Here is a 205,301-nt window from a genome sequence, read left to right on the forward strand (position 1 = left end):
TAAACGGTTTGTTATGACCTTGTATGAGATCGGACACTAACGCTTGTCTAAATGTCAAACTAATTGTATGTATCGCGATTCTTATGCTTCAAATACTTTGATATGCCTTCTATACGACAACAAAATTTCTATTTATTCTATGACTTTGAACATGTTTGTACTGCCTTTTAGGTGTACTAGTATATACACGGGCCAGTTTCATTTTATGGCATAAAATATTTGTTCCAAGTGTATTCTTAGCATAGTATTGGACATCTTAATTCACACCTGCCTCGTAAGCTACGGCAGTGAGTAATGGATTCTTTTGATCAAACAAATGTAAGTAGTTCATATTAAACCTGTTCATCATTCAGAGTGCGAATCCTTCATAACTGCACTATTTCTACAAGTGTACTTCAACACAAATAAAATTGATGTATCCGATCAACTGGGTAAAGCACAATTATATTCTCATTCTCAGTACAGATGATTTCCGATAATCTTAAAAAAAGTTCCTGCATAGGTCAATTGACAACATGTTTGTCCTCCCTGTAGGTAAACTACCAGCTGATAAGCTCTGCATATTTAAATGAATTATTGCTGTAGTTGTTTGTAAAATTAATTAAAAAAACGTGTATATAAAAGAAAATGATGATGTGTAATACTTTCCTCGTGTATAATATCTAATCAAAACACCGAAAACCTTTAGAAGCGTTTGAAAGGGTCTTGAATTGTAACCTGAAATACATAGGGATGGAGAACTACGGCAATATAACTTTTATATAAGTGACTTTTGTATTGACAAAATGACACCAGACAGAAATTAATTAAGAAATATCACCACTGAGGGTCATATGGCATTATAAGGACCAGCCAGCAGCCATCAAAAGTGTATAATGGGCTGAGGGCCTGAGGCATAAGTCAAGGTCTATTCACCATATGGCCTTTAGTGATATGTTATATTTCTTATATTATACTGAACATTTTATATAACCATTCACTATTTATGAAGTGCTTTTGATATGTTTTATTGAACAAAGCAAATAATGTTGACTTGGGACAATTGTTTGCCGTTGTGAAAATTGCAAGCAGCACTCACCAGTTTTATGACTTAATCGGTCAATATAATATTTTTATTAAAATACAGTGATATACGGACTGATCAACTTTATATACACAAAGAAAGGACACATATGTAACGAATAATATATGGATCTAGTTTTCTGTTGAGGCCCAATATGGACCACAGCGCTCTTGGCCCTTAGCAACACACACAATTTTGTTAATTTACACAGACAATGATTTTATTATTTTGTGCCCTTCACCCATATCAATTTAATAAATTCGCAACACTCACATATTTGCCAGCAGATGGTCTTTCCGAGCATTCCGAAACTATCACTTTATCCAGTATAGATCAATTGGTGGGTTGGATGCTGGGTTCTGACCCCCACCCACCCAAAGCAATTTAATGCACTGATAGCATATCTAATCTAGAGTGAATATCCTTGTAGTTGTTGTAAAATCTTCGGATGCAGTAATATTCTTTTTAGAGATTTCGAGTTTATTTGATGCATGAAGATGAAATCACAAGTTTGGATGCAACAAACTACAAGTACTTTTGAAACATACATGTACTTTTATCATTCCATTTAATGATTTTAATCACATATCCAAGGCTTCAGATATATCTCTTTTTTCTGAAATAATTTTCGTCGTGTTGAAGGACAATTTGGCAAATAGCAGTGTGTAGCGTTCTCTACAGTCTGTAAAATAAACTTGATAGGTTAAGGCCCTGCCAAGTTCTCAAAATTGAGTCAACTTGTTAAGAAATATTCCTTAAAATAAGCATTGTCACTCATCCTATGATATTACCGTTATGTAGATGGAAAGTGCACTGTTGGTAAGGATGATATGTCAAAATGTTGAAATATAAACTGAAGTAACTATGGATTTTACGGTAACACAAAAGCCAGGACAGCAATTATACTATAATGTATGATATGTAGGGATATCAAAGGGCCAATAACAATAAAAATATTCTGTCTAAGTAATTCTTACCATAGTTCATTTAATTTAAATTGTTGATAACGAAGGAATTGTACTGACAAGTAACAAGACGGATGATTCACTAAAACATGGACATGGTTCTCCAAATTTACAACTCCATGTATTTAATTTCATCATAGAGGATATTATGGATTTTTTTTACATTTTAACATGGGGCAAATCTCCTGAAATAGTTTGGTTTTTAATTATATGCAAGTGTGTGAGCATTACTTGTGAGATACACAATGCTAAAAAAACCATGATTGAACGTGTCAAACAGGAATCTATGAAAGCCTCCTTATGGGAGACATCAAACAGTTAAACAAATCATGATCGCAATGTCATTTTCACTGAAGAGATAATTTGTATCCCATGAAAGGCAGCTTCATACAGTCACTTTCAACACTGCAAAGCATTCTGTACATAATTCTTGCACACTGTACATACATAGATGCCTTGTGGGGAAATAAACTGCCCTCTCTTCAGTAATTAGTACCACATTATGTTTGATAGGCCATAGATGTTGCACTTCATTAAAAAATCACTTGGTTTTGTGTGGAACAAAAGCTTCGTTACCTTGAAATGCAGTTCATTTGCAAACATCAGTATGAAGTGGCTTTGAATACTCTCAAAATATTGACTTGACAATAGAAGCTGGCACTTTCCTAATTTACTGATAAAATGCATAAATATTTTGTAAATATGTATATGAATAAAGGTTATGATTATTAAACTGATACATAAACAACACAAACAAAGGTTATAGTCGACTAAAATATATTCTAACAATTTAGCAAACATTAACATCTAAGATCAAATATATCAGGATGAATAACCAAACTGTAAAACATGAAAAATATTGCAAGCACTCCAGAAACAAAATTAAAACAACCCCAAAATTAAATGGCTGTAATTAATATCCAGAAGCATAGATAGGAACAAGTCATACAACTTTTAATACTTAAAAGTTGGACAAGCTAGTATTTGACAACAAAAATTTAGGGGAAAATATGTTTTTCATTAATTTTAGTATACTCTTTAACGTGTAGTTTACTCTTCAACATGTGTTTAACATGCCAACAATTATTATACCTTAGCAATATTTATATCGCTTATACAGATCAACTGTTCTTTTAAAACTTCAAAGTGGGGTAAATCCTTTATAATATTTTTTTTCAAATGAAGAGATAACCAATCCATAAAATTTTAATGAGATATTCTTTACTTAAATATACAAACTCAAAGACTCATGCAAATAAGTAGATGAAAAATAGCAGCCAGGAAAGCTAGCCAAGAGCAGTAAAATTACACAAACACTTGATTCATGAATTCATTCTGAAAATTGGAAAAATCAATTGGCTCTGCATAAATACTTAATACTATTTTATTTAAACATACAACCGACCACAGGAAGGCACTTTAAAACTTGGCCAGTTTACCCTCTAGAAGTTCTTTTAAACTTTAAGAATCAAAAATCAAACCACCCCCTTCAGAATTTCTTTGTTTTGCCTTCCTTGTTAGGGGTGTATGTTTAAATGGAATAACACTGCTTAAACTGCAGACAATGCATTCTAATAATTGAATGTTATGCATGTGTACATTTTATGTTACACATTGAAGATGATAAATTGAAAATGAGATTTCTACCTTGTTTATAATACTGAACAACGGTACAGAGCATTTCTTATTATCATACAGGTATAAATAAATATTAATATAATATTTCACAGCTGGAATAGCCAAAAGCGAAATATTTACTACAATTTCATAACAGTGAAAAATACCTTCTTTTTTTACTGTTTAAAATTGTGAAATATCATTTTTATTTCACTGATAAGTCTATATAAATCACTGTAAAGAGTATTAAATTATAAAATATAATTACAGATAAAAAATCTAACACATAAAACATGAATAAAAATTGTTTGACAAAAATGCGTAGCTGTAAGAAAAAAATCCACAACCAAGAAGGCACTGTTTGGTAAGAATAAAAACATAATACACAGTTTCAAAGTGCAATTGTCGATATGTCTACAACTATTCCTGAGAATGTCATTTAAGACAGAGTAAATAAAGTAACAACAAATACATGTGGTTAAAATACTGTAGGGACAAGGTGTTTTTTCATGATAAATTTTTTGATTTTCATTCAAATGTTATCATTTCAGCTCAGACATGTTCAATCTGAGAATGCTTTACAGTTTATTCAACAATTTTAAATGAATGGGGTAAAACGCCGTGCAGTGACTGTATTTTGATTAAGTATTCCTTATATAAAATCCAGCCCTCATCTTTAAACAGAAACTACAAAATATTAAAATTTCTTCAAACCGAAAGTTCTCATACTTGCTTTTTTTTCAAAAAAATCACAACAACTTTTTGCATAAACATCTAAAATCCATAATAACAACAAAATACATGAATGTATTTCTTATAAATTTTATAAAAAAGACATTTACAAATAACAGAAAAATTTGGTTCTGCTGTCTGTGACACACACAACAATGTACATGAAATTTGCAGTATCATAACAAGAAAATAACACCTTTCAATGAAAATGTTTGCATAGTCATACAAATGAAGTTCAATGTACGGTACTCTAACATTGATGGAAGAAAAAAGGGTAATTTATCCAATACAGCAACTAGATTTCTGATCTCCATGACAACACACTAGACCTAGGACAAAACATTTAAACATATGTAAAAAATATCATTTCTAAAGTGTGTTAATGCTATATAAATATGTAGTTGAGAAATGGTTTAGTTATGAGTAGTCTTATACGTTTACATGTAATAGATACAGTACAAGGAAAACAGAGTAACTGTACCTGACTAATATGACAGTATTTGTATTGCATATATTAGTGAGCAAATAAATGCATTAATAAACAAGAGATGTTTGTCAAACATTATGCTCCCCCTAAGCGCCATGTTGTCACGATTATATGGACAATCGAATGAAATATGCATGGACCGATATGACAGCTGATTTGTCACTGATGTCGGTTGCCGTTAAGGCAGTTTTAAGATTATGACCATTCAAGTGTGAGGATAGAGTGTGTAATGACCATGACCTTTGACTCTATGACCTCAAAGTCCATAGGAGTCATCAGCTGGTCACCAAAAACCTAAATGTGAAGTGGCCATGGGTGCAGGCATTGTCAAGTTATAACACAGACAAGCTTTTTTTATCAAAGTCACTGTGACCTTGACCTTTGACCCGATGACCCCTAAAATCATAAGGGGTCACCTACAGGTCAGATACAACTCAAAGTCAAGTTTGAGGGCCATGGGTGCAGGCATTGGCGAGTTATTACTCGGACAACCTTTTACCATTTAAGGTCACTGTGACCTTGACCTTTGACCCAATGACTCCTTAAATCAATAAGAGTCATCTTCTGGTCAAGCCCAACATCCATGTCAAGTTTGATGATCATAGGTTCATGCATTGTTGAGATATCACTGGGAGAAGATTTGTAAACTTTTCTGAGTTATAGGTTATTGTGACCTTGACCTTGGCCCAATGACCCCCAAAGTCGATAGGGGTCATCTACTGGTCAAGCCCAACCCTTCATGTCAAGTTTGATGACCATAGGTCGAGGTATTGTCGAGTTTGCTTTCAAGGTCACTGTGACTTGACCTTTGCCCTCTAAAATCAATAGGGGTCATCTACTGGTCAGGCCCAACCTCCAAGTCAAGTTTGAGGGTCATGGCTGCAGGCATTGTTGAGTTATCATTAGACAACCTTTTATCATTCAAGGTCACTGCGACCTTGAACTTTGGCCCAATGACCCCTAAAATCAAAAGGGGCCATCTACTGGCCAGTCCCAACCTCCAAGTCAAGTATGAGGGCCATGAGTGCAGGCATTGTCAAGTTATCACTCGGACAACCTTTTACCATTCAAGGTCACTGTGACCTTGACCTTTGACCGATAACCCAAAAAAAACAATAGGGGTCATCTACTGGTCAGGCCCAACTTACATATCAAGTTTGATGACCATGGGTCTAGGCATTGTTGAGTTATCACTCGGACAAGCTTTAAAATCCTTTCATCCATTAAAGGTCACTGTGACCTTGACCTTTGACCCGATGAGCTCTAAAATCAATAGGGGTCATCTACTGGTCAGGTCCAACCTTCATGTCAAATTTGATGACCATATGTCAAGGAATTGTTGAGTTATCACTCAGACAAGCTTTGGTCTACTGACGGATTGACCGACCAACTGACCGACCGACAGACATGTGCAAAGCAATATACCCCTCTTCTTCGAAGGGGGGCATAATAAACTGATTTATAAATAGATAAATAGAAATATTATCCGTAAAATAAACAGTCTAAACAGCAGGTATATAATGGTATTACATTTAAAAAAATATTTAACATGATTTCATCAAATATTAATCAACATAGGTAATGTACGAAATATAAATAATGTTAATTCCTGATATCACTTGTTATAAACATAGAAGGAATTTTTTTTTCAAAAATTATTTTAATTCCGTTATTTTGCTTCTTAAAATTAAGCCAGTATCAAAATGAATTCAAAACTGAAGAAATATTTTTTCTGTATGTTTTTGTTTTTCCATTTGCGAAATGTATACATATTTAAGATAATTGCAGTTCCACCTTATAACCCTCATTGACCCCCCCCCCCCTTGCTTTCATCATTTTTTCATATCAAAACACTTCAAAGCATGCAAACACAAAGGGAGAGAATTGTAATACAATTGGCTTCTAAACAAAACAACACTTAAATAACACAATTCAACAAATTGTTAAACCCTGAGAATATTGCTGTTTGCATAGCTGCACATTCTGAGGTCATCCCTGAAATGTCCTGTAATATTGATTGCCACTGCACCTTGAGATCCACTATAAAACTTTTCTCCAGAGTCTAGAATCCATTATGAAACTTTTCTCCAGAGCCTATAGGAAAAACAGCTTGTCAGACAACTCAACTGCTGGGTCCCTATGGATGCTCTGTCCCACAAGAAAGGCCAGCTTGTGAGCATACTGGCATGGGGCTGGTACTCGGATGGTGCCCTGTAAGACGAACATTAAAAGCTATCACATTCAATAGGCAAGATCACCCCACAAACATCTATTTGTATCTACAAGACGTTTGAGTTGCCCTGTTAGTGCAAAGTAAACACACTCACTTTTTAAAGTGACTCTCTCATTCAAAATCAGTACATACACAAGTATAACAAACATCGACTTTGACTGATAAACCTTTAACTACTTACTAAATAATGCATTTGTAGAAAATATTAATTACTGATAACAAGATTATAACCGTGTATTTAATAGCAGAAAGCGCAAAAATATTAAATGATTGGTGAATGCTAAAAGATTTACTGTGATCTACTATAGACTCATAAGGTAAAAATACCGTGTTTTATGCTCATTTCTTTCAAATTAAACTCGGTATCCTTCATAAGAACCATTGTTTTGGACATTTGTTCATCCTTTTTTGAATATTAAAACAATATTATCAATTGTGATAAATCTTATCTGGGAGTAAGAGTGCATCTTTAACCGACTGATGCTTGGACTGGCATCATTTTAGTTTGATTTGTGGTCACCCCAAACAAGTGGTTTCCTTCAGGTTTTTTGGTTTACCCTTAATACTCCACAGCAGAAGACTATTTTCTCCCAAAATATTCCATGCTAATGAGAGCAAATAAAATAATATTGTACTAACTTGTGAGTTGTTTCACAATCTTAAATTAAAAAAATGTTTTTAACTTAACAAAACATGAAGAGAAATGCTTACGGGCCAGTTATAGTAAAGGTGACAGAGTTTATATGAAAGCCTTTGGAAGTGGTCCGCCTTCATTCCGATTGTGTCTTTTATCACGTTGTAGTGAGTTGGAGTCACCGTTCCTTGCCTCACGGACTGTGACACCAGGAAGAAATCGAACCTACAATATATGTGGTATGTGATAGATAACAGGGAAATATAAATTCATTTCTTACCACAACACTACAAAAATGACAAGATACCCAACTTGTTTACATTTCTGGCAGATCAAAATGATTTGATCTCTTCTATGCCAGATAAAGTTTATTCAGTTTAGCACCGATTATGTACCGTACTCACTATATCTTTTCAATATGCAACATACCGTACATGTTATTTGATAGTAAAAATAGGATATCATAATGACTTATCCTTTAGCCTGCATCATGTCTAAATAATAAATAATATGAATAACAAGAGATGTTTGTCAAACATTATGCCCGCCCCCCCCCCCCCCCCCCCCCCCCCCCCCCCCAGCGCCATTTTGTCAGGATTATTTGGCCAATTTGATGAAATATGCATGGACCTCCAAGTCAAGTTTTAGTGCCATGGGTGCAGGCAGTGTCAAGTTATCACACAGACAAGCTTTTTGCATTCAAGGTCACTGTGACCTTGACCTTATGACCCCTTAAATTAAAAGGGGTCATCTACAGGTCAGGCCCAACCCCCTTGTCATGTTTGATGATCATAGGACTAGGCTTTGTTGAGATACATTTTGTATCACTGGGAGAAGCTTTGTTACCTTTTTTGTGTTAAAGGTCACTGTGACCTTGACCTTTGACCCGATGAAACCCAACATCAACAGGGGTCATTACTGGTCAGGCCCTACCTTCCTGTCAAGTTTGATGACCATAGGTCCAGGAATTGTCAAGTTTGCTTTCAAGGTCACTGTAACCTTGATGTTTGACCTGATGACCCCAAAATCAGGGGCATCTACTGATCACACCCAACCTTCAAGTCAACTTTTAGGGCCATGGGTGCAGGAATTGTTGAGTTATCACTCGGACAACCTTTTATCATTCAATGTCAATGTGACCTTGACGTTTGGCCCGATCCCCTAAAATCAATAGGGTTCATCTACTTGTCAGGCCGAACCTCCAAGTCAAGTTTGAGGGCCATTGGTAAAGGCATTTTTGAGTTATGACTTGGACAACTTTTTATCATTCAAGGTCAATGTGACCTTGACCTTTGGCCCGATGAACCCCAAAATCAATAGGGGTCATCTACTGGTCAGACCAAACCTCAAAGTGAAGATTGAGGGCCATGGGTGCAGGCATTGCCAAACAACCAATCGGACAACCTTTTATCATTCAAGGTCACTGTGACCTTGACCCGATGATCCCTAAAATCAATAGGGGTCATCTACTGGTCAGGCCCAGCCTCAATGTGAAGTTTGTTGACCATAGGTCTATCAATTGTTTATTAGTCACTCGGACAACCTTTAAAATCCTTTTACCGTTTAAAGTCACTGTGATATTGACTTTTGACCCAATGACCTCTAAAATCAAGATTGGTCATCTACTGGTCATGCCCTATCTTCAGGTTAAGTTTGGTGACCATCCTTCAAGGTATTTTTGAGTTAGCACTCAGACAAGCTTTGGTCTACTGACCGACCGACAGACCGACCCACCGACAGACCGACCGACACACCGACATGTGCAAAGCAATACATCCCTCTTCTTTGAAGGGGGGCATAATAAGTATTCTAAAAAAATTATATACTTTTTAAAGTGACACTCTTATTCAAAATCAATACATACACATGTATAACAAACATAAATTTTGACTGATAAACCTTCAACTATTTCCTAAATAATGCATTTATGGAAAATATTAATTACTGATAACAAGATTGTAACCATGTATTTAATAGCAGAAAGCGAAAAATATTAAATGATTAGTGAATGCTAAAATATTTACTGTGGTCTTCTATAGTTTTATAAGGTAGAAATACCGTGTGTTATTCTTATTTCTTTCAAATTCAACTCGATATTCTTCATAAGAATCATTGTTTTAGACATTTATTCATCCTTTTTGGAATATTAAAACAATATTAATAATTCTGGTAAATCTTATTTGGGAGTAAGAGAGCATCTTTAAACATGTTCAACAAATAGAAGCATCTTCGAAAGAAGTAATATTACATCTGTAATATCCCATCAATTAAAAATGAATGTCCTACCAGTCCGGTTTAGTGACGGTGTTGTCTATTACGGTCCCAGGGGCGGGGTTGACCAGGTTTTGACCATGCTTGGCAAAGAATCTTGAGTTGATACGCTTCTTGACCACAATAAAGGCAACCCCTGGTCTGCAAGAAGAAAAATATTTGTACATAAACATACATGTGTATTGAAAATGTTAGGCTGATTCATAAAATCCTGAAAGTGCTTTGTACCATGGAGGCTCCACGATGGAGCTGTATTCAACTGAACGAGACTACCGTTGAAAATCGCCTCTAGGTAAAAAATGGTTCCTAAGATTCATGATAAAAATGTGTTTTCTTTTTGCCACCATTATGGAAATTAGAGTCCTTTAAATTGGAATGTATAATGTGTCATTTTTTACTAAAATTGGGAATTACAATTTAGAAATAACCAAGTATGCACTGCTCTCATTATCTTGAAATCAATAGTATAATCATATTGATGTCTCATTCTCTAGGTAGACTTTTAAGGTTGTAGTTTAATCAGCAAGAATAGAAAAAACCAGGGCCCATAACGACTTACGACAAGCAGGTAAATATTGCTGTATATGTACAATTCTGTTCTATAATGAGGTAAAATCAAATTTATCATATTATAGATATTAAACATTTAAGAATCCAGTTTTCTGAGCCTTACTGTTAAACTCAGATTCAAGATATATGTGAATATTTCCACAGGAATGGGCATATTTCAATGTATTTCTCCTGTAAATGGGCTGTGGTCTCTTTCCTTAAATATTGGGTACACCGGCATACTTACTTGTAATTCGTACCCGCAGCCAGTGTGAAAGCCTCCATCATCTGCGGAATCTCATGTTCTTTCACAGCCTCCAGCTGTCCATCCCCAACACCATCCCGATACACGATGATGCGCTCAGGGAGCCTGCCATTCACCTCATGGTACTTTTTCAGGGCAGCTGATTGCAGTAAAATTACAATTATAAGAGTAGTGTTGTTGTTACAAAATAAAATCCCAAAATAAGAGTAATGGTACATGTGTTAACGCTAGTTTAGGCTCAAATCTTATCAATAAAGACATGTTATGTGTTGTAACAGTGAGATATTAAATGTGTGCATTATATGCATTAGAAGGACAACTTTTATAAATAAATGATTACAGTAAACACCTGGGATATGTTTCAGTCGGAGATTGAGTTACTAACATAACATTAAATCTGTATAAACGTCACAAATGGCAACACATTAATTTTCTATTTTTTCCCAACTTTTTGTTCATTTTTAATTCTGGATAAAGTTCAAATCTCAAAAATATGTAACTAAATGAGGACACTTTGAAATTACGAAAGTTCAACTTTCACCTAAAAATCTTGATTCCCCAAAAAGACCTTAGTTCCTTTTTACAGGATTAAGCTAAGCTCAATATTTTGTTTTTTATATATATTTTCATAATATTCTCATTTTCTCATTATTTGAAGAAAATGTATTACAAATTGCCATTATATACCTACTTTTACATAAAGTATAAACAAATAATTTAGCTAAATGAAAGAAGATACATAACCTTTGAATTGGGAGTCCAGGATCAAAGCTAAAGACTTAAGACATCAGTGAAAATTGTCCCTTGACAAGCAACACATAAAGCCCTTACATACCTCCAAAGCAAGGAGTGAGTTTATCAACCATTTCCTGATGCCTCTCCTGGAACGTACATCGACTGAAGTAGCGTGTGAGATCTTGATTCATACTCGCAATAAACCCGCCAACCGACTGACCCTTCTTGGCCGAATCATGGTACGTGTCTAGACCAACAACCATCAGGCCGCTCATCTGTGGGGAAATATTTAATGTCAGGTAAAACATGTAACTGTCTTTGCATGGTTTCTGTTTTTTGTCTTAACAAGTAGAGCAGATTAACCGAGTAATGCATATTATAAACCAAACATCTATGTGAGACCTGAATAAAAGTCTCACAAGCTGTAAGAAAAATATTTGTTCAAGTGTATTATATGGTTGCTTTAGTATTTGGTCAGAACACTTCAGTCAAAAACCACCAAAACATTTCTCTGATACCTATATATGATAGACATTAGCCTTAACTGCATTAAAATCATGCAGAAAACAGCTTGAGAAAGAGAAAAGTACATAACATGAACACTCCAAAATGCAGGCTTTGGTATTTAATCTCCAGTGTTCTTCTCTAGTTAAATGACTTACCGGGATGTGCAGGGCCCAAACCCGGCCACCCATCTTACAGTTCATCTGTATAGCCACCTTTGTTGCTACCGACATCATCATCTGTTTCTTGTTCAGAGTACGTGCTACCACCACTTGGCTAGGAACTGAAGAAAAAAGGGTAGCATCAGAACAAATGATCCAATATACTAAATATAATAGCATGAGTAAACATGTGCATCATAGAAATCAGGCCTAAAAAAAGGAAGTTTTCCGCATTCCATTTTTTTCTTTTTAAAGCTGATCATTTTATTGATTCAGGAAATATTTGGTGTCAGATCAAAATGACTCTCTAAAACAGTGCAATTAATATGTGTTAATCAAAAAGCATTGAATACACATAACATGGTTCTAAATGACATTAAAAAGGAGGCGATACAACCTTTTCGTTCCCCACCCCCCTTGAAATAGTGGAGTCAAAATGAACAGTTTCTAAGCAACCATTTAAAAATGATGCAGCTTTTACACTGACATGAAATCTTTACCTGGATGATCGACACAGCATAGTTTTTTGATGGCGTCATATCTGTCCTTCTTGTTTGTAGGGGTAATGATCAAAACCATCTGTATTCTACCATTTAGATTATCCTTGATGCCCTGGAGATAGCTATTGTTCCGATCATCGTGAAGTTCAATCCTTAAATATATATACATGTTTATAATACAGGGCTTATCACTGTCACTTAACTTTAACTTCTTTTGTGTTAAGTTAATGTACATTTTATCTTTTGCATCTAGGAGCAACTTTTATTAAAATTTAACAGCTACATAGATGGATTCATCGAATGTCTGAATTAGCACACATTTTTTATTTGAGCCTAGTACATTTTATAGTTCATGGAACCTGTGACTAAATTGTATGATACAGAAACCAAATAGTTTAGGTGTAGTAGGTGCTAGTTATTCTATGATCTCAATGTGAAGCCATTAGTGTCTAGTGTCTGCAAAATTTATTTGAGATTTTATCGGCTTGTAATGAATTTTTTGCCCAGCAAAAGTCTGTCATTATGAGAGATACAATTCTATATGTCAAATCGTTGACCAAATTCCAACCAGGTATACATTTTGTTTTATTCTTTATTTAGAGAGGCACCCACAGGACTTATTTTTAACATAGGACTTAAAACAAATTGGGAACATACGGAATGGGATTGTTAATTCTCATGCCCATTGGTGGGCCCACGCGGGACAGAGTCTGCACAAACTCCTGGGTCTGGTTTCTTGTCCGCTGTGTGAAAACGACCAACCAGTCGATCATATCGACTGAAGTAATCATGCTCTTTCCTCGCATGTCCTGACTCCAGTCTGCCCGTTCTTGGTCATACTTCAGCTGCGAAACAGGACAATAATGTAACTTTTTCAATTTTCAACCATTTCACTTTGAGAACAAACAGTTGTACTGATATCTGATCAGAAGATAAGAAACAATGTGGTCTTTAAGCTATACACGCTACACAACATCACTAATGGTTTTACTTTATGTTTTATATGAGTAGTACTATTTTATGCTAAAAACAAATTGTTCTGCTACACACCATACATGCTTTGTTCACTGAATTGATTTTTGTCCTAACTTGACAAATATTAAAACCAGAGTTATAGACCTTGCCAATCATATGCATACTGCCTCTTGCAACATGATAACCAATTTGTAAAACTGTCTCCAAGATTTTTTGCACCCCACTGATGACAATGCTATCATAATACTTTTACTTCCATCTTCAAAAATTAGCTAATAACACAACTCAAGGAAATCGTGTCTCCTTATCTCTTGTACCGTACTCACCACATTTCCTTCTGGCTGTCTTATTTCCTCCTTTGGCAAGACCCGGCCCTGCAGGGTCATGACAGACTCTGACGGCCTCAGGTTCCAGGATCCTAGGAATGAAGTTACTGTTTGGTTACTGAAAGATGGCAGACCTGTTTATTAGCTAAACAATGTATTAAAGGAAGCTACAGGAAGTTGCATAACTTACTCAGATAGTTGTTTACATACCCGACTGTTTAAAACACTGCAGCAAAACCACAAGTCATATATTCCAACAAGGGCTGTTGTTGTTTTATTGGTACCAGACATTAACATGTATAAAGGCAGATACAGGTGAAAATGCATAGTGGAGACATTTTGTGATTTCATTTCGTGATGTGCACATTCGTTCAATAATAGTAACATGATTTAATTTAATTTTCACAAATCTTTTCAATACAAGTATATTTCCTAATTTCAAACAAGCAACATGTCAAATTAAGCACTCTAGCCAGCAGCAGAAAACAGTTTGTATACCATTGCATATATGTTGAGCAGCCATCCAACAGTGGTTAAGCTGTATATAGTTATAACAATGCTCTTTCAAGTACAGCTCTTAACAGCAATCTAAGCACAAGCCCAAATCAATCCAAGGCTTGTTAAAAAAATTATGTTTTGTTATATGTTTATAAAGTCTGGCTTGTGGATTATTATCTTTCTTTCTCCACTGCTACTTTCCATACCTGTTGAGCTGCCTCATGAAGCTCTCTAGTGTTCGTACTCGCTGTGTAGGGTCTATTCTCGTGTACTGAGCTACATCCTTCATCACTCTAAAGTCACTGCGTGCATCATCAGACAAGCCTGCAAACCATTGGCAATAAGATATTGTTTACCATACAATTCATTGAGAAAACTTCTATTTTCAATAAAAAATATTATAAAAATAAGCAGGCCAAAAAAGCCCTATATCGCTCACCTGATTAAAATGATCAAAAGTCAGTGGTAATTAAGTGAGTTGCTGCATGGCTTAGAAGTAAGTGGTTCCCAAGTAATTTTATGGTTGATAAGGAGGCTGGTCCTTGTTAAGGAAAATCAAAAGTATTTCTAGGGAAGTTAATACAATGTCAGCCTGTTGTTCTCAGGGACAATGTATGTGATGGCAATGGAAGGCGACTGTTGCTATGGAAGTCAATGGTTGCTAACAAAATCATTGGTTGACTTGGATGTAGGGAATTGCAAGAAAGAAGTGGTTGATAACGAAGTCATTGGTGGCTAGGGAAGTTAAAGGTTGCAAAGGAAATAATTGGATTGTGGGGGTAGTCAAAAGTTGCTATGGGTGAAAGGTATTGCTTAAGTAATCATTGCTTGCAAAGGAAGGTAGTTGGTAAGAAAGTCCTCGATTGCTAAGGAAGTCATGGCTGCTAAGGAAGTCATGTAATGCTATAGAAATTATTTGCTGCTTTGGTTGAAGGTAGAGCTTGCAGAGGTTGTCTTTGAAATGAAGTAAGTCATTGGTTGTTTGGGAGTCATTGGTTGATGTGGAAGTAATTGGTTGCTATGGATGAAGTAAGTGGTCACTAATTAAGTAAATGGTTGCCAAGGAGTTAATTGGCTGCTGAGTAAAATATTAGTATCAATTGAACTGACCTAAATTGGCAGCACAAAAAGTACAGAACATACTTTAACAAGAGCACTTTGCAGATGAACAAGAGACATAACTCAAAATTTAAGCCAGAGTTAAGGGCCTTGGTCGCATGTTTGAATTGTCACTCATAAATGTTTTTTTTTTCATTTATGGCTATGCTAAGTTGGTTGCTAAGGAAGTAAGTAATGCACACAGAAGACAACACCATGGCTTTCAAATAACCAACAGACAAACTAATGACCAAAATAGAGCCTGGTTATCGACTTCCCTTTTTGAAAGTCTGTAAAGCCTTCTGTTCAATTCATCCAACATCGATAACTCATTGTGTTAGATGTTAAACTCCAAGTATTTGCTACAAACCTGTGAGAACACAAAGCTCTGGTACAAGGAAAATGTTGTCAGTCTGTCCGCGCCGTCGGTCCTTGGCGCTGGGGCGAATCACAAGTAGGTACTGCGACTCTTCGGTAATGGTAATCTCATATTGCTGAAATACACATGATCAATGTATTATAATTACCCTGAACATTCATAATGACTAAATTTACTTAAGATTATCATGTTTTATATTTGTTTGTAAAGACAGCTATTATGTTAATGAGTTGATGACAGTTGCTCAACTGCATAACGTTTGTGACTAAAAAATGGTAAAGCACTGGTCATATTCTTATATGGATTTTTTCCCCCTAAAATGCATTAAGATGCCAGTGATACACTAATCAATGCTCAGCTTAAGAGGAATGTAACCTCACATAGGGTTTAAGCTAAAGGGTTATGGAAGGGTGCTACACCCTGTCCTTTCTTGGTAGCACCCTTCTGCCCACATGGACACACCATCAAGGACACCCTTCTGCTTTCATAGCTTGAAATGATTCTATTCATAGATTGAAACTTATTGTATGTTTTTGATTTGATTACAACTGATATTAGATTATAAATACATAATTCACATGTAACTATATAATTTTTATATAGTAACATTTTACTATAGAAATGCATTCCCTAGAAAATGACTATTGTTTCCAACCATGAAATCATCATGGCACAGAACGGCAATTATGGCATAATTGCCTGATGAAGACAAGCATGTGCACCGTGTTCACGATTTATACAAGCAAAAACTTTTAAGGGATTTAAACTGAAATATTGGTGCAAGGAAAGTGAAATTAGTTTTACCGTTAATGACATCTTTAACATATCTGGCAATCGAAACCTATTATTACTTCAATTGATTCAATTGAACAAAATACCTAACATTTTTCTGTCAAATTCAGAATGTTCAAGTTCTTCACAGCCTGGAACAATATTCAATTTTATCCTAAAGACCCTGCCCTTTTTCTGCAACACCATGCCCTTTCTAAAACCTGGCTAAAACATTTCTACATACAACATTTCTACATGCAACAAAAGGGTAAAGATGGCTCTAAAAGTTATATAAATTTTGCAATATGTTGGAGATTTTCAAAATTCTGCTATAGGCATTTTTGCATTTCTGTTTTCCAATTATTACTATATCTAATTGTAGTAGAAGGTTATATAAAACAGGTTGATTCTCGGCCAATAAAATTTGACCCCAGCATTACCATTTGAACAGACTTGATAAAGTACCAATATACAATGTTACATACACAATATCATAGCTCTAGCCATTTAAGGAGCTCTTATCCTTAAAGTGAATAGAACTATGATGTGACATAAAGGTTCTGAAATATCATTCATGTGTGAATATAAAAAGTAGTGTAGAGTCACTGACCATGAAAATCAGTAATACTGTAATAATTCTGTTTATTATCAGGTCAATGTATACAGTAACAACACCTGAATGACTAAGACACATTGAACTTTCTAGAGATTGTAAACAATTGACACCACGCCAATTATGATAAGGCATCGCCTACAGTTTCATGCGACCCTTCAGTAAGGGCCCTCCGACATGAACACAGAAGCAGACGATAATTATACAGAATTTATACTTGACAATCATATAATAAAGCATGGAACATGGTAAAACATAGCATTAAAAGCTAGTATAACATTAAATTAGTTAATTATTATAATTAATTAAATTCAATGCTTGATTCAGGTAGAAATAATTTAATGTCCAAACTTGAAATTATTAATTTCTAAAAAAACCAAACATGTATTAATTTCCTTTACGAAAGTGAACAAAAAATGACTTTTGTTCAGATCAAATATATTTTGCTGTTTTTCTTCCTTTCTCCATCAAAAATCATCTTTTATACAAGTTTAGTGAATGATTATTATTGATATAACTACCTTAATATTTCTCTCAATGAATTAATATCCGTATTAAATGAAATGCGAAACTGTTCTTACAAGGAACATACATGTAGGAGTTGGAAGTGATCATAGTCATTATAAATGCACAGGTTTATACATTGATTTGCGTCATTTAAGAAGATGATTTTGTTTTATCTATACTATATACGTTTTGTGATCGTTAGCTATATGATATTTAATCTTTTATCTAAATTTAATATAAAAAAAAATGCAATTCAAATTAACTGAATTGTTTGTCCAAACAGTTTGTCTAAACAAACTTAAAAATGTAGATATATGCTTCGGATATAAAACTCTGCGGACAAGTAGGAGAAAAAAATCAAAATCAAAATAAATCACGAGATGTCGTCAATATTATACACTAATAATCATAATGATATTTCTTGCTTTATGACTTACGAAAAAGATACGTATATTTTCATAGGTACGGTCACATTAAAAATGCATAATTTGCATGCAGCAATAAGGGAAAATGTCAGTATTATAAATTTCTTTGTCTTTACTATCTCTCAGTTATAAAAAAAAAACTATTTTGTGTTTAATATATGGAAAACAGATTAATTACACTACCGTTGGTAAGTGCGGATTGTCGGAGATCATGGCGGATAGCAACTGATAAGCCCCGCCTAATCTGGACGCTGATTAGTCAGTCGGGTATCGTCTGGCTAGTTTGAGTGACAGACCGTGTCATGTTAATTAGGTACATGTGATTTCAGGTTGCTTCCATAATTACCATGTGGTGTCACTATGTGGATAGTGTGGTTAAGTTTACAGCCAGACAATCTGATAAGCCCTAACGCAAATAATAGAAGATTTTGAAAAGATGGCTCTGTCATGCAGCTTTGGTATAAATCAGTATATTATTTTGCATTATATGATATCAGATTAATGCAAATTATTAAACTGCTACATACCAAATTAGTATGTAAAATAGAGTTATCTTACTTGATTAATCAAGTATGATGGATAGCTGAGAACACTTGACATATTAAGTAAAACTATATGAAGTATTTCCTGAGATATTAACTTACATGTGTTGACATGCAATACCTTAATTAGAATATATAAGTCTAATTTTAAAAGGCAACATGTTGCGTTATATATATATATGCAAGATAGAGTTATCATACTTGATTGTTAAAAGGTGCATAATACAAATACATCAAGTAGTTGTTAAGATATTGACTTATATGCGCTTATTTACATGCAAAACCTTATCAAGAATTTCAAAGTCGAATAAAACATTATATAATAACAAGAGATGTTTGTCAAACATTATGCCCCCCCTCAGCGCCATGTTGTCAGGATTATATGGACAATTGAATGAAATATGCATGGATCGAAATGACAGCTGATTTGTTGCCGTTAAGGCAGTTTTAAGATTATGACCATTAAAGTGTGAGGATAGAGTGTGTTATGACCATGACCTTTGACTCTATGAACTCAAAATCCAGAGTCATCAGCAGGTCACCAGAAACCTAAATGTCAAGTTCGAGGGCCATGGGTGCAGTCATTGTCAAGTTATCACACAGACAAGTTATTTTCGTTCAAGGTCACTGTGACCTTGACCTTTGACCCAATGACCCCTTAAATCATAAGGGGTCATCTACAAGTCAGATGCAACTCCAAGTCAAGGTTGAAGGCCATGGGTTCTGGCATTGTTGAGTTATCACTCGGACAACCTTTTACCATTCAAGATCACTGTGACCTTGACCTTTGGCTCTATGAATCCTAAAATCAATAAGGGTGATCTACTGATCAGGCTTAACATCCATGTCAAGTTTAATGATCATAGGTTCAGGCATTGTTGAGATATCAGTGGGAGAAGATTTGTTAACTTTTTTTGCATTAAAGGTTACTGTGACATTGACCTTGGCCTGATGACCCCCAAAGACGATAGGGGTCATCTACTGGGCAGGCCCAACCTTCATGTCAAGTTTGATGACCAAAGGTCCAGGAATTGTTGAGGTCGCTTTCAAGGTCACTGTGACCTTGACCTTTGACCCCTAAAATCAATAGGGGTCATCTACTGGTCAGGCCCAACCTCCATGTCAAGTTTGAGGGCCATGGGTGCAGGCATTGTTGAGTTATCACTCAGACAACCTTTTATCATTCAAGGTCACTGTGACCTTGACCTTTGGCCCAATGACCCCTAAAATCAATAGGGACCATCTTCTGGCCAGGCCCAACCTCCAAGTCAAGTTTGAGGGCCATGGGTGCAGGCATTGTCGAGTTATCACTCGGATAACCTTTTACCATTTCAGGTCACTGTGACCTTGACCTTTAGCCCAATGACCCCTAAAATTAATAGGGACCTTCTTCTGGCCAGGCCCAACCTCCAAGTCATGTTTGAGGGCCATGGGTGCAGGCATTGTAGAGTTATCACTCGGACAACCTTTTACCATTCCAGGTCACTGTGACCTTGACCTTTGGCCAGATGACCCCCAAAAACCATAGGGGTCATCTCCTGGTCAGACCAATTCTCCAAGTTAAGTTTGAGGGCCATGGGTGCAGGCATTGTTGAGTTATCACTCGGACAACCTTTTACCATTCAAGGTGACTGTGACCTTGACCTTTGGCCAGATGACCCCCAAAAACAAAAGGGGTCATGTACTGGTCAGGCCCAATTCCAAGTCAGGTTTGAGGGCCATGGGTGCAGGCATTGTCAAGTTATCACAAGGAAAACTTTTAACCATTCAAGGTGACTGTGACCTTAACTTTTGGCCAGATGACCCCTAAAAACAATAGGGGTCTTCTACTGGTCTGGCCCAACCTCCAATTCAATTATGAGGGCCATGGGTGCAGGCATTGTCGCATTATCACTCGGACAAACTTTTACCATTTAAGGTGACTGTGACCTTGACCTTTGGCCCCATGACCCCCAAAAACAATAGGGGTCATCTTCTGGTCAGGCCCAACCTCCAATTCAATTATGAGGGCCATGGGTGCCGGCATTGTTGAGTTATCACTCGGACAACCTTTTATCATTCAAGGTCACCGTGAACTTGACCTTTGACCCGATGAGCCCCAAAAACAATAGGGGTCAGCTACTGGTCAGGCCCAACCTCCAAGTCAAGTTTGAGGGCCATGGGTGCAGGCATGGTCAAGTTATCACTCGGACGACCTTTTACCTTTCAAGGTCACTGTGACCTTGACCTTTGGCCTGATGACCCCCCAAAACAATAGGGGTCATCTACTGGTTAGGTCCAACCTCCATGTCAAGTTTGAGGGCCATGGGTGCAGGCATTGTTTAGTTATCACTCGGACAAGCTTTAAAATTATTTTACCATTAAAGGTCACTGTGACCTTGACCTTTGACCCGATGACCCCCAAAATCAATAGGGGTCATCTACTGATCAGGCCCAACCTTCATGTGAAGTTTGATGACCATACGTCCAGGAATTGTTGAGTTATCACTCGGACAAGCTTTGGTCTACCGACGGACCGACCGACCGACGGACATACCGACATGCCTGTGCAAAGCAATATACCCCTCTTCTTCGAAGGGGGGCATAATTAATTAATCAATTTATATTAAATGCAAGACAGTTAGGTAACTTGATTAATCAAATAGTAGGAAACACTGTCTAATGTTTCACTGCAATACATGCAGTATTTGCTGAGATATTTACTTAAATATGGTTACATGCAAAACCTTAACCTCAATTGCTTAATCAATTAATAAAGGGCCATAATTTGCATTATTTGCAAAATAGAGTAATCTAACTTGGTTATTTACGTAGGTTGGATGGTTGAGTACCATTGCATCAGGTCTCAATGCAATACATCAAGTATTTACTAAGATATAAACCTATCTGTGTTGAAATGCAATATTTTACCAGAATTCTAAAAAGAAACTTGAATTCTAAAGCCCATAATTTGCATAATATCCAAATGTTTGTTATCTAACTTCATTCATTTTTATATAGTATGGACAGTTGGATACATGCATCTTAATTTCAAAATTCAATGCAATACATGATGCATTTGCTGAGAATAAGACACAATGTTGCTTACATGCAAAATCTTGACTAAGGTGTGTTGAAGACACTAAGGTGAGTAGTATGTCTCTCTTTATTCTTCGATTAGTTGAGCTAATACTACTGATAAAAGTGTCATTATTATTTTAAAAGTAGTAGTGGTGTTGTTATTGTTTAAAACTAAAGTGAGAATAACAAACAAGTCCATTTATACCTCACAACCTCTAGGGCAGGGTCAGTTTTGACAGCAGGTTGGACAATTGAACAGGGTTGAGAAAAGGACCACTAGGTAATGCTTTAAACAAATAAACTAGTTTTCTTTTTTGGTTCTGTGGCCTCTTTTATGCAGTTGACCAGAAACATTTGAACATTTTTTAAAAGGACTACCAGGCGTTCTAGCAAATAAGTTATCTGCAGAATTGGTTCTGTTGTTTTTGAGAAGATGTAATTTGAACCCCAAAATGTCCATGACAATAACAAAGTGATCACAATAGGCTAAATATGGAACGCCTTTGCTGGTATACATAGCATGATGGGGTAAGCACATGATAGTACATAGACCAGCATAATGAGGCAGCATAGCTAAAAGTAGAAGGAGTCATGTCCATCTTACACTGAGCTCTCAGGTTGCATAATACTAAGCATGTAAACATGTAAAATGTAGTAGTTTAAGGAAAAGTGTAGGTTTAATACAACCTGTTCCTACCCGCATGTAATAGTCCTTGTACGTTATTTCTGAGCCATCATGAAGTCTGAAAGTGTCCATGGGATTCTTGTGCCACTCAATGTCAGACACCCGGTATGTTTTGTTGTTATATCTGGAAAAAAGAATTCTACTTACAGGAGAATGAATTAGGAGATGCATTTGCTATTAAAGCTGTTAGAAGTAATAGGATATTTTACAGTACATGACAGTTGTCACTGAAGATCATGGTTGCATAATCAAATAGACATATAAACATTGAAATGTCATTGGATTGATGACTCCTTGAATTGGTGAGTTGGCACCAGCGCATGGTAATCTTACATGGTTTAATCTGTCCATCGGCTATAAGAAGCTTTCAAGACAGGATTATATACTATACCTTGTGAGAACAATTGTTCCGAGAAGTGTACGCAAACATTCTGTCTTGAAATGTTCAAACTCAGTGAAGCGGTGGTGGAGGTCGTACATAATGTCAAGGACGGTGTCGGAGCGTAAGATCTTGTGTGATAAGTCTAAGTTGAGCAAAACTTTACTCTCGTATTGAACGATGGACGTTACGAACCCTGGGAGGATGACTAACCTGTAAAAACAAAACGCATTTTGTCTATAAAATATTATTAGTTCTTCAGAACTTGGTTGGGGTTGGTTTACAGTATAGTTAACTTTCAACCTGTGATCTGCCGTACTTCTTACAGATTTTAAAACAACTGTTTCAGCCCTGCTTGTTTTATCTAAATATATCAGCACATCATTAAGAGGTTCACATTTAGACTTAATAATGTTGTTAACTTCGGAAAAATTCTAAACATTCAGTTCATTTTCAAGTTAAATACCAGTAACTAGAAAATAAAATATATTTAATCAATTGTGATTATCTAATAAGTATATAACATATAATTTTTCATTACTTTCCAAAAGGAAAGTCAACAGACAATGAAAATGCACACATAAACTAAAATAGATTAAAATCTTGAATATTTTCCCATAATCAGGTTCAGAATTTCTTACCGATGTTGTGGAATGGGGATCGATAGTTCTGGGTTATAGTAGTTGCGGCCAATCAACTTCATACCCATCTTGCCTAATACTCTGAAATGCAGGTTATAAATGCAGACAGGTAAATCAAAATGGAGGATATTTGTTTATGTCAGTGTAAGTATTTTTTATTTATTTCAGAAGTATTGAAAATTATTGTAAAAAAATAAAGTTTAAACAAAGCTTTTCAAACAGTGTACCAGTGCAAATGTTTTGAGCTTTGCAATGTTAAACCACTGGCAAAAAGGCAAGTGTTTTTTTCATCCAATTGTTCACCTATTCAAGTTTTTCCAAGTTCTCATGTACTCGACTGGAAGGTTATCTGAATACTCAAGAACCAACTTACTAACATAACTCATTGCCCTCCTTAAAAAAGACATATATAGGGAAATCTAGCATCTCCTCTGGCAGAATTTTTTTTTTTTTAAACCACAATGGGTGATGGAATAAACAGTCACCTAAGGATCATTTCTGTGAAATTATTATAAAACCGGGTCAATGGTTTGTGAAGAGATTGAAGATTTTCAAAGCTTTACCAAAAAGACATATAGTGGAAACTAGCCCCACCCCTGGCAACCAGTCTTTTTATGAATAAACATGGGGTGAAGAAATTTGACAAAGGGTCACCTCAGGAATGTTATCTGGAACTCTGAAATTATTTAAAATTGAGCCAGCAGTTTCTGAGAAGAAGATTTTCCTTTCAGTTGCCATGGCAACCAGATTTATTCTTCGAAAAATGTTGACAATGGTCAACCAACAATTACCGTATCACAATGCTCACAGTGAGCATTTGGTTACCAGGAGAGCTAAAAACATTTCAGCTTAAGAAATTACTGAGCTTCATTTTTTGCTCTAAAAATCTTTTATTCAACCTTTAATTTAACCAAAAATCTCCAAAATGTATTTTGGACAAATTATGAATCAAACAGAGTAAAAATAAGGATAAAGAATCTGCCTATGATAGGCTATAAAGTGGTGAAGTAGGTTAAGTTAGATATTGAATAATCAATTAAGCATTTAAGCAAGAAACTGGGGTAAGAACTACTCACGTCCTTAAAATGATATCGTTGACCTTAATACACTGTGGATCATTGGGTTGGAGTTCACAGGTCAGTTTGATCTTCAATTGAACAATGGAATTGTCATGTCTCATCTGTGATACCACCTCAGTCACCTGTAGCAAACAATTAGATTAACTTACAAGTTTCCCATGTAAACATTGTTCCATGGATTATTAACTAGATCATCATTCAACTTCCTTCAGTTCTCTACATATGTGTAGCCCTCAATACACATTCCGTTAAAGATACGCTCTAGTGATGTTGAAGGTGAAAATGTGTCTAGAACAAACTGATTTTTCTCAAAAAATGACACCAAAACATTCTCCATGGTTGACATATTATGTTGGCCTTTAAATGTAGGTGATTTCTTTTGATTGTTTGTGCAGAGTCAGTTTTTTTCCCCCAATAAAGTCTTATTCCAATTTCTGTGAGTGCTTCAGACTTTATATAGAACGCTCTACAAGAGCGGTAGAACAGTCACTTTATTTCATTAAAACTGTATGATATATAAATGAAATTTGATGCAAAATTTTGGACCCAAATCCAGACACACCTCAATGGTTACATACTTGATATTTCATGAAAATTTAATGGTATGTTCAACACTGTCTAGGTAGGTAGAAGGTTTTTTTTGAATATATAAACATGGCTTTGTTTGAATGATTTCAATGTGTTAGTTTACATTGAAAACAAATGCTTTAAGAGTTTCAGTTTCCCTTTATTGACTTTGTTTGCAAATCTTATGTTTTTGATTTTAATGCTTTTGTTTCATCCTATAGTTACATGTTTAGAGACTGACAAACAAAATTTGAAAAAAAAAATTTTTTTTTTTAATAAACATCTGTCAACTTTCACTTAGAACCCAGGTTAATTTAGCAAAGGTAAGTTTGTCACTTAAGCATCACCCAAATGCTACCCTGGGCTTAAAAAAAACAAACTTCCTTTCAATGAATTTTTAAGTGCATGGGTTTGACACGGAGACTATATGGTGAGGCAGAACAAAAGCACTACAGAGTGAATGCCGGCACTCGCTGTTGTTTTTCAATTGAAAATGGGGAATAACAACTATTAAAGTAAGAGTGATAAGTGCATAACTATTTTCTCTCGCAACAAAATACCAAGATCCTGAACAGTATTTAGGCTTTGGCCATATTAATAAAACAATAAGTTTTTGCACAGCACCTTTGGGTAAGAAACTGATTAAGTCTGAGACAGTTTTGAATAAAAACAAGATAATGCCTTCCTACATCATCTGGAAGCCTGTGCTGCATATACAAAATGCTCCCATCACATATCCGTGTCCTCCCAAGGAGCTCCTCATGTTGGTAGAGAAGGGCTTTTCTCAGCTTTATAGATTGTATATCCGGGGTGAAGGTGACGTGGTACTGATACTGGTGCCAGTCGGGGTTGTGCTCTAGGCTGAAGTAGTTGGTCATCAGGGGAACCTGTAGACCAGCAGTACCTGTAGTGAAATAGATAGGTTGGTATTAATTAAGCTTGGCTGTGAAGACAGCTGTTTATTATTATACATCTATATCTCTCACCTATATCACTAGACCACCCCTCAGCCTCTAATTTAGTTCAGCCATCATTTTGGTTGATAATGTTCATCAAACATAAACAAGCAAGGACTCTTATCTCTAGAACATGTAACAAAAGACTAAGACATCAATAATGTGTTTCTTAACTTCTGTACCCAAAATGTAACAATATATTTGCTTTTTGTCAGGGATAATAAGATTGACGCAAAATGTTGAAAAATCTGAATTTGTTTCTTTTTCATGACAGTTGCTCTATAATTCACATAACTATTGGTGATCATAGTTTTAGCAGTTTTAACAGTACATCACTCATTTTTCAAAAGTATACCAACTAGTTTTATCTGCCTTGCTCGTATCATGATGACCAAACATTAGAGATAAATACTTCATGAAAGCACAATGAGTGACTTCTAAGCCTTTATTATTCATGTTTCACAGGTCCACCTACCAACTTTGTCTTCTTGTCTCATAGTCTTAGGATCCCGCTCCTGGGCTCTTTCCCCCAGTTCCAGGGCAGACATCTCATGCACTGGTGCCTGGGCCTCCGCACCCTCTATGCCCGGGTGCTGTGCCCGCGCACCACCTCTGTAAGCAGCTCGCCTGCTGGCTGGGTGCAGGCCTCCATCCTGAAAAAACAAACAGAAATTGTCAAACAAGAATATATTGAGTTTAGGGCTGAGGTCTGAAAAATGCTAGATATAAAGGTAGGAGCCCAGTCAAAATATCAAAGCAATATGCGACTGCTTACCATGACATTTCTGTACAAGATTTTTTTGATGCTCTTCAAATGGTTTTAAGACTCTTTTTTTTTGGCTCTGGAATGAGCAAATTGTTGCGTAAATATCTACAAACCAGTGGTTTGATTGCTGACAAAAGATTAGATCACAGTTTTTCATATTTTCATTCGAAAACCAATGTTTTATGGCTAAAAGTGTTACCAACACTTAAATGCATAAAACATCAATTTTTGAACAAAAAATTGAAAATCTGTGATCTCATTTATTGCCAGCAGGCTTATATCACTGGTAAAATTACCATGGATTTTTGCAAAAATTGGCTCATTCCAAGAGAAAGATAAAAAATACTGTCAAAGTGTTCTATATGTGAGAATGAAGCCTTAATCATGCAGTGTCTAACATGACCCTAAATCGATGGACCAATACACTGACTACAATCAATGAAGCAAGTCTTAGGATAAAAACTGTCGTATTAAATCTGGTCAATGGCAAATATCCCATCATTCAATAGGGGTAAAACTCGGGCAGTTATATTTGCCAGGACCCGGGACTTTTATTATCGATCCCAGGTCGGGACCAATAAAATAATATTTGCTGTGACCATCACAGACGGTATTAGTGACTTCATATTGATCCCGGGTAGGGACCAATAAAGTGCAATATGAAAGGGGAAAGTTTATTTGTGATTTGTTTCATAAATTATGTTTTGCATTTTGTTCTTAAATGTTATAACAATAAATTCTGAATAACAGCTATGTTTGATATAAAATTGATTTGATATAATTCAATTTTAAGGGAAATGTTCTGAATTGAGTGTGATAAATCATACCCTAATACGGCTTTAATTAAAATGAGGTTTGTTTAATGTACCGTAAAAGCGGGTGCATTCATTGGCTGTACATAATTATTCTTTTCTTTAAAATGAACTTGTATGCTTTAAAGTTTCTTTGTTGAGAAAACAAATAAAGCAGAAAATGTTATATTTCAATTGCCTTTACCCTTGACAATGTGATATATTATTCCTCAAAGAAATGTTTTCCATAATTTTAACTTTTTTTAATGTTCTATGAAAATAGATGTTTATTGATATTGTTATGTTTATAAATATGAATCAATGCATTAGATTGCATATGTCATATAAGTTGATGTCTCTGAAAATGAGCTATATTTATGTTTGCTCACTGTAAATATTCATTTAATCAATGAAACAGTAGCATATAATATTAAGGAACTAAGTTACAAAAATATTTTGAGTTCACAGAGAAGCATTGTAGGTATTACCAGATGATTAAAAGGATGCGCTCATTTATTACATGAAACTGTCACATTTGTGTATTGGCCCTTGATGTGACACATTCCATACTAATGTTTATAGCAATTACAACTTGGCTCTTATTTGTAATTTTGGACAACATTTACCGTCATGGTCATTTTCTATGCGAACTGTATGGTTAAAAAGACAATTTGATTTAAGACTATGATGATAATTATCTAACACTGTTTAGTGTTTAATAACACTTAAAGGGACTGTGTCACAGATTGGCACCAAAAAAGATGTTTTTGTAACGAATATCAGGACAATTATCTAATAGAATGTGTTACGCTTTGATGTAAAAAATGTAAAATAAAGGTACCAAAATGTTAAAAAAGAATGTGTCGGAGCCCGAGTTTGAACCTGCGTCGCCAAAATCGAAGTCTGGCGTCTTCCCAACTGAGCTATCAAGGCTTACACAACTAGGGTGACATAATTAAGCTATAAACCTACCTCCGTAATATCGGATAACGCCGACTAGCCAATCACGCATAAGGAATGAATTCTACTCGGTAGACATACCCAGTAACTTTTTTTAATGGAAAAAAAGGAATAACTGCTAAACTTAAATAAATTGTAAACTATGTGGTACTTCAATAATTAAGTTTCAATGCATTGTACACATCAATGCCAAGTTTATGTCATTTTTCGACAATTTTTTTTCCCCTATTTTTTCATCTGTGAGACAGTCCCTTTAAATCAATTAGCATATAAAACTGATTAACTGATAATCCCCTGTTGTGCATCTGCTTTCTATAGCAATGGTGTCACAGTAGGGGCCAATTTCCTTCGTATTTTGTTATTGGCCCAGGGCCATTTAGGATTGACACTTTAGGAGTAGATAATCTTATTGTATCACTAATACATATAAACTATAAGCATAGCTAAGTATTGGATTGAAAATGAATAATAAACAAATAAGAGTGATAAGTTTTTAAATAGTTATATAACATATGTATTCAAATCCGCTTTAATACATGGTCAACATAGTTGTATCCAAATTTGTGAAGCATCATAGTTAAATCATATTCATGGGCGATTGTATATTACATTACTTTTATTCTTATTCAAAGGCATTAAATATAAAATCAGTTCGTTTTCAGAGTCTTTATTGATTAATTGTAAAAAAGATCAAACTCGTCGACGAAAAAAATGCATTTTAGAAAGGTCTCAAACACATGACTCATAAAACAATAAAATAAGACAAGTGATTTAAGGTAGGACATGACTAAATGGGCTTAATGAATATCACGGCAGTATTCAGCTATTCATCAGGTCCCGGCCATAGTGGTCCCGGCTTTTCTCAATCAGCGATCCCGGCAGTAACGAGCTATAAGAGTCCCGACCTCAGCTGTCCCTGCGTTTCTGTGATCCAGGCAGTATATTTGCCGGGACCATTACAGCCAGGATCGCGGTATTAGTAATTGACATCAGTGGTTTTGGCGGCATGCGATTGATGCCTGACATGAACGCCTTTATGGTTAGTGGTGTACATGTATGTGACAGGAAATACACTGTCACCTTAATCCTCTTAGAGATGTGTCAATGTCCATCAACCAGTACGTGTTAACACATCATAGCTGCAAAAAATCTATTGGCAATCAAACAACTAGCCAACAAAATAAAAGGAACTTAATAATCCTTATCTGGGGTCAAAACATCTCAGACCATATGAGATATAGAACATATACTTAAAAGACAATTGGCATAAAGAAACAGAAACCTACCAATTTCGAAAATGTACTGCCTGCACCTGAGTCCAAAATATCAATAGTTCGGAAAAGCATTTTCGCGAAAAAAATACAAATATTAATGGAACTTGCTATGATGATTACATTTCGGACAGTTACAAATAGAAAACATAATTATCTCTAATTCGCCAACATCATCACCAAACAACAAGAATATTAAGACAGAATGTGAAAATACACCTACATTATTCCATGTGCCAATTTCGTACACTACCGATGCTTTCATTGTTTAGTTATTTGTCATTTATTGTATTTTCAATATATGATAGGTGTTAAGCATTCTAAATACAGATGATATGCGCTCAAATTTTAAATATAATCATAAATCATTTGTATCTTATACTTTTTTATTATTTGAAACAAATGTTTTTTTATTCTTATCCTTCAGATGTAATTGTTCCAGGCCCCAATTTCTCGAAACTTCTTAAGCTTAACAGGCTTAAGTGACTTATTTCAATTAGCCCAAATACATACTTTAATTGATTTTGATAAATGAAAAATGGTTTATTGTAATTATATTAAACCTACTTCCTATCTAAAGTATAAAAATCTTTAAAAGAATTTAATATTTTGCAAATTATTGAAAAACCAAAAATAGTGAGTTTAGCTTAATCCTGTTATAGGGGACTTAAGTAGTTTCGAGAAATTGGGGCCTGGTTATTAACTAATTTGTTTTATTAAACATTGTTGATATTACAATATGCAAATATGATTAAGAAGCTGTAATCGTTTGTTTGTCTTGTCTCAATCTCTATGTTCAATTAACGATCCCGGCAGTTATCAGGTAAGGTCCCGGCCATAGCGGTCCCGGCTTTTCTCAATCAGCAGTCCTGGCAGTAACGAGCGTATAGAGTCCCGAGCTCCGAAGTCCCAGCTTTTCTCAAAAAATGATCTCGGCAGTTACAAGCTATAAGGTCCCGACCACAACGGTCCCGGCTATATCCAATTAGCGATATAGACAGTTATCAGTAAAAGTCCCGGCTTATTCAAAGATGTCCCGGGTCGTTGTTGTTGTCTTTAATATAAACTATAATATATGTTGTTGTTTTTTCCATATTTCTTATTGATTTATTAACAATTTGAAAAAGGAAATGCATGAACATAAAATCAAACATACAATTAGTTTAATACAAGCACATCAAAAATACATAAGTGCTTCATAATATATGCACTGAAATAATTTATATGCTATAAATATATTTATTTTAAGGTATTCAGTATTTTCAATGGCCTGTTAAGCTCAAACATTACAAACGCAAAGATAAAACCAAAATAAAAATTTTGGTCCGGATCCCAGCCCAGATAAGATCAAAGAGGGCAAATATATATTAGTGATGGTCAGGCTTTCAGCTGAAGTTAATGGGAATCTCCTAGCCTAGCCATCACTAATTGGCCCTGTTTGATCTTATCTGGGCTTGTGAAGTTGAATTCTGAAGGGTCAAGTTAATTTCTTTAGATGCAGTTCTTCAAAATACATCATTTATTTTTTAAAAGTAAATACATTTCTTAACGAGAAAGAAGAAGAGTTTTATGCTTTATTATTTTAACGTTTTTTAACATTATATGAAATTGAAAGAAGAATGAATGAATGAAATAATAAATCAATATGGATATTAATTGCTGTATATTTTTGTGTTTTTCATGATTGTAATAATTAAGAATAGAATTGTCTTATGTTTTTATTATTAGTTAATTTGTATACTGTAATATACAAATAATACTATATCAATATTTACATTGTATGGTAATTATGGGAACAAAACAGAAACAAATGAAATTTATCCTCACATGAAGGTGTCTGTTCCTTATGTACGGAAATGGGGGGGGGGGGGGGGTAAATAAGATGCTGAAAGACTTGTCATGCTCAAGAACCATATATTTTGTTCAAAGGTCAATGTCACTCTTAAGTTTTACAATTTACAATTATGGAGGAATACAGGAATTTACTACACCATTTAAAATAAAACAAAGGGCAGTCTATGCCGCTTAAAGCCTCAGCCCCACCTTCGTCTTATTGCCGAAGTTTGATAAGGTGATTTGTTTTATCAAAAACTTCGACAAACCTGTTCCCATATATTGTTTTGACAGCGCTCCGTCAGATGGCTTTATTGTGAAAAGGTTTGTCAAAGTGTTCTAAGTAACTAAACTCTCAATCAAACTCTGGTAAAAGACTGAAGGCTAGGCCCCATAAGTGGCATAGACTGCTCAACCGTATGTTTCATTTAATATGGTGAAGAGACAGAGAAGTTATCTTTGTTTAAAGTCTTCATTTGAAGCAAAATATTGCTTTCTGACGTAGCATTTGAGACGCAATTTATCATGTGGTGTACACACGGTGTAAATCCTCTGAAATTGAAGTTCAATCAAATGCAGAGTGAGATTAATGGGTAGCTAAAATAGCCAACAGCTCCAGCTGATTATTATCAATTTTGAAAAATTAGCTGGCAGTCACTCTGAGTGCGAGGAATTCATGCCCAAATAGGCAGAGTCATCGTACATAGACTATTTAGTCATTTATATTCATTTCATGTTTTTTTTGTACTGTTTTGTTTATTCAAATTTTTACACCTATAAGGTACTTTAAAGTTATTTATTTAAAATGCTCCAATGGGTCTTCCATTGTGGTGCCAATTACTGGTAGTTAAAAAAGGAGGTAAACTGTGAATATGGTCTGTCATTATTGCTTTTCAGAGGTTTATACAAGTACAATTAAAACAAGAGCACCGCTTGCAGGTGCTGAATGCTTGTCTAATTTTATCCTCATACATACATTTGATAGTGAACAGGTATTCCAAAGTTTGAAAGTGATAGCTTTGATAGTTTGCATGTAAGTGACCAGAGCATAAGCTTAAAAAATCAAAAAAAATTGTTTCTATATTGTGTATGCTGTGATGTTAACTATCAATCATTCTTCTGCCATACAACAACTGCTGATACAGGAACATGACAAATATGCCCTAAAGGCCTGGCTTGATAGACAGATATAGCATTTATTAGCATTAAAAACGTATTTTTATGACAACCTTCCACTACAGTTTAAAAATCATGATCAGTTTCATTTTGATGTTCATCTTTAAATGCTTATTACTAAGACTGGTCATCTGACAATGGCCATTAAGAAATTTCTGCTATGGCATTCAATAGGACAAGAAGAAATAACTTACTGCTTGTCTGTTATACAACTCTTGCTGTGGTAGTTGCTGCTGTTGTTGTTGTTGTTGCTGTTGTTGCACAGGACCCTCCCCTGGCCTAGGGGCAGGTTCATCTGCTGTTACCCGGGCTCGACCCCTTGCCCTACCCCTAGCACGTCCCGTCATGGCTCAAAATGGAACTGTAATAAAGATACCGGTATTCATCATATTCTATCAGTAAATATTGAAAGTACAGAAGTTAATAATCTCTAAAGTTTGAATCACCGGTGATTACCGATTTACCGCAGTAATCCGAATATCTAGTTCCTGAAGAGCATTTCCGGTATCCCTCAGTTTGTTTACAATATCTCTCGGTGTATGTCAATACACCAGCGATCGGTACATCCAGGATAAAAATGATTCAACAGTTATAAACCTTTAACGACAGGTGTAACATAATTACAGTGTTTTTCTTCAAACCAATTTGGAGTTCAAATTAGGCCCTTTCACAGTGATAAAACTTTTTTTTCTCAAATGTGAAATAAAATTCTGAATTTAATGGGGTTTTTTTGCTGATTGCTCTTTTTTAAATGACCCAAAATGTATGGAGAAGTTGGTGTTTTTTATAGAAACAAAATTAAACCAACTTCCGTTTTCTAATCTGCCTAGCATTGTTGTTTATTTCTATTTTTGATATTGGCATTCTCACCGCGGTTAAGTCAAAGATGATTGCTAAGCAGCCATTTTATGTGGCCATTTGTATGGGTTTTAAAAATATCAGAAGATATTCAATGTTTTAAGCTGCACTCTCACAGGTTGCCTGTTTTACAACTTAATTTATTTTTTTGTCTTGGAAAAAGCCAATTTTAGCTTAAAACCAGTGCTATAAGAAGGCTGACTAAAGATAAGATTGCAGTTCTGCATATTTTTAATCAAAATTGAGGTTTGGTGGCTATTAAAAAGCGTCAATAATGCTTTAACAAATTTTAAGTATTGGGCAGTGTTTCGCATAATTGAAATATGTTGTTTTGAGTTATCTTATATGACTGAATTGATGGAAAAATATCAAAACTGTCAATTTGTGACAGTGCAGCTGAAAATTGAAACCAGACATTTATTTTATGACTTACGGTAATGTTTCTACAGGAAACAACATTTAAATCAAAATCAAAATAATATATGAGCATAAAATGATGGGCAGGTTCTAGTTGGTGCCTTTCTGGTATGGTTGATCTAGCCACATTAATGAGTGTTTAGGGTACTTTTCTAATTTTAATCATTTTGAAATTTGTTGTGTATCCCCTTCTCAATTCTGTCAAGAACAAAAATCATCAAAATGTTCTATGATGTTCTTTGAGGATGGCAAGAGGTATGCCTATTATAGGTTAGTGCCTTCATGTACAAATTGTTTTGTACCAAAAGTGGGTAGTTATTCCGAATGGGATTCCAGGTTAAAGCATATTGCGTCTATGAAATATCATAAAAACAAGAAATATTATCAGATAATGTTATTTTATATTAGTTACGTACACAAAACAATAAATATCCAACAAATTTTTGTGAGTTTGATGTGTTTTTCTTCATTTTATACTTTCAAAACATAATGGTATAAAGGCTGCGGTTCACAGTTTCACAACAATCAGAACACTTCGGCCATGACTGTTAGGGATTGGAAGAAACCTGCATATAACATCTATTATTTTAGACCAAGCAGTACATGTGATACAGTAGTCTAAAATAATAGACGTTTTATGCGGGATTCTTCCAATCCCTAATCTAAAATAATACATGTATTATACGAGATTCTTGCCAATTATCAAAAATCGTAAAAAAATCTGCCAACTTACAATTATTTGGATTAGAGATAAATAATAAAGAAACTGTACTATATAATCCTCTTCTCCATGTATGGCACGACTTTATAGTGGAACGAGTTTGTGTTGGTATGGTGCTCTAGTTATCATGATACAATAGAATGTCTAAATCTAATATCTTTTTCTCGCTTTGATGCCTTTAAATGCATCCTGTCCCTTTTCTGAGGACAAAACCCAAGGTTGAGAGTTGTGACATTTCAAGGAATCATAAAAGGCTTTTATATTTTAAAGAGGTTACCCTGAACGCCCATTGACTTTGAGTCGAGATTGACATCTCAATTTCTGAAAATCGTTTGAAATGGTTGAACAGCTCAGCTGTTTTCGCTTTAGATCAGTGATTTTTATCTCAAAGCTCATCTACATTTCCTTTGGCAAATATAATCAAACTTAGGTAAATCAAATCTATGTCATTACTAACCTTAACTTTATCAGAGGCAGAGGGCTTCCAAGATTTAAACAACATCAACAACAACAACAAAACCTCTATCCGGTATATTATATCCGATTTATCTGTTAAAACTTCCTCTCAATCGTCAAGCCGCTTTGATAGACAAATGCATACGTCGAGATGATCAAGACTTTGTTTACCTATTTTCCAAATATAGACCATTCGGAACTCCTCGGCCATTTTTTCAAAAAAAATGGCCGAGGAGTTCCGAATGAATATAGACGTGAAACTTGAAACTAGACTAGGTTAAAGACAACTAAATTTACTATAGTTGATTGACCGATTTGCATGCACAATTAACACTAAACGAGTTCCGTGTAACACGGTCTCAAACACCGTATACTGGTAAGGGACCCCTTTATTGCTCGTACTCAATCATTGCCCCACCCTGTGCAATTGTCTTTTAATTAGTAATTCCAGTTTTACGGCTTTTCATACGTGTAAATGAAGCTTCAACATACACGTAGGACTACATTATAATTAATACTTTTATCTGAAAATCAACTATTTGTCAGCAATACTGATTTTTTTTACCACTCAACCAAACACAATTAAACACTCTCAGCAAAACAAGATCACTTTAACATCTTGAAACTGACAAAAGCACTGCGGTTGCATGACCATCAAGCAAACCAGGGCCACGGATTTCTGGAAACTGACTTATAAAAAAATCACCGCTACACAAACAGTCCGTCACTCAGACAAAACAATCAGCTGTATGAATACGCGTTACACACATTAAGCAAACATTCTGAACACTTTCTTCCAATCACAAATTAAGCAATCTCGATAGTACAAATCACCACGTTCCTTCCTTCACAGTAACGCCAACTCACCAACCCTGTCTTCTATCACGGACCTATAAACCATGGTTTATAGGTCCGTGCTTCTATTAATATGACTCCACTTCAATCTGAAGATTGCCTGCGATTTCTTAAAATGGGTAAAACTTGTGATCCTGGCCTAATTAATGGTGTACGTTGTATTAAAGGATCGAAGTGTAAAAAGAACTGTCGGACTCGCTCATGTCAGTGCAATTTTTAAAAAGACGACCATCAGGACGCCAGCAACTACAGATTAATTTCCATTTCCCTGCTGAGCGTTAGATTAGTAAGATCATTGAATGCATGCATAAACATGTATATCAACTTTTTCACTTAAAACAATGTTATACAAGAAGAAAGTTGATGCATAGCATCAAGTCGGCGCAATGAAATTAGAAGAAAAACGTGCATGTAGATAACCCAAAATGGTTATTATTTCAATGATAATATTTTTGCTTATGTTGGGTGTACATATGCTCGAAGGACATTATGGTTAATAATATTGTTACAATAGTTTAAGCCCGGAATTATATATATTCTGTTGTTTTTTCCCAAGCTAATCCTCCGGTTATAACTAAATTATAACAAAAATATACATACGTTTCTTCGGAAGAAATAGAGTCAATGGCCTAATACATAGATTTCAATAGCATGAAATTCACCTTTTATTTGTACCGGCATGTTATGTCAATTCCTTGCTTTATATTTTGTATAAGTTTATGTAACACATTTCACTCATATGAGTATATAGAATGGGATAAAAAAATACTATACATCAAGAAGGAATTATCTGAATTATCTTTCGAATGACATTTTCAAAACAAACAATTAAGCTCAAGGTTAATTTTTCAGCATTTTTGCTGTGCTGTCACCAAGGGAGATTACTGCGTAGGAGGTTTACAAACATTAAGGATATTGTGATAGTACCGTGTAGCCTTCATCTATTTCGGGCGGAAGTTGATATCAATCGGAACACCTCGGCCTGTATCTAACTCGGAGATGGCCGAGTTGTTATGATTGAGTTGGTATTTAAAATCAAAATTTTCAAATTGATATGCAGGGCTGTTATAATTTAAGGTTTCATTATCAATTAAAGTGTAAAGTTTTTAAAACAAACTTAACTTCATATTTTATCATGCAACGTGAAAACTATTGAAAGCATCGTTCTGCAATTTATGATCTAGTCCCTAAGTTGGAATATTTCTAAAGTAATACAAATAAGGGCGCCGACTAATAATAACGACTCTCGATCCAATCTCGGTTTCTCCCAAAATATTTGACTGTCAACCAACTAACGTAAAGCAACCTTAACTCGTCAGTGTCTTTAAGTCGTCGTTTTTATTGGTAAATCCTTCTCTCTCGGTCACGTGATCAAACAGTTTTAAGGCGCGCATTATTTGAAAGGTAAATATTTATTATTGTTTATCAGTTTCTTTGATGTATAGCATTGTATATTCATTTTGGAATAATAAGCCATAGAAAATGTGCCTTATAAACACGCCAATCCGCTGAACCGGGAGACGTTGTGTAGCTTATTGTATATGGGTTGGGCGAACGAACGCTCTTGGTAGTTTAGACGCTTGATATGTAAATTAAACACGTGGCGCACTTATCGAATAACTATCCACATGAGATTACTCTCCCTTTCACCACCAAAAGCCTCCACGAACGTTATATTTTGAAGCAAATAAAATGACGACTTACGGTCCCTGGTGACGACTTAAAGTCCTTTACTTTTTTGTGTTTTATTTGTGGTAATTGAATAAAGATTCTTATCTTATATGGTTTAATGCGCTTGCAGATGGGTATACATACGTATTAATTTACTAAAATTATATACATGCAGTTCATACTGCGTCTAACCAGTATCACAAAAAAGTATTATTTACTGTAAGGTAATGAATCCTTGTTTCAGAATAAACAACGTAATTCTCGGGAACCTGTATGCTGTTGGTATGCACCACCACGGTGCACGCGAACTAAAAGTTGGACCAGTTTATTATTGCAAACCAGAACAGGACAATATACATGACACGCATGCAGTTGCTGTCTACCAAGACAGGGGACTGTAGCAAGAAAGTTGCTAACCTCAGGCGTGAAGACGCACGCAAGATCACACAGGTTTTCAGTCATGATTGTATTCCGCAAACATGTTACGTCCGAGCCAAAGGTCCAGCAGAGCGTTTTTCACGGAGAACTGGACCTATGCAAGACATCAGCATTGGGTTCCGTGTCTAGGACAATAAACTTCGCCTTTTAGAAGATATGCTGGGGAGATGGAAATTGTCTTCCGCGTGTTTTAGTTTTGGCCATTTGATGTTATTTGCAAAATAAATACGTTCTTCCTTATATTGTATTTGCTTTTATTTATTCTAGTAAGAAAAATACAATTGCTTTAATGTACCCACTTAATGTGACATGAAGCGATCGCTCTTTTTCTAAGTGTGTTGTACTTCATATCTCAGTAAATATGATTAAAGGCAATTTTATAATAACAGCTATGAAATTAAGACTCATATCTCTTTTCGTGAAATACCATTGGTTAGGGTTGACCCAACGTGTAAATGAAAAGGGTTAAGTACCTCAATTAACCTATAAACCAGAGTTAATGAATCAGCATGTTTTCATACTGACAGGAAATTTCGAAAATAAAGCGTTTAGGGCACATTTTCTATGGTTGAATTGTTAGGCAAACATTTCGTGTTTATGAATATAGACGTTTCGAAATACAAACGTAAATTAACAAGAAAACATTTTGAAATAAATATCTTCGTACTGTTATAATGATAAGGCGTAAACAAATTTACACAGAAATATGATTTTATCGATAAAATGATAACCATGTATATTTAGAATAGCAATAGTTTTAAAATATAACAGTACTTATAACAAGCGTATTTTTTAGACATGGACTCAGGTTCCGCAAAAGCAGTTAAGAAGAAAGGTCGAAAATGGTCACTATAAAATATGACTCTTGCTTACAACGCTGCAAAGAGTGGGCGTTTGTGTCGGCAGCGTCCAAGAAGTATGGAGTTCCAAGATTGTCCTTATCGGATCGTGTTAAAGGACGAGTTAAGCTAAACGTTAAATGGGGAAATAAAACTGTCCTAACAAAAGAGGGGGAGGAGTCTCTGGTACATTATATTGAGTACATGGCAAAGCGAGGTTTCCCCTTGACAATAGGACAGGTAACTGGGTTTGCGTGGTGTATAGCGAAGGAACGTGGAAAGGGTGACGTTTTCAAGAAAACAGGACCATCGAAAAAGTGGTGGCGAGGATTTAAACAACGGCACCCCGAACTCCGTTTGCGAAGACCGGACTCCCTGGAGCGCGGTCGAGTCACCATGGGGAATGTTCATTCCATTAGAGAATATTTTACGATCCTGAAGGAGACTCTCAATGCTAATCAACTCGATGAAAAACCACACCTTATATTTAACTGCGATGAGGCGGCAATAAATTTAAACAAATCGGCTGGCCAGAGAGTAGTTGTCCCAAGCAGTCAAAAACATGCTCATTCGGTCGCGGCAGCGACCAATGAACACATTACCGTGCATTGCTGTGTGAGCGCGACAGGCGGCACAATACCACCAATGGTAATTTTTACCAAAAGTTTTCCGGGGGGACCTTACCATAAGAAGGGGCCTGTAAACGCCACATAAGTAGTATAGGGGCCTCTCCGTAGTCAAATTTGCATAATGACATCATCAGTTATAAATAGCCCTGCGTAGTCAATAAAGTAGGGGTCACGCCAGTCCAACTCTTTTGAGCGGATGATATTGAATAGCAGCAATGAATGAAGAATCTTTACGGGGACTGATTTAATGTATCAATAAAGTAGGGGTCGCGCAAGTCCAGCTTTTTTATTAATGTTAATCATGTGAGTTGTAACACGACTGTGATCTTGATAACATCCTCATATTTGGCGGGAACCAATGAAAATGCAATGGTCAGTTAGTCTTTTCATTAAATAGTTTGCTATATTATTTTGCTGCTCTTCATCATGAAAGGGTGCATATCAGCTCACGTTACTCAAAAACATTTGGTTAAGAATACCGACGTCTCTGTCTTTTTGAATAAGGACATCATGATGTTTTGTATTCGACAATGTTTCAATGATCCAGATAGAGTAAAACTAACATCAAATAAATTTGGTTTCGACCTAGCGTTTTGTATAATTAAGATTTAATCTATTTACATTAATAAAGGTGAAGTAGGTGTCTCGCCAGTCCAGCTTTTTTTTAATAAACAGCGGATGACATGTTAATCATGTGAGTTTGATTGAATAGCAGCAACGGCTGAAGAATCACAAAGCTTGTACTTTACGGGGACGGTCCGTCTTCATTAATCAAACACTTGAACTGTCAATGATCACTTAAAAACGTTCGCATGAATTCAGCAATTATGTTAAGAGCTCCTTTATATAAAGTCTTGACCCTTCGCGCCTATCATTGTAGTGATATCAGACACACAAAGAAGTCAACTTCAGAGGTAACTACATGTACATTTATTGTACATACCAATTTGAAAATAAATGAACAAAACCTTGTACACAATTATCAATAATCATTTTCTCAAGGAAATTCACTAAGATGTATGTTATAAATATGAGTATGTACTTGATAGTTTTAATAAAAAACATTGATAAGAGTAATGTAACATTGAATTCATAAGTAATAATGTTGGTTAAATGTTTGAAGCAATAAAACGTTATCTAGGCGACCATTTACAAAAGTCTTTGCTACATTTCTACTGTATGGTTTTATAAAACGTATTTCAAACAAAATTTCAGATAATCACTAGCTGCAATTCTTGTTACGCCATGTTTTGATACAAAGCCAAAATCAGCCTCCGTGAACGGAAAGAAAAGGCCAGGATATTGACCTCACAGGAAGTACAGGAGGAATTAGTTGAAAAGGAGAATCAAAAGAAGGAGAAAGAGGAGAGGATCAGGAGAAACAAAGAGGAGAGGGAACTGAAAAAAATAGAGCGGGCTATTGCAGTAGCAAAGAAAAATAAGAAATGAGAATGAAAAAGTAAGAGAGAGAAAAAACAAATGCTGAAAAAGAGAAGATAAAGAAAGAAAAGGAAGAAGCAAAAAAAACAAACAGAAAATTAAACTCTGTTAATGTGGAGTAAATAATAAAAAAAACTTGTGTACATATATATAGAGAGATATGTATTGCATAAACATGAACTTGGCAATCATATATTTACTTTGTTGTTAATAAGTTGTTTTTCAAAATGAATGTCAGTTTGTGTTATGTTAGGTTATAAATAGCTTGGGGGGGGGGGGGGGGGTAAAGCGACGATATTGTTTAGTTAATGAAAATTGTTAAGTGCTTGCGTTTTGGTAACATAACTTCATGATTCAATGTTCAATACTTGTAAGTTGACAGGTTCATTGTTGTTTTTTTAAAAATAAAAATAAATGACGACTTAAAGACCTCAGTGCCGACCTATGGGCATTACTGCTGACAAGTTAAGGTTCTGGTGGTCTATGAGTCGTCAGTGCTGTATATTACATCTTCAAAGGTTCTTTTCACTATGTTATCCTCCAGATATCAGTTAAGCAAAGGATAACATACGTGCCAAAGATGTCTATTTATAATTTGGGATACAGAAAACTGCCTTTAAACTTGATAGATTTTAGGATCGACATTAAATGTTTCTAAAAGTGACGACTCCATTTACATGTCGGTCCAGTCGGTCCATTTACATTGTTAGTGTCCGTTTATCATTAATTCTTTCTGTCAAGCACTCGATCAAGGAAAATAAATCAGGGCCTAATTCTGTGATATATTCAAAGCCTTTGATAGAGTCAGACATTGTGATATTTTATTTCACAAAGGCACAAAGTTTTGGTTACATGATAACTGTGTTAAATCAGATTAACAAATGCTTTTAAAGTGTCCAACATCAGTTTATAATATACAATACATGCAATAGAGTTTATGATTAAAGGGATGTAATGAAATTTAACCTATTGTCTATTTTAGAGTTTGAGTAGTGTATATTATACAACATATTAAAAGTTAAAAGTGTGTATGTACATGCACATTTGATATTTTCAGACGCTATCCGCAAGGATTAAGTTACATGTTAACTTATTTGTTTGTATTATTTTCTTTTCATAACGTCTTTAAATATTATAATTATACGCCATTAGGCTCGTTGCTGCATACGCGGCTGAATCCACATGATTCTGACAAAAAAATCAAATAAAAAATCAGCTAAAGTGGCAGCATGCGTACTTGAGTAATGACTACATGATCCTAAAACTGTCCATTCTCCAGGACTAAATACAGCACCTAACAACGTCCAGAATGCACCAGATTGCACCATGGTTTTCAAAATGTTCGGAGGGAGGCATGCCCCCAAACCACCCCTACCACAATTATAACTCCACATGGATATATGGCTAGCTACTTCCCTGCGCTATTTTGGGTCGATCTTCTTACCTTTATGTGAACAGTTTCCTTCCTGGTAAACCAAACACAACCTAGGCGAAAGGTGACAGTGTCGTTAGTCGTTCGGCGTCCAACGCAGATGTCTTAAAGAAAGACACATCCGACCAGCGAGAGTTCTACTTTAAATTCCGATGGCGTCTTATCACTGTAAATCATATATTTTCACTTTTCACACACCATTTAATTTTAATATCTATTGTTTTAATGTTTGGTGTTTATGGAATAACAATAAAACTTAATTTTGTATTCCATTTATTCATCTACATTATGTTCACCAAGAACGCAGCAAGACAACTGTGTTGCTAGCAGTATAACAGTATAATTTAAACTCTAGAGGCGGGAGTATCATATGACTTAAGCTAAACATTAAATATCAGAACATCTCCCTTCTTTAATTTAATTTAAATAATTCTTAAATTTATATATATAAAAACAAATGATCGTGTGTCATTATTTTTATCAGTTCATATTGTTGTCTAGAAACGTCTGTTCTGTTAATCAACCGCAAAGTTCACAGTGTTAATAAAATTCCTTTCACTCAACATTACATAAATATGATAACAATTTTCATCAGAAAACAATTACTGTAAATTTTCCTGCTAAATGTCATACAAACAATAGTTTATCAAAACAAATGTGATTATAATTGAAACAATACACTTTCACATAGAAGTAATCACTTTGGGTTTAACCTGTCTGCCATATCTTGTGATATACACTGGCTTGACAGATTCATTCACGGGCTTGGTTGGAGAATTTGGCGTGTGAACATTTTCACGTGGTGACAAATCTTGATTATCAAAGTTCGAGGGTGTCACAGGGGGAGTTTCAGCTTGTGCTGAATTTTCATTTTCGCCGTTACCCTGAAAGTCAATATCTGGTTGTGAAATAAAGTGCTCATTTGTTTTTAAAAGGTGTTTTCTGTTCCGGCTATAACAAGCACCATCCTCCGTTTTCATAACATACGAGCGATAATTTTTCTTTTCAGTCACAACAGCTTTACGCCAACGGTTATTAGACCCCTGAAGTCTAGCTGAATCACCTACATTCAGAATCGGCAATTTTTTAGCATTTTTATCATAAAAGACTTTGTCTTCTCCTTATGTTTTGCCAATTTAGATCTAACTCTCTGTGGAGAAATATACTGAGGATGTAGTTTCATTTTCTGAGTTGGCAAAAATGACCTTAATTGCCTTCCCATTAACAATTCTGCAGGGGAGTAGCCAGTATTGAGAGGAGTGGACCTGTACTCTAAAATGGCAATCAAAGGATCTTTTTTGACCTTTTGCCTTTCATTAAGATTTTTTTGCATATTTTTACATACATTTCTGCAAAGTCATTTCCTGATGGGTGGTTTGGGGAACTCGTTTTGTGTTTAAAGGCCCACTCATTAGAGAATGTTGGAAATTCTCCTGATGAATAGCATGGCCCATTATCAAATATGGCTTTCATATGGCTGATAACCGTACGACTTTTCAAGCTTGGTCATTCTTTTATCTCAAAGAAATGTGAGTAGTAATCTACAACAAGTAGATAATTTTGAGTGTCTATTGAGAGCAGATCTGTGGCTACCATTTGCCATGGATATTCTGGGATATCATGAGGTTGCAATGGTTCTTTTGCGTTTGAGTCTCTATGCTCTAAGCATATTGGACAGCTCAAAACTAATCTTTTAATTTCCTCTGAAATTCGAGGCCAAAATATGACATCTCGTGCTCTTTTTTAAGCACTTATCAATACCAAAATGACCTGCATGAACAATGTCTAAACATGTTTTTCTAAGAGAGTTTGATATAACAACTTTGTTTCCCTTCAAAATGATTCCATCAACTACCGTCAGTTCATCTCTATGATTCCAGTAGTCAGTTATTTTTGACCTACAATTCTTTCTGTTGTTAGGCCAACCTTGTATAATAACTTATTTCAGTGGTACAAGTTGTGAGTCTTTGTCTGCCTCTGTCCTAATTTCTGTCATTTTCCGATCACTTATCGATAAACTAGCCATAACCATATTGACCTGTATGTCAGTGTCTTCAGTCAGACTTGGGCATGTATCAGGTACAGATTTCCTTGATAACGTATCAGGAATAGGTATTTATTTGCCCGGTCGATATTTGACTTCAATGTCATAACGCTGCATTTGTAAAAGCATGCGTTGCAGCCTTGCTGGAGTATTATTCTTGTTTTTCTTGAATATCGGTATAAGCGGCATATGGTCAGTTTCAACTATGACCTTACGTCCATAAACCCAGTCATGGTGACGTTTTAGGCCAAATAATATACCTTCCAGCTCTAGGCCAAATAATATACCTTACAGCTCTATCATCGCATAATTCTTTTGACTTGATATCAATGATTTCGATGCATATGCTATAGGCTGTCCTTCTTGCAACAACGTAGAACCTAGTCCTGTTCGACTACTGTCTGTTTGCAATATCAAAGGTTTCTTTGGGTCGTAGTAACCTAGTACAAGACCTGGTCTAGTGATAATTTCTTTCACATTGTTAAATGACTCCTCATGTGGTTTCTGCCATGAAAATTCATTTTTTGTTTTTAAGCAACTCTCTTAAAGGACTGGTAACATCTGATAATTTTGGTGCGTATCTTGAAAGATAATTAACCATTCCTAAGAACGTTTGCACTTCAGCTTTGTCTGTCGGTGGGGTCATGTTGCTTATAGCATCAATCTTGTCTGGACTTGGTTTGAGTCCATCAGAAGTGATCAAATGGCCAAAGTATTGGATATGTGTCATACCAACTTCTATTTTGTCGTCATTCAATATCATGCCTTTCTGTGCACATCGCTCAAGGACTGCCTTAAGATTTCGGTCATGTTCTTCTTGTGTGCTACCATATACACACAAGTCGTCAACGACTGTAAAGACGCCGTTTAGACCTTCTAAACATTCGTCAATGGCGTGAATGAATACGTCCCCACTTAGTCTAAGTCCATAAGGTAGTCTTTTATACCTATATCTACCCCATATTGTATTGAAGGTTGTCAGATATGATGATTCCTCATCAATGCCTATTGCCCAGTAACCTGATCTTGCGTCAAGTTTTGTGAAATATTTCGCCCCACTAAGTAATGGCAATACTTCGTCCAGTGTCCTTGTCGGATAGTGTGGTCGTAAAATTGCTTTATTCAAGTCATGTGGATCTAAACAAATTCTTAATTTGTTCCCATACTTTTCTACAATAACCATGGAGTTAACCCAGTCTGTAGGTTCGTTGAACTTGGCTATGACCCCAAGTTTTTCCATTCGATCTAATTCTGTTTTGCATCTGTCTTTCAATGCAACAGGAATTTTACGTGGCGGGTGAACAACAGGCTTTGCATCAGAATTTACCTGAATTTTGCATGCACCAGGGATAGTTCCTATTCCCTTAAACACTTGAGGGTACTGCTTTAAAATACTTTGCTTTGTCATACAATTTGAGCATTGGCTGTTCACAGCATTCATAGTATGTGAATCTGAGTAGCCCGAAATCTATTGATGCGTTTAGGCTTAACAGGGGTGTAGAATTTGTTTCGACTACATGCAAATTAATATTTTGAGAATGACCAGGGGTTTTACAACTACAGTGGAGGTAAACAATACCTTGTGTTTTTAATGGAGAACCATCGTATGCAAAGATTTTATATTTCGAAGGTTTGAGAGCACTTTTTACACCCAGAGATCGAAAAACAGAATAAGGTAAAATGTTTACCTGTGATCCTGTATCGATTTTGAATTTCACGAGCCTTTCCTTTGATCCCACACCATTTTCTACAAATTTGTTACTTTTGATTGAACGGTATCAACAAACACTTTTTCACAATCACTTTCGTCACTTTCATTTTGCACTTCATTGATTGATTTGTTGGCTCTGCAACACACTGCAAAATTGTTGTTTTTCTTGCATATAATGCATTTTTTCCAAATGCCGGACACTGCCATTTTCCATGTTGCCCGTTGCATTTTTCACATCTGTCGCCTGTGTATCTGGAGGGTCCCTTTTTTGGATGAGGTCCCTCTTTGGTCATCCTGGGTTTTGCGCTTCCTGTCCATCGTCTCGATGCGAACGTACCCGTGCTGGCGGTTGCCCCTTGTGATCTAGGATATACAGCATTTATTGACTGTTCATTGCTGTCCATTGCTTTGAGTTGCGTTTGTGCATACTCATATGTTTGGCAAATTTGTATTGCTTTTGTCAATGTAAGCTTTTCTCCCTCTGTTATTAACTTTTTCTCTTATTTTTGAAGATTTTACACCGAAAACAATTTGATCTCTTATCATATCATCTTTTGAACCATCACCGAATGCACAGTCTATTGCCAAAGTTTTTAATTTTGTAACAAACTGTTCCATTGAATGGTCTCCCTGAACCTTTTTCCCCTACCCATAAAAGCATATATGTCACTTTTACTTCTTCACTTTCTTCTCTCAATGGTCCCGCATCAGTCCAAGGCATGACCAACATGTATGTATATATATATATATATATATATATATATATATATATATATATATATATATATATATATATATATATATATATATATATATATATATATATATATATGTATACGATTTAATGAATTTTACAAATACAAATGCTTATAGAACACAATAAAGCGCTGTATACATACATTCAATACTCAAGATAAGCCAATTTTATTTAATCGTTGCAGTTTTGTCGTAAACTGTCTGTATTTGTATAACATAATATTGGACTATTAACTATCGACTCTTTTTGCATCATATATATGCTATATTCATGCTCTGAACAAAGAAAAAAAATTCCATCTACGTAAATAACTTACATCTGTGTTTTTTGCATAGCTTCATAAAAGGTTTGTAGTTGGGTAGTCTGAAAACATTGAATTTTTTTTTTGGGGGGGTGGGTGAAGGGGGATGTAAGTGTAACATTAAGTACCTGGTAAACCTTATCACAGTGTACCCCTTTTATTGATAACGCCATTTCGACTATTTAGTGTTTATGGTCTTGTGACATTGTGTGTCCCATTGCATGTCATCCTCGGCATCCCAGCGTTTTCATAACCTATATGTTATAGTATAGTATATATGAATATGCTGGGTGGCGAGGATGTTTGGATGTATGTTCGGCTTTAAACGTTTGTCTCGTAAGCTAGTTTCTGAAGGTTCCATTATATATTTAACATGCTTCTGAATGTTGCCGTTGACTGTTTTAACATGAAATCAAGGTAATTTTGCATCTTTACTTACCATGTGAAAAATGACCAAACATTCACGTGTCCCAAACAGATGTACCAAACAAAACCTACTTCATAATTGAGGCTTTTTTTCTCACCATAATGGTTATAGTCATGAACCTTTGTTTGTTCATACATGTCAATACTTCTAAAGATCGATACCACTGTGTGGGAAGGGACACCGGATATAGCTCAAAAAGTGATAAGTAAACAGACAATTATGCCGTTGTTTTAATTTACCAGAGGTAAGATCTTGCTGTGTTAACGCATATCTACCGTATCCACAATAGAGCAAGTGTTTGAAGTAATAGCTGAATGCTAAATTTGGCCTATGGTATACTTTAAGTGCTTACGATTTAGCAGACCTCATAAAATGTTTCTTCAAATCTGAGATGATCACCTCAAAACTTACTGAATCTCGACAAGTATTGTTATTTTTAGGAAATATATCGAATAAATAAAAAAATCTGAATCGAAGGATTTCACAAGAATAAGCTCAACTATTTTTATTGTAAGAAATGACAATGTAACTTTTAAACTTCTAAAGATATGCCATTAGAAATGTTCATAGTACTGTACTGGGGATAGTTTCAAAGTTGAGAAATATGTGTCCTGGTGATAATGTAAAATGGGACAAAAATTGATAGTAACACTGTTAATATACATTATACATGCATATGTCTATTTCGAACTTTCAAATAATCAGCAAGAAGTGAGAGTACTATTTGATAAGAAATTATTGAGCAAACTTAACATGAGTTTGGTCCATGCTCTCCTAAATGAACGTATATATATGCAAGCTGCGTAAATATCAGGGTTGACCACAATACATTCTTTCTCACTGAAGTGAACGAGCAGAGACCATTATTCTGTTCTAAGTAATACCAACATCGACCCAAGCTTAGAAAAAAGCTTTACGTGTTCCAAATTTGATCGCAATATCTCATTCCCTACTGGTGACTTTCTGTTTGCAAAAACGTACCTACTTGAAAGCAATCTTATATATATATATATATATATATATATATATATATATATATATGAATAGCAAACACCACATACACTCTACGGTCATATGTTTTGTGTTACTCAATAAATCAAATTACTGGCGTATTTCAAATATTTAGATATTGATGCTTATGAAAAACACATCATGGTTGACTAATATGTATGAATGAAACAGTTTTAAGTGCATACAGATACAAAGAACAACAGCATGTTTTTGCTCTCATCCCTCGATATGGACAACCTCGAACAAGTTCACTCGAGCTCGCGTATAGATAATAGCCGTAATCATTATCACAGTCTCGTTTTTCTTAATACATCGTTACTATCCTCAGTCCACTCAATAGCTATCCTCTGTGCAGTTATTTATTTGCTTCATCTATCCCCAGTACACTGCCAGGGCATCAAAAGGTATGAATATCTCCGTAACAGCAAAATATATCATATTGGTATGTTACACATTACTAGATTATGTAATTACAATGAAATCGCTCGATTCAGTTTTTATTCTTATTTTCAATTTGTTGATTTATGTTTGAAATCGTACCACATAATTGAACATTTGTGAGCGATCATTAAACTTTCGGCGAGAATTGTGCTATTATACAAAAGAGGAGACACATTTCCATCATAGTCGTATATTGCACAGTATCAAGTAATTCAAAACTCTTCGATTTTGTTAAATATATCACCATAAAATACAAAAATATGATAGAAAATTGTCGATGTGTCAAAATCAAACGCTTATCGATTGGTCACTTTTTGAGCTATATCCGGTGTCCGTTCCCACACAGTGATACTCTGAAATTCAATCCTCTGGAATCTAAATGCTATACAGCCTAGAGATCGGTTCAGTTCAGTTCAAACGAGATATTGTGTATTAATGTTAAAATTAGACATAGATAAACAACATATACAAAGATCAATTATGTGACATTTTGGATTGGATTCTGTGGAGGTACATGTATATTTAGGATCCATTTAAATTTTATAATAATAATTTAATATCATAATTTGTTCTTACTTGGTGGATAATATATCAAAAGTAAAACGGAGATATAAATTAAATTAAAACTGTTCGGCGAATAAGGATCGATGGCATACAAACAGATATGTCTCGCATTTCATTTAAGAGTAAAGAGAAATCTGTGCAGTATTAAAGATTTACGTTTTATCCAAATTAATAATGGCATGAAATGGCATTATTTTTTTCTTAAACGAAAAAGAAAATGCAAAATAACTGATGGTATATATTTGATAAGGTATATATTTGAATGAAATGAATCAACATGTACATGTTTTTATACAGTGTCTGGATATATAACTTGCAATCACGACAACAACATCACCTTCCATTTTTTTGTGACGAAGACCAGCACTGTTGTGATGAGGTGGACTGTTGGTAAGCAATCTCACGAAATTGACGAACTTTCGAAATACGTGTTTGTACCTGTATTATGTTCTTTTTTGACCTCGAACATTGAGCAGAACTGTTAGGCAGCAATGGAACTGAAACCCCGTTGGCTCGAACTCGCTTGTCTCGAATTCCTCGTTTAACACGAACTGGATTTTTACAAGGCTCGAAGTATATTTTTGTCGATCCCTGGGAGTTCGAGCCAACGAGGTGCGACTGTACTTTTAATGCATACAAATGAAATTAGTGTTATCACTATAGCTCGTCTTTGAATTTGTGAACAGGTAACAGTTACTGAACCCGCTACCCGAATAATTGAAATCATACACGGTGTGTGTGGCAGGAGTAACTCTTTTGTACAATGTTGTCTTTGTATCATGTTGTGAAAGACATCATTCAATCATTATTAATATTGTCATGAATATGTAAACGCATTCAAGGTATTGCTAGTTATTGCATAGTAAAGCTTCGCCCCATGTTTCCGTCACACCATGGGAGTTAATGAACAACACTCTTGTATGTATACACTACTGTGGTACATAATGAAACACTCTTTAACATGTATAATTTTCTTCCACCCAGCTACGCATTGCCTGAGTCGGCGATCATCGAGATATCGGTTGGAGGCATTATCCTCCTAATTTCTGTAGCCATCTGTATCTGGGTACTTGTGGAGAAAAATAAAACCAAACCGAGAAGAATGATACGACTACGCCAGAGTAAGTGTTATAATGCTATCGATGTAATAGCCGACTAGTCGACATATAGACATGTCAACTATTGTACGCGTGAAGAAATGTAACAGGTAGCAATCGCAGTGTTCAGTTTTACGATGACGATTTTTTTGATAATGCTCTCTGAAGGGATAACATATAGTTGCCGCGTTGAACGTCCTGTATGTATAGCCATATCTTGGAATCTTTTAACGGTATTCAAATGAAACTTGGTATACATATAGATGGCAATGACAGGAAGTGTTGTGCACAAGAACCATAAATATGTCCCGTATTTTCATTTAGTGAATTCCCCTTAAACTCCCCTTAACCTGATATGTTTTCGAAAATGGGAGTTTGTCTCGGCCAAATCCTGGAAAGTATATAAGGGATTCAAATGAATCATCCCTACCAACTGGTTGGTAGTTAGATATTCGCGGTTAACCAACTGCAAATGTTGCAATATCTAGAAAATGGCGAAATGTAGAAAACAAATACTCAAATAAAACGCTGTTTCTCGCGAAGTTACATCTGTGTACATGCATAAAAATACATTTGGTGTGACAGTGGTTAATTCAAATGTATTCCTTTTTACCATTAAACAAGACAAACTCTGTATACAACTACTGGTAGGTAGTTGGATATTCGCAAATAACAAACTGGAAATGGCCGAGTAGCTTAAATCAACATCAACTTCTAACTTGTATGTAGTCGTTTTTCGAATTTCCAACTGGCAAATTGCAGGTAGTTGAACATTCGTATAACCAATTACCAAGGATATTGGAACCCCCAACTACCAGCTATTAATAACTAATGACTAAACTACCTTCGATGCCGGGTATAATAATATATACGTTTTGTGATCTGTCAGAATAATCGTACCATTCAAAATCTATACAAGTTTTATATTATCTTTTATAAGCAACATTTTCATTTTCCAGATGCAAATATAGCAGCTGTGGCCGTACCCAGCGCACCCGGCTATCACCCACCACAAAACGACATAAGCCAGTATCCCCCTCCCCCGACATACAATCAAGTCTTCAGCCAGTACCCCCGGGATACTTCCAGCCGCCTGCATACAGTGAGACAATCAGCCACCCCCCGGCCTACGGTCAGGCAACAGCCGGGTATAGCCAGGCTCCATACCCACCACCGCCAGCGTTTGACTCTTTACCGCCAAAGCATTAGCGTAGTCAAACTTATTGCCTTTCAAAGTATGTCTTAAAGTTGACTTATGAGTTCATTAAAGTATAATCAATACAACGTATATATTCATTAAATGATAACATAACAGAAAAGCGCATCGCAACTCAAAGTAAGAGTTAAGGCGACTTCTTAAATGCTAATCTTGAAATAAAAAAATATATCAAAATGATTAAATTATGCACCTTCCACTTAACCCCTTTCAATATTAAGATATTTTAGTTCACGAAGTGTTACCGCTTATATAACATAATTAAAAAATGTTTCCAAAATACAATGTTCTAGAAAATAAATTGTGTGCATGAACAGCGAAAATGCCATATCTGTTATCTTGACGGGTTTCAAATTCTCAGCTAAGTCATACATCAGTATGTCATTGGTTCAATGTCCATTGCATCTATCTAACATGAGAAACATGCATACTTATTGCTAATTCCCAAGATGTCTTAGTGATTTGTCAAGATTGATTTGATGTCCCTGTAATTTGTAAAGATTAATTCCCATTTTGTCCCAGGGAATTGTCAAGGTCAATTCCCATGAGGCCTTAGTGATTTGTCAAGGTCAATTCCCATGGTGTCCTTGTGATTTGTCAAGGTTAATTCCCGTGATGTCCTAATGATTTGTCAAGGTCAATTCATGTGGTGTCCTAGTGATTTGTCAAGGTCAATTCCAGTGATGTCCTAGTGATTTGTCAAGGTCAATTCCCGTGATGCCTTAGTGATATGTCAAGGTCAATTCCAGTGATGTCCTAGTGATTTGTCAAGGTGAATTCCCGTGATGTCATAGTGATTTGTCAAGGAGAATTCCCGTGTTGTCCTAGTGATTTGTCAAGGTCAATTCCCGTGATGTCCTAGTGATTTGTCAAGGTCAAATCCCGTGATGTCATAGTGATTTGTCAAGGTGAATTCCCGTGTTGTCCTAGTGATTTGTCAAGGTCAATTTCCGTGATGTCCTAGTGATTTCTCAAGGTCAATTCCCGTGACGTCCTAGTGACTTGTCAAGGTCAATTCCCGTGATGTCCTTGTGACTTTCTCAAGGTCAATTCCCTTAATGTCCTTGTGATTTATCAAGGTCAATTCCCGTCATGTCCTGATGTCCTCTATAAATTGGTTTTTATTGCTTTACTGAAGTATCTATATAAACATGAATCGATTTTTTTCCACAACGAATCAAACATGTTGTTTATATCATGTTGTTGTCTTTTTAATTTAATGAACCACATTTCATATGCATAAAATTCGTTATTTCTTTGTTAAAATGCTTGTTAAATTCTTGTTAAGTTTAAAAATAAATTTCTTTAGAAGTTTCAATATTGTCTTCGTTTTTTGCTGTATGTAATATTGTTTTGGATAACAAGCAAATATTAAGTTCTAAACCTTGATGAGATGTAAGAACAAATATATATTTGGGAATACATGCAGATATTATTCATATTATGTATTATATATTATTTATGCTTTCTTTCTATTTATATTTATGAACCAAGTCAAACCAGAGTATAATTGTTTTGGGTTTTTTTAATATTGAATATTTTAACTTTAAAAAATGTCGGATGGAGTTCTTGCTATCCAGTCAACGTTACGAACCCCTTCTGATATGGCCGCCTCTCCACAAAAACTGTATACTCATGTTCCAAAACACATTTAAAGATTTTTAAAATGCGTTAATCCTATCCATACCTTTGTATTGCCTTATGCAAATGAAAATTGAATGAACTTGAATACATGTACTTCAGGAAATGCATCGATTTAAAAACCGTATTAAATACGCATTTAATTAAACCAGTGTTAACATCACAACAAGGAATTCTAAAACGACAAACGAGTGATTCATAGCCAAGTCTTAACACTCAACTTTTTGCAGTGGTTGTGTACTTCGAAATATTTTTTGGTTGATATTTGTAGCTTTATACGTACATACACAATTGCTTTTCCAGCTTACATTCAAGATAAATGAACATGCTGCATATGTTGAAAATAGACGCTGAAGCCGGTATCGTAGGCGTTGGCATTATTAAATTTGTCATTATTGTAGCTAAGCAGTCCGAACCAGTGAACCAAATCGAGATTGCTAGTTTAATACTTTCTATTGTTTTCTATTTTGCTCCCTAAGGACCTTGCACTTATCTACCATCACAGTTATGTCCCCGTTTCAAAACCAACAGGTGTTAAGTGCTGTGTTTTGGGTCGGAAAAAGTAAGAATACCAGGACTTCGTTTAGAGTGTTGTTATTTATTTTTTTGGTCCCTAGGGAGCATTGGCGTATCCATTCAATCCATATAAGGGGCAATGGCAGATATGCAATAAAGCTCAATTAAACCGAGATTGTGCTTTATATAACTTTGATGTGTTTGTGATTTCAAAGGACCACTGTATTTACACTCTAAACAAACTTGTGTAAACGACCAGACCTCTTCTGAAACCTATAAGAGACCAAAGACTCCACTGTACGTGCAAAGTGGAGATCACTTATTTATTATTGATTACCGAGTTCACGTGTTATGGTGTCAGGAACAGGTCTTATTCGTGTTGTCCTTGTGTCATACCGGCATTCAATCTTAGGTCATTTATTGATTTGAATGAATTTCATTGCCTTATTTTAAACCTTTGCAATGATCAATATCAATGTTTTTTATCAGATCATTTGTAAATGTTTAATAATTTTTATTTCAATAGAAGTAATTTTTGATACTCGATTTATTGCAACACTGATTTTTTTCTCTCATAAATTTTAGATATAAAGAGTTAAACTCTCATACTGTAGTATTTAAAACAGATAAAAATGGGCTGATTAAATATATAAAATATAGTTTCACATATTTAAGGAAGTTTTGCGATGTTTGCAACTATCTATATGACACACGTGACGGGATACATAGAGTTGATGATTAAAGGGAAGTAATGCAATTTAACTCATTGTCTATTGTTTTCTTTGAGTAGTGTTTATAACTACCACATTTTAGCCTAAAATGTTATAATTATGGGAACTACTTTTATGCGCAGTCACACATAGTCGCTTAGGTGTTAATCCGACCCGAGTTTAATTTCGTCCCGTCCAGACGTCCAGTACTTGACTTAAATAAAATGGCGTTATTAGAAAATGGCCTCGACCGAAGACAAAGGTTTCACGTAAAGTTCAAGAGGCCATTGATTTTCTGGTGGAGGAGAACAAGGAAATACAAGAGGACAAGAAGACCTCTTACGACTCCCTGGATGCTTTACGTCTTGAACGCTCGGTTCTTCAAAAGCAGATAGAAGAGCGGCGTACCGAAGGGGAAAGGCGCCGGCTCCTCCGCGAAATTGACAAATTGAAAAGTCAGCTCAGCGCGCTAAAGATCGCGGCCGACGACAGACCCGTTCAACAACCGACATCGTCATTCGCCAAAATTTCAAATATTTTAATAGTAATCGTATTATTTCTGCCTAAAGACTTACTTGTATAATATTTATATTACTGGCGTGGCGACCATTCTTGGCAAATTATTATTTATTTATTAAATGTTATATAATGTCTTGCCTTGTCTTTGTCTTTTGGAGTAACGATTAATTACAACAAATTCTTTAAGTCAAACTATTGCATTTTCAACAAGTTTCAATTTGTATTGGCACAATCGGCAATACATAAGCCTTTGGCCATGAACAATACACAAAGAATGAAATGTACACACATTGAAATTGTGGCGAATACCAAAAATGGCAAAGTACATATTTTACGAAATAGAATAGGTGAATTCATAATTATCAAAGAAGCAACTGCATCAAAGCTAAATGAAGTTATTTGATACTTAAATACATCTAGCCCACATCAACACGCAACACAAAGGGGATAATTTAGGGTTTCTTCATGGTAATAAACACAATGCTGCGCCAACGAGGCTCTGTTTACTTATCATTATTATACCCCGCCCCCCTTCGAAGAAGAGGGGTATATTGCTTTGCACAGGCATGTCGGTCGGTCGGTCGGTCCGTCGGTCAGTCGGTAGACCAAAGCTTGTCCGAGTGATAACTCAACAATTCCTGGACGTATGGTTATCAAACTTGACATGAAGGTTGGGCCTGACCAGTAGATGACCCCTATTGATTTAAGGGTTCATCAGGTCAAAGGTCAAGGTCACAGTGACCTTTAATGGTAAAATAATTTTAAAGCTTGTCCGAGTGATAACTTAACAATGCCTAGACCTATGGTCATCAAACTTGATATGGAAAATGGGCCTGACCAGTAGATGACCCCTATTGTTTTTGGGGGTCATCGGGCTAAAGGTCAAGGTCACATTGACCTTGAATGGTAAAAGGTTGTCCGACCAGTAGCTGACCCCTATTGTTTTTGGGGCTCATCGGGTCAAAGATCAAGGTCACAGTGACCTTGAATGGTAAAAGGTTGTCCGAGTGATAACTCAACAATGCCTGCACCCATGGCCCTCATAATTGACTTGGAGGTTGGGCCTGACCAGTAGGGTCATCGGGCCAAAGGTCAAGGTCACAGTGACCTTGAATGGTAAAAGGTTGCCCATGTGATAACACGACAATGCCTGCACCCATGGCCTTCAAACTTGACTTTCAGGTTGGGCCTAACCAGTAGATGACCCCTATTGTTTTGGGGTTCATTGGGCCAAAGGTGAAGGTCACAGTGACCTTGAATGATAAAAGGTTGTCCATGTGATTACTCGACAATGCCTGCACCTATGACCCTCAAACTTGACTTGGAGGTTGGGCCTGACCAGTAGATGACTCCTATTGATTTTAGGGGTCAAAGGTCAATGTCACAGTGACATTGAAAACAAATTCGACAATTCCTGGACCTATGGTCATCAAACTTGACATAAAGGTTGGGCCTGACCAGTAGATGACCCCTCTTGACTTTGGGGGTCTTGACTTTGGGGGTCATCAGACCAAGGTCAAGGTCACAGAAACCTTTAATGCAAAAATTTATATTTAAAAAAGTTGAAAAACAATGCCTGAATCTATGATCATCAATGAGTCATTGGGTCAAAGGTCAGGTTCACAGTGACCTTGAATGTGAAAATGTTTCAAGTGATAATTGGACAATGCCTGCACCCATGGCCCTCAAACTGTACTTGGAGTTGTGTCTGACCTGTAGATGACCCCTTTTAATTTTAGGGGTCATCGGGTCAAAGGTCAAGATTACAGTGACCTTGAACGCAAAAAGCTTGTCTGTGTGATAATTTGTCAATGCCTGCACCCATGGCCCTCAAACTTAACATTTAGATTTTTGTCAAAGGTCATGGTTATAACACACTCTATCCTCAAACTTTGAATGGTCATACTCTTAAAACTGCCTCAACGATATCCAATGTCAGTGACAAATCAGCTGTCATTTCGGTCCATGCATATTTCATTCAATTGTTCATATAATCCTGACAACATGGGGCTCAGGGGGGGGGGGGGGGCATAATGTTTGACAAACATCTCTTTTTAATGTTTGTTTTAAATCGTGCGAACTAAGATTTGAAGTTTGATTTAATATCACTTGAATAAAATTTAACAGTAAATCAACAATAAATAAGACCGACATAAATTTAGTGGGGTTTGACTTTATTAGTACACATTCTTCAGTACTTGCTTTACTAATTGCAAACATAATCAAAGTACTGTATGTACTGTTGGCAGGATGTTGCCTGAAGAAGAAGATTGCAACATGTCCATAGTATGGACATATTTTCATCGCAAATGAAATGTTCCATTATATTTGCTGATGCACAATATGTGATCATTGTGCGAACTGTACAAAATGTATTTGTTTAATTATTTCGAAACGTCCACAATTTCTCTGGGTAATAAAGTTTCGTAGTACAAACCGTCCAAGTTCCACATCTGCTTCGTTCCGAGAAGTTACAAACCATTCAATCGAACATGCGTACATGACACACATTCTCACAATAGAACTCAAACGTTTCCGATAATCTAGACACTTTTGAATGTAAAATAGCGTAAGTATATTCGAGTACAAAACAAGACAATTCATTGGTTCAGTTTGTCTTTATTGTTTTAATATGCCTAATTGTTAAGTGAAGTTAACATTCGAAGGGAGCGAGGGTTATATTTTTAACAGGTTACACTTTTTCAGAACAGAACATTTATTTACCAGATGATCATAGACCCGTGACCGAATATCATACAAAATGGCGACGCAAGTACAAAACATGCGTACATGTTCATATATATATATATATATATGCAATTTTATACACTGCATGTATCATATCATTAATAACATTTTAATTGATAATTACATATTATTTCAACTTTATTATGTTTTCGAATTTAATGCTCATTTTACATGCTTTAAGGAAATCGTTTTCAAAATTTACACATCGTGATCACTGAGATAAAATATTTCAAAGTTTAAAAGCTACACTATCTATATCTTGTATTTAGTTCTGCCAAACAATTATGTTTTTGAAATATGCAAATCCAACAAGTACCTGGTACCAAGTATTCATAGGAGCGTTATAAAAAAGTGAATGAATTTTGTACTGAATGTCAACTATTTCGTGTATTTTATCCCTATAATATATAATACTATTAAAGAATGTACAATATGCGTTTTAACTAAATTACACAAGGTAGCAGTGATGCATATTTTATTAAAGATTAAAAAATAAATATAGCTAATAGATACAATAAGAATATAGAAATGATTTTATGTTATATTCGATAAGCTTTTGACTGTGTGGAAATATTTACAGAAGGATAGAATATGAATGCGCAAAGGGAGACCTCCACACGTTTAATTTTTACCATGTGGGATTTCAGAACATTCCAAACTATTATACCAATGATGTATTCAAATGAAATATACATGGTCGCAGTATACAGTGTTGTATTCACATGAAATTTACTTTGTCGCAGTATACAATGTAAGTTCCTAAATAATTGTTTATATTTCTATGAATTGGTTTATTATATATAATTTAACTTCATTGATAATAAATTAAATTAGTTATTGGATTCATTTTTATGACATTGCAGTAACATTATAATAAACTAATGATTAACCTCCTGCACATGAACATGTAAGACGTGCTGATTATTAAACTCGTGTGTTTGAGCGTATATTGCTCCAAATAAAAACATAACCATGGCCATCTGCTTATGCAGTAGAATAACAAATAGTCATGACATTTTACACAATACATTACTGGTTGGTAGCCTTAGGTTACAAGTTCCTCGTTTGTGTCTTTGTGGTAATAAACATTTTGTTGATAAATGTTCGGACAAGCCTAAGTACCCAAAACACTAGTGTTCCCACTCCAGTGTACCCCCTTTCACCTGATGTCACTGGTGTTCCCACTCCAGTGTACCCCCTCTCCCCTGATGTCACTGGTGTTCCCACTCCAGTGTACCCCCTCTCCCCTGATGTCACTGGTGTTCCCACTCCAGTGTACCCCCTCTCCCCTGATGTCACTGGTGTTCCCACTCCAGTGTACCCCCTCTCCCCTGATGTCACTGACCTTTACACGACAGTAGCCTCAACATTGTGTGTCTCTCGTTGATTGTCCGCTGCGCTTTGTTGATCGTGCCTTTACATTTATGACCGTTATGTATATTCCTGTTTTTATCGTACATTTTATTATTTTTCTGGAGAATTACTTTTTCCTGGCTTGAAATTTACGTTAATTAGCATCTTCACTAGTGTACAAAGTCATGTAGTATGGCCAATCATTCCTTTCATACCCAGAAGAACCAATGCCTAATTTTAAATGTGAGGCATCCTGAAATAAAATATTTTCGCCTGTTACGCTTAAGAATTTCGAAAATAGGGTCCAGTCGAAGTAAGGTTAAGCGTGTTATAGTTTTATAGGTGTCCGCCTCTCATCCTAGAGGTTGTGGGTTCAAGCAGGGGTACTTTCTTAAGGCCTTCCAGAAAGGACACCAGATCTGGTTTCTTCCCAGGACACGTGATCGAGCGTTACTCTATAAGCTGTCAGCTTTCGTTAAAATTGCGCTAAAAGACATTAGAATAAACGAAAGTCTTATTTGAGGCATTTATCCTCACTATAACGTCTATTCTATTAAAGAGTTTGTTTTGCTCAAACCAGGACGTGCATAGTACAAAACGATTATAAAATCCGCGCTCGATACGTATAAAGATCGATACTATGAAATCTAAAAATAAGTCAAACATATGCATCATAGCTACCAAGCCTTTAAGATTGTTTCAATACAAACAGGATATTCTTTTTTAGTTGTGGAAATAAGGATAAGAAAACTTAAAATGATCAAATATTTGATACTTTGGACATTGATCTTGGGAGGTAGAATCAAACGCTGTCTCTTCCGGTTTATTTCACGCAGTTTAAAATAGGATTTATGAATTGAATATTTATAACGAATGTCTCATTTCTTTTTCCTCAAACGTGAGACATAAATATGATTTACAAAGCTTACTATGTTCTATTACAGTGTACGGAGAAATTTGCGAGTATTATGGAGGTGGAACCTACCTGTATTGTGACGATGGAAAGTATTGTTGTGGAGACAACCAGTGTTGGTAAGACATTTTATGAAGTTGACCAAATTTCGCTATCCTCAGACTTTTTTTTTTATTTTGTACAGCATTTCACCAGATGAAGTTCTTATATCGATAGGTCTTTGATAATATGTTTAATCTAATGAGGAACAATTGTTCGATAAAACCATTAGAAGGATAATAGAAATGCGTTTTGCCTAGAGTATGCATACAGATGGAATCAGGGTCATAGCAATAGCTCTTAACTGAATTTGCTAACAAATGGTTAACATTTTACTTCACAAATCCTGTTGTCCGCTTAAAAAAAATACAACATGATACTGATCATCAGTAAAGGGAAAAAATATGAAGGTATGAAGGGTAACTTCCGAATGATGAAAATGCAAATGTTATTTGATAAGTGTTGTAGCAATATTCAACGACTATTGCTTAACCTTTTTCTTGTTTAATAATACTGTGCACAATGAATGCTTATGGATATTTGTAACTCATGTTCCGCACAGAAACTTTAAACATACAATTGTTTTTTATTCATAAATTAGTTGCACGACATAGTGAAACAATTTTAACCATGCATAATTTCCCACCCACCCAGCACCCCTTTAGCTGTTTCGGCAATTATCGGGATAGTGATTGGATGCATAATCTTCATATGTTGCGTGGTCGCCTGTATCTGTTTCTGTGTGCAGGCAAACAGCAGGAAGCCAGGCAGGGTAATACAGCCACAGCCAGGTAGATATTATAGTGGTGTCAATTAAATGACCGATTATTTCACTAAAATGTCACAATATGTAAATCCATGAACATGTTTTGTGCAGAAATGCAACAGGAAAATAGAAAGGAAAATGCTACCGCATGCTAAATGTTTATTAATTCATGCTATTAAATTGTGTGTGTGTGCCTGTGTGCGTGTGTGCGTGTGTGTGTGCGTGCGTGCGTGCGTGCGTGCGTGTGTGTGACATTTGGCCGAAGACTACTAGCTTTATCGGCCGGTGTCTGTTGGTCGACGTATCTGAATTTCTGAACCATGTTAAAAGAGACCGAATTTAATGTTACTAAACACATTATAGTTAATTACCTTTCTTTGTTTTTTACCTAAATATTTTAAATGCCTCAGAAAATAAAAGATTTTCGATGTGCTACCATGAAATATTGAATATTAATAAACAGTTCAGAGGCTACATCAGGTCCGATATAATAATACACGTTTTCACTAAATTTCGAGTTTTCTTTAAAGCATGTTTTAAGAGGAAAATACATAAACGTATCTAAATTACGAAATGTTATTGATCCGTCACTTGAAACCATCTATCTCAAGTGCCTCTTTCAAAACGAATGAAATTGTATCGGGTTTTTAATGATTATCCGCCAGTTTACTTGTCATACTTTATGCCATTACAATTTCAGCTTTTCTTTTGCTAAAGTGAATTTGATGCCAATTATGGTTATTTTAAAGACAGAATTTATTCGATATAGGAAGTATTTTGAAATATTACATTGTTAAACGTTAAATTTATATTTGCATACGTTTTTGTAAATCGAGTCACGACGAGTGTGAAAATTTATACGATTTCGATTTGAAGTTGTTTAGCACGTTTTCATTAAACATAGCACACTTAAATCAACATAATGCATTAAGTTAATAAACTCTACAAGATCATTTGTATTGAAATGTTGAACATCTATAAACAAATAATGAAAATATAATTGGCCCTATTAAATGACAGATTTAAAGCTGCACTCTCACAGATTTACCGCTTTGACAACTTTTTTTTTAAATTTGTTTGTCTTGGAAAGGGCAAATTTTTGCGTAAATATCTGCAAACCAATAATAAAAGACCGCTGACAAAAAATCAGATCGCCGATTTTCATATTTCCGTTCGAAAATAATTGCTTTAAGGCTTAAACCGTTACTAACTATTTAAGAAAAATGTATATAACATATAATTTTTGAACTTTAATATGAAATTCTTGGATCTGATTTTTGTCAGCAGTCTTATATCACTGGCTTTCTTGGATTAACGCAAAATTGGCTCGTTCCAAGACAACAAATAAAAAGTTGTCAAAACGTTCAATCTGTGAGAGTGCAGCTTTAAATTATATTGTCCGCATAACAATGTTGACATTTTACGGATGTCACAATTACCTCAGGCGTACTGGAGGTTATATGATTTACTCATGAACCTGCCTTTCTTCAAATAAGTTTTAGAGGAATTTCTAGATGTTCACGTAAACACAAACTTTATACATGTTTGTTCTGACTAATAATTGTTAACTTATACTTTAAGCAAATTAATCTGGACGCAGTAATATAATTTATGGCAAACCTAACCTTAAGCTGGCCCTTTTCTCTAGTACCAGGTGTCAGCCCTAGGTGGCCCCATTCGTAACAGTACCCGGTCTTCGGGCGTCACATCACCTCCTAGTAGATTTATTCATCATGTCCACACACTGGCTTATAAAAGCATAATCAGCGTTCCTTGACACGCGAAGTCATTTTGGTGAACCTGACCTTAGTTGGCACTTATTGGCTGGTACCAGGTTTGAGCCCTAGATATTCATTACGTGCCAGTATCCAGTATCCAGTATTCGGAGGACAAATCGAGTCCTTATAGTACTACCATAACCACAAAGTCCACATACTGGCGTATAGTAGTAATATGTGTGATTCTTGACCCTTTGAGTCATTTTTAGTCAACGTTACCCAAGCTGGCCCTTATTTGCTGGTACCTTGTGTTATCCCTGAATTTCACATACGTACCAGTAGCCGGTCTTCGGGCGTCACATCACCTCCTCCTTATTGTATTAACCCTGAAGTTGGTATGCTCCCTATTTCGTTTAATAATGTATAAGATAAACCCCACTGCTACCCTTGATTCTGAAGTAACGTGGTCGTAGATAATTCAATCAACAAAAAACATCAAATAAAGGAAAAAAGAATTTAAAGCTAGCACACATATAATAACAGTTTGCATGTTTACGTATTGCGAAGCTTCTAAGAACTGAAGAATAAATTTAATGTTTCCATTTTCATTAAGAGCTCGAACTTCGTAACCAAGTACAACAATCTAATAACAGCATATTTATCAATAACACAGCTGGCAAACAGGAAAACTTCAATTATGGAATACATCATACGAAACGAGTTGCATGTTAGAATGTCATTAAGCATAATGAGTGAAGTGGCGGATAACCCCTTCCATTAAAAAAAGTCTAAAATCTTAAAACTACTCGTATTCGTTTTTATCTGGATTGATTTGGTTTTGTAAGGCTGATTTTCAAAAACAGGATGAACAGATTACGTAGGTTTGATATTGTAACTTATGATTAAGAACAACATTTGTTTATTTCAGGTAAACTTTACAGTTTCTTGTGTTATATTGGCATCTAAATATATCAACATTACAACTATACTATGCAGTATTAAAGCGACTTAAATTAATGGCATACACAATGTATAAAGGATGAACTGAAAATGGTTCAATTTCAATTCATGCAAGTTTGTACACTATCATTTGACTTTCGTACACATATGATGCACGTTTCTTTCTAGTATATCGTATCTCCCAGTATGTATTCTTAAACCATGAGAACAAATACATCATTATGTAATAGCCATTCCTAGATTTCTTGACGCGATATTGTCTTAAAAAGGTTTAAGTTCAAATGAGAAGTTCTCTATACACAGTTAAAATACCATTTTCGTTGACATTTCTAAATCATTGTTGCAAATATTCCTCTATAAGACGTTGTTTAAAAATACAAATAAATTAGTTTTCATTTATCTGTGAATCACACCCTATATAATAAAAATTCAGCAAGCGTTTGCATCGCTATGAACTAGGCCACAAGTGCCCTGGTCCAAAAACCATATCGTATGAGAAGGTTCTTAACATTACTCAAATATCTAACATAGCACCTTCAATAGCCAATTGAATAACTATATATCACTTTTATTAAATTTTAACCAGTATTTTTAAATGCGCACGTATCTAATTAAATCAACCGAATTTATCATTAGCAGCAGCGTTTGAAGTTACACCTAGTAAAGCTTTGTTAAATGTATCCTCTCCAACTATGTAAATGTTGTTAATCCCCATAATTCACACCAGTATGTCATAATAGATCAAACATCATCGTATGGGTTATCTGGCTCTCAAAAATTATTCCTGAATTCATGATTAAGTTTGCAGCATCCTCATTTTTATCATAGTAACTATCAGCAAATATTTGTTCGATTTTTTAAAAAAAATCATCCAGTGGTACATTAGCATTTACGGTTTGTTAACGAAAATATGTCCGAAATTATTACTACGCTTCAAATTTTCAATCACTTTCATACGTTTAAAGGCTAGTATTTACGCATGAATACCTTGATTGTTCTATACTTCACGCGACTAAAATACCTTATAGGAAATAATAGATTTTTATATTCTGTCAGAACGATCATACAATACAAACGCTTAACAAAACAATTTTCTTATTGATTCAATTTTCTTGATTCATTTATTTACCCCCTCCCCCACACCTTTTTCCAGGTGCAAATGTAACAGTTATTGGCTCGCCCGGCTCCTACCCACCACAAAATGGTTACAACCAGTATCCCCCTCCCACGGCATACAATCAGCCCGGTAGCCAATATCCACCTCCGCCGGCATACAACCAGCCCGCAGTATACAATGAACCAAGCAGTCAACCACCGGCCTTCGGTCAGGCAGCGCCCGGATATAGTCAGGCTGAATACCCACCACCGTCAGCGTTTAACGCTGTACCGCCAAACAACCATGAAAAGTAGTATATATGTTTGTTTTGGTTGCATGTGGTACCTGCTTATAAAGATGCTAACAAACGTGTACTTGTATATAATGAAACCGTTTTTTTTTTAAAGCAAAGAACAAACATTTTATTTCATATTGTGTTACCGCTTATATAAACCAATTAAGAATACTTATAACTATGAATTGTGTCAGGAAAATCGCTAGTATGTACAAAGCTGTTGAACAGTTTTAGTAATCACATATAAATATACTGCATGCAGAAAATATATTTTAAATATAGAAATAGTCTAGTTGTTTGATTTTGTTCTAAATATAGACGTGTATTTAATATTGGGTGCTTTGACTTTTTTAGCCTTGTTGTTTTGTTTTATTTTAATAAGGTTATTATTGCATGGTATTTTTCGAATTTTGAAGGGTAATACTAATTATGATATAATATACAGTCAGTTACGTGTATGTATTTATACGTTGATTGCTTTAATACTCATGATTGTCTTGTGAACTACTGAACAGATATTTAGTCACAGATAGCTTACAGCTGACACGTTTAACACCAAGAGCACAAGGACAACAGCTTCATTATCTTGACATTGTGCATACAAAACGAAATTATCATCTTATTGAGTTTAGAATTCTCTATTCCGTCATATTTGCATCAGAGTAACATTTATTTAATATTTTACCATAGAATCAATCTTACATAAGAATAAAAGTATATTTATTTTTATATTTTTCCCAATCATCTAAGATGTCCTGATTTGTCAAGGTCACTCACGTACTCGTGCTTATATCATTTAACAATTCTGTTAGTTGATTTAGGTAAATTAGTTTGCAAATTTGTTTCACTATATCTTTGCTGCAGTACCTAAAACATGTTTCTTATATGGATTAATTTCCCTGCCTACAATAAATGATACCTTTTGTTTATATCATTGCTTTAATGAAAAACACATTTTGTATTCATTATATTATTCCTTTCTTTGTAAAAGTGCTTATTAAATTGTTTTGAAGTTTAAAAATAAATTATATAGAAGTTTCAATTTCGTCTTCTTCTTTTGCAACAGTGCTGTAGGTACTTTTATCTTGTATAACGTGGATTATTAATTTAGAAGCCTTGAATATAGACCAAGTGTTTCACTATCCATGCAAAGTAGAAAACAAACATGTGCCATGGTGTCATATACAGTTCTTATTCGTTTTTCTCTGAGTCATATTACCATTCAGACTTGATGTCGTTTATTGATTGGAATGAAGTTCTGTTCGTGTTATTAAAGCTTCGCAGTGATCATTGTCAGTGTCTATTATCAAATCATATAAATAAGTTTGGTAACGTGTCTTTAGAATAAATTTTGATACTTGAGCTATAGAAACATTTTCAATTATCGTCGTCATAAATACACGAAGAAAAACGAGTTATAAAGGCTGATGAAAAACAGTTTGACGAATATAAGGAGGTTCTGCGACGTTTCTATATAATACCTGTCATTGAATAGTTAACAGGTACATGGATATAGTATAAAATAACGATCATTTTGAGTTTTGGGATCAAAATTTCCAATGTGGTTATTGTTTGAAAAAATAAGATGCACGTATCGGTACCTTATTTAACCCAGGTTGATGGTGTCACTGGTCAACACGAAATTCTGTTTTCATTTAGGCTATGATACATGTGACTACAATGAGGTTGCCCCGTTTGTTTTACTAAAATAACAGCGGTTTCACGGTTCATGCTTTTTATAGTTATATACTATTTTATTTTCCACATATAGACTTAACTTTAGTGGAAGGAAATATCAGCCTTTATTCGGATATGGGAACAGTAACACTCAACGTGTTTTATCTGCTACTGTCCAAATATCTTACTTAATTACCACCCTTGACTGCATAAAAATATCGGACATATCGCAGGTTCACCTAATAATCACTCTTTACGCACCATTTATACAGCTTAATAGATATGTTCTATTCATTTATGACAATAAAAAGCACATCTCATATAACACCATAATGATTTCAACGGGCTAAATTATAACCCATGTCTTAACAATAAAACTATACATCAGTTATAAGTACAAAGCGTGAATAAGTAGCAATTTTTAGAGCACTATATAAGGAAAAATGATTATTATTATCATAATCATTAATATAGAGTAATAAAATGACCCAAAATGTATGAGCTATCAATATACCTATAGCATATAAGTTAAACATCAACTTTCACACATTAATGCAAATCTAGCACGAAAAAACATAATATCTAGTTAATCTTAGTTTGGATAATCGCAACAATCTATGTTTAAACTCAGTTTTGAAAATTATGCTACATTATATGATTAGGAAGATTGATAAATCTCTACTATCCTGTGCTGTTAGATTTAACAATGGTACGCCTTTCCATCCGTTAATCATTGATAGTGCTAATGTCATGCTTTAACAATATGTCATCAGACACTTAAATTCTAGCTTGAGATAAAGCTGGGCAAAACAAAATATGTCCGCAATACTTCTTTCAGTCAAACTATACGAAAATAAAGACGGTTCAGTTTGTTCAAATATAATTTTGTTATCAATTTTTGTTTGTTTCTTTCGAAGAAGTACGAAGGGGTCGTGTAGTCAAGATGAGAAACATAAAATTAGTAATGAAAACATGAAACAATCACAAACTATTTCAACATAACTAGTGAGATTTGAATCAGATCTCTTTTGTTCACAAAATGGGCACAATGCACACACTGATAACCAGGTAATAGTATACAAAAGCAAACCAAATTAAAGTGGTCAAAGCGATAAACAACATAATAGCCGGTGTAAGGAAATGGTTTGATACCCATACACTCACAGCCTCCGGTCATTATTCTGAAGAAATTGTGACTCCTTTTATGTAAAGTGCTGATGATGATAAGCAAAAAAAAAAACTCAAGGTGTAAAACGTTTTATGAATAATGACAATTTCCAGGGTATTGAGCATGTGATATCATAATTGTAAACAAGTACCAAAATGTAAAAAAAAATTGTGTCGGAGACCGGGGTCGAACCCGCGTCGCCAAAAAGCGTCTTACTCACTGAGCTACAAAGGCTTATTCTAATCGGGTGACATAATTAAGCTATACATCTACCTCGGTAATATCACGTGATAACGCCGACTAGCCTGAATCACGCATAAGTAATGAATTCTACCTGGTAGACATACCCAGTGATCTTTTTTAATGGAAAAATACGAAATAACTGCTAAACTTAAATAAATTGTAAACTATGTGGTACTTATATTAGTAAGTTTCAATGCATTTTACACATCGATGCCAAGTTTATGTCAGTTTTCGACAATTTTCTTTTTTCCCCGCTATTTTATCATACGTGAGACAGCACCTTTTATATTGAGAATATTCCACACAACGGATATACATGTGACGTAATGGTGACGTCATACCTATAAGATAACATATTTTTAACGTCAACATATTATGTTGATCATTTCTAAGTACAGCAAAGTTTAATTTAAATTAAAGTATTATTTAAAAAAAAATGAATACATTTATTTTTTATTATCAATAAAAAAAATATTTTTTTTGGTCAAAATAGTGAATATATGTCATTTAAAAATATATTCCACAATTGTCCATGAAAGAAAATTAGTATAATATATAAATAAATATAATGTTACTTAATAAATATACATGTGTAAATGAACCAAACGCATGTATACACACAAAATACATGCATGTTTCTACATTTATATAGATTATTATTTAACACGACGTATTGGTAAACAGCTCTTTTATATAAATAAAACATTTTGCTCTTCTTACCTGTGAAACGTTTTTGCGATGAGATCGCTGTCAAGGAAACAAGTCAATCCTGTGGTGCATATTAATTAAGCCACTTTCCGTTGTCTCATAAAATTTCATATTCGGCTTTGATGGTATGTGTAATTCCAGTACCAGTCTGGCCCGAAATAAGTACGCTCAAGTCACTCAAAGCGAAATTTTAATGTCAAAGACTTCTCTGTGATTAAAACTTTCGGTCCAAATATTACAGTTGTTGACACTTGTAAATGCGAAATGTCTCGCGGAGTTCATGAACCAATGAAATGACCCGTTATAAAACCTTACACTGAAACTGGAAGTCAAGGGTGGTAGAAAATCTAGGAAAACAGAAAAATGCGAATAAAGTAAAAAAACAACAACAACGTATAATAGGCAAATTTCTTTGCGGGCTAAGGTGGAGTGTTCGGAAGATAGAAACCATATCCTTAAATTCCGATGACTGTTAATCTGCAGAAGTTCCTTAGGACTGAGTAATAAGATGATTACGTGACCCGGGTAGAGAAACTTTCAATAACATGTTAGTACAAAAACAATATTATACAGTACAAAGTGCATATTTCTAAAAAAAATATTTTTCAATATTTTTTTCACATATTCGGTATACTAATTTTTAGTAAGGAATTATAAGATTTTTTTGATTTAAAAAAAAAAATGATTGAGTTTGAAAATCCGGTGCCAGTGAGTTAAACCGTATTTTGGCGAAAAAAAATAAAATGTTGTTAATATTAATTTGCTCTTGAAATATTATTTTTGTCTGTCTTAACAGACCTCAGCAATTTAATGATTGAAATGAAGCCAAAAATGCCATCGCAACACACGACTCTACATAAAAAAATGCAAGAGAGCTTTAATCCATGATGCTCCCATGTCCTTCAATAGTTTTTACCGACCATTAAAAAATCTCAGTTCTTCACTTTTTTTACGGTTTTTACATGTCACCAGTCTTTTTCTTGGAGACAAACATGGTATACTCTAATAATGAAAGTTTAAGAACTATTGATATTTTTATTTACAATGTATTGACCATGTTTACACATGTATATCACTCATAAAACATTTACATTTAGATTTTCCCACACAACGGAAATACATATCGGGTAGTAGTCACGACATACCTCTATAAACAGCATTTAACTTCCATCATTGATTGGTTCCACTTCTGCGACTGAGAAATCGGCGAAGGGGGTAATGTAATACATAAGCTGGAAACCAGTCATGTGCATCTAAAAAAACAAATATTTAAAACCACCTCTATATACACTGCCATAACAGTGGGAATAATTGAAGGTGTCTCTTGGAACATATACTGCGCCACAAAATGGCGGAAAACTTTTGTCAAGCATTCTAAATTGATTCATTAACGTCAAAAATCGCATTTCCCTTGAATTTTGGTGGGAACACCTACGTCTGTAAGTATTTTAACAAAAAAATATATAAAATAAATACTGTACACCTATTAACGATGAACATTTGACTTTCCATGATGCGGGAGAATATCTGCTATGTTTAATCGTATCGTAATAACAACAGAAATAATAAATTGAACAAAGATTCAGACTGAGTCATTTTGTTATCATGTGAATTTTTTTAATAGAAACTACAAAGCAACAAAGGCCCCACGTATCCTCACCCATTTGATTAGAAAATAAAATTGTTCTTTAACACATTTTTCTACCTGATTGTCTCTTGGGCTATGAGTAACGTGTATTTAAATTTATAATTGTTAGCTTGTAACTATAGTTAAAGCCATGACTTGAAAGACGATTGTCAAAGAAATAAGTATAACCGCACGCCTATTTATCCTCACCATAATCTATATTGTTTAAGAAACATTAGTTTGTCTTGCATTGTACAAGACAATTGTTAAAACTTTACTAGATACGTATAAAGATCGATACACTGAAACAAAAAATAAGTCCATCTTATAAGACCTTTATAAAGACTTTCTGAATATTTCGGTAACAAACGAGATACTTCTTTAGTAGTGGAAACAAGGATAAGAAACGTAAAATGATCAAATATTTGACGTTTTTGACAGTGATCTTCGGGGGTAAGTCTAAGATTTATTTAAGTTTGATCATACTAGTAACTTAATATCATTATTTCATCTTAATTATGAAATAATATACCAGAAATACAACGGATCATAATAAATAATTTACAGTATATAACATGAAATACAACCAGTATCTCTTCTTGTTGATGAATTACGAATAATGATAATTAGAAACAAATGTCACCATTCTTTTTTCTTAAACTTGTGATATTACATCAGACATATGATTGCGATATAATCTGTAGAGTAGATATTCATATGACATTAATTACGTAAGTTTTACATGTTATATTCCAGTGTTTGGAGATTGAGAAATTTGTAGTTTTGTTAGTGGAACCGTTCGATATTGAGGGGAAGGAGAATATTGCTGCGGGGATAAATGTTGGTAAGTAATAACGTGAACCTTGTCGAAATTTCGTAATCCAGCAGATCTTTTTTTTAATTTTGTACATTGTAGTTCTTATATTGATAGGTCAGTTCGATAATTTCAATTGCAGGAATACTGTACATTTCTTACAAATAGGATACACATGAAATACGAATTATAGCAATTGCGCTTAATTGAATTGGCTGAGCAAATGGTTTTACACACAACTTCACCAATTGAAATCCTGTTCTCAGCTTGGTACATTCAATTTGACATTTGAATAAACAATGAAGGTATGAACAGAAATTTCCGAATGATGCAAATGTACTACTGGTTCAGAAGAATTTAAGTTTAATATTCTCAAACGACCATTCCTTCTCAGTTTAGTTTTCACCTGTTTAACATTATATTCTATAAAATGTCTAATCACTGATTAATAACGATGACTCGTGTTAACTGTGGATCGTTTTAGTTCAAGTTCACTTTATATTGATACCATTTTATCCATTCATTATTTTTGTACTTTCAACCCACTCAGCACCCCGTTGGCAGTTTGGACAGTTATCTTGATAGTGATTGGATGCATTATCACCCTATCTATTGTGGTCTACCGTATATGTTCATGTGTGAAGAAAGATAAGGCAGGGTGATACACCACGTCGTGATAGGTACTGCAATAGTTTCAATTTAACGCGGATAACGAAACGTTGCTGATGTGTCATTTGAAGTCAGCTGTCTCAAATGCCGTTATTTGGTAACGTATTGCAAGCGCATGTACTGATATTTGGAAATCAATATTGACAGATATTTACCAAAAGATAGTTCGTACAAGCCCTCACATTGGCGGCTGTCTAAAATCTTTTAACTACTTGCTTTATCTAGATTGATCTGGTTAAGTTAAAATAGGAAAAACATAATATGCAATTCCATTGCTATTAAAGGGACTATACACCAGATGATACAATTGCAAGAAAAAACGAAAATAGTTCAAAACTTACATAAATTGATAACGCTGTGTACAACGCATTGAATCTTATTTACTTAAATAACACATCGCTTATGACACATGTTTATTTCCCAGTTTTTGCGCATTTTTCCAATAACTGGTGTATTGTCTACACGTAAATCCAATTAGTTTAAAAATACTATTGGTATATTTATCTGTACTCATCAGGTGACTTTCACATGCTAAACATACACACTTGGCTTCCCGGAATACAGAAAACTGCTACAAAACAACGTAGACACAGAACTGTCTCCAACATCGGTGATGAAATTGATGAAAAGGAACTATAAAAAGAGCTAAACTGACAAATGACAGCAAGTTTTCCCAAAAGCTTCTTGACAGTGTGTGAAACGGTAACATAACTTGCAAGCTGTCGGAAAATCCTTTCTGTGCCTTTTTAACTGGACAAACATTTCGCGCCTTTTTAAACTTTGAAATTCAGCTGAGACAGCGACATGATTATTGCTTTTTTTTTTTACCTGGTTTGAAATCATATGAAAATATTTATTTTCTGCCTCATACTAGCTCGAATTGACAATCCTTGGATTGTTCTAAGGAATTATTGTATTTGCCGATATCAGAATATGTGTTGTCTGGACCCTTTAACATATTTATATTTTTAAATATAATTATTATAGGTTTTATTAAGTCGTAGTGCATAGCACAACTCAAGGAGTGTAATCAGGAAGTTTTACCAATTCTTAAATGTCATTAAGCAATGAAAGATCAATCAATTAGTAATCAATCCACATCGCTAACACATTTCAATGAACATTTCATACTAACATGTTTTGTCTGTTTTCCAAAGTCTTGTCAGAGCTTATCTAGATTGTTCATATTTGAGTTAACGTCACGAAGCTTAATTATATCGTGTATGAAATAAAATATACTTTTGTTAAACGGTCATACAATACAACCGTTTTTTTTTCATTTTCTAGGTGCAAATGTCACAGTTGTTAGTGTACGGAGCTCGCACGGCTACAACCCACCACGAAACGGTTATAACCAGTATCCCACTCCCCCTATAAGAGGCAAGGCCGCATGCCAGAATGTTCCTTCCTCGCCAAACAACGAGCCCACCACATACAATAAGCTAAGAAGCCAAGCAAACGCCATCGGTGAGGTCGAATTACCCAAAGGTATCATTGAAGTAATTTAATATGTTATAACATATATATAAATGTCATTCAGCAATGAGCAATTGAACTTTTAATTAATTCTTTATCCACATCGAATATCAGACTTAGTTTTAGAGCACTCAACAGTGCAGAAGTGGGTAGGAGAGGGCCAAAAACTAAAATGTTTCAGAAGTTCATGTTTTATTTAGTTTTGAGGAATAATGTTATTTCATTAGTGGAAAATACCCTCTTAACAACATCGTTTGTGGTAGTATGGAGTTTACGAAAGAAAATGGTATCAGACTTTGGTTTAAAATTATTTTTTTTGGAAAAGTCTGTCGACATTATAAGTATATGTTTGTGTCAAAGAACCCAAGACTTTCCAACAACAATGTCTTGCGGCTCCTTGATGATTTATTTTTTATTAAGAAAGATATTCAATAGTGAAAAACCGTTGATTAAAATCCTTCCGGGTTACATAAATGAAAAAAAATATTTCTTAAAATAGCTAAAATCACCAAAAAAGAAACAAGACATTGTTTAGTATTTTGACAAAAAAATATCCATTTGGCGTCAAGACATTTCCAAAATAGTGCAAACGCTCATTGAAAATCTAATAAAATTCTCTTTTATTAAATTTGCCAAACTCCTAACTACACATTCGCATGTTGCAATGGATATATGTATTATGCTTGCTAAATATTAAACCTCAAAACTTAATACAAAATCATTCTTCTTAACAATTTATATTTTGGTCCTTCAAATGACATTTGCAAGGCCTTTAACATGGTATACAAGTGTTCAACGATACAAAATAATGCCTGTCTTCCAAGGGTTTAGAATTTTTATCAGCGCCTATCTTGATATATGTTTCATATTTGCAAAGTCACATAAAATACCTTGCCAGAAATACAAGATACTTTGATTTTATGTCAAAACTGTCATACAATACAAAAGCTTAACATATAAGTTTTCTTATCTTTTTATAATTTATCAGAAAACAATTGTGCCGAACATGAAAGCAGGACCGAAAAACACTAATCGGAAAAAAACAACGACAGGATGATTCAATTTTTGTCCAGCCTGATATTGGTTATCTTACTTCTGAAGGCACTTTTGACGTGAAATAGAGAAATTGTTGTATCAATTGTCGTAGTGTTTATTTAGTCATATATTAATGCTGACAGACTAATGTGATTAACTCTTGCTATATGATCTTTCAAATATTCCCATAATGTAGGCTGATCACTTCTTATTTGGAGGCTCTATTTTGAGATGCATTTCCATGAGATATATTCAACTTTTTATTGGACAAATTTTACATATATTTTTTTTTTTTGCCACAACAATTACATCAAATTCTTAATTTTCATTCTGCCTTCTGAGCGCAAAAAAATCACTGAAGTCTGATTGTTTACATTGTAATTGTCTTTTCTAAGTTGTAATTGTTCAGTAAGCTTATGTTCTTGTATTCTATGTTATCCTTGACTTGTATCCTATATTCGATAGTTTATTATCCTTTGTTATCTTATGTGTGTAAACTATTTTTTATTGTTTCATCAATTTCTTTTGGTGAAGTACTGCAACCGGAAAATTATTACTTTGAAGTTTACATTTCTTTTAGCTTGATATGGCGATATTATTTTTTATGCCGACGTGATCTACATTTAATGTCTATGTATACCTGTTTGTGTTAAATCTTCATTTTTGTTATAATGAACCATTTTTGAATTATATGTCATTTTTAATTTCAAATAATCGTCGTAAAGGTCATAAGGTCGTCGTTATTGTCGTCGTCGTTGTTTGGGTTTGACGATATTTAACTTGAATGAATGTGAGAATTAAACGAGTTTATTAACAGTGTTTTAATAGTTCGTTTCCAAAACTTAGCCAGGCTCAACCCGCGCACAGGCCGTAAAATCTTACATTCACTATTGCTTAATTAATTAAAAACAACAACAACAACAACAACAACTATAACATTTTATTTCATAAACCAATTAAGAACAAGAGATGTTTGTCAAACATTATGCCCCCCCCCCCCCCTGAGCGCCATGTTGTCAGGATTATATGGACAATTGAATGAAATATGCATGGACCGAAATGACAGCTGATTTGTCACTGACATTGAATGCCGTTGAGGCAGTTTTAAAATTATGACCATTCAAAGTTTGAGGATAGAGTGTGTTATAACCATGATCTTTGACTCTATGACCTCAAAATCCATTGGAGTCATCAGCTGGTCACCAAAAATCTAAATGTTAAGTTTGAGGGCCATGGGTGCAGGCATTGACAAGTTATCACACAGAAAAGCTTTTTTCGTTCAAGGTCACTGTAATCTTGACCTTTGACCCAATGACCCCTAAAATCATAAGGGGTCATCTACAGGTCAGACACAACTCCAAGTCAAGTTTGAGGGCCATGGGTGCAGGCATTGTCCAATTATCACTTGAAACATTTTCACATTCAAGGTCACTGTGACCTTGACCTTTGACCCCTTAAATCAATAGGGGTAATCTACTGGTCAGGCCCAACCTCCAAGTCAAGTTTGGGGGCCATGAGCGCAGGCATTGTTGAGTTATCATTTTGCAACCTTTTATAGTTCAAAGTCACTGTTACCTTGACCTTTGGCCCGATGATCCCCAAAAACAATAGGGGTCATCTACTGGTCAGACCCAACCTCCAAGTCAAGTTTGATGGCCATAGGTGCAGGCATTGTTAAGTAATCACATGGACAACCTTTTACCATTCAAGGTCACTGTGACCTTGACCTTTGGCCCAATGACCCCTAAAATCAATAGGGGTCCTCTACTGGTCAGGCCAAACCTCCAAGTCAAGTTTGAGAGCCATGGGTGCAGGCATTGTCGAGTTATCACTCGGACAACCTTTTACCATTCAAGGTCACTGTGACCTTGACCTTTGACCCGATGACCCCCAAAATCAATAGGGATCATCTACTGGTCAGGTCCAACCTTCATGTCAAGTTTGATGACCATACGTCAACGAATTGTTGAGTTATCACTCGGACAAGCTTTGGTCTACCGACGGACCGACCGACCGACCGACATGCCAGTGCAAAGCAATATACCCCTCTTCTTCGAAGGGGGGCATAAAAATCGAATTCTTCAATTGTTGCGTGTGTTTCAGAAGAATATGTAGTATGTACATGTAGCGATTTAACAGTATATTTATTGATATATTCAGTAATAATTATTACATATTGCAGTGCTTTTTTAAGAATAACAATTTTTGAGTAATTTCTCTTCTTAATATAACAGTATGGTAATCCGGGGATATAAATACCAACGCAAGTCATGTTCTGAAGACTTGTAATCTGCAAGATATATTATATACATAAACAATGTAATTAAGACATATATATATATAAATAGAAGATGGGATAAAAGACTGCTAGTGGCCTATATGTATCTGATATACAATATAACACATAACACACAATGACATGAACAAACGAGGCATACAAGGTAATACAAAAGAACATATAACCACAATGACAAACGGTCAAAGCAAATACAAAACATTTTACAGCGTATAATACATATAACATTCATAAATTGTACTTACCAGTATGTGGTATTGAAAACTGCTTCAGTACACCTCTCCTCACTCACAGTGATTGAAATGGTTAGTTAGTCTCTACAAAGTAAGTTAAAAGAAAAGTAAGTTTACATAGATTATATGATAAGTGAAAAGATCAATTGTTATGTTATGTTATGTAATAATATACCGCTTTTCGGATAACACCTTATCTCGGACAATCGCGAATAAAAGCGCTTCACAAAATGACATAAATCATCTCAGCGAGAACCCAGACAAATACATGGATACAACTAGGAATGCATACCTTGAAACAAACCTCCAAAAGACTCGCAAGGATTTTAAAGTTACTAAAATAAGACTTCATGAAGCACGTCTCGACTGCAGAAAATCGTGGGAAACAGTGAGCGAAATATCCAAGAACCAATGATAAGAAAGGTTACATATACCTTTGACCAATCAAGATTCCTTGAAAGTAAACCATGCCTTCGGAGCTCCTCGGCCGCCATTTTATCGAAAACAACCTCGGATGTATGCCGGTACATCAGTTGAAGTAGTTCGTAAATTTTTGAATTATATCATTAATTAAATGTATTGTTTTAGATTTGTATTTATTGATCTAAGTTTAAATTGATTGTCAGTGAAGTGAATTATTGTAATCAAAATTAAGATTCCCACGTTTCGATTGGTTGTTTTCGATAAAATGGCCGAGGAGTTCCGAATGGTAAACCATGCTGAACTGATGATTAAAAGGCTCAAGACCACAGTTATCTGCCCCCCGTTGACCAAGATCCGCATGTGAATACAGAAACAAAGAGTGCTTGTGTTCAAGTATCAATATTTTATTAAAATTGAATGAAAAAGAAGCAAAAATGTTCTTTTTGCAGAGAACTTGACTGAATTTGACACTCTTTTGCAGAAATTGATAGTTTTCAATGTAAATATTGGAAAAATCATAGCTTGTGGAAGTCTGAAAATTAGTTGTTTGTAGCCGATTGACTCCCTGGCGGAAGGGTTATGTATCTGAACTCAATTTTGACAGTCGGGTCAATGGTTAACATGGTGTTTTCTTGTGATTATATTTTGTGTCTTGAATTGTTCTACAGAAAGGCGTGAGACCACAGTTATTTTTACTATATGTTTCATATAGACACTAACCTGGCTTTTGACTTTATACACACCCCAATTGAAAAACAAGGACATGGCATCTCTAGAACAATTCAAGACACAAAATATAATCACAAGAAAACACCATGTTAACCATTGACCCGACTGTCAAAATTGAGTTCAAATACATAACCCTTCCGCCAGGGAGTCAATCGGCTACAAACAACTAATTTTCAGACTTCCACAAGCTATGATTTTTCCAATATTTACATTGAAAACTATCAATTTCTGCAATAAAGTGTCAACTTCAGTCAAGTTCTCTGCAAAAAGAACATTTTTTGCTTCTTTTTCATTCAATTTTAATAAAATATTGATACTTGAACACAAGCACTCTTTGTTTCTGTATTCACATCCGGATCTTGGTCAACGGGGGGCAGATAACTGTGGTCTTGAGCCTATTTAAGCAACATTTTTTCAGAAACAGACTTCAAAACTCCTATAGTTCAGCTTCAGGCTATATGCAACACATACTGAAAGTTTGGCAATGATATATCAAACACTAAATGAATGAGACAAGTATTAGCACCTGTGGTATTTTCATAAAAAGTAGAAACAGCCATTTCCCTCAAATGTTAAGCCGCAAACCTTTGAAGAGCCATTATTTCCTTATGCATTGGAATAATTTGACCAAGTAAAGTTTTCCTTGTAGCTTTTAATGGTGTCTATAGAACAGCACCACAAAACTGGCCTGCCTACTCTTTTAAGATTTTTTCTAAGCAAAATAAGGTTTTTCCACTTCATCGGCTTAGTGTTTTATATAAAAAATGACATAGAGCCCAACTGAAATGCCTCAACTTGTCAAAATTTTGCTTTTCTGGTCCACTTATATACAAAGGTAACAGAACTGTTCAGTTTAACACAAGAAATTTAGTGATAATGTGTTAATAGACAGTCTAAACAACACTATATGCCAAATTGTTGGCTTCCGGGACAAATGGCGCAACAAAGGAAATGGCAAAAAACACACCAAAACTTAAAGATTCATGACAACTGCTAGTGTTTTCATGTATGAGGTGGCTACATGATGTAGAAAATGCAGAGATAGCATTATTATGCCCATTTTTAAAAAAAATTTACTTTAAGAATCTGTTTTGAAGGCTAGATTTGGCATTAAATTCAGAGTACAGCACTTCACTATTGTCTATAAGATGCTTATTTACACCTGATTTGCTATAAATCTCACTCATTGGAATCATTTACACACAAACAAGCACTACAGAGTTGACTAACATCTTCATTCTTCTGAAATATTGGATTCAGAGCTGCATCTCCTGGATTCAGATTGCAGGACTACCGCCTGGGGAAAAGGCCGCAGCTAACTGGAGCTTATTGGCACATCATGATCTGCAAGCAAGACACAAAAGCAATGTTTTACACAAATAAAACTATCTGCCACTACTGTTAAAGTCTGAAAAAGGCCTGTAAACACTCATTTGAGGCATACACAACCTTTAATATAGTCATAAATGTGATAAATATGCAGAAAAGTTCATGAATTCAAAGATTTTCAGGACAAATTTAATAGAATATATAGTCTTTTGGACATTTTGCAATCAGTTTTTAACAACTCAAAGGTAAACCTCATCTTATTGAGTACCCAGATGCATTTTGCAAGCATTCAAACCAGACATGCTTAGAATTTCTTCTTACTTGGAGATGGTATTCCTTTCTTGAAAATCCTTGCCGAGAGCCGGTATGGAAAACCACAGAGACCACAGTTTTACCAGCACTGGTTCTTGTCCTTGAAAATTCCTCTGTGGCTACAGCAACCAGGCTGGCTATTAAAATAAGCAATAAATTAGGGTTTTTAAAACATTTATACTGTATTAAGGTTGTGTTTTTTAATGCATTAAGGGAAAAGGCTCTATTCTTTATGAAAGCTGCTCACTTTTTATTTATTTTGCCTTGAGAAATGTCAAGTTTTTCAATGAATAAATTGAATAAATGAATGATTTAATGAATATATATGAATGATTGATAGAATGAATTAATGAATTAATGAAAGGTGGCATTATTTCTTTAAAATTGGGATCTCATTGTGTTGCTGTGATTGTTAAAGTATATGTTTTCTTGTCCATAAGCTGAAAATCATATGCAAACTAAATAAAACATCATTCTGCATCCTATGTGCAGTAAGTTTTGTTTAATTGCTTATAGAATTTGCAATTATTGTAATGTTTACTTAAAAGAGCAAACACAATGTGTGAATAGATGCACAATACAGACCAAAGACTGATACAAGTCAGCAGTTTCATTAGAAAATAATATTATTATTAAAGCCACACCAGAAATGATTGACAACATGAAAGAAATTCATTTAGGAATGGAACAAACAGTCTCAATGGGCTTTAATGACCAAACTGTCTCACTTTGTACTTCAGTTTGGATACCATTTTCTAATATATTATCTTGAAGTACTTACAAATTACAGCATGTTGGCAAACACCAAGTACAGCTTGGCCTCTGGTGGGCAGCTTGGTGGGGGGGGGGGGTCTTCAACAGACAGTTCCTCCTGGGTCTGCTTCCTATGTTAAAAAAATCCCTCCATTTATACTTTGGAATTGAAAGTGAGGCTTTCATTCATTAGTTACCATCATTTGGAACTATTTCCAAACATTAAATTGAAAGTGAAAGTAGTTTTTTTTAAAAATGTCAAAAATATATAAGAAAATTATATATTATTAATTTATATTATGTAATGTAAGATTTTCACATTTCATACTCAAACACCTATATTCTATGGCTAAGCACTGTCAACTGGCCAAATTTCAACCAGATAGCTGTATAAATTAAGAATTTATAACAATTTAAAATAGGCCACCCCTCCAAAAGCTTCCTCTATATCAGGCGTGAGACCACAGTTATTTTTACTATATGTTTCATATAGACACTAACCTGGCTTTTGACTTTATACACACCCCAATTGAAAAACAAGGACATGGCATCTCTAGAACAATTCAAGACACAAAATATAATCACAAGAAAACACCATGTTAACCATTGACCCGACTGTCAAAATTGAGTTCAAATACATAACCCTTCCGCCAGGGAGTCAATCGGCTACAAACAACTAATTTTCAGACTTCCACAAGCTATGATTTTTCCAATATTTACATTGAAAACTATCAATTTCTGCAATAAAGTGTCAACTTCAGTCAAGTTCTCTGCAAAAAGAACATTTTTTGCTTCTTTTTCATTCAATTTTAATAAAATATTGATACTTGAACACAAGCACTCTTTGTTTCTGTATTCACATCCGGATCTTGGTCAACGGGGGGCAGATAACTGTGGTCTTGAGCCAAAACAGAAGTATTCCAAATGATATCAATAAGTAAAATCGGCAATGCACAGTCCGGTCAGATAATCAACGGTCTGGTCACATTAATAAAAACGTGTAGTTAAATTTAGGTGATTAGGGATTTCTTTTTTGTTTTATTCAAGGTTATTATTGCATGTTCTTTAGTTTATTTGTTACTGTTATACCAGTACTGTTAGATACTGACATCATATCATTTGTATACACGTTTATTGCTTTAATTATCATGATTGTTTAAAATATGTTATGCATACGGGTTCGGTTCATGTTATACCATTGTTTATGAACCGTACCAACCTTTCATATCCAAGGGCAGTAATGTCAGGTGCGTCCATGCTTCCCGGTTCATTGTTTTCGTAAATGAGCCAATATAACTCCAAATTTCGCTGTCTGCATTCAGAAAACAATAGCAATACTTTTATTGTCCAAAACAAAGCATCGGGTGGGGTTTGTACGCAAGAGAACGGTATTAAATAGTTGTTTTGAAGCAAAAAATGCATTGAGTGAGTCGGGAAGCCTAGTAAGAACGTGCATTGTTTTCACAAGATATTTTAATACAGACATTATTTTGATCTAAAACAAGCGTCTTCGTAAACTAGCAATTGCTATTCATTCGGTGCCCAAGGTCGTTGCTTAAAATTATCGTTGAAACGTATAGAAAACAGTGGCAATACTCACCGAATCGAGGACGTTTTCCACTCAAAACAATGAACCGGGAAGCATGGACGCACCTGACATTACTGCCCTTGATATCCGGAATATGATTACTTGTAGTTTGTTTTAATCTTATCCTTGTAAAACTCAATCACTTACGCTGTACGCAATTGTGATTTTGTAAATAGAGATATAAACGATAACTTTGTCTAGTAATTTCCATACCTTTTTAAGTCTGTAGTGTTTGTTACTGATATTGCACATGTATTATAAGCAAAACTCTTTTTATAAGGCACAGTCGTAGCAAAACCAATTAATTCCTACAGTCAACAGTTAAATCCTCTTGCGTGTTTTCGTCGCCATTTCGGCTTTGTATCGGCTGGAACCTTGCTAGTATTTTGACCTCTTATTACACTTGTTGAACTTTTTACACTTTTTATACACTAACGTCGTTCTGCATGCGCAGCTTGTCTTTTGATACAATAACGTTATAGATATATCTGATCTTAATTGTTGAATTGTTTGTTTATTGTTCTAAATCTATTTTACTTAGTTAATTCGGTTTTTAAGTTTCACGGTCTGGAATCGCTGTTTCCGCCATCTCAGAATTTACTACAAACCAATAAACATAACTTTTGTTAATATTTCCGTCATTCTGGTTGACCAAAATTTGGGTCGGACATACCTCTGGCTATTAGCCAGTATTTCGGCAGTTTTCCACTTTTTGCCTATTTACCATCGCCGTGGGAGTATATAAGGCCGTGAAATTCTGAGCTAAAGGGCGGGGTTCCAGTCATTTGTTTTCGATTTACCTGCACATTCTCCATTTAACTACGGTTACAGAATATCATAAAGCTGATATATTATAATGGCAATTCTATGTAAGGATTTTTTTCTATACTTTTACACTGAAATATTGTTTAACATTAATGATTGCTAAAACATACACCCTCGACAATTTGCTTTCTGCGACGTGCTTTGCTTACGTACTCCTGTGCCACTGTTGACGTTATTCACGTATTCCGGGTCATTCATACGGTGTTTTGCTGTGTCCATGCCGCATACTGTTTAATATATTTGCTTATAAAATGACTATACCAGGTACATTTGATGTTTGCTGTAAAAAATAATTAACCGTTTTCGGACTTTGTCAATATCATTCAACATTTCTCGTTCTCCGTAAGGCATTAGTGAAGTAAACTAGCCACGCTATATACAAGTACATGAAAGCAACAAGAAAATCCACCAGGGCAAGATAGCGTATTTTTACTTCACCATTATATAAATCTTGTTCACGTCGTAGCAAGAGGGGATAGTCAAGTAAAACATATCAGTACTTTGTGTGCACGCCAATCAACAGTTGGACAAAGAGGTACCTGTGTCCGGTTTCGAAACACTATTTTACCGGCCCAAAGGGTGCTGTTCATCCCAGTGTTTGCGCGTAAAAGTATCGACTAGAAAAATAGCTCACAGGCACATGGTTTCGATGTTGACTGGGCATGGCAGCTAACTAGGAAGCCACTAGTTTTTGCTACGGTCTTATTGATGTACAGGCAGTTACATTCATTAGAAGATTGCTTCTGTGGGGAAAGTAATGACCTAGATACGGCGAATCAAGTGTCGATGATCTACGAAGCATCGCGTTTTGTACGGCAATTAAGCATAGCAAATGCAACCATCATCAAGGGTTAGAGTCGCTTCGAAAAATAACGGGAGACATCCTCTAATGGAGGCTGAGAAATAGAAGCCTCGAGACGCTCTGGGCTTTGGCGTCGACAGAAGGGTGAGATGCAGTTGAAATATAAGCAGAAGACGGAATAGTTCTGGTTTGATACCTCAAATATTGAGAAGTAATCTGCGTATAGTGATCATCACCCTCAGGTAAGTGTTTGAACTACTGAAATCAATGTAACAAACACATTACGGCCGACCCGTTCAACACCAAGAGCATAGAGCTCGAAAGCATTTCCATCCGGAACCTCTTGACGTTGTGCAAAACATTTAACTGCAATTTACAATAGTTTCGAATAATGCACTCGGTAAGTTTAATCAGTGAGCTATTTATTTAATCCTTTATTACAAGATATGTCTCACATGAAAAAGTAAAATAAAAGTATAATCACTGTATTTTCCCCAATCATTTAAGATATACCATTGATTTGTCAGGGTCACCCGCGTACACTAATATATCAATGAACAGTTCTTCTTATTGGATTCGCATTAATTATTTTGCAAATTGTTTTTTATACATCTGTGCGGCAGTACTTTAAACATGTCCCTTATCTGAATAAATTTATCTGCCCACAATAAATGATAATTTTTCATTATATCATTATTTTAATAAAACACATTTTGTATACATTTTATTATTTTACCTTTGTAAAAGTTCTGGCTAAATTGTTTTAAAGTTTGAAAATAAATTAAATGTAAGTTTCAATTTTGATGCTGTGCTGGCTGTAGGTATTTTTGTTTTGCACAAAGTGGAATTATTTTGTTCGAAACCTTGAGTAGATACGTGTAAAAACACTGTCCCTGCAGTGCTTCACTTGTCATTTTGATGTTGTTTTTTATTATCTTAATTGACTGTGTACTTACTACCCAATGAATATTACATTTTTTTTGGTCTGTTCACTTCTCACCGAAAACTGTATACATATTTTCCAAAACACATTTATAGTTTTTGAATATGAGCTCATATCTTCTATACTTGTGTCTTCCTAATTAAATATAAGTTAAATAAGTCATGAAATGTATCGAGTTAAACACCTTAAAACATAACTTTATTTTTATCTCTTTACAAGGAAGTTAATAAATGCAAACGAGTATTCCGCAGCTAAGTCTTGATACTTGTCATTCTTAAAGTTGTTGTTTACTTAAAGTTATTTTATTGGTCGATATTTGTTGCTTTGTACGTAAGTACACCTGTGCTTTTCTAACTTAAATTTGTGTTACATGTCCATGTTGTATTTAAAACAGTAGTATCTTAAACCGTTGTTGGAGTCGTGATCATTATTGAACATGTCATTACTGCCGCTAAACAGTTACAACCAATTTCAAACTGAGATCGACCATGCTCATATCTACCATTATAGTAGACCAAGTTTTAAAAGCAGCCTGTGTTATGTGCTGTGTATAAAGGTATCGCTTCTGTCCGTGAAAGGGCAATGGCAGAGACAGAGATTGATATTTTTATAGCTTGGATGAATTTGTGGTGTCCAAGAACCACTTATCAGGACTGTAAAACTTTAAAAATGATGAATATTTACATTTCCCTAAGGTCAGAAATCTTTCGAAGCCTGTTCAAGTCCAAGTGTCTCAATGCCATTGACTAGATAACAGTATATGGTTATAGTTTAAAATAACGACCATGTTGGGTTATGGGATCAAAATTTCCTCATTTTAACAGCAATGTTCTTAATTAATACTAAATGAAATACGGGTATTGTGGGAGTTCATTTTGTCGAACAATTAAGGGCCTTCCATAGTGCAAAAGTCGTTTGAAGGAAAAATAATTTGTATTTAGTTTTAAGGTTCAATATTTAGCATGCCTAACTTATATTTATGTTGCTACATGTGTAGATGTAATTAGAAACTAAGCAAATTTTACGAAAGAAAATTTGCATTACATTTCTTAAAAAAACAAAACATTTGCACTTTTCGGAAATGTCATTACACAAAATGTTTTTGTGTCGAAATAGTTAGTACTTCCCGATCAACAATGTTATTGCAGCTATTTTAAGAAAGATATATGCATTTTTGTAACCATGAAATAAATTTAATCCACGTTTTAGTATTTTATTGATTATCTTCTTTATTCATAACGATATCACCAAGCACACATAATACATTGTTGATTATGTAGTCTTGGACATTTTGACACATAAACTAAGTTTTATTGTGGACAAACTTTTCCAAAAAATACAAATGTTTTAGTCCAAAGTCTTATAAAAGGTTTTTCGTAAATATGGTCGAATCCTTTTCACAGTAAACATGTTGTCCGGCATGTATGTTTAACTCCCTAAAATGTTGATTCCGCAAAACTAAATAAAACATGACATTTGAAAACGTTTACATTTTGCATTTCCCACCCTCTTCGGCACTTTGGAAGGCCATTAACTCTGTTTCATAACTCATGGTGTTTTTCCAATAATAAAAAAAAATCTTAAAAAATACGGTATATTATAATAATAATTAATATTACAGAATATTCACATCACACAAAAGGTATGATCTATCAATATACTTATATCACATCGGTAAAAACATAAAATCAGCTTACACAAAAACTAGCACGAAAAACAAAATAGCTAGTTAAGCTTGCATGGTGTGAATATTCACAACAACCTATGTTTCAGATAAGTTTATTTGTTAAAGGTTGCACAATAATCATTCAAAACAAAGGAGTAACATAAAATACTGCATAACTTCAATATATAGTCCTTATTTTGAAAGTTTTATTTTTGTCACAATGTTTTCCATGTTCCCGTACTTGCTGGGTTGAAGATTTTTCCCTAATGATTTCAGTCATTCAGCAGCACATGGAGTGCTCAGACCTTGTGAAGGAATTTGTTTGAGGTTCCGGTTATTAGATTCTAATAAATTATGCTAAATAATATCAAGGGGTGAAAGCGAAAAGGTTCTATCTTTTCCTTTATTTAATGTCACTTTTCGCACCCCCCCCCTTATATGGTTATCAAAATTGATAAATCTCTACTATCCTGTGCTGTTAGATTTAACAATGGTACGCCATCATCAAGTGTGCTAATGTTATGCTTTAACAATATGTCATCCAACACTTAAACTCTAGCTAGAGATAATGCTGGGCAAAACAAGTATTTCCGCAATACTTCTTTCAGTAAAACTATCGAATTAACAACAACTGAATGAGGAGATACAATAAATGCTGCAAATGTGGCGGAGAGTACACGGCGAAAAAGAAGCTACTGCTACTGCTACTGCTACTGCTACTGCTACTACTACTACTACTACTACTACTGCTGCTGCTGCTGCTACTTCTACTACTACTACTAATACAACTACTACTACTACTACTACAATGATGGTTCTTTTACGTCAAAAATCTCCTTTCCCTTGAATTTTGGTGGGAAAGCGCACGTCTGTAAGAAGATAAACAAATATACATATATAAATACAGTAGACCTATTAACTATGAACATTCGCCTTTCCATGATGCGGGAGATTATCTGCTATGTCCAATCTTATCGTTATAACAACAGAAATAAAAAAAAATAACAAAGATTCAGACTGAGTAATTATGTTATCATGTTAATTTATTGAATAGAAACTACAAAGCAACATAGGTCCTGCCTCTCCTCACATATATGATTAGAAATTACAATTGTTCCTTAACACTTTTTATTATAAAGATTCGTCCTAAGTACTCAAAAATGGCTTAACCCTCTACAGCGAGTCCCTCATTTTACTGACCTTTACATGACGATAACCTCAACTTAGTGTCTCTACCTGATTGTCTCTTGGGCTATGAGTAACGTGTCTTTAAATTCATAAATGTTAGCTTATTCCTATAGTTGAAGCCATGACTTGAATGACGATTGTCAAATCTATACTCAATACGTTTACAGATCGATACACTGAACATTTAAAAACAAGTCCATCTTGTATTACCTTAACAAAGCCATCATGTAGGTTTCGGAGTAAACTTCTATAGTAAGTGGAAATAAGTACAAGAAAACTGAAAATGATAAAATATTTGACGTTTTTGACAGTGATCTTTGGAGGTAAGTTTAAGATTTATTTAAATTGATCCTGCAAACTAATTGTCTTTTTTATTTTATCTTATTTGTGAAATGATATACAATAAATAAATACAATGGATCATAATTAATAGTTTACAGAGTGAAAACAGCAGCTCTTTATGTTTATTCATGCAGTAAGATGTATGAATGATGAATATTGATAATAAAAACCATAGGTTTTTCTTGATCGTGCGATTAAACATAAGAAAGACACTTAGATATTCATCTGACACTAATTAAGAAAGTTTTACATGTTTTACTTCAGTGTTCGGAGATCAGGAAATTTGCAGTGGTTCCGATAAATACTGTGCGGAAGGTGATTATTGCTGCGGAGTCAAGTGCTGGTGAGTAATTTCGAAAACTTTGACGAAATTTCGTAATCCTCAGACTTGTTTTATATTGTTCATTTGCTGCATTTCATCGAACGTAGCTCTAATATTCATTGATAGGTCTGTTTGATTTACTCAATATTTAAAGTGTATGTTACCAACACATTGCATACAAATGGAATCAGGGAAATTGCAATAGCTCTCAACTAAATAGGCTGAAGAAATAGAAAAACATACAACTTTACTACCTGAAATCCTGTTGTCAGCTTGATACATTCAATATGATACTTATCACAAAGAAAAATGTGTTACTGAGTCGTTGTAGTTCACAGACATTTTATAACTGTACTATCTTTCCATCCACCTAGCACCCCTCTAGCAATTCCGGCAATTACCGGGATAGTGATTGCGTGCATTGTCTTCCTATGCACAGCTGTCGCCTGTATCTGTTTCTTGGTGCAGCTAAATAAGAGGAAACCAGGCAGGACGATACAACCTCGCCAGGGTAGGTATTATAATGGTGTCAATTAAAAGGTTGAAGACAAAGATCGTAATATGGAAACATCCATGAACATGACGATTTGTGTACGTGTGAATCAATGCAAACGGAAACGAGAAAGTGCCGATGCAACTGTATGGTAAACGTTAATACGATATCAACTCGTGTGTGTGTGTGTGTGTGTGTGTGCGTGCATGCGTGCGTGTGTGCGCGTAAGCTCGCGCGTGTTTGTGTGTGTGTGTGCTTCACATTTGTCCGAAGACTGCGATAGTCTGTTTGCCTAGTTACCTTTGGTTCTGAACCATGTTAATCATCCAGGTGGGAATGAAAGGTGACTACTGACAGTGATGGATATAATTTGTATTGGTCTTTGTAGATGCTATTTACTTAAACAGTTTCAAGGACCCAAAAATACGAGAATTTGAAGGCGCTATCAAAAAATAAACTTCGACATCGAATAGTAAGTACATGTATACTGTTATTGAGACTACACCGGATTTTATATTATAAGATACGTTATCTTTAAGACTTTTCAAAAACCAGTTTTTTAAAGCATCTTTTTGTAGGTAAATAAATAAGCATTTTGAATTACGAAATATTGTTTTGTCGGTGTGTAATTTGATATACTCTGTCGCAAATATATCTTTTTGGAAACTTCGATCAACACGGCTGAAATGATATCGGGTACTCAAGGGTGACGTAGATTTAGCAATTTCGTCCATCATACATAACCTCATGTTGGCGGCTGTCTGAAATCTTGAAACTATTTGCTTTATCAAGATTGATTTGGTTTAGTAAGCTTGAGTTACAAAACTAGGATAGCCCATTACGCGGTTTGATATTGTAGCATTTGATTACGTCTACCACATTAATTAACACATTCTAATTATCTTGATTATTGTATTGTTTCATATTTGTGAAGCCATTACGTCACATCACAAATATACCTTGCCAAAATTAATAGATTGTGTTTATAATCTGCCAACCGATCATACAAACAAACGCTTAACAATTAAATGATTCATTTATTTTTTGTCATTTTTATATATTTTTTATTCCAGGTGCAAATGTAGCAGTTGTTGGTGTACATAGCACGTCCAGCTACTACCCACCACAAAACGGTTACAACCAGTACCCACCTCCTCTGACTTACAACCAGGCTGGTAGCCAGTATCCACCTCCTCCGGCATACAATCAGGCCGACAGTCAGTATCCACCTCCTCCGGCATACAATCAGGCCGGCAGTCAGTATCCACCTCCCCCGGCATACAACCAGTTCGCCGCCTTAAATGCGCCAAGCAGTCAACCCCCGGCCTTCGGTCAGGCAACGCCCGGATTTAGCCAAACTGCATACCCGCCACCGCCGTCGTTTAACTCTGTACCAACAAACAACCATGAGAAATAATATCGATGGTTGGGTTTGGCATTTTTTAAAGATTCTAACAAACTTGTATATATGATGAAACCGTTTTTTAAACAATAAAAAACATTTCATTTCATGAAGTGTCCGCTTATATAAACCCTATAAGAACTGTTTTCAAAATCGAGTTCTTTAATCTATGAACTGTTATGTGTGTATAAGGAAAATCTGTAAGATGTACGAAATGCTTTAACAGTATTAGTTATTGACATATAAATATAGTGCCTGTAGTTATAAATTTAAGAATAGCAATTTTCTAGCTATTTCTCTTTGTTTTTAGCATAAACATGTAGTTCATGTTTGAGCATTTCTTTTTGTTTTGTTTTATTGCATGTTGTAATTGTATGTTCTTTAGTTCACTTGTTATGGTAACTATAGTTCTACCAGATACAGACAGTATGCATGTGTATAAACGTTGATTGACTTAATAATCATGTTTTGTGCAATTATAGTTTGCATTAGGGTATCGTCTAGAAAAAATGTTGTTCATGGGCACAAGGTCTAAATGTTGATAGCAGTTATTAGCTTTTGCTAAGGTCTGATTAATGTTCAAGCAATTTCAACCATTGGAGCATTGCTTCTGTTTAGAAAGGAAGGTACTAGCGACTGCGAAGCAAGTGTCATCCTTCATACGGCCGTTTAACACAGTTAGTGCAACCATCACAGAGGGTTAGAGTCGCTTCGAAAATTGAGGGGAAGGCCCCGAGACGCTCTGGGCTTTGGCATCGAAACAACGATGGATTGCAATTGAAAAAAGTTGTCTTTGTCTTCTTCAAGAGTTTTGAAATCTCCACTAAGTCATGTTTGCATCAGTATTGTTATAAAAGTAGTGTTATTGTTATAGTTTATCTAAATCATTTAAGATGTCCTATTGATTTGTCAAGGTCACTCACGTACATTTGTATATATCAATTACATTTTTTCTATTGGATTCGCGTAAATTCGTTTGTAAAGTGGTTTCTATACATCTTTGTCACAGTACCTAAAACATGTTCCTTATCTGGACCAAAATCCCTGTCCACGATAAATGATAAATTGTGTTTAAATCATGATTTTAAATATGATAAAACACATTTTGTATGCATTATATTATTTATTTTTATGAATATAAGTACTTGTTATATTGTTTTGAAGTTTAAAAATAAATTTCTATAACAAATTTAACCTAATCTTCCTCTCTTGCTACTGTACTCTATGTACTATTGTTTTACATTTAAAGGAATTATTTGGTTTGAAATCTTGAGTAAATACGACTACATACACTGTCCCTTTAAGTACTTCACTTTCATTTGATATTTATTTGGAACTTATTTGACTTGGAAAACATATACAAAAAGTCCGTGCACAAGGATAAATATAAGAATAATATTGAAGTGTTCGTCTTAAAAATTGCCCCATAATTAATATAGAATCTACACTTTAAGTAAAACCAAAATAAATTATGAATTAAAATTAGTTGCTATATTTCTGTTGCCATAACAACCCCACCCTACCTCTTACGGCGCACTTTGTTTTTTGCAGTAACCAAGGTTAAAAGAACTGTTATATTTTCACTAACTTAGCGGGAATTTTTATGATTTTAACGTGACGTCAAAAATACATAATTTGGGACGTCAGGTATAATTTTTGACGTAATCGGATTGAAAGTGCGTGTTTGAACAGCAGTTAAGCTAAACAAGTGATTTTTGAAAAAAAATGACGTCGAATGAGCGTACGGAGCAGCGTAGCGTCATAAAGTTCTGTGTAAACGCCGGAATGACTCTTACTGACACATGGAAGTTTATTTGCAGTGGAAATACAGGAAGTACTTGTAGCCGACGCCTTGTATTTAAGTGGCACGACCGTTTTCGACACGGCGATACGAAAGTTGCCGATATACCAAGAAGCGGACGGCCGAAATCTACAGATGCTGCCACTGTACAGCAGGTCGCCGCCCTTATTAACGACGATCGTCGGAGGACAGTACGCGAAATTAGTGACATTGTGGATTTAGGACGTTCTGTGATTCACAATATTTTAATATCTGAACTTCAAATGAACAAAGTGGGTGCAAGGTTGGGTGCCACGTTTGCTAAAACCTGAAGTAAAAGAAAAGCGAGTGTATTTGTCGGGCGAATTTCTGCGCCAGTTTCAGTGTGAAGGGGAACAGTTTCTTTCGCGGATTATAACAACGGACGAAACATGGGTACATTTATATGGGCCTGAATCGAAAGTTGAATCAATGGTATGGAAAAGGTCGTCGTCCCCGACGCTGAAGAAAGCCCGGATGTCCAAGTCAGCAAAGAAGTTAATGCAGTCTTCTCTGGGCTTTACGCGGAAACAGACATGAAAATCTAGACCATTTACGCATGGCCGTCCGTTCAATTGTACGGTCATACGATCAAACCTGGAACTCGGGTATTTTCAGCTAGTGGGTTGAAAGGCATAGGAAATGTATCGCACACAAGGGCGAATATTTCGAGAAGGAATGAACACTGGCATCATATGGAACGGCTTCTTTACGTCGTGTGACGTTAACGTTGTGCTCAAAGTGCGCCGTCCATGTGTTTGATACAGTGTTATTTTAATATATATATCAACGAAAATGAATTTAATTTTCTTCATTGGTGCAAATATATTTATTGTTTTAAACAATGTAGATAATGTTTCAAAATTACTATAGCGGGCATATTTATAGATCGTGTGCACGGACTTTCCGGACAGCCCTCGTAGATATGTATCAAAATACTTCATCTTAACTCTTCATATTTATGATCATACCATTTAAACTTAAGGCTAGTTGTGGAAGTCGCATGCTTTCACTATTCCAAAATAACCAAAGCACTGAAGGGATGAAGTACTAACTTTCAAATCAACGCCAAGAACCCTTTTGATCTGACCGCTTTTCTTACTTTCTCAAACACCCGATACAGTTTCCTACCAACTCTACCCCGTAATGTAAATATCACGTCGACAATCTGTTTATATTTTTGAATGTTTCATTTACGCATCGGAGTATTAATCAGAATCGGAAAATAGATGCCATTTTGGTATTGTATATATATACAGCAGTTCCCCAAAAACCGGTTGTCATAGGCAATATACCTGCATATCATATAATTAAACACTTGTTCAGCTAGGCACAAAGTTGTCCGAAGAAATGCAACTTCCCCATATCAAAGAAAGTTTCAATTGTTTCAAATAACCTCCAGAGAGAAAAAGTAAAATATTAAAAAAAGTAGAAATTTCAAATTCTTATCTCTTTCTCGGCTATTATCCAACAGAATTGACCTCGTAAGCAATACCTGTCTTTAGAAAATAGTCCATCATTGGCGACCAAGAAAATGTTCACTCATAAAGCGATCTGTTAGAACAAATACGGAATAATGGGCAAACTATTACCACTTATTATTGTGTAAGTGTTATTTGTATAACTGAAATATTTCATTGAAATATTAAAATGGTATAAAAAGGGCCATTATGGAACAACTGAATAGAAATGTCATTCGTGTACTTGTAGCATACAAACATATATAGACATAAAAAAAGTTGCCATATGTGTGAAAAGTGATCATAAAGCTAGGGACAATCATAAATTTTTATTCGAAATAAGTCAGTGTTAAGGATCATTGAAATATTTGACAATGTATGGCATACATTGCCGAAAAGCTTTAGTAACCTGTCTAAATATTGTATTTTTAGGCTTTTATTTAAAAAAAAATATGTCCAATTGAGTATCTATCAGTTGCTGTTACTCAAATACAATAAGACTAATTGGTTTAGACAAATATAATGCGTACGGAAACTTTCAATGTTTGGGTTTATCAAAAGCCTAGGAGGAAAAGTGAGCTCTATGTGAATCATGAAATGTCGTGCACAAGTACTATTGGAAGACAAGTGAAGTTCTGCCAACTTATTTTACTCTGTCTTTTTTTGTCTTTAATTCCTCGTACTTTGTATGGTTCTTAACCCTATAAACTAACTGGGTGGCTAGTCCTACCCACACCTACCCACAGGCACAGGAGGAAACACCGAAAATACTCAGTGTGCAGCATGAACCATATACTACTGAAACAAAGGCATCAATGACAATCAACGGATAAAGCTAACAGGGTGGCTAGCTCACCCCCTCCAAACCACCACAATCTAAAACGTTCCGCATAATGCAAGCACTGCCTTTTACAGATAAAGTTAATTTTATGGCAAGAAAGGCTGAACAAATAATCAAATGATGACTTAAAACATACAATTAGTAAGGTATCCTACTTGGATTGAGAAAATGCTGACAGTTAGTCCACACATGCACTAAATCCGTTGTATTGTTTGCATGCCACGGTCTACGTTCATTTCGATTAGTGTTATGTACATTTTCTGTGTGCTCAAGAGTTTTCTAGTGGAAACAGTCTGTTTCAGCTACAGAAGATCTAGATATCAACATGCGCACATACTTTGATGTTACAATTAATTTCTTCTCTGAAACAAGCACATCAACACAATTCATTTCATTGTTGTTTAAGACAGTACAATGGGCTTTCTTTACGCGGATTAAAAATGGTGTTAATCGCCGGCAGCCTCATTACATATTCGTATATCCTTACTACTTCCTACGAGGTCTATCTCGAAGCCTGCCGGAGATTGCCGAGTTGTTACGATTGAAGCAATAAGTGTAACCGAACGCCTTATCTTTAAGGTGAGTCATTTATCCTCCCTTAAATGTTTATTATATTAGACGGTTTGTTTGTTCATATCAGGACTTGCATACTACAGGAAGATAAAGTTAAATCTATACCCAATACGTATAAAGATCGATACACTAAAATCTAAAAATAAGTCCATCTTATCATAGCTTTACAAAACCTTATAAAAGGTTTAGGTACATACGAGATATGTTATAGAAGTATAAGAAAATTTAAAATGATCAAATATCTGACATTTTTGGCAGTGATTTTGGGAGGTAGATTTAAGATTAATCTCAGTTTGACAATACGAACTAAGTGCCGTCATCTTATGTTGTGGAATAATATACCATAAATACTACGGATCTATAATTTATAATTAACAGTGAATAAAATAAGCACACATAGTTTCTTTTCCTAATATTTACGCAGTTAGATATATGATATATGAATATAGACAATGATAATAAACTAATGTCACCATCCGTTTTCTAAAACAAAACGATATAAAGTAGGTATTCGTCTGACATGAATTAAGGAAGTTTTACATGTTCTATTCCAGTGTACGGAGATCGAGAAATTTGCGATCATTATGGAAGTGGAACCTACCTGTATTGTGACGATGGAAAGTATTGTTGTGGAGACAACCAGTGTTGGTGAGACATTTTATGAAGTTTGACCAAATTTCGTTATCCTCAGACTTTTTATTTTTGTTTATCTGTTAGCATTAAATCTCATGTAGTTTTAATATTGAAACATTGAAATATCTGTTATGCTATATAAAAAACTTATAAAAACAAGTGTTCAATAAAACCATTAGAAGGAATAATGGAAGTGTGTTTACCTACACTATGCATACAAATGGAATCAGGGTTTAACTTACAGAAATAGCTCTTGACATAATCTGCTGAACAAAATACTAATCGTACAACTTAACAAATTGAATTCCTGTTGAGAATTTGAGGCCCCATTTTCTCGAAACATCGAAAGTGTAACCAGCTTATGAATCGTATTTCATTTGACAAGATTGATAACCTACCTAATCTGTACTATACGAAATACAAAATATTTGATTGTGACTGTCATCAAGATGATTTTGCTTAAGTGTCTTAGAACTCTTCAAAACAAGAAAACTACACTATTTATCGCAGATCTAATAATGTTTACTAAGCTTGATTCTGTTATAAAGGACTTGTTACATTCAACATGACACTGGTTATGGGAACCATGAATAAAACACTTGACGGTATACGGAAACAAATCACATTAAGAAGAATTGTAAATTATCAATCTTGAATGACTATTCCTTTTCACTCAAAGGCGCACAATATAGGTTGATGCAACATTTTTATTTTTATTTAAATGCATAATTATGTTTAACTCATTTGACTTCACAAAAGCAAGTATATGACTGACTTGTGTACATATAGAAAAATATTTTCGATATTTTAACGCTTTTCAACTTTGTGGCCACGTAGCTATTGAAAACCCCAATTTCTCAAGGCTTATATTTTATTATCTTAAACCTTCACCCTATTACTTACTAATGCATTTATAAAAAATATTAATTACTGATAACAAGATTATAACCATGTTTTTAATAGATGAACACGCAAAAATATTACATAGTTGGTGAATGCTTAAAGATATACTAGTACTGTGATCTACTATCGTCTTATAAGGTACAAATACCATGTTTTCTGCACCTTTCTTTCAAATTAAACGCAGTATCCTTTATAAGAACCATTGTTTTCGACATTTATGAATCATTTTTGGTAAATCAAATATAAGTATTAGATATGGTAAATCTTATTTGGGAGTAATAGTGCATCTATAACACAAATCGTTTGTTTTTTGTTTTTGTTTTAATCATTAAATTCAAGTTAAATATAATAATGCACTAAAGTTAATACAAAAGCTGGCATCAGCCTATAGTGTGTCCCTTTAACAGATTAATTGTTTTCACGTTTATAATAATATTTTAAATGATGTCTAATTGCTTATTGACTTTGATGACTGATGTTTCCTTTGGATAGTTGAAGTTTGATCTATTGAACATAACCTTAGACATATAAACTTCTTTTTTATGCAATCATTATTTGTACGACATTGTGAAACACCACTTTATATCCCATACAGCAACCCGTTTGCAATTTCGGCAATCGTCGGGATAGTGATTGGGGGCATTATCTTCCTATGTTTCGTCGTCGCCTGTATCTGTTTCTGTGTGCAGGCGAGCAACAAGCCAAGCAGGGTGATACAACCACACCCAGGTAGATATTATGACGATGTTATTATATTTGGTCAAAGACAGCCGGAGTCGGTTTGCCGAGCTATTTCAAGTTCTGAACTAGGTTTAACGTCCAAGATGGCAAGGTGACTTATCACATTGTTGTTAATTACCTGTTTTGGGCTTAGTACATGCTATTTTACTAAATAGCTTCAATGCCCCGCAGCAAAAACGAATTTCGATGTGCTAACAAAAAGGAATTTTCGATATATAATAATAAATAATAAAAAAACAACAGAGATTAATATTTATGTGAAAAACTACAGAAACAAACTCAGTAGCCAAAACATAAGCCCTGTTTAATGGCACAGGGTAAACGCCAAATACATAGAACACTAAAACCAAAGAAATCACAAACAAGAAACATGGAACAACAGCACACACTCCACAAACAACACAGTGCATTCATACTATATACAAAACTAGGTATATTTATCAAGGATTGTTATTTAACCAGGTCCGATGTTATAATATTCATCTTCAGTCAATATTGCGAAACAGTTAAGTAAAGAATGTGGTAAGAGATAAATAAAATAAAACAACATTTGAAATTAAATAACGAAAATGTTGCTGTTGCATTTGAAGCCAATTATCTTAAATGCTTCTTTTTGGTAAAGTTATTCAAATTCGCATGAACTGATATCGGGTACTCAATGAGAACAGATATTTACCATTTCATAGTTCAAACAAGGCCTCATATTAGCGGCTGTCTAAAATCTTGAAACTATTTGCTTTATCTATATTGATTTCATTGAGTTAGAATAGAAGGAAGATAATAAATGCTATCGACAGTGTCGCACCCATGTTATTTACATACTATACATTAGATAAATTTTTTATTACGTGGTAGTGTAAAGCAATACTCAAAAAATGTAACCAGGAAGCGTTACCCATTCTTAAATGTCATTAAGAAACGGAAGATCAGTAAATAAGTACTAAATCCACATCGCATATCATTCTTCAACTTACATTGTTTTCATACTAGTGCTAAGCGGATTTTTTTTTCTGTTTTCCATAGTCTAACATCTTCGTCAAAACTTATCCTAATAGTTCATATTTGTGTAGAGTTTATTTATTAATATAATTACATATTGACTAAAATAATAGATACTGTTATATTCTGTTGAAACGTTGTAAACGCTTAGCTAACAAGCTTTTTATTATGTTGTCTTCTTTGCCGTTTCTTAGCAACACATTTCCGTTTCAGGTGCAAACATAGCCGTTGTTGGTTTTCAAAGTTCCCCCGGCTCCTACCCATCACAAAACGGTTACAACCAGTATCCCCCTCCTCCTGCATACAATCAGGCCGGCAGTCAGTATCCCCCTCCCCCGGCATACAACCAGTCCGCCGCCTACAATGAGCCAAGCAATCAACCACCGGCCTTCGGTCAGGCAACGCCCGGATTTAGCCAGACCGCATACCCACCACCGCCGTCGTTTAACTCTGTACCACCAAACATCCATGAGAAATAATATCGATGGTTTTTTTTTGTTACATATGATACTTGTTTTTAAAGGTGCTTACAAACTTATGTGATATATTTATATACAATGATTTATTTAAACAAAATAAAGACATTTTTATATCATTTAGTATTACCGCCTATCTAATCCAATTAAGATTTTTTTTCAAGATAAATTAGTTCAAACTCTAAATGGTGTGTAAGAAATTCTTCAAAGTAATTATTTTAAGTCCAGCAATATTCCAGGTATTTTCCTGGGTGCAATCACATTTGATATTGTCCAAAATGTAGCTTCAACTTAAGGACCAGTTCATAGATTGCAGAAGATTGCTTTTGATATTGTCCACGTTCCACGATAAAATGTAAAGTACAGTGCAGTGTGTTTTAAAGTTTTAAAAACAAAAACAAAAACCTAATATTGATAGTGAATTATGAAATTATAACGGCCCCGTATATTGTTTGTTTTTAAACTATTGATTTTAGTTACTCCCCCCCCCCCGAATAGATGAAGGTTGCACATTACAGTATGTTTGTCAATCTCCTACGCAGTAATTTCCTTTGGCGAGCAGCGACAAACTAAAGTTTTGAAAAACTAACATTTAACAATTGTTACAGTATTACTCAACAATCTTGTCTTCAACAGTATTTCATGGGTCTATACGTTAAATATGTATTGGATTAATGTATATTCAAAAACTGTTGTTCAAGAGCAGTATTTAAAGGACACAGGTTCTACCATAGACAGAACGTGACACCTTATTCTTGGTATAGACACTAAAAGCTATTGCTACGGTCTGACATCTGCAGGGATATTTTCATATATCTGTGTTTTGGAAGGGGGAGTGAAGCAAGTGTCGGTCCTCGAAGCATCGCGTTTTTGATCAGGGGTTGCAGTTGGAATGCAAGCTGATGACGGTATAGTTAAGGCTTGTAAGTTATTGTAGTAGAGAAAGAATTGCTGAGAAGGAGTTTGAATACAGTGCTTGTCAACCTCATAATACTGGAGTGAACAACTAAAATTAAAGTCACAGACACTTAACGGCTGACCTGTTTGACTCAAGAGCATAGAGACCCGCCACAGCTTTAGGTCATAGATCCATCAACAAAGTCTTGACAGTGTGAATTAAAGGGACTGTACACCAGATTGGCACCAAAAAAGTTTTTTTCTGTAATAAATCTCAGAACAATTCTTAAATAGAATGTGTTTACGCTTTGATATCATAATTGTTAAAAAAGTACCAAAATGTAAAAAAGAAATTGTGTCGGAGATTGGGTTCGAACCTGCACTGAGCTGCTACGAAGGATTACTCTAAACGAGTGGTATATTTAAGCTATATACCTAACTTGGAAATATCACGTGATAACATCGACTAGCCAATCACGCATAAGGAATGAATTCTACTAGGTAGACATGCCCAGTAAACTTTTTTAATGGAAAAATACGAAAAAAACTGCTAAACTTAAATAAATACCAAGTTTCTGTCAGTTTTCGACATTTTTCTTTTTTTCTTGCAAATTGGTCATCTGGTGCACAGTTGCTTTAAGAATGAAAATGAAAATGACATATCTGTCATCTATTAGAGTTAGAAATTCTCCACTCATTCATATTTGCTTCAGTGTGCCATTTATTAAATCGGTTTCTATTGAATCTATCCTACATGAAAACAAGTATGAATATTATTAATTAGTTGTTTTTTAATCATATATTACTAATTGGTCAAGGTTACTTTTGGATTCGGCAAAAATGGATTCGTTACATATTTGCCGCAGAACCTTAAACTTGTTTCTTATCTGGATCGAATTCCCTGCGCAAGCCAACTACACATGTATTCATTTTGTTAATATCATAGTTTTTTTAATATAACGAAACACCTTTTAAATGAATGTTATTGTTTATTTCTTTGCAAATTGTTATCCTTGTTTTGTTTTGAAGTCTGAAATAGATTTTATAGAAGTTTCAACATTGTGTCCGTTTCTTGCAACCATACTGTTTGTGCATCTTTTGCATAATTTGGACTCATTTCGAAAAATTGATCAGATACGACTAAATTCATTATCCCTTCTGTGCTTCTCTTTCGATATTTTTATTTTTTATTTTATTTTGACTGGAGAAAACATGTTGACATGTCGCAAGATGCCATATTTTAACTATTTATATTAATGATCGCAGTCAAACTATAATATATTTTTCAAAATAACACATTTTCTTTATTCAAAAATAATCGAAGCAATGGGGGATGGGATATTCAGTATTTAATCAACGTTATGAACCGCTTTGTTTTTGAACATCGTCATGCACCCTCAAACACCTGAAACTTTGGACACACGTCCCAAAAACATTTCAAGCAATTTGTTCTGTACTTATTTCTTCAAAGGCAAATTTATTTGAAAATACTAAATAAAATACGTTAATTCAAATATCGTTACAACTACATATTTTATTTTCTAAATTATGTCATAAGGAAGTATTCAAACGTATACTTCTACAGATCAAACTTTAAAATGGTCGTTTTGAAGTGGTTGAGCACTTACGGTGTTTTAATGGTTGTTTTCCATCCTTTATCGACCCTACACAGCGTGTGAATTCGATTCTAATGATGTATACTTAAATATAGAACATCAAAGAAGCCGGTGTTAGGGACTTTGACAGTAATGCATTTATCATTACTGGCGCTAAACAGTGTCGCCCAAATTGACACTTCCTTTTTCAAACTTTCAAACTTCGTATTATTTTGTTTCCGAAGAAACATATACATATCTCCAAGGTGAGCAACAAAGATCTTAAGGTTCATACCTTTGATATATGATATGTACCTCCACTTAGCAGACGTTAACAAATATTGGTCAAATTTAGACTGTGGGTGAAATCTGGCCCTGCACTAGGGTTTTCTGTATGCTTACACCATAAAAATGATGATAATTTTGAAAGTAAATGTTTGAAAATATTTTTTCTGACACCGCACGACGCGGAGCATTGATTTTTGGTATGTAGTCTCATGAAGCGACTCTTCTTCAAAATGGTTTAAATAATGCCCCTAGGGTCAATGCTGGCCACGCCAGTGGGGTCCCAGGTTTTCTATATTCTTGTGAACGCATGCATTCATTGAAGTCTCAAGTGTGTTACTCAAACTTATCAATATAAACAAAATAAAACGTGAGCAGCCGTGTGGTCTTTAACACTTCGTTGATAGCCGTTTTGACATGCATATGTGTAATTTCCTAATAGCATACCAGTTCATTGTGTTTCATCTGGATGATTACCTTTTACTTATGACTTTCGTTTTGGACTTGCATGCAAATAAGGAAAATTTGCATCTTCACTTTTGGCCATTTATTCAACTCGTATAACGTTGTACCGACTTATCTTAAAGGTAAAGCATTTATCCCAAGCGTTCAATGGGTGGATTGTTTAGAGCTTTGTAAAAATTAAAAACTTTATAAACGACATCGTTGTTAACCTGTATATGTGAAATATTTGATGATGTGCTAACATATTTTAATGAAACAAGTACATTATAAACAGTTGTTTCAAATCTTGTTTAAAATACTGCAGATATTGTATCTATTTAACTTTAATAAATTAGAGGTATAACCGTTTACAAAGATGACGTTAACAACGCTTTTAACATTAACATAGTTCTATCGAACCATTGCTTAAAATCAGAAACAGTGTGTGTAAACCACGTGATAAATTACGTCATATATGCTACATCGAAAGGCAACATTTTGCTTATATTAAAGACTAAAATCAAAGATAACTTTTACTTTTACTACACTATTTTAAGCGAAACAAAGGGCAGTCTATGCCACTAAAAGAGCCCCGCCTTCGTTTTATTACCGGAGTTAAATAAGATAATAACTTTCCTCGAACACGAGACAAACCTGTTTCCAAAATAATGTTTCGACAGTGCTCTGTCAGACGGCCGTTTTGTGAAAAGGTTTGTCGAAGTGTTTTGAGGTACAAAACTCTCAATCAAACTCTGGTAAAAGACCGAAGGTTGAGCTACGTAAGCGGCGTAGACTGACTTCGCTATGTTTCATTTAAAATGGTGACAAAATTGTAAAGTTATCTTTGTTTAAAGTGGTCCTTCGTAGCACAATTTTGCCATCCGACGTAGCATCTATGATGCAATTTATCACGAGCTATACACACACTGAGAAAGTGTATTGGTTCAAACCGGGACTTGCATAATTCAAGCGAGGGCGAGTTTCCATTCTGTATTCAATAGAAGAGTAATAGTAAAAAAATAAATCAATCATTAAGTCCAATTTAAAATAGCGTCACAAAGCATGGACTTGGATTCATTTTGTAGTGGAAATAAGAAGACAAAACATCTTTAAAATAATCAATTATATGATCTTTGGAGGTATATTTAAGATTCATGTTAGAATGATAATAATTACTTTATATCATCAGCTTTTCTTAATTTTTAAATATCCTATATATATCATCAGAAATACAAAGGCGGCTTAATTAATAATGTAAGGTGAATAAAATTACATACAAACAGTATATCTTTCTGTTTATGTATGCAGTTAGATAGTATATAAGTTATTTAAATTGATAATGAAAGCAAATGTCACCATTGTTTTCCTAATCATGGGACATTACGTCAGAAATACAAATGATATGTAATCGATAAAGTGTAAATTCATATGATATTTATTAAAGAAGTATCTGACATATTTTCTATTCCAATGTCAGAAGATCGTGAATCGTGTGATTATGACGGTAGGGGAACCTACCTGTATTGTGAGGATGGAACGTACTGTTGCGGAAACAAACAGTGTTGGTGAGCCATTTCACGAATTTGGACAACATTTCGAAATTTGCGAACTTTTCATATTGTACATCTTTGTATTATACCTAATGTAGTTCTTACATTGAACTGGGCTCTTACGCTTTGTAAAAATATAATATGAGACAATTATCTAAAACGTATTCCTACAGTTTCTATCATATATACAATGTTATCTATACTACGCTCACAAATGGGGTATCGGTATTCACAATAGCTCTTACTTGATTAAATTTTCAACATCACTAATAGAAATACTTATGTCAGCTTTCTTTCCACATGGCTCTGGCAATGTCTTTTAAAGAAGAATTTAAATTCAAATTTAACAATCCTAAACAAGTAATGCTTTACGCTTAAGTTATTAATGATTTTCACATGTATAATTATATTCTGCAGAATATCTTATCGCTGATGATGACTCGTGTTTCCTTAAGATCGTTGAAGCTCGATCTATGTTCACAGAACCTCAAAAACATACACTTTTATTTAATGTACAGTATTTGTGATACATGGTAAAACATACTCCTTACGTGCATTAATTTCTACCGTTTCAGCAACCCGTTGGCATTGTCGTCGATCATCGGTATGGGGATTGCAGGCATTATATTCCTTTTGTTTGCGGCCGTTATTATATATTTCTGTGTAAGGAAAAATAACAGGAATCCAGGAAGTATTCAACCACAACATGGTAGGTGTTATAATAGTGTGAAACTGATAGCGATGATCATGATGTGTAAGACGCCATGAACATGTCAATTTGTGTATGTGTTCAAAAGAGCAGCAGTAAATGTGAAAGGGCGAATCAATCGCATGGTTTAGTAATAACATCAAGTAAATTGTATGTGTGTTCACATTTGTTCGATATTTGGCCGAATTCTACTTGGCTATATTGGCCGGAGTCTGTTGGCTGCTGAACCATGCTGAAGGCAGAATGAATGGTTACAAATGATAGTGTTTTAATTACTTTTATTGATCTATTTGCATACATTGTACCTAAAAGACATCTTAAGCCCCGCAATCTACCATAATTTTGTTATGCTTCTTAAAAAAATCTTCAATTCGTATTAATTTGAGTAACAGAGACTATATCGAGTTGGTCATTATAAGTTGAAACTGTTCGTATATATGATAGACATCACACAATGGACTATTGGAATACCAATTCTACTTAATACACATCGCATAACACCTGTGATTAACATGTCATCATAGCGGTATGTGACACCTAGTTTATTTCCCTAAAGTATATACTCTGCACCAGAGTTCATTATTCGGATAAAAAATAAATGTTGCATTTGCGTCCATGACTAAACAGCTGACCTAAAATATTACATACTTTTTATATACCATGAAAACGTGCTTACAGCACAAACGCTTTTACAAAGTTAATATGTTGCAAAAAATGAATAATATCTTTATCATTTAGTATCAACATTTTTATTTTTCAGAAGAAAATATGGAAGTTAATGGTATATCCAGCACTCCCGGCTACTGCATACCACAGGACGGCTATTGCCAGTATCCCCATCCCCCGGCATACAGTCAGGCCGTCGACCAGTACCCCCCAGCATACAGTCAGGCCGTTGACCAGTATCCCCCGGAATACAACCAGCCACCAGCATACCGCGAGACAAACAGCCAACCCCAAACCTACGGTCTGGAAACACCATGCATACCCACCAACGCCAGCGTTTAACTCTGTACCGAAAACTAGTAGCTGTTTTTTTGTATGACTAGGTCATATATGGTTCTAGCTTTTAAAAAGCTAATAGACTTAATGACTTCTAAACTAAAGCCGTTCTTCGTTCTACTAACATTAGGACAAGGAATTCAAGTAGTATTACCGATCATATAAAACAATTAAGATTTATTTTGTCAAAAATCATTTTTTGTGTGTGTGTGTTCAAACAAATGTTATGTCTGTAATCTGCAAGAGTTCCAAATTTTCCACTCAGTCATATTTGCATTAGTGTGCCATTTATTCAATGATTTAGCATTTATTCTATCCTACATGCAAACATGTATGATTATTGTTAATTCACTTATCAGTTATTCAAGATGTCTGAGTATTTTATAAATAGGATAAAAAAATGGTCACAAACATACGCTTGTATATATTTTGACAAAGCGTAATAATTGGATTATATTCTAGTATCTAAACAACCATTTTTTTATAAAAAGCATCACAGACGTCGCGAATGTTTTTGTTACCTTACTATATAGAAGCAGATGCAGTTCACCATCATACCAAGTTTGTGGTAGCTGGATTCAAGCAGTTTTCAGTTATTTAATAAAATCGGACCAACTGACGTCAAAATAGTTAGGGTGATGGTCATGTTTGAGGGACTACTATCAAGTACGTTTTTACAATAAGTGATAGGAAACTGTGTATTTTCAGCTGACAGTCACATCTTACTTGACTCATTGACCTTAAAGCTGCACTCTCACAGATATACCATTTTGACCATTTTTTAATGTTTTGTCTTTTTGTCTTTGAAAGAGCATTTTTGCGTAAAAGTCTGCAAACCAATGAAAAAATATTACTGACAAAAGATCAGATCGCAGATTTGCATATTTCCGTTCGAAAAATAATGTTTTATGGCTTACACCGTTACTAACGGTTGAAGAAAAATGCATAAAACATTATTTTTTTAACTTATATATATATATACATCTGCGATCTAATTTTTTGTCAACCGTCTTATATAACTGGTTTCCATGGATTTTTGCAAAAATTGGCTCGTTCCAAGACAAAAAATAAAAAAGTTGTCAAAATGTTCAATCTGTGAGAGTGCAGCTTTAAAAGCAACAGGATTCATCTGCCGGTCTTGACGAACCTGCCTACACATTTTAAGGTCCCTGTGCCTTAGTTTCACAGATATTGATCGGAAACCGATTTTCAGTTTAATCTCACCACCAACTTGACCTTTGATCCACTGACCTCAAAACTTATATGGTGTAAGTTTGAGTTCTATGAGCCAAAGCGTTCCTCATGTATTGAAAGCACACCGATTTTCATTTTAAGGTCTCCACCACCTTGACCTTGGACACACTGACCTCAAAATCAATAGAGTTCATATCATGGTCACGACCTACCTACCTAAACAGTTTAAGATTCCTAAGCTCAAGCGTTTTTATCAACTGACCGCATAATCAAAAACTTTATCTGCTGGTCATGACCAACATGCCTACAAAGCTTTAGAACTCAGGACCTAAGCATTATTTAGATATTGTTCAGAAATCGCAGGACACAGACGGATGGACGAACAGGAGATCAGATTACTATTTGTCACACTTTCGAGCATAACACTCTTAAAGCCTGTATCACTAACAATTGTATACTTAAGGCTTAATGATTTAGTTATTAGGTAAGTGTGTCACAAGGTTTGGATGAATACGGGAAATTCTTTAATATTTAAAGTTTATAAGGGGTATGTTAACAAGAACAGTAGCATATACACGGATGCAAAACAGTGGCTCCAGCTCTTTGAGGAGCTGTATATAAAAAAGAGCCAATGACACTTCCGAACTAGAGCAAAAGAACGGACACCATCATAAAACGTAAGTATGACTCGTTATTTTATCTAATATCACAATTATGAGGGCTTATTTGAGAAATCGGGGAATGCAATGCCATATAAATATGTTTAATCTTCACACGTATTTCGGTTATTCTGTAAACATATTGTTTATGGAGTTATAAGTCCAATTCCCACATCAAACAAATGCATGTTTACAAACGAAAGTGGAACATTTTCACCAATTGTCAGCTGAATTTCACTCAAGAAGCTTACATTTAAGATAAAACCAGTATTATCGAGTGTTTTTATTTGGTCGGGAATAAAAATGACCGCCTGTTTACCGGAATAAGCATGTTTACTCTCATTGTCTGGGTTGAGCTGGAGCCAAAAGCCAGGGAGCTTGAGCCAAAGCGTGGAGGCTGAGCCAATACGCTGTATTATAATGCACGTTTTGATGAGAAATATCGGCAAATTCCGAACTCTAAATTCTTTATTAATAAAGATTACTTAATAAAAAAAAAGTTATATGTATTACTCCTCGAGTTTTTTATATTTTTTTCCATAAAACTTTATTTACATAAAATAACATGTGGGTGGGGTGTTAAGCGCCCCACCCGACTTGCCTCAAGAAAGCACCTTAACATTCATCAAAATAACAAAACTAACATAATTGAACAGTTTTGAACTTTGCAAATTAACGAAAAGTCACTGTTTCACATCACTGATATATTGTTTAAGTGGCGAAAAGTCACACGATGAGTCATTCCAAAAGACACTGTTTCACATCACTGATATATTGTTTAAATCACGAAAAGTCACACGATGAGTCACTCCAAAAGACATGGTTTCACATCACTGATATATTGTTTAAGTCACGAAAAGTCACACGATGAGTCACTCGAAAATACACTGTTTCAATTCACTTGTTTAACTATTTTTAAAAGTCACAAACGGTTAGAAAGTCAATATATATAATAAGAGTCGGGGAGAAGCAAATAACACATAATACATACAATTATATACAATATTAACTGGTGATGCTGATGCAAGTATGTTAGTAGCAATACCAAGGTGAGAAATTCAGACATTTTGATAAACACGATAATTTGGTATTTGCCATTTAAAAAGATATCCGGCAGGAGTTGGTGGCGACGACCCAAGCAGCTCTGCACCGAGGCCCATAGTGCGGACCTCCCCAAGTCCTCTCCATCACTTGTAATACATTACACAGAACCCTGGTATAAATATCAATGTTTACTGTAATAACGTGAAATGATCGTATCACTCTAAAGTATTTTAGTTTTAGTAAAACTTGCATGAGGTCTTTACTCTTTCATTTTCGATAGTAAAGACAATATGCATTACATCTTTTTGTGATCATTATACACGTTTTTTAAAACAAAGAACAAATATACGCATCTTAATCTATTTTTGACATAGCTTATACTTGATACATGTATTGACAAGATACAGGAACAAAACGATACATATAAGTAATGTATATATGCTATCCATGAAAAGTCGTTAGCTCAGCTGTTGTGTGGCCTTTTAGTTAAACGCTTCACAAATGAGGTTTTAACGTGTCTCTACATTTTTTTTTTCCTTTTATTGTTCTTGATATTTGAAACATGAAAAATAATACTTAGATATCAACCAATAGCTCAAGCATGTGCGATTGTATAGTTTGTACATTATGCAATTTGATCGAACTCTTTCTGATATTTTTTTCCAGGAAATACTTAGGTACGACTCTCATTCCTGAACATGTGTAGCTTTTCGTGGTAGTCAGCATGTGTATGCTTTCTAACACATTCTTCTTTTTCATTTTAGTAATGTTTAAATTTAATGATAAATACTTTTTCTAGCAAACATAATATATCCTTTTAATGAGTCTTTTCCTTCCTTTGTAATTTATAAGGCATCTTTTTGTTTTTTCTATAATATAGATACTTTAAAGTTAAAGAGATAATATGTTCAAGTCAACATATTTAAACGGCAAATTTCCTTCCAATCGCTGAATAATTATTAAATATCGTTTTCCTAATGTTAATTTTATCAAAGTCCAAATTATTGAATACCAGTCCAAACTGTAATAATACAATGCTAGCATTATTTTTTGTCTTTACAATTTCTGTTTTAGAGGGTGAATTAAGTATCATATTCAATCTACCTTATGGATAGAACAATTTGCTCGTTGAATGTTCATTGTTTGTCAAACAAAATCAAACGAAATCAAATATTGAAGGTGTTGCAATACTGATTAATCCTAACTGTCTTGTAGAAATAAAAAATGTTCATGAAATAAAAATAGGTAGAATATTAGGTTTGGAATTAACCATAGAAAACAAAGAATAACTTATTATTAACCTATACGGGCCAAACCAAGATGAACCTCTCTTTTTTGAAACATTAGAAAATTTCATAAATGAATATAGTGATCGAAATATAATCGTTGGAGGAGATTTTAACACCTTTTTAGATAGTAGTTTAGATAAGAAAAATGGTAATGTTGAATTACATAAGCGATCGAGACAAACTCTATTAAACATGATCACTTCCTGTAACCTTTTTGATGTTTGGCGTGAACAACACCAACATAAAAAACAATTTACTTGGCATTCAAATACTAAACCTATCACCCATAGCCGATTGGACTATTTTTTAGTTTCAAATTACATGCAAAATATATGTATAAGTAGCAAAATTATACACGGATATAAAACTGATCATTGTTTAGTACATATATAAATTAATTTTTCTGAAAACAAAAGGGTTCCAGGATATTTTAAAATAAATAATAGTATACTATTAATAAGCGAATACCAACAGCTTATAAAGGATACGATAACAAACACTGCTGAAATCAATAAGGAAACAAACCCCATAACATTTTGGGAGATATTAAAAGGAAACGAAAGAAACTCAACAATAAGTTTTTAATCAAATTTAAAGCGAAAAACAAACGAAAAAGAGAAAAACATAATAAACGATATATCTAATTTAGAGCAAAAGCTAAATAATACAGAGAGTGAAAGTAACCAAATAATTGAAGCAATTTCAAAACTTAAAGGCAAACTAGACGAGATACTCACTAAAAGAATAAATGGAATTATTTTGAGAGCAAAAGCTCGACATGTTGAAAATAATGAGAAAAACTCTAAATACTTTGCAAACCTTGAAAAAAGACATGCAGAAATGAAAACAATTCACACTTTGAAAGTTGAAAATAAAATTATTGGTAAACCTTCAGAAATACTGAACGCTCAACGGACATTTTACAAGAAATTATACACAAAAGATGATATTGTTTTAAATCAAAATAGTGAGTTTTTCTCAACACCAATTGTCAAACTAAACGATGAAGATAAAGCTAGCTGCGAAGGTATTTTGACAGAATACGAATGCAGACAAGCGTTAAAAGAGATGAAAAATCAAAAAAGCCCAGGGTCTGATGGTTTCACTGCCAAGTTTTATAAAACATTTTGGAACGATATAAAAATATTCTTTGTCAATGCTATTAATCAATGTTTTACAGAAGGTAATTTATCTCCTCTTATGAAACAAGGTTTAATTTCTTTAATTCCAAAACAAGGCAGAGATTTGGAAGTGATCTCAAACTGGAGACCAATAAGTTTACTTAATGTAGACTATAAAATAGCAACCAAATCCATTTCAAATAGAATGAAAATAATTTTAAATAAAATTGTAAGCCCTTTTCAAACAGGTTTTGTGTATGGAAGATACATTGGTGAAAACATACGACTTATAGATGAAAGTATTAACTATTTCAATACTACAAATAAGCCTGGGTTGTTATTTTTTTGCCGATTTTGAAAAGGCTTATGATACTTTAAACCACGAATTTATACTTAAATGTTTAGAACATTTAAATTTTGGTCAAAGCTTAATAAATCGGGTCAAGCTCTTCTATAATGATATTAATAGTGTTATAATAAATAATGGTTTTCTCTCTGAAGAATTTCAAATTGAGCGAGGCGTCAGACAAGGCTGCCCCCTATCTTCTTCCATATTTATCATTTGTATTGAACTGTTATCTAATACAATACAGAACAAAAAACTTATTAAAGGGATACAACTTTATAACAATGAAATAAAACAATCTCTTTTTGCTGACGGTGCTACATATATTAATGATGGATCCAAAACTTCTTTCGAAACTTTGATAAAAACAATAGATAACTTTGAAAAATATCTGGCCTTAAATTAAATTCAACAAAATCTACAGTCTTACGAGTAGGGAGTTTAAAATCATCATATATTGCATACTTAGATAGTTATCAATTTCACAACGACAGTCAGGAAGCCAAAACACTTGGAATATTTTTTAATAAGAGCAATAGCAATATGATTCAAAATAATCTTGTTCCAAAGTTTCAAGAATTGTCTCAAGAGTTGGCAGCACAGAAAACTAACGCGTATGGGAAAAGTTACATTAGTTAAGACATTAGCGCTTCCAAAACTTATCTATCTATCCCATGACAGTTCTACCTTCACAACCTAAATACATCCTTGATGACATTAACACGTCAATTTGTAAGTTCATTTGGAATAATAAACCCGACAAGATAAAAAGGAAAGTACTAATGAACGATTTTAAAGATGGTGGCCTTAGAGTTCCAAATATTTATATGTTAAATAAATCAATCAAAGCGTCATGGGTGAAGAGACTACTGGATGAAACAAATAGACATCAATACAAAACTTTTTATAATGACGCTTTACATAAATTTGGAGGCAGGTTGGTTTTCGAAAGTAATCTCGACGAAGTAACAATAAACATCATTGCACATAAAAATAAATTTTTAGCTGAAGTACTCTTATCATGGTCTGAAATAAGCAAATATATTAAAACTAATAGTTCAAGTAAAACAATATTATGGAATAACTCCGACATAAAGGTAAATGAACAAAGTGTATACTATCACAAATGGTATGAAAATGGTATCAAATTTGTCCAGCATATCTTTGATTACAGATCAAAGGAATTCTATACATTTGACGAGATAAAACATCTTTATACTATAGGCAATTCTGATTTCCTAAAGTATTACCAGCTTACGGCTAGTATACCGAGTAAAATAAAACATAAATTAAAAGAAGAATCAATAGTAAATCATGACATAGTCTCACTTGTTCAAAAGGTTGAAAATACTATGCAAAAACCGAATAAAATTCTGTATACATTACAAATAAAAACCCTTAAAGCAAACCATGGTAAAGAAGGTAAATGGAATCAAGTTCTAGGAAAGATTTCGAGACAATTATGTGGAATAAAATATTTACATTGCCATTAACATGCACAATTGATACAACAATAAGAACCTTCCAGTACAAATACATTTATAGGCTTATACCAACAAACAGATACCTATATCAATGCAAGCTCACAAACTCCAGCTTATGCCAATTCTGTTTAGAATATATAGAGACAATGGAACATCTTTTTTTGGGAATGTAGACTTGTACAAAATTTGTGGAACAATCTTAATAACCTATTCTTGTCAATAAATATCCCAATTACTCTAAATATTAAAACCATAAGTTTTGGATTTTTTCAAAAATCAAATTTTAGTCATCTCAATATTTCTTGATTGTGTTGTTGAAATATTTTATATACTTTATGAAGCTTAGAGATATTACTCCAACTTTAACAGCTTTCAAAAACTACATAGGTTTGCGATACAAAGTCGAACATAAAATTGCATTCATGAATGACAAACTAACAGTCCACGAGCAAAAATGGCATGTTTTAAAAGAAAAATTACATTTAAGCAACACCCTCTAGTACAGTCTTTTTTTTATCTTTCTACCTTTTCGTTGTTTATAAACTCTTTATTTACTTGTTAATATTTTTTTTCTAGTTTAAATTGATCTCTGCTTTTTTTGTTTTTTTTCTTCTTTTTTTATCAGTTTGTTTAACAATATAAAAATGTCTATTCTTTTCTGTATCGACACCACCCTCACTTCTTAAATAAGCATTACATAATAAACACCATATGTTATACATTACGTATGTATATGATCAATTGTATTGTGTAATGTGGAATATTTAATAATAATAAAAAGTCCTCTCCATCACCCCAACCAGAACAAAATGTAATCTGACAAAGAGGACTTTAAGAGAATACAATAAATTTAGAAATAATACCTTGGTATAAAGAAAAGGTTAGCGATAACCTGTCAAAAGCTTAAATAAGTGAAATGAGGTAATGATCCCAAAACTGGATTACATATTCACATATGAGGGATGAGTTAAATGAGGAAGGTATGCATGAAATGATATGAATCCCTGATGGGTTACATATTTACACATGAATTAGATGCATGAAATGAGAGAGCGAGACAGAGTATCTATGAAAAAGACACATATAATACAAAAATACATAAAATGCAAATAATGTGGCTATCTTTCGCCCTCAGGGAAATGACCGTCAGTCCAAGCTATGCCCTTCGTGCGCAGCCATCAACCTGAAAACAGAAGAAAAACACAAAAAGCAAGGACACTGCATGCATTGCATAAACGAAATATTATTTAATATGAAACTTTGGATTTAAAATTGTGAAGTACTTGATTTGACTATGTTCTATTAAACAGAAGTCAGTACAATATGATTTAAATTTATCAATATGAGGATGTGAAGCAAATACTGGAATAATTTTGTTCTGTTAGATTTATGTTTATTCATTTATTTCTATGTATAAAGAAATTAAGCGTGTACGGTGTCATTTGCATATCACGTGACTTTCTAAATGTCAAATATACCCGATTTCCTCATATTTTATTAATAATTTTCATATTTGAACGAAGAATTAATTCGTTTTAATATTTTCAAACAAAGTCACAATATTTACTTTGTTAAAAATATATCAACTGAAAGCTATTTTATTAAAGAAAATGAAGGTAATAAGTCATTGTATGGCCATTCTTATTACATGTTTGGGTTACGCACAGTTCCTGTTTTATTTAACAATAATTATGTTGGCTGGTTCATTTTGATCACGTTGTTCAACATCAAAACATATGCAAGTGTCTTTTTACTAATTTTATCACATACATACATTCTGATATGAACCCTTAATATTTTTTTACATTTATTGTGCACCATCAGTAATTTTATTGGCTGACGTTTTGTTGTTGCTGAAATACGTAGGTTCACAAGGGATTTTCTAGGTTAAATTTAAGATTATTGGCCTTAGATTAATAATGGACATCCGAATATCACCAAGCTGGTACAAGGGGCGTTGACTTTGAAGTAGAAAAAAACGTATTGGTCGGGGAAAAGGAAAATTGGAATAACTTTATAGTCGGTGTAATGGGAATTCGAGATACAGTGTCAGTCGGTGCAAAAGATTATTGCGATAGAGTGTCAGTCGGTGCAAACGGTTATTGCGATAGTGTGTCAGTCGGTGCAAACGGTAATTGCGATAACGTGTCAATCCGTGCAAACGGTAATTGCGATATCGTGTCAATTGGTGCAAAGGGAAAATGCAATACCGTGTCAGTCGGTGCAAACGGTAATTGCGATACCGTGTTAGATGTTGCAAACGGTAATTGCGATCCCGTGTCAGTCGGTGCAAACGGTAATTGGAAATTACGATAGAGAGTCAGTAGGTGTAAATGGAAATTACGATAAAGTGTCAGTAGGTGTAAATGGATATTACGATAGAGTGTCAGTAGGTGTAAATGGAAATTGGGATACCATGAGTCGGAACAAATGGAAATTGGAATACCTTGTCAGTCGATACAAAGGGAAATTGGTATACCGTGTCAGCTGTGTGCAAAGGGAAATTGGAATGCCGTGTCAGTCGGGGCAAAATGATAGTTGTAGAGTTGCAAAAGGATCGTCGTAATCAAGCACAATTTGTAATGGTCATGCGTAGGATGTATTTGTGGGTACCAAGGACCACTTTTCTAGAATGTATAACCCTAAATAATTTTAGTATATTAACATACTATTAGACCTCCTGTGTGACACTTACCGTTTCTAGGGAAAACACGTCTAAAGTGATACTAATGAGTAATAAGTAAAAGGATGGAAGATGTCGTGAACAGTTCCTATTCGTTTCGTCTTTGTTTTTTACGGCCACAAAGTCTTTATGTCGATTGTCAATTTGATTGGAGTGTTGTTCCTGCAACTAAAACTTCACCATACCCACTATCAGTGTATACCATCAGATCAAAGGTAGGATGTTGGTGATGAATTTTAAAACTCTAATGTGTTTAGGATAAGTGTTATTAAGTCGTGCTTTAGATTTATGAGGATATAATATACACTGCTTATATATACAAGATTTCAAACATATTCAGTTAGCTATTTTTTAATAACACAAGATAAAAGGTCTTAATTGTAAACGGTTATATACACTGAAATGATACCTTTCGTAAATAGGTAGATGGCAATGACATACAAAAATCATCATATTTGGCTTTTTTGTTATACTTTCTTCTTTTTAACAAGTTGTTTTTTTTATATTGTTTTTTTGAAACATGCTGAAATAATAAATGTACCTCCACCTAGCAGACGTTAACAAATATTGGTCAAATTTAGACTGTGTGTCAAATCTGGACCTGCACTAGGGTTTTCTGTATGCTTACATCATAAAAAATGATGATAATTTTAAAAGTAAATGTTTGAAAATATTTTTCCTGACACCGCTCGACCCGGAACATTGATTTTTGGTATGTAGTCTCATGAAGCGATTCTTCATCAAAATTGTTTAAATAATGCCCCTAGGGTTAATGCTGTCCCAGGTTTTCTATATTCTTGTGAACGCATGCATTCATTGAAGTCTCAAGTGTGTTACTCAAACTTATCAATATAAAGAAAATAAAACGTGAGCAGCCGTGTGGTCTTTAACACTTCGTTGATAGCCGTGCTGACACGTATATGTTTAATTTCCCAATAGCATGCCAGTTGGCTCAAGACCACAGCCCCCGTTGACCAAGATCCGGATGTGAATACAGAAAAAAGAGTGCTTGTGTTCAAGTATCAATATTTTATTAAAATTGATTGAAAAAGAAGCAAAAATGTTCTTTTTGCAGAGAACTTGACTGAATTTGAATCTCTATTGCAGAAATTGATAGTTTTCAGTGTAAATATTGGAAAAATCATAGCTTGGGGAAGTCTAAAAATTAGTTGTTTGTAGCCGATTGACTCCTTGGCGGAAGGGTTATGTATTTGAACTCAATTTTGACAGTCGGGTCAATGGTCAACATGGTGTTTTCTTGTGATTATATTTTGTGTCTTGAATTGTTCTAGAGATGCCATGTCCTTGTTTTTCAATTGGGATGTGTATAAAGTCAAAAGCCAGGTTAGTTCCTATATGAAACATATAGTAAAAATAACTGTGGTCTCACGCCAGTTCATTGTGTTTTATCTGGATGATTACTTTTTACTTTTGATTTTTGCTTTGGACTTTCATGCAAATTTGCATCTTCACTATTGTGAAATATTGTGAAATATTTGATGACATATTTTAATGTAACGTGTACATATAAAAAGTTGTTTCAAATCTTGTTTGAAATACTGCAGATATTGTATTCTATCTATTAAACTTTCACACCAGTAGAGATATAACAGTTAACAAAGATGACGTTAACAACGTTTTTAACATTAACGTAGTTGTGAACAATCGACCCATTGCTTAATATCAGAAAGTTTATTGGGTTTAACAAGGACGTGCATAATACAAGCAATGTAATAAGAACCAATTATCTAAAACGTATCGTTACAGTACCTATCATATATCCAATTTTACCTACAACACGCCGTCAAATGGAGTCTCGGTATTCACAATAGCTGTTAACCTGATTAAGTTTTCAACATCACTAAAAGATAAACTGTTGTCAGCTTGATTCCTTCCTCTTGACTCTGGCAAAGTCTTGTAAAGAAGAATTTAAATTTAACAATCTTAAACCAGTATTGCTTTACGCTTAAGTTATTAATGGTTTTCACATGTATTATTATATTCTACATATTTATTAATGTCTTTTCGCTGACTAATTTTTGATGACTTATTAATCCTTTCGATCGTTGAAGCTAAATGTTAAAATAACCTTAAAAACATTCGCTTGTATATAAAGCTAAACTCTCACAGATATACCATTTTTACAACTTTTTTATTTTTTGTCTAGGAAAGGGCAAATTTTTGCATGAACATCTGCAAACCAGTGATATAAGTTTGCTGACAAATAAAACAAATCGTACATTGTCATATTTTCGTTTAAAAATTAATGATATACTAACAGTTTACGAAAAATGCATAAAACATCAATTTTTGAACTTTAATATAAAAATCTGCGATCTGTTTTTTTGTCAGCAGTCTTATATAACTGGTTTCCATGGTTTTTCGCAAAAACTGGCTCGTTCCAAGACAAAAAATAAAAAATAAAAACTTATCAAAATGTTCAATCTGTGAGAATGCAGCTTTAATGCGTACAGTATTTGTGCTAAATGGTGAAACACTATTCATACGTGCATTACTTTCTACCGTTTCAGCAACCCGTTGACATTGTCGTCGATCATCGGGATAGCGATTGAAGGCACTATACTCTTTTTTGTGGCTGTTAAAACTATACATTTCTGTGTAAAGAACAATAACAGGAATCCAGGAAGTATTCAACCACAACATCGTAGGTGTTATAATAGTGTGAAACTGATAGCCACTAGCGGATTTAGATGGAGGCGCACCCGGCACGCCCCCCCCCCTCTAAAACTGTTAATTTGTATGTCAATATCCAAGAAACAATATAAAAATAGTGCACTTGAATGCACTATTTCCAACTAAAATGACTCATTTTTTTCTAGCGGATGATCCTACGCTCCAATTGACTCAATAAACCCTGTAATTTTTCGTATTTTTGAAATGAGCGTACATCCTCCCCAGATAGCAATATTCATGATATGTAATAAGCCATGAACATGTCAATTTGTGTATGTGTGCAGAAGAGCAGCAGTAAACGGTAAAGGGTGAATCAATCGGATGGTTTAGTGTTAATATCAAGTTAATTATATGTGTGTTCATATTTGTTTGGTATTTGGCCGAATTCTACTTGCTATATTGGCCGGAGTCTGTTGGCTGCTGAACCATGCTGAAGGCAGAACGAATACTTAAAAATGATAGTGTTTCAATTACTTGTATTGGTCTGTTTGTGTACCTAAAATACATTTTAAGCCCCGGAATTACCATATTTTTGGTATGCTTTTTAAAACAAATCTTCAATTCGTATTAATTAGAGTAACAGAGACTATATCGAGTCGAATATTACAATGTTTGAAACATTCAATAATATTTTGATCATTATGTAGCTACATTTTCATTTTTCAGGACCAAATATGGAAGTTAATGGTATATTCAGCACTCCCGGCGACTGCCTACCACAATTCGGCTATTGCCAGTATCCCCCTCCCCCGGCATACAGTCAGGCCGGCGACCAGTACCCCCCGGCATACAGTCAGGCCGTTGACCAGTACCCCCCGGAATACAACCAGCCTCCCGCATACAGCGAGACAAACAGCCAACCACTAACCTACGGTCTGGAAACACCACGCATACCCACCAACGCCATCGTTTAACTCTGTACCGAAAACTAGTAGCTGTTTTTTGTATGACTAGGTCATATATGGGTCTAGCTTTTAAAAAACTAATAGACTTGTGACTTGTAAACTAAAACCGTTCTCCGTTCTACTAACATTAGGACAAGGAATTCAAGTAGTATTACCGATCGTAAAAAACAATTAAGATTTATTTTGTCAAAAATCAAATACTTCAGATTTTGATTTTTTTTGGTTCATAAAAAATGTAATGTCTGTATTCTGCAAGAGTTTCAAATTTTCCACTCGGTCATATTTGCATTATTGTGCCATTTATTCAATGTTTTAGCATTTATTCTATCCTACATGCAAACATGTATGATTATTGTTAATTCATTTATCAGTTATTCAAGATGTCTGAGGAATTTGTCAATATGATGAAAATGGTTACAAACATACGCACGTATATATATATAGACAAAGCGTCAATATTGGAATATAGTATCTAAACAAGACAAGTTTTGATTCAAAGCATCAAATAATGCTATGGTAACATGACTAAAAGGAAGCAGATGCAGTCCACCATCATACCAAGTTTGAGGTAGTCTTCAGTTATTGAACGAAATCAGATTTTCAACTAAGGTCACCACGACCTTGACCTTTGACAAACCGACGTCAAAATAGTTAGGGTGATGGTCATGGTTGAGGGACCACTATCAAGTATGTTAGTGATAGGAAACTGCGTACTTTCAGCTTACGGTCACATCTACCTTGAACGTTGACTCATTGACCTCAAACGCAACAGGATTCATCTGCTGGTCTTGACGAACCTGCCTACAATGTTTGAGGTCCCTGTACCGTAGTTCTTTCAGATAATGATCGGAAACCGATTTTCAGTTTAAAATCACCACCAACTTGACCTTTGATCCACTGACCTCAAAATTTATCTGGTATGAGTTTTTGAGGTCCATGAACATAAGCGTTCTGCATATATTGAATGTACACCGATGTTTACCGTTTTAAGGACACCACCACCTTGTCCTTGGACACTCTGACCTCAAAATCAATAGAGTACACATCATGATCCCGACCTACCTACCTAAACAGTTTAAGATCCCTAAGCGTAAGCGTTTTTTATACATCGGAAACCGATTTTCAGTTGAAGGTAACCTTAACATTGACATTTGATCAAATGACCGCAAAATCAAAAAAAAAACCTTTACCTGCTGGTCACGACCAACCTGCCTACAAACTGCCTACAAAGCTTAAAGAACTCTGGACCCAAGCGTTATTTAGATATTGATCAGAAATCGCAGGGGACAGACGGATGGACGAACAGGATATCAGATAACTATTTGTTACCCTTTCGGGCATAATACTCCAAAGTGCTGTATTACGAACAATTGTACACGTAAGGTTTAATTTTTTAGTTATGAGGTAAGTGTTATTTGGATGAATAAGGGAAGTTCTTTACTCTTCCAGTTTATAAGGGGCATTCTAATAAAAAATATTATCAAAAATGAGCATTTATGATTTTTCAATTTAAATTCACATAATCATATACTCACCAATCAATGGTCTGAATAAACAAACTGTACTGAAATATTAGGAAGTACAACAAGGCCCGTCAAACAGAATCATCTTAAGTAGTTGTTTTTTAAATATTTCTAATAAATTATTAAAAATAAAATTGATATATTTCCAAAATCATATTAAAAACTTCAAGATGTTTTATCAGCTTTAGCAAGTAGAAATTTAAGTTATATTCATTTATTTGGCTAAATGTAGCCAGACTACTTATCCTATATGTTTAAAGTCACAGTCCAAATATTTTTAGTAATGTAAATATTTCAAAATGTATGTATATCCAAATGACTTCTCTTAAGCTTTTTGACATTTTAACGCTCAATTTGAAAAAAATGCATTAATTGCAATAATAAACATGCCCTAAAACCGAAAGAATAGACAAAATTTAGTGTGTACGGTGTTACTTCGAAATTTGCATATCACGTGACGTTCTTAATGCCAAATATTCCAGATTTCTTCATAATTATACTAATAATTTTCATATTTGAACTTATAATTAATTTGTTTTAACATTTTTAAACAAAGTCCCCATATTTTCTTCATGTTCATAAATATTTCAACTGAAAACTATTTCGTTAAAAAAGGAAAGCTATCTTTTTAAGGAAAGGGAGGTAATAATTCATGGTCCGGCTATACTTATTGCATGGTTTGGTTGCGCACAGTTCCTACATAACATTCATACTGACATATCTAATGAACTGTCATTGAATTTCCAATTCCAAGTGTCCCGATATATTAAAAATTATTTTGAATAAGGAAAACATCCTCCTCTTTTTCTGATCTTTGATTAATCAGGTCCTAAGTTTCGTAAACCAAGCTATTATAATTTCTGAATCTCCGATTCATTTACTCGTAAAGTAATAAGCCAGTTAGAACGTTTGTTACAAGCACACGTGTTTTTTTTAAATAATTTTATCACATTCATACAATCTGATATAAACCCTTAAAAATTGTCTTTTTGCATTGGTTGTGAACCCTCATTTATTTTATTGGCTGACGTTTTGTTGTTGCTGAAATACGTAGGTGCACCGAAGCTGGTACAAGGGGCATTGACAGTAAATTGGAAATACTATATTAGTCGGGGAAAATGGAAAATTGGAAAAAGTGTCAGTCTGTGCAAAAGAAAATTGTGAAACCGCGTCAATCGGTGCAAAGGGAAATTACGATACCATGCTAGTCGGTGCAAAGGGAAATTGCGATAGAGTGTCAGTCGGTGCAAAGGGAAATTGCGATACCGTGTCAGTCGGTGCAAAGGGAAATTGCGATACCGTGTCAGTCGGTTCAAAAGGGAAATTGCGATACAGTGTCAGTCGGTGCAAAGGGAAATTGCGATACCATGTCATTGGTGCAAAGGGAAATTGCGATAGAGTGGCCGTCGGTGCAAAGAGAAATTGCGATACCGTGTCAGTCGGTGCAAAGGGAAATTGCGATACCGTGTCAGTCGGTTCAAAAGGGAAATGCGATAGAGTGTCAGTCGGTACAAAGGGAAATTGCGATAGAGTGTCAGTCGGTTCAAAAGGGAAATTGCGATACAGTGTCAGTCGGTGCAAAGGGAAATTGCGATACCATGTCAGTCGGTACAAAGGAAAATTGCGAAAGTTACAAGAGTGTCAGTCGGTGCAAAGGGAAATGTGATACCGTAACAGTCAAAGGGTTATTAAGATACCGTGTCAGTCGGTACAAACGGTAATTTTGATACAGTGTCAGTCGGTGCAAAGGGAAATTGCGATACCATGTCATTCGGTGCAAAGGGAATTATCGATAGAGTGTAAGTCGGTGCAAAGGGAAATTGCGATATTGTGTCAGTCGGTGCAAAAGGAAAGTGCAATACCATGAGTTTGAACAAATGGAAATTAGTATACCGTGTCAGTTGTGGACAAAGGGAAATTGGAATGCCGTGTCAGGCGGGGTAATGTAATAATTGTACAGTTGTTAAAGGATTGTCGCAGTCAAGCCATTTTGTAATGGTCATGCGTAAGATGTATTTGTGGGTACCAAGGACCACTTTTCTAGAATGTATAACCCTAAATAATTATAGTATATTAACATACTATTTGACTTCTTGTGTGACAATGACCGTTCCTAGTGAAACACTTCTAAAATGATACTAATTAGTAATTAGTAAAAGGAAATGGAAGATGTTTGGAACAGTTGCTATTCGTCGATTATTTGTTTTTACGGCCACAAAGTCTTCATGTCGATTGTCAATTTGATTGGAGTGTTGTAACTGCAATTTAAACTTTGCCATACCCACTATCAGTGTATAGATCAAAGGTAGTATGTTGGGGGTGAATTTTAATACGCTAATGTGTTTAGAATACGTTTTGTTAGTCGTGCTTTAGATGAATGTGGATATAATGTACATGTACACTGCTTACACAAACAAGATTTCAAACAAATTCAGTTAGTTTTGTTTTATTAAACAAGATATAAGGTCTTAATTGTATACGGTTATACACACTGAGAAATGATACCGTTCGTTGTGTAGTAAACCGGTAGATGACAATGGCGTACAAACATCGTCATATTTGGCTTTTTTATTATAATTTCTTCTTTTTAACAACACGGTTTTATTAATATTTTTATTTTGAAACATGCCGAAATAATGCGCTGCAATATATTGAGGATATAAAAGTATATTTAGCTTGAATCAAAATTGTAATTTATATCCATTTAAGGTACGTTATAAAACTATGAATTGTTTGTATCAGTGTAAGATATAGAATATATTTGTTGATTTCAGTGTAAGATCGTATTTTATTTCACGAGTGTAGGAAAACACATTATAGTTTGAAATATACAATATAGTTTCTATAATTCGAGGGATGAATGCGAAAAGGTTCTAAGTGACATTAAATAAAGAAGCAGATATAACCTTTTCGCTTTCATCCCTCGATATGAAGACGAGTGAAATTAAATACGATCTTGTAAACACTGAAATCAACCTATTTTCTTTGTCTTTTATGTGTCAAGTGTTCATGTTTTATAGGCTATATTGGCAATACAAATGCCTATGGCCATGAACAGTGACATAGAACATATTAAATGATATGTACACAAAAACAAAAGGTTTTAACAGTACATACAACAATTTGATATGTTCTAATACAAATCATACTTGAAGGTATTAAAGTAAGAAGCAACTAGATCAATGGAGACAAAACGCCTTGACTTAGCTGTGTGTATGAATTTCGCCAAACATCTTAAAGTGTTATTATTATTTGACGACATTATCTTTACAAATTTATTCAATGTATTCCATGATCTTGAATTATTACATTGAAGATGTAGGTCGAAGTAAAAAGGACAGCATAGTAAAAAGTGGTATTCAGATTCTACCATATTAGTTTTACTAAGTATTGTATTTACGATTTATTTGGTTATATTATTGTATATTCCTACCTCCGAGAGTATGAACACAATCGTAGTCTGGTAATGCAATTCTATATTCATCATTCATATTACTTTCAAGATATTTCTCGAAATTAAAATCTTTTTTTAATTATTTAAAATAATCTAACTTGGGATGCGAATAAATAGTATCCGGTCATTGTTGTACAAACTGATCATACGTTGCCTTAAAGATATAAGACACTATTTATCAATACCATTGCTATATCAAACACAGTTAAATCCATGAGAGTCTGATAAAGTCTTTATAGCTTTAGACAAGTTATCCTTGGCATTGCCCGTCCCATAGCCAAATCAAGTTTTCAATGGCTGAAAGGTCATCATAGATACACAGCGCTCTTATTTGTATATTTTCAGGTAACAAATCTCAAGTTTTGTGGCATCTCTGAATCTCTGCCTGTGTTATCTCTGGGTCACTATTTATTTTATCTCTGAGTCTCTACTTGAGTGATCTCTAAGTCTCTGATTGTGTGATGTCTGAGTTTCTGTTTGACTCTCTGTTTGTATATTCTCTGACTATCTGTTTTTGTGATCTCTGAGTCTCTGTTTGTGTTATCATTGCGTCTCTGCTTGTGTTATCTCTGCGTCTCTGCTTGTGTTGTCTCAGAGTCTCTGTTTGTGTTATATATTGTTTCTGTTTGTTTTATCTCCGAGTCTCTGTTTATGTTATGTCTGAGTCTATGTATGTGTTATCTCTCAGTTAATGTTTGTTTTATCTCTGAGTCCCTTTTGTGTTACGTCTGAGTCTCTGTTTGTGTTATCTCTGAGTCTCCGTTTGTGTGATCTCTGTGTCTCTGTTTATATTATCTCTGAGTCAATGTTTTTGTTATCTCTGTATCAATGTTTATGTAGGCTGTGTGTGTGTGTCATGTGATTTTTTGAGTCTCTCGTTAAGTGTTTGTCAACGACCCGTGAGTATGCGACTCAGATAAAAAGTTACAATATAATTATGTTGTTAAATTGCAAGTATGCTAAAAATTGATGCATGCATTACAAACAATCAGGTCTACAATCAGGCTAACATATTTTGTCAAAATAAGTTTTATTAGAGATAATTTGAAACATATAAGACTTCAGTGTTTCGAGTCTGAGTCTGAAATTTGAACTCCAGACGTTTGTGAATACGGACCCAATGTTTTCAGTTGAGCGTGATCCCATTTTTTTAGTATTTAGTATACACATTTTTTTATGCTTTACCTTGATGAGTATCATTTGCTTTTGAGGTTGTTTTTTGAATTCAGGTTGCTTGGCCGGTATTTATCAAACATTTTAAGTCATTACCTAACGACACTTTCTGAAGTCAAGTATCGCCCGGGTAAGATGTTTTATGAATATCTGATATCTGGCACTGGCCCAATTAAATTACAATAAACGTCTCTAGTTCCATATGACAAGATTTAGCTAAGCTCACTATTTCGTTTTGGAATAATTTGTACAAAATTTACATTCTTAATAGATTTTTAATCTTATAAGGAAAACTTTGTTTTGATAATGACCATAAACTAATTTTATTTAGAAAATTGATAATAAGTTAGGCATTTGGCTTGTTATGCTAAAGAACGTTCGAAAACATGTTGGTAATTTATTTATGTCGTATACGGTTATACGAAAGTCTTATTTTTAAACTGATGCCTTTATCCTCATCGTAATGTTTATTGTTTATTATCAGAAGCGTGTGTTTGTTCAAACCAGGACGTGTATGAAACAAGCTAAGAAGTTTATCAAATCTAAATTCAATACGTATAAAGATCGATACGCTGAAATTTGAAAGTAAGTCCATCTTATCAATATGGTTTAAAGCTTATATAAAGCCTTGCGTTCGTTATCGGTTGAAACAAGGGTTTGTGTGTTACTGTGAAAAAGAGAAGTGAAAGAAAAAAAGAATGATCAAAATCATTTTGTCAGTTTTGATAGGGCTCAGTGGAGGTAATTATACGATCCAATATGTTTTGATGGTGACAATTAAAAATAGATTTTTTTTATGTGGGATAATATATAAAAAATACTATGGAGGTATAATTCATAATACACAGTTGATGAACGCGGCATACACGCAGTCTTCTTTCTGTGTTATTTCAGTGTATGGATCTGTGCAGTAAGGATTAACATATATATCAGAATTTATGATAATTTATGAAATAATACGTTTATTTTTTGATTTCCTTAGACAAGGAGATTACATTAGAACTATAAATGAGATAAAATTTGAGGTTGATATTTATATAAGACCCAGTGATCCTAATAATCTAGTATCCAGATTGACATTATATTACAGTGTATGGCTTTCAAGTTTGCCACAGAGACTGGTCTCAAACCATCTATTATTGTGAGGATGATCAGTTTTGTTGCGGAAAAGATCAATGTTGGTGAGAAAATTTAAGTTTTTTTGAAAAAAAGACCGAGGGCTGTGTATTGGTATAGGTGTCCGTCTCTCACACAAGAGGTTGTGGGTTCGATCCCAACCAGGCTAAGAGTTGTATCGTTGTCCGCCTCTCAAACAAGAGATTGTGGGTTAGATCCCACGCAGGGTAAGACTTGTCTAGTAGTATAGGTGTCCGCCTCTCAAACAAGAGATTGTGGGTTAGATCCCACGCAGGGTAAGACTTGTCTAGTAGTATAGTTGTCCGCCTCTCAAACAAGAAGTTGTGGGTTAGACCCCACCCAGGGTGAGAGTTGTCTAGTAGTATAGTTGTCCGCCTCTCAAACAAGAAGTTGTGGGTTAGATCCCACCCAGGGTGAGAGTTGTCTAGTTGTATAGGTGTCCGCCTATCACAAGAAGTTGTGGGTTAGATCCCACCCAGGGTGAGAGTTGTCTAGTTGTATCGTTGTCCGCCTCTCACACAAGAAGTTGTGGGTTAGATCCCACCCAGGGTAAGACTTGTCTAGTAGTATAGGTGTCCGCCTCTCAAACAAGAAGTTGTGGGTTAGATCCCACCCAGGGTAAGACTTGTCTAGTAGTATAGTTGTCCGCCTCTCACACAAGAGGTTGTGGGTTAGATCCCACCCAGGGTAAGACTTGTCTAGTAGTATAGTTGTCCGCGTCTCAAACAAGAGGTTGTAGGTCAGATCCCACCCAGGGTGAAAGTTGTCTACTGGTATTGTTGTCCGCCTCTCACACAAGAGGTTGTGGATTCTATCCCAACCAGGATGAGAGTTGTCTACTGGTATTGTTGTCCGCCTCTCACACAAGAGGTTGTGGATTCTATCCCAACCAGGATGAGAGTTGTCTACTGGTATTGTTGTCCGCCTCTCACACAAGAGGTTGTGGATTCTATCCCAACCAGGATGAGAGTTGTCTAGTAGTATAGTTGTCCGCCTCTCAAACAAGAGGTTGTGGGTTAGATCCTACCCGAGGTAAGAGTTGTCTAGTTGTATAGTTGTCCGCCTCTCAAACAAGAAGTTGTGGGTTAGATCCCACCCAGAGTGAAAGTTGTCTAGTAGTATAGGTGTCCTCCTCTCTAACAAGAGGTTGTGGGTTAGATCTCACCCAGGGTGAGAGTTGTCTAGTTGTATAGGTGTCCGCCTCTCACACAAGAGGTTGTGGGTTCGATCCCAACCAGGATGAGAGTTGTCTAGTAGTATAGGTGTCCGCCTCTCACACAAGAGGTTGTGGGTTCGATCCCACCCAGGGTAAGACTTATTTAGTTGTATAGGTGTCCGCCTCTCACACAAGAGGTTGTGGGATCGATCCCAACCAGGGTGAGAGTTGTCTAGTTGTATAGGTGTCCGCCTCTCAAACAAGAGGTTGTGGGTTAGATCCCACCCAGGGTGAGAGTTGTCTAGTTGTATAGTTGTCCGCCTCTCAAACAAGAGGTTGTGGGTTGGGTGGGAAAGTTGTCTAGTAGTATAGGTGTCCTCCTCTCAAACAAAAGGTTGTGGGTTAGATCCCACCCAGGGTAAGACTTGTCTAGTAGTATAGGTGTCCGCCTATCACACAAGAAGTTGTGGGTTAGATCCCACCCAGGGTAAGACTTGTCTAGTAGTATAGGTGTCCGCCTCTTAAACAAGAAGTTTTGGGGTCGATCCCAACCAGGGTGAAAGTTGTCTAGTAGTATAGGTGTCCGCCTCTCAAACAAGTGGTTGTGGGTTAGATCTCAACCAGGGTGTGAGTTGTCTAGTAGTATAAGTGTCTGCCTCTCAAACAAGAGGTTGTGGGATCGATCCCACCCATGGTGAGAGTTGTCTAGTTGTATAGGTGTCCGCCCCTCAAACAAGAAGTTGTGGGTTAGACCCCACCCAGGGTGAGAGTTGTCTAGTAGTATAGTTGTCCGCCTCTCAAACAAGAAGTTGTGGGTTTGATCCCACCCAGGGTAAGACTTGTCTAGTAGTATAGTTGTCCGCCTCTCAAACAAAAGGTTGTGGGTTAGATCACACCCAGGGTGAAAGTTGTCTAGTAGTATAGTTGTCCGCCTCTCAAACAAGAGGTTGTGGGTTAGATCCCAACCAGGGTGAGAGTTGTCTAGTAGTATAGGTGTCCGCCTATCACAAGAAGTTTTGGGATCGATCCCAACCTGGGTGAGAGTTGTCTAGTAGTATAGTTGTCCGCCTCTCAAACAAAAGGTTGTGGGTTAGATCCCACCCAGGGTGAAAGTTGTCTAGTAGTATAGGTGTCCGCCTCTCACACAAGAGGTTGTGGGTTAGATCCCACCCAGGGTGAGAGTTGTCTAGTAATATAGTTGTCCGCCTCTCATACAAGAGGTTGTGGGTTAGATTCTATCCAGGGTGAAAGTTGTCTAGTAGTATAGGTGTCCGCCTCTCAAACAAGAGGTTGTGGGTTAGATCCCACCCAGGGTGAGAGTTGTCTAGTAGTATAGTTGTCCGCCTCTCACACAAGAGGTTGTGGGTTAGATCCCACCCAGGGTAAGACTTGTCTAGTAGTATAGTTGTCCGCCTCTCATACAAGAAGTTGTGGGTTAGATCCCACCCAGGGTGAGAGTTGTCTAGTTGTATAGGTGTCCGCCTATCACAAGAAGTTGTGGGATCGATCCCAACCAGGGTGAGAGTTGTCTAGTAGTATAGTTGTCCGCCTCTCACACAAGAGGTTGTGGGTTCGACCCAACCAGGATGAGAGTTGTCTAGTAGTATAGGTGTCTGCCTCTCACACAAGAGGTTGTGGGTTCGATCCCACCCATGGTGAGAGTTGTCTAGTTGTATAGGTGTCCGCCCCTCAAACAAGAAGTTGTGGGTTAGGTCCCAACCAGGGTAAGACTTGTCTAGTAGTATAGGTGTCCGCCTCTCGAACAAGAGATTGTGGGTTAGTTCCCAACCCGGGTAAGACTTGTCTAGTAGTATAGGTGTCCGCCTCTCAAACAAGAAGTTGTGGGTTAGACCCCACCCAGGGTGAGAGTTGTCTAGTAGTATAGTTGTCCGCCTCTCAAACAAGAAGTTGTGGGTTAGATCCCACCCAGGGTAAGACTTGTCTAGTAGTATAGTTGTCCGCCTCTGAAACAAAAGGTTGTGGGTTAGATCCCACCCAGGGTGAAAGTTGTCTAGTAGTATAGTTGTCCGCCTCTCAAACAAGAGGTTGTGGGTTAGATCCCAACCAGGGTGAGAGTTGTCTAGTAGTATAGGTGTCCGCCTATCACAAGAAGTTTTGGGATCGATCCCAACCTGGGTGAGAGTTGTCTAGTAGTATAGTTGTCCGCCTCTCAAACAAAAGGTTGTGGGTTAGATCCCACCCAGGGTGAAAGTTGTCTAGTAGTATAGGTGTCCGCCTCTCACACAAGAGGTTGTGGGTTAGATCCCACCCAGGGTGAGAGTTGTCTAGTAATATAGTTGTCCGCCTCTCATACAAGAGGTTGTGGGTTAGATTCTATCCAGGGTGAAAGTTGTCTAGTAGTATAGGTGTCCGCCTATCACAAGAAGTTTTGGGATCGATCCCAACCAGGGTGAGAGTTGTCTAGTAGTATAGTTGTCCGCCTCTCAAACAAGAAGTTGTGGGTTAGATCCCACCCAGGGTGAGAGTTGTCTAGTTGTATAGTTGTCCGCCTCTCAAACAAGAAGTTGTGGGTTAGATCCCACCCAGGGTAAGACTTGTCTAGTAGTATAGTTGTCCGCCTCTCAAACAAGAGGCTGTGGGTTATATCCCACCCAGGGTGAGAGTTGTCTAGTTGTATAGGTGTCCGCCTCTCACACAAGAGGTTGTGGGTTAGATCCCAACCCGGGTAAGACTTGTCTAGTGGTATAGTTGTCCGCCTCTCACACAAGAGGTTGTGGGTTCGATTCTCGCTATTTGTGCGGTCTCATTAATACCCAAAACGGACATCAGCACTTGTTACTACCCAGGAAATGGAGTGGATCTTGAATTTTATAAGCTTAAGCAGCTGTCAATTCAGCTTAGACAAATTAGTATGAATACAGAATTAAGATGAATTTTCGGAAACTTTCTAGCATTTCATATGATATAGCGTTTAATACTTCTCAAAATTAACACGTCTGCTATGCATATGATTTGTGTTAAACATGTTTCACGACTATAAATGAATCCGAATAAAATAAAATGAATCGAAAAATAAATAAAGCTGAAAACGCACAAATATTAAATGATTGGTGAGTGCTTAAAGATATCATGTGATCAACTATGAACTCATTAGGTAAAAAAACCATGTGTGTACCTTTCTTTAAAATCAAACACGTAATCCTTCATAAAAACCATTGGTTTCGATATTCATTCATTCTTTTCAGTAAGTTAAAACATTTGTATTATTTAAGGTATACCTTATTTGGGAGCAAGATTGCATTTTTTAAAAATCGTACTTCTCATAGAAATATTGTGCTCAGACATAAAAAGAAACCCTCTTATTATTTTCTTCCCAACCCAGCCACCCGTTTTCGGTAGCGGCGATAATCGGGTCAGTGATTGGAGGGATTATCCTGCTGAGCTTCGTGATCGCCTGTATTTGTGTTTGTGTGCAGAAAAGCAACACCAAAACAGGAAGGGTGGTACAACCACAACAGGGTGGGTATTGTGATGTTGTAAAGTTTCGTATAACTACTAGCTAACTCAATGTTGACCTGGCCCAAATTTCTCGAAATATGTTAGGCTTAAGAGGCTTAAATTGCTTATTTCAATTAGTCAAAATACTTAAATTCAATTTTGATCAATGAAAAGTGGTTAATTGTCATTATCATATAGATAATCCCCTATCTAACGTGAAAAAAAAACTCTTAAAGAAGTGGATAGTACGCAAATTATTGAAACAAATAAATAATTACCTCAGCTTAATCCTGTTATGAGGGACTTAAGAAGTTTCGTGAAATTGGGGCCTCAGCTCGTTTACTTACAAATATATGGAATCAATGTAAGCGAAATGGTCATGTCAATTAATATCTGTGTACAGAAACTCATAAGGAAACCAGGAAAGGTAATACGACTGCAGAATTATAAGTAGCGTGTCTTTGCTACCGTTCTAAAACTGTTACCCCAATAATTAGTGTTGATGTAACCGACTTATACTTTTTATGTTACTGACGCCCGATTTAAATTGAAATAAAGAGCAAATATACACACTGCAATAACTTTATGAATGATGTATGAGGTAATTTCAGTAATATATATTATAAATTTGATTCAATAAGCTATCATTTAGGTAAACAAACTAGTAAAAATTAAAAGGCATTAATTGATCTCGGGTGTTCTTTGTTCACATTGAAACAACATTTATCACTACATAGTGTCCATACACGTCCTCATATTGCGAATGTCGAACATCTTCAAACTACTTACTTTATCTAGATAGATTTATTTTATCTTCTAAAGGCAGTTTGGGCGTATTTCCAAAAATAAAATAAAAACGTGTATTATCAGTCTGTCTACTCATATGACCGGATTACATGATATAGATTTACACCTTGATATACAGATAGTAAATCTATTACGCGGAAGTACAAATAAATAGCAGAAAAAATGTTAGCCTATTGCAAAATTTATGCATCGGTATTTAAAAATGAAGTGTAATTTAATCGCACCGCAATGTACAAATATAACAAACACAAGGACATGCACGTAAAATGTTGTTGTGCATTCAGTGTATGATAAATCTTCAGACATACTTTCACTAGTAACCATGTACCCAAATGCCTTGCTGGCTATCGGTCCATTGGATACATCTTAATGATTCTTGATCAAAGTACTGCAATTAAGCTGTTTCTATGGAGACTGACAGTGTTATACAGTTCATGACTGTTGTACTAGGTGCTAGGGGCTCTGACAGTGTTATTCCTATCATGACTGCTAAACAAGGTGCTAGTGCCGCTGACAGTGTTATTCCTATCATGACTGCTAAACAAGGTGCTAGTGCCGCTGACAGTGTTATTCCTATCATGACTGCTAAACAAGGTGCTAGTGCCGCTGACAGTGTTATTCCTATCATGACTGCTAAACAAGGTGCTAGTGCCGCTGACAGTGTTATTCCTATCATGACTGCTAAACAAGGTGCTAGTGCCGCTGACAGTGTTATTCCTATCATGACTGCTAAACAAGGTGCTAGGGCCGCTGACAGTGTTATTCCTATCATGACTACTAAACAAGGTGTTATGGCCGCTGACAGTGTTATTCCTATCATGACTGCTAAACAAGGTGTAAGGGCCGCTGACAGTGTTATTCCTATCATGACTGCTAAACAAGGTGCTAGGGCCGCTGACAGTGTTATTCCTATCATGACTGCTAAACAAGGTGCTAGTGCCGCTGACAGTGTTATTCCTATCATGACTGCTAAACAAGGTGCTAGGGCCGCTGACAGTGTAATTCCTACCATGACTGCTAAACAAGGTGCTAGGGGCCGCTGCCAGTGTTATTCCTATCATGGCTGATAAACAAGGTGCTAGGGCCGCTGACAGTGTTATTCCTATCATGCTTGATAAACAAGGTGCTAGGGCCGCTGACAGTGTTATTCCTATCATGACTGCTAAACAAGGTGCTAGGGCCGCTGACAGTGTTATTTCTATCATGGCTGATAAACAAGGTGCTAGGGGCTCTGACAGTGTTATTCCTATCATGGCTGATAAACAAGGTGCTTGGACCGCTGACAGTGTTATTCCTATCATGGGTGATAAACAAGGTGCTAGGGCCGCTGACAGTGTTATTCCTATCATGACTGCTAAACAAGGTGCTAGGGACGCTGACAGTGTTATTCCTATCATGGCTGATAAACAAGGTGCTAGGGGCTCTGACAGTGTTATTCCTATCATGGCTGATAAACAAGGTGCTAGGGCCGCTGACAGTGTTATTCCTATCATGGCTGATAAACAAAGTGCTAGGGCCGCTGACAGTGTTATTCCTATCATGGCTGATAAACAAGGTGGTAGGGCCGCAGACAGTGTTATTCCTATCATGACTGCTAAACAACGTGTTAGGGCCGCTGACAGTGTTATTCCTATCATGGCTGATAAACAAGGTGCTAGGGGCTCTGACAGTGTTATTCATATCATGACTGCTAAACAAGGTGCTAGGGCCGCTGACAGTGTTATTTCTATCATGGCTGATAAACAAAGTGCTAGGGCCGCTGACAGTGTTATTCCTATCATGGCTGATAAACAAGGTGGTAGGGCTGCAGACAGTGTTATTCCTATCATGGCTGATAAACAACGTGCTAGGGCCGCTGACAGTGTTATTCCTATCATGGCTGATAAACAAGGTGCTAGGGCCGCTGACAGTGTTATTCCTATCATGGCTGATAAACAAGGTGCTAGGGCCGCTGACAGTGTTATTCCTATCATGACTGATAAACAAGGTGCTAGGGCCGCTGACAGTGTTATTCCTATCATGACTGCTAAACAACGTGCTAGGGCCGCTGACAGTGTTATTCCTATCATGACTGCTAAACAAGGTGCTAGGGCCTCTGACAGTGTTATTCCTATCATGACTGCTAAACAAGGTGTAGGGCTGCTGACAGTGTTATTCCTACCATGACTGCTAAACAAGTTGCTAGGGGCCGCTGCCAGTGTTATTCCTATCATGGCTGATAAACAAGGTGCTAGGGCCGCTGACAGTGTTATTCCTATCATGCCTGATAAACAACGTGCTAGGGCCGCTGACAGTGTTATTCCTATCATGACTGCTAAACAAGGTGCTAGGGCCGCTGACAGTGTTATTCCTATCATGGCTGATAAACAAGGTGCTAGGGCCGCTGACAGTGTTATTCCTATCATGGCTGATAAACAAGGTGCTAGGGGCTCTGACAGTGGTATTCCTATCATGGCTGATAAACAATGTGCTAGGGCCGCTGACAGTGTTATTCCTATCATGGCTGATTAACAAGGTGCTAGGGCCGCTGACAGTGTTATTCCTATCATGACTGCTAAACAAGGTGCTAGGGCCGCTGACAGTGTTATTCCTATCATGACTGCTAAACAAGGTGCTAGGGCCGCTGACAGTGTTATTCTTATCATGGCTGATAAACAAGGTGCTTGGGCCGCTGACAGTGTTATTCCTATCATGGCTGATAAACAAGGTGCTAGGGCCGCTGACAGTGTTATTCCTATCATGGCTGATAAACAAGGTGCTAGGGACGCTGACAGTGTTATTCCTATCATGACTGCTAAACAAGGTGCTAAGGCCGCTGAGAGTGTTATTCCTATCATGACTGCTAAACAAGGTGCTAGGGCCGCTAACAGTGTTATTCCTATCATGGCTGATAAACAAGGTGCAAGGGGCTCTGACAGTGTTATTCCTATCATGGCTGATAAACAAGGTGCTTGGGCCGCTGACAGTGTTATTCCTATAATGGCTGATAAACAAGGTGCTAGGGCCGCTGACAGTGTTATTCCTATCATGTCTGATAAACAAGGTGCTAGGGACGCTGACAGTGTTATTCCTATCATGACTGCTAAACAAGGTGATAGGGACGCTGACAGTGTTATTCCTATCATGGCTGCTAAACAAGGTGCTAGGGCCGCTGACAGTGTTATTCCTATCATGGCTGATAAACAAGGTGCTAGGGCCGCTGACAGTGTTATTCCTATCATGGCTGCTAAACAAGGTGCTAGTGCCGTTGACAGTGTTATTCCTATCATGACTGCATAACAAGGTGCTAGTGCCGTTAACAGTGTTATTCCTATCATGACTGCTAAACAAGGTGCTAGGGGCTCTGACAGTGTTATTCCTATCATGACTGCTAAACAAGGTGCTAAGGCCGCTGACAGTGTTATTCCTATCATGGCTGATAAACAAAGTGCTAGGGCCGCTGACAGTGTTATTCCTATCATGGCTCATAAACAAGGTGGTAGGGCCTCAGACAGTGTATTCCTATCATGACTGCTAAAAAACGAGCTAGGGCCGCTGACAGTGTTATTCCTATCATGGCTGATAAACAAGGTGCTAGGGCCGCTGACAGTGTTATTCCTATCATGACTGATAAACAAGGTGCTAGGGCCGCTGACAGTGTTATTCCTATCATGGCTGATAAACAAGGTGCTAGGGGCTTTGACAGTGTTATTCCTATCATGGCTGATAAACAAGGTGCTAGGGTCGCTGACAGTGTTATTCCTATCATGGATGATAAACAACGTGCTAGGGCCGCTGACAGTGTTATTCCTATCATGACTGCTAAACAAGGTGGTAGGGCCGCTGACAGTGTTATTCCTATCACGACTGGTATACAAGGTGCTAGGGTCGCTGACAGTGTTATCCCTATCATGACTGCTTAACAAGGTGCTAGGGCCGCTGACAGTGTTATTCCTATCATGACTGCTAAACAAGGTGCAAGGGCCGCTGACAGTGTTATTCCTATCATGACTGCTAAACAAGGTGTTAGGGCCGCAGACAGTGTTATTCCTATCATGACTGCTAAACAAGGTGCTAGGGCCGCTGACAGTGTTATTCCTATCATGACTGCTAAACAAGGTGCTAGGGCCGCTGACAGTGTTATTCCTATCATGACTGCTAAACAAGGTGTTAGGGCCGCTGACAGTGTTATTCCTATCATGACTGCTAAACAAGGTGCTAGGGCCGCAGACAGTGTTATTCCTATCATGACTGCTAAACAAGGTGTTAGGGCCGCTGACAGTGTTATTCCTATCATGACTACTAAACAAGGTGTTAGGGCCGCTGACAGTGTTATTCCTATCATGACTGCTAAACAAGGTGTTAGGGCCGCTGACAGTGTTATTCCTATCATGACTGCTAAACAAGGTGTTAGGGTCGCTGACAGTGTTATTCCTATCATGACTGCTAAACAAGGTGCTAGGGCCGCTGACAGTGTTATTCCTATCATGACTGATAAACAAGGTGCTAGGGCCGCTGACAGTGTTATTCCTATCATGACTGCTAAACAAGGTGCTAGGGGCTCTGACAGTGTTATTCCTATCATGACTGCTGATCAAGGTACTAGGGCTGCTTACAGTGTTAATCCTATCATGGCTGATAAACAAAGTGCTAGGGCCACTGACAGTGTTATTCCTATCATGGCTGATAAACAAGGTGGTAGGGCCGCTGACAGTGTTATTCCTATCATGACTGCTAAACAACGTGCTAGGGCCGCTGACAGTGTTATTCCTATCATGGCTGATAAACAAGGTGCTAGGGCCGCTGACAGTGTTATTCCTATCATGACTGATAAACAAGGTGCTAGGGCCGCTGACAGTGTTATTCCTATCATGACTGCTAAACAAGGTGCTAGGGGCTCTGACAGTGTTATTCCTATCATGACTGCTGATCAAGGTACTAGGGCCGCTTACAGTGTTAATCCTATCATGGCTGATAAACAAAGTGCTAGGGCCACTGACAGTGTTATTCCTATCATGGCTGATAAACAAGGTGGTAGGGCCGCAGACAGTGTTATTCCTATCATGACTGCTAAACAACGTGCTAGGGCCGCTGACAGTGTTATTCCTATCATGACTGCTAAACAAGGTGTTATGGCCGCTGACAGTGTTATTCCTATCATGACTGCTAAACAAGGTGCTAGGGCCGCTGACAGTGTTATTCCTATCATGACTGCTAAACAAGGTGCTAGGGCCGCTGACAGTGTTATTCCTATCATGACTGCTAAACAAGGTGCTAGGGCCGCTGACAGTGTTATTCCTATCATGACTGCTAAACAAGATGTTATGGCCGCTGACAGTGTTATTCCTATCATGACTGCTAAACAAGGTGCTAGGGCCGCTGACAGTGTTATTCCTATCATGACTGCTAAACAAGGTGTTAGGGCCGCTGACAGTGTTATTCCTACCATGACTGCTAAACAAGGTGCTAGGGGCCGCTGCCAGTGTAATTCCTATCATGGTTGATAAACAAGGTGCTAGGGCCGCTGACAGTGTTATTCCTATCATGCCTGATAAACAAGGTGCTAACAGTGTTAGTCCTATCATGACTGCTAAACAAGGTGCTAGGGCCGCTGACAGTGTTAGTCCTATCATGACTGCTAAACAAGGTGCTTGGGCCGCTGACAGTGTTAGTCCTATCATGACTGCTAAACAAGGTGCTAGGGCCGCTGACAGTGTAATTCCTATCATGACTGCTAAACAAGGTGCTAGGGCCGCTGACAGTGTTATTCCTATCAAGACTGCTAAACAAGGTGCTTGGGCCGCTGACAGTGTTAGTCTTATCATGACTGCTAAACAAGTTGCTAGGGCCGCTGACAGTGTAATTCCTATCATGCCTGTTAAACAAGATGCTTGGTCGGCTGACAGTGCAATTCTTATCATTACTGCTAAACAAGGTACTAGGGCCACTGACAGTGTTATTCCTATCATGGCTGCTAAACAAGGTGCTAGGGGCTCTGACAGTGTTATTCCTATCATGGCTGATAAACAACGTGCTAGGGCCGCTGACAGTGTTATTCCTATGATGACTGCTAAACAAGGTGCTAGGGGCTCTCACAGTGTGCTTCCTATCATGACTGCTAAACAAGGTGCTAGGGCCACTGACAGTGTAATTCGTACCATGACTGCTAAACAAGGTGCTAGGGCCGTTGCCAGTGTTATTCGTATCATGACTGCTAAACAAGGTGCTAGGGCCGCTGCTGGTGTTATTCCTATCATGGCTGCAAAACAAGGTGCTTGGGCCGCTGACAGTGTTATTCCTATCATGGATGCTAAACAACGTGCTAGGGCCGCTGAGAATGTTATTCCTATCATGGCTGATAAACAAGGTGCTAGGGGCTCTGACAGTGTTATTCCTATAATGACTGCTAAACAAGGTGCTAGGGCCGCTGACAGTGTTATTCCTATCATGGCTGCTAAACAAGGTGCTACTGGCTCTGACAGTGTTATTCCTATCATGACTGCTAAACAAGGTGCTAGGGCCGCTGACAGTGTTATTCCTATCATGACTGCTAAACAAGGTACTAGGGCCGCTAACAGTGTTATTCCTACCATGACTGCTAAACAAGGTACTAGGGCCGCTGACAGTGTTATTCCTACCATGACTGCTAAACAAGGTAGTAGGGCCGTTGACAGTTTTAATCCTATCATGAGGTGCTAGGGCCGCTGACAGTAGTATCCCTATCATGACTGCTAAAGAAGGTGCTAGGGTCTCTGACAGTGTTTTTCCTATCATGACTGCTTAACAAGGTGCTAGGGTCGCTGACAGTGTTATTCCTATCATGACTGCTAAACAAGGTGCTAGGGGCTCTGACAGTGTTATTCCTATCATGACTGCTAAACAAGGTGCTAGGGCCGCTGACAGTGTTATTCCTATCATGGCTGCTAAACAAGGTGCTAGTGCCGCGAACAGTGTTATTCCTATCATGACTGCTAAACAATGTGCTAGGACCACTGACAGTGTAATTCATATCATGACTGCTAAACAAGGTGCTAGGGCCGCTGCCAGTGTTATTCGTATCATGACTGCTAAACAACGTGCTAGGGCCGCTGAGAGTGTTATTCCTATCATGGCCGCAAAACAAGGTGCTTGGGCCGCTGACAGTGTTATTCCTATCATGGCTGCTAAACAAGGTGCTAGGGCCGCTGACAGTGTTATTCCTATCATGGCTGCTAAACAAGGTGCTAGGGGCTCTGACAGTGTTATTCCTATAATGACTGCTAAACAAGGTGCTAGGGCCGCTAACAGTGTTATTCCTATCATGGCTGCTAAACAAGGTGCTACGAGCTCTGACAGTGTTATTCCAATAATAACTGCTAAACAAGGTGCTAGGGCCGCTAACAGTATTATTTCTCTCATGACTGCTAAACAAGGTGCTAGGGGCTCTAACAGTGTTATTCCTATCATGACTGCTAAACAAGGTGCTAGGGTCGCTGACAGTGTTATTCCTATCACGACTGCTAAACAAGGTGCTAGGGGCTCTGACAGTATTATTCCTATCATGACTGTTAAACAAGGTGCTAGGGCCGCTGACAGTGTTATTCCTATCATGGCTGCTAAACAAGGTGCTAGGGGCTCCCACAGTGTTATTCCTAACACGATTGCTAAACAAGGTGCTAGGGCCGCTAACAGTGTTATTCGTATCATAACTGCTAAACAATGTGCTAGGGGCTCTGACAGTGTTATCCCTATCAAGACTGCTATACAAGGTGATAATTTCGCTGACAATGTTATTACTATCACGACCGCTTAACAAGGTGCTAGGGCCGCTGACAGTGTTATTCCTATCATGACTGCTATACAAGGTGCTAATGCCGCTGACAGTGTTATTCCTATCATGACTGCTATACAAGGTGCTAGGGCCGCTGAAAGTGTTATCCCTATCGTAACTGCTATACAGGTTGCTAGGGCCGCTGACAATGTTATTCCTATCATGACTGCTAAACAATGTGCTAGTGCCGCTGACAGTGTTATTCCTATCATGACTGCTAAACAAGGTACTAGGGCCGCTGCCAGTGTTATTCCTACCATGACTGCTAAACAAGGTACTAGGGCCGCTAACAGTGTTATTCCTACCATGACTGCTAAACAAGGTAGTAGGGCCGTTGACAGTATTAATCCTATCATGAGGTGCTATGGCCGCTGACAGTGTTATTCCTATCATGACTGCTAAACAAGGCACTAGTGCCGCTGACAGTGTTATTCCTATTATTACTGGTAAACAAGGTGCTAGTGCCGCTAACAGTGTTATTCCTGTCATTGCTGCTAAACAAGGTGCTAGGGACGCTGACAGTGTTATTCATATCATGACTGCTAAACAAGGTACTAGGGCCGCTTAGCCAGTGTTAGTCCTAACTTGCCTGCTTAACAAGGTGCTAGGGCCACTGCCAGTGTTATTCCTATCATGACTGCTAAACAATGTGTTTGGGCCGCTGACAGTGTTAGTCCTATCATGACTGCTAAACAAGGTGCTAGGGCCGCTGACAGTGTTATTCCTATCCCGACTGCTGATCAAGGTGCTAGTGCCTCTGACAGTGTTATTCCTATCTCAACTGCTGATCAAGGTGCTAGGGCCGCTAACAGTCTTATTCCTATCAAGACTGCTAAACAAGGTGCTAGGGCCGTTGACAGTGTTATTCCTATCCCGACTGCTGATCAAGGTGCTAGAGCCGCTGACAGTGTTATTCCTATCTCGACTGCTGATCAAGGTGCTAGGGCCGCTGACAGTGTTATTCCTATCTCAACTGCTGATCAAGGTGCTAGGGCCGCTGACAGTGTTATTCCTATCTCGACTGCTGATCAAGGTGCTAGAGCCGCTGACAGTGTTATTCCTATCATGACTGCTGATCAAGGTGCTAGAGCCGCTGACAGTGTTATTCCTATCTCGACTGCTGATCAAGGTGCTAGAGCCGCTGACAGTGTTATTCCTATCATGACTGCTGATCAAGGTGCTAGGGCCGCTGACAGTGTTATTCCTATCTCGACTGCTGATCAAGGTGCTAGGGCCGCTGACAGTGTTATTCCTATCTCAACTGCTGATCAAGGTGCTAGGGCCGTTGACAGTGTTATTCCTATCTCGACTGCTGATCAAGGTGCTAGAGCCGCTGACAGTGTTATTCCTATCCCGACTGCTGATCAAGGTGCTAGGGCCGCTAACAGTCTTATTCCTATCCCGACTGCTGATCAAGGTGCTAGGGCCGCTGACAGTGTTATTCCTATCCCGACTGCTGATCAAGGTGCTAGGGCCGCTGACAGTGTTATTCCTATCTCGACTGCTGATCAAGGTGCTAGGGCCGCTGACAGTGTTATTCCTATCTCGACTGCTGATCAAGGTGCTAGGGCCGCTGACAGTGTTATTCCTATCCCGACTGCTGATCAAGGTGCTAGAGCCGCTGACAGTGTTATTCCTATCTCGACTGCTGATCAAGGTGCTAGGGCCGCTGACAGTGTTATTCCTATCCCGACTGCTGATCAAGGTGCTAGAGCCTCTGACAGTGTTATTCCTATCATGACTGCTGATCAAGGTGCTAGAGCCGCTGACAGTGTTATTCCTATCTCGACTGCTGATCAAGGTGCTAGGGCCGCTGACAGTGTTATTCCTATCATGACTGCTGATCAAGGTGCTAGGGCCGCTGACATTGTTATTCCTATCCCGACTGCTGATCAAGGTGCTAGAGCCGCTGACAGTGTTATTCCTATCATGACTGCTGATCAAGGTGCTAGGGCCGCTGACAGTGTTATTCCTATCATGACTGCTGATCAAGGTGCTAGGGCCGCTGACAGTGTTATTCCTATCATGACTGCTGATCAAGGTGCTAGAGCCGCTGACAGTGTTATTCCTATCTCGACTGCTGATCAAGGTGCTAGGGCCGCTGACATTGTTATTCCTATCCCGACTGCTGATCAAGGTGCTAGAGCCGCTGACAGTGTTATTCCTATCATGACTGCTGATCAAGGTGCTTGGGCCGCTGACAGTGTTATTCCTATCATGACTGCTGATCAAGGTGCTAGGGCCGCTGACAGTGTTATTCCTATCCCGACTGCTGATCAAGGTGCTAGAGCCGCTAACAGTCTTATTCCTATCCCGACTGCTGATCAAGGTGCTAGAGCCGCTGACAGTGTTATTCCTATCCCGACTGCTGATCAAGGTGCTAGAGCCGCTGACAGTGTTATTCCTATCCCGACTGCTGAACAAGGTGCTAGGGCCGCTGACATTGTTATTCCTATCCCGACTGCTTAACAAGGTGCTAGGGCCGCTGACATTGTTATTCCTATCCCGACTGCTGATCAAGTTGCTAGCAACGCTGACAGTGTTGCTCTTAATAAACAGTTTCAATCATACTGAGAGTGCTTTTTTAATACTCTTTTTTGTGATTTGCAGGATCTCTCTTTGTTATGTATTTAATATATGTGTTTAAGAGTTCCAGTTTTTGCATAAGAACTTTAGTATACACATCAGGACTTTGACCCATACACTTCTTTTAAGTACTTACATTTAGACTTATAAAACTTCTTATGCCATTTCTAAACTTATTTTGATTTCCTAAAGTTTTAACATTTACGTTCGTTCATTTGTATATGAATTGAAGTCAATGCACATGAAGTACTTAAGACATAATCAAGTTAGTAGATCATATGAGCAATGAGATGACTTTAATAAAGAAACGATTTAAGATGCTTCCTGAATACCGGCCGAATACTTGATTTGATATGGCAAGTGTGCAAAATAGACAAAAAAAATCCATAATCGATTCTACGCATGCTAATTCAAGAGTTTAAGTTGCTATGCACAGTGAATGACCCTCGCTTATGTTAATTTGTTAAAGCGGTTTTACCCTGGAGCTGAGAACTTCAGGGTAAAATCTGAAGATTTGGAAGCATAAACAACGATATTTTACCATTAAAATCTGAGCTACATTTTTAGTATATTGTATTTCAGTTTGAATATATGTGTTATCAATAAAAACATCATTTTTGTTTTAATAAACTAACGCAACACATCCTATTTTCAGGTGTTATGTTTGTGAACAGCTCGAGCTATCCACAACAGAACGGATATAGCCAGTATCCACCAACCTATTATCCACCCGCCAGCCAGTACCCACCATCATACAATGAGCCAAGCTACCAACCCCCAGCCTACAGCCAGGAAACACCCGGCAATAGCCAGACCGCATACCCACCACCGCCAGTGTTCAGCTCTGCACCGCCAAACAACCCCGACAAGTAGTATCTGTTGTTGCTCTACACTTGACTAGACTAGGTCACGTGTGGTTCTTGCCTCTCAAGGCGTTAACACATGTCTGATATAAATCAAAACCCTTTTCTAATGAAATGTACAAACTCAATCAATGTCTTACTATCTTTAGTGTTGCCGCTCATTTATAATAATAAAGAATGTTCTCAAAACCACACACCTTTTGACAATGAAATGTTGTATGTAAATGGAAAATGAAAACATCTTTTTTATCATCCTCTAGTGTTTCATATTCTTCACTCCATCATGGTTGCACTATCAATCAGACTAAGCTACATAATATAGCTATAGATATACATTTATTTTTATAGCTACGACTGCAACAGAAAGTACAGTTGTAGCTGTAATTTACAGCTGTAGCTACATTTGATGGGTCACAGTTGTTACATTGTTTTTTTTAGCAACTTGCTACGCATTTGTCTTTCTCATAGTCTTTCTCATAGTTTTAGCATCGTATATGTCTGACAAAGCATATCGTTCACAGTCTTATCCATTTTTTAGATGCTATAATTTATCTTAGTAATGTATCGAAAAAAAAGAAAAAAAATGTAATCAATATATTAATCCAGACTTTTTCTATTGGATTCTGGTAAATTATATACAGTTAAGTTTACATAAATTATTTAACATATAGCAAGTTGTTGACCATAACGAATGGTACATCTTGTTCTATCATGGTATTTGCATTTATTCAAACAAACAAGTGTTACTATTTCTGCATTATAATCCTCATTTTTTTTGTATTTATTCGCTTGTTAATTTGTTCTTGAAAATAAATACTACATAGTTTTAAACGCTGTTGTATGTGTTTTTCTTTTGCAGTACGAGGATTAACTATTTAAGAAACATTAGTTAGATAAGAGTAAATACATTGTCCCTTCAATACTCTGAGCATGTATTCACTATACATTTTGAAAATATAATTATCTATGATAAAATTCGTATATTGAGTTATAAAGGGGTGCCATCATCAGCTTGTCCGTCTGTCTGTACGTCTATCCCTCCATTTGCCTGTGCGTTTCAGATCACCAGAAACCCTAACCAGATCTGGTTTAACTTCACGTTTTAGTTTTTAGTTGGCGCCTTTTTAAATTTTAAATATTCCAATATGTAGCTTAGACTTGTCCACTTTGAACAATAAAATGTGAAGTACAGTGTGTTTTAAAATGTTTACTTTAATCGCCAACGAATTTTTAAATTTTAAAGGCCCTGAACATAGTATTTTTGAAAATTTGATCTTAAATAACAACTCATCCCTGCATAGATGAAGGTTACATGGTACTATAACGGCCGTATTTTAAAAAGGTTTGTCAAAGTGTTTTAAGAAACTAAGCTTTCAATCAAACTATGGTAAAAGACCGAAGGCTGGGCCCCGTAAGTGACTTCGAAATAAATGAACATTTGGTTGTATACATTATTTTTGTACCCTGTCTCGTGCATATTCATCTGGCAGAACAAGTGACATTGAGTCTGAGAACATGTGTAACATTGGTTCCTGACATATAACGACTGCTTTTAGGCAGGTCTATTTAGGATATGTATAACAGTGTAACTTTATGCTTAAACTGGCACATTTTTTTAAAACTATTTTCTTTATATGTGTGTGAATAAGTATCCCGTCTGTGGCATATCTATATATGTGTTTATTTTGTATACGCATACTTAAGGTACATAATAAATTAGTTATGTTTGTAATGTAATGGAATGAAATAGAAAACACAACTTACAATATAGTGTCCAAGGTATTCAAATAAATATCAGCATGTGTGTGCGGTGGTATTCTTATTATTCTTGTGATAGAGCCAGTTCACTTTAAATTATGTCGTCTTTTCTCTTTTAAACATCGGGAACATTTTACTCATATCCAAAAGGACCATGCAGTTTTCAACCATAACAGCTGGCCTCGTTTAAAAAAAAAACTACCATGTGTAAAGCACTGTGTGGTTGCCCTACAGGTCATCCCATACTCTGTCTAAAATGATGTCATTTGTTTGCTTATGGCTAAAGACCACAGTTATCTGCCCCCCGTTGACCAAGATCCGGATGTGAATACAGCAAAAAAGTGCTTGTGTCCAAATATCAATATTATATTAAAGTTGAATAAAAGAGAAGGTCTTTTTGCATAGAGCTTAACATAATTTGACACTGTATCGCAAAAAATAATAGTTTTTAGTGTAACAATTTGATAAATCATTGCCTGTCGAAGTATGTAAATTGGTTGTTTGTAGCATTATTCCGTCTTGACCTCAGGGTCATGTATAACTACTCAATTTTGTGAGAAAACACATTGGTCAACCCTATATTTTCTTGCGATTAAATGTTGTGTCTTGGATTGTTCTACAGCAGCCAGTTACTTGTTTTACAATGGGGACTGATTTAAAGTGAAAAGCCAGGTTTGTGTCTATATTAAACATATAGTAAAAATAACTGTGGCCTCAGGCCTTACTCTGCGAGGTCATTCGGTGATAGCGCTGTAGTCGATGCAATAGGCAACTTCAGAGGTACTCAGTCTCAATTAAAACGAGATGTTCATGCTTTAGACAGTTTTTTTGTTCCTCTTAAACATGATGCGATAGGTACAATAATTTATTGCATTTTGCTGAACTTCCACCGAATACTGTTTGAGTCCAACGTGCTGTACTGACTCACCATGGGGAAAATTCAGCAATGATGATAATTATTAATTAGCGCGACATTTGATGTTATTTGCCAACGTCAAATTTAATAACTTTCTCGGTTGAATAACGTCACAAACAGATTGTAGTTATGTTTTGTTATTACAGCTTCACCATGCATAATATCAGTTTGTATTATTTGAAAATATGTATAAGTCTGGTGATGCATTTTATTACTGATTTGTTGAGGTATGTTACATTGTATTAATGCGAACAGGTTGTATAATATTTACCTATTTAAACTAGACTTTTCAATTTATGTCCTTATTATTACTTCATGTGCAAAGATTTATACCCGCATAATAAACTAGATAAAGATGCTATATTTAGTTTTAACACATTGTATTAAGGAAGTCCTGTAAAGTTTATAGGTAGATGGTAATATACAAACTTATCATGTTGGCTATTCTCTTTATATTTTCTTCAATTTTAACAACAGGTGAGTTTTATTTGATTCATCGTTTTGAAACATGGTGATTTAAAGTGATTATATACGTATTGAGGATATAAGAATACTAATTGTTCGCGACAACATCGTTACTAGTAAGTGGCTTACTTATAAGTAAAAATAGTAATTGTGTGGATCGTCTTTTTATTATAATAATGATTATTCTAAATATAACCATGAAATAAAAGGTTAAGACTCAAGAACAAATGTCGACTACATTGTAAATAATTAAATGTACTAAATAGTGATTTAAATTATTTGAAAAAAACCAAAACAAAACAAACAAATATGGATTTCGTGTTAGTTTTAAATAGCACAGACATTAAACCTGCCCATTGATTTTAATGTTATTTACCTATTCAAATATTGTATTTTCACGTACACTGTATAAGCATATGCACAAGTCAATTGTAATCACGCCCTCTCCCCAGGTCCAGGGGTATACCGGGGATAACCGGGGAAATGGGCCGTGGTTTAATTTTCCAGTTGGCCCCGCAGTGTCGGGTGATGCAGCGGTTTTGTCTTTGCGCAAAAAACGGGGAATGAGCCTTACATAGGGTCCCTGGGGTTCGGGGGCATTTGGCGGGGATTTTAACATCAGTTCGTTCCCGCAGGGCTGTGATTTTAGTCGGGCTTGGCTGGACCGAATTTTAAAGTCCCCGCTATTCCCCGGACGTGGGGGTGGGCGTTGTAATGATTGACTGGTGCATTAGCCTGAGACACTTTTGTCAAAGACGGGGTTGAACGCACGTTATAACTAAGTATCATAGACAGATTATTCACTGATTCCTAAAACTATTTGTATGTGTTTTTAAGCATTATTGTGTTGTCACTGTGACCGCCTTATCCTACTGCTTAATACAACAAGGGGCACTGCACTGCACAGCAGCGACAAAACAAACCTAAAATCTAAAAGCACTATGACCAATGCCAAGAATACACTTAAAGCTGCACTCTCACCGATAGAAACGAGTGGACAACTTTTTTATTTATGTCTTGAAACAAGCCATTTTTTTAAGAAAATGCATAGAAACCACTCATTCCAAGACAAAAATTATAAAAAGTTGTCGAAACGGAAAATCTGTGATAATGCAGCTTTAAAGAAAGACATAAACTCTCACAGGACAACACACACACACACACACTGCACACATATCACAATATATTCATTGTAAATGTTGGGGAAACCGCTCTTGAACGTTCAGTGGAACCTTTAAGTGAGAACTCACTGGGGGTATATGACTGTTTTAAAACCGCTCAACCTTACACTCGCACGTAAATTAAACCATTTGGTAAAGTAACACTATATGACTGTTTTACGATCACTCAAACTTTCACTGGCACTTTAACTTAACCATTTGGTAAAGTAACACTATATGACTGTTTTACGATCACTCAAACTTTCACTCGCACTTAAACTAAACCATTTGGTGAAGTTACACTTTATGACTGTTTTAAAACCGCTTAACCTCACACTCGCACGTACACTAAACCATTTGGTGAAGTTACACTATATGACTGCTTTACGATCACTCAACCTTTCACTCGCACTTTAACTAAACCATTTGGTAAAGTAACACTATATGACTGCTTTACGATCACTCAACCTTTCACTCGCACTTTAACTAAACTATTTGGTGAAGTTACACTATATGACTGCTTTACGATCGCTCAACCTTTCACTCGCACTTAAACTAAACCATTTGGTGAAGTTACACTACATGACTGCTTTATGGCCGCTCAACCTTTCACTCGCACTTAAACTAAACCATTTGGTGAAGTAACACTACATGACTGCTTTATGACCGCTCAACCTTTCACTCGCACTTAAACTAAACCATTTGGTGAAGTAACACTACATGACTGCTTTATGGCCGCTCAACCTTTCACTCGCACTTAAACTAAACCATTTGGTGAAGTAACACTACATGACTGCTTTATGACCGCTCAACCTTTCACTCGCACTTAAACTAAACCATTTGGTGAAGTAACACTACATGACTGCTTTATGACCGCTCAACCTTTCACTCGCACTCACTATTTCAGTTAAATCTATGTACTTTGTGTATACATTGGTTTGTATGCGATCACATGATAATGAAATAGTAGTTCATACTGTGAAACCAAGTATAGTATATCCTTATTTATAAAAAAAAAATTCAAATTTTAAATGTATGACCAGTACTACTTTTGCTTCTGATGGGGTATCGTTAGAATAAGATTTAAAATATACATAATTTCTTACTCAGTTAGAATGAAGGACGCGATTGAGGAAGTTCTCTTAAACCTGTCTTCTTTTGACACAAGGCGCAATTGTTTGGAGACCATGCACACCATTTAAGTGGTTGTTTGTATTGACAGTTTTTTCCTTTGTTAACAAATGGTGATTTCTACACATATTTACTTTACACCGAAGCTAGAAAGCAGAATTGTTTAGTACCCTTTAAAACGTTACAAAGTGTAACTCTTAACAGCATTGTGCCGTGTATATTTTTGAAAGAAGATCGTTTAGAATGCCACTGAACAATAACATTTATAACAGGTAGACTGCAGTTTGCAATTTCTTAAAAAAACGTGCATTTCACTTTCTTTAAGTCCATAAAACACGCATACACCCCATCCCAAAAAATGGAATGCTTTTAAGGCAATGGAGGGTCATTGTAAGCAAGAACATTATAAGAAAAAATAGAGGTGAGGTGACCTAATTCAACTATGAAAAGCTGTAAAAATTATTTCCACGTTCTATTTGTATGTTGCAGTGTCCAGCTATGACACGTGTTACAGCTACGGCTTTTACACCAAAAGATGCTACGGGGACGAATATTGCTGTGGCACCTATAATGACAAATGCTGGTATGCATTGACAATGAATTAGATACATACTTATGTACCGCTTTTCATTATTACACAAGATGAAGACCTCTTTTATCAACATACTTATACCGGCTTTATATGTATACACACACATCGGGAAGGGGGGGGGGGTATTTAAAGGAATAGTTGATTTTTGCAACGTCGTATATTATTGGTTAAATGACGTAGAACTAATCCAATCGGAACGCAATATTTTGATAATAATCAATGATGTCATAACTCCTTACGTGTCACATATACAAAGGACTAAACGAATGTAAATATTTTTGATTGAAACATGATATATTTTGAATAGCGACATGATATATGAATGAACAAGGTATACTCAAACAATCGTTTACTTGAACCTTTGCCAACCCGACAGTGATGTAACACAACCTGATGAAATACGATACGGCTTTATGATATATATATATATATATATATATATATTCGAGTTAAAAGGCCTGTTGAAATATAACTTTTTATAACTTTAATATCAATCTAAACATATAAAAATGTAGATATAATTTTTTCATCTGTGTTATAGTGACCCTGCGACTCTCTCCACTGCCGCTCTCGTCGGGATTGTCATCGGGGGGTTACTTGTCGTCAGTGTTATTGTCACCTTCATCTGCGTCTGTGCCAAGAAAAACCAGCGGGCGCAGGGGACTGTGATTCGCCCAAATCCAGGTGATGGCATTAAAGTTGCACTGTCACAGATTGACAGTTTTGCCATTTTATTAGTTTATGTCTCAGAATCAGCTTCAATACAGTCATATAAGATAACGTACAAGAGAACAGTTCTTGTTTGTTTTGAAAACTGACGAACGAACATCAGCTCACATTGTTTGTACTGACCTCGTATAATTGTAAATCTATTCAATGGATGAACATGCGCCTGCGTCTTATGCACTTAAATAACATAATCCCCACTTCAGAACCCTCCATCGCAATGGTCCAGATGTATGGACAAGGAGGTGCATTTATGTACCCTGCCCCAGGCCAGGCACAGCCCTACCTTCTTCCGCCTAGCTACAACCAAGCTCAGACTGCGGGCACATGTCAACACCCTCCGCAATACACGGAAGGATTTCAAGCACCAAAGTCAGAGAACCTCCCGCCTCCTCCCATGTACGGCCCGTAGACATAGGGGTTGTGATTCAGGAAAAACAACACCTTGGTTGGTGGGTCGCATCAAAAACACGCCATACATACACGTATCATATCCAATATTTCAAAAGGATCTTAACAGTGAATACATGTAATAAGAATATACTAGTTTTCTTTAATAACTTATTAATTTATGTTTAATCAGTTATTTAAAACATAACGATAAAAAAGTATGCACAAAGGTGGAACGGAAAACATTATAGAACAACATTTCAGGTGAACCATTTACTAAAATGCTTTTGTGTTTATTTTGCACTTAAATTTATGTACTATGTGATTCTGTTTTGTTGTAATGGTTATACAATTATGTGGTTTCCAGTGTCGTATTAATATGTATCGTAATGTGAAGTCGTCTTTCATATTGAAAACCTAGAGATACTTTGAACGCATATGGAATGTCTATTTCTTGTTGTTGATGTTTTGATATAATTATAATATGTATTTGGATTTCAACTTTTATGCTATTCATAACAATGATGCATTCTCATTTGTAAATTATTGTCAGTTATTGATTCTGTGCCAATGTACGAATAGCATCTCTTTATGACATCCTTGTTATCAAAGACATTTGTTATCTAATATATGATTTACCGGGCACCACCAGCACCACACATGCATTATTTATTTTGCGGCACTTACGAGAAACACTACGACTAGGAAAAACAAGGTCTTCGCATGACACGACACTGCTCAATAGGCATTCAGTTGAGGTATGCCATTATACTTGAGAAACTTTGACGAGAAATCGTTGCCGACGATGGGCTGCACGGCGCTATACATGCTCAATCGAATAATGTGGGCCTGTTATGCTACGTTTACACTATGTTCCCGGTGGCCACGGCAGCCCCGTTTGCCCGAAACGTATTGCGCCGTGTGATTTTGGCCATTTACATTAACAAGTTTTGTTAGGTTGTGCTAAGTTTCCTCACGTTTTATCAAGGTAACCGTGACAAGCCGTAGGGGCGAAAAAGTGGTTCGTCCAAGGCGCACTAAGGTCCGGGCGCGGTCTACCAGGGATGCATGTACGTTGCGTCCCGGTCAATCTCATTAAAATCAGATCCCCAATACACGCTTCACGACGTTACGCTATGTACATAACGTAATGAAATGAAGTGAACGTCACGATATGATGTTAATGAGATTGCGTCCCGGTTCGATACGTTCTGATGGGATCCCTCACGTTGTTCACGTCTTCATCCAGGTCTGATGCGTTTTCCACGTTTTGTCAAGGCTTCCTATGCATCGAACGCGAACACCGCAGAACTTTGGATTACGTTTGTGTCCACGGTATAAATAAAATCCCCCAAACAACAACAACCTCTGTATCACTGTATCAGAATACTTCGACAAGTAAAGATGAATTCCCAAGATGAAGAAGATTTTGTGTTTTCACCGCAAATGAAGCCTAACGAAACGGCTATCGTTCACCCAAGCTTGCCGTGAAAACCGTGACAAAACGAAGCACAACGTGACAAAACTGGAAAGGAACTTCAGATGCCGGGGATTACATTACATATTATTCCCGCCCCCCCCCCCCCCCTACGGACGATTTATAAGTTGTGTAACGGCCTATTACGTACTGTCACGTACTGTCACGTACTGTCAAGTGGCATTACGTTTACCCCGTTTTACTACGACCTACTACGTTTATCATCCACATCGTGGCTGCCGTGGCAAATTTTTTGACAGTTTAAAATTCTGGCCCGGGATGCACGGCAATAACGGTCTGTCACTTTTGCATATCTCGTTCCCCTGCGCTGTCTCACGTTTATCCCGTATTCTCCACGGTGGTCTGAAACTGGGCTGCCGTGGCCACCGGGAACATAGTGTAAACGTAGCATTAGTATGGTTGTACAGCCGAGAAGCAACCAGTGGAACGCAATAATGGATTCGAGGATGAGAAAGTTATTTCGTTTTCTTTTTTTTGTATACACCACAGCATCTCAATACACACACTTTATGATTACAGGCCGCTTACCATTCATAATGAACTCGTCTGATAGTATGTTATTTTTTAGAACAACGTACAAACTGTAAAAGACAGCACAACCATACAGGGGCGTATTTAAGAATTGAACAGTGAATTATTTGAATCTAGAAAAAAATATTAAATCTAGAATGCTTAGACCAAGTTGAGATTGATATCTTATATCAACACAGTGCATAGACTCTATACACTATATGGATATGCACGATACACCGTGACAGTACATACACTGGCGTTATATTCTATACCAGTATATACTGTGCACGGTATATATTCTATTCATTCTCAGAGGTGTTGAAGCAGTGCTTCAACACCCCTGTTCTCTATACAATGTATACAGCCAGAGATTTTGAAGATTTACTTCAACTCCTCTGTTATAGTCTATATACATTGTGGAAGCGTGCACTATACTCTATTCATTGTCAAGAGGTGTTGAAGCAGTGCTTCAACACCCCTGTTCTCTATACAATGTATACAGCCAGAGATTTTGAAGATTTACTTCAACTCCTCTGTTATAGTCTATATACATTGTGGAAGCGTGCACTATACTCTATTCATTGTCAAGAGGTGTTGAAGCAGTGCTTCAACACCCCTGTTCTCTATACAATGTATACAGCCAGAGATTTTGAAGATTTACTTCAACTCCTCTGTTATAGTCTATATACATTGTGGAAGCGTGCACTATACTCTATTCATTGTCAAGAGGTGTTGAAGCAGTGCTTCAACACCCCTGTTCTCTATACAATGTATACAGCCAGAGATTTTGAAGATTTACTTCAACTCCTCTGTTATAGTCTATATACATTGTGGAAGCGTGCACTATACTCTATTCATTCTTAGAGGTGTTGAAGCAGTGCTTCAACACCCCTGTTCTCTATGCAATGTATCAACCAGAGATTTTGAAACTTTACATCAATTCCTCTGTTATAGTCTATATACATTGTGGTGGCGTGCACTATTCTCTATCTGTAAATTTGAACCTGTGTTATAGTCTATATACATTGTGGTAGCGTGCACTATACTAAACTCATTCTCAGAGGTGTTGAAGCAGTGCTTCAACACCTCTGTTCTCTATTCAATGTATACAAACGGAGATTTTTGAACAAAAAATTAAGAAAACTGCACAAAAATAGTTTTGATGAATTTATGTCATATCAGGCAACATATTTAATATACTTAAATCATAGAACAATTATATGGCGCAAAAAATGATTTTTGGGGTAAAATGTTGGAAAAATTAAATGAAAATGACAATTTATGAATTTTGCCAATAACTCTGCCTAATTTTGCAATAAAAACACCAGAACTACTGCAGCTAATATATATCATTTAACATTATTATATATTATATAGAAACACAGTTTTTTTTTTAAAATATGATTTTCGGGGTAAAATGTATGAAAAATTAAATGGAAATGAGAATTTCTGGAATTTGCCAATAACTTTTTCAAATATTGCAATAGAATGACCAGAATTACTGTATTTCATAAATATTACAGTTTAATATATCAAAAGTAAAGAAACTATGTAATTTTGTGAAATGTGAATTTTGGGGAAAATGTTTGAAAAATTAAATAAAAATGAGAATTTCTGAAATTGCAAATTATTAGCACAAATTTTGCAATACAATGACCAGAAATTTTACTGTATTCAATAGATACTATAATACAGTATAACAAACCTAAAGTGTAGAAACCATGTATTGTGTGAAGTGTGATTTGGGGGGTAAAATGAAATTAAATAAAAATCGACACACAGCAGTTATCAAACAACACAAATAAACAAAAATCATTTATGTGCATTTTTCTGAAATTGTCTCCTTAATTTTTGAAGCTCTGCATCAATCCTCTGTCAAATCAACTAACCTTGTTCTCTGTATTCATTTATGATGATCCCCTTTTAGTTAATTAATCTTTTGAAATCATTGAAAATTGACCTTTTTCTCTGTCACCTGTATGTCGATGAATTTTATAATGCAGATATTTGCCAGACTCGCAAAATTCATAACAAACCAAAAGCCCAAGGCATTTTTTCAAGAATATAATGCGACAGTCACTTGGGTGTGGAGCCTTGCCCAGCAACGTCTACATTTTTAAATTGTCATAGCCTAAAATTGCCATTTCCCGACATGCCAACATTTAGACATATCCAACATGATAACCCAAACTAAGGTCTCCCTAGGCTAAATACTTTTCCAGCTAGACACTAGAATTGGACCTACAATATCGAAGATGTCCATAAAACCCAATTCACATAACAGGACAGGAGACCAGGACAACCAAAAGACATGGTTGTCTATGTTATAAACAAACAAGACTATGCATTTACCATAACTGTATCTATTTTGAACATGAACAGAACATTAGTAAATTTAATCCTAAGAATCTGATGTCAATAATCCCGTACATGTATGTATATCTATGTCCATCAATATGATAAGAAATGGAAGTTTCTTCTAAAACATACACAGAAACAGCTATTGTTCATATAAACCATAACATAAGGTGTCTTATAATTATGTCAACAAGAGCTGTCTTTGGACAGCACACTCAATTAAATGAGGCTTTGTCTTAAAAATGAATACAATAATGATGTAATATGTGCCTGTCGAAAGCAATAAAAAGAGTCAAATTAAAAAGTTAACTAGAAATGCTGCAATGCAACAAGAACTTCAGCCTTTATTGTGAGATTCAGTTTTAAATGTATTAAAACTGAAGTTATTCAGTACCAAGCATTTTTCTATTTTTAGTTACAGTGACCATGACCCTAGGGACCCAAATCAAATATAAAAATGAATGGAAATTTTGCCTTTAGACAGTTATTAAATGGTAAATAATATTTGACAGTTATCTATGTACATATACATTTTAACTTTAAAAAGGTTTCCTTGACATTAAACAATCATTTGTTTTTATAAACAAAAAATTAACAAAACAATGTGGCGAACAGATCAAGAATCTAGGTTTAAGAAGTGACATTTCTAGAGGCTTACCATGTGCTCCAATATGTATGGAACTTAATAACCATGGTTTTATTGAATTTATACTGTCATATAGGATAATGTGCATTATAGTTAACAGAACACTCAAAAGTACAATGAAACATTTAGGTTAGAAGTTAAAATATAATTAGACAATTAGCCATAATTGACCAAGTCAGTATGGAAATTAACAACAGAACAAGGTAACTAAAAAAAAATATAGATTAAAAATAATAATATATGATTTGCATTCATTTAATTCATGTTTAAAACAAACTTTTAATAATGAGCTAGCTCAATTGTTACTAAGCAATGTGCTTTATTGCTCACCTCAGAACCAGACACATTATTTGTTTCAATAATATGTTCACAAGATTTTATTCACTAAAATATGTGCCTAATTATTAACTTTTTACATGTTATGCCTTATTTGTTGTAAAGTCTTGCTGGCTAAGTTGTGATTTATGATGAGGAAACAATACCTCTATGAATAGCAATTTTTAAGGCTTTTAATACTTGATTTAGTGACTCCTGTTTCATCTTACCTACATTCATTCTTTAAGGAGGGCTTGGGAAGAGAATATGACCTATAAAACTAGAACATAGTTTTTTTCTAAAACTTGACCAAATTTCATTCATATAAAGTGGAACTTGAGGCCACTCTAATCAAACACATTTTGACCAATAAACAAGTTTCACCTAATATTATTTAAATGTTGACGAGAATAAATACTGACAAATATCATGAAAATTATATATATAGTTTCTGAAGCATTTACAGTTTATATTATTAGAACAAACAACCTACATGCTTTTTGTCCAACCTGAACAGTTATCAATCTCTACTAAGATTTTTTTGGTAAACATATTCTGGCCAGTATGAATAAAGACCAAAGAGACAAGAGCTGTCACAGAGACAGCGCTCTCGACTATTCCGCTGCTTTTCAGTGAAAGGATTGAAAAGTTTTGGCGAAACATGCATGGATCACTGTTAGATTAGATTTCAATGCAATACATGATGTGCTGAGATATTAACATAAATGTGGTTACATGCAAAATTTTAACCAGAATTTTTATCTAACTTGATTATTCAATTAGGTTGGGTGGTTGTATAAAGTCTCAATGCAATTCATCCAGTAGTTGCTGAGATATTAACCTATGTGTGCTTACATGCAAAACCTTAACCAGAATTTCTGAGTGAAATAATAAACGCAAGTATTTGCATTAAATGCAAACTATAGTTATATAACTTGGAAAATTAAGTAGGTTGGATGGTTGAGTACCATTGTATCAAGTCTCAATGCAATACCTCAAGCAGTTGCTGAGATATTAACCTTAGATATAATGTGTGCTTCCATGCAAAACCTTAACCAGAATTTCTAAGTCAAATAATAAAGGCCTATTATTTACATTAAATGCAAACTAGAGTTATCTTACTTGTTTAAAAAAAGTAGGTTGGATGGTTGAGTACCATTGTATCAAGTCTCAATGCAATACCTCAAGCAGTTGCTGAGATATTAACCTATGTGTGCTTGCATGCAAAACCTTAACCAGAATTTCTAAGTCAAATAATAAAGGCCTATTATTTACATTAAATGCAAACTAGAGTTATCTTACTTGTTTAAATAAGTAGGTTGGATGGTTGAGTACCATTGTATAAAGTCTCAATGCAATACCTCAAGTAGTTGCTGAGATATTAACCTATGTGTGCTTGCACGCAAACCCTTAACCAAGGGGTGACACCGACGCCGACGCTTGGGTGAGTAGTATAGCTCTCCATATTCTACGAAAAGTTGAGCTAAAAATGAGTCCCCATACTAAAGTGTTAACGCTGTATGAAACTGTTAATAAAAATGAAGGACAGACTATGATCAATCACAATAGTTCAACATGAGCACTTTGTACTGTGTTGAGGTAAATGTTAATCATCCAACTTATCTAAGGGTAATCTATTTTCAAATCTATAATGTATTTGTCTGTTAAAAGTTAAAATTGGTATATCATTCCAATTTTAGTGAATCTTTATGTGACGGATGTCTTGTCCATTAAGTTGCCTTCAATGAAGATTTTGAAGTCAGGCTGTCTCTTGTTGGATGTGGGGAGTTTTCTGAAAGAAAAAGGAACATTAAGCAATACATAAACACAGTTCCATTGTTGGCTTCAAATATTGAACTATTAAGGAGCTTTTCATTCATTTGTGCCATTGGCTTCAATGTTAAAATTTGATAGTTACCCCATATAAGTATCATTTGAAAGGGCTTTGCATACTGATTACTTATATGTAAAATCAATGACAAGAACATATTTTCACCTTGAAAAGTTATTGCTGGCATCCCAAAATCACATTATTGTTCATCAGATACATTAAGTTATTATCTATCTTGCAAAAGCTCTATGGTTGATTTTGAAATATGATAGTTCTTATACATATTATATCTTAATATTACAAATTAGCCACACTTTTTGTGATATAGATTTTATATATATGCACATAAAAATATGTAACAAAAAATATACAAATAAATAAGAAACGATAAAAACACACAAATCTTAGTTTATTTTACATTGATAGATAGTTCATATAAAATTTGCTAAACACAGAAAGAAAATAATTGTTTCTATTACAGGATTTGAACCTGGACAATTAATTTTAATGTCAATGAGCATATTTGAGCATGATCACAACTGTGCATTACAACAAAGGATAACATTGAAAACTAACAAAGGGCAACTACTACAAAAAAAATCTTGAGTTATGGTTTCTGTGCACTGCACTTCTGCTAAATGAGATCTATCTGTACATATTTGAAGTTTGAGATCAACACCTCAAAGACTTTTCAAGTTCTGCTGCAGACAAAAACTCAGTATGAAATATAACAAAGGGTTATTACAAAAAGAACTGTAAACAGAGTTATGGTCCCTTAACACTGCACTTCTTCTCAATAGGGATCTATCTGTATATGAAGTTTGAAGTTAATACCTGGGGGATTTATGCTCAAGATTACATTCCGTGCACACGCACACACACGTGCACAATTACACAATTACTGTATCCACTTTGCCTTTTGGCAAGGGATAATCAATAGTTTAGTCCTCATCATCAGGGTCTTAAACAAACATGATGAACATAATCATAGCATGCATAAAACAGTTTACAGTTGTATCAAATCTGGAATAAAAAACTGTACCTAGATGAATTTGTAACAGGTGGCAATCAGTCATCACTTTCCTGTTTCCTGTTTCTCATTGTGTCATTCCTGTATCTCATTGTGTCTTAGTTGGTTTAGTACAACTCTGGCCTGGTCCACAATTGCAACAACTGAAAAACAACTGAACGATTAGCAAAAGAGAACTTATACCTTAAATGTACATAATATATTGCTACTAAAAAATGACTCATACTGTCAAACACTTGTTTCCATGAAAAACTACAGCTATCACCTATTGTAATAAGAGGTTTCACTGAGAGTGATATTTGCTTTTAAGCATACAGTAACCAATTAGGCAATAATTTTAAAACTGCCAAGCACAAAATAAACATAAGAAAATAATCCTTAATATACCAAAAACAGAATAGTGTTTTGTTAAATTAAAGTAAAAAATGAAAAAAGTTATGAAGAGAAGAAAAAAAATAAAAAAATATAAAGATAATAATCAAAGGTTTACAATTCTTTGACTACCATACACAATTTAATGATTCATATGCACAGCTATTTTTCTTATCACATCCAATATGTGCATGAAGTTTGAAGTTAATACCTCAAAAACATAGAAAAGTGAAAGAAAAATAATCAAAGACCAATAACTCTAAAATACCATAAACAAAAATGTTTTTTGCACAGCACTTCTCCTCAACATATTTAATATGTGTTAGAAATCTCAGAAGCATTTGGAATTATGGATAATAGAAGACTTGTCCAAATGAACCCTAACCATCAAGTGGTAGGAGTATAATAGCAGAGACAAATCATACATATGTCTTTATATTTAATATGTCAATGTATGTTTGAACAGAATAATTATGTAAATTCTCATTTCTTGGCTTACCTCATATTTATATTGTTATACATAGAATTAATCCAAAGAGAACTTACCATTCACTGACAAGATTTCCTCATTATACACAGGAGTATCTTCATACTTTTAGAATCTCTCCATTTTTCATCTCCATGGGAACTGCAATGCATAACACATAAGAAAGGAAATCAAACAATTGCATTTTTTAAAACAATTTGTAGAGAAAAATAAAACATGACTTCAGACACATGCAGAATCATTTGCATTTATTTTAAGCAAGTTACAAGAGTAACTGTACCCTATGCCATCTGAGTAAAATCTGCATGCAACAAACATGTGCATGCAAAATTGCATGGACTTTCATTTATTTGCTTAACAGTTTCAATTAAACCTAACAACCTGACCAAATACTTGAAATATCTTATACTTGAATACATTATGTTATACTAGTAAATGACATTGAGTACATGTAAATATGTGTTAAAAATCTACCTTTCAAATCCAATGCTTTCTTTGCATCAAAACGTTTGTCTGTTTGCCCTTAAATTGGTCCCTCAAGAGTATCTGGTCTGAAATAAATATAAAATTCACCTACTTTTAAGCTAAAATTAGCTATAATACTAACTTGGCTGATCTTAGGAAAAATGAATCTTAAAGCTGCACTCTCACAGATTGACTGTTTTAACATTATTATTATCTCAGAGAATCAATGCCTTTAATTGCTAACAATAAAACAGAAGTCATGTATTGAGAAATCTGCTTATTATTTCATTTTTCTGAAAGTGTTCAAATTTAAGTCACAGAACAACAATTATGAACGTACATATGAAAAACAGCTATCTGATATTTTTTCAGCAGTTTTAAATCATGGTTCGCGGACATAATTTATGCACTAACATTGCATGATTCATTCCATGATGAAAAAAAAAGTTGTCAGAATGGTAAATCTGTGAAAATGCAGCTTTAATAACAATCCCCAACAGTTCCTCCCAAAGACTTGTTTAAAAGGGGCTGTAATCTGTTTAATGAAATAGCGGAAAAAAAGAAAATTGACGAAAACTGACATAAACTTGGTATCTATGTGTACAATGCATTAAAACTTACTAACTGAAGTACCACATAATTTACAATAAAAAAAAATCGCCAATATATTACAAGTTAGGTATAAAGATTAAATATTCCAACTGTTTAGGATAAGCCTTCATAGCACAGTGGAAACAACACTGGACTGCAATTTTGGCGACACCGGTTCCAACACATTCTCTGACTTGATTTTTTTTTTTACATTTTGCATTTTGGTAAAAAAAAATTACCATTATGATATCAAAGATCAAAAGATTTTTTGAATAATTGTCCTGAGATTCTTTACAGAATATTTTATTATTTTTTGTTTGGGGGGGGGGGGGGTCCCACCCCTTTTCTGGATCCGCTAGTGTGGGTTACTCCCGTATGAACTGAATTTAATTTGGTGCAAAGCTCTAATAAAAATTTGTGTATTCAATTAAATTCATAAAACTAATTATTGTAAACAAACCATTTGCAACTATCCCTGAATAACTTTTAAATGATAGTGATTATTTTCATTTGCATGATAACTAAGAAAATATAAAATAACACTTGAGTGTCCTGTATGGTATCCCGATATAGTCAATACTTACAACTTACATGTGCAGGAATCAGGAAGGAGTTCCATTCTACCAACTTAATACCATTCTTATTTGTCGTCTTCTTAACCGGATGCTTGAATTTTTGTAAACAAACCCAATGAACCCTGCATCGTTCCACTAGACTTTCTCGCTTAATATTTACGCTCGGTTGTGCCTGTATCGAAGAAAATGAAGACCAGTCCAAAACATTGCGTCATTTAGTATTTAGCACGCGCGAGAGAGGTTCAAACGGGTTCAAAACATCGAATTTGACCGACACTGAACAGAGGTATATGGCTATTTTCTTTGAAAATATAACACTTTCTAGTTCAAAAGGTAATTGAATTTATGTAGATACGTAAACAATTGACAGTTTAACGAGTATATTTTATTGATATAACGAAGTACTCCTTAAAGCTGCACTCTCACATATCCCGGAACAACGGGTTTTCGACCGCCTAAGGATTATTTACATTTGTATCATAAATAAGTGATAATAAAAAAATAAATGTTTGTGTGTACCATTTAAAGCAATCATTCATCTTTCAAAAAACAAAAAAATAAAATCTGTTTCAATCGTCTGTTGTTTACATTTTGAATCCAAAATGGCGGCTGTCACATGTTGTATTTGACCTAGATACAACATGCTTTCGACCATGACCTTTAACTACACTTCGCAACAAAAGTTTGTGCACAATATTTTTTATTTTAATTTGTATAACTTGTTTAAACTGTTTAATGTATTTTATTTTTAAAAAAAGTTCTTAGATATTTACATATTTGCCATACAGTCACTTTTTAGTGACTTATCACCACAAGAGTGGCAAAGGAATGCATCATCCTTTCTAATGGCTTTCACATGGGTACAAAATTATAAATTCACCCATCATGAACCCTGTTATCACTGGTCCAACTCTGAATGAGCCTCATATGACCTGCCTAGGCTGCAATATGTTTAATTTTATGGTAACTGAGCTCCCAAATGCAATTCAATATAGTTACATGTAGATGAATTTCATTAATTTTAGAATAAGCAACACACCATATTTTGATGCGCTTTTAATGTTGTGCACTATACTAAGAAAACAATAGGGCATAGGTTTTAGGCTTTGGTAGATATGTAAGATCTGGCAAACAAAAACAACACGATTTTAAAGAAGTATTTTACATGTGAAATCATTTTAAACAAGGGTCAAATTTGGCATTAATTAAAAATGACAAATTGGTGTTGTTTCAAGTATAACTTAAGTTTTTTTAACACCACCATTCCCATTCTTTTTCAAATGAAGATTTCTGACAGTTATACTGGTATGGTTAACAATTGGAGCTTATTTTTACCGGAAGTGACGCAAAATAGAAGTGATTTACCCATTTTCAGGAGGCGGTCGAAAATAGGTTGTGGTCGAAAATAGGTTGTTCCGGTAATAAATGCATAAAACATCATTTTCTTAAAGCTGCACTCTCACAGATTGAACATTTTGCCAACTTTTTTATGTTTTATCTTGGAATGTACTAATTTTGGCGAAAATCCATGGAAACCAGTTATATAAGACTGCTGACAAATATAGATCGCAAATTTTTATATATACCAGTTCAAAAATTGATGTTTTGTTCATTTTTCTAAAACGTTTATTAACGGTTTTAGCCATAAAACATTAATTTTCAAACGGAAATATGAAAATCTATGATCTGGTTTTTCGTAAGCAATCCTATATCATTGGTTTGCAGATATTTATACAAAAATTTGCTCTTTCCAAGACAAAAAATAAAAAAAGTTGTAAAAATGGTATATCTGTGATAGTGAAGCTTTAACTAAAATATATATGCAATCCAATGTTTTTTAAGCAGTCTTGTGTCACTGTTTTTCTTGCACTTATGCATTTATTGGCTTGTATAAAGACAAAAAATAAAACAGTTGTCAAAACATTTAATCTGTTAAAGTGCAATGTTTATTTAAATATACTTGATGCTTGCCTCAATCATTGCCGCTGACCGATCATCAGATGACAGCACCAACATCCAACAATGCAGCGATATTTTTAAAGTCTCTTTCACATCATTCTGTATCCTAATATTTTAATTTATTTAAGATAGTTGCTTATCAAGATGTTGAATGCATATTTTACAGCCTTTTAGGCTTTAGAGTGTATTCAATGTCATTTTCAGAAGAAATATCTTGATCGAAGCTAGGAACAAGCTCACAACTGGCATTAGTGAGTCATGCCTGTCAAAACTAATTTTGGGGTACATGCATGTGTCTTTTAAAGTAGTACAGTAGACATCAACTTTACAATGTACATGAATACATTGCATTCATACTTTAGTTATTTATGTATTCATGTACATTGTAAAGTTATTGTAGATGTAGATCGTGTCTATGAGAACCAGCCGTTCAGTTAGCTCAGTTGGTTACAGCGCCATGATAGTGTTCCAGCAGTTGTTGTTGGTTCAAGCTCCACACTGGGGCACTTCTCCTCCCAGGTTTACTTAAATGGTGGCAGCGGTACATGGCAGAAGTGCCTCCGTCAGCTTTAAACTACAGTCGAAACTCGATGGCTCGATATTCTAGGGACCAGCCAAAATACTTCGAGCCTCGAGAATATCGAGTCAAGCGGGATTGCTTACAGAATGTTATTTTTTTTATTATTCGTTACAAAAAGTCTTGTTTACCTCGTTTGTTATTGGCTATGCTATCTCCGCGAAAGAAGAGTATTAAATGGGCATAGTTACACGTCTTAAAGTTCGTAACATCACTTATTCGATACTTAGAAAATATTATTTGATTGTTTTTATTAATTATAAAAATTATGCGAAAACAGCAAACAAGTAATTTTAAACAGTGGGTAACAAAAACATAGCTTATTAGTTATATAAGGATGCATTGAAATTTATACATGTATAACAATTAGGGAAAGAACTTAGATAAAGTGATGGCATGTTTATTCAAACTGTTAAGTCATTCAAATTTGATAATAATTATAATAAATTGAATTAATTTTTATCGATTAGCGCCGTGTGCTAAATGAAGCCAACAAAACAAATCAAGGTGTGAGGTTCTTACCTGAACCCGCGAAAATGACATCGACCCAAGCAAACAAAATTGTGAAATTCTTACTTGGAACCGCAAAAATGACTTCGAGCGTGGAGAAATATCGACCCTCAATATATCGAGCCATCCGATCAAATTTTATATGAACAAAGAGTTAAACAAAATCGGTTCTTTTAATCTGGTTCAAGCCAACGAGGATATCGAGCCATGAGATATCGAGCCAACGAGTTTCGACTGTAATATATATATAAAGGGTTAATGGAGAGGAGTGGAGTGTATTGTGTGTCACTGTCAGTGTGTAAGAACCAGCCGCTCCGATGTGGAAATACTTGTACCATAAGTCATGGTTTTTAAGTTTATTGTTTAAAGTTTCATTTTCTAGTTTTGACCTTAAAGGTGCACTCTCACAGATTGAACGTTTTGACAATTTTTTTGTCTTGGAATGAGGCAATTTTTGCGAAAATCCATGGAAACCAGTTATTTAAGACAGCTGACAAAAAATTAGATAGCAGATTTTTATATTTAAGTTTTAAAAGTAATGTTTTATGCATTTTTCTTAAACCATTAGTAACGGTTTAAGCCATAAAACATTAATTTTCGAACGGAAATATAGAAATCTACGATCTGATTTTTTGGCAGCAATCATATATCATTGGTTTGCAGATATTTATGCAAAAATTTGCTCTTTCCAAGACAAAAAATTTGTAAAAATGGTATATCTGTGAGAGTGCAGCTTTAAATTTTATGATTTAATGACAACTGCCTTGAAATAGATACCTGATTTAAGCATTATGCCAATGTTTATAAATTTCTATTATATTTTACTGTGAAATAATGTAAATATATACATATAATTGTTTGTGTTAGTTTAAATTTGCTTGATTTATCATTAACCTAATTATATATTCTTTCATTTTTTTTTGTATTAACCCAATATTATGTCATATAATATATCTATGGGTATATAATACCAAGGTAAACACATGTATACAAATCACTTATTATTATGTATAGATAGTTTTTATTTCCATGTAACTCATTTGCCTACATACATTTTGGAAAATGTGGTCCATTACAGATAAAACCCAGATGTATACATGGCCTGGATTTCCATATTATGCTGCCCAGAATAAAAGACGATGCAGTCCAGATAAAAACATTGTATGGCTCAATAATCTTTACCAAACTTGGTAAAAAAACTTTGTCATATTATGAGAAATCCCTGTTTTTTTGTTAATCATCTTCATTCACAGTATATGCAATTCACCAAGCAACACAAGACTTAAGTTAATGTCCACTTGACACATTTCTAGTATATTTGGCTTGTACATAAACATCACTTTTTCATAAGAGAATAAATCTCATGTAGGACATTTAGATTGCTCTAGAAATAATTGCCAAGATGTTTTGCATTTGAATCATGTTTAAAGCATACCCAACATTATTTGCATTTATTGTGTTCATGATTGTGTTGTATTCTTCCTTTTTAAGATGCATCAGATGAAGTCTTTGACTTTCTAGAAAGGGATTTTGTAAGCTAGTACTGGACATGAAGACAGTCACTTGGAAATGATGATTGTGCAACAGCGGTTAAACATATGCAATACATCATATGGTAATTTCTTTTCACCTCAATGAATATTTAAGTGACCTACCCACAAATAAAGTGATTCTCTAATAGTTCCAATTTCCACTTTGATTTTGTAATCTGGTATTCTTCATTACTACTACCCGTAACTGGTATCTAAAAATAACATTATAATATTCATCAATAATATCATAAGACCATGTGAATATTCAGTAATTTATATATGTAATCAATTTGTTTTTGTGTATGTGGTGTTTATATGTTGGAGTTTGTAGTTCATTGTCAGTGATTTTTTTATTGTGAAAAACTCCATTTTCCCCAAAATTAAAAAAATTACATTACATTCCGGATTAAAATAGCAATGAATTTCTTGAAATATAAACAAAATCTTGACAAGTCTTACTCTTTCACAGCATAAGGTATGCATAAAAAAGTTAAAAAATGTATATTTGCCATTATATAAGCAATTTTGGCCTGATTTTGTATTTTTCCCAAAGTTGACTTTTTACCGAATTTGCGAGGTACATTGTACAGGCAGTAAAAAGAATTCATAATTTTTTTTTATGAATGTTGTTCAAGTTTCGTCCTTGGGGTCAAAGTTGTCCTAACCAGAGTTCCCCTGTTAATGATAGACTTCTAGAACAAAAATTGATACACATTCAAATCAGGCAATGACTTCTGCAGTAATGTATGAATTCCTTAGAAACTGATGTCTAAACTAAAAGGTATTTAATAGTTTCAAAGATTATGAAACAAGTTGTTACAACAATATAATAATCACCTTTTGGCAGGATGTTAAGCAAGGTTTTGCCTTGTTGAGGAAATCGTAGACCTCGTAGTACCCTTAAGGAACCCACTTGTCTAACTTAGTGACTTAACAATCCAAACTCACAATGTCTTCCTTAACAACCACTTTATAAGCAACCAAGGACATCCTTATCAAATACTTCATTTACAGCAGCCAATGACTTCCATAAAAAATGATGACTTCCTAAACAATCCTTGGCTTCTTTATCAACCAATGATTGCCTTAGCAACTACCTTCATCCATAGCAACAAATGAATCCCCATTCAACCAATGACTTCCTTAGCATCCAATTCCTTCCAACGCATCCATTAACTACCTTTATAGGCACCAATGCCTTATTTAGCAACCATTTTTTCCTGAGCAACAGCCAACATCCATAGCAACCAATTACTTCCTTAGTAATCATTTACTTCCATAGCAACATTCTGGTTCATTACCGTAACATCCATTGACCATGGGAACAACCAGCTTACCATAATTCTCATTTCTGTTAACAAAGAGCAGCCTTCTTTGAGGAGTCCTTATCAACCATCAAATAACACAGCAACCACTAACCTGCTAAGCAAATAGCAACACCTTTCATAACCAGTTGTTACCTGACTGACTTGTTCATGGTCATTTTAATCAGGTGACCAATTAAGGGCCATGCTGGCCCTTTTGTTTTGAATGTACATTTCCTTAGCTTATTCATTTAATTCAGCAAATGTATAAACATAGTGTACAATACTTTCAAGTTTTGTCATTATTATATATTATCAATGTTTTAATTTTCAAACAGGTGACCAGACAGGGAGGAAACTAGGGAAATGGTTATCCACCAACAGCCCAAGTGCTTGGTTGATAAGAGGAGCCACAGCATTAAACATTACTGCACAAAGTGGTGTGCTTTGCTAACACTTATGATTGTGATTTGATAAAAAAGCAATGAATGAACGCTCATTATTCATAACTATAACTAAAACATTGATGTCAAAAGTTGTCAATTTTCAACATATATAGTATTTGAGATCCTGATCTATAGTTGTGTGCAATGGATTATCAAACAAAAACAAAAGAGTGGGCAACAAAATGAATAGCATAATGCACCAGTCAATTGTAACCACATCCCGCCCCCAGGTCCGGGGACTTTTGACTTTTGGTCCAGCCTACCCCAGGTTAAATTCCCTGAACTGATCCTGAACTAAAATCCCTGCCAAATTCCCCCCGCATCCAACATACCATAGGTAAGACAAAACCACCGCATTCACACCCAGTATACCCCCAGACGGGGGTGGTGGTGGTTACAATTGACATGTGCATTACCCACTACCCATTTACACCAGTAATTCATAATTATATTTGATAGACATGCCTCTTGTCAAAGGTTTTGAAGGGTATGAACGTCAGAACTACCTGCCTATGGCCTTTCAAGATTTTATAACATTGTTAAACTAAAGAAATTATTATTAAGTTTATACTAGATCTTTGTTAAGAGTGACCCCTTTGATAATTCTGGAGAAAAACTATTAGGATTAGGTTCTGTATTTGTCCATAATTTGTTATATGACATGTAAGCAGGAGTTCATTCCTTCAAAGAATTGTGAATCTTATATAATTATGTATTTGACATCTTATGAATTTTATCACACTTCAACCTAGAGGCAGTTCAAATAAATACTGCTATGATTGAACCAATACTGAATAAGGGCAAGAATTCCAAACAAGACAGTATACATCTAGTATCATGTTTGTCTGATAATTTTGAAATCATAGTGATTAAATCTAAAAGGATGTTAAAGCTGCACTGTCACTGATTAAGAGTTTTCACATTTGCTTTGAAAAAAATAATTAAAATAGTCTGACTTTAGCATGAATGCCTTCAATCCAGTCATATAAGATAACTCTCAATGAAACAGAATTCAATTGTCTGAAAAACTGCCAAAATTTTCATTTCTTCTCAAGCATTACTAACCATTAAACATAGAGTTTTAAATGGTAATAGGAAAAACTGTGATTTTGTATGCAGTCTCATATAACTGTTATCAGACATGTGCACAAAAGTTTTTCATTCCAAGTTAAAAATAATAAAAATTCATATATCTGTGAGAGTGCAGCATTAACAATGAAAACAATTATTAAAAATGGTATTTCCAACTGTGTATAATAATGCAACAACAATTTACCTTCTACTAGCACACTGAATTACAAGTTCTGCTTTTTCAAAGAAAACGGGCATATGGGAAGTACCATCACTTCCAGCGATATTTTTGTTGTAGCTTTTTTTATAAGAAAAAAACTGTTCATAGATTGTGTTTTAAGGTGTATGTTTTATAGACAGTACTCCAATTCTCTTTAATATATAATATGTTTGTTTCATTTAAGGCTTTTGTGTGTTTTAGGGCTGTTTCAGACCATTCCTGATATCGTATTTTCATATAAACCCTGCAATCATAATTGCATACCTCTTTGCAAAAGAATAATAAACATTCACGGAAATTAAACAGTAACGGAATTTTTCGAATTTTTCTCAACATAAGAAGAGACTTTTGTATTTTGGCCCAGCTAATGTTATTATATTGTTGACTAACATAAGTTTACAAGCAAATTAACAGGCAGAATAGATAAAGAAAAGATGAGCATGTAGTCTTGTTTTGCATACAGAAGTAAGGGGCTTAGCTAGCCCTTTATATGTGGATTCATAATTGCTAGGTGGGTCTCGGGGCATGCCCCCTCAGAATATTTTGAAAAACATGGTGCATTCTGGGCGCTCTGAGGTGCTTTATTTTGTACTGGAAAATATAAATGACATTTAAAGGATCATGTAGTCAAGTATGCATACTGCAACTTTGGCTGATTTTTTTATGTTTTTATCAGAATCATGTGGATTCATCCGCATACTAGTGTTATATGCAGCTTCACGCCTGGTATCTCAGACAGACATTTTTAGGCTTATGTAGATGTTTGCAAGGCAAGGCTTGGCAAACCAAAGCGCCTGTCGCATTATATTGGTTTCAAAGTGCTTTTGCATGTTGTTTGCAATTGTGCATTTTGCGCGACTGGTAAATATCTGCAATATAAAAACTTAAAATTCATTGATGCCTAGGTGACCAAATTTAAAAAAAAATCATTTCATTTGTCAAACATTGTGCCCCAAAAGCACATTTCACATAAGTATGTAGTTTCTTTACTTAAGGTCTATTATACTGTAATATAAAATATATTTAAAAACAGTAATTCTGGTAATTTTATTGCAAAATTTGACAAAGTAATTGGCAAAATGCAGAAATTTTCATTTTTTTTTCTAACAAATTTACCTAAAAATCATATTTTACAAAATACATAGTTTGTATATTTCAAGTATCTTATAATGTTATATAATATCTGTTTTAAAAAGTTATTTTGGTAATTTTATTGCAAAATTTGGCAGAGTTGATGCTAAGTCCAGAAATTCTCATTTTCATTTAACTTTTAAAACATTTTGCCCAAAAATTATATTTTGTACAATGTGAGTGTATTATACTTATAGTATATTAAATGTGGTGTCTGATATAACACAAAACCAACAAAAAAAAATCTAAGCATTTTTCTCCCATTTTTCATTTTCACTGGACAAAGAATAAATAGAGGTGATGAGGTGTTGAAACTCTGCTTCAACACCTCTCTATTCAAATAGAGAATAGTGCACGTCACCACCATGTATATAGACTATAACAGGGGTTCATATCTACAGATAGAGAATAGTCCACGCTACCACAATGTATATAGACTATAACAGAGGAGTTGAAGTAAAGTTTCAAAATCTACATTGCATAGAGAGCAGAGGTGTTGAAGCACTGCTTCAACACCTCTGAGAATGAATAGAGTATAGCGCACGCTACCACAATGTATATAGACTATAACAGAGGAGTTGAAGTAAATCTTCATAATCTCTGGCTGTATACATTGTATAGAGAACAGGGGTGTTGAAGCACCGCTTCAACACCTCTTGACAATGAATAGAGTATAGTGTACGCTTCCACAATGTATATAGACTATAACAGAGGAGTTGAAGTAAATCTTCAAAATCTCTGGCTGTATACATTGTATAGAGAACAGGGGTGTTGAAGCACTGCTTCAACACCTCTTGACAATGATTAGAGTATTGTGCACGCTTCCACAATGTATATAGACTATAACAGAGGAGTTGAAGTAAATCTTCAAAATCTCTGGCTGTATACATTGTATAGAGAACAGGGGTGTTGAAGCACTGCTTCAACACCTCTTGACAATGAATAGAGTATAGTGCACGCTTCCACAATGTATATAGACTATAACAGAGGAGTTGAAGTAAATCTTCAAAATCTCTGGCTGTATACATTGTATAGAGAACAGGGGTGTTGAAGCACTCAACACCTCTGAAAATGAATAGAATATAGTGCACAGTATATACTGGTATAGAATATAACGCCAATGTACGTACTGTCACGGTATATCGTCCATATCCATATAGTGTATAGGTCTATGCACTGCGTTGACATCTAAGATCTCAATCTCAACTTGGTCTAAGCATTCTAGATTTAATATTTTTTTCTAGATTCAAATAATTCACTGTTATTGGCGTTTAAGGAGCGCAATTTAAGGGCGTAGCGTTTTAAATGTGCCCTATACCCCAGATCCGCAACTTATATGGTTGAAATTTGGTTAGGGTCGTATTGGGTCATCCCCTTAGTCAGTTTGGTAAATGTGAGTCTTAGATGGTACATTCTAGTGAGATGTATTTTTACTTATTTAATGACATTGTCATAAAAATGTTTACTTGGACAAATACCCGCCCGCGCCGCATCCCCTACCCCCTGCCCCCCACTCCCCCAACACACACACAACAACACACATACGCATTCCCAAAATTGAAATTTGAGTTGTATTTCATCAGAGAAGGTTATCATATTGAGACTTTAAAAGTCGCCTTGACCAAGATGTTTTCGCGAGAATAATTACCGTGTGCATGACATTAAAACGTAATATTTAAAGGGAACCAAACTTTTGTTTCATTGTACAATCATGCTATCTGATATCAGTATTTGTCATATTGTAACATGAATACGATGAGACTTAGCGCCATTATTGCTATATATCTAATTGCGTATGCAAAGAGCTATCAAATACATTATTTATTCAACGACTTCGTAATCCTTAAGACAGTTTATCGATTACGATTCAATATAAGTCTGTTTATTGCATCAATGATCGCAATACAGTACGTCTGTATAAACGTCGATCAGTGCAATAAGCTTCAGAATATTAAGTCATTTGTTTTGTAATATCCTGCGGAATTCCAATACAGCATTTCAGATCCTTAATGTGGTTGGAACATTGTCAACAAGGTGTATACATTACAAATTAGGAAACTATGTTAGGACATTGTACCGTGACTTTAATTGCATTATCGTTGGAAATTCATTGAAAAGGAATATATTATAATAACTAAACGAGGAAGTGAACACAGCCAAAGGATGATATTAAAGTTATTCATAATATCCTTGATTACAACACATGGTATGTCATTTATTTGATTTCTTAAACGGTCATTTTTTATGAAGGATATTTAAGCAAAAAATAAAGCATTATAGACGAACATTCTTTATATAACATTATGTTATAAACATTATGTTATAAACATATTTTCTTTTGACATTTTGCTGTTTAAATAATTCAGCAGTACATAATGCATTCAAAGTGTTTACATGTTTGTATACAATATCCAAGGATTAGTATTTGACTTTGTATCGGAAGTGTGTTATTATGTTTAAAATCAATACGTATTTAAATATTACCGTTTTAAATGAATGCCATTCAATATAACTGGAGATTGGTGATTTGTTTATAAAGAATATATTGATTCAAAAATCAATTTTCTGAAGCTATTAGGTGAGGTTTTTATTGCTGTTTGTTAATGTGAAGGCTACTAATATTAATATCTAATTGCTTATTTCAACAAGCTGGAGTAGTTTGACTGATGACCTTATATATTGTTGGTATAAATTGCTAGGGATATGTGTGCAAAATAAGCCCGTACAACATTAACCGATGAAAATACTAATAAGACTGTTTGGCTTTCAAAGACCGCAAAATATGTCAGTACAGTCCAATTTCAGTCATAAAAAACGGGAAGTTAAATTCATAACTTTATGTATAGTGCACTTTCGGTTATTTTCTTACATATTAGTAACCAGTTGGCGAATACCATTCAAATGTTACCAAAGTTATAAGGGTTCACCATCCACCGACATTTCACATTAAAGCGACTAGCTACTAGATATACTTTTATTTCCTCCAGTAATGAAGAGCAGAACGTATTTACAACATAATTCAATGATAAATAACGCATTTATGCAACAACAATACAATACGAGTATGCATGTTATAGAAATATAGTACATGAAACTGTATTAAAATTCTATCAACAACTTAATATGTATATTGAAGTGAAAAAAAAGAATAGCTACCAAAATAATGCTTAGTAGACATTAGATATACAATGTCAGCAAGTATATTTAATCCAAACAGTGAATTATTTGAATCTAGAAAAAAATATTAAATCTAGAATGCTTAGACCAAGTTGAGATTGAGATCTTAGATGTCAACGCAGTGCATAGACCTATACACTATATGGATGATAATATACCGTGACAGTACGTACATTGGCGTTATATTCTATACCAGTATATACTGTGCACTATATTCTATTCATTTTCAGAGGTGTTGAGTGCTTCAACACCCCTGTTCTCTATACAATGTATACAGCCAGAGATTTTGAAGATTTACTTCAACTCCTCTGTTATAGTCTATATACATTGTGGAAGCGTGCACTATACTCTATTCATTGTCAAGAGGTGTTGAAGCAGTGCTTCAACACCCCTGTTCTCTATACAATGTATACAGCCAGAGATTTTGAAGATTTACTTCAACTCCTCTGTTATAGTCTATATACATTGTGGAAGCGTGCACAATACTCTACTCATTGTCAAGAGGTGTTGAAGCAGTGCTTCAACACCTCTGCTCTCTATGCAATGTAGATTTTGAAACTTTACTTCAACTCCTCTGTTATAGTCTATATACATTGTGGTAGCGTGGACTATTCTCTATCTGTAGATATGAACCCCTGTTATAGTCTATATACATGGTGGTGACGTGCACTATTCTCTATTTGAATAGAGAGGTGTTGAAGCAGAGTTTCAACACCTCATCACCTCTATTTATTCTTTGTCCAGTGAAAATGAAAAATGGGAGAAAAATGCTTAGATTTTTTTTTTGTTGGTTTTGTGTTATATCAGACACCACATTTAATATACTATAAGTATAATACACTCACATTGTACAAAATATAATTTTTGGGCAAAATGTTTTAAAAGTTAAATGAAAATGAGAATTTCTGGACTTAGCATCAACTCTGCCAAATTTTGCAATAAAATTACCAAAATAACTTTTTAAAACAGATATTATATAACATTATAAGATACTTGAAATATACAAACTATGTATTTTGTAAAATATGATTTTTAGGTAAATTTGTTAGAAAAAAAAAATGAAAATTTCTGCATTTTGCCAATTACTTTGTCAAATTTTGCAATAAAATTACCAGAATTACTGTTTTTAAATATATTTTATATTACAGTATAATAGACCTTAAGTAAAGAAACTACATACTTATGTGAAATGTGCTTTTGGGGCACAATGTTTGACAAATGAAATGATTTTTTTTGAAATTTGGTCACCTAGGCATCAATGAATTTTAAGTTTTTATATTGCAGATATTTACCAGTCGCGCAAAATGCACAATTGCAAACAACATGCAAAAGCACTTTGAAACCAATATAATGCGACAGGCGCTTTGGTTTGCCAAGCCTTGCCTTGCAAACATCTACATAAGCCTAAAAATGTCTGTCTGAGATACCAGGCGTGAAGCTGCATATAACACTAGTATGCGGATGAATCCACATGATTCTGATAAAAACATAAAAAAAATCAGCCAAAGTTGCAGTATGCATACTTGACTACATGATCCTTTAAATGTCATTTATATTTTCCAGTACAAAATAAAGCACCTCAGAGCGCCCAGAATGCACCATGTTTTTCAAAATATTCTGAGGGGGCATGCCCCGAGACCCACCTAGCAATTATGAATCCACATATAAAGGGCTAGCTAAGCCCCTTACTTCTGTATGCAAAACAAGACTACATGCTCATCTTTTCTTTATCTATTCTGCCTGTTAATTTGCTTGTAAACTTATGTTAGTCAACAATATAATAACATTAGCTGGGCCAAAATACAAAAGTCTCTTCTTATGTTGAGAAAAATTCGAAAAATTCCGTTACTGTTTAATTTCCGTGAATGTTTATTATTCTTTTGCAAAGAGGTATGCAATTATGATTGCAGGGTTTATATGAAAATACGATATCAGGAATGGTCTGAAACAGCCCTAAAACACACAAAAGCCTTAAATGAAACAAACATATTATATATTAAAGAGAATTGGAGTACTGTCTATAAAACATACACCTTAAAACACAATCTATGAACAGTTTTTTTCTTATAAAAAAAGCTACAACAAAAATATCGCTGGAAGTGATGGTACTTCCCATATGCCCGTTTTCTTTGAAAAAGCAGAACTTGTAATTCAGTGTGCTAGTAGAAGGTAAATTGTTGTTGCATTATTATACACAGTTGGAAATACCATTTTTAATAATTGTTTTCATTGTTAATGCTGCACTCTCACAGATATATGAATTTTTATTATTTTTAACTTGGAATGAAAAACTTTTGTGCACATGTCTGATAACAGTTATATGAGACTGCATACAAAATCACAGTTTTTCCTATTACCATTTAAAACTCTATGTTTAATGGTTAGTAATGCTTGAGAAGAAATGAAAATTTTGGCAGTTTTTCAGACAATTGAATTCTGTTTCATTGAGAGTTATCTTATATGACTGGATTGAAGGCATTCATGCTAAAGTCAGACTATTTTAATTATTTTTTTCAAAGCAAATGTGAAAACTCTTAATCAGTGACAGTGCAGCTTTAACATCCTTTTAGATTTAATCACTATGATTTCAAAATTATCAGACAAACATGATACTAGATGTATACTGTCTTGTTTGGAATTATTGCCCTTATTCAGTATTGGTTCAATCATAGCAGTATTTATTTGAACTGCCTCTAGGTTAAAGTGTGATAAAATTCATAAGATGTCAAATACATAATTATATAAGATTCACAATTCTTTGAAGGAATGAACTCCTGCTTACATGTCATATGACAAATTATGGACAAATACAGAACCTAATCCTAATAGTTTTTCTCCAGAATTATCAAAGGGGTCACTCTTAACAAAGATCTAGTATAAACTTAATAATAATTTCTTTAGTTTAACAATGTTATAAAATCTTGAAAGGCCATAGGCAGGTAGTTCTGACGTTCATACCCTTCAAAACCTTTGACAAGAGGCATGTCTATCAAATATAATTATGAATTACTGGTGTAAATGGGTAGTGGGTAATGCACATGTCAATTGTAACCACCACCACCCCCGTCTGGGGGTATACTGGGTGTGAATGCGGTGGTTTTGTCTTACCTATGGTATGTTGGATGCGGGGGGAATTTGGCAGGGATTTTAGTTCAGGATCAGTTCAGGGAATTTAACCTGGGGTAGGCTGGACCAAAAGTCAAAAGTCCCCGGACCTGGGGGCGGGATGTGGTTACAATTGACTGGTGCATTATGCTATTCATTTTGTTGCCCACTCTTTTGTTTTTGTTTGATAATCCATTGCACACAACTATAGATCAGGATCTCAAATACTATATATGTTGAAAATTGACAACTTTTGACATCAATGTTTTAGTTATAGTTATGAATAATGAGCGTTCATTCATTGCTTTTTTATCAAATCACAATCATAAGTGTTAGCAAAGCACACCACTTTGTGCAGTAATGTTTAATGCTGTGGCTCCTCTTATCAACCAAGCACTTGGGCTGTTGGTGGATAACCATTTCCCTAGTTTCCTCCCTGTCTGGTCACCTGTTTGAAAATTAAAACATTGATAATATATAATAATGACAAAACTTGAAAGTATTGTACACTATGTTTATACATTTGCTGAATTAAATGAATAAGCTAAGGAAATGTACATTCAAAACAAAAGGGCCAGCATGGCCCTTAATTGGTCACCTGATTAAAATGACCATGAACAAGTCAGTCAGGTAACAACTGGTTATGAAAGGTGTTGCTATTTGCTTAGCAGGTTAGTGGTTGCTGTGTTATTGATGGTTGATAAGGACTCCTCAAAGAAGGCTGCTCTTTGTTAACAGAAATGAGAATTATGGTAAGCTGGTTGTTCCCATGGTCAATGGATGTTACGGTAATGAACCAGAATGTTGCTATGGAAGTAAATGATTACTAAGGAAGTAATTGGTTGCTATGGATGTTGGCTGTTGCTCAGGAAAAAATGGTTGCTAAATAAGGCATTGGTGCCTATAAAGGTAGTTAATGGATGCGTTGGAAGGAATTGGATGCTAAGGAAGTCATTGGTTGAATGGGGATTCATTTGTTGCTATGGATGAAGGTAGTTGCTAAGGCAATCATTGGTTGATAAAGAAGCCAAGGATTGTTTAGGAAGTCATCATTTTTTATGGAAGTCATTGGCTGCTGTAAATGAAGTATTTGATAAGGATGTCCTTGGTTGCTTATAAAGTGGTTGTTAAGGAAGACATTGTGAGTTTGGATTGTTAAGTCACTAAGTTAGACAAGTGGGTTCCTTAAGGGTACTACGAGGTCTACGATTTCCTCAACAAGGCAAAACCTTGCTTAACATCCTGCCAAAAGGTGATTATTATATTGTTGTAACAACTTGTTTCATAATCTTTGAAACTAAATACCTTTTAGTTTAGACATCAGTTTCTAAGGAATTCATACATTACTGCAGAAGTCATTGCCTGATTTGAATGTGTATCAATTTTTGTTCTAGAAGTCTATCATTGACTGGGGAACTCTGGTTAGGACAACTTTGACCCCAAGGACGAAACTTGAACAACATTCATAAAAAAAATTTATGAATTCTTTTTACTGCCTGTACAATGTACCTCGCAAATTCGGTAAAAAGTCAACTTTGGGAAAAATACAAAATCAGGCCAAAATTGCTTATATAATGGCAAATATACATTTTTTAACTTTTTTATGCATACCTTATGCTGTGAAAGAGTAAGACTTGTCAAGATTTTGTTTATATTTCAAGAAATTCATTGCTATTTTAATCTGGAATGTAATGTAATGTTTTTAATTTTGGGGAAAATGGAGTTTTTCACAATAAAAAAATCACTGACAATGAACTACAAACTCCAACATATAAACACCACATACACAAAAACAAATTGATTACATATATAAATTACTGAATATTCACATGGTCTTATGATATTATTGATGAATATTATAATGTTATTTTTAGATACCAGTTACGGGTAGTAGTAATGAAGAATACCAGATTACAAAATCAAAGTGGAAATTGGAACTATTAGAGAATCACTTTATTTGTGGGTAGGTCACTTAAATATTCATTGAGGTGAAAAGAAATTACCATATGATGTATTGCATATGTTTAACCGCTGTTGCACAATCATCATTTCCAAGTGACTGTCTTCATGTCCAGTACTAGCTTACAAAATCCCTTTCTAGAAAGTCAAAGACTTCATCTGATGCATCTTAAAAAAGGAAGAATACAACACAATCATGAACACAATAAATGCAAATAATGTTGGGTATGCTTTAAACATGATTCAAATGCAAAACATCTTGGCAATTATTTCTAGAGCAATCTAAATGTCCTACATGAGATTTATTCTCTTATGAAAAAGTGATGTTTATGTACAAGCCAAATATACTAGAAATGTGTCAAGTGGACATTAACTTAAGTCTTGTGTTGCTTGGTGAATTGCATATACTGTGAATGAAGATGATTAACAAAAAAACAGGGATTTCTCATAATATGACAAAGTTTTTTTACCAAGTTTGGTAAAGATTATTGAGCCATACAATGTTTTTATCTGGACTGCATCGTCTTTTATTCTGGGCAGCATAATATGGAAATCCAGGCCATGTATACATCTGGGTTTTATCTGTAATGGACCACATTTTCCAAAATGTATGTAGGCAAATGAGTTACATGGAAATAAAAACTATCTATACATAATAATAAGTGATTTGTATACATGTGTTTACCTTGGTATTATATACCCATAGATATATTATATGACATAATATTGGGTTAATACAAAAAAAATGAAAGAATATATAATTAGGTTAATGATAAATCAAGCAAATTTAAACTAACACAAACAATTATATGTATATATTTACATTATTTCACAGTAAAATATAATAGAAATTTATAAACATTGGCATAATGCTTAAATCAGGTATCTATTTCAAGGCAGTTGTCATTAAATCATAAAATTTAAAGCTGCACTCTCACAGATATACCATTTTTACAAATTTTTTGTCTTGGAAAGAGCAAATTTTTGCATAAATATCTGCAAACCAATGATATATGATTGCTGCCAAAAAATCAGATCGTAGATTTCTATATTTCCGTTCGAAAATTAATGTTTTATGGCTTAAACCATTACTAATGGTTTAAGAAAAATGCATAAAACATTACTTTTTAAACTTAAATATAAAAATCTGCTATATAATTTTTTGTCAGCTGTCTTAAATAACTGGTTTCCATGGATTTTCGCAAAAATTGCCTCATTCCAAGACAAAAAAATTGTCAAAACGTTCAATCTGTGAGAGTGCACCTTTAAGGTCAAAACTAGAAAATGAAACTTTAAACAATAAACTTAAAAACCATGACTTATGGTACAAGTATTTCCACATCGGAGCGGCTGGTTCTTACACACTGACAGTGACACACAATACACTCCACTCCTCTCCATTAACCCTTTATATATATATTACAGTCGAAACTCGTTGGCTCGATATCTCATGGCTCGATATCCTCGTTGGCTTGAACCAGATTAAAAGAACCGATTTTGTTTAACTCTTTGTTCATATAAAATTTGATCGGATGGCTCGATATATTGAGGGTCGATATTTCTCCACGCTCGAAGTCATTTTCGCGGTTCCAAGTAAGAATTTCACAATTTTGTTTGCTTGGGTCGATGTCATTTTCGCGGGTTCAGGTAAGAACCTCACACCTTGATTTGTTTTGTTGGCTTCATTTAGCACACGGCGCTAATCGATAAAAATTAATTCAATTTATTATAATTATTATCAAATTTGAATGACTTAACAGTTTGAATAAACATGCCATCACTTTATCTAAGTTCTTTCCCTAATTGTTATACATGTATAAATTTCAATGCATCCTTATATAACTAATAAGCTATGTTTTTGTTACCCACTGTTTAAAATTACTTGTTTGCTGTTTTCGCATAATTTTTATAATTAATAAAAACAATCAAATAATATTTTCTAAGTATCGAATAAGTGATGTTACGAACTTTAAGACGTGTAACTATGCCCAATTAATACTCTTCTTTCGCGGAGATAGCATAGCCAATAACAAACGAGGTAAACAAGACTTTTTGTAACGAATAATAAAAAAAATAACATTCTGTAAGCAATCCCGCTTGGCTCGATATTCTCGAGGCTCGAAGTATTTTGGCTGGTCCCTAGAATATCGAGCCATCGAGTTTCGACTGTAGTTTAAAGCTGACGGAGGCACTCCTGCCATGTACCGCTGCCACCATTTAAGTAAACCTGGGAGGAGAAGCGCCCCAGTGTGGAGCTTGAACCAACAACAACTGCTGGAACACTATCATGGCGCTGTAACCAACTGAGCTAACTGAACGGCTGGTTCTCATAGACACGATCTACATCTACAATAACTTTACAATGTACATGAATACATAAATAACTAAAGTATGAATGCAATGTATTCATGTACATTGTAAAGTTGATGTCTACTGTACTACTTTAAAAGACACATTCATGTACCCCAAAATTAGTTTTGACAGGCATGACTCACTAATGCCAGTTGTGAGCTTGTTCCTAGCTTCGATCAAGATATTTCTTCTGAAAATGACATTGAATACACTCTAAAGCCTAAAAGGCTGTAAAATATGCATTCAACATCTTGATAAGCAACTATCTTAAATAAATTAAAATATTAGGATACAGAATGATGTGAAAGAGACTTTAAAAATATCGCTGCATTGTTGGATGTTGGTGCTGTCATCTGATGATCGGTCAGCGGCAATGATTGAGGCAAGCATCAAGTATATTTAAATAAACATTGCACTTTAACAGATTAAATGTTTTGACAACTGTTTTATTTTTTGTCTTTATACAAGCCAATAAATGCATAAGTGCAAGAAAAACAGTGACACAAGACTGCTTAAAAAAACATTGGATTGCATATATATTTTAGTTAAAGCTTCACTATCACAGATATACCATTTTTACAACTTTATTTTTTGTCTTGGAAAGAGCAAATTTTTGTATAAATATCTGCAAACCAATGATATAGGATTGCTTACGAAAAACCAGATCATAGATTTTCATATTTCCGTTTGAAAATTAATGTTTTATGGCTAAAACCGTTAATAAACGTTTTAGAAAAATGAACAAAACATCAATTTTTGAACTGCCGCTCAGGGCTCATCCTAGACATAAATTTTAGGGAGAAGTGAGAACGGGGGAGGGTGCGGGAGGGGGTTTCCTCCTCTTGCAGGTCGGAAAATTTTGAGATTTTAAATGTCAAATGGTGGGTTCTGGTGTGCCCTGGACAACTTTTCTATGCAATTAAATAGGTGTTTAAATTGTTTTAAAATAGTCATACTGGTTTTTAGTTGGAATTAATTTGTTGTATATATCTTTAAAAAAAAAGAGTCAAGTTTCAAACATTTTATTACATGCAAACCTATCATGCACACATAAATATATATCTGAATTTAAATACATGATAAATAAATAAAATAAACTAATAAATACAAACAAAACTAGCTGAAATCAAACAACATGACAATTGTAAAAAAACAAAAAAGTAGTCAATATATCATCACATCCTAGTTCTCAAAACAAGAAGCACTATACACTTGATCAGTCTACACAATGTAGGTCTCAAGGTCAGCCGAGATCAGCACAGGAGCTATGGCCCCAGCAAGCTGGAGGTGGTACTGAAATTCCACCTTGGGGAGCTCCGGCTTGGCCAGGTGGTAGGCAGTCTTAAGGAGCTTGACCCCAAGCTTGTCATCCTTGGACAGTTTGGCCAGTACAATTTTCTTCATGGGTTCCTGGGAACTCAGAACTGTCTTTTCCAAGGCGGCCTTGTGCTGATTTGCTGAAAATACACAAAATATTTCACAGTATCTCATCATTTTCAGCTGTCATTTAAAATAATTTGGGCATATATTACAACATGTTTTAAAATATATTAAGCCAGACACCTTAAAATTAATACCACTTTGAATTGATTTATCTGCGGACTAAGCAATGCTTCTATTGTTTTAATAAATACTTACACAAGCCATGTCTCTGATGATTGGTTGTTTTTGCTGGTTGGTCATGTCCACGGGCGTAGGCGTTGTCCAACTTAGCACCTCTACAAACTTCGCAGTGCCAATTTTTATCTGCATCTTCGTTGTACCAACTGAAATTATTTTGATAATTTGACTTTTTGAATGATTTCTTATTTGAACTGTCGATCATGCCATCACTTTCAACACCGTCAGCTTTACGTTTCAGGCCTGGGGAATCCCGCAGAAGCCACGTAGAAAGCATGATTACTATTCAACAGAATCCAAAATATCTCGTATATAGAATATTGATGTGAACCGTTCGAAGAAAAAATAATAATGGAAGCATTTCTGAAATAAAAAAAACAACAAACCTGGAACTGTGATTCGCACTTGCCCTTCTCGCTAACTTCGCGATAATCACACCCAATTAAGTTCATTTGTCATCAGTGCACATCATTTAAACCGCTATTGTCATAAAGTATAAATCCTAATTGGCACAAATTGACATTTACAAACATCGGCAAGTGTAAATATTAATCCCTTACAATTTTATTACATCGATGACGTAGCACATGTACACAAAGTCAATGGTGCAAACACGTGCCTCGATTGAATAAAACAAGCGTTCTCATTGGCTGAAGTCAATGGAGCATATTTACTAGGTTTAACACGATTGGCTGTTTGTCAATCGAGCTGACAGGCGGGAGGCGGAGTCGCTCTGTTTTGACAAGCGTTAGTTCTTAGCGATATCGACTTTTTGATCTTTGAAAAAGTCGGCGAAGTTGACTTCGCTTTGATCTTAGAAAATAGCGAAGTTGCCGCGGGCAGGGCGACTTAATCGCCTATGTCGCCTGGTAGGATGAGCCCTGTGACTGGTATATATAAAAATCTGCGATCTATATTTGTCAGCAGTCTTATATAACTGGTTTCCATGGATTTTCGCCAAAATTAGTACATTCCAAGATAAAACATAAAAAAGTTGGCAAAATGTTCAATCTGTGAGAGTGCAGCTTTAAGAAAATGATGTTTTATGCATTTTTCTTCCAACTGTTAGTAGCACTTTTAGCCATAAAACATTTTTTTAACGGAATATGTCAGCAGGCTTATATCACTTATTTGCATATATTAATTTACACAGAAACTGGCTCATTCAAACTCCAAGACAAAAATAAAAAATAACAAAGTTGTCAAAATACATGTATGTGAGAGTGCAGCTTTAAGGAGTACTTCGTTATATCAATAAAATATACTCGTTAAACTGTCAATTGTTTACGTATCTACATAAATTCAATTACCTTTTGAACTAGAAAGTGTTATATTTTCAAAGAAAATAGCCATATACCTCTGTTCAGTGTCGGTCAAATTCGATGTTTTGAACCCGTTTGAACCTCTCTCGCGCGTGCTAAATACTAAATGACGCAATGTTTTGGACTGGTCTTCATTTTCTTCGATACAGGCACAACCGAGCGTAAATATTAAGCGAGAAAGTCTAGTGGAACGATGCAGGGTTCATTGGGTTTGTTTACGAAAAGGGTCAATACTAAACTGCTGACCAATTAGCTGACCATATAGAAATAGAAGAGAGTTGCTGACCAATTGCTGACCATATAGACAAAGAAGGAAAACACATGAAAAAAAAAGTTTTGATATTTAAGATTTTTCAAGACATATAATGTTAAATTTATTTTATATACTCCTTATAGTGTAAGAATAGACGGATGTTTGTCTGTTTTTGTTTTTTATTTGGGGGGGGGATTGCATTTCAATGAAACGAATTGAGTTGTTTTTTACTGGTTGGTTGAAAATATGTGAAATGTATCACGGTTTTAATTACGATGTACAGTACAATTATTTGAAAGCAATATTTTTAATTGTTAATGTAGCTTTAAATGTTAGCTTCATTACCTGTGAAAAACTATCTGCACTACATGAAAGAACGATCAAAAGAATGGTGTTTGCCAAATCGGCATCGGTCATTTTAATTAAGAAATTATTTCTCTTTAATCTGTTGTATGTTCTAAGTTATTTTGTGAATAATAAGTCAATCATAGGCAAACTGTTGCTTATGAGTAAAGTTTGATAAGTATATATTTTATTTTCTTGGTCAAGGACATCACTTTCATAGTCATTGCAAAATATACTCCGAAAGATTGCCGTATTTTTCATTATTTTTCTGTAATTAGTGTGATTCCATTTGTAAATTTAAAGGATTTTGTCTAGTGCAGTTTTGCGTTCTCGTATAGTTTAATAAAGTGAAGTATTGCTTTTAGCTGGACTTTGTGTTTTCTATAAGTTTCATTATGGCTTTAATTGTTGGACATTCGCAGGCGAAATACTTATTTCGATATTGAAAAGTTACTGACCGATTTCTTAGCTGACCAATGTAACGTATAGGGAAACTCGATAATGCAAAGTTGTACTGTTTCTATATGGTCAGTCAACTTCACGGTTCACTGCATAGTGCTGACCAATGTAACGTATAGGAAAACTTGGTATTGAAAAGTTACTGGACAATTTCTTAGCTGACCAATGTAACATATAAGGAAATTGGACTATAATACAATGTTAAATTCCTGACTAAATACTTAATAAATTAGTTGTGTAAGCAATATGTCATTGACAAATATTTTACCTTTAATTTTGTTATGTAGGCATTATCTTATATTTACTCATATTATGTTTAATTACAAGTCCTTTTAATTCTTAGCTGACCAATGTAACTTTTAAGGAAAATGGACTATGATACATTGTTATGTTTTTGACTAAATACTTAATAATTTTGTTATGTAGGCATTATAGTAGACTTACTCATATTATGTGTAATTACAAGTCCTTTAATTTTTTAGGAAATAATTGTGATTCGTTGTGCATACAGCATAATGAAATGTTCACACAGTATAAACAAATAAAGCATTGATGGTGAAACTAGTGTACGCTTTTAATTTATATTTATTCATTAACTTGTATGGTCCATGAAGCCCCTTAAAATCTTGTTAAGATATGAACGCTAACACTGTGCGACTATCGAGTTGTAACAATTGGCACCAAGAGCCTCGGGGCCAATTGATGTATTGTCAATCTATTTCATGGTTCAGTGCATATTGATGACAAAGTAATGCATCATTCATAAGATACTGACCAATTTCTTAGCTGACCAAAATGACCTTATGGTCAGTCAACTTCACGGTTCACTGCATAGTGCTGACCAATGTAACGTATAAGGAAACCCGATATTGGAAAGTTACTGGCCAATTTCTTAGCTGACCAATGTAACATATATGGAAACCCGATTTTAAAAAGATACTGACCAAATTCTTAGCTGACCAATGTAACATATAAAGGAAATGGACTATGAAACATTGTTAATTTTTGACTAAATCCTTAAAAAACTTGTTATGTAAGCAATATGTCATTGACAAGTACTTTTACCTTTAACCCGATTTATGGCCTGATATATGTTGATGAATGAAAAAGTAATACGAGTTACGGACTTGTATCAGACTAATTATTATCAAATTGATTTTGTTATTATAACATTGAAACTTATAGTTGTCTTTTTAACTTATTTTATATGCCGTTAAATATTACTCAATGATAGAGAGGAGCTCTTAATCTTAAATCTGACCAATGTAACGTATAGGAAAACTCTATTAAAAAGTTACTGACCAATTTCTTAGCTGACCAATGTAACGTATAAGGAAACCCGATATTGGAAAGTTACTGACCAATTTCTTAGCTGACCAATGTTACGTATAAGGAAACTCGATATTGAAAAGTTACTGACCAATTTCTTAGCTGACCAATGTAACGTATAAGGAAACTCGATATTGAAAAGATACTGACCAAATTCTTAGCTGACCAATGTAACGTATAAGGAAACTCGATATTGAAAAGTTACTGACCAAATTCTTAGCTGACCAATGTAACGTATAAGGAAACTCGATATTGAAAAGATACTGACCAAATTCTTAGCTGACCAATGTAACGTATAAGGAAACTCGATATTGAAAAGTTACTGACCAATTTCTTAGCTGACCAATGTAACGTATAAGGAAACCCGATATTAAAAAGTTACTGACCAATTTCTTAGCTGACCAATGTAACGTATAAGGAAACTCGATATTGGAAAGTTGTACTGTTTCTATATGGTTAGTCAACTTCGCGGTTCACTGCATAGTGCTGACCAATGTAACGTATAAGGAAACCCGATATTGGAAAGTTACTGACCAAATTCTTAGCTGACCAATGTAACGTATAGGGAAACTCGATATTGGAAAGTTACTGACCAATTTCTTAGCTGACCAATGTAACGTATAGGAAAACTCGATATTGAAAAGTTACTGACCAATTTCTTAGCTGACCAATGTAACGTATAAGGAAACTCGATATTGAAAAGTTACTGACCAAATTCTTATCTGACCAATGTAACGTATAGGAAAACTCTATTAAAAAGTTACTGACCAAATTCTTAGCTGACCAATGTAACGTATAAGGAAACTCGATATTGAAAAGTTACTGACCAAATTCTTAGCTGACCAATGTAACGTATAGGAAATCTCGATATTGAAAAGTTACTGACCAATTTCTTAGCTGACCAATGTAACGTATAAGGAAACTCGATATTGAAAAGTTACTGACCAAATTCTTAGCTGACCAATTAACATAAGGAAAATGGACTATGATACATTGTTAAGTTTTTGACTAAATACTTAATAAATTTGTTATGTAATAACATTGAAATTTATAGTTATCTTTTTAACTTATTTTATATGCCGCTAACTATGACTCAATGATAGAGAGGAGTTCTTAAATCTTAGCTGACCAATGTAACGTATAGGAAAACTCGATATTGAAAAGTTACTGACCAATTTCTTAGCTGACCAATGTAACGTAGATGTAGACAGTTTTCTTTCTATCTTTTACTGATAAAAAGACATCTATCTGCAACGAAACGCTCTTGGAATAACAAAAAAGAATATTCGTCAATTCAATTAATTATTTCATATAACATTAAAACATTTAAAAAACTGAAAACAAACATAACAAACAGAAAAACTTAAAAAATAAAAATCCTTCTTTGTTTATATGGTCAGCAATTCGTCAGCAAATCTCTTCTATTCCTATATGGTCAGCTAATCGGTCAGCAGTTTAGCACGACCCACGAAAATTCAAGCATCCGGTTAAGAAGACGACAAATAAGAATGGTATTAAGTTGGTAGAATGGAACTCCTTCCTGATTCCTGCACATGTAAGTTGTAAGTATTGACTATATCGGGATACCATACAGGACACTCAAGTGTTATTTTATATTTTCCTAGTTATCATTCAAATGAAAATAATCACTATCATTTAAAAGTTATTCAGGGATAGTTGCAAATGGTTTGTTTACATTAATTAGTTTTATGAATTTAATTGAATACACAAATTTTTATTAGAGCTTTGCACCAAATTAAATTCAGTTCATTTTACGGGAGTAACCCACACTAGCGGATCCAGAAAAGGGGTGGGACCCCCCCCCCCCCCCCAAAAAAAAAAAAAAATTCTGTAAAGAATCTCAGGACAATTATTCAAAAAATCTTTTGATCTTTGATATCATAATGGTAATTTTTTTTTACCAAAATGCAAAATGTAAAAAAAAAAAATCAAGTCAGAGAATGTGTTGGAACCGGTGTCGCCAAAATTGCAGTCCAGTGTTGTATCCACTGTGCTATGAAGGCTTATCCTAAACAGTTGGAATATTTAATCTTTATACCTAACTTGTAATATATTGGCGATTTTTTTTTATTGTAAATTATGTGGTACTTCAGTTAGTAAGTTTTAATGCATTGTACACATAGATACCAAGTTTATGTCAGTTTTCGTCAATTTTCTTTTTTTCCGCTATTTCATTAAACAGATTACAGCCCCTTTTAAACAAGTCTTTGGGAGGAACTGTTGGGGATTGTTATTAAAGCTGCATTTTCACAGATTTACCATTCTGACAACTTTTTTTTTCATCATGGAATGAATCATGCAATGTTAGTGCATAAATTATGTCCGCGAACCATGATTTAAAACTGCTGAAAAAATATCAGATAGCTGTTTTTCATATGTACGTTCATAATTGTTGTTCTGTGACTTAAATTTGAACACTTTCAGAAAAATGAAATAATAAGCAGTTTCTCAATACATGACTTCTGTTTTATTGTTAGCAATTAAAGGCATTGATTCTCTGAGATAATGATAATGTTAAAACAGTCAATCTGTGAGAGTGCAGCTTTAAGATTCATTTTTCCTAAGATCAGCCAAGTTAGTATTATAGCTAATTTTAGCTTAAAAGTAGGTGAATTTTATATTTATTTCAGACCAGATACTCTTGAGGGACCAATTTAAGGGCAAACAGACAAACGTTTTGATGCAAAGAAAGCATTGGATTTGAAAGGTAGATTTTTAACACATATTTACATGTACTCAATGTCATTTACTAGTATAACATAATGTATTCAAGTATAAGATATTTCAAGTATTTGGTCAGGTTGTTAGGTTTAATTGAAACTGTTAAGCAAATAAATGAAAGTCCATGCAATTTTGCATGCACATGTTTGTTGCATGCAGATTTTACTCAGATGGCATAGGGTACAGTTACTCTTGTAACTTGCTTAAAATAAATGCAAATGATTCTGCATGTGTCTGAAGTCATGTTTTATTTTTTTATGTTTTTTTAAAAAATGCAATTGTTTGATTTCCTTTCTTATGTGTTATGCATTGCAGTTCCCATGGAGATGAAAAATGGAGAGATTCTAAAAGTATGAAGATACTCCTGTGTATAATGAGGAAATCTTGTCAGTGAATGGTAAGTTCTCTTTGGATTAATTCTATGTATAACAATATAAATATGAGGTAAGCCAAGAAATGAGAATTTACATAATTATTCTGTTCAAACATACATTGACATATTAAATATAAAGGCATATGTATGATTTGTCTCTGCTATTATACTCCTACCACTTGATGGTTAGGGTTCATTTGGACAAGTCTTCTATTATCCATAATTCCAAATGCTTCTGAGATTTCTAACACATATTAAATATGTTGAGGAGAAGTGTTGTGCAAAAAACATTTTTGTTTATGGTATTTTAGAGTTATTGGTCTTTGATTATTTTTCTTTCACTTTTCTATGTTTTTGAGGTATTAACTTCAAACTTCATGCACATATTGGACGTGATAAGAAAAATAGCTGTGCATATGAATCATTAAATTGTGTATGGTAGTCAAAGAATTGTAAACCTTTGATTATTATCTTTATATATTTTTTTTATTTTTTTTCTTCTCTTCATAACTTTTTTTCATTTTTTACTTTAATTTAACAAAACACTATTCTGTTTTTGGTATATTAAGGATTATTTTCTTATGTTTATTTGGTGCTTGGCAGTTTTAAAATTATTGCCTAATTGGTTACTGTATGCTTAAAAGCAAATATCACTCTCAGTGAAACCTCTTATTACAATAGGTGATAGCTGTAGTTTTTCATGGAAACAAGTGTTTGACAGTATGAGTCATTTTTTAGTAGCAATATATTATGTACATTTAAGGTATAAGTTCTCTTTTGCTAATCGTTCAGTTGTTTTTCAGTTGTTGCAATTGTGGACCAGGCCAGAGTTGTACTAAACCAACTAAGACACAATGAGATACAGGAATGACACAATGAGAAACAGGAAACAGGAAAGTGATGACTGATCGCCACCTGTTACAAATTCATCTAGGTACAGTTTTTTATTCCAGATTTGATACAACTGTAAACTGTTTTATGCATGCTATGATTATGTTCATCATGTTTGTTTAAGACCCTGATGATGAGGACTAAACTATTGATTATCCCTTGCCAAAAGGCAAAGTGGATACAGTAATTGTGTAATTGTGCACGTGTGTGTGCGTGTGCACGGAATGTAATCTTGAGCATAAATCCCCCAGGTATTAACTTCAAACTTCATATACAGATAGATCCCTATTGAGAAGAAGTGCAGTGTTAAGGGACCATAACTCTGTTTACAGTTCTTTTTGTAATAACCCTTTGTTATATTTCATACTGAGTTTTTGTCTGCAGCAGAACTTGAAAAGTCTTTGAGGTGTTGATCTCAAACTTCAAATATGTACAGAAAGATCTCATTTAGCAGAAGTGCAGTGCACAGAAACCATAACTCAAGATTTTTTTTGTAGTAGTTGCCCTTTGTTAGTTTTCAATATTATCCTTTGTTGTAATGCACAGTTGTGATCATGCTCAAATATGCTCATTCACATTAAAATTAATTGTCCAGGTTCAAATCCTGTAATAGAAACAATTATTTTCTTTCTGTGTTTAGCAAAGTTTATATGAACTATCTATCAATGTAAAATAAACTAAGATTTGTGTGTTTTTATCGTTTCTTATTTATTTGTATATTTTTTGTTACATATTTTTATGTGCATATATATAAAATCTATATCACAAAAAGTGTGGCTAATTTGTAATATTAAGATATAATATGTATAAGAACTATCATATTTCAAAATCAACCATAGAGCTTTTGCAAGATAGATAATAACTTAATGTATCTGATGAACAATAATGTGATTTTGGGATGCCAGCAATAACTTTTCAAGGTGAAAATATGTTCTTGTCATTGATTTTACATATAAGTAATCAGTATGCAAAGCCCTTTCAAATGATACTTATATGGGGTAACTATCAAATTTTAACATTGAAGCAAATGGCACAAATGAATGAAAAGCTCCTTAATAGTTCAATATTTGAAGCCAACAATGGAACTGTGTTTATGTATTGCTTAATGTTCCTTTTTCTTTCAGAAAACTCCCCACATCCAACAAGAGACAGTCTGACTTCAAAATCTTCATTGAAGGCAACTTAATGGACAAGACATCCGTCACATAAAGATTCACTAAAATTGGAATGATATACCAATTTTAACTTTTAACAGACAAATACATTATAGATTTGAAAATAGATTACCCTTAGATAAGTTGGATGATTAACATTTACCTCAACACAGTACAAAGTGCTCATGTTGAACTATTGTGATTGATCATAGTCTGTCCTTCATTTTTATTAACAGTTTCATACAGTGTTAACACTTTAGTATGGGGACTCATTTTTAGCTCAACTTTTCGTAGAATATGGAGAGCTATACTACTCACCCAAGCGTCGGCGTCGGTGTCACCCCTTGGTTAAGGGTTTGCGTGCAAGCACACATAGGTTAATATCTCAGCAACTTCTTGAGGTATTGCATTGAGACTTTATACAATGGTACTCAACCATCCAACCTACTTATTTAAACAAGTAAGATAACTCTAGTTTGCATTTAATGTAAATAATAGGCCTTTATTATTTGACTTAGAAATTCTGGTTAAGGTTTTGCATGCAAGCACACATAGGTTAATATCTCAGCAACTGCTTGAGGTATTGCATTGAGACTTGATACAATGGTACTCAACCATCCAACCTACTTTTTTTAAACAAGTAAGATAACTCTAGTTTGCATTTAATGTAAATAATAGGCCTTTATTATTTGACTTAGAAATTCTGGTTAAGGTTTTGCATGCAAGCACACATTATATCTAAGGTTAATATCTCAGCAACTGCTTGAGGTATTGCATTGAGACTTGATACAATGGTACTCAACCATCCAACCTACTTAATTTTCCAAGTTATATAACTATAGTTTGCATTTAATGCAAATACTTGCGTTTATTATTTCACTCAGAAATTCTGGTTAAGGTTTTGCATGTAAGCACACATAGGTTAATATCTCAGCAACTACTGGATGAATTGCATTGAGACTTTATACAACCACCCAACCTAATTGAATAATCAAGTTAGATAAAAATTCTGGTTAAAATTTTGCATGTAACCACATTTATGTTAATATCTCAGCACATCATGTATTGCATTCAAATCTAATCTAACAGTGATCCATGCATGTTTCGCCAAAACTTTTCAATCCTTTCACTGAAAAGCAGCGGAATAGTCGAGAGCGCTGTCTCTGTGTTTTGTTAATTTTTTGTTTATAAAAACAAATGATTGTTTAATGTCAAGGAAACCTTTTTAAAGTTAAAATGTAGATGTACATAGATAACTGTCAAATATTATTTACCATTTAATAACTGTCTAAAGGCAAAATTTCCATTCATTTTTATATTTGATTTGGGTCCCTAGGGTCATGGTCACTGTAACTAAAAATAGAAAAATGCTTGGTACTGAATAACATCAGTTTTAATACATTTAAAACTGAATCTCACAATAAAGGCTGAAGTTCTTGTTGCATTGCAGCATTTCTAGTTAACTTTTTAATTTGACTCTTTTTATTGCTTTCGACAGGCACATATTACATCATTATTGTATTCATTTTTAAGACAAAGCCTCATTTAATTGAGCGTGCTGTCCAAAGACAGCTCTTGTTGACATAATTATAAGACACCTTATGTTATGGTTTATATGAACAATAGCTGTTTCTGTGTATGTTTTAGAAGAAACTTCCATTTCTTATCATATTGATGGACATAGATATACATACATGTACGGGATTATTGACATCAGATTCTTAGGATTAAATTTACTAATGTTCTGTTCATGTTCAAAATAGATACAGTTATGGTAAATGCATAGTCTTGTTTGTTTATAACATAGACAACCATGTCTTTTGGTTGTCCTGGTCTCCTGTCCTGTTATGTGAATTGGGTTTTATGGACATCTTCGATATTGTAGGTCCAATTCTAGTGTCTAGCTGGAAAAGTATTTAGCCTAGGGAGACCTTAGTTTGGGTTATCATGTTGGATAAGTCTAAATGTTGGCATGTCGGGAAATGGCAATTTTAGGCTATGACAATTTAAAAATGTAGACGTTGCTGGGCAAGGCTCCACACCCAAGTGACTGTCGCATTATATTCTTGAAAAAATGCCTTGGGCTTTTGGTTTGTTATGAATTTTGCGAGTCTGGCAAATATCTGCATTATAAAATTCATCGACATACAGGTGACAGAGAAAAAGGTCAATTTTCAATGATTTCAAAAGATTTATTAACTAAAAGGGGATCATCATAAATGAATACAGAGAACAAGGTTAATTGATTTGACAGAGGATTGATGCAGAGCTTCAAAAATTAAGGAGACAATTTCAGAAAAATGCACATAAATGATTTTTGTTTATTTGTGTTGTTTGATAACTGCTGTGTGTCGATTTTTATTTAATTTCATTTTACCCCCCAAATCACACTTCACACAATACATGGTTTCTACACTTTAGGTTTGTTATACTGTATTATAGTATCTATTGAATACAGTAAAATTTCTGGTCATTGTATTGCAAAATTTGTGCTAATAATTTGCAATTTCAGAAATTCTCATTTTTATTTAATTTTTCAAACATTTTCCCCAAAATTCACATTTCACAAAATTACATAGTTTCTTTACTTTTGATATATTAAACTGTAATATTTATGAAATACAGTAATTCTGGTCATTCTATTGCAATATTTGAAAAAGTTATTGGCAAATTCCAGAAATTCTCATTTCCATTTAAGTTTTCATACATTTTACCCTGAAAATCATATTTTAAAAAAAAAACTGTGTTTCTATATAATATATAATAATGTTAAATGATATATATTAGCTGCAGTAGTTCTGGTGTTTTTATTGCAAAATTAGGCAGAGTTATTGGCAAAATTCATAAATTGTCATTTTCATTTAATTTTTCCAACATTTTACCCCAAAAATCATTTTTTGCGCCATATAATTGTTCTATGATTTAAGTATATTAAATATGTTGCCTGATATGACATAAATTCATCAAAACTATTTTTGTGCAGTTTTCTTCATTTTTTGTTCAAAAATCTCCGTTTGTATACATTGAATAGAGAACAGAGGTGTTGAAGCACTGCTTCAACACCTCTGAGAATGAGTATAGTATAGTGCACGCTACCACAATGTATATAGACTATAACACAGGTTCAAATTTACAGATAGAGAATAGTGCACGCCACCACAATGTATATAGACTATAACAGAGGAATTGATGTAAAGTTTCAAAATCTCTGGTTGATACATTGCATAGAGAACAGGGGTGTTGAAGCACTGCTTCAACACCTCTAAGAATGAATAGAGTATAGTGCACGCTTCCACAATGTATATAGACTATAACAGAGGAGTTGAAGTAAATCTTCAAAATCTCTGGCTGTATACATTGTATAGAGAACAGGGGTGTTGAAGCACTGCTTCAACACCTCTTGACAATGAATAGAGTATAGTGCACGCTTCCACAATGTATATAGACTATAACAGAGGAGTTGAAGTAAATCTTCAAAATCTCTGGCTGTATACATTGTATAGAGAACAGGGGTGTTGAAGCACTGCTTCAACACCTCTTGACAATGAATAGAGTATAGTGCACGCTTCCACAATGTATATAGACTATAACAGAGGAGTTGAAGTAAATCTTCAAAATCTCTGGCTGTATACATTGTATAGAGAACAGGGGTGTTGAAGCACTGCTTCAACACCTCTGAGAATGAATAGAATATATACCGTGCACAGTATATACTGGTATAGAATATAACGTCAGTGTATGTACTGTCACGGTGTATCGTGCATATCCATATAGTGTATAGAGTCTATGCACTGTGTTGATATAAGATATCAATCTCAACTTGGTCTAAGCATTCTAGATTTAATATTTTTTTCTAGATTCAAATAATTCACTGTTTCCATAATATACTCACCACGCTTCTATTTAATGTTTGTTTCAGAGAAAATACCACTCCTGATTTTTTTAGGAGTAGCTTATTTGTGGGTAAGATTTTTCAAATGAATATAATTATAAGGGTGTTCCTTCCTACGACAAACATTTGAATGTAGAAAATTCCACGCAGGTCTGTTTCCAATATTGTTCTTGAGACTTACAGCCCATGCTCCGATTTAACGCAAGCTATTTCCATTCATTAGCACTTATTATTTTCAGTGACGAGCGATGAAGTTTGCAGTAACAATGTCACGTGTACTGACGGCGAAGAGTGCTGTGTGCTCGGAGGTTGCTGGTAATCTTAATCACGTTCATTGACATAAATACAATTCATACTGCTGTTTGCAATAAACTTAGCTAAACGTGTATGCCAATCAGTCAATCAAAGCAGACTTTGTACAGAAGAGACAGTCTTTTGTACCGCCTCAATGGCGGATTCGCACTGTCAGTTTCAGCTCTTAAACAAGTTTCATTTTTCGCCTAGCATACATAAATGATTGCTGATGCCTGGTGACGCTATATTATACTGGTATCAAATTAAATGTGATTACGGATAAAAATCTTAAGAAAAATATACAGAATTGAATATTTGAAACATGCTTTTTGCATTGAAAGAAAGAAATATCTTGCCACTTCACGTCCGATTTTAGTTGAAATTCAAACTTGAAACAACTTAATAAAAAATGTTGTTATTCTATAGACATTTATTTACGTATTTTTGTTATGTGTGCAATACCTTCCAAATCATTCTAAAGTAATACGGGGCCATGCAGCATTAAACTAAACTTAAGTATCACAGGCTACATGAAATTGTAAGCTAATCTGTACTTAAAGCTACTGTATTATTTATTGGGTGGTTAAAGTAAAACGAATTGATTTTTTATTTCATGCATATCGGTGAAAGAATGAAAAATATTGGTGAAGGATAACTTGATCATTTCACTCTGGCTCGAGTGAAATGATAACATTTGATCATTCCACTCTGTACAGACTACTCGGGACTATTTTTTTCCATTATATATAAGATTTGCTTCCCTGGACTTGGAAATGTACATGTATGTAACAAGTATATGTTTGTTGTCGTCGGTAGTGCAGTAATAGACACAATGGCCGAATCGTATAGAATTCTCAAAATCATATTATGCAATAGTTTTAATAAAACAAACATTTTCGCGATTGATTATAAATTTTAAAAAAGAACAAAATTTATGTATGAACTATTTCATGGAACATACTGTTGCAATAAACCCGCTTTTAAGTATCGGTTAAATATTTACTTGGCCACATGTGCTAGTAATAGAGTTGATAGACCATTTCTTCCTACAAACTCAAACTGCGTACATGTATGCACAAGAAATTTGAATTTGAACAATTTCCTTCAATTGTTTACCTTCATCAGTTCAACAATTCATTTTTCTTTTCAAAAATAATGCTCAGAGGCTTGTCCAAAAGCTGAACAATAAAGGAGTCCAGCCTTTATCAAATAGCTCAGATCATCGGCCATAAAAACCTGAACAAATAAAGCAGATTGAAAACCAACTAGCCTTACTAGGCAATGGTGTATTTCCGACATCCTGTCGAGAAAACTTTCCAAGTATGCGCTCCATCCTTCTCAAAAGAATCTTCGGGCATATTCTCGACATTTCCTCTGGGATTTTCGTAAACACAAAATCTAACGGAAACGTGACATTCAACTTAGATATGAAAATACTCGCTGTCTCAATAACAAAACATTCTTCGGCTGCACTGAGTATGAATTTACCCCCCCCCCCCCCCCAAAAAAAATAAAATAAAATAAAATAAAATAAATAAATAAAAAAAATACTGTAAGATCCAGAGTCTGAGAGCGACAGTGAATAGATATACACAACGAACAACACAAAACATAGACTTCCGTTGCTTTTACGAATACACACTTTTATAAGTCCTTATTTGTTTATTTAAATCTGTTGAAATTGTTCTTGAATGTACAAAAAAAGTCACATGCTCAAGTTTCATTTAATTATATTTCTACGCGATATTTTTTTTATTTCCGAAATGCTTTTGATTAAATACTTGTTTTATGCCTCAATAAATGTTAAAAATGATAGGTTTTGTTGATGGAAGTAGGGTTTATCTAAAAACTTATTTCAATTCCAACAACCGTTTCCATAAAGTGGCACTACGCCACTCGTGAAAATATATTTTCTGTAACCACTCGTGAAATAAAATACGATCTTACACTGAATTCAACAAATATCTTCTATATCACCTACGGCGGCCTACTTTTTCTTTTTTAGGTATGAAATCGATTGACAGGTCATAGATGTTGCACTTGATTCGAACTTCACTTTTTAGTTTTGGGCGGAGCAACAGTCCTGGGGCCATGATTACGAACAGTCTCAAGTCAAAGTCTATACTCAGACTCAGAAAAACAATTTTATGAAGGAACAGCAAATTATTTTTATCCGATTCTTTTACAAAAAAATGTATGTAACTAATAAAACAACATTGAAATAGTAACATACTTCGGCAAATTTCACGATCAATGCTTTCCTAGAAGGAAAGTTACAGTGAAAAGAAGTTTTGCCCTATTGAGTCTTGAGTCTGAACTCAGACTTGAGACTGTTCGCAATCACTGCCCCTGATCATTTAATGCTTCTTGAAAGGCTAGGATCATTTGCAGACAGTAGAGTATTAATTATTAACGATTATAAAAAGAAGACTTAATACACATCCAATAAGCCATACTGCCCATTAGGACGATTATTTAACAACGTTATAACAGTCTCTGCTGAGCACGAATGCGCGACAACGCTATCTTGTGTTGCCGGCGAATCCGGGGGACACATATTTGGCCAGCTTAATGAAAGAACGCACATGTGCCCGAGCCTGGAATCCAAGCATTAATTTGATATTGTTATTGAAAATAACTTGATATGAACATGTATACTGATGATAAAAATCAAATGCGTTTAGAACAATACTAATCGATGATCGATATTCCGGAGTTAAGGCCACACCAAATTGATATTTCGTTCAGCGGATTTACCGCTCCTATATTTTTGAAAATGTAAAACAAAATTATTATTTTTTTTTTTGTGCGCCCGCACCTCCATTTTGATCGCCAAGCATATTTTTTTCAGGTAATAATTTATTCAAAGGCTAAAAATATTCAAGTATAATTTTTCTACGCTAGTTTTTGTGTTTTTGTAAAGGGAAGTTACCGATGCGTAGTGTTTTATACTGTATATCGATCGCTTTTGCATGGATTTCAATAAATTCAATCAAAATGGCGGCTTCCGGTATAAACAATGTACGTGGCTCGAAGTTTGGAAATTAAGTCTTATTTTTGACAATGAATATGTTTTGAGCATGCTTGAAGTCATTTTTGATCGTCTCATGCACTAAAGGATCATTATTTAAAGCAATCATTATATAATAAAGAATGTGTATCTGAGACTGGTAGCGATTATATTGCGTAATTAGTGACTCATTTTGAATGGAAATCGGAATGATCAACTTAGTACTATTTTATTCAAGTCATAATACAAGGGACCAAAATTTTACCTCGTTACGACGATGATGAAGATGGCAGGGTCAACTAAACTGGAACATGAGTCATTGTTAGGTCCAAATTGATGTATCAAGCTCATTTTTGATCAAATTCTGACAAAACAACAGTTTTGAACAAATATCTTTTCACAAATAGCGAAATAAACACTGGTCTGGATAACCCTCATCATAAGTAAGCCTAAGTTTATCACCTTATATTTTGTTTTTATTTGCAGCATAATCCGGGATTGTAATGCACTTGTCAATTGTAACCACTGCCCCGCCCACCGCTCGCCCTTGTTCCAGGGATTTACCGGGGACAGCAGAGGCAGTGGGCTGTGTTTTTCCTTTCAGGTGGCCCCTCAGTGCCTAGTGAATGTGGTTTTGTCTTCATATTGAAAATAGTCGGGAATGGGCCTCACATAGGTATTCGGGGTTGCGGGGCCATTTGGCAGGGATTTTACCAGCAGTGTGTCCCTGCAGGTCGGGTATTTTACCCGGGTTTTGAGAGACCGGAAGTCAAAGTCCCCGCTATTCCGGACTTGGGGGGGGGGGGGGGGCTCATATACAATTGGCTGGTGCATAAAAACATCTAAATAACCAAAAAAGTACTCTGAAAAATACCCTTGTTCTTTTTGTTTTAATAAGCACATGTCATTGCATTTCCTGTGATACATTTTACAAATCCAAAATCAAGTTATGTCTAAATACAGTTGCATATGATGTTATAAGTCGTTTCAAACATTTTACTTAAAGCAGGGTTATTTGTTATTATGAATGATCGTCATATCAAAGTACGTTTTAATTATATAAAAAAATTAGATTTATCCATATAATGTTTGTACTATGTACGGATGAATAAATAGTATGTATTCCAACATTTTCCCAATGTCCATTAGAGGTTCAGTTGAAGATGGCATTTAAATGGGTTTAAGGGCAATTATTTTGAACAATCTTTCTAATCTATATTGAATATAAGGAAAAATATATTTTTCGCTCTTCGCTCGCATCGGTTTTTATGAAAACTGACAAAAAAAAATTATATATTTTTTTCGCTCGCTCGCTCCAATTTTTTTTTGGCAAAAATCCGAGGAACTAAGCATTAATTTGGTGTGGCCCAAAAGCTAGTTCAATAAAAAAATGGCTGATTCATTAGTTAAAAACAATATTGGTTACGATCCTCCCCTTACGGAATCAAATGGTATTAAGCTGCATGTTGAATTTGTTATATATATGAGCATTATATGAATAATCTAAAACTTGTCTGAAAAAGAATACATTGACAAAAATGTATACCTGGCTATACGCAAATTATTACCTATACTAATTATAGTATTGTTGATAAGCCAGTTGACTTAAATGCATAAAACAATATTTTTTTAAACAGTAAAAATAAAACACCAAATTTGAGCCAATTAATTTACTATTTGACAAGTATGCGTCAACGCGTTTAGATATCGATATTAACAAAAAAAGATATTAATCAGTCACATGCGTGATACATTTCTTAAAATGTAAACTCTTACCAAACCAAAACTGAAGTAGGTTAAACACATTTTATGAATCTTTACAGCGTCGAAACATATTTGATAGGGTAGTGGTATGGCGTTAAAATTCACAAATGTACGTTATTTCCATATTTAATCACAGTATTAATGGTTATTCCGAGATTATAACTACACTTTTTATTTAACATATATTTAATCGTGAATGAAACCAAACCGAATACGATGTCAGTCATTTGCGTTAATGTACGTATGAAGTATGCATTTTCACACTTAATAGCAATGCGTTTTAAGAAACACAATGAGACTATAGACAATCGAGCCCTATTTGGCGTTTTGTGTTACTATTTCACTACATGTTATGAGATTTAAACATGTTCTGTTTATTATAATTTGTTATAATTATAAATGTGCAATCTCAATTTAAGGATAGTATATTTCACAATGATCATGACTTTTATACATTTCGTCTTTTTAAGCAAAAAAAAATGTTCAGAATACTATTTTGAACTTGTAAATAAACACTTATCTTTGACTTTCAGTAACCCAATGTCACCAGTTTTCATCGCGATCGTCTCCCTTGGTGGTTTCATATTTGCGACTGCATTCTTGCTCCTAGCGTTTGTTACGATACACACATTCTGCACGGCAGCTAAACCTTCTCTCAAAGTAAAATTAGTAAGTGATCAATGCCGTTTTCTGTCGTTTTAATAGCTGTTATTCAACCATGTTCTCAATGCGAACAAGCAGGCTCGTCCTTCAGCATGTCATTCAAAATGACAGGATCGCTTTGTCGAACTAGCTAGTCTCATTATAAACGTCGAGCTAATTGTAGAGCTGAATGCAGAGCCAGCTCGATATTGGGACATTGTCATTTTTAATGATGATCTGAGCGACGAGTTGAATGACGAGCAAGCTCGACATTAGGACATTGTCATTTGGAATGTTAAGCTGAGCGCTGAGTTGAAAGACGAGCCTGCTCGATATTAGTTTATATGTCTCGTTGTATGTATAGATAGATGACGAATCATCTTGGTACTCGAGCAGAATTTCGGTTACTGATGAACTAGATTCAGGCACCGTACTTGATGTGCTTCTTTCGAAGTACTTGTTAAATTTTACATTTTGTATTTACTGTTACAGATAAAGAGCAACGGCAAGAGCTAGAAGACAAGATCATCGTGCTGTCCTATCATTGCAACGGTTTGAAAACGGAAAGTTAACTTCGTCGTAATGGGTTTATCATCATTGCTTTGTTTTGACATGATAGTGTACCTTGAAGTCAGTAATAACATTTGCAATGTGTAAATTACGCAGTAGAATTATGTGTTTTTTTTCTGTAATATATGGTTTTGAAATGATAATTTAATGCGTAGCATTGTGTCTCGACTGTTTTGTTTTTGATTTTAGCAAAACAGATAATGATTTTGTGCTGGTGGTAATTGTGAACAGGGTGTTTATACGTTTGTGTCTCTAGTATTGTCGCCCTGGCCCTTGCCTTGTGCCTGAAAAAAGGGCTTCTTTTCGGACTACTGGACTTGTCCTTGTTGTTTTCATTGTATAAATGGAATGAATAAATCATATACTTAACATGTTTCTAGATACATGTAAATGCAATACTGTTATGTTTTTACCAGTACTGTTTAGTTTTCTTTGTTTGTAGGTCGGCCAATGTGAGGGGGCTAAAAAGAATCGGCGCATTGAAATTTGAATGTATTTTAGCTACACCGTATTATAGATACGTGCACACTTCTTTTTAATTAATGTTATGATATTTTTTATGAAGTTTGCACTTTTGCCCATGCTCTATTTTGAACTGTATATGTATTAGTAGTTACGAATAAAGAACTGAATTACTGGTTCCATTAGGTATCTTGACCACTTTGCATTTATAAGCTTCTGACTTAAAACAAGCCAACACATATGAGAATCTTGTTCAAACGAACATGTTTTTCAAGTAACCATAAGAAAATAAACGTAAATGTTTTAAATAGTATTCCATTGTTTATAGATTGCAAGTTCTGATTAAGCGCAGTAATCGGTCACTGCTGTGTAGTTGTTATTGGTTACCGCATGAATACCGACGGGACCCCGTACATGAAGTTAATGGTTAAAATATTAAACAACATTTCATGTACCACTTTAAGTTTTGCGTCTCGGAATGAACTGTTCATCCATAAAAACAACATTTAAAAACATTACGTCGCGTCACGAAACGTATCCAATGAGTATCAGGACGGCATAGTTATCAATTCATTAACAACGTTTTTTTTAGTTAATACACAAACACAATGTTAGCAAAAAGAAACTGTTTCAGTATCGGTATAAATACGACAAAGAACGAGGAATGCGGATTGTCTTCGCGCATACGTCACTTCCTCTCCCGCCAGGTCACAATTTCCCTACATACTGTGAAGCAATGCCTCCTTCTTATAAACGGCCGCCCACTCGCCGATGCTATTTGGAAACCGACATAGCGTTTTGCATCCTCAACTTACTGTAACTACGGAAGATTCGCCAACAACTTTACGTATTGGATGCCGCCGACGCCTCACAAAGCACCGTCCCTACTTTTTATAACGGTTTACCACCCGAGACGATCGCCCACAAAAATCGTCACCAGTCGGCGTTCAGTTCGACGATCACAGAAACCATTGAAATGCATTCAATGAAGCCGCGACCAAATATAAAGTTAATGTTACATAAATGAGTTTTGGATCAAAAACAAGATATATCGATAAGGGATCATATGTCAATTCAAATTAAATTAAAAAAAAATAACAAATCCAAAAAATGTATAAAGTATGCCTCCAAATAAGTGTAAAACACGTTTCATGTTTCAAGAGTAAGTTTAGATTTATTTGTTTTATGAGCCTCCGATATGTCAATTCCAATGTTTAGCCTAATTAAAGCAATAATAGAACTTGTCAAGCAACAAGGCTTCCAATGTGTAGCGTATTTGTTCAATAACAGTGCCTGCAAAGACAACAATAAAAGCTCCTCAATATTTTCCATAATAGTAACAATTATTGTACCTGCCAAGACAACAACAAAAGCGTCCAATGTTCAGCGTTATTGTATCAATAAAAATGACTGCCAAGACAACAATAAAATCTTCCAATGGTAAGCGTAATTGTATCAATAATAGTGACTGCCAAGACAACAATAAAATCTTCCAATGGTAAGCGTAATTGTATCAATAATATTGCCTGCTAAGATAACAATAAAATCTTCCAATGGTAAGCGTAATTGTATCAATAAAAGTGCCTGCCAAGACAACAACAAAATCTTCCAATTGTAAGCGTAATTGTATCAATAATAATGCCTGACAAGACAACAATAAAATCTTCCAATGGTAAGCGTAATTGTATCAATAATAATGCCTGACAAGACAACAATAAAATCTTCAAAATGTAAGCGTATTTGTATCAATAATAATGCCTGACAAGACAACAATAAAATCTTCCAATGGTAAGCGTAATTGTAACAATAAAAGTGACTGCCAAGACAACAATAAAATCTTCCAATGGTAAGCGTAATTGTATCATTAATAGTGCCTGCCAAGACAACAACAAATCTTCCAATGTTTAGCGTATATGTTTCAATAACAGTGCCTGCCAAGACAACAATAAAAGCTTCCAACGTTAAGCGTAATTGTGTCAAAATTAGCGCCTGCCAAGACAACAAAAATGTTTCAAATGGTTAGCATAATTGTTTAAATTTAAGTACTTGGTACTTAAGACATTTTTGGTATATTATCTGTTTTGATTTTGTATTTTTTTGTTGTATGACAAATGATTTTATTGTCATGGTTCATATTGAACTATGTCATACAAGTAAGGTTTATAATGATATAAATTCGATGTGTAAATGATCTTTATGCTAAACTGTCGTCACTGAACAGTTGGAATTAAACCGGCTTGAGCACCAACATTACGCTTGGTCGTTGTCCTTAGGAACAGAGTCAATCAACGAATAAAGGATATAAAAATACCGATACAGACATTGAGCTTAATCAAGAGGTGTTGAGATGTTAAACGTATGATGAATTCATGAGGTCAGATAAATTATCATCTGACATTATTTAGATATGAGGCCATCTAAATTTCAAAAGAAGTATGAGTTTGATTTATTAAGAGTTTCGGTTCTCATGTGGATACATACGACTGCTAACACATTTTTTACGGGCTCAAGTAGATGCATCATTGCCCAGTTTCCATAAATAGCTCCTTTTTAACCTTCTTCCATTTCCCTCGCGTGGACACTTCCGTAATTTTCTTCATCTTCAGTGTTAGTGTAACATCATCAACTGACCGACTGATATTTTTCAACGAGCCCTTTCATTTATTGTACTAATCCGGCTTTTAACGAGTTTAAGACCATTGTTTTGTATAAAGCACAGTTCTCCACGTACTTCCGCTATTTTGTCTTATATTTACAATGATCGTTTCAACATGTGTGTCATACTTATTACTTTGTAAAAAAAATAGTTAACAGGTTGATTGCGTACTGTATATCGTACCAAAGATCAATTTGCAAAGCTGATTCTATTATATAAAGATTTCTATACGACTTGATAAAACGCCTGTTGAAGACTCGAATTTTGCAAACAATGCCAAATTCAACACTTAGGTAAAATCCGTTTTACTTGTTTATCTTCGATTCCAATAATACGGAATATGTTTGATATAAGGATGTTAGTTTTAGCGGTGATAGCAACACTAATTCCGAAAGGTATTTTTATCATTGATTATTGTTCATTTTTCTATCGTGTGTTAATGTTTTAGTGCTATAACTTTGTTCTTTCGATTTACATGTTAAGATTGGTATGTTTAAAAAAACTTATATTTAGCAATAACATTTGTGGTATTTATATTTTACATTTTTTTTTCACTATGTTCTGTCAATCATTTTGATTTGAAGCAAAACAGTGTACATGTCTCGCAAATATTTAACAAAAGCATATCGCTTTATAAATTTGTTGTACTTTATATCCTCCCCATATATGTCATCCCTTTAACCAGTTGTTTATATCAGTTAGCCGAAACTGTCTAATGCCCATATAAATGTCAATATTGTTTCTACATAAAGCGTTACGGATATGTCAAAACAAATGCGGAAGTTATTATTATTTCGTATATCAAAAATAAAAATAGATTATTTAATTAAATGTTTTAGCGCTTGGCTTTGTAAGGTGCCCGAAAGTCGACTGGCCTCATTACTATGCTTGTTTCGATGACGAGTACTGTTGTGAAGTTGAACAATGCTGGTAAGTCTGTCTAACAGTGGTGAAGTTCTCTTCTGCTCGGACTATTTTGTTAAGACACACATTCCGGCAGAACATGTTTCATGCAAAAAGAGGAGACATTCATCCAAGCAATGGTAACCCTGATTCAAATCTTGAAGTAAGCCACCAAAAAAAACTCGGGCGCTCATTCCGGGAAAAGTACCCGGGACGCCTTGGTTGAATGCGAAAGTTCTAATCACTGCGCTTACTGGACAGCTTTTAATTTGGAAATGAAAAGTAATTTTCACAGAAGAAAGTTATAAAGAAAAGTAATGACAGAGTGCATGATTATACCATTTCCCTGTTAGAAATATTTGATACAACAATTTCATTTATGAAGAGAAGAAAGTCAAGACACTCTTTACAAATGAATTTCAGTGGTAGGTCATCAAGCAGCAGTCGTACACATATCACTTCGCGCCGAACGGACTTCTGAACAGATAG

At 35.0% G+C, this 205,301-nt stretch overlaps 9 protein-coding genes and 6 long non-coding RNA genes across 24 annotated transcripts; 10 read left to right on the top strand and 5 right to left on the bottom strand.

The window, feature by feature from the left end:
* Positions 1-2,788: 2,788 nt before the first annotated feature.
* On the bottom strand, positions 2,789-35,606 carry LOC128232568 (piwi-like protein 1). Its single transcript, XM_052946211.1, has 19 exons — positions 35,468-35,606; positions 33,209-33,375; positions 26,693-26,870; positions 25,951-26,165; positions 24,692-24,816; positions 23,616-23,696; positions 22,987-23,187; positions 22,608-22,719; positions 15,984-16,107; positions 14,722-14,839; positions 14,018-14,135; positions 13,374-13,561; positions 12,717-12,868; positions 12,214-12,338; positions 11,652-11,826; positions 10,799-10,955; positions 10,018-10,143; positions 7,809-7,956; positions 2,789-7,075 (listed from the first exon to the last, which is right to left on the bottom strand). The coding sequence occupies exons 2-19, from the start codon at positions 33,359-33,361 to the stop codon at positions 6,959-6,961; spliced, it is 2,613 nt and encodes an 870-aa protein (XP_052802171.1). The 5' UTR covers positions 33,362-33,375; positions 35,468-35,606; the 3' UTR covers positions 2,789-6,958.
* A 14,257-nt stretch (positions 35,607-49,863) lies between these two features.
* LOC128229665 (uncharacterized) lies at positions 49,864-53,547 on the top strand. 2 transcript variants are annotated; one of them, XR_008260114.1, is made up of 4 exons: positions 49,864-49,972; positions 50,324-50,416; positions 51,011-51,147; positions 52,083-53,547. XR_008260114.1 is itself a non-coding variant. In XM_052941442.1 (2 exons), the coding sequence occupies exons 1-2, from the start codon at positions 50,988-50,990 to the stop codon at positions 52,367-52,369; spliced, it is 447 nt and encodes a 148-aa protein (XP_052797402.1). In that variant the 5' UTR covers positions 50,981-50,987; the 3' UTR covers positions 52,370-53,547. The 2 variants fall into 2 exon arrangements, 1 of the variants encoding a protein (XP_052797402.1); XM_052941442.1 differs by lacking the exons at positions 49,864-49,972; positions 50,324-50,416 and having other exon boundaries at positions 50,981-51,147.
* A 6,919-nt stretch (positions 53,548-60,466) lies between these two features.
* On the top strand, positions 60,467-66,655 carry LOC128231570 (cysteine and tyrosine-rich protein 1-like). Its single transcript, XM_052944573.1, has 4 exons — positions 60,467-60,622; positions 60,771-60,858; positions 61,433-61,569; positions 65,376-66,655. Exons 1-4 carry the CDS (start codon positions 60,493-60,495, stop codon positions 65,630-65,632), a joined length of 612 nt encoding a protein of 203 aa, XP_052800533.1. The 5' UTR covers positions 60,467-60,492; the 3' UTR covers positions 65,633-66,655.
* Positions 66,656-73,180: 6,525 nt separating this feature from the next.
* Positions 73,181-91,842, top strand: LOC128231571 (uncharacterized). Its single transcript, XM_052944574.1, has 5 exons — positions 73,181-74,007; positions 87,538-88,440; positions 88,724-88,802; positions 89,156-89,292; positions 90,348-91,842. Exons 2-5 carry the CDS (start codon positions 88,401-88,403, stop codon positions 90,689-90,691), a joined length of 600 nt encoding a protein of 199 aa, XP_052800534.1. The 5' UTR covers positions 73,181-74,007; positions 87,538-88,400; the 3' UTR covers positions 90,692-91,842.
* On the bottom strand, positions 79,942-81,218 carry LOC128231572 (uncharacterized). The gene is made up of 3 exons (XR_008260387.1): positions 81,134-81,218; positions 80,362-80,489; positions 79,942-80,055 (listed from the first exon to the last, which is right to left on the bottom strand). It is a non-coding gene; the product is annotated as an uncharacterized LOC128231572 (long non-coding RNA).
* Positions 91,843-92,401: 559 nt separating the features above from the next.
* LOC128230833 (protein GVQW3-like) lies at positions 92,402-92,788 on the top strand. Its single transcript, XM_052943277.1, has one exon. It carries the CDS (start codon positions 92,402-92,404, stop codon positions 92,786-92,788), a length of 387 nt encoding a protein of 128 aa, XP_052799237.1.
* Positions 92,789-95,498: 2,710 nt separating this feature from the next.
* Positions 95,499-99,240, top strand: LOC128231573 (protein shisa-5-like). 2 transcript variants are annotated; one of them, XM_052944576.1, is made up of 4 exons: positions 95,499-95,639; positions 95,924-96,017; positions 97,501-97,634; positions 98,859-99,240. In XM_052944576.1, the coding sequence occupies exons 1-4, from the start codon at positions 95,600-95,602 to the stop codon at positions 99,122-99,124; spliced, it is 534 nt and encodes a 177-aa protein (XP_052800536.1). In that variant the 5' UTR covers positions 95,499-95,599; the 3' UTR covers positions 99,125-99,240. The 2 variants fall into 2 exon arrangements, with proteins under 2 accessions (XP_052800536.1, XP_052800537.1); XM_052944577.1 differs by lacking the exon at positions 95,499-95,639 and adding an exon at positions 95,677-95,746.
* Positions 99,241-103,800: 4,560 nt separating this feature from the next.
* On the top strand, positions 103,801-105,974 carry LOC128229811 (uncharacterized). Its single transcript, XM_052941630.1, has 3 exons — positions 103,801-103,907; positions 104,468-104,601; positions 105,362-105,974. Exons 1-3 carry the CDS (start codon positions 103,813-103,815, stop codon positions 105,607-105,609), a joined length of 477 nt encoding a protein of 158 aa, XP_052797590.1. The 5' UTR covers positions 103,801-103,812; the 3' UTR covers positions 105,610-105,974.
* A 19,813-nt stretch (positions 105,975-125,787) lies between these two features.
* LOC128232208 (protein shisa-5-like) lies at positions 125,788-143,800 on the top strand. The gene is made up of 4 exons (XM_052945624.1): positions 125,788-125,913; positions 126,263-126,353; positions 130,809-130,945; positions 142,762-143,800. Exons 1-4 carry the CDS (start codon positions 125,871-125,873, stop codon positions 142,977-142,979), a joined length of 489 nt encoding a protein of 162 aa, XP_052801584.1. The 5' UTR covers positions 125,788-125,870; the 3' UTR covers positions 142,980-143,800.
* Positions 143,801-145,977: 2,177 nt separating this feature from the next.
* On the top strand, positions 145,978-150,602 carry LOC128232158 (cysteine and tyrosine-rich protein 1-like). The gene is made up of 4 exons (XM_052945560.1): positions 145,978-146,120; positions 148,889-148,982; positions 149,533-149,675; positions 149,924-150,602. Exons 1-4 carry the CDS (start codon positions 146,057-146,059, stop codon positions 150,127-150,129), a joined length of 507 nt encoding a protein of 168 aa, XP_052801520.1. The 5' UTR covers positions 145,978-146,056; the 3' UTR covers positions 150,130-150,602.
* Positions 150,603-154,465: 3,863 nt separating this feature from the next.
* On the bottom strand, positions 154,466-160,918 carry LOC128231693 (uncharacterized). Its single transcript, XR_008260422.1, has 5 exons — positions 160,798-160,918; positions 159,632-159,708; positions 159,217-159,298; positions 158,311-158,441; positions 154,466-157,229 (listed from the first exon to the last, which is right to left on the bottom strand). It is a non-coding gene; the product is annotated as an uncharacterized LOC128231693 (long non-coding RNA).
* A 57-nt stretch (positions 160,919-160,975) lies between these two features.
* On the top strand, positions 160,976-168,845 carry LOC128231692 (uncharacterized). 4 transcript variants are annotated; one of them, XR_008260418.1, is made up of 4 exons: positions 160,976-161,074; positions 164,913-165,024; positions 165,326-165,449; positions 167,009-168,845. It is a non-coding gene; the product is annotated as an uncharacterized LOC128231692 (long non-coding RNA). The 4 variants fall into 4 exon arrangements; XR_008260419.1 differs by having other exon boundaries at positions 164,913-164,995; XR_008260420.1 differs by having other exon boundaries at positions 161,022-161,121.
* Positions 168,846-174,431: 5,586 nt separating this feature from the next.
* On the bottom strand, positions 174,432-183,260 carry LOC128231611 (uncharacterized). 4 transcript variants are annotated; one of them, XR_008260395.1, is made up of 4 exons: positions 183,062-183,260; positions 178,250-178,361; positions 177,824-177,947; positions 174,432-176,268 (listed from the first exon to the last, which is right to left on the bottom strand). It is a non-coding gene; the product is annotated as an uncharacterized LOC128231611 (long non-coding RNA). The 4 variants fall into 4 exon arrangements; XR_008260396.1 differs by having other exon boundaries at positions 178,279-178,361; positions 183,062-183,259; XR_008260393.1 differs by having other exon boundaries at positions 183,109-183,257.
* On the bottom strand, positions 181,454-182,575 carry LOC128231612 (uncharacterized). The gene is made up of 3 exons (XR_008260397.1): positions 182,138-182,575; positions 181,770-181,897; positions 181,454-181,588 (listed from the first exon to the last, which is right to left on the bottom strand). It is a non-coding gene; the product is annotated as an uncharacterized LOC128231612 (long non-coding RNA).
* A 3,667-nt stretch (positions 183,261-186,927) lies between the features above and the next one.
* LOC128231610 (uncharacterized) lies at positions 186,928-192,400 on the top strand. Of its 2 annotated transcripts, none has more exons than XR_008260391.1 (5): positions 186,928-187,021; positions 188,111-188,187; positions 188,517-188,598; positions 189,378-189,508; positions 190,590-192,400. It is a non-coding gene; the product is annotated as an uncharacterized LOC128231610 (long non-coding RNA). The 2 variants fall into 2 exon arrangements; XR_008260392.1 differs by having other exon boundaries at positions 186,942-187,014.
* Positions 192,401-205,301: the final 12,901 nt, after the last annotated feature.

The sequence above is a fragment of the Mya arenaria genome, chromosome 4 (genome assembly GCF_026914265.1).
Source record: "Mya arenaria isolate MELC-2E11 chromosome 4, ASM2691426v1".
Lineage (NCBI taxonomy): Eukaryota > Metazoa > Mollusca > Bivalvia > Myida > Myidae > Mya > Mya arenaria.

Coding starts and splice junctions, on each gene's coding strand:
- LOC128230833 (XM_052943277.1), top strand. CDS start 92,402: ATGACGTCGAATGAGCGTACGGAGCAGCGTAGCGTCATAAAGTTCTGT.
- LOC128232158 (XM_052945560.1), top strand. CDS start 146,057: ATGGTAATATACAAACTTATCATGTTGGCTATTCTCTTTATATTTTCT. Junction 148,983..149,532: donor ACCTATAATGACAAATGCTG/GTATGCATTGAC, acceptor TCTGTGTTATAG/TGACCCTGCGACTCTCTCCA. Junction 149,676..149,923: donor TGTGATTCGCCCAAATCCAG/GTGATGGCATTA, acceptor TCCCCACTTCAG/AACCCTCCATCGCAATGGTC.
- LOC128229665 (XM_052941442.1), top strand. CDS start 50,988: ATGTATAATTTTCTTCCACCCAGCTACGCATTGCCTGAGTCGGCGATC. Junction 51,148..52,082: donor AATGATACGACTACGCCAGA/GTAAGTGTTATA, acceptor TTCATTTTCCAG/ATGCAAATATAGCAGCTGTG.
- LOC128232568 (XM_052946211.1), bottom strand. CDS start 33,361: ATGACGGGACGTGCTAGGGGTAGGGCAAGGGGTCGAGCCCGGGTAACA. Junction 16,108..22,607: donor ACAAGGACTATTACATGCGG/GTAGGAACAGGT, acceptor TGTGTATTTCAG/CAATATGAGATTACCATTAC. Junction 11,827..12,213: donor TTTGGGCCCTGCACATCCCG/GTAAGTCATTTA, acceptor ATTTCCCCACAG/ATGAGCGGCCTGATGGTTGT.
- LOC128231573 (XM_052944576.1), top strand. CDS start 95,600: ATGATCAAATATCTGACATTTTTGGCAGTGATTTTGGGAG. Junction 95,640..95,923: donor TTTGGCAGTGATTTTGGGAG/GTAGATTTAAGA, acceptor GTTCTATTCCAG/TGTACGGAGATCGAGAAATT. Junction 96,018..97,500: donor TGTGGAGACAACCAGTGTTG/GTGAGACATTTT, acceptor TATCCCATACAG/CAACCCGTTTGCAATTTCGG.
- LOC128232208 (XM_052945624.1), top strand. CDS start 125,871: ATGATCAAAATCATTTTGTCAGTTTTGATAGGGCTCAGTGGAG. Junction 126,354..130,808: donor TGCGGAAAAGATCAATGTTG/GTGAGAAAATTT, acceptor TTCCCAACCCAG/CCACCCGTTTTCGGTAGCGG. Junction 130,946..142,761: donor GGTGGTACAACCACAACAGG/GTGGGTATTGTG, acceptor TCCTATTTTCAG/GTGTTATGTTTGTGAACAGC.
- LOC128231570 (XM_052944573.1), top strand. CDS start 60,493: ATGCATCATAGCTACCAAGCCTTTAAGATTGTTTCAATACAAACAGGA. Junction 60,623..60,770: donor TTGGACATTGATCTTGGGAG/GTAGAATCAAAC, acceptor GTTCTATTACAG/TGTACGGAGAAATTTGCGAG. Junction 60,859..61,432: donor TGTGGAGACAACCAGTGTTG/GTAAGACATTTT, acceptor CCACCCACCCAG/CACCCCTTTAGCTGTTTCGG.
- LOC128231571 (XM_052944574.1), top strand. CDS start 88,401: ATGATAAAATATTTGACGTTTTTGACAGTGATCTTTGGAG. Junction 88,441..88,723: donor TTTGACAGTGATCTTTGGAG/GTAAGTTTAAGA, acceptor GTTTTACTTCAG/TGTTCGGAGATCAGGAAATT. Junction 89,293..90,347: donor GACGATACAACCTCGCCAGG/GTAGGTATTATA, acceptor TTTTTATTCCAG/GTGCAAATGTAGCAGTTGTT.
- LOC128229811 (XM_052941630.1), top strand. CDS start 103,813: ATGTCAGAAGATCGTGAATCGTGTGATTATGACGGTAGGGGAACCTAC. Junction 103,908..104,467: donor TGCGGAAACAAACAGTGTTG/GTGAGCCATTTC, acceptor CTACCGTTTCAG/CAACCCGTTGGCATTGTCGT. Junction 104,602..105,361: donor AAGTATTCAACCACAACATG/GTAGGTGTTATA, acceptor TTTATTTTTCAG/AAGAAAATATGGAAGTTAAT.